The 241,404-nt window shown below is 40.5% G+C and overlaps 5 protein-coding genes across 7 annotated transcripts; 2 read left to right on the forward strand and 3 right to left on the reverse strand.

Moving 5' to 3' along the window:
* Positions 1 to 5,456: 5,456 nt before the first annotated feature.
* GJA10 (gap junction protein alpha 10) lies at positions 5,457 to 10,933 on the reverse strand. The gene is made up of 2 exons (XM_061461779.1): positions 10,534 to 10,933; positions 5,457 to 6,951 (listed from the first exon to the last, which is right to left on the reverse strand). The coding sequence occupies exon 2, from the start codon at positions 6,933 to 6,935 to the stop codon at positions 5,457 to 5,459; it is 1,479 nt and encodes a 492-aa protein (XP_061317763.1). The 5' UTR covers positions 6,936 to 6,951; positions 10,534 to 10,933.
* An 874-nt stretch (positions 10,934 to 11,807) lies between these two features.
* Positions 11,808 to 36,424, reverse strand: CASP8AP2 (caspase 8 associated protein 2). Of its 3 annotated transcripts, none has more exons than XM_061460294.1 (10): positions 35,934 to 36,424; positions 34,292 to 34,367; positions 33,139 to 33,219; positions 31,147 to 31,265; positions 29,825 to 29,899; positions 28,492 to 28,607; positions 23,344 to 25,859; positions 17,924 to 20,885; positions 15,855 to 15,954; positions 11,808 to 14,516 (listed from the first exon to the last, which is right to left on the reverse strand). In XM_061460294.1, exons 2-10 carry the CDS (start codon positions 34,338 to 34,340, stop codon positions 14,460 to 14,462), a joined length of 6,075 nt encoding a protein of 2,024 aa, XP_061316278.1. In that variant the 5' UTR covers positions 34,341 to 34,367; positions 35,934 to 36,424; the 3' UTR covers positions 11,808 to 14,459. The 3 variants fall into 3 exon arrangements, with proteins under 3 accessions (XP_061316278.1, XP_061316277.1, XP_061316279.1); XM_061460293.1 differs by lacking the exon at positions 35,934 to 36,424 and adding an exon at positions 35,485 to 35,650; XM_061460295.1 differs by lacking the exon at positions 35,934 to 36,424 and adding an exon at positions 35,485 to 35,649 and having other exon boundaries at positions 31,147 to 31,247.
* Positions 36,425 to 36,602: 178 nt separating this feature from the next.
* MDN1 (midasin AAA ATPase 1) lies at positions 36,603 to 139,442 on the forward strand. The gene is made up of 102 exons (XM_061460297.1): positions 36,603 to 36,863; positions 42,443 to 42,669; positions 43,280 to 43,504; positions 45,009 to 45,116; positions 45,196 to 45,388; positions 47,570 to 47,782; positions 49,037 to 49,168; positions 50,772 to 50,875; positions 52,985 to 53,099; positions 54,264 to 54,457; positions 55,492 to 55,573; positions 56,256 to 56,351; positions 57,364 to 57,476; positions 58,031 to 58,179; positions 58,271 to 58,331; positions 58,858 to 59,069; positions 60,447 to 60,550; positions 61,523 to 61,667; positions 63,026 to 63,122; positions 64,597 to 64,710; positions 65,370 to 65,517; positions 65,751 to 65,861; positions 66,608 to 66,756; positions 67,233 to 67,411; positions 67,771 to 67,979; positions 73,972 to 74,118; positions 74,897 to 75,038; positions 75,166 to 75,300; positions 75,377 to 75,515; positions 77,168 to 77,306; positions 77,397 to 77,527; positions 79,039 to 79,183; positions 80,279 to 80,408; positions 80,950 to 81,177; positions 81,923 to 82,120; positions 83,519 to 83,727; positions 84,273 to 84,395; positions 85,428 to 85,625; positions 85,717 to 85,824; positions 86,976 to 87,164; positions 88,277 to 88,366; positions 88,479 to 88,739; positions 88,887 to 89,157; positions 89,725 to 89,884; positions 90,159 to 90,275; positions 91,121 to 91,329; positions 91,891 to 92,036; positions 92,539 to 92,741; positions 93,744 to 93,964; positions 94,987 to 95,100; positions 95,905 to 96,037; positions 96,695 to 96,804; positions 97,444 to 97,577; positions 98,032 to 98,192; positions 98,547 to 98,667; positions 99,821 to 100,031; positions 100,175 to 100,406; positions 101,536 to 101,662; positions 102,457 to 102,627; positions 102,773 to 102,987; positions 103,076 to 103,457; positions 103,639 to 103,748; positions 104,855 to 105,551; positions 105,910 to 106,071; positions 106,643 to 106,916; positions 107,903 to 108,138; positions 108,787 to 108,882; positions 109,116 to 109,210; positions 109,895 to 110,019; positions 111,181 to 111,327; positions 111,584 to 111,693; positions 112,107 to 112,180; positions 112,372 to 112,567; positions 113,959 to 114,118; positions 114,288 to 114,434; positions 116,310 to 116,436; positions 117,391 to 117,496; positions 118,034 to 118,149; positions 119,328 to 119,807; positions 120,350 to 120,576; positions 120,972 to 121,120; positions 121,316 to 121,486; positions 121,881 to 122,042; positions 122,175 to 122,312; positions 122,524 to 122,665; positions 123,544 to 123,710; positions 123,962 to 124,105; positions 124,809 to 124,944; positions 125,534 to 125,856; positions 126,778 to 126,939; positions 127,335 to 127,436; positions 127,593 to 127,794; positions 128,305 to 128,478; positions 129,988 to 130,145; positions 131,928 to 132,017; positions 132,812 to 132,927; positions 133,478 to 133,652; positions 134,281 to 134,354; positions 134,443 to 134,557; positions 135,518 to 135,581; positions 137,296 to 137,438; positions 138,493 to 139,442. Exons 1-102 carry the CDS (start codon positions 36,762 to 36,764, stop codon positions 138,679 to 138,681), a joined length of 16,713 nt encoding a protein of 5,570 aa, XP_061316281.1. The 5' UTR covers positions 36,603 to 36,761; the 3' UTR covers positions 138,682 to 139,442.
* A 924-nt stretch (positions 139,443 to 140,366) lies between these two features.
* On the forward strand, positions 140,367 to 142,352 carry LYRM2 (LYR motif containing 2). The gene is made up of 3 exons (XM_061460296.1): positions 140,367 to 140,506; positions 140,902 to 141,042; positions 141,955 to 142,352. The coding sequence occupies exons 1-3, from the start codon at positions 140,384 to 140,386 to the stop codon at positions 142,033 to 142,035; spliced, it is 345 nt and encodes a 114-aa protein (XP_061316280.1). The 5' UTR covers positions 140,367 to 140,383; the 3' UTR covers positions 142,036 to 142,352.
* Positions 142,353 to 146,515: 4,163 nt separating this feature from the next.
* Positions 146,516 to 240,327, reverse strand: ANKRD6 (ankyrin repeat domain 6). The gene is made up of 18 exons (XM_061460298.1): positions 239,972 to 240,327; positions 193,374 to 193,504; positions 192,508 to 192,673; positions 180,478 to 180,743; positions 169,806 to 169,904; positions 161,776 to 161,874; positions 161,008 to 161,106; positions 157,769 to 157,867; positions 156,646 to 156,744; positions 154,813 to 154,911; positions 154,500 to 154,577; positions 153,596 to 153,700; positions 153,211 to 153,348; positions 152,802 to 152,978; positions 150,677 to 150,829; positions 149,986 to 150,099; positions 148,319 to 148,658; positions 146,516 to 147,217 (listed from the first exon to the last, which is right to left on the reverse strand). Exons 4-18 carry the CDS (start codon positions 180,595 to 180,597, stop codon positions 146,643 to 146,645), a joined length of 2,394 nt encoding a protein of 797 aa, XP_061316282.1. The 5' UTR covers positions 180,598 to 180,743; positions 192,508 to 192,673; positions 193,374 to 193,504; positions 239,972 to 240,327; the 3' UTR covers positions 146,516 to 146,642.
* Between the last annotated feature and the right edge of the window lie 1,077 nt (positions 240,328 to 241,404).

The raw sequence follows: 241,404 nt of genomic DNA on the forward strand, positions 1-241,404 counted from the left end.
TGTATTTTTGATTCCTTTAAAACCATACAAAGATGGATTTCTAAGATCCACCTTATGCATTTGTTGCTACACAAATCCTCAGAGGGCTCATTAGCTGTCAACTGCTGATGACTCCCAAAGTTTATCTGTTTGTGCAACTGGCAAATGGCTGCCTTTGGGGTCACCACCTAGCTTTTGAGGATAATTCATACACTCCCTGTCATCACCACGAGCTTCTCCTGAATGCTCCAGGGCAGATAAATACGACTAGTGTGGAATATACGCATATATATGTATATATATGTATGTATAAAGAAGCTTTTGCAGAATAAAACTCTACAAAACCAGCAGTAGTTACCAGCAGGTGTAAACATGAATACCCTCAAGGATTCTCAAACACCCTAGAGTCCCTTAACCCCACCTGTAGATTTTCCTATAGGTGAAGCTCAGCTGTTTAAAAAACTCCTCCACAGTTATCAGGCTTGTTATTTCAATGTACATTCACTCTTATCAAACTGTTCCCAGCCCCAGGAGTGAAAGCGGGTGAGGAGCTAGTTAAATGAGTGCGTATTTATTCCTCAAGTGTTGCTGAAAAGGCGAGTAAACATGCCTTGTTCTGCAGAAGACTGCAAGCATTCAGGCTGACATAGCAGCTCTCTTTTTCGTGTCCTGCTCACTGTGGAGTATTTTCCCACTGGGTAAAAGGCTCCAAGCTGAATGGAGAATTGAGAAGTAGAAAAAGAGCTGAACACCACAGAGGAATAAGAGAGCAATGCAGTGAGTGAAACCAAACCCAGTGGGTCGCAGAATTCCCCTGAATTTGACAGAGCCAGGATTTCAGCCTCAGAGACTTTTTTTTCTGCAGATGAATAAAATCAGCAGCCCTATCTCAGTCCAATTCTGTAAGCTGAGGGTATCAGCTTTACCAGCTGCTTCATTATCAGTTTTATCCCACTCATTCACCATGAAGAGGGGGCTTTGCTTTTAAAGACACATTGATTACTTTGTAGGCAAAAAATACAGCTTTAAAGAAATTACACTGAAAGCACAGGGCTAAATAATAAGGAATGCGTAGAGGAAATGCATTGAGGAATGGTGAGGAAAGCTCAGCACTCCTTGGAAAAAAAGAACACCCCAATTTAAAATAATCTGGAGTGCCTAAAATGCACTAATTCTGTCTGAAAATCTTGGCCTAGTCATTTTGGTTTCCCAGGAGAGGAGTTCAGCCAAAATATTGTTAAGAATATTATTAATCTCCTAATGACTTCCCATTTTGTTTTGTGACTCCAGGAAATTATCTTGGCTTAATGAAGATAATGTTAAGTCTCCCCATCTTCTTGCTATGTCCTTGGTGCTCTAGCAAGAGGACTGGCACAGTAGATGTTTCAATGCAGGTTTAGGCTTGGGATGCAAATGTGATAACCCGGTTCCAAGTCATCTGAAAGATGGTGCCTTACTAAGAGGAGTTACCAATCTACTGTAAATACTCCCAATGGCAGTTAACCAAATTAGATCTCACAGGGTTTAGAGGATTATTTAGAAAGCTAAACAAAAGGAACTGATGCTGGACATGCTCAGGTAGCATGCAACTGGAGTCCTCTGCTTTAGAAAGGCAGGGAGAGACACAGCTAACAAAAGACTTCGAACGCAGCTAGTGAGGAAATACTACACAGCCTCCTGCTTTTGCAGGAATGTTTGCATTCAGCTGCCAAATTGTGATGACACTGTAACACCGTGAAGATGCAATGCCAAGCTGTGGCCATGCTCAGCTGAGCGTTCTGGTGTTTTGCAGTCGTTCCTTTGATTTGCAGAAAATGGCAGACAAGGAAGACTGCTTCATTCTGGCAAAAGGTGACTTTGCTCTCTAATTGTTAAGTTGAAGTGCTCAGATCTCTTATTTCCATCTCGCCAGAGAGAAAAAGTTATTTGATGGTCCCAATGGCTTCACACTGTCTTGCACACATAAATCAATGAGACAGTCCTCTTAAGTGCAGTGCTCCGAGAGCTAGATGCCTATTGCAGGCTGTAATTCCTGGCTCTGCCTATTTTGAAGAGAGCACAGATTATATCTGCACTAGTTATATACTGACCTTTGACTGCCTATTCATATTATCAGACTTAGAAATGTATTACGTCCCAGTCAAGGGCCTGACTGGTGCAAATTGTGAAGCTTTTTTCTCTTTATGATGCCATTCATGTGCAGAAACCTATTGACAGCAGCATAATTCCTACAGATCTTTGTGAATCCAACTCCCAGTTGTCATTTGTGATTCTAGTTATACTAAATTCAGAGCAGCTCTTTTCACTGATGGATGTATGAAAAGCAGCCATTTAAGGCCTGCTCACCTAAGGGAGGCTGGCAGCCAAGGACCATGCAAAAGGTGCCCTTTTGCTCCATAGCTCTCTCCCCTTAAATAAAAGCTAAAATATGGAGAGATATGCAAAACTTAGGGCAGAACTATGTGTGTACCCACAATATCTCTTAGAAGATAAGATACCATATATTCTCTAAGGTGTACACTCTAAGTGAGCCTTGGAAATGGTTAGTCTACAGACAGTTATCAGTGAGCAGATTATCACTTCAAAGCATGCTGACTGCATTCCTCAGTAACAAGGTTTTGGAGGGTTACAGATAGCCTGTTTTCAGCTGTACCAGATGCTGAATTCCCCTGTCAGTGTAGAGTTTTGTAACATTATTTATCCCAGGTCTCCATCAAGTTGAGATAAGCTCACCATCGTCAGCAATATTCTTGTCACTCTGTTTAGGTGGCCTGAAATGAGTTGGAAATTATGCTCATGCCATGCAGCGATTTTCTCCTCCTGTGTTTTGCCATGTACTTTCCCTGATGCAGTGAAGGTCCAGTTTTGGTGGTCTGTCCTCAGAACCTAATAGATGTAAAGTTTGACCAGCAATGGCTCAAGGAAAAGATGTTTTTTTCCAATGGATCAGAGCCTTTTGAGAAGCCTTTAGCCTTCAAGGTTTCTGCCTCTTTCATTTTGCCTTCTCAATCTGAATAACAGATAACTTTGGACAATGCAGTGACCAAGAAACTGAACAGAGTATGAAGAGTGAGTGGTTTTGGGTGTAAAACTAAACTGTCAGAGCACAAATAATTTTTTCAAGGTTTTATGCCATGGCTGAACATGAAATGAAGAAATGACTCTTCACCTCCACCAATTCCAGATGAGGAGGTTTTAAATAGCTTTGTTAGTTTGCATTGTGTGCCAACATGATTGGTCTGTACAAATTCCAACAACGGAATGGGCATTTCTTCTGTTATATATACAGCTGCTCTGAAGTCTGAAAAGTTGAGATATCCTCATGCCAAACATGCATTTTGTATTCAATATCCTATTGAGCTGTTTCATGGGGGTTTACAGTAAGGAATGAATGCATTCTCTCTTAAGGGTCCAAAGTAACCTTTCTTCCAAAAAGGAAGTCCTAAGAAGTTCCTGTTCTCTCTGAGGGATGCAGTTTTGTACTTCCTTAGAAAAAATCCCTTGATCATGACCTGGTCAAGTACTATCAACAACCTAGTCTTCACGGTCTGATTAAGAGGTTGCAATTTGTTATGAGAGGTAATTTCAAGAACATCTAGTTGTCCCTAAAAATTATTCTTTGTCTGGTAGAGACTCGTGTTTGGTGTGGAAATGCAATTGGTAATATTGCTCAAAAAGATCTCATCAATGTCTGACAGTCAAGCACCCATAGCTGTACTATTAAATCTGTTCAGTGCTTTCAATGCCATGATTCACAGAATGTGGTTGACCTGTATTCATATTCTTGCAGTATCAGATGGATTGATTTTGTGTAGCTTTAAGATTTTCTTTCAGCTAGGAAGGCTATGACGGTTGTGGGCAGTTGCAGTTGTACTGCTATCTTAGCACAGTGTGTGGGTATGTGTTTGCTTGGAGGTTGCTAGAATGGTTGTTGAGGTATAGGAAGTGATATTTTTAATGTTGATTTGATACTCTCATTGAGCTAGTGCAAGGAATGCTACAGACAAGTTCTGGCAATATGATATGGAAGAAGGGGAAAAGAAAACATTCAAACCAGCAAGGAACTAAAGATGATAGTTTGGGAAAGTTATCAAAGAAAATTGAAGACCAGTATCAATTCCACTGCGATTTTGCTCCATTTGGCTATGCAGGCTAGACTAGTGAGATCCAGGTTAGAACAGACTGTATTTTGGCTGTTCAGAAAATGTTTGTGCATGTGGATTCATTGTTATGTTAAAAAGTATCTGTCCTTTCTCTGCATTACTGTTGCAAGTCACTATTGATCAGGCATAGCAGTAGATAACAAGTTTTGTATGCTTCAGTTGGAACCTTTTACATACAATTCCTTTTAAGTACATTTTTTTTATAAAATCACTAATTTTTGAATGCTCCTGTCATGCAGATAAATCTAATCATAGATATTTTCTTTTATCTGAATATTACTACATGATGATTGTCTCCTGGAAGTCAAATTAAAACAGATCAAACTAATGCTGAGTGCCTTTTACAACCAATATAGAATGTGGAATTTAGGAAGTAAAGACTGGAAGGATATAAATGTTTTAATGCCCAGAATCAATATTGCTATGATGCACCAGCATATTTGTGTATTGAAATTGTTACTCATAAAGTGTCATAGCAATGCTAGCAGTAAAGTGAATTTGCCAAAATCTTGACCCTGTTGTATATAGAAGCACCTTTACTTTAAAATATCATGTGCTGTAAGCAGGTAGCAATAGGGAGCATACCCACATGAGTCATTTTAAAATGCTAGCAGCAGTCCCATACATCATGATCTGCAAAGGCAGCATGCCAGAACAGTGTTAGTTTCAAGAGTAATGACACTGCTTTGCGAACAGCTTATATCTCTCTGCAAGATCTCCCCTGGAAGATACCATCATTGTCATTAAAGAGTAAAAGCTGCCAGGCAACTTCTGTGAATTCTCGGCAGGGTGCTACTGGAATTCTGTCTTACTTGAATAACTTTTTACACTTCACCTTTTTAAAGAGCCTTCTCAGCTGAGTATTGAAAACCAGCAGATCAGACAGATTGGACTCTAAGCCCTCTCCCTGTATTAGAGATAGTGGCATAAAAAGTGATTAAATTGCACCTAAAGTGACAATTTAACATGACTTATGCTGACTGCATACTGCACAAACTGTAACTCCATGAAAACTGGAACCAGTGAACAGTTTTTTGATAAGCAATGTGTAACAGTGCCTTCTGCTTCTAACCACTCTCTGTACTCAAGGATCCTCTTTCTCACAGTGTCAGTGGAGCTGGACAAGTTTCCCTTTAGACAGTCCTCAGAATTTGATTGGGATGATGTAGGGAGTATAAAGAAGCTCAGATTCGGTGACTTAATGATCCTCAGCACTCAATAATTTCTTAGCGATGCTTTTGTTCTCACCAGAGAAGGGGACAGAATGTGCGGGAGCTTGGGTTGATCGTGAGGATGCGTGGTGTTAGAGTGGTGTTAGGGTCGGAAGCGCAGCCCAAGCCTCCCTGCCCCCGGCTTGCCCCCTCCTCCCCGGGGCCCTGACAGGCAGCCGGGGGTGCCAGCCCCGGCCCAGGATCCGCCGCCACCCCCTCCCTTGGGCTTCCCCTTGGGCCGCAGGGCGCTACTTGCCATCGACACACGTCGGCCCATGGCGGCGGCCGGCGGCGGGCTGCTGGTCGGGCTGTCCTCCTCCCGGCACTTCCCCTCCGAGCCGGAGCCCGAGCCGCGGCCGGGGTCTCCACAGGAGGCGGCGCTGTCGCTGTCGCTGCTTTCCCGGCTCCCGGTGAGGACGTGGGAGAGGAAGCTGGAGTTGCGGGTGCCCGGGCAGTGCCCGCTGTCCGGGGATTCTCCGCGTTCCTCATCGCGGTCGCGGCAGCCGCTGCCCCGGCTGTGCCTGCGGGGCGCCCGGCGGGCTAAGGCCGCCGTGCTGGGTGCCCGCGACGCCTCGTCGCTGCTGGAGGAGGGCGGCGGCTGCTGTCCGTGGTGCTGCCCTGCGCTGTGCCGCCGGCGGGCCGGCGGGGCGCTGCGGAGCTCTCCGCGGTGCTGGCGGCCCGGCTGAACATCCGGCTGCCCCGCGGGAGCGGCAGTAGCGGGAGCAATGGGAGGCTGCGGAGCTGTGGAAGGCCGCAGAGGAGAGGCGTTGCTGGTCAGGGAGGCTGGCTGCACCACGGAGCTCTTCTTGGAGTTGCAGAGGCTGGCCTCCTCCTCCAGTCGTGGCGGACGCCAGTAGAGGCTTTTCTTGATCTTCTTGAGGCCCAGGTGGGCGATTTCTAGGAGGTTGAGGAACAGAGAGACAGCAGCAATGCTGTTCATGAAGACCATGAAGATGGTCTTCTCTGTTGGTCGGGACACAAAACAATCCACCGTGTTAGGGCAAGGGGACCGAGTGCATTTGTAAAGGGGGGGCATGTGAAACCCATATAAAAGATACTGACCTATCATAAAGCCCACTTCGACCACAGATCGGGTCAGGATATGTAGGACATAGGTGCGCAGCAGGGACCCTCTCAGGGGTGCCTTATTCACTTTCTTCTGTTCCTCCAGCTTACGCAGTTCTCTCTCCACTCTCCTGTGCTCCTCAGGCATGGGTTCCAGGTCTTCTAGCTGAGCTCGCAGGTGGGCTTTCTTCTTCTGTCGCTCTTTCTCGAGAGCCCTTAACCTGTAGAGTGCATGGCCCATGTAAACTAGTGATGGAGAAGAGACAAATATGATCTGCAGTACCCAGTATCTGATCAAAGAGATGGGGAAGGCCTGGTCATAACAGATATTGTTGCAGCCAGGTTGCTCTGTGTTGCAGATGAACTCAGACTGCTCATCATCCCAGACATCTTCAGCAGCCACTCCCAGCACCAGCATCCGAAATATGAACAGGATTGTGAGCCAGATTTTGCCAACTATGGTAGAGTGGATGTGCACTTCTTCAAGGATGCTGCCCAACAGGTTCCAATCGCCCATGGTCACAAGTTCATCTCTGAATGCAAAAAAAAATGTTGCCTTAATGCAATACTGGATTTCCCATGAAATGGCCCTTTTTAGTGGTTGGGTTTTTTTGGGGGGTTTTGAGGAGGGGAGGTTGGGGTTGGTTTTTGTTAGTTTTGTTTAAGTTTTTTTTTTTTGTTTTGTATAAATAATCACCTTTCATATACATTCTTCTCATAGCAGGAGAGCTCTTTGAAATTTATCATTATTTTCTACTTACCAGGTCTTTAACTGAATGCAGACTTCATGATTACCGATGAAAAATGCAAACATGAGATTATTCTAAGCATGAAAGAGATTGATTTCAGCTGTAAACCACAGTACTTTGTATCTGCCTACAGTTTTACACTATTTTCTTCCCACTAGGAAAGAAGACAATTTTTCTCACTTTGCAAATCCGTTACCAGCTGCAATTTAATTCTACACCCACTCCATTCCACTATGGCTCTGCCTTAGTTTTGCCATTATGTATAATGCTCATGGCTTCGATAAATTGTCTGAAAAAGTTTTGAGAAGTATCCTATAACTGCAAGAAAAAACTGTTTCATTCTGTACCCCAAGGCAGCAGCATTATTAGTGCCATCCATCCAATATTTTCCCCTCTACCAGGGTAACAAACCACAGGTTTCTTGCTTGGATTCCTAAAACTACAAATAGATACTTAATTTACACATAGCTGCACATGTATAGTCTCAGTTCTAGGATAATATTAATAAAGTAAGAGTGCTTCTAGGATTAATGGCTTTAATTTTATGCATTTAAAGTCTTACTGAATCACCAAGACTTTGTCTTGATTATAAATTTTAACATATGAGATAAATAAATCAGGGATTACACAATGGAGCGATTCGGACTTTTTTTGCTGTGACTGTTAAATGATCTTTTTAACTACCACTTTCCCAGAATCTCTTTGATTCATCAGCAAATTCATCTGTCTTCTGCTGCCAGATGCTGCTGCCAGATGCTTGATTTCCAGGCTGCTTCTCTGGAAACTATTTGGGAGTTTCAGGTAACGTAGGGAATTGAAATGTGAGGTATTTGTCTATTTATGAATACACTGCACATTCAGTATTGTGTCCCTAGAATATTTTCTGCTAACATGGTAATAAAATATTGAAGCAACTGGGATCATATCTACCTTAGGGTTTGCACTTGATTTTTTTCTGCTACTGTACTTTCAAAACTTCCCAAATTCCACTAAGCCATTAGTGAAAAGCACTTTCTAAGCTTTTGGTGAGAGTGGCTGGCTGCAGCACCCAAAATTTTGCACAATTTTAACTGACAGTACAGCTGGGTGATATCACCACATCATATATCAATATAGCTTGATTAAGGTTTATGATATCATCCCATGTCATACAATTTTGCCTGGGGGATGTGTTTAACCACACTGAGTGTAAAGATTTTGAGTTGTAACCAACAGTGCAGTCATTCTCTGCACAGGCATCCTACAGATCCTATTATATCTGGGATTTGAATTTTCACAATGAACTTCCCTTTTGACACAGGGAACTGGCTGAGGAAACCTAGCTAGCGAAGCAATTTCCTAGGTGCTCTAATGCACCTGGAGCATCTTTTTTGCTCACTCCTTTCCTCCCCTGTGTACCACTGAAATAAATTACATGAAAAAAAGAAGTCAACAGTAACTATGATAGTCAATTTTCCTCATTTTTAAAGATCAATGTGAGAACTTTCTTCTGACTTCCTATGAATTTTATTCAGAGCAGAAATCAAATTGTTGCAATGTCATAGGTTTGGATGAGTGCAAAGATGTTCACATGCTGAAATGTTTGCTGGAAAACATTACATCTCATGCTAACAACGCTGAACCTGATTTTCCAACCTTGGAAGTGCTGATACAGAAGAGTTCACTTTCAGTAAAGCAAGATGTAGAGGTTGACATACAGCAAACTCCCAAAGCCAGAGTACTCAAGACGCCAAGTACAAATGAGTGACGCCGATTGCTTTGTGCCGCTTCTGATGGCAACACAACAGTTAACCAAAGGAGCTTTGGGCATATTGGCTGCTTTGCAAATGGCTGGTCCCTTGCTGAAATTGATACTACTCCAACAAAAACAAAACAAACCAAAAAATAAATCCAAGTGAGCTGGCAAAACATAAATGCAGGAATAAATGGGAAAGCAGACATGTTTTAATCTCAGAGATGAAATGCTATCATTCCTCTAGTAGTAGGAATTATCACTTCCCATACTGTTACAGAAAATGCTTATGACCATCTGGGGTAATGAGAGGACAGGAAGAGGAGGATAAACATATCACTCTGGCTCTACAAGTACTTGTTTTTTTAAGTTGTTTCTACTACTGTTTAAGCAATTCTATCCTGAGCTTTCCTTTGTAACAGCTGACAGGGAAAAGCAAGAGTGGTTTGATTCACTCTATAAGACACTTTCCCTCAAATCAAAAATGGTAGAACCACAGTATAAATATTGACATGGTGAATGTTGTGTCTAAACTGAAGTAGTTAGCCTAGAGCCAAAAGAGATGGAGTTTCTAAGAAATCAGCCCAAACTTGTTTACAACCTTGTCATAGCAATGTGCACCCAATTTTTCCATCTTCCCCTTCCCTCGTCGTATTTGAATTCTGTGTAACAGAGTAATTGCTATTTATTGTAAGAGAGTAATCTCAAATATCAATTACATCATTATTTCCCGTCTATTAGTAGACTACAAATTCTAGTATACTAAAAATAATCCATTTTTAGTGTAGATAGTACATACCCAAGACATTTCTCATTATACTGACTAGCTTTTCTTATATAGTTATTTCAGCTATTTTTATATAGTTATTTCAAACAATAAAAATGCATGTGGGTAATCAGTTCGAACCAGGTGAAAATCTACTATTTCTCTTGGAAGAAGTTCCTTTATTCCTTGTTTTTGTTACTTCGTTATTTTAAAGTTCATTTGATTATCCGCAACTGTTCAAATTACATCTATCCTAAATTTATGCCAGGTTTGAAAAAGCAGAGTTAAAACTTTAAACTTCTGGTCACAGAAAGTTAAATGCTAAAATCCAGCTACTCCTGGATTTAATTTGCATTGCTTCACCTCTAACAGGCACCTGCCTGCTTCATACTGTCCTGGGAAGAATTATTTTTCTGCCACTTACCTTATGAGAAAGCCCTTGGGTTGTCTTAGAGCATTGCAGACGGAGCACTCAGTGCTGCGGATTACTGTAGCTCAGAGACCTTGCTTCAACAGTGCTAGGACATGCGATTTTTTCCCAAGAGCCAAAACATAGATGTGGTATGCTGAGCAGACTTCTCGGATCTTTGTAGCTGGATAACTCAGCCTAAACTACCCATGCACAGCTTGAAAATCATCAGATGATAGGATGGTGCCTCTAGCCAAAATTATCATGCAATTATTTTAGTCAGTGGAATCTAACAAAACCATTCCCTCAAGGCTCAAGCTGCACAGCAGTAGTTTGCAATATCCCTATGCCTTGTTTTAGCTGGTTCTTCAAATATTACACCTCCACTCAGCTCCCAAATGACATTTTATTTTACAAAATGGCCAAATAGGCAGCCTTTACGGCACGATAGATTCTTACATTTTCTTTACATTCCATTAGTTTTGCTTTGAATCAATGCCCAAGGATCGATCGGTCATGTCCGATTTCACACTCTGTTGCCTGGTGAGTTAATTTAGGATGTGTTAGACTGAGTCTTTGAAAAGGAGGCCACAGGAACTGAGACTCAAGTCTTCAGACAGAAACACAGACTTTTGACACAGCTACCCTTCTTCAGCTGGGTTAAAGAGCCACCTCAAGTACCTTCAGAATTGGTATCTTTGAGAGACAAGGTTTAAAAAAGCTGAGTTACCAAAATCGGATTTTGTGAGAAATCAGGGCCACGGGAGCTGAGGTTCTGATAACGAGAGCTTTTGCTGCCTAAGCCCTGCCAAGGCTTAAATTTTATGGAAATCCCAAGTATGGGTTTTTTTTTCCTCTTCTGGTCTTTTGGCCTTTTTCTTCCATCCTATAAGGTTGTGACTGACTTCCACTTCAGGCTCTTCTTCCTAAAGACTGAGATGGGGTTGTTTTTGGTGGCACAGCATTGTACTGTCAAACTCTGACGGGAGAGGATGTATGTACCAGACGTCACCAAAACTTTGCCCATCTTCCCCATCGAAGCTAATTTTGCTCCTGCAATGCCTCTTGATTGATTCTTCCAAGAAGTCCTGAAATCTGTTCTTGGCATGCTTTATTACTGCTGCCTCCCTGCATGAAGACAAATTGCTAGAGACTATTCTGCAGCTGGTTTTAGAGTGAAGACAATTAGAGGAAAGACTTAATGGAAATAGCTATGGGTTGCTGCATTGACACTGAAGAGAAATGCCTTTAGTCCAGTCAACTATTTTATGTAGACAGCTAGCAACAGAATCCCTCAAAAATCGATACCCAATGCTTTACAGTTTCACTGTTATGCACATCTCCATAAACCCTGCTCCTTGAATTCCCACTCTAGAAAGTTTTCCAATACTCATGTCCACTAAGAGTTTTTAGTCTGAATCCTGTAGAAATACGTGTGGTGGACAGAAGCAGACCTATTCTTCAGTAATAAGTAAGCCTCTCAAAGGGCTGCCAGCTACACTCTTCCAATGAAAAGCTTTGGATACAAAAGGTCTTCCTCCATTGTAATACTGCACTCAATACTAACCCAATGATTCTATAAAAAAAAAAAAAAGAGGAAAGTCATATGATCCAATTCCTAAGTAGTTTAAAGGTTGTATGTTATTTGTTAAATTGCCTGATTTCTGATCCAGTCATGTCCAGTAAGAAACAAGCAGTATGTGTTTGGAGCAGTAACAGCATCAGAGCAGCAGCTGATTTACTTCCATGTTTATTGGCTGGAATATCAACGGAGCTACTCATTTATACAAACTAAACGAAGTCCATTTTAATGCTGCTTCACAGCATTTGTAGTTGTCAAGGAATTAGCCAACTGTTCTAGAAGATGTTTTCATTTACCTGAGGTTTCACAAGTAAGTCTGTAGATTACATACAGTACATTTTGCATATATGTATCAAAATTCTTCTTGGAGAAACAAATTACAAACAACAGTACAAAACCAGACCAAGCCAACCATTGTTCAACAAGGGTATAGGTGTGTGAATTTTACAGTTTTATTCTTTGCATCACTCTTACAGTAAGCAAACTATGGAGTTTATACAAAATAAACCTGGAGCTTTATGTAGTTAAAAAAGTCATCTTTGGCTAAACAAAGCTCTATTTTTATACATATTTATATATATATATATATACACCCATCAGATATTTTACATTAGGAACCTGTACACATAATTACAACAGAACATTAAAAAAAGTTTCATAACTTACAAAAAAAGGAATCCAAGTCAGAACCAAACCAGTCAAACCCAGGCCTCCCCCGTCACCTGTACAGATAAGAAAGTAAATAAACAGACAATGAAGAAACAACTGCCTGCTTTTTTGAGACAGAGAGGAAGCGCTTGAATGGAGAGAAGCTACTTCCCCCAGTGCCTTCAGTACTGTGCACGCTTTGATCTCTAAGGATGTGGTTAAAACACTCAGTAGAGTCTGGTTTTCCACAAACATGAAAGCTACTCTGCCAACTGGTAGTTGTGAGAACAGCTTCAGTTAGATTTAATTCTCCAGTGAGTAAATAACTGTCATCGACGTTAAGAACAAGCATGGGTAGGGGATACCAATCACCCACTGATATCATTAGATGCTTCTGGTGTAGCATGGAAGATGATATTTGATCATCAAAAGCAAATGTTTTAGAAGCAAGTATATAAGATGGAAGACTGCCAGAACTGACATCATCACCTACTCAAGTCATTCCTTGTAACAGTTTCCAGAGCACTGCCTAAAATGAGGATGATGCACTGTTTGGCAGCATGACAATCCATTCCATAGGGTCACATTTACAATACTCCAAAGGTGTCAGTGGCAACATCACCAACCAATTATCTGATGTTTTATTAGAATAAGAACTCTGTCCCGTTAGCCGGGGAGGGAGCAAAAAGCCATTATGTTGAAACTGAAGCCGCAGTCATTGGATTCCATCAAAAAGCTAATTTAATTCAAGTTGAAAGGCAATGCACTTTGGTAGGGCTCTTAAATGAAATCTAAATAACCCAGCAGATGTTCTGACTGACTAAAGATGACAGCAATTTTGATCCTCAATAAAGAATAAAACCTCAAACATCAACAAATTCAGAACAGGAAAACCTGTGCAATGTCCAGGAATGTTTCTTAGAGGAAATTAAAAAATAAACAACCCCAAGCTTTTTTAGAAATACAGGATAAAGCAGCAAATGAGAAGTGTGTGTATACATATGTATACATACACACTTTTACTATGTGCTAGTAAAACTGGAAGCAGTTATAAGAGTTCTTTAAAATAGAACATAGTGAATTTCTAATGTAATAAACAATTTGCAAAGATAAGATACAATTGCTGTCAAAACATGCCAAGTTGACAACATTTTGAAACTGCTTGTTTTTACAAAAAAGTTTTTCTCCTGGTTAGAAAGTATAAAGTCACATTTTATAAAACTGCAAAGGTCTGTTTCTAAATTAAGTTTAAAAGGAAAATCACTTGTCAAATTTTATTTTTTTTTTAAACAAAAATAGAGCGCTTATTATGTTGAAGACCTAAATTAAGTACCATTCCCAGATGTAATTTGGAACACAAAAACGTATTTGCCTTTTGCAAAGAAAAATACCTTTTTCATGGGAAAAAAAACCCAAACCCAACCCCAAAATTATTTTAAAATACCATCAGAACTGAAAATTTTTTTTAACTACAGTTTGTTGTAGATGATAACGTGCTTAAAATCGAAGACAAACCCTACGCACAGTGCCAGATTCTCTCCTTATAACCCACTACAACCTGCTGAGAAAGCGGCAAGAACCACCTATTCCTTAACATCAGAATGCAATTACTATGTAAGCATCTTATGGAATCATTATCATCATTGCTCTGCTGTCTTTAAAAGAAAAAGGCCTAACTTCCTAAAATTTGTTTCAATGTGACCAAGATGACATACCAGTCATTTTCCAGGAATACCAACTGGATTCCAAAGCACACTTACTTTTTAAAATCATAGTTCAAAGTCACCACATGCAGTACTTCCAACAAGTGAAGCACGAGCCACCATTTCCACTTGACAGCATGCCCTTGTCATTATTTATAGAACATATTTAACCTACAGGAGATGTCACCCCCTTGAAATGATACTGCTTCATTTGTATGTACCCATTCTTTTCTAGCCAGTTTCTTTGTAAAGTTCCTTCTGTGTTATTCTGATAAAGCACTTCAGGGGAAACATGGACAGGGAAGTAAATAATTAAGTGCATCAGATTTACCAAGCTTGGTATTCTGACCTGGTTACCTCCCACTAATCCCATTACATGAATGTAGTGGTTGTAGTCCATTGTTGCTAGTAACAGCTAAACACTGTAACCATGAAGTAACTTCGTGTCAAGTTTACTTGCACTTGGATTTCTTGAACAGCTTCATTAATTGCTTGAATCTTTCTGAAACCTAATGGAGAACAAAGAAAGAGACATATCATTATGGTCCCAGATTTTTGTAACTGCCAAGACAAACTAATCTGACAGCATGAAGTTCTTAAGACAACCATTATTTTGATTTTTGCTTCCAATAAATTTCACCAGAAGAATTTTAGGAGAACCATCAACAGGTTAGTTAAATGTAGGAAGTCTTCCTGTACCTTTGACATCTGAAATAGCCTCCACACGCATCACAGACAGCTAGAGCCAAATACCGTTTTAACACAGGAGACTGGTTTACAACACAGGAGGGAAAAAAATGAGGGCTTCAAAGTCAATTAGACTCTAATTCTGCCAGGTATAACTGTGAGCCAGATTGAAATGTGAGGACAAAATGTTATTTTGTACTCCACAAAAAGCACAGTTTATTTTTTATTTCTACTCTCTGGTACAACTGCTGTTATTTATGGCTCATCATGAGGTGTCTGCATACCTGGAATTTTACAAAAGTGGTGTGTAGATGAGAGTCAAACATCTTTTTGCTGAACATAGCTACAGCTTACATAGAGAGCTCGATCAATCATAAGCTAGTATCTCTTACTGCTATATACATATCGCTATAGCATATCTACCATTTGCCAAATAGCCAACTGGGAAGAGTGATATAAATGTACAGATAATGCTGCTTTATCCAGTCAGGCACCCCAACAGCTTCTAAACCCCTTGAAGACTCTGTAACCATAGAACACAACATCCTAAAAGCCAAATCCTGAGCACACAGGATTTCCTAACTTAGCCAAATGGGTGTTTCTCCTTTCTTGGATTTGCAGGATAGACATTAAAACAGCAATTCAAGACAAGTACAAAGTTATATGCAAACCTCTAGAAATACTCTACACCAACTTGACATCTGTGCCTTCTGAAGTTTCTTAATTACAAAGTAAAATTAAAAATAGTAATGAAATATGTCCTTTCTGCAAAATCCCAGTATTTTTTTCCAGTGCTAGTTTTAAGCTTTTTCTAATTTACTAGGTATGTGCAAGGGCTTTGGGGCATCTCCAAAATGCCTTTAAGTGCTGATTCAACAACAGAAACAATCCTGTGGTCCCTGGCTTATGATTGGACACAGCACTTTCAAGGCATCAATCAAATAGGTACTAAAGAATCCCTGGACCATAATACCCCTATACTGTATATTTTTAATAAGTTACGAGTAGAAGAATCCAAGATTCTTTTTTTCAAGAACCCCTAAACAAAAGGCATAAGGAAAAAAACAACTCAAAGTTAGTAGATTTCTGAAGTTTTTTGTTCAACTGCAACCATAAACGTAGCAGCATAGTCTATAAATTATAAGAATGATAGCACCTACCTGATTTGGGCTTTTGTTCAGCCTAGTGGCTAAGGAAACAAAGGTTTTGCTTGATGGTCCTTTTCTCTGGCATTCCAGTAAAATTTCTCGGTCATCGTTTCTATAGCAAAAATGCATTTTTAAAATATTAATACATATATATGTGTACATGCACACAAACAAAAAATACATAAGGCATATATAAAATTTTAAATATTTCCAAACTGCAGAACCTGAGTTCAAACAGCAGCAACGATCTTATGGAGGATTTTCTCCTCTACCAGCACAAATTAAGAAAGTTAGTACAAAGAAATGTTAGTGGAGATTATGCTACTCCTTTTAGGAAGGGCAGTATTATTACAGTAGGGTTAGTCCAAAACCAAAGTAATCAAAAAAGAGTTTTAAGCTTTTAAAGAAGACATTTAAACTTGAAAAGAATACATAAACTCAACAGGGGCCAGCAGTTCTAGGTGGACTTGCCTCAGTTTGCATGGCTAAAGCCACTGGCTAAAGCCCACTGACATTCATGATTAAACAGAGAGGTGTTCGACTTCTGTAAGAGGCTTAATATAACAAATACACTCAGAGCACATGTTCACATGAACATAAAGGACCAGGATTCTGTTTTTAAATGTGTCACCAGTTTGCTGTCTGTCTCATTAATGAATTTAGGTATATGTAAGACGTATACAGACAGAGTTACTATACAGCAGCTACTATGTATCTTTGGTTGAAACCTGCCAGATGCTATTAAACACTCTTGAAATTCCTCCATTTCAAAGAAAAATATAATGACTACTTATTTAAATAAACATTTTTTTTTTTTTAGGCATAGTTCAAAGGTGGACAAAGACTAAGCCATAAAACTCAGCCATATTCTTCGGAAGAAGATTATTACAATTTTTCTACCTCATTGGTTTGCATATCAAAAATCGTATTAGCTTTCACAGTTTTTTCCATGAAGGAATTTATTTTCTTTTAGGATGCTACCTAGAAACATTTGTATCTGGCAGCCCAGTAAAATTCCTGTCATCATCTCTATAGCAAAAATGCATTATTAAATATTAATACATATATACATGAACACAAACAAACCAACCAAACCATACAGCATATATAAAGTTCTAAGTATTTCCAAATTACAGAACATGAGTTCGAACTATAGTTTAGGAAGGTCTGTGCTGAAAATTTTAGAAGCCCCTTTCTGAAGTGATGATTGTATCAAGTTGCATCAAGAGCAGCAAAACCTAACTATAGTTTCTGGAGGATAAGAATAAACCACAATAACTTTGCAGGTATCTCCAACATGTACTTCATTTGTCACCCACACCATACTAACTGGAAAACGGGGGCTGAATGGTTGCCTAGTACACTTCTTCAGATTGACCAGTATAGGCCTCAAAAGAGAAAACTGTTTGCTCTCATGCCTTCTCTCAGTGTGAGAAATCTTAAACTGTTCTCCGTTACCCAGTCACTGATGCTTCCAGGCCTTGTAGGAACATCAGGTCCTTGAAGGACCTATCATGCCTGGCTGGTCTTCTTGCACAGGAAAGAAAATGGGCAGGGGAATGAAACCAACAGTGCAATATAGTAGGTAATATAGTAGGTCTTGTTACCTTAGCATATAAGCTTTAAAAACAAAACCAAAAAGTAATCCTGTTTTGGGAGATTTGGGTAAGTGATGGAAGTAGTTATGACATATGGAAGCCACCTTCTTTAAGGCAAATCTGATTTAACCTACCTAAGAAGTGACTAAAAATTGTTCTTGTCCAAAGGCTGTTAACAGGATTACATCAAATCATCTTTCATCTCTTAAATTTATTTTCCCCTGGACAACTGTTACAGAAAAAAAGATAAAATAGACTCTGGCACCTTTTAGTGATACTCTAAGAGAAGACAATCTCATAAAGCCACCCTGCACAGACACGAGGCAGCTCACCACTATCCAACAGAAGGATGTAGAGCTACTGAATAACCTCAGCCATTAGCTGAATATCCTTTTCTTCTCACTTTTTGGTTTATCAGAGTTTAAAAAAAAAAAACCAAAACCCAAACCCTAGAACAATCAAACAGATCAAATCATAAATTACCTCGTCCAGGAAACTACTACTTCTCCCTTCTTTTTAATGATGTTTTTGGCATACAGACTAGGTGATGATGCAGATGAAGCCAAAGGAGAAGAGTCTTTGTGCTGCTGCAATTCATTCTTCTTACTAGAACATTGTTTAGGTGCTGAATTTACCTCTTCAGGCTTCACATCACTTGCATCACTCCCTTCACCTGCTGATTCAGTTTCTTTTCGTTGCCTTTTTGAGTTGGAATTCTCTCTGACAGCCTCCTTTTTCCTTTTTTTACCAGTTTTATCATCTCTGCTTATCTGGCATCCTACCTCAGTATTTGAAGTGGACTGTGTTTCAAGATTACATTTACCTGCTACAGTCTCACTGGAAAGGTCTTCTGTTAAGTCTATAAATGCATCACGGCACTCTTCCAGTTCTTCCTTTTTAACACTAATTTCCAAGTTTCCGGTAGAGGTTTCCTGAGTCCTGTTACCTCTAGTGGATTCCACCACACAACATGAAGTTTCACTAACCATATCATCTGTTAAGTCTATGTATGACTCTATACTGCAGGAATAAGGAAAAGAACCTTGAGATCTAACACCCATTTCATTTACATTTTCAGATACTTTCAATTCGAGTGCCTGAGATTGTTCAGATCCTTCATTTGTGCTTTCAGTGTCATGGCTCTCTGTGTTTGAAGATGTTCTACAGGGTCCCAGCCTCTCAGTGGTTTCCTCCTTTCCAATACTGCTATGAGACTCCTTTAGAAGCTGAGGTAAGGAAGGATTTTGTTCTTGTCCGGTGCTGATATGAGGCAACTGATCCATCTTAACCAGATCTGGTTTGACACTTTCTTGCACAACAGCTACTGTGGCACTCTGGCTGTCCCTTTCTTTTGCTCCACTTCTTATTTCTTGTTTTTCAATCTTGGTTGAAGATGCTCGCACCTCCTTCACTGAAACCACCCGATCAGATGCCGGTGAGATAGATGGCACTGCACGTCTGATCTTCACAATAAAATGATCATTGGATTTCTCCATGATTACTGCTTGCATTGGTAGGCTGGGGCGACACTGAAAACCAGGAGCAACAGGCCGACTCGTCCACGATGATGAACAACTTGATTTACTGCTCGAGTTATCAGATTCTAAGGCCAAGTGAATGTCTTGTTCAGTGGCATCCTCCTCTTCCAGAAGTGCATCTTCACTGTAATGTGCACTGAGAACACCCTCGGGAGTTGAGCTGGAATTGTTCTCAGGTTTTAGGAAGCTGAGGTGAGAATCTGATTTCAAAGGTGATGGAATAGTTAAGGAAACAGCCAAATCTTCAAGGAGGATTGAAGAAACAAATGACTTATTCTTTTGTAAATTACATTCTTCTTCTTTGCATGAAGCTGCATTTGTAGGAACCTCAAACATACAGCTTTCATCTAGTACATCAGGATCAACAGACATCTGAAGCCTAGATGTTAAAGAGGGAGCTCTTACAGGTGAAATAACAGGCCACTTAATATCCTCTACTGGTTGAGATTCTGCACAAGCCTCCTTTGGAGCAATCTCTTGCACCAGTTCAGCAACATTACTTCTACACTTATGACCATCTAAAAACTGTTTTTCTGGAGTCCTGAATTCCCACTCATTTCTGTCCATATTGCTACCATTTTTTTCCAAGAGATCAGAACCTTGCAATAAACTTTTGAAAATTTCACCCATTTGAGCATCACTTACAAGATTAAATGTAAGACTGGACGCTTGTTGTTCTGTGAGAAGCTCATAACTAAGATCAGTCTTGTTAGCATCTCTGGATAGCTGCAATCCTTCCTTTTCATGTTTCACACCCTTCAATGGAGTGAGAGGGCCTTGCAAATTATTCTCTTTTGAGAGGTGCATTTTGGTTTGGGAATTCCTCGTGTTATCAATGGAGTTGAGACATTTTGTAAAGGCAGGTTTTGGCACATCTGTTTTATTTTTCTCATGGTGACACTTAGCTCGTTGATAATCCACATTTTGCTTTGAAACGATATATTCTTCAGGCTTTTGAGATTGAACTTTCAGAGACTTTTTTCTAGACCTTTGCATATCATTCTTACGATTGATCTTGTGTTTTTGCTTTCCCACTCTTTCAAACTTCCTTTCTTCGCTCTCATTTCCCACATGTCTCACATCACATAGTTTTATTATAATCCTCCTTATCTTTTCAAATAAGTAATCAAGCTGGTCATCTACAAATTTCCACAACTGTTTTTTCATATCTGATACCTGCTGTTCAAAAAGACGGTCCACTATTGCATTCTTTTTAACTTGCTTCAGTTTGGACTCTACAATATCACAGATATTCAATTTTAATGTCTCACCTAATGTAGACATCTTAGAAAAGTTCAAGTATTTTATTAATGATGTAAAATTTATGATACCGGATTCTATAATTCTGTGAAAATGCTGAACTGGGAACTGTACCTTGAACTTCATATAACTTTTCCTCATCTGTTTTCGTACAGCTCTTAACATCTGCATGATTTCTTGTATACTTGAAGGTTCAACAATAACATGTACTATTTTTTCAAGACAAGCAATGCTCACAGTTTTATTCTTCTTCATATCTTTCAAAGATCTGAAAGTCTGATTTTTATGCCTCTCCCTGTTCTTCTTTGTACTTACTTTCACAGAAACAAATTTTCCATTATCTTCAGTGCAACACACAGCTTTGCTCTTTTGATTTTGTGGACTGCTGGTCAAATTCCGTGTCTCAGGAGAAGGTTTTGGTCTTGACTTTTTTGTATTTTCAGAGCCTCTTTCTGGTTTAGCTTTTTCTTCCTCTTCATCACTACTTATGATTTCTCCTTCTTCTATTTCATCTGAAGAGATACTCATCTGGGACTCCATCTCACAGTGTTCATCAGACATGCTAATTGGCTTTTGATTTTCTTTGTTTACCTCCTTTGACAAATTCTTTGAGGGACAGACAACAACCGCACTTTCAGGAATTAAATCTATAAAAAGAAAAGAATTTCCTAATCACCACAAAGAATGTAATTATAAACAGATATTTTCAGAAAATCCTTGTCTCTTCTGAAATGTGACCATTCAGAACTGTTTGAAACTGCCAACAACGACACAGGAAGTTTGAGCTATAACAAGTCAGTGTGGTTTGCTTCAGCAACTGCTGGTTTAAATATTTTTTCTGTGCTTCAAAGGGCAAATAAGACCTCAACATTTCACCAAAAACCACGTGATCTCTCTCACAAATACAGCCACTGAAGACAGAAAAATCCAGCAGTTTCCACCAGTTTTGAACTTTCTTCCATTTACTTTAACAAGCTTTCTGAACACTGCACAAGCTGAATTTTAACTTATGGACTACCATACAACAGGTGGCTTTTCTTTTAACAGTTTCACAACAAAACCGAGATCAGAAGAAGAAATAACCTGCTAACACTGCATTCAACTATCTCTTCCAGGTTGACAAAAAGATTCTTCAAATCTTTCAATAAACTGACAAACTAAACAAAAAAAGAGTCCCTGGCACTACACACATGACAAACTTCAGGGTTTGATGAATTTAAGATTACCAGCACTGCAACTGAGCACAATGGCATAAAAACCTTTTTTCTTAGAAATTTTAGGGAAAGCCAAAAGTTCAGGTGCCTGAATGACAGGAATAAAATTAAGTGAGAGGAAAGGCTAAAGTTCTGCCAAATGTAGCATGCCTTACCCTGCCTCATAAATAAGTTTATTAAATGTTTTATATTTCTGAGATATCATTAAATATGTATTTAATCATTATTTAAAGTTCAAAGCAAATGTTATTTTGTTAAGAATAACAAGCAGTTACAGTTGGCTATGAAGCAGCATGTTACAAAAGATGAAAAGCCAAGCTCATTTCCATTGTACAAAAATGCCACTGAAGCACATGTGTATTGATTAACGAGATTTGCAGTTAATTTTAGGCTTGCCCTGCACTCTGGTTAATAAAACACTCTTATGTTCAATCACGCAGAGATCAGACTGCTTAATGACCTCTAACAAACATTTAATCTCATAAAAGATCATATCTAAATTGATCTCCATAAACAATGAACTTGTGATTACACTTTAAAGCAACATTTGAAAATGTTTATACAGATTATACAAGAGCAAAAAACATACTCATCACCGCCTCCATTTCAGTTTTACAACGATCAATACTTTCTCAAACTAATTACTTAAATATTTTGACAAACTGAAGCATAAAATGAAAACGGTCAAAAATATAGCATTAATATATGTACCCCGTCCTGCAAAACAGTAAAATGGCAAGTACTGAATTTTAAGGCAAAGAGAAACCATAGCCTCCTGTCAATTTAACAGAACATTTGACATGCATATCTTTAGTGAAATTACAAAGAAAACTAGGCATCTAACTTCAGAGCTGAAATATCAGAGCTGAAAAAAATCACTGCTTCGGAATCCAGCAGCAAGTTCTGGACAGGAACTCTAACAAGCAACTCACAGATACAGTACAAAATTGAAAAAAATAACTTTGACTTGATGCTCTCCTACTCAGATCCCAAAGCTCTTATATTCCTTCAAATATTCCAAAGAATAGAAACTACTGCAGGAATAAAATATAAACTGCTTAAGGAATTCAGATTTGCGAGAGTAGCTGTCTCAAGCACAAGACAGAATACCAGAGTAAACCACACTAAGACTTGAAAAAAAGACATCAGGATTATACTCCAAAACATAAAAAGGATTTAAATGCCACTCTACCATTCCTCTTCTAGTAGAAAATCTAACTTCCGAGAAATCTCATTATTAGTTGCAGCAGGACAATACAGGAAGTTAAATTCACACAAGTAAAAGATTTAAACTTTGCGCCATTTCTTTTCTCTTCCTGTGAGTGCTGTTAACATATTTTATCTCCCTGACATCCCTGACTTCATTAATGATAAATCCTAATGTTCCATTTGTTCTTTTTTTGCCACTGACTCAGAATTATAAAATACCTACAAAAATTCACTCTGAAATGTAGATAGAGAGCAGAGCCTCCTCTTAGCTGACATTCCTAGAAATTCTCATATACTCTCACCAGCTTTCTCAGAAATAAATACTTGAAAGTAACTTTTGCCTCTACAATTTCAGAGAAAAATCTAATGAGATCTACTCAGAACTGTAATTAAGAAACCTATATGTATTTTTTTAGAAGTTAGTACATATACTCTTATTTCAACCTCTCATCTGTGAGTAGTGACAAACACTGACTTTTAAAGCACTAATGGTCAGTTGGTTATGATCTTGACTACACTGTGCAATGGCTCCACTACAAATAAAAAGGACCATTGAGACTTACACAGCTTAAAAAAAAAAATTGTGTTTTTGAGAAAGCAGTTTAAAGTCATTTCTGCTTCCCATGAACAGATCTTCTAAGACTTTATATAGAAAAGAAATTGGAATATACATATATACTACCTTTGTTATAACTCTTCACAAGACCTTTGCAGGGACTTTCCATCTTAAGTGCTTTAGCCAAAGGGCGCATTGGACTGTTCAGTGGGCTGATTGCCTTCGGAATGTGCCTCAAGTGGTTGAGATCGATGCTCAGTATTGAGCTGTCATCATCAAGAGGAACTGGGTTAGTTTCTCTCTCCTTAGTTCTAGGATACATCTCTCCACTAACAGAAGATGCTGCAGTACTGATTTCAGTGAGGTCTGGCTCCAGATCACAAGCATTCTGGTCAACTAATGGCTCATCCTTACTAGTTAACATAGTTCTGTCAAGTAACTGAGATGTATTCTTATCAATTTCACAAATACCCTTTTCATCAGCAGGACGCTCAGCATTTTCTGCAGCCAAATGGTCATTATCCTTCACTGCTTCCATTAAAGAGTCTGTTTTTGTTTCACCAATATCATCAGCGACATCACAGGACTCCAGGTCACCAGAACTTTTGGCTTCAGAGTTATCCAAGACAAGGTTTTGAGAGCCACACTGGTCTGCTGAGCTTTCTATGTCAGCTACTAGACTTATTTTATCTTCTTCTTTCTTCTCTGCCCCTGACTCTGGAAGGGCTCCTGTACTTTCACTGGCAGCTTCAGTTTGTGCCACTTCTGCTGCTGGTGGTGCATTATCATTCTGCATCACACTCACTGTCACAGACCAGTTTTCAGGCTCTGCCACGCTCCCAGACACCTCTTGGGGTAAAGATTCAGGGTGATTCAGATCTGTCACTGCCACTGCTGCTGCCAAGGCTTCCGATTCAACCAGATCACAAGCTTCTGCTGCTTCTGCCAATGTTTCAGCCTGCATCTCATCAGAAACCAGTACCTCTGCTGCTCTTGGTAAGGCTCGGGGCTGTACCAGAACCACTTCTGGTTCTGGTAAGGTTTCTGAATTCAGTTTACTACTTGCCACTGTTGGCAATTCTTCGGACTGTGCTGGATCTGTTGCTGCTACTTTTAAGGCTTCATTTTCAGAATTGACAGGAACAGGCATTGCTGTCACCAATCTGCTTTGGGCTGCACTGTCCAGAACTTGCAGTGTTGAATTACTTTGCTCTGTGGGACCACAGTTAACAAGGTGAGCAGAATCTAACAGTTCTGCCTGCAGCATGAGCTCCGTACTTCCCTCATGAGTGGCCTTCTGGGAAGGTGTTTTAATTCCATCAGTTGGAGAGACACATTGTTTCTTAGCAGGAGAAAGAGTTAAATTTAGTTTTTCCATAAAGCTAAGTTTTAAGTCTTTACTTTTTGACCCAGTGCGACCATCTTTAGTTTTAGGAACTTTATGGTCTTTTAAGCTATCTGCTACTCTGGATGTTTCCTCTGGCTTGTAGGACTTGTTTCTCTCACTTTTTGTAACATCTGTACCTTTCTTGGTTTCTTTTAATGACTGGTGAGTTATCTCTTTTGTAACTTTCCTTTCATTTCTAAAATGTCTGTTTTCATCCTCTCTTTCTCTTTTCCTTTTTTCTTCAGTTCTGTGTCTTTCTGATTTGGAATGTGCTGTTTCCCATTCATACCTACTACTGTTTTCCTTCAAGCGTGCATATTTATGCTCTCTGCTGCTGGAATTAGAAGGTGAAGTCCTTCCTTCTCGAGAAGTATGATCATTTGTTCCCCTGTCTCTCTTGCAGTCAAAGTCTTTTCCTTTCCTAGACTCCTCTATGCGACATTTACGTGATTCATGAAGATTCTTTGAATGTTCGTTCTTTGAGTGTGGACTGCTTCCTCTACCAGATCTCCTTGGCTGCTCTTGTAGCTTTTCATTTGGTTTATTTTTTTGGCCAGCATTTTTTTCATCTTTATCATGTGTTTTAAAATCCTTTCTTAATACATTTTGTGATCTCTCATCAACATACAACTCACCTCTTGTTTGAAACCTGTCTTTATCAGTAGTTTGTTTCTCCCAGGAAGAAACACCCCTTTCTACTCTTCTTTCTACACTTGGACTGCATTTGAGTTTTACACTCTGACTTTTTTGTAGCAACTCATTTTTACTAGCCTTCTCTGAAAGGGTTTTCGGCTTTTGCTGAGGATCCGAATTCCTGTCTTCACTGTCACCATTGTTTCTGGTGCTCTGATGTACTTCTCTTTTGTACTTGTTGATATTTCCCCTACTGTACTGTTCATTACTTTTAATTTCTTTTTTTTCCTTTCTGTTATCCTTGTTGGAACTATGGTCATAGCTCGGGAGACACACATGAGTCTCATCATTGCAGAGTTCTTCAGGAGGGTATCTCAGTAAATATGGAGTGCTTCTTTTTTCAGAGCTAGACTTCCCATTTTCAGTATTATGAGATGAGTAACTGTGGTGCATATCTTTTGAACAGTCATTTTTCATTCTGTGCTCCATCTTTACACTGTCACCTAAATCAGAAGATCTGAATTTGGAATCTTTAGTTTTACACATCTCTGAGCACCTCCCACTAGCTGACCCTGAAAGGTATGTCCTGGTGAAACCACGATGATTGGGAAATTCTGATAGCCTGTTTACCGAAAGAAAAAAAGTTACGTTACTTTTATATTCACTTAAATGTAACTAAAGCCAAATTGCAATGAACACATATATCTAAAATTATTTTATGCTTTCTTCCATCTTCAAAGTTGAAAAAAAAAGCTGAATAAAAATAGAAGTTTAATAATTTCCATTAGCACACAGAAAAAAAAAATTAATTTCTGTATATATTTTGCAAATGGAATTCATTTGAAGAAAAAGCAAGATCTGTGGAAAAATACTGTACTGGCTGTAATTAACAATTTCACTAATTCAATTTAGTATTTCATTGTCCAGCCATAAAAAGAGACTTGCCTTAAGAAAAAAGTTGGTCTTTAGAGCATTAGTGATTAGAAGGGGAAAAAGAGAAGAGCAAGCAATTCAATAGCTTACTAGCTGGTAAATTGGCAAACAAAAAATTAGTATAATGTCACTGTGCTTACTCCACCCAGTGAGCAAAAAAGCTACCATGCCTGAAACTGGCTGCATGATACAGAAAACTGGTAGCAAATTGCAATAATTCATCATAGCTCTGTGGACATGTATGAGTATCATCATTGCAGAGTTCTTCAGGAGGGTATCTCAGTATATACAGTGTTTCTTTTTCAGAGCTAGACTTCCAATTGTCTGTATTATGAGATGAACATCATACAGCCTCACCAAAAAAAAAGGGCATATGTAGCCTGTCTTACTCATTACTAACAGAACTCAAAGTTACCTCACTAGAAAAAAAAACAAACGAGCAGCAAAAAAATCCAGACATTTTCTGCCATATTTAACAAAACACTTCATTAAAATCACATGATTAAGGATAATGACAACCTTGTTAAATACTCTCCACTATCTAAAAAAAGAATGATTGTGTCTAATCTAGGGAAAAAGAAGTAAAAGTAACACCAGCAAACGATGGCAGCAAACCACCAGACGCATGCCTCCTTTTTGGAGGGTCAAGGAGGAAATGGCTGCTACACGCAGACATTTGATTTTGGACTGACATTTTATATTGATTTGGTCCAGTTGTAAGGAATCAGTTTAAGTGTATAATAATTCTGTGTTTATCTCAAATACAAAATGGGGTTGGTTTTGCTTTATAAAACTGAACACTTCCTATGGGCTGACAAAGTACATTGGAATATGGAACAATCAGCTTATACAACTGGCTCTACTCCAAAAATGTGACAGTGTGATGTGAAGTGAATGTTGAACTAAAACAATGCTGCAGCTGTTGCAATCCAACCCCCTTTCCTATACTTTGGTTTAATTTGAATTATACTGATAAGATTTTGCTGTGCTTGAGGCTGGTTATGAAATATGAATACATGTGCGATGAAAGTAATTGTATCCATGTGAGTTCTTTGGGATTTTTAGTTTGGCTTGGGGTTTGGTTTTTCGGTTTTGTTTGTTTTTTGTTGGCTTTTTTTTTTTTTTTTTTTTGAGATAAACACTAACAATTCCCCTCAAAAACAGTCTTTACAGATTGACAGTTTGCTTAAAATGAACTAATCTATTATAGACCGTGCAACAGACAAGGCGGGCTTCTAAGACCTCAAAGTGCCACTTTCCCCATGATTTTCATGATGGATGCCTCCAAAATACCTTGCTCATAAATTTTCATCACCATCAGAAGGTATTGAAATGGAGTTTGTAAACCCTTTAGTGAGTTTGAGTATACAAAACAAGGAATTATTTTTCAATGTAACTTAAAACCCAGAATACTACACTCAAAGGTGTGAAATGATGGCTATTGTGTCAAAGCCAGTCAACTGAAAGAATGACACCTTAAAACCTCTTGACCTTCATCAGATCATATCTGTCAGTTTCTTGTATTTTGGAAAACAAAACAAAACACCTCCCCTAGTTAATGTGCATTTAGACTTTAGCACAGTAATGTTAAATGAACCTTCTGTATGACACCTATTGGCGCATACCATACGGTCAAACTGAAACACAAACCAACCAAATGTGGCTGATATCACAAAACTGACAAGCAGGACACCTTGTGATAAGTTAGGGGTCCTGAATCTTTGACCCCTGCTCTGGTTTCAAATTGTTCAGAAACCTTACACTCAGCTACTCTCGCATCCATACTTAAATATGTTCAACTCTCTGCAGTAAGATTCGTAGCACACAGAAATTACCAAGAATTCTGTAGCTGCTATCCCCAACTATTGGAGACAGGACTTTCATCTCTTGCATTGAAAACATTATATAGTCTCTTTATTGATTTCATTTAGTGTCTGAAAAGTTCCATGGAATTCATGTCTGAGACCGTAAAACAGACTAGTTCTGAAGCTGAACTGTGCAAGATCAATTCTTTGAAATACGAAGATGGTTAGATAACCCCACCAGGAATGGAAAGGGTGATTAAACAAAACAAAAAGGAATTCAGGCAATGGTCACCCTTTGGATTCCTCTTTTTTTTTTTTTCATTAGAAACCAAAAGACCCCAACAAGCAAGGAGGATACCTACCTATTTCCTCTGACTATACCAGTACTAATAATTATTTACTAAGCAATCTTTTTCTTTACTGGTTTTACTTAAAATACACACAGAAGTTTCTTACAAGTATATAAACACAGAAAAAAAAAAAAAGTACTTTTTCAGTTCCACTGTCTATTTGTACCTTTGATGGAGATTACTGATTTCTTCATCCTTACGGTTAATTTCCACTCTTGCTGTTTTAATAAGTGCTGAAATATTTTTTTTGAGAGCTTGATTTTCATTCTGTAGAATGACGTTCTATTTTAAGTAGATACAAAGAAAAGAGCAAGAGAGAGAAGGGAGAGAGATTAAAAAAACAAAACAAAGCCCCCAAAATTAGACCGGGTATCCAAACACGTAGTGCAAATCAATGCAAGACAACCATTAGAAAAAGTCCCATCATATGCCAACTGACAGTAGAATTTACAGAAAATTTTCTGAAGAAGTTAGAATTAAGTCAGATTTTATGCTTTTGTTTGTGTTCCTAGTAATTGCTTAAGATATTTTAAGCATACAATTTACTGAAATGGAAATATACCATAAACCAAGTAACCATAGAGCTAAAAATTAATAATCTGCCCCTTTGTGTCATTCATTTACTTTATTGCTTTTATGATCAGTGTGTCAAATGAAAGACGTAGCTTTTAAGCACTTTCAAAGAAAGAGGATAACTGTATTTCTTTCAAGGTATCAAAAACAACTTTGGGTGCTCTATCATTCTAAAATTTCCAGATATGACGTTCTAGAACCCTACATGTCAATCCTAGAGAGATCGCCCCTTCTCTTAATAACTGTCCTCAGCAAAGCCTGTTCAGAAAGGCAGGCAAGTTTTGTAGAAAACAATACAGAAGTGGCACAGGGCAGAAGCTGCTTCCCCCTGCGAAGCACAGCACCTTTGGGACTTTGCCACAACACACAATAGAGCACGTTGCACAATTGCCCAGGACAATCTACCTACATAGAATGGCACACCATGGGGATACTAGCTCAAGCTGAAGAGCAGTCCAGCCTTATCAAAAGAGCACTATGCTTAAAGGAACACAGACATGCTCTTCAAGTTCTAATAGATCAAGTACCTTTTGCTTTCTAATTGCTCAGGTACCTTTGCAACCCTCTCCATAGTGTGGAGACCTACTTTAAAAAAAACAAACAAACAAGAGAACTGGATACCTTTCTGATAGCTGTTCATTTGACATACTTGTTTTCTAATTAAGGAGATAAAAAGATAGCTTTTAAGGAACTAAACTTTACTTCACGCAACATCACGAAACAACTGAATTTACCTACTGATTTCGTCAGTAGACTACTTTAGCAAGTATCTTAGGCAGAACAAGCTCTTGGCACCTACAGAGAGGTGCTTTACAAACAATGCATATGACAGATCAATTCTGGAAAGCATATGAAACTAACTCTCAAAGCAATATTCAGTTTGCTTTACATGAATCTTGACAATGCTGCCCTTTGAACTACAGTACCTGTGCCTGTATTTCCTTAAATTTTTTCATCAGCTCTTTTATTTGCTGCTGACATTTTCCATATTCTACCAGCAACTGTCAAAGAGAGAAGAGTTCAGAGTACAGAAGTGGATTTAATTACACAGAAAAGTTACTCATCTAGATTTAGTTAGCTAACACAGTAATGTATATTACAAAGGTTTTTGTTTCGTGGTTTGTTTGGGTTTTTTTCTTTTTTCCAAAAGTAACATATTAAGCCATATTAAAAGAAGAAGATTCAATATACTCTTAACAATTATCCAAGTCTCTAAAACATCACAAACATTCAGATAAGAGGAAATCTATGTGTGCTTGCCCAACAGTAATAGGCTAGAAAATAAAAGGAAGCCATATTATTGTGAAATTAAACACACAATTATCGAGGAGCAGGAGTTCTAACAGCCCTACAGATAGGGACTTGGTGGTCAGATTTTATGTAATACAAAACAGATAAGTTAAAAAAAAAAAACCCAAAAGTTACTACAAACAAGCCTGCACTGCAAAAACAGGCTGCAAAGGACATACTCCTGTTGTGATCACAAAATTAAATTAAATACATTTGGCATGAGACCTTCATTGCACATTGCAAGAAAACTTTCACAGAAGAACTGACAACTTCCTTATTGTCATACTTAATAGTAAACTACTTTCAAACTTTCAAGGTGACAATTTAACTACTTAAGAGATGCTGGGAAGTTTTGCTCCTGCTTCTTCTATAGAGCATTACACCTGTGGGTGTCTGTCCCTTTTACTCCAAAGCTCAAATTAGGTGAGATGTGCTTATGGACTAGGATAGGTGATGCTATGAGTAACTGATGAGGTGATGCGATGAGCAAGTGTTGTGCTGACTTACTAGAAGCAGTTATCTAGTGCATGGCTGTCTTCAGTCTCAAGCACAAGATTTAATGATAGATAAGGTTAATCCATGACCTATCTGTTTTAGTCTGGCAAAATTTGTTGGGAAAAATTTCAACACTAACTTTGTATCATATGCCTGAACAGGTATCTAACTAGAAGGAAATTATGGTACATTTTTCCCGTAAGGTAGCGAATACATGAACCATATGCCAAGGACAGTGAAATGAGAACAGAACATGTCACAGAGTGAGGGATTCACTTATTCTGATAAACTTGTGGATGCAACAGTTTATTAGCATACTCTTGGTTTTCCTTATTTAAGAACAGTTTCCCTATTTTTCCAATAAAGCCAGCACACTGACAACATTTTTGGCACCTCACACAAAAAAATTTAGAACAAAAACCCTCCAAAATACCAGAATTGATTTTGTCATATTAAGACGTACCTCGTTGTAGGATGCCTCCTTTGCAGTCCCTTCTTCAATTAATATCTCATCAAATAAATTTAAACTGTTTCCAGCTGGTGTAGAATTTGGAGCAGAATTGTCTGTAGAAAGAAAATCGACTATTATAAAGAAAAAAGGTTATGTGTTTTCCTCAGTGACAAAATACAAACTATCAGAAGACATTTCTATCTTGAATTTCAGCATTTATGTAGGTTTATTGGAAATACTTGATCCAATTTATATCAATATAAAAGGTAATGATGAAAATTAGAGGCCAACTGAAAACATTATATTTCTATTAAGAGATATGCAGGACACCTAACTACAAAGATAGGTGCATTTTATGACTAATAAGTTGGTTTAAGTCAAAGGAGAGCTAGCTCACAGTAAATCTACCTGATTTACAAAGAAAGAAGGGCTACAACTTAGCAGTGATTTGAGGTTTTGCAATGCAAAGCCAACAGATAGCAGAAAGCTAGCACATGTGCACCCCACGGTTTATTCAGCTTTTAGGAAGACTTTACCTTGTAAACACTGGCATTTGAAAAAAAATGATTGAGAAAAAGAATACTCAGATGCCAATGATCTCTACACAGATTGACAAACATGGATCAGTTAATCAGAATCAAATGGAGTTACTCTAGAGCTGGTACGCGGTTGAATACCACACTCTACGTTGAGTAAATGTTCTCTGCGGCTTTATATTCCCTTACAAATGTAAACTCCCTAGCTTTAGACCAAAGAAGTGAAAGAAGAAAAAAACAAACAAACCACAAACCAACAAAACAAACCACAAACCAATCAAATATCAGCCCAACACACAAACAACCCAACTACTTAGATAATAGTGCTTTTTCCTCAAATCAACCTGTGTGCTCTGTTCACCAAATACGCTTCACTAACAGGACCCAACTTATGACACCTCTGAAATACAGATTAATTTGCAACTAAATAAATGAACTTAGCTATCAAAGCTATGCTTCAGTCCTCTGGACAACACTATAATGCAAAAAGTATTATTAAAACAATACAAGATAACATACAAATAATGTCTTATCTGTATAGAGCAAAAAACTTACCAACCCTCTTTTAAAATTTCAAAAACAAGATCCCACAGAACTAGACTATATAAAATATTTAACTGTGCTGCAAAAAAATGCAAAAAGGAATAACATTTAATAAACAATGCATCTCAGCATGTGAAACAGGGACTTAGAGAATTCTCTTACATGCTGCAACAAATACAGAATAGAAAGTGAGTAAAAGATATTTCGATGCTTCATGCATAGGATATATTATATATAGATATATATTTTATATATATCAGGATATAGTACACTACCTCCATAAAAATTCAATGGCCTTACAGTAGTATGGTCAATAGAGAAACACTTGTTTAAATATTAGAAACAGCATTTCATTAAACAGTACACTGAGACTCCTAAGAAAGAACATGTGCTAGGTCCACTCCTTTCTTACCTTCAAAGAAGTTAAAAGAGGAAATTAATTTACATTAGCATGTGAAATTATTGAGAAAGTAAGACCAAGTTAAAAGGATCTACTGAATGGACTGTATCACATGGAAAGTATTTTCTGGAGGTCTCATTGGGGATTTAGTCATCAGTGACTGTTGGTGCTGATCCTGAAGCTATTTAAAAACCAGAAAATAAAAGGTGCTTTTTTCAAGGAAAAAATGTCCTATATCAAGGCACAGACAGAATAACTAAGGTCTCTCTGCACCCCTTTACTACGCCCAAGCTCTTAAAATAGCCATTATCACATGAAAACCATCTTATACTCATTCAACTAACAGATTTGTTGTAGATGTATTTATACAGATTGTAATATGTCTTGAATTTAAACAAGTAACTTACTGAAGCGTGTATTAAACTAGTTAAATGTAAACTTTAAGCTAACTGTTGTTTTACTTGAAACCAGCCTAAGAAGCACAGAGACTCTAATACTCCAAGCAGCAAGATACAATCAACCTACCAGGAACTGTCAAACTGTTGTCCAAGCCATCATAAATATCAACTGAGCTCTCATCACCTTCCTTGAAGGGGGAAGCTTCAGCTAAAGAAAAAAAAAAAAAAGTAAACATTTAGTAAACTCAAACCTCTGATTCTCCCATGACCTAAGTATAGCTGTGATCCTAGACCAGTAGAGAGTAGTAAAAGTAGTAGAACTGAATGGTAAAGCACAAGGGAATTTTAGCCAGGAAGCTACTGCTTTAAAGAAAAGATCTTTAGTCAACAGGGAGCAAAGACACTCTTGTAAAATCAACTCCTAAACACAAGAACTCTGCATAAAGCAAATTATGTCTTTTAAATACAAATAAATCTTAAATTTATAAACTAAGTCAACTTGATCTAAATTTCAAACTGTTTTCTAGAACACACTGAATACTAAAGTTTACAACTCAGAAAGAAAAATAAAAGAATTAGTATGATAAAGCCACTACCACTGAAAGAAACCTTTCTCACTACACAGAAAGTATTATAACAGTCTGTACTGTAATTCAAAGAATTTGCTTTAGTATTGCTGTCTATTCCCACACTAACTGGCTCTTTAAACATACTTTAACCTAAATCTCCTCAATCTCTCTTCATGTCTTTTTCCAATGCCTCTTATCACTCTTGTTTCCTCTGTGTGAATCTCGACCAAGAACAATACCAACATCCACAGCCCTTATGCAGCTGGGAAATCTCGCCAATAACGTGTCAGATCAACTGCAGAGTTGACACTCAAGCTAGAGTACCTTGATTGTTGGTTCTATACCAGATGCTCTTACACATAGCAAAGGAACAGTCCTCTGAACCATCCAAATACACACTTCACTAAAAGATAGCGAAGGTTAAACTATACACTGTAAAATATAGGGGAGAAACCAGTTCCAGACACCCCCTGAAACTACACCAGAAATCCAAAGTACACAGTTATGTTTTAAAATCCAAACTTACTAAAGGGATGTAATCTCTCTTACTTGTGCACCACAACCATTTAATTACAGTTAAAATTCATCAGTATTTGTCCCAGTTTCAGTTGTTTCCATTTTGTTTTCCAAGTTATTCTGGGGCCTATTTATTTTCACAAAACTGAACGTGTTATTTCACTGCAAAACAGAACACAAAGTAATGCATCTTACCACTGTAGTGGGTATCAAACAGTCCCAGTCCATCCTCATCTGTTGCCATGATACAAACTTCCTATGGCTTCCCCATCTACAAGTAAAATATCAGAGGAAAGACAACAGATTAACTGACACTTTCAGAACAACACTGTAAAACAGAAGCATCCTGAAATAAGTCAGTTATGCCTGAGCTACCTGTGGCCCTTGCTGTTCAACAAAATCCAACACTAGAATGAGAAAACCCTTATATCAAGATAACAGAAAGCTCCATCAAGAAAAGTAAGCAATTATCTATCCTGTATTAATTATAAAGAAGATCTTCAGTTGTATATGTTATTCATATGTACCAAAGAAAGATCTACAAAGAAATTTTGGTATGAATACAAGCACATACCATACTTGGTATGAATAGGTTATATGAAGGTATATCTTAACCAGCTAAACCACTCTGATTTGGTAATTCTGATTTCTTCTCTGCTGACCATTTAAGAGCAAATTTCCAAGTCTGACACCACCATCCAAACCAGTAATGAGCACTAGCAGGCAAGTAATGTTTTGCCTGCCACAGTATATAGCAATGCCTGGCCACAGGACGTACAGTATCTTCCACAACCATTACAAAAGGACTTTACCAGCACACACGCTTGCAGCACTGACACACAAGCTCCTCTGAAGGGAGTGCAGCTGCCTGCCACGCAGGGACCCTTTGCGTGGGGAAGAGAAGCACGGGAGAAACTCGGGTGCCGGGGCGCGGGGAGCACTGCCCGGGGCTGGCCAGCAACACCGCCAGCCCAGATGCAGCAGCGGCCCTTGCCCACTCCCCGGGCCTCACCCGCCCTGCACGGGCGGGAAGGGGCTCCCGCCAGCCCCAATTTCTGTCACGGCGGAAGCGCCCAGGACCTCCGGGGCTCAGGGCGGGAGAACCGCTGATAGCGGCCCAGCCGCGCCGCACGGACGGACCGGAGGGGGCAGGCTGCTCCCGGGGAAGGGAAAGGCCGGCAGGGTGCCGTGAGAGCCGAGGCGGCTAAGGCCGGGCCGGACCGAACCGAGCAGAGGCATCGGCGCAGGGGTAATGGAAGAAGGGAATGGCACCCGCGCAGGGCAAGGCGGCGTCGAGCCCCCCGCCAGGCCGGCGGAGACGGGTAAAGGACTGAAAGGGAGAGGGGGGAACGGTTCCATACGGCCACGCTTGCGCGACCCTCACCCACCAGTCAGCCACGCGCCACCACCTCTGACCCACGACTCCCCACAGGTCTCTGCCGCCGCCACTGGTCCCGCAGGCCGGGCGCCGAGGGGGCGGAGCTCCCCGCAACGGCAGCCAACCCCCGCAGACGCACAGCGCGTCCCCCGCCGCGGCGTCAGGCAAGCCCCGCCCCCCGGCCTGAAGCACTTGGCGCCAAAGGGAGCAGCGCGAGGCAGCCGCGTCCCTCTTCCCCGCCATCGCCCCGCCCCTTCCCTGCCGCGCTCCCTTCGGCCCTGTCCGGCCCAGGCCCAGCCCCTGCCCCAGCCCCGAGCGCGGGAAGTCACGCTGACCGCGGCCCAGAGGTCACCGTGCTGGTCACGCAGCCCCGCGCCGCGGCCGCCGAGCCCTCCTGTAAAGGCTGTGGAGGGGAGCGGAGCGGCGGCAGGAGGCCGTGGGACGGACGCGCTGGTTCACCTGGTGGGAGCTGAGCGCGGAGAGCCGCGCCCCGCTGCTATGGCGGGCCGGGCGTCAGGCAGCTCCGATGGCTCCTCCGGAGAACCTGAGGTTTAAGTCCGGCTTCTGCTCTCGGCGAGCCTGCTGTCTGACCCGGCTGGAAACATCGTTAGTGCCTCACGGCCGCGCAAGGGCTTCGTGAACTGGCTGCGGCCGGCGAGAGGACTCGGGGGCAGAGTGACGCGGAAATAAATGCTAGCGTAATGCCAGCCTTTCTCCTCCCGAGCCTGAACCGCCTGTCTGGGTTAGTCACCGTCCGGCCTCGCTCAGGGCTCTGACGGCTGCCGTGACCTAGATTTAAAGGGTCTCAGGGTGAGCACTGTGGTCCGCGGCCCTTGACTCGGTCTTCTATCGGGAAGCCCGGCAGTAGCGACGAAGGTCACTCTGGAAAGCAGGGAATAGGGCAGGACGAGGACGCCCAGCACCGTGAGAAAGCGGGAGAGACTCGCTCCGCTCCCTCCGGGCTGCCTCCCTCCTGCTGCCGGTGGAGTAGCTAGTGCTGGGAGACTACATCTCCCGGCATGCACCTGGCGCCCGCAGTCCCGGCGACTGTGGGCCGCTCTGGGCGGTGCATGCCGGGAGTTGTAGTTTGGCAGGTGAGAGGCCCGTCACGTGAGGGGCTGTGACGTCGCGGGTGGGTGACGGCGGCGCCGGCGGAGCGGAAGCTGGTGCAGAGGTGCGTGTCTGCCTTGCGCCCCACGTGCTGCCGGCGGCTGGCGCGTACCCCTGCCGCTGCTCCCCTCAGCTCTGCCCGCGCCCAAGCGGCGCAGCAGCGGCGGTAGCAGGAGGATGGCGGCGGACCTGCGGTTCTGTCTGGCGGGGCCGCTGCAGCTGGTGGCGCGCAGGAGCGAGAAGAGCAGTGCGGAGCTGAGCAGGTTCCTGGCGAAACAGGTGAGCGGGCGCCCGCCTCCCTCCCTTCGGGCGGGTCTCACAGGGGCCGCTGAGGAGGAAAGGGGACGCGCCCCCACTCCTCCTCGCCGCCATCTCCTCCCGGCAGCTCTGTGAATTCCACCCGGAGACCCCTCACGCTCTCGGGCGGCCGGCGGGGCGGCTCCGCGGGAGCAGCTAGCGGCTCGCTCCACTCTTTCTCTTTCTTACTTTCCGTGTGTGCTTGTTGCGGTTTCTTCCCTTGCTGGCCCCTTCCAGGGTTGTGGGAGCGGAGCTCTGTGAGGCAGGTTTTCTCCTGCCCCCGGAGCCGCGTCTGTCCCGCCTCCCGAGCAGGCGTTTTGCCCCGCAGTTAACATCTCTAGTGTGTTAAGGTGACTCTGAAAGCATGCTAATGAGAGATGGTATGTTGTTAACGAGCACCAGGGCAGCATGTAGTCCTATAACTGCAGCATGTTACCTTGCTGCTATTTGCATTAAAACAGCCTGTGGGTTAAAAAGACAGGGGCTGGATTTTCTAGGTTTTGCGTCCTTTTCTTCATCACAGTGATGCTGGAATTGTGTTCTGTTTTCACTGTTTTAATGCTTTGGCTACCCTAAATGTGAAAAGCATGCCTGCTTTATAGGAGACTTGAGCCCAGCTCATTTATGTCTCTGAAACACTGGAAGACACATAATAACAGAATATCAGCGCGTCAAATGTTACATTATTAATACTTTTCATGATAGAGCTTTTGAAGCCCCTAAGCCGTATACGCACTTTGGGGATCAAAATCCATATTTCTCTTTGTCTAGGAAATGGCTCAGTTGTTTGAAGATGAAAAGTCTATCTTTTACAGAATATTGTCTGAATTACTACCTCTTAGTTATGGTTAGGGAAGCCTTTTATATGGGTAGTCAAGGTTCTCTGTTGGTAGACAGATGGCTTTTTCCTTCTGTCACTACAAATCATAGGATCAAGGTAAAATCTACATGAATATATATCCCTGTGTTGGAGAGTTGATGCTAATTGGTGGGAAGCAGTGATGAAGAGCCGCTATTCAAGGTAATGAAACAGCTGAGAAATAGAGATGGGGATAATGCAAATATGTGTTGTAGCAGACAGACGGAGTGGTGAACCAGAAGTGAGTCACCTGGGACCTGAGACTGGAGAAGAGAGTGCACCCTTTCCCTTCTGGTGACTGTTTTGAGATATACTTAAGGTTTAAAAGTCTCACTAAGTGGAAGTTACTGAAAAGGGATTATATATATATATGGGGTCTGGAACAGCACATTAAAGAACAGTGACATGTTCTTTTGAAAATGGCACTGCTATTTCCAAGCTTGGAAGCTACAGGTATGCTGGGCTTATCTTGCTGCTAACCAGCAACTGGTTCCAGTCGTCATTTCCTGATTTCTTACCAGTTGCTTTGTATGTAAGTATGTATGTTCTAAATTCTGGAAATCTAGAAAACTCTGTGCTCTTTAGCTTCAGCTGCGCTTCAACTGGTGACTTCAGCATCCAGGAATGGAATGGAATTTGCCCACAAGTGCTAAGTATGGAACAGTCTTTTGAGATTCATATTAAGGCACCATTCATGTGGTGATGGAAGATCTTGTTCCCTGTGCTTCAGTATGGAATAAGAATAGAGCCATTTCCGTGTATTTGTATACTGTTAACTCCACAACGACTGAGCAAATTTCTGTGCTCTTAATGAGGGAAATGGGATGAAAAGCTCTCTAAACTAGTCTTTTTTTTTCCTGCCTTTTTTAATTAATATATATATAAAAATTAAGAAAACTGTATAAGCAATATCAATGTAGAATTCCAAACTGCTGGAATGTGCTTTTGGTTCTGTGTGTTACCAAAGATCTGATTGTATCAGAACGTTTTCTTGCATAGAATTCCAAATGCAGACTTTGTGCAAATGCATTCGTTTTGGCTCCCTGTGATGGCGCAGTTTCAGTAGAGGAGTTCACTAATGTGAAAGTTAAAATGCTAGTAGGAATGGAACTTTAGAGCAACCTTGTTGCTCTATTTCTGCCCTTCACATCTGCCACCATGCATATATGGAAAGATATAAACTAAAAAAGCCCCGACCCTTTTGGATTTTTCCTCTGTTTTTATCTGCGGAACCGTCTTAAGAAATTGGAGATCTTGTGCACGCCATTCTGGATCTCCAGTTCTGTTGGTGTTTTAGCTTGGCAGCCTTCATTTCCCCTTTCATTTTCCTGTGCAGCAGCAAAAATTCAAAAACTGTTTTAATAATAACTCCAATTTCTTATTCATAGCCCTTCAGTCTTAGCATTTGATGTTGAGAGGTGCCTTTACTTTAATAAATGCAGGAAAAAAGAGGTGACCTAGCTTTCCCAAATTCACCCACCTTCTGACTGGCTGCAAGAAAAATGTCCTAACATCCTGGCAACTAAGGCAGACCGTGATTTATTTTCCAAAAATGTGACATCTGCTTTTTATTTGAAAGATTAATTAGGCATTACATCATGTAGCATTATAAATAAGGGAAGGTATATCATACTTTTGTTTCATCTTGGAGTGTATTCTCATCTTTCAGTGTCTAATTTTTGAAGAGCTGTGATTCTTGGGAAAATGGTATGTTAATAAATACACTGATACAAAGTCAGAGAGAATGTTATCACTGTTCTTGAGGGAACAGTCTGTCCAACTTTATCAAATGCAATGTGTTGAGGAGGAGTAGGAAGCCCTACCTTGCTTTGGAGGTAGTTGAAGCTATCTTGTTCTTGTGAGTCTGCATACCCCCCTTCCTTTTTAATTGACTTTTTTTCTTCCTTGAAATATGTGGGTTACAGGGAGAGGTCAGGCTCATGTTTTGCTTTATGCTACTGAATCAGACAGCAGTCCTACTCTGTTTTCTTTTTGCCTGTTCCCAAGGCCAGGCCACGCCTTTCTATCACTTTTATCCTGAACCCAGTTAGTGTGCTGATGTGGAAAATCTGTTCAACTTTCTCATGCAGTGGAAGACTGGAAGAAGGATAAACTTGGATCATCTTGCCAAATCGATTGCTGCACAGGCATATAACCATAGACCTGTTGCGTGATGCAGTGGAGCCAAGAACATGTGTTCTTGTGTTGGATAAGAAGACAGATTTCCTACATGTAGCCCTTATGCCCTCCCACTGTTAAATCTCTGTATGGTGTAAGGTTCTGTGGAAGCACCTCTGAGCCACTGTCAGAAATGAGGTGTTCATGTGGGCCCAGATTGTTCCTTGCCATGACCCTTTCTCTTAGTAATCTTGGTGTTTAGATTAAGCTGGTTGTTGATAAAGATTTCTGCATCTTGTGAGCACTGTGTACCTTGCGATGTACTGTGCAGGCTGGGAAGGAGATGCAAAGTGCTGCTAGAGGAGCAGCTGGGATCATGTTTGACTCCAGGTCTCACTCCTAGCTGTGCTTGTCTTTAATGTCTCTTTCATTATTAATACACAGTGTGTATATATTCTGTATTTGGAGGGACATTCTTTTGTGATGCTTTCTTAAAGCAGCAGTTTGGAACTGTGGGTATGGATTTACTATCCTAGATTAGAACACTAGAATTAAATGCTTTCAGATCAGATGTCGTTTGCTATTGAATGAGGAAGTTGGGTATTTCACAGAGCCACCTTTAGTTAGCAAACCCTTTGACAGTATTCTTTTCCACGGATTTTTAATTTAGACTCTGAAAGGCTTAGAAACCAAACAGACGGTTCCTTTGTAGTATGAGAATGTTGCCACTGTGATTTTTGAACAGTTTTATATGTCCTAAGAGTACTATGCACACTGATTAAAAATCTGCTTGCTCTCTCAAAATTGATAATGGGGAGTACAATTGTTGTACAGTAGTCACGTAACTACAGAATTTTACAGAGCCACATTATTTATTTTCTATTTTATTTTTAACTGTTTATTTGATGTTAAAAGCTCTGGTTAATAAATTAAGCACCCCTGGTTGTGCCTTGTTTGGGTAGCCAGAGATGTAACTGATTTCAAATATATACTTCATGTATTTGTCAGTGGAGTTTGTCTCCAGTTCTTTTGAGCCATGCTGCCTTTCAGCAGCCTGTCATTCATGTTGCTACTCAAAATCTGATGCCCTGTTATGAACAGTATCTTGCTCTGTGATGAATGCAAACCTTCAGCTCCTTTTAAAAAAATATTTTTGATGTTGCTCTGGCATATGAGAGGAAGATAAGCTCGAGTTTGGTGAAAATAAACACAAAGTATGTAAGAAACTGCTTGCAGCTGATGGGATGGTTTTGATGTTTGTAGTGTATGGACTGCAGTTTCCCTTATTTCTTAGGTGCTGTTAGGGAATGGATGTCTAGGAACTTGAGCAAGCACACATGTATTCTAGAAGGATGTTGACAGTGGTATAACCTGAGAAGGTCACCATTTGAAAGGCAGTGTGTAGTACCTCTTCAGTCTATTTATCTTGTAACAATGAAACTGTTCCATCTGCAGGACCAGGAGCAAAAGTAACAAAAGTCCATGTGAAGCAGAAATGGGCTGCAAGTGTTGCTGAAATGAAAGCCTGCCTGAATCATAGAATGTTTCTGTAGCAGTTTAGCAAGTGCTTGGTTGGTTTGGAAAGCTGCCTTACCTAGCTGTATTTATTTGCGACCTTGCTGAGAAAGACAAAATCTTCTTGGTAGGAAAAGGGTTCACTTGGCAAGGGAGAGGAGAGTGGGCCGTCAAAGTGAAGCAAAACCAACATGGTGCAAATTCATAATCCCAGTACAAATCAAGATTATTTATATGACATTATATGCTAAATATCACAAAGTGATCCAACTGATGCTTGGGTAAAAATATGAGCTCAAAACCCAGAGAAATTTAAGCATAAGACACAAGAAATGAGTTGTTGTTCTTCAGTAACACATTTAGGAATGTTGGGGGGGATGTGAGGGAGTGGTTTTATGTGTGGGGGGTTGTGTTTGGTCTTTTTTAAAATTTGTTTTCCTAGGAGATGTGAATGTTTTCCATCTATTCTAAAGTACAATATTTTGGTTTGCACTAAAGGACCATTTTTATATAAGAGTAGGAAAAAAAAAATCTCAACTTCAAACTGCAGATACATGCTGCTTGTTGTCAAGAGCATTTCTCTCTCTGATTGCTATCAGAAACAAAGCTGTGATCATGATTGATTTTTCAGAAAGAGATGGTGAACGTGATACAACTCACTTTTTTAAAATCTCAAATTCTCAAAGGTTTTATGGCTCTTGTGAGACCGAGCTGCTGAGACCATGGGAATTCTGTTAACAAAGATACATTAGTTGTTATAACATTTTCCCCATTTTTTTCTTCAAGTAATTCACTTTATCTCTTAGCTGTAAAATACAGTTTAGGAATTTTGGACTTTATTGTAATTCTTATTTAGTGTGTCATTCTGCATGTTACTCATTCTGTTTCCCTATTTTTTCGTTATGGAGAGCTTTATCAAGTAAGTACTTCCACTGGGAATTTTGGGCTCCCTTCTGATTTCAGAAAGATTTGGTCTGTAAAATTCACTGTGAATTCGGCATGAATAATTCTGAAGTTAAAAGTCAAAATCATTGCCCGTTTAACCTGTTCTTGCCTTCCATTCCCCTAGATTTGGACTCAGCAGGATCGGCAATTCATCCTTGATGCTTTAGCGCAGTTATTATTGGATAAAGAATGTACTCTATTGCTGGGCCGTCAAGTTCGGCCAATCTTGTTGGATTTGTTGGAAAGAAATGCAGAAGCCATTAAAGCTGGTGGCCAAATCAACCATGATCAACATGAAAGGCTGTGTGTAGCAATGAGCAAGCTGGTTGCTGACCACCCTGATGTTTTGCCGTGAGTAATGTAGTGTCCCGTTGTTCAGTGTTTGAACATAAGGAGCATGTGCCTGTCAGTGTTCACTGGTGAAGAGAGGTGGTGATATAGTTTGGATTGTCTCACATGACAAATGTGTTTTGAATTGAAATAATTATTTAGAAAACACAAGTCTTAAAGACAGCTTATTTAGATTAAATTGCGTTGTAAGATCTAACATGATTTTCATCTTGATGATCAAAAGCAGAGCAAAATATGTGAAAATTGTTCACAACCAAAATTTCTGCATTTAAGATTAGACCTGTGGGCCAGTAGAATACAAATTTACATAAGAAGGAATCAGTATTACTTTTTCAGAAAACAAGAGCAAAGTGATTTCAACAAAGGCAGGACACTTCCCCTTGACAATGAAGCAATGATTTTTTGTAAGGTAAAGTGTGTTGTCAGCTGACTGCTGAAGTAGTTGTCTGTCCCAAGTGCAGACAAAGTCAAACATAGGCCTTAGTTCTCAGTATGCTGTCAATGGCAGTCTTGGGACCTCTGTTCTGACACTTTTATTAGTGGTTATTTTCCTTTCTTCTGGCTTAGATGTCTGTGTTCCATCTTTTTCTCTCTCTCTTTTTTTCTAAAGATTTGCTTTAAGATATTTTAAAACTACATCACCAGTTTTCCAAAGGCTTTTCCTGGAGAGCTCAGATGCAAACACAGTCCGATATGGGCGCAGACGAATGAAGTTACGGGACCTCATGGAGGCAGCCTATAGATTTTTACAGAAGGAGCAATCTGTTTTCCGAGAACTGTGGGACTGGAGTGTGTGTATTCCACTCCTAAGGAGTCATGACACTTTAGTCCGTTGGTAAGTTAATACCCCCAGATCTTTTCCATTGAAAAGATGTATCTCTATCTTAGATTGTCTTTAACAGTGTTCAAACGCAAGTAGAAAAATCTTCAAATAATACCAGAAAAATCTGTACTGATGGTATCTGTACATGTGCTTCTTACCTGATGTTTTGAAAGCTGTAGCAATCTGTCACAGGGTGAAACTTGGCCTGGCTCTTAGTCATGCTTAAAGCTGTGGTCTGGAGAATCTTTTCAGGTAACTTTAGCTTACCCAATGGGAGATGATGAGTTCATCACTTCACCTCTACTGTAAGCCTTTGGGTATGCTGCATGCATTCTAGCATGTTATCCAAGAAAAAAGTAGACATTAATCTACTGTCACTTCAATTTACATTACAATAGTATATAATGCTATTTTGCACTGATACACTACTAGTGAGTTGTTTTTTTTTTTTTCTACTGCTTGTATATTGATGTCTTGGGTACTGTAAAGCTTGGTTTAAGCTAAGCTTTCTCATTGGCATTGTTGCAGACTTTGCATGTGGGTTTGATCAGATGTTTTATATTAAGTGTCTGCCTGCAGGGCTTCAACCTAGTCACATGATCTACCTTATTTATGTTAGTAGTAGTATTGATAGTGCCTTATATTTATTTAAGAAAAGGTCTCTAATAGTCTTCATTAAAAAAACCCACATAAATTCAGAATTATGTTTGTAACACACAATTTTGAAATAAGGTGTATAATTTAGGAAAGGCAGGGCCTAGAGTGTTGTGAAATCTTATCAGCCATTTATGAGGCTCTTCAGGATGACATACACTTAGATAGTCTTAGAAAAAGAAATAGAATTTCTGATTCATTGACTGGAATGGGTTTATGTGGTGTTCACCTAATAAGTAAGTGAATCAGTGGACTTTTAGATTTTGTCCTGAACCAACCTTCTTCTGACAGCTCCCACCACCACACCAACCTCATTGAAAGCTTTATTTCTTGGAAGGTAAAACCAGTGCTATGATAATGAAATTTTTATGATTTGTATTAAATGTTCATTTGTTGCAACACAACTACAGTGGGAGTCGTTGGCTTCTTTTGGCACCGAGTCTTCAAGTCATTGTGTTAAGAGTTATTTTAGAAATAGCATGGAATAGAAAGCAATTTTGAAAGGAAGTGGTAGGAGGAGAATTAAAAAAATCAGGCAAAGAAAACTTCATTTTCATTGTCTGATATGTTAACCTCCATTTACTTGGGAAAATGCTCTCCTTTACTGTGTTTCTATTGATCATTCAGTCTTTCAGAGACAGCTTAGCTAGTTGGTGTATAAACGATAAAGTATGCCATGGTAGAATGGCTTTTCTCAGTTCTGTTTCTTTAATCGTAAAGAATGGTCACTAAAATAATTTCTACGAAGAAAGTTTTCTGCATTTTTTTCCAAACTTGATATTTTATTTTGCAATTGCGAGTTGTCAAACTCGATTTCTTAAGACTATGTTTTGACATGTTTTGTTCTAAATATAATTTTTAGGTATACTTCAAACTGTCTTGCTCTGGTTACATGCATGAATGATGAGCATAAATTATCTTTCCTGAAGAAGATATTCAGTCCCGAGGAGTTGATACATTTCAGACTAAAGTAAGAACTTTTAACATCTTGAACACTATTTGGTTTTGTTTGTGGCTTTCAATTGAGTTAATAAATATGGATTTCACAGGCTTCTAGAAGAATCTCAGCTGGAGAATGTGGAGCAAGCCCTTGTTTTGGCCAATCCAGACTCCTCATTTTGGCAAAAGGAGAAAGAACTGCAATACACACAAGGACATATAGTGTCGGGCGACCTCTCTGCAAATGTAGTAGCTGTATGTGGTATTGTGCTGCCAAGGCTGCAGCATATTTCTGAAGAGCAGGTGTGTAACCCAGGCTTAAGTGTGTACCTTTTTATTTATTTATTTATTTATTTTTAAGAATCCCTAAATTTGGTGAACTGACTTTTGCCTTGCTTAAATGGTATTAAGATATTACAGGTAATGTGTGTATCTGTAGTTTTCCTGATGTGTGCTAGCACTGCATAATGTAGACACTGCAAAGAAGCTTTGTAGTGGAATGAAGCGTTGAAGAGGTAGAAGCGGTGTTAACTTTATCTTCGTGTAATGGTTCTTGCAAACAAACTACAGAAGATTATTCAGCCTTACATAGTATCTCCAATTCAAGTTAGGGTGATATTTGATAGCTGAGTAAAGCTAGGATCTGATACAGTTGCTTTTACCTGCAGGAAGTAAGTTTTTGTACTATACAGACATATTATAAACAGCCTTTCTCCAAACATATTCTCAGTTTTTCTCTGAAGCAAGGCTGCTACTTACTCATTGAGAAGGCAGAAAAAGGGGAGAGGAAGTAAGAGGTTACTTATAGAATCATAGAATAGTTAGGGTTGGAAAGGACCTTAAGATTATCTAGTTCCAACCCCCCTGCCATGGGCAGGGACACCTCACACTAAACCGTATCACCCAAGGCCTGGTCTTGAACACTGCCAGGGATGGAGCATTCACAACCTCCCTGGGCTACCTATTCCAGTGCCTGACCACCCTAACAGGAAAGAATTTCCTCCTTATATTCAGTCTAAACGTCCCCTGTTACTTTCTCCACTTGAGTGAAGTGTAATGCAGAATGTAGTGCCTTTTACAGTTTTAGGAGCAAACAGTATTTTTGAGCAAACAAAATTTAACCTTTTTTCTCTTGAGATGCTGTTCATTTTGAGCTGTTTAGGTTCTTTGTAGCTGCAGCCAGTATTCTTTACTGGTTTTCTCATTTAGGTACAATTTTAGCTGAGCTGTTTAGTTTTGTGTCACTGATCTACAAAGAAATGAATGAAGACTTCTTATGTCCAGAATTTCGGTAACAGCAGAAACAAGGAAAGAGGAATTTCTTCCTCAATTCCTTCTTCTACCCTCCCCCAAACTTCTGCAGTTGATTTTACTGTATTCTAGCTTTTTTATAGGATTTAGGGTGTGGTTTGAACTTCATTGCAGCAAGGGAAACTGTAGAGCTCTTTAACGAGATTCTTACTCCTGTGCCAGCGTCATAGCTGCTGCAGCTGTGCTGAGCCTAGGCCATACTTTAAACTGCATTGCTGTGAAAGGATACTCTTTCCCTATAAGGGAGAAGAGAACTTCCAAAAAATGCATGCTTTTATTTTTTTTTAATAACCACGCAGGTATTTCACTGATCTGGTATACACTGTAGTTCAAGTTATGCTGGAGAGGTTCCTGTTATAGCTGAGGAGGTCTGATGAAGAAGTAGGGGCAAAATGTGAGGGAAAGCAGGTACTCTTAAGAACTAGCATTGTTACCAGAGAAGTACATGAAACTGTACCTGAAAAGACCAAACTTAAATTCAAAATGGCTTTTTTGGTGTAGTATATACTCTTGTTTTCCTTTCTCTGGGCATTTTGGCAGGAAAGCACTAATTTTTTTTCCATATGCTGGTATATAGGTGACTGTAGAAGAGTCACAATATTTGGAGAGTATCTGTAACACTGATTAATTACCATTCAATAAATTACATTCATTGCATTTTGAAAAAAATAAAGATGTTACTGAATTTACCTCTTTTCTTTTTTCATGCTCTGAGTTTGATCTGCCTGTGCAGAAAGAAGTAAATATAACAGTTAGTATTCATACTTACATCATCTCATTCTAACTGCTGTTTGATTTGTCCTGTCATTTGGATCCGTTCTGATGATTTTATTTCACTTATATTGCAAATTGTATTTGATTGACATGTGTTATGATTGAATAGTTACTATGTCTGTACTGACAACTTAGTATGAACTCCCTTTGGGAACAAATTGTACATATACTTTATTAAGTATTTCACCTATAAAAGGTTTTCGATTAAATCTATTTTAATATCTGTCATTAAATACCACTTTAGAATCCTTTATTTTATTTGATATGTGTTGACAGATCTGAAGGCCAAAATTTTCGAGTTGTCATACTCACTTTTCCTAATTGTTCTGTGTTGTACAGCCTGTAAAAACAAAAAAGTAACAATTTTAGTGTAATAACTCAAATTTTATGTTTGAACAGGAAAGTGTCACCAGCCATTTTGTTTTGGTTGAATCTGCCTTCACGAATCTTCAAAACCTTGCTATTGCTGTAGCATATCAGACTCCTGTTCTATTAGAAGGACCAATAGGATGTGGCAAAACTTCTTTAATAGAATACTTAGCAGCTGTCACAGGAAGAGCAAAGCCTCCTCATATTTTGAAAGTCCAGCTTGGGGATCAGACTGATAGTAAGGTAACTGATGAAGTGGATGGTCAGATATAATCTTTACTTAAAGCATGGACTTACTTTCCTAAGAAAATAATGTTTAACTTTTTGCTCAAAGACCCCACAACCCCAATGCTGGAGTTGTTGTTCTTACTGTTGAGAATAAATAAATATGAAGAGCAGTCACAGTTAAGCTTCAGTAGGTTTAAAAAATTCTGTGCATAATTTTGCTGTATCTGTTTTCATTCATGTTGTTTTATCAGAGTTTTTCTATGTGGAAGAGCCCTATTTTTTGTTTATATATATATTATTTAAAAAAAAATTGTCAGGGGAGAAGAGGATTCTAAAATTACTCAGTCTGGTGCCAAAGGCTTGTATGGACAATTCTATTTCAGTTCAACTGAGCTAATATTAGTTTACTCTGATTCCAATTTTTTTGTGGTAAAGCTGAGATGAAGTAAGGTCCTGTGATGTTGAAGACACTTGCACTTCCATAATGGTGATCTAGTTCTACCTGTAGAAATAAAACCAGAGGTGAAGATAATTTCACATTCTTCTGGTTTTGCATATGTAATTTTTGAGCTAGAATTGATTTCTGTTGTTGGCTCAATTTAGTTTTTCAAAGTGGTTAGTACCTTCCAGTAGTGTCATCTGAAGTTTTTTATGAACATGCATAAACACCTTCTTGTGTAGAAGATCTGATTTCACCATCTCACAAGTGTTCTCCACAAGAGTATTTTTTCATATTAAGATTTTATATTAAGAAAAAGTGATAAAGTTCAAGCTACAAAATACGTAGCAGTGAAAGCATTAACTTATTTATTTATGGAATATTTAAATGTGGAGGTTAGAACTTAACAGAGAAACGGCACTTGACAGATTTTGTATCTAAGTAACTTGCTTTACAATTCCTCTTGCTAGCTTAGTCACAGATTTCTCAAAAATGTAAAATAAAGTTCAGTGCAATACAGCTTTGTATGTTGCACTGTTGATAGTTAATTATGGTGGCACAGCTGTTGTAAATTCACTCTCAGTTACCTGGATCATTTTATTTACTGTGTTTCAGTTAGATTATTGTAGTTGTGGAGGGGTGAAACTTTTGTTTTTTTTCCACAATTAAAAATGTGTAATGCTGGGGACTGATTACCAGATGGATTTTTAGTAAAGTGGAGGCCGAGTAAGTGTTACATAACAAATTCAGTCATTTTTGTAAGTTTTCACTCTGAGTTTTTAAAAGATGCAATGAGCAGGTCTCTAATTTACTGATTGTTTCCATCATAGACACTCCTTGGCATGTATCGCTGTACAGATGTACCAGGGGAGTTTGTATGGCAGCCTGGAACCTTGACACAAGCTGTTACCAAGGGTCATTGGATACTTCTGGAGGACATTGATTATGCTCCTCTGGATGTGGTATGTAGGTTCATATTTGTTGTAAGGTACTGGTCTTAAGGCCCATACTAGCAGGTTTTGGAGTCTAATCACCCTGAGTTTTGCAGCTACATGCTGAAAATACTGCCCCTTTAAAAGGGATTAGAAAGAATTAACCTGTCTGTCTGCATTCACACATTAGCACACCGCATTAGTTTTTGTGATTGTTTTAGTGTAGTCATGGCACTGTCACTGATGCCAAATTTCACTATGAAAATTTGAGTTGACACTGATAATGAGCTATGTGCCTTTTGAATCATGTTTTAATATTTGAAAGCAAATGTGGCCCAAAACACCACAGGATATTGTCACTGTATTAGGGTGGTTCTGTTAATAAGTTGTGGGTTTTTTAGTGTTTTGTTATGTGGGAGGTTTTTTTTTGTTTTGCCTTATTTTTTTTGTTTTTTATTATGCATTTCTCACCACTGGCTTGGCTATTAAAAATGTATTGTTACATTAAGCAGTATAAGTTTTAACAGATTTCCTGTATACAGTTCCGGAATGACTAGCTGGACAGTCATCCTTCCCTTTTCAAGTAATGGCCGCTACAAAGCATGTCTTCAGCAAGAACAATGCCATAGAGATGTTTTGCTATATAGGCCTGCTGGACATTCTGCAGATAGTTGTTTTCTTTCATATCTGTTAAAACATCCTTTGTGTGGCTAAATAACCTGACAGCTTGTTTATTGGGTTTTAGTCTTCTGAAATACAGGGAATTTATAAGAAAGCCAAGAAATACTGCTTGTATATAGTAGACAGTTTTTCACTGCCGGAGGGTCATGCACTTCTTTGCTTTTGTGGACTCGGCTCATTGCACTCATCATAAGCATACCCTGAGTAGCATCCTGCATTCATCTCCCCCTTTCTTCAGGTCATCCCTGCATGCATCCAGTCTTCTTTCTCCATATCACAGCCTCCATGCTTGCCTCCCTCTGTGCTGAGGGATCATTGTGGTCTTACTTCCCATTTTGTCCTTCCAACATTGTTACTATGCTTCTGTATGGAAGGGTAGATTGTTTAGATACAAAATTCTCCTGGGGGTAGCAGGGTATGCACTGAAAAGTCTTGATGATTGAGAATGACATCTTTGAGATGCAGGTCATCTGTGTTTGGGCAGATAAAGAAAATAAGGATTCTGAAACAGAAGTGTTTAGTAATTCATTTGACAATTCAAAATAAATAGTTTTGATCTAGACTTGCAGTGTAGAGCCCATCATTTCCATTCTCCTCATTAAATTTGAATACGGAAGAAAGATACATGGGGCTTTGGGCCACTTGGTCTAGTGGAAGGTGTCCCTGTCCGTGGGGATTGGAACTAGTTGATTTTTAAGGTCCCTTCCACCCAAATGATTCTATGATTCAATGAAGATAGGTAAACATTACACTTGTGACTTCCACTGCTGGGGACTCTGCAGTTCTTGTTAGCATCACTTGGAAGTGCAATCTGTGAGAACTGTAGTTACTGACAATGTAGTAGTGCTCAGCAGAAATGTTCTAGCAGCTCAAGTGTGAAATGAGCATGGATGGGTGTGCTGTCTGTTCCAGTTTGACAAAAAAAAATTGTTTTATCTATTCTCTTCTCCAGATCTCTGTGCTGATTCCTCTTTTGGAAAAAAAAGAGTTGCTGATTCCTGGTCGTGGTGACTGTTTAAAAGTAGCATCGGGATTCCAGTTTTTTGCGACCAGGAGGTAGGCTTGTAAAACTAAATGAGGTTAAGAGTATGGATATCCTCTTTTTAAATCAAAACCAGGAACCGTGAGGTGCTTGGGCAGGAGTATTTTAGCAATTTCCTTTAACAAGGAGTAGAAGCCATAGAAATTGTGAAGGGGAATTTTTTCACTTGCACAACCAACCCATCACCAAAACAAAATGTCACTCTTGGGAATAACTGTGTGAAAAAGGTTCTATGATTGAAATTCACAAGTTGTCTTGGCTTGCTGGTTGTAACAGCACCTGTGTAAAATATTTCTTAGTTTTGCTGATCTTGAGTTAGTTGGTAGTCTGACTACTGAATGATTATTTTTGGGGGATTTGGTTGTGGTTTGAGTTTGGGGTTTTTTTTCCTTTTTCCTTTTATGTCCTTTACCTCCTTGAAAAGCTGTATACATGTATTCCTTGAAGATATTTTTTTAATTCTGTTTTCTAAACAGAAAAAGATTTAAGGTATTCTCCCTGATGGTTTCCCTGTGTAGTGGCCTATGCCTCAGATGTCAAAATGTCATATTGTATCAAGATTAAAGGCTAGGATATCTGGAAGGGGAATGGTTACATAGTTTTCACATAGTTTGTAGTTTACTTCAAAGCCTGTAACAGATTTTTCTGCTTTTGTTTTCTTTCTATAAATTTGTTCTTTTCTTTGGTTTATCTGATCAATTTTTTTTATTTTTTCTTTTTTTTCTCTGGGGTTGAGTCTTTTTGGATTCAGCTTTCTTTTGGTTTCCTCAACTCCTAATTTTTCTTCTTCTGTATATTTGGTTGTTATGGTCTAACCGCAGCTGGCAACTAAAGCCTCACACAGCTGCTCACTCACTCCTCCCCGGCGGGATGGGGGAGAGAATCAGAAGAGTGAGAAAACTCGTGGGTTGATATAAAGACAATTTAACAGGTAAAGAAAACCAAGGAATTTGCTTACTACTTCCCATGGGCAGGCAGGTGTTCTGCCATCTCCAGGAAGGCAGGGTTCTATCACACACATTCCTTGGGAAGACAAACGCCATCACTCCAAGTGCCCTTCCCTCCCTGTCCTTCTTTCCCCAGCTTTGTATGCTGAGCATAACACCATATGGTATGAGATATACCTTGGGTCAGCTGGGATCAGATGTCCTGGCTGTATCACCTCCCCGCCTCTTCTACAGTGCCAGGCTACTCACTGGTTGGGCTGGTGTGAGGAGCAAAAAAGGCCTTGACTTTGTAAGCAGGGCTAAGCAGTAGGGAAAACATCTCTGTATTATCAACACTGTCCAGCACAAATCCAAAACATAGCCCTGTACTAGCTGCTATGAAGAAAATAACTCTATCCCAACCAAAACCAGCACATTGGTGAACAGTTTTTATAGTAGCAAATTATAGTTTCTTTTAGGCACATTAAATTGTTGCAGTTTACAGCAGTGGAATGTTATTTAGAAAAAACCAAACCAAACACTAATGAATCACCCCCCCCCCCCCCCCCCAAACCACCCCAAACCCACAACAAAAAAAACAAACTACAATCCAGTATCTCATGATTTGCACGTGCAAGGCTACTTCCACAGTGGGTATAATACACGGCTGCATAGTTATTTACGCAGGAAAACAAAAACAGAATGGACAAAAAATGACGGAAAGGACTCTGAGCATAAAGGATTAAACAAATAATCGGGAAACACTGTGAAGGGGGCAGAGACTGGAGGTGCTTTTCCTGCATCTGCAGTAGAGTACAGATCCTTTAGGATCTGTGCAAGATAATTCCCAGGCCAATTCTGTCAAGCTCCTCTCCTAACAAAGCGTTACTCTTCTCCTAACAAAGGATTCTGTATGGTTCTTCTGATAGACTTAACTTATTGTCAGTCATCTTTCTCCAAGTATCCCTGGGGAGATTTTGCACTACAGGGGGAAAAACACTGTGATAAAAGAACAGATTATTTGAAAAGCAGAGATACACATGGTAGGGTGCATGACCTTACCGTGGCAAACATTGCATGATCTATGCACGTGTGTTATGCTGTAGCAGAGGTATATAACACATTCTTTGCACAGGAATGCTCTGAAAATGCAGAGTTCCACAGTATCGTGTGTTTCTTCATGTTGTTTTGATTTAGGATATTCAGTTGTGGTGGAGGTTGGTACAGGCAGCAAAGCAGCCATGCTGCTCTTTTGGACAAATATTGGACCAAAATACATTTGGATAACATGAGCAAAGGAGAACTCAAGGAGGTATGGTGTGTGTTGCTGTATTGTAACATGTGGATAACTGTTTCAGTTAAGAGTAGTAAATGTTCCCAGTAATAAATTTGATCATTATTTTTATCTCCAAGTACTACAATACACCCTTATAATTTCAGATTTATCCTTTGAAGTGAATTGGACAAAGATTCCTGAAGCTTGCCTTGGCAAACACAGTTCCACTTTGAATGGGTCTAAGAATCAAATTGCTTTGCCATTTTGTAGGCCACAGGGATTTAAAAACAGGGAGAAAAATAAAAAAATGAGCTTACTCTAATCCTGAAGCTTTAAGATGGAAAATAGTCAGTTGTCAATAGAAAATGTTATTTGTAGTTGATATCTTTTGTTAGCATCTAGCTGAACTCATGTTGAAAATGACATCCAGAAAGGATGAATAATGAAGTGGAACTTGGCTGTTAAAACCTTAAGAAAAAAAGGAAACTTTGGTGCTAAATGTGCTACTTACCACTAGATTCTTTCTGTTCTTTTTTTTTGTAACTTTGTAGCTCAAGTCACGGAAGTATATAAATGAAATATTGTAAGATTCTGTAGTAGTAGAAGAGACAGTGGTAGAAAACACTCACGTGCTTGTCTTGAAAATAGGTTCATGTCCTTCTGGTTAATCTTTAAAGTCAGTCTGGCAGGGTAGTGCCAGTGTTCCTGGTCTTTATCTGTGAAAAGCTGATTTTCTGAAGCAATAATTTTGGTTAGCAAGATTTAGTGGAGAGAACTGAGCTGAAAGGAATCACAGAAGAAAAATTAGCCTTTTAATGTGTCTTTATCAGCACAGTGAATAGATAATGTGAATGCTTAAAAAAAAATCAGTCATAGAAAGGACAGGAGGTAAGAACTTTGGTTATCAGTTGTAAAGTTGTATGATCATTATTTAAGATACAATTGAATGTACCTTTTGTTCTTGGTGTTGGCATTTGTGCAGATGTATTAAATGGAGTAGAGTTGGCAAGATTCACTTTTGGCACCCAAATCAATACTACGCCAGTCACAATAACTCTTTATTTTCTTCAGATGAGAGATTCCAAGGCAGTGGTTTTGTGCAGCTTGTTATTGAGTATCTGTTGAAATGTATCCTATTAAATTCTGCGGGTTTGATGTTTCCCATGCTAAAGATTTATTTTGTTTGATGTTCACCCTTAGGTTCTTCAAAGGAGATACCCCAACCTTGCTCTTGTAACTGATCACTTGCTAGACATTTACATTCACCTGACGGGAGACAAGTATCAGGCATCAGAAATCAGTGCTTCTGGTTCCAGGCACGTACCAGAAGATTCACCAGAATCAAGATCAGAAAATAAGAAACCAAATCTGGAAGGGCGAGAACTATCTCTAAGGTTGTCTTTTCTTACATATTTATTAGGAGGAAATTTAGGTAGATGCAGAAATGAAAGGCTCTATCTTTGTTATTTTCTGAATTTCTTTTTTAATAGTGATAGAAGTTTGAATAACTGAAATTTCATAAAAACTGGAAAACTTGAAGTATCTTTTAAAATTTCAGTCTGAAATACTTAGGACTTCTTATTTGCTATACTTTTTTTAAGGAAAAAGTGTGGGTTTTGTCATATGTAGTACTGAGTTGCTGTCAAGCCATATGGATTACTTCTCAGTTTGTTTTAACACATCATACCAGTTCTAGTTAAGAACTGAAATGTACTGTATAATGTTCTCACAATAGCTATTATATAACATTTTCAGCAACTGTATATATGTGCTTATCTAGATAATTTCATATTAGATACCGCATTCTAACTTAGAGATGGCTGAAAATAACCAGATCTGCAATGTACTGTTAATTTCAGAATTTTTATGATGAAATGCGGTTTGATGTTCAGTTATTTCTTCCTCTTATACAAAATGTCAATTCTACTCATGGAATTTCTGTCACCAGCAGTGCTTTGTGAATTAGCCGGTAAATACTAGATGTGGGTAGTACCTAATATTTTTGTGAAGCAAAAGAGTGCCACCAATTTTAAAACAGCAGTTGTTTTTCAAGAATCACTTGTTGCTTTTTCTTATCAACAGCAAAATCTTTCAAAAGGTAAGAAATCAGTATCTTGAAAAAATAGGGGGGCTAGTGCCTTTCAGGATGAAAAGCTTGCTGCTTTTCTTGGTTTTAGTTGTGTAATGAATTTAAGGTTTAATGGAGTATGTATTATCTGTTTCTAAGCAATGTATCTGAAAGCAACAGTATTGGTGTTTATGTGCTCAGGTGCTCTTTAGAATTGGCACCCTATTTACATATGTGTCTTCCTATGTACAGCTTACACAACAGCTAAATGTACAATTGCCAGAAGATGACATTGAACCTGAAAGAAGGAGCTGTGCATTTTGCTTTGATGGTACCAACTCTTTCCATGTTTCTTTTTAGAGACTTACTGAATTGGTGCAGCAGGATTGCTTACAACTTTGACAGTAATTCCTCAACCACAGCAGTGAATATTTTTCAGGAGGTGCGGTAAGACTTGATCCAGAAATTGCTTACCCAAACTCTAGCATTGCCTCACAAATCTTAAAATACTCTATTTGGGAATGTGAGATGGGACTTTAGTTTTATCTGGATCAATTGGACTGTAATTAGAATGTTTGTGATCCATCTATTGGAGGCATTCATGGCTACTAGGAAGGTTTTTTGCAGTAATGTGCTGAAAGCCAATCCAGACGTACTCCTGTCACACAAACAGCATGCTGCAGCATTATTTTAACTAACCTGAGCTAGAACTGCATATGACTGAGAGTTAAAATTTTGAAATCTCTCCTTTTTCTTGTAATATGAGGCTTCTTTCCTACTTCCTTATGCATCAACTTAAATTCCAGGTTTGGAATTTTTCAGGTGTAACAGTTTTTCAGGTCTTGTAACATTACTTACTTCTCTATTTTCGTCTGTTTATCTAAAAGTAACTTTTGTGACTGGGCATTGAAAGATTTTGCTTTCACTGAAAACCACTACAGAATTTAAAAGCTCTTGTAACATCTTGATCTCCATTGTTTGACTTGATCCTTGGGCAATGAAATAATTTTATTTACTATGGCTGGATTGGATTCAAACTCATGTAGATTAAGATGGTGCTTGTCAGACTATATCATACAGAATTTGTATTGAAAAACCTGGTTTGTTTGTTTTCTCCTTGACAGGCATTGGACTGTTTCACAGGTATGCTGTCCAGCCAAGGGAGCAGAATGAAAATGGCAAATGTTATTGGAAGTAAACTAAACATTTCAAAAAAAAAGGTATGTTAAGCTATGATTAAACATGATGCTTACTGGTAATATTCTGTAAGTTGCAATTTTTTTAGTGATGAGTTTAAATGTGTTCTGCTGTTTTTCTTGAAAAATACGCCCATTTTTCTGTCCCAAACACGTTTTTTGCTCTCTGTGCTATCCCAGGATCTATGTTTTCCTCCTTTTTTTTTTTAGTTATGGTTCCTACCCACCCCGCCCCCACCTCACCCCAAAAGTTCCAGTGGCTCTGTTTCAGAGCAGATTGCAGATGGTCTTATCATGCAAAAGAAGGATCACACAGCTGGAACAGCTCAGGTTCCTAAGCACATGATGCTGCTAGATGCACAGAGTAGTAAAGAGTATGTTTTTTGATGGTTACAGTGAACCCTAATCACTTAAACAAAGAGATTAGAGATATTTTCCTGACTACTTGTTCTGTAATCATTGGTTCCAAAATCAAGTACCTCTCTAGAGCCTTGTAACTCTCTGTATTAATAGTGTGTGATATAAATGGCTGAGTTAAACTAAATCATTACTTTGTCAGCTATTTCTGACTGTAGAAGTTTGATTGCAAAGAAAATTCCCTCCTTTCTTACTTTAAAGATGTAAAAACCTGCCAGCTGGCTGGACAGATGAATCCCTGAAACTTCTATGGATTTTTCTGTTTGTCCTTCATTCTTTATATTATTCCAGTACAGGAATGTAGTATCTTCTGACAGTAGCAAAATATCCTTGTTTACACAGAAGTATTCACTCAGGCTTTTTTGAGGTGGTGGTTAGACCTCCTGCTAAGAAATAGACCCATTACCAAATTATTAAATGGAAATATGTTTGTACAGACAGTAACATTTCTGAGGTGCTTCAGTGTTTCAGGTGATGAGTATGTAAAACCTGCAAAATAGAAAATCTTACCATGAAAAACTAGCTTGCTGCAAAGTAATGCCGGTAGTATAGCATGGGTGTTCTTAGTGTGACGTTGTAGGCAACATTAGTATTAGAAATGTTAATGCTTTCTTCACAGGTGGAGTTCTTCTGTGAACTCTATAAACCGGAAATTCTAGTACAGGAACAAGAAGTCGCTGTTGGAAGAGTGCATCTAACGAAGAAGCAAATCCAAGCTCTCACTGTACAAAGGTAGAATATCTTGTAGCGTCCATATGAATCAAAATATTTGGTGGTAGAATAGAATAGATTACAAGTCACAGCCTTTTTTTTTTTTAAAAAAGGCAACTTGAGCATTCTCCTCTAATGAAAAATGTGATGAATTCTTGTGATCTGAGTTTTACCTTGTGTATCTTTAAGGCTGTCTGTGTCATACTTTTGCAGCCAAAGCATGGAGATTTTCAGCTTTTTTGAACAGGATTTTCTTTAAAGCAGTGTGGATTCACAGCTGTCATAATAAGATTTTGATGGCTCTGTCTTTGTGAAGGGAGATTTTTGTAGTATGTGTTACTAACTCCACTGACAGGAAGTTCTTTGTAAATCCTGATTTTTTTTATTTTTTTTTCCTAGGTTGCATATTGAGAAAAATAAGTATATTAGAGTATCTTGGAACTAATTTTTTCCAAACCTTTAATTTTAATTAAAGATCATAAATTCAACCATTCCTCTAAAAAAATAATAAAGGAAAAATTCAAATGAGCTCCTTGGTAAATCTTGGGTTTGAGTTGTTTCCTTTGTTTTTTCAGAGCAAAACAAACCTTTGCTGCCACACGGCCATCTGCAGTATTGATTGAACAGCTTGCAGTTTGTGTTGTCAAAGGAGAGCCTGTGCTTTTGGTTGGTGAAACAGGAACTGGCAAAACCTCAGCTGTTCAGTACCTTGCTCATATTACAGGTAAATCAAGTGTGAAGACTGTAACTTACATGACAATGATTTAAACAAAGAAACCCCACAAGTTGATGGTGCTTTATATTTTTGTTTCAAGGACGCCGTTTGAGGGTTGTCAACATGAACCAACAAAGTGACACTGCAGATCTCTTAGGGGGGTGAGTCATTAACAGTTGTCCAAGTTTAACAAATTGGCAGTATGAGAACAAGCTTCTAACACAAGTGTAGTTGTGTTGTCAGAGTTGTGTTTAGGTACATGTTTGTTTCATGGAGCATAAATGTCTTAAGAAACATTTTTACATGCAGGCACCTTATTGTCCTTCATGAAGAGCAGAGGCAGTTTCACTGATCTGTGTGTACATCCATAAGTGATAAAGTCTCTTAAAAGCACAACCCAATGTCTTTTCAAAAATAACTAACCAATATAAATATGTTGTCATTCACTGGAAATACTGAATGGTAATAGTAAAAATACTGATCAGGGTGGTCCTGTCTGTACAAAAGTGACTCAAAATGTACATTTAAATATGTGCAATTTTACTTCTTTTATTATTTGAGAAAAAAACTTGGAAACCCAGGGTTCCTTCGTGCATAGTGTTGTAACTGGATTTTTTTTTTTAGTTCACAGATGCTAGTTCCTTTTCTGTGTCACAAATAAGTAATGACTCTTTTGCTTCTCTTCAGTTACAAGCCTGTAGATAACAAGCTGATCTGGCTGCCTCTGCGAGAGTCTTTTGAAGAACTCTTCTCTCAGACATTCTCTAGGAAGAAAAATCAGACATTCTTGGGACACATTCAGACCTGCTACAGGCAGAAACGTTGGCATGATCTGCTAAAACTAATGCAGCATATTCATAAATCTGCTATTAATAAGGAAGCAAAAGAAAATGCATCTGGTGAGAATTCAGACTGATCAAACATGTCATTAGTGTTAACCATTGCAGAGAGTAGATACTGCTGAATTTGTCTGAATTTGTGAGGCTTTGTTTGCTTTTTGTTTGTTTGTTTTTAATGCACCTTTATTACATCCTTTCTCCTGGTTTTGAAAAATGCAGTCTAATGGTTTGGACTGGAAGGGACCTTAAAAATCATCTAGTTCTAATCCTCCTGCCATGGGCAGGGACACCTTCCACCAGACCAGGTTACTCAAATCCCCATCCAGCCTGGCCTTGAGCACTGCCAGGGATGGGGCAGCCACAGCTTCCCTGGGCAAACTGTGCCACTGCCTCAGCACCTTCATAATGCATTCATACTTTCTTTCAGACCTGGAACTTTCTTAGATCTCACAAATATTTCCTCTTTTAAAAACAAAGCAAAACAATAACAATAAACTAGACCCAAAGTAACAACTCTTAGAGTAGTAATGAATTGGTTTCACTGTTCGTGATGCTGAATTGCCCAGAACTTTCCTTTGCTTCATTGTGATTTTGTCTCCAAACAACAGGTTTTCTTGCTTTAGACTTCACAACCCATTTGGAACAGAGGCAGTATTGATACTTTGTTTTGCATGGTGTGATTTCTGGTTCTAGACCTGCTGAACATGTGAAGTTGTAGGAACCTGTAGCTTTCATTCAGCATGGGCTAAGTGAACTTAGTTATGGACTTCGTCTCCTCTCTTTTTTTAACTGGTTCTTCTGAATATGCAGATAAATTCCCACAAATGTGGGAAATTGTTTCAATCATTGACAATCCTAAAATAAAGACAAACTGAAATCTGTAACTTGCAAAGCTATCAATTTAAGTCATTATGCTGCTGCTTTTTTATATGCCTCAGGCTGTGACTTTAAGCAAATAACTGAAATGAGCACAATAGTAAATGATGCCATAACTGATAAGCAGCATGTTTTTACTGATACTGAAGTATTCATTGTTAATCTGTCTGTCCTAAGGTTTGTGAATTTGGATTTATTTTTCTGAGCTATCACTGGAAATTAAGAGAGTGGTAACAGCCATGCTGGAACCAAGTACAGCATAAGTGTTTGTTCCTAAGCTAGGACATGCTGGAATGAATAGCAAATTACCTGTACCCATATGTCAGTAGTGTTCAGCTAAATGAAAAAACAGACAAACAATCAAAACAAACAAACAAAACCCCCAGCAAATTTTTGGTTTTTTTAATGCATGTCATCTGTAGAACTTGAATGTTTTTGTTGCTCAGCCAAGCTTGCTTGTGTATCTCTGTGCTTGAAACAGTTTGATTAAAATACTGGTGTTAAACATTTTTTTGGTGCTATTGTTCTGATGGTACAAACTTAAATTTGTTTTGCTTTCAGGCTCACTACTGAAGGAAAAGTGGGAAGCATTTGGTCTTAAACTGAATCATGCTCATCAACAGATGAAAATGACAGAAAATGCTCTTCTCTTCGCGTTTGTTGAGGTATTTGGACATTTGCATTTTGATGCTAGGAAGAATAAGGAGAAGCATTTAAAAGACTTTGCAATCAGTATTATATAAATAACTTCCTGGCAAGAATCTTGCTGTGAAATAAAACTTGCTCCATGATAACTTTGTGGAATGAAGTATGGTACTTTGAGGAGGCGGCTGTTAGATGGGGGGTGGGAAAATGTTTTGTTGTTACATATTAATTTAATGCTGTAAAATAGGAATTAGGACTGGTATGATAAAAAGAATATCAGCAGTATAACATTTTTTAAAGTGTATGAGATTAGATAAACATCTTGACCAGTCTCCAGTATGGCTTGTTCTTCCCTAGGGATGCCTATGAAGGATTTAATATTAAGAATCTGTGCTGTTTATCTAGAAGTTGTGTTTTGTAAGTGTGTCAAACCCATGGTATAATATTCTAATGACATTTGAGTGTGATTAGGAGAAACTATGATGGTTTATGCATGATTGTTCTTTGTCACCCAGTTAGTCTGAATATATGCTTTCAAATTTTATGTGAAGTGTGTAAAGTGTTGACTGTTCTCTTTCTAAAAAATTACTGTAATAGTTGCAGAACTACTAGTATAATAGCTGGAGAACCTTTGACTTAAGTATAATTTTAATCAATAAGACACAGTTCCCTGAGGAAAGTAATATTGTTTGTGTCTTAGTTTGGAGTTCTTTGGATTAACTGTCTTTATTTTCATAGTGGTGTCAGTGAAGCTTATGCACCTTAGTTCTATCTGAGCCACTCTAAATGGTAACTGTTAATGGTGATAACTGACTTGTGACTTGCAAAATAATTGCTTTTATTGAGGGAGAGCAGTAAAACTGCTATTGCTCTAAAAGTCTGAATTTCCATTTGTGTAATCAACCCACAGACTGTAAAACAAGTATTTCCAGCATATGGGTGCTTCACTTGATTGCTAGTGATGTGATTAACAAATTGATCTTACTTTTTAGGGTACTCTGGCACAAGCAGTAAAAAAGGGTGAGTGGATTTTATTGGATGAGATTAACTTGGCTGCCGCAGAGACTTTGGAGTGCCTGAGTGGTTTACTGGAAGGATCATCTGGGTCGCTGGTGTTACTAGACAGAGGAGACACAGGTACTATTTCTGTGCTTGCTATCCAATTAATTGAACTCCCTACTCTATATGACTCAAAATAATTTAGGAACATTTATCATTAAAGTGAATGTGTCCAGAAGAGAATCATGTGTTCTTTACACAAAAAGTGGTAGTTGTAGTTCACTGTGGCTCAGGAGATTTGTGCATGCAGGAACTGTAGCTTTTGCCTCTTCAAACTCTACAAGGAGCCGATCTCTCTTGTGTCCTTAGTAAGCTTAGCTGTCTCTAAAGATTGTTCAAGGAGCATAACCTTCTTTTTTTTTTTTTTTTCTTTTAAATAAAGGTGAGGTGGCTTGATGGATGGTGAGGTTCAGTTGCTACTGTAGTAATTGTTTTTCTCTGATCCTGTGAATATACTATCCAGCTAGAAATAAGCATACAAATATTTTGCTTTTTCTGAGTCCATGTGGGTTGACCCCAGCCAGGAGCTAAGCACCCATACAGCTGCTCTCTCACTTCTCCCACCACACCACCACCCAGCAGGATGAGGGGAGAGAACAGGAAAAACAAGAGCAAGAAAACTCATGTGAAATGAGTGGTACAAAGGCAGTCACCTAGCCAGCTCCTGCAAGCAGACCAAAGTCTGGCCAGTCTCTAAGAGACAGCCACCTTGTCAGGCAAAAAATTACAACCCCCTTCTTCCTCTACCTCAGTTCTTACTGCTGAGCATGATGTTGCATGGTAGGGAATATGGCTTTGGCCAGTTTGGGTGAACTGTTTCAACAGCATTCCCTCCTAGCTTTTTGCTCACTCCTAGCCTGTTGCTGGGGGAGGGAAGGCAAAATGCAGGGAAAAAAGAAACCCTTGATGCAGTGCCTGCACAGTTCAACAATAGTGAAACATTGGTGTGTTCTTAACAGCACCACAGGGGCTGTTGTGAAAAAAGTCAACTCTTTCCTAGCCAGATGCATAACAGAGGTAAAGCTAAAAAATGCTACTGCTGAATATTGTTTTTCTGGAGATACAGATAGAGACAAATGTTGTATGAGCTTCCTAGGCTGTGTTTTCTTCCTGGCAGAGGGAAGCACTGGGAGTTGCTCTGGAAGAGGTAAAAGGAGTTCCAAGTTTAGGGCTTATGTAATTTTTGAAATGTTTTTCATTGTTAAAACATCCTGCTATGCACAAATGAAGGTCAGGGTTTCACTTGATTGTGACTGTTGGGAAGATGCAGAGATACTTCTGATAAAATTATGTGGGGTCATTCTCTGAAAACTTTTCACCCTGGCATGTAGTAATGCAGTAATAGAAAACTGGCTTAAATAAAATATACTTTATTTAATGTAATAAATATCCTGTGTTGAGCATTAACATTGTCTCTCATTTCTGTTTTACTTCAGAGCCTCTTGTTCGTGACCCTGATTTTCGCTTGTTTGCATGCATGAATCCAGCTACAGATGTTGGAAAGAGAAATCTTCCTCCAGGAATAAGAAACAGGTAAGAAATAGTGATTTTGTGACAAAATACTTAGTCACTGCCTTTTTCAGAGTTTAACTAGCTTTATGAGTTGACCCAGTGAAGAATGTCATCTTTGAAGCCTGAGGATGTAAGTCTAAACTCAAATTAACTTCCTGTGAGGTGCTTTCCACTTCGTGGTGAAGGTTTTTCATAAAACAACATCAGGAAAATACTTCTGTAAAATTGCTGAGCATGAGCAAATGGTCTAGCCATGGTGTAGAGTGGTGTCACTAAGGGTTGGGGAATGACCATTCTTTGCAATTAAGCTGTTAGTGTCTGGGAATGTTACTTACAGCAGTTTATATTCCTGACGGGGATAATAAAGACCAGAGCTTTGTGTCTCCTTAGCAGCCTTTCTCTTGATGACTCAGGAGTGTTGATAATCCTTGCAAAAATATTTGTGTGATATTCAAAATATTTGATGTGTGACCTTCAGGCATTTAAACTGCAGCCAGGGAATTGGAGTTGTTGCAAATACGTTCTTCAGTATAACCTGTTCCTGAAGTCAAGGATCTTCTGCTTGTATTTGATGCAGCTCTCCTGAGGAGTACCAGAAGTCAAACACAGTCCCTTACCAGATTCATAAACACTGTGCAAGGCTGTAGAGATGCATGAAGTATATGCAGCTACTCATTTGTAGTTATTAGTGGTAAAGTAAGGTTTAATTGCTATTAGCTCTCTTGGCTTAGTAGTGAAAGTCAGTGTAATACAGAAGAATGGAGACTTCAGCATGACTTTTTAAGTTTAAATGAGTTTATATTTGCATTTTTTGCATATATTTGTCAAAAATGTCCACCCCTCTGAAGGTATTGCTCAGCTCTTTTGGGATTGCTATAGTGTGTCCTGAGCTATTGTTTGCAGTTGTAATGCATGGTATGGAAGGGCTGCAGACTCTTATTCAACACCCAATGTAAATATAGTGGACTAATTAATGTTTAGAAAATATGTTCACTAACTATGTGTTGATAGTGTAGCGTACTAAATATCAGACATGCTGTTGACATATTTAAAGATACCCAGAACTTCACTTGAGTACATGTTCTGCTGATGATTTTCCTTTGCTTATTGTCAAGTTTTCTCATTTCATTGCTGAGCTGGATATTTGTAAAAGTAGAAAACAACCTAAATATGCTAGTCCTGGATATGCTAGTCATAACAAAATTAGAATGGGTAATATCTCATAAGTGTTCATTTAAAATCTTAAAAAACTCAGTCCAATAGTTAATTTTCATTCTACTAAGTTAAAATAATTCAGTTACATTACTCAAAAGTATTTAATACCTTTTTCCCCTTTTTTAGTCACTCTAGTTCTTGAGTCTGACTTGTCAAATAACCTTTAGTTTTCTGATGCTTACAAAATTTTAAATGTTATATACTGTAAGAATCATATACAACGTGATTTTTTAAATATGGTCAGTTGTTGAATTGTTATAGATTGATTTGATTCTTACAGGTTTACTGAACTTTATGTGGAAGAATTGAGACATGAAGGAGACTTGCAGATTCTTATTATGGATTATTTGAGAGGCTTGAATGTGAATAAAAATACAGTACAAGGAATTGTGAAGTAAGTTGATTGTAATATCTTTAAATCCTTGCTGTAATAAGTCATAAAAAGGAAGTATGTAACTGTAGTCTGTGGTTAGACTGTTTTGGGAAACACTGTGATGTTCCCTGCACAGTGGTTTGCATAGTCTTAGGAAACAAGATGGTAGACATCCCTCCTCTTCATTCTGAAGGTTTCAGTGGAGGAGGTTTACTTGCTCAGACTGCTTTATTGGTAGCACCAGTTAAAAAGCGCTGTTGCAGTCCTCATTCCCATCTGAGAGACTGAAATGATTTGTTGCTGTAGAACATACCAATGAAAGTCTTGTGTGTTTATCAAGTTACCTTTCTTGCCCTTAGTTTAAGGTGTACTATCTCACTGCATTAACCAGAAGAACTATTATGTGTTTAGAATACTTTGAATTTACAGTGATGCCTTCTCAGAAATACGGTTCTAAAATATTCTGTTGCTTAGCTTCACTGGCTGTGAATGGCAGAGTTTGGCATGGCTTTCCTAACCTGGAGGTTTTATAGAAGGCGACAGCTGTAGATAAGCTTAACTGTTCATACTTTGGATTTCATTCCTTAGAGCAATGGTCTTAAAGTCCCTTCCAACCCTAACCATTCTATGATTCTATGGTCTGATCAGTAACAACACTATGTAACTTCTTATTTTTGTAGCTTTTATTTATCTGCGAGAAAGGAAGCAGAAGCAAAGCTGGTGGATGGAACTGGCCACAGACCTCACTATAGTCTCCGTACACTTTGCAGGGCATTGAAATTTGCAGCATCTAATCCATGTAGCAGCATACCACGCTCACTTTATGAGGTGATTACCTTTGTTGGGGTTTGTTCCAGTGTGTATTCACTACAAAGACTGGGTAAAGGATAATCCTGTCTTCTAAGCAAAGTAGTAAACAAATTATTTTTTTATGTCTCCCCCTCACCTTTTTTTTTTCCCCTGATGATTTTTTTTTTTTTTTTATGTTATCACTCAAAATAATTCTTCTTCTTAGAGCTTCTGTTTGAGTTTTCTGACCTCAAAATAATTCTTCTTCTTAGGGCTTCTGTTTGAGTTTCCTGACACAGCTTGACAGAAGTTCTCACCCAGTAGTTCAAAAGCTAATTTGCCAGCATATAGTCTCTGGCAACATCAAAAGCCTTCTCAAGCAGGTATGTAACTAAGCCTATATAGAGCTATTTAGTATTCAGGGTAGAATTTATTTTGAGTTGTTATCTGCCTTTTGCCTCTACATTTCCTTCTCACAGTCCTGTCTCCCATGTTATAAAGATAAGAACTAGAAAAAAAAATTATACTGTACCTTCATAAATGTTTACTTCTGCTTGAAATGCCCATATGTTGGCTAGGTCGTTTGTTAATATGAAAAAGTAAGGAAGCTTTCACAGGCTTTTTATTTTTAGACTCCAAATGCAGAGCATATGGATATGAAGCAAACATCTGTGCTTTGTCTCTAATGGGAAAGGAAGAATCTCACTAATGCTGGGAGCTCAGCATGGTTTTGCATGGGGGCTTGTGCAGGTGGGATGGGGTAGCCAGTTGTAAGACATAGGTATTTATTTTGGAATAAAACCCTTCATGTTAGAAAAATCCTATGGATATAGAAAGGTAAAAGCCAATTTCTTGCTTGGAAGCATACTTTAAAATTCAGTGCTAGGACTTGAGACTTTTTGTATCTTTCGTGGCACTGCCAAGGATTCCTGCTTCATGACCTTGAAATAATCTGGTCAGTCTTTTCCCATAATTTGCATTCTGTGTCAAGGAGACAGTGTTTACTGCAGTGCTCAGTAAAATAACTTCCTACAGAATACATTGCAGTGGTGTAGCAGTAATTGTAGCAGTAGCTTTAGCAAATTAAAGCTCATTTGTATAATCTGTTATTTCTGTCATGTCTCCTTAGCAAATACCAAAACCCCGAGGACAATTTGTACTTGTAGAAGGATACTGGATTTCAGCTGGCGATAAAGAACCTACTGTAGATGAGACTTACGTGCTAACCCCTTCAGTTAAGCTTAATCTGAAAGACATTGCCAGAGTTGTGTCTGCAGGGTAAGTCTGTTTCAACATTTCCATTAAAAAATTAAGTTAAAGATGTTTCTTTGGGCCTCTAGTGTCATTGTTTAGCCTTTATTGTTTGGCATGGGTAGTGTCCTTTTTTTTTTCTACTTTACAGTTAACTTCCATTATACAGTGGGTTTAATTTATACATGTATTTCTTGTCTGCTTAAACTGACTTACTGCAATACCTAGCTTTATTTAAATGATAATCTAGAAATTTATCGTTATAATAACCTGCTTTTTTCATACTGCCATGTAATTCATCATGGGTAGCAGTTAGCACTTGAGAGTAAAGTTACTTATGTTAGTTTATGACCCTGGATATCACAAACAAGTTAAGTGGTGATGTTTTGGTAATGTTAGTTTGGTGATGTAGATCTGTGAAAATTTCAAATAATGTCGATATCTTGTATATGAGAAAGATATGAGTGGTGCTTCTAAACCACTCTTTTGTTTATGCCTTTCAGGTCTCACCCAGTACTGATTCAAGGTGAGACCTCTGTTGGTAAAACCAGTTTAATTCGCTGGTTGGCTGCTGCTACTGGGAATCATTGTGTAAGGATTAACAATCATGAGCACACTGACATTCAGGAATATATTGGCTGTTATACATCAGACGCCTCTGGGAAGTTGGTATTCAAGGAAGGTGGGTGAGCATATTATATTTAGTCCAAATTCCTGTCTCATTTCACTGGGCTTTTTCTTGTTTTCTGCTTGTCTGTTTTATTACAATGAAGAGAAAACCTGTCATAAAGTTAGTAGTTGCATATTAATGATAATCACTTATGTGACTTTCAGTGAGTTTTAAGAGTTCATGTTTTCCTCATGCTTATCCTATTGGACATAAAAAAGATAATTCAACAATTTAACTAGCACTGTTGCTTCTGATTCTGGGTTAGCATTTATACTGAGTGAAAACTAGTTACTAAAAGTATCTGAATGCATGCTTCTGTTATATTTAGTTTGTTAGGTTTTTAACCTAGGATTTTTTCTTTTCCTTCCAAGGAATTCTCATAGATGCAATGAGAAAAGGTTACTGGATTGTTCTAGATGAATTGAATTTGGCTCCCACTGATGTTTTAGAGGCTCTCAACCGCTTGCTAGATGATAACAGGGAGCTGTTCATTACTGAGACCCAGGAATTCGTTAAAGCTCACCCTCGCTTCATGCTGTTTGCTACTCAGAATCCTCCAGGACTCTATGGTGGCAGAAAGGTCTGTATAACCTCTTCCTTTCAGTAGCTGTGATGCTAGAGGATTAATCTCTCTCATGTATAGAAGTGTGATGTGAAAACTTTCTGATGCATAGCACAGAATTAACATGAAACTTTTAAGAGGTAGAGAGTTGAGGTGGCTGTGGACTAACTTTCAGTACACCTTGGTTCTGTTTAGGTTAGTTGCTTGTTTTTGAAAAATACCAAATTTCTAATTTTAGAGTAATTGAGATACAAGTGTTTTACCGAACTGGAATTCATGTATATTATATTTAGAATCATAGAATAGTTAGGGTTGGAAAGGACCTTAAGATCATCTACTTCCTTCCCCCTGCCATGGGCAGGGACACCTCATACTTAACCATGCCACCCAAGGCTCCCTCCAACCTGGCCTTGAACACCACCAGGGATGGAGCATTCACAACTTCCCTGGGAAACCCATTCCAGTGCCTGACCACATTTACAGTAAAGAACTTCTTCCTTATATCAGATCTAAACTTCCCCTGTTTAAGTTTTAACCTGTTACCCCTTGTCCTATCACTACAGTCCCTAATGAAGAGTCCCTCCCCAGCATCCTTATAGGCCCCCTTCAGATACTGGAAGACTGCTATGAGGTCTCCACGCAGCCTTCTCTTTTCCAGGCTGAACAGCTGCAACTTCCTCAGCCTATCTTCATACAGGAGGTGCTCCAGTCCCCTGATCATCCTCATGGCCCTTCTCTGGACTTGTTCCAACAGCTCCATGTCCTTTTTATGTTGAGGACAACAGAACTGCACACAATACTCCAAGTTAGGTCTCACAAGAGCAGAGCAGAGGGGCAGGATGACCTCCTTCGACCTGCTGGTCGTGCTCCTTTTGATGCACCCAGGATAAGGTTGGCTTTCTGGGCTGCAAGCGCACACTGAAGCCGGCTCATGTTAAGTTTCTCATCAACCAACACCCCCAAGTCCTTCTCTACAGGGCTGCTCTGAATCTCTTCTCTGCCCAACCTGTAGCTGTGCCTGGGATTGCTCTGACCCAGGTGTAGGACCTTGCACTTGGCATGGTTAAACCTCATGAGGTTGGCATCAGCCCACCTCACAAGCATGTCAAGGTCCCTCTGGATGGCATTCCTTCCCTCCAGCGTATCAACCGAACCACACAGCTTGGTGTCATCGGCAAACTTGCTGAGGGTGCACTCAATCCCACTGTCCATGTCAGCGACGAAGATGTTGAACAAGACCGGTCCCAACACTGATCCCTGAGGGACACCACTCGTTACTGGTCTCCAGCCGGACATTGAGCCATTGACCACAACTCTTTGTGTGCGGCCATCCAGCCAGTTCTTTATCCACCGAGGGGTCCATCCATCAAATTGATGTCTCTCCAATTTAGAGACAAGGATGTTGTGTGGGACAGTGTTGAACGCTTTGCACAAGTCCAGGTAGATCACAGTATCACAGTATGCTAGAGATTGGAAGGGACCTCGAAAGATCATCTAGTCCAATCCCCCTGCCGGAGCAGGAACACCTAGATAATGTTACACAGGAATGCGTCCAGGCGGGTTTTGAATGTCTCCAGGGAAGGAGACTCCACAACCTCCCTGGGCAGCCTGTTCCAGTGTTCCGTCACCCTCACTGAGAAGAAGTTTCTTCTCAAGTTTAAGTGGAACCTCTTGTGTTCCAGTTTGTACCCATTACCCCTTGTCCTATCATTGTTTGCCACTGAGTAGAGCCTGGCTCCATCCTCGTGACACTCCCCCTTTATATATTTATATACACTAGTAAGGTCACCCCTCAGTCTCCTCTTCTCTAAACTATAGAGACCCAGCTCCCTCAGTCTTTCCTCATAAGGGAGATGCTCCACTCCCTTAATCATCTTAGTTGCCCTGCGCTGGACTCTCTCCAGCAGCTCCCTGTCCTTCTTGAACTGAGGGGCCCAGAACTGGACACAATATTCCAGGTGCGGTCTCACCAGGGCAGAGTAGAGGGGAAGGAGGACCTCTCTCGACCTACTAACCACCCCCCTTCTAATACACCCCAGGATGCCATTGGCCTTCTTGGCCACAAGGGCACAGTGTTGGCTCATGGTCATCCTGTCGTCCACTAGGACCCCCAGATCCCTCTCCCCTACACTGCTCTCTAACAGGTCGTTCCCCAGCCTGTACTGGAACCTGGGGTTGTTCCTGCCCAGATGCAGGACTCTACACTTTCCCTTGTTAGATTTCATCAAGTTATTCCCTGCCCAACTCTCCAGCCTGTCCAGGTCTCGCTGGATGGCAGCACAGCCTTCTGGCGTATCAGCCACTCCTCCCAGCTTAGTGTCATCAGCAAACTTGCTGATAGTACACTCAATTCCCTCATCTAAATCATTGATGAATATACTAAATAATACCGGTCCAAGTACTGACCCTTGAGGCACTCCACTAGTTACAGGCCTCCAACTAGACTCCGCCCCATAGACTACAACTCTCTGGCTTCTCTCCTTCAGCCAGTTCGCAGTCCACCTCACTACCCGATCATCCAGACCGCACTTCCTCAATTTAGCTGTGAGGATGCTGTGGGAGACTGTGTCAAATGTTTTGCTGAAGTCAAGGTAGACCACATCCACCGCTCTGCCATCATCCATCCACCATGTTATTTCCTCATAAAAGGCTAAGAGATTGGTCAAGCATGATTTCCCCTTGGTGAAGCCATGTTGACTGCCCCTCATAACCTTCTTATCCTTGATATGCCTTAAGATGGCACCAAGGATAAGGTGTTCCATCACTTTCCCAGGGATGGAGGTGAGGCTGACTGGTCTAGTTACCCAGGTCCTCCTTGCCCTTTTTGAAGACTGGAGTGTCATTTGCTTTCCTCCAGTCCTCAGGCACCTCTCCTGTTTCCCAAGACTTGGTAAAGATGATGGAGAGTGGTCTAGCAATGACTTCCTCCAGTTCCCTCAGCACCCGCCGGTGCATCCCATCTGGACCCATGGATTTATGGATGTCCAGATTGCTCAACTGGTCTCTAACCCATTAGCGGGGTTGACCTGACTTCATCTGAGGTCTCAGGGGTACAGGGCTCTTCAGGACTGCCTGCAGCAGAGTAGACAGAGACAAAGAAGGCATTCAGTAACTCTGCCATCTCTGTATCTTCTGTCACCAGGGCACCCATCCCGTTCATCAGTGGGCCTACATTGCCTCTGGTGTTAGTTTTATCTGCCATGTATTTGAAAAAGCTCTTTTTGCTGTCCTTGACCCTTCTCGCCAGGTTTAATTCTAAGGAGGCCTTAATCCTCCTAGCTGCCTTCCTACATCCTCTAGCAGCAGCCTTATATTCCTCCCAAGTGGCCAGCCCCTCCTTCCACGACCTGTAAACTCTCCTCTTCCACTTGAGCATACCCAGCAATTCCCTATTTAGCCATGCAGGTCTCCTGGCCCTCTTCCTTGACTTCCTACGTGTCGGGATGCTCCGATCTTGAGCTTGGAAAAAGCAATCCTTGAATGCCAACCAACTGTCTTGGGCCCCTTTACCTTCAAACAGCCTTGCCCATGGGATTTCCCCTAGCAATTGCTTGAAAAGGCCAAAGTTTGCCCTGCTAAAGTCCAGGGTTGCAATTCTACTTGATATTCTACTGGTCCTACCACACAAGATCCTGAACTCCACCATCTCGTGGTCGCTGCAACCAAGGCAGCCCTCAACCCTTACTGCTTCGACCAGACCCTCCTTGTTAGTGAGGATGAGATCCAGCAGCGCTCCTCTCCTGGTTGGTTCATCCACCATTTGCAGGAGGAAGTTATCATCCATACACTGGAGGAACCTCCTGGACTGTGGCTGGGTTGCCGAGTGGTCCTTCCAGCAAACATCAGGGAAGTTAAAATCCCCCATGACGACCACGGCCTGTGACTGTGAGGCCGCTCTCAGCTGCCCGTAGAAGGCCTTGTCAACTTCCTCACCCTGATCTGGTGGTCTGTAACAGACACTCACAACAGTATCCCCCCTGCCAGCCTGCCCCTTAATTCTTAATTGCTCTACCTCTGTCCATCAGTTCTGTAGGCCCATCACAGAAGGCCACCAGATTGGTCAGGCAGGATTTCCCCTTCGTGAAGCCATGCTGGCTGTCACCAAGCACCTTGTTGATTTTCATGTGCCTTAGCATGCCTTCCAGGAGAATTTGCTCCAGGATTTTGCCAGGCACAGTGGTGAGACTGACTGGTCTGTAATTCCCTGGGTCATCCATTTTCCTCTTCTTGAAAATGGGGGTTATATTTCCCTTTTTCCAGTCATCAGGAACTTCACCTGACTGCCATGATTTTTCAAATATGATGGACAGTGGCTTCGCAACTTCATTCACCAGCTCCTTCAGGACCTGCAGGTGGATTTCATCAGGTCCCATGGACTTTTGTATGTTCAGGATCTTAAGATGGTCTCGAACCAGATCCTCTCCTACAGTGGGTGCAAGGTCTTCATTCTCACAGTCCCTGCATCTGCCTTCCAAGACTTGGGTGGTGTGGTTGGAGCCTTTACCAGTGAAGGCCGAGGCAAAGAAATCATTCAGAACCTCAGCCTTCTCCAAATCCTGTGTAGCCAGTTCTCCTGATAGCTTCCAGAGAGGGCCCATGTTATCTCTAGTCTGTCTTTTATTTGCTACATACCTATAGAATCCCTTCCTGTTATCTTTAATATCACTAGCCAAGTTTAATTCTAACTGGGCTTTAGCTTTCCTAACCTGGTCCCTAGCTTCTCAGGCACCATCCCTGTATTCTTCGCAGGCCACCTGTCCTTGCTTCCGCCTTTTATAAGCCTCTTTTTTTTTCCTCTTAAGTTTCCTGAGGGGCTCCTTATCCATCCAAGGAGGTCTTCTGGCCCTCCTGCTGCACTCCTTCTAGTTGGGACGCAGCACTCCTGCGCTTATAGCAGGCGATCCTTGAATATCAACCAAGAGTCTTGGGCCCCCCTGCCCATGGGCTATATCCCATGGAACCTTACTAAGCAGGTTCCTGAAGAGGCCAAAGTCTGTTCTTTTGAAGTCCAGGGCAGTGAGCTTGCTGCACGCTCTTCTCACTGTCCTGAGGATCTCGAATTCAACCATCTCATGATTGCTACAACCAAGGCTACCCTGGAGCGTCAAATTTCCAGTCAGCCCTTCACTGTTGGTGAGCACGAGGTCAAGCATGGCACCTCTCGTCAGCTTCTCTATTACTTGCAGAAGAATTGACTCAGTGTTTCTTGCTCAAAAGTACTGGAGAAGATACTTGACTCGGGTTATGGGTGTCCAGTTTGTACTGATTTTGACTGGAATAGTTAATTTTCTTCATAGTGACTGTTACGTTGCTGTGTTTTGGGTTTGTGACCAATACAGTATTGATAACATAGGGATGTCTTAGATACTGCTGAGCAGTGCTTAGTGTTAAGATGTTTTTGGCTCCCACCAGCTAGTAGGCTGGGGGTGCACAAAAAGTTGCATGGGGACATAGCCAGGACAGCTTACCCCAAGTGACCAAAAGGATTCTCCATATCATATGATGCTGTGCTCAGCAATGGAAACTGGGGGAAGAAGGGGGAAGAGTGGGATGTTCAATGTTTGTTTCCCCAAATAACCATTGTGCCTGATGGAGCCCTGCTTTCCTGGAGATAGCTGAACACCCTCCTGCCCACGAGAAGTGGTGAATGAATTCCTACTTTTGCTTTACTTCTGTGTGCTCCTGTTGCTTTACCTATTAAACTGCATTTATCTCAACCCACAAATTTTCTCACATTTACCCTTCTGAGTCTCTCCCCCATCCCATTGTAGGGGAATGACCAAGTGGCTGTTTGGTACTTAGCTGCCTACCACAGTTAAAATGCAACACGTTTTAAAGCTCTTGTCCTCATCCAGACTGTCTCTTACATTTTCTTTCAGTGTTTCTGTGGATGTGCCAATTTGTGCACTATGACACTCTCCATATTTCCTTTGAATGTGTACGGGAAGATAGATAACGTGAGGAATATCAAAGGAAAAAGTTAAAACAATAGTATGTTCTCGTATTTTAGGTTTTGTCTAGAGCCTTCAGAAATCGTTTTGTTGAACTGCATTTTGATGAACTGCCAAGTGTCGAGCTGGAAACCATCCTGCACAAACGGTGCAGTTTGCCACCTTCTTACTGCAGCAAGCTTGTCAAAGTCATGTTAGACCTGCAAGTATGAGAGTCTTTCTTCTTTTTGTAGAAGACAAAATATGCAAGCATATTCCAGCACAAAGTAACAGAAATTTCTTTTGCGGGGGGAGGTGTTGCTAACTGATACTTAAAAACCTAAAACTTAATTAATGGAAGAGAACCCATTGGAGTACTTAGTTTGGTGGTTAAGTTAGAGAACAAGGGAGGTCATGTCAGATTTGGGGGAAAACTATCAACAAAAAAATTAATAACGGCCTTTGGAGTTGATGTATAAAATAATCCCTTACTCTGGATCCCAAGTACAGCATTGTTTTTTTATCTGTCTTTGGATTGTGCTAAATTTGGTATTATTTGCAAGTAATAATTTTGGGTGTGTTCTGACACTCTTGTGTTTAACAGGCATGTAACAGTTAGTATGCAGCTAAAACAGTCTCATATTTAAATTGCAGTCTTGTATTTTAATTGCAGTAGCACAAACCAGAGCACACTTCAAAGTGCTAAAGCATATCTTGTTGTAGAACCAATTTTTTGCTTGTGGTTTTTTTTTTTTTTTATTCCAGGTACTTATTTTCTTGTCAATACTTTTATTTATTATTTATCTATTATTATCTGCATTATTTTGTTTCTGGTACCTATCAAGTAACTGCTTAAAGGTAATTTGAATTTGGGAGTCATGACTGTGCTAGACTTTTTTTAGTACAGTTTGGCTGACATGTCACATCTGAGAGGTCTGACTAGTTTTGCTCTAAGTATTCAGTCAGGTTAATGAAAAAATGGCTCACATTTTGTTCTTATGACAGTCTTATCGCAGAGGTTCAACGGTGTTTGCTGGGAAGCATGGGTTCATTACCCTGCGGGATCTGTTTCGCTGGGCTGAAAGGTACAGATTGGCAGAACAGCTGGAGAAGGAGTATGATTGGCTTCAGCACTTAGCAAATGATGGTGAGCCCTGCTACCTCAGGTTTTTTAACTGTCTGTAGAATTGATTTCTAACTCTAGTTCTTAAGCATAAATTTTTGTTGCTGCTTAAGCAGATAGTAATTGCTTTACCTCTTCCTTTGTTTTATAGGTTTTATGCTTCTGGCAGGCAGAGTCAGGAAACAGGAGGAGGTGGATGTTATTCAGAGTGTCCTTGAAAAGCACTTCAAGAAAGAAATATATCCTGAGTCTCTTTTCTCAGGAGAAAGTGTCAAAAAGCTACTGGGTGAGTTTTCTAGAAGGACCATACTGGTAGTTCTCTAGATTTGACTGAAGCTGATGGATTGCTTTGTGTTGTGCAGCTAAATCCTCCATGCGGATGTCGGTGATGGACAGAGATTTTAACCATATTGTCTGGACTAGAGGGATGAGGAGACTTGCTGTTTTGGTGGGACGAGCCCTGGAGTTTGGTGAACCAGTGCTGCTGGTGGGAGACACTGGGTAACATTGCTTTTTATACCACACTGCATTGCAGTGCTATGCCAGACACCAAATTAGACACAAAGTGATTGTGCAGGCTTCAGTGCTTCTTTGATCTGGGACATTTAGCCTCTCTCATGGCAGACTTGCACTGCTGTTTTTCACAGTTTGCTTTTGAGGGGAAGCAATTGCATCTCTTTCAGCACAAGTCTTTAACGGAACTATCTGCATTATTTATAGAGATATAGAGACATAGAAATTATAGAGAAAGCAGTAAAATTGAAATTAACTGACTTCTGTCCCCACCTTTCACAAGGTGCCCTGTAGTATCTCACTATCTGTCACTGGAGAGGTTGCTTCTGGGGAATTGTGACATTTGTCTGTTTGAGAGCATATTCACTTTACATAGAATCATAGAATGGTTTATGTTGGAAGGGACCTTAAAGCTCATCCAGTTCCAACCCCCCTGCCCTGGGCCGGGACACCTTCTAGTAGACCAACTTGCTCAAAGCCTCATCCAGTCTGGCCTTGAGTGTTGACTTGCTACTACTGCCTTGTCGACACTGTCGTGTTCTAAAGGAGATTGTGGAAGTAGACCTATCTGCTGCTGTGCTGGTTATATATTTGCAGAGTGAATTGTTGTAGATGAGAAGGGAATAAAAGCACTAGAATCATAGAATCAGCTGGGTTGGAAAAGACCTTTAAGATCATCAATCCAACCTCTACCCCAGCTCTGCCAAGACCAACACTGAACCATGTCAGAGGGCCTCATCTACACTTTTTGAAGTGTAGTTTTTGAACACTTCCAGGGATGGAGATTCCACCGCTTCCCCGGGCAGCCTGTGCCAATGCCTGATCACTCTCCCTATGAAGACATTTTTCCTAATATCCAGTCTAACCTCCCCTGGCACAGCTTGAGGCCATTACCTCTTGTCCTATCACTTGTTAGTTGAGAGAGGAGAACCGACACCCACCTCGCTACAGCCTCCATTCAGGTAGTTGCAGAGAGTAGTAAAGGTCCCCCTTGAGCCTTCTCTTCTCCAGACTACTAAACAACTCCAGTTCCCTCAGCCGTTCTTCAGAGAACTTGTGCTCTAGACCCTTCACCAACTTCATTGCCCTTTTCTGGACCCACTCCAGCAACTCGGCATCCCTCTTGTAGTGAGGGGTGCAGAACTGAGCACAGTATTCAATGTGCAGCCTCACCAGTGTTGAGTACAGGGGTATTAATACTTCCCTGTTCCTTCTAGCTAGGGAAAGGGAGAAGTAAAATTATTGGTGTAATGAATGAGAACTCCAGGTACTCAGCAGTTTATTCCCTCAGATTTAGGCTTGGTCTAGACATTTAGCATCTCCAGTTTAGTGAAATGTTAGGCTAGCTGAGTATTTGTAGGGGCAGACTGAAATAAATTTGACTTTAAACCTGCAGAAATTCATCAGTGTAGATATTGATTTACTTAAAGCCGTCTTATGCAAGTCAGCAACAGTTGTGCCAAAAATGGCTTCACTTTGCATACATTTCTGTCAAGGAAAGGAGCAGAAGGAAATTTGCATGCTGGGCATTTGTCTCATAGCTCTTCAATGAAAGTATGAATCCTGTCCAAAGTGAGCTGATTGTATGTATTTGGGTGGTTTTTTTTTGTTATTCTTCCATTTCAATTACTTTGTTGCAGGTGTGGTAAAACTACCATTTGCCAGATTTTTGCAGCATTATCTAATCAGAAGCTATACTCAGTGAATTGCCACTTGCATATGGAGACTTCAGACTTCCTGGGAGGACTGCGACCAGTCAGACAGAGGTCAAAAGACCAGGTTTGTCTTACATCAATAGCGGTTTGGATAGTGTGACCATGGAAGCAAAAAGTAGCAGTTATTAATGACTTTTCCTTTTCCATTTCTTAGGAGGAATCTGATGGTTCTAGACTCTTTGAGTGGTGTGATGGACCTCTTGTTTTAGCAATGAAAGAAGAGGGTTTTTTCCTACTTGATGAGATTTCTTTAGCTGATGATTCAGTACTAGAACGACTTAACAGGTACATCTCAAATGTGTTAGACACATTGAAGATACTTAATACTATTCATTATGCAAACATGAGTAGGGTAAATCTAGCTTCTTTTAGGCACGTGTTACCTGGCCTGGGTCAGCTGTTCTCTTAAATCACATAGTTGCTGCTGAAAGGGAGAATGACCCAAATATTTCTGGCCTTGTTCATATTTCAACTTCTGTGGCAGTTTGCTTTGTTTTCCTGTTTGCCATCCAACTGAAAGAGGTACTAGTTTTAATTGCAGTTTGAAATTTTAATTATAGCCGGAGAAAAGATAGTAAGGTAAGACAAGATGAAACTGCCTTGTCCTGCTGAAGTCTTGGTGGTCTTAACTTGTCTGGGTAAATAAAAAGTACTTTGATTGAAAAGCAGATATGTGTTATGTTTATTTGACATATGTTGGTACACTGATTATGTTGGTTTTGAATGCTTTAGTTGGTGCTGTTACTTTCCGTTTGGCTTTTTAGTGCTGCTACAGACTGGTCTGCACTCAAATTGCTGTATTTGTTTCATGGCCAAAAATAAGATGATGAAAGAATTTGCCTTCTTCAGTAGTTTATGTCCCTGGATAAAGAACTTAAGAACATAAACCCTAGTTCAGTTGGAACAGTTTAAACAGTATCTGAAGACAGTTAACAGCATGAGTTAAGTTGGAAAAGAAAACTAAAAGTAAAATCTCCCAATTTACCATCTGCAATATTAGTATTTTCAGCCTGTCAGTGAACTCTTGAAAATTATACATCTTGTCAGATTCCAGAAACAATCCAGTTATTTCCCTCCTTTGTGTAAAATAAATAAATAATTTAATTTCTTTATCTGCTTGCAGCAGTATCCCTCATTTTAGCCATTTCTATTACCCGTTATATTGAGATGACTAGCAGCTATTTTTTGTACCATATCCAAACCCTCTCTGTTGCAAGTTGTTGGTTTTGGTTTGTTCTTTTTTTTTTTTTTTTTTTTTTTAATTGTATCATGGCAGCTATCATTCTTCATAAAGTTCAGTTAACCTCTTTGTATTATAGTGATACTAAGCAAGGTCTTTCTAAACAGGTAACAGGTCAAACTTTTACAGCTTATAGTGTACAGTGAAGAGTAGCTAATAAAATAAATAAAATACCACAAAACCAGAAAGACCTGGTAGAGAGCTTCTCAGATTTATTCTGTCAGCTTGAAGACTGGTTTATTGTGCAGATTTCTTTATCTAGCTCCTATGAATACAAGTTTTAACATTGCTTTTGTAAAGAGAGCTGTGAGATACCTACTTTATTATGTAAGGCTTTTGACAGATCATTTGAACTGAAATTTTTCAGCAGGATTTGGTAGGGTTTCCCACTGAACAAAATCAGAAGTGTTCTCAACTGGGGAAGATGAACAGATTTAAAATTTTTAATACAAATTCTGGGGCAATGGGAGTTTAATCAGGCCAATTAATTTTTAAATTAACTTTTGAAGTGTGAAACAAAATTTAAAATAAACAATTTTTTTAACCTTCTCTCTAGTGTTCTTGAAGCTGAGAAGACATTGGTGCTTGCTGAAAAAGGTGGTCAAGATGATGATGAGAATGAGGTAGAACTATTAGTTGCAGGGAAGAAATTTCGTATCCTTGCGACCATGAACCCAGGAGGTGACTTTGGGAAAAAAGAGGTAAGTGTCAAAGCAACTGGAAGTATAGGATGGATCTTCTGGTCATACTGACTGTCTAGTGATGGAGGTGCAATGCAAAAATTCATCATGCCATTTCTGGCATCCAGTGTTTCCTAGTAGTTACCTGCTTCATCTCTCTAAAGGAGGATTAGGATGTATCTGTTTTCCATCACTTCTGTGCTGTAATTTCAACAGTACAAGTCAACACCTGTCAGAATGTGACAGAAAATTCAGGCTTTAAATACTCTAGGTAGGCTTGATATATAGCATACTTCAAATACAGGAAATGTGGCTTATGAAGAAGTAAATCCAGTTCCAACATGAGTCTAGAGTAGTGTGAAGTTGCATGTTAGAATATTCTCCCTATTTCTGTTCAGAAAGTGACAGAAATCATCTTGTTCTTCTCAGGGAATATGAACATCACATCCCAAAAGACATTTCTCATTAAATGTAAAAAATCTGTTTCTCAAGTTTGGCTTCAAGTAACTTAAGACGGGTTTAAAACCCCCAAAACTTTTAAGCAATATTGGCAGCTGGGACTGAAAAAAAGAACTGAAAGCTTTTTTGCCCAAAAGACAATGGGTACTCCATTTAAAGTGGTTTCTACAGTACAGAACAGATCACTGTAAAGCCATGTGCTGAAAGGGGATTTATTTCTGCATTGCATTTGTGTCAGTGATTTTTCTTGACTAATTCAGTCAGATGAAGAAAGGAATTACAGAAATGAATTGTAACTGAAGTCAAATTTCCATGTGGTAGTTTGCTTCTGTAAGCAAAGGTGGATTACATAGCCATTGCTTGATACATGATGTCATACAACAAAATGAAGCTTTGGTGCTTCAGACTAGCTCGGTGTCTTTTGACCTTTACCAGCCATTTCCTGCATTGATGCAGTACTAAAGATCTTAAAATCCACATTCTCTCAAAAGGTTTTGTTACCAAGTGATCCTGTCAAAATTAGAAGGAACGGTCTAGCTTGGTCACTTGGTTTACTGCTTGCAAGTACTGTGGCTGCAAGGCTGTTGGTTAATTGCAACATTAAGTAATACGATGTAATGTAACTTGAATTGCTAATGTCATTCTGCTTGGTTGCAGCTTTCTCCTGCATTGCGCAACAGATTTACAGAAATATGGTGTCCACAAAGCAATGGCCGGCATGATTTGATACAGATTGTAAAACACAATCTTCATCCAGGATTGTCTCTGGGTGGGATAAACCATCAAGGTGGGTATTTCTCTGTGTGTTGGTATTCAAACATTGTTAAGAAAAAAAAAAATTAGTTTGGAGGCTTTGTTCTTCAAATTTATACCACTGCGTTGCTTTTTCCTGTAAGTACATCTCTCTCTGATGACAGTTATGAAATATTTTAGACTTTGTTCTTCCCTCACTGTGTATGGTTTATGGCTAGCCAGAATTAAGTTCAAGGTTTCACCATCCAGGTAGTTGAATTATCCCCTTTAGTGCTCCATCTTAGCTTCATTCTATGTAAAGTGTTGAAAGAACTGGCACTTTTCTGCTAGCAGCTTCACTGTTAGTATTAATCACTTGATTCTGTCTTATTACTTTAATTTAAAATGATCTGTAATGACAGCACAGGCATGGACTTCTCAGTTATCCTTCCTTTCTGGATATAGAGCACCCATCTATGTTGCTCATACATTACAGCTATACCTCCTTTAGTGGTGCTTTTTATACAACAGTGTATAGTAGACGTGACCAATAAAATTATTTGGTAACTTCATTGACTTTTTTACTCTCTTTTTAGGGACAGACATAGCAGAGCTCATGATGGACTTTGTGGGATGGCTGACTAATCAAGAGTTTGGTCGCCAGTGTATTCTGAGTGCGCGAGATGTCTTGTCATGGGTTAATTTTATGAATGTCATGGTAAAGGATGAAAATTCTGCTAAGAAATGCAGCCTTTTTTACATTTCTCCAATGATGTCTTTTATCCATGCTGCATGTTTGGTATACATTGATGGAATAGGATCAGGTGAGTCTACAGTGCTCCTTTGGTAGAAGAAAATATGAAGTTATATATTTGTATTAATAATTTTAGTAGAATGCAAACAAAATGCTTTGAGAAAGCATGGAACTCTTTTGTGAGAAGTTTTCACTTCTATTTAACAGTATCCTATACCACATATTCCTTTTTTGTGTTTCAGTAGCAAGAAAGTAAATTAGCAAGCTTAAGTAAATTAGAGGTAGTAATACTATTGCAAAGGCTAGCAGGCAAATTAAGAAAGCCTGTGGTTTTTATTGAGTCTTCTGAGCTGGTATGGTACTTAATCACATGACCACATTTTATTCTCTCTCTCCCACCCCTCATGTCAGCATTTATGCATGCTACCTTATATCATATGCATAGCTCAGAACGCATCCTTTCATGTTTAGCCACTGGCCCAGCTGATTAATAGGAGATATGGAAATGGAGAAAATGTGGAAAGCCACAGGACAGGCAGGGGAAGAAGGCTGGTGGAGGGGGCTATAGCAAAGGATCAAGATGATAGTAATTGTAGAAGAAAAGTATTTGAAAGTCAGGTGTCCTTAATTTTGTTGCTCACAGAACAATTTGTCTGCAGCAAATAATACTGGAAGCACTGAAAAGCAAAAGCACTAACAAGAAATATAAACTTTTGTGTATGAAGATGGCATCTGTGAAGGAATTGAGTTTCTTAATCATAAGATGAATGTGCCTAGTTATATTTGTGAAGCATGCTTAACTTTTCTAATTACAGGTACAACATCCAGCTCAGCTGATACGGCTTTATTAGCTCGTGAAAAATGCCTGACTTTCTTATGTGAGAAAATGAGTCAATTCCTGGAGCTGACTGACTATCAGAAGAATGAGCTAAAGATTTATGACAGAACAAAGGAGAAAGAGTTTGTGTGGATGGACAACTTTATGGGAATCCAGCCCTTTTTTATTCCAAGAGGCAAGAGACGTTGGGGAAATGGGTAGACATTTATTCTGTGGGGTTTATACCCCGTAGTTCTGTTATCCACTGAATCTAAGTAGGATACCTGAACTGTTACAGAACAACTTATAGTTTGTTCTCAAGCCTTAGAAAAATGCCTTTTCTGTCTCCAAGTGTGTTGATTGCAACTTGATCACATTTATTAAGACATATCTCTTAATTGTGTTCTTTGACTTTTTAAATTACTGGTTAAGGGCTAATTTTAGTAGACTTTTTGGTGTAACAGAGCTTCTTTCATTTTGAGTTGTAATTTTCTATCACTTTGCGTGGTTAGAATGTCTGCTAACTTCCATCATCGAAAGCTACAGCTTATCCTGGCCTTTGTGTAAAGCATGGGAAGCAGGGGTCCTGGGTACAGAATGGAGACTAATGCTACTTTGCTGCAGCCTCTCAGTTTTGGTATAATTTTGCAAAATTATTTAGTCCTGCATTTCAGTTCCTCGTGACAAATTAATGCAAGTCAAAAATCAAAATATTGTTTGCTACCTTTAAAATACAAGAATGGCATTAAGCAAGATGTCCATGAGCTTCTTAATTCAGCTGATAAGGTTTTAGTACATGGGTCTATATGTTCCTTATGCTATATTAATCTTTGAACATCTTGATATTCATGGATTGTGTTAGTTATGCATAAAATTGTACAAGGTGATGCTTTTTTGTAAATTGCTTAGTTTCCCTCTGCTGATTAGGTCACAGAAGGAAGGATCCCTTTAAAATTAAACAGATATCAAGATATGTAAGATAAAATGGTATGATTAATATCTTGTATACCTGAGCAATGCTGAATTACAGAATCTGGGGAGTGATGTCTCAGTGAGCTACACTGGCTGGAATTTGGCAGACAAGCATCCTCTCTCCTCACTGTATGTTATAATAACAGTAAAGAAAATATATGCCTAGAAGCACACTTTAGTTAAAGCAGTCTTCTTTCTCAAAACTGGTAGTTTGTGGAACAGATTAATATGAGGTTCTAAACCATGCCTGAATTGTATCATTCAGTGTCAGATTTTCAAAAGCTGGTTTTCAGTTTTAGATTTACATGTCTGAAGTGCAGGGACAGATTTGTGATTTTTTTCAGTGACAGATCTCTAGTTTGGGTCATGAACCAGGAGGTATCACATGGCAAAACGCATTCTATATTCATAGGGGGTTTTCAGAATTCAACACAAATATGTGGATATAGGCTGAGGCACAGCTGTGGGTCAAATGGAAAGTTTATGTGCCTGATTGAGAAGGGGATCCAGACGTTGCTTGCTCTAAGAAGATTAGCAATTAACAGATGGAATGATCTTTTTCCATCAGCAGCTCCAGCCTGGTGGTTTAATTGTTTCCTGGTTTACCTTTCCTTTGTTTTAGGCCCAGTTCTCCAGAGGAACAGCATTACAGATTATGCTCTAAATGCTGGGACTACAGCAGTGAATGCACAAAGGCTGTTAAGAGCCCTACAGCTTAACAAACCTATTTTGTTGGAGGGGTCACCAGGAGTGGGCAAGACCAGTCTAGTTGCCGCCCTGGCAAAAGCCTCAGGAAACTGTCTTGTTCGAATCAACCTGTCTGAGCAAACGGTATAATAAAATAATATCTTTGTAACTTCGTGTTTATGGCAGGGGGGAGATTCTGCTCAACTTAAAAAGCGTAGTTCTTTTTAACTTTAGCACTGAGTCTGAAATGTCAGTGTTTCCTTCTTGGTCTCAAGAGAAAATTGTATGGGAAGGGGGACCCACAAAGAGCAGTGAGTTTTTGGGAGCCAAATGCCAATTTGCAGATTTTTCTGTTCAAGTGAAGATGTGTATCTTTGTCTGTTGTGGGTTTTTTTGGCTTCTGTGGAGTTACTTAAAAACAGCTTTAAGGCTTTTTAGCTTTTTTGTTCCAGTTTATTTTTTTCTTTTTTTTTTGTTAAATGTAGTAGGTGGGTGCTGGAGTCCTATAATGGAAAAGCTTTTAGCACTTTGCAATTACTGAAATTTTACAATAGAGCTAAAATGTAGGTATTTAAAGGGGAGGGAAAAAATAGTTAACAAAGCCTTTTTATGAAAAAAGGCTGTTATGATGTTTCTTTTGAGTTTTGTAATTTCCCCCCAACCTCACCTTCCATTCTCTACTCCCAAAGGATGTGACTGACTTGTTTGGGACAGACTTGCCTGTTGAAGGTGGGAAGGGAGGAGATTTTGCCTGGCGTGATGGACCACTACTAGCAGCATTAAAGGCTGGACATTGGATTGTATTAGATGAGGTAAATTCTAGTTTGGGTTACACATAAAATGGAGTATTCTGGAAGAGCAAAGGTGGTGATTTGCCGTGTAGCATAAATACCTTCAAGGGTTGATAACTGAAATAAATTTTGCTTACTTTTAGTTATGTGCAGCTAGTGCCACACTGGAAGTGATTTTTCTGCTTAAGAGAAAATTAATCTCCCTCTGCTAAGTCTCTCTCCCCATTTGCCCTCCATAGAGGTAGTGTAAAAGCCCAGCTTTGGCTAGATCTCTTTTAGACAAGAGGCCAAGGATTGAATAACAACCTAAATTACTGCAGAAAATGAAGGGTAGATATGATTTAGATTTGAAAATTTTGGGGAAGAGTGTCCACAGAAGTTTTGTGCATATGATCTTATATGGAAATAATTTCACTGAAATAGAAGGCATTTTGTTGGGAATAATACACTGTTAGGGTACTGATTTAATTGAGGTGAAGAAGAGTTCCATTTTGCTGGTATAAGCTATCCTGCCACCACAAATTTGTTCATGTACCATGTAGCAAGTACTTTCTAGCATACACTCACCCTGAGCTCACTTCTTGACAACATGCGTTCTAATTATTGCAGAATGCAAAATCTTAACATTTTTTTAGCTGTTTCTATACCTTGTTTTTCCTGTTGTGAAAGGAAACACTTTAAACAGCTATTATATTTAAATAACCCAGGCTGCTTTCATTTAAAAACAAGCAAGCAAACAAACAAAACAATGTAAATATTTCAAAAGTATGAACATATGTTCAGGAGAAACATCTTGAACATGCAGATTTTACAATGGAGAATTGTTTTGTTATGATGGTAGAAACACAGTACAAATAGAAAGTGCACATAAGGAAAAGTGTTAGTTAGTTGCTCCAGAGTAGTAGCAGTCTAGCTGGAGGTAATGACATATGACAGTGCTTGAACAGCAAAGAAGTTGAATTTTACCTTCTGTGTATCCCAGACTGTTAAACTAGAGATTATGCAAAAGTGTTCTGTGTAACGTTAATATTGTATCTTCATTTCTTTCCTCAGTTGAATTTGGCTTCTCAGTCTGTATTAGAGGGGCTAAATGCATGCTTTGACCACAGAGCAGAGATTTATGTTCCAGAACTGGGAATGAATTTCCATGTACAGCACAAGACAACCAAGATTTTTGGATGCCAGAATCCATACAGACAAGGAGGTGGAAGAAAGGGACTACCCAAGTCCTTCCTTAATAGATTTACACAGGTAAGCTTATTTGTTTGATTTAAACTATGTCATGATCCTGTCTTGTAGTTTTATGATTATATCAGCAGTTGGCATTCTCTTTATTCTACAGGTGTATGTTGATCCACTGTCAGCAGAAGATATGGAGTTTATTGGGAATACACTGTTCCCTGCTATTGATAAAAGTATTATTGCTAAAATGGTTGCATTCAATAACAAGGTAAATGCATACTTTAACTTCTTTTGTGTGTAAGTAGGCAGAATGCAGGAAGATTAAAAATGTTAAGACTAATATTATATTTCCAAGCATTTTTAGAGAAGCATATGGGTAAAAAAAAAAAGGAATGGAAGTACATGCAGATTAAAGTAAAGCACACCACTAAAACCCACCCAAATTCTTGTACTACTGCAATCAGATACTTTGTTGATAATGAAGAGGCTATTTCACAGAAGATAAAACATGTATATATCTATCTAAATGGCTTATATATACACACACACACACACACAAAAAAGGCTTATATATATCTAAATGGCTTTTATGTATATGCACACACACACATACACAAAAAAAATAGGCTTTGTTCTACAAAAGGTGGAAACAATTATGGTTTGGTAGCTTGGTAAAGTGAGTTGAGAAAATGGTTTTTCGCACATGGATTCTTTGTGAAGCACAAAAAAAATCTGAAATGTATATTTCTGTTTCTGGTCTGAGTTTTTAATCTGCTCTTTTTTATGGGATGTTGTTAGTGCAAGCTGCATCTGGCCCTTACAGAAGCAAAGTGATACGTAGCATTCTTCTGGAACGCTAAGAAAAAATAAAGGAAAATCTTTCCTGATATGATCTGTCTTGCAAAGGATTAAGAGATGCTCTAGAATTCTACTAATATAGAAGGTTTTCAACTAGCATTAGTTGCAGGGGATCAACTTATTTAGATGCTGCCGTTTTGCGCAAAGTGTGGGATACAAGTCACGTTATTTTATTTATGCTCATGCTTCTGAAATTGTGTTTAATCTCAATGTCATGGAACAAAAAACGAAAGTGGAGTAGTATTAAGAGAAAATAGTATTCTGTGGTCTGACATAAAATCTTTTGTGGCAGCATCTTACTGACTACTCATTTATAGAGTTCAAGAGTAGAAATTAAAATTGAGCTGAGTGCTAGAGAATTAGGAGAGAAAGAAGCAAACAAAACCAAGCTTTAGTTCCCAACATGTTCAGAAAAGTGAGTCAGCTTGCTTTTTCTGTTGTCCTCTGTCTTGTAAGCAGTGCCAAAGGCAGACGTTCAGTTGAATTATATAAAAAAATGTTTGAAGACCAGCGCGTGTGTGGAATAAAAGATTTTTTTTCTTCAATTGCTACTTCTTCTAGATCGACAAAGAAGTGATGGTCGAAAAAAAGTGGGGACAGAAAGGAGGACCCTGGGAGTTCAATTTACGTGATCTTTTCCGCTGGTGCCAGCTTATGCTTGTTGACCAGTCACCAGGGTGTTACGATCCAGGCCAGCATGTATTTTTGGTATATGGTGAAAGAATGAGAACCAGGGAAGACAAAGAAAAGGTGAGACGTGTATTTTCCTTCCTTGCTCTTTGGATCGTCAGGAAGTATTTCTAGAAATCCAAGTGAAAATTTGAAGATGCCTTGTGATTCACTCACAGATATTACTTACCTCTTACAAAAGAAAAATAGGTTTGCTTGGAGTTTTGAAATTTAATGCATGTACTTGCTCCTCTTGAATTTAAAGTATCAGTTTAATATCAGTTAATTATCTACTAGTATAAAAGCAGAAAGCTGGTGTTAATGAAAGCAAGTATAACGAAGGACTTAGAGCAAAACACAACATATTCTTGTGTGATTCTGCAGTAAATAATAATGTCCTCATAGGAGTGGCATAGGTTGCATGCCTATTTGTGAGGAATGACAAGACATGGAGCAGAAAAGAGAGCACTGAGATACTGAGAGATTCTTAAAGTTATGGTTAGAAAGTGTTTGTGTCAGTACAGGACATAAAAATAACGTCCTGTAATTTTGCTCTTCCCTGCCAGCTTTTTTAAATTATTCTGGCTTGAGTTTCTTTTATTGGCTTTTCTTCATCTGTCACTTCTTTCATCTGCCTGTCAAACTGCTCCCGTCATTGTGTTAAATTCACTGCTTAAAGTTCCTCTAATAAAACACACTCGCTACAGTTGTTATTTTACCTTTGCCTCCACTTAACCCTCTCTTGCCTAGAAATACTTGGGTTTTGTTTAATTTCACAACATTTAAAATGGTATTAAACTAAAAGTCAGACTGTAAGACTGAATGTACTGATTGTGTGACTGGATGTTTTTCTCATGGGTTTACTTTCCCCTTCCTGTAATATTGTAGTTTTATGTGTTATCAAAGAGGTGATTTATGGAGTGATTTCTTTCCCAGTATTTTGTTAAAGAGAAACATTACTTAGAGTATTTCAAGTCAAGGGAAGGCATGGTTAATGAAGAAATTGCTGCGAACAGCTCACACTTAAATTGCTTACCTCAGTTTGAATGAAATGGCACTTGTAATTAAACTCTTAGTTACTATCACATGGCTGTGGCACTGAGAGGGAAGGCTCCTTTAGAAGTAAATCTTTTAGAACAGTGGAGAACTTAAGACTGATAAGTCTTTGCTTTTTGCACTTTCAACTGGTTTAGGTTATATCTACATTCAGAGACGTTTTTGGCCAGGAGGCTGATGTGTATACGGGAACCAGAGAGTTTCATATCACTCCATATAATGTTCAGGTAAGCTGTTGACAAGAGGTTTTGTGAGTGGAGAGAGAAGGTGGTGACTTGCACAGCTGAGCTCCCATTTGCCTCTTTGAGTACTCACCCATGTGTCTCTCCTCCCTTCCAGATCGGTTATTCAGTTCTTTCTCGTGGCAACTATATTCCTCGTCCTGGCAGAAATCTCTCGCTTCTGCATCATTCACTGCAGTCCCTTGAGTTCATAATGAAATGCGTGCACATGAGCTGGATGGTAATCCTGGTGGGCCCGGCAGCTGTCGGCAAAACCAGTCTTGTTGAGCTGCTGGCCCATCTGACTGGCCATCGACTAAAAATCATGGCAATGAACAGTGCGATGGACACAACTGAACTCCTGGGTGGATTTGAACAGGTGAATAGTGTTTTGGTTAATATGGCAGTATTTCTCCTTCCTATGTAACAGTGGCCAGTCCACTGTGGTCGTAGTGTTTAAACACTAAATGGCGCCTTAGGCACTAGTCTTCAGGATGAGCTAACTCCATAAATGGCATGTTTGCAGGTTGATATCAATAGGCCGTGGCAGCGCCTGTTGGAAAAAGTGGAGAATACTGTGAACACACTAGTAAGGGACAGTCTTCTCCTGACAGAAATTTGTGCAGATGATGCTGAACTTGTGTTGCGTGCTTGGAGCAGTTTCATCCTGAATTACAAACCCAGATCTCTGGGTGAAGGAGGTAGAAGTGTCACAGCCGACTTAGTGAGCAAACTGGAGGGAATACTTGTACTTACCCAGCGACTAAACAACAAAATAAATTCTTACTCAAAAGCAGGTATGTATGGTGGGAGATATGAAGTAAGTCTGTATGTTCCTCTGAAGAAAATAAGAGAAATATATAAATCTGGAGTGAAATCTTGAGAAGACTTGGGAGGGGAGGGGAAGGTTGAAGGTTTTTGTGTGTTATTTCCTACTTCATACTTTCACTACAGCTTAGCTTCTGAAAAAGTTACATTGGTGATAGTTCTTCAGATTTATTTTTTGTGTAGTTACTCTGATGCATGATGCAGTACAGCTTTTATCTTGTATTCCCAAGGGAATTTGGATACTCTGTTAATGCATTCGTTCTCTGACGCACTGATCAGCTGAGTAGAATAATGCGCGGGTTGCTTTTCTATATGGCATATCCATATCCATCAGACTTCACCTGAGGAGGGAGAAAAGATGGAGTTTATATTTTTTTCTGCTTGCAAACTTGCTCTGTCCTCGTGAATGTGTGGGGGCTACTTGAAGAGTTGGAGCCTCTTCTGTTTTGTTCCCCTAAAAAGCAGAAAACAGGTATGTCTTCACTGGAGCAGGAAGCCACCCCAATAATGTTGATGTAAAACATACTTTCTTTCAGAGTTTGCTCACCTGGTAGAAGAGTTCCGGCGTTTCAAGCTGCAGCAGGCCCAGGCTGCTGACTGTAACAGCCATGGCACGTTTGAGTGGGTGGATGGGATGCTGGTTCAGGCCCTGCAGTCTGGAGACTGGCTGCTGATGGACAATGTTAATTTCTGCAAGTAAGAGGCTTTGTGGCCTTGTTTCACCGAGTAAATTCCTTGACCCTCGCTAATTGACTACTGAATATTTGCCTGTGATAACAATGCATGGGAGCAGTAAGTTACGTTTTCTGGGCATGTCTTCCTTCTTGAGCAGCTTAGCGGTTGATAGTTTTCCTGTTACCTTATGACATAATCAGCTGTTTAGCTTAAGACTGGTACCGTTTTGATTTCAAATCGGAAAGAGGTCAAACTGTTACCTTTTTATAACCATATAAATTTCTTTTGAACATAGCCCTTCTGTGCTGGACCGCTTGAATGCTTTACTGGAACCAGCAGGTGTTCTTACCATGAGTGAAAGAGGTGTGATAGATGGCACAATTCCTACAATAGCTCCTCATCCAAATTTCAGGTACTTTGCATTTCTGCCTTTTTTCTCCCCCCCAGTACCAAATAGCAGGTTTAGAAAAACAACGTCTGCAGTGAGCCAATCTTTTGGTATTTTGAATGCTGTTCAGTTTGCCATGTACTGTAGTGACACTGTCTGTCTGGCAAGAAAGAAAACTGCACTGTAATGAGCATACGATAGAGAGCTTAAGAGGCTTGGCTTTATATCCCTGTTGCTACACAGACTATTGCACTGAAAAATTCGTGGCAGTATACCTCTGCTTTGACTCTCCATTTCTAAGTTAGGATTTCAGCACTTCCCTGTCTCACTGTAACAGAATTGGAAACAAGATCTTGGAGTTTTCAGAAACCTGTTTTCACTTCACTGTATCTCAGAAGTGTTTTTTAATTGCTTTTAATATTTTAATAGATGTCTACTGATAGTATTAACTTACGTGGGTGTTGGATTCTTTGTTTTTTAAGTAGCACAGATTTATGTGAAGCTCTTGCTAAGACTTTTAAAAGTCTATAGCTCGGAGGCATAGTGTAACTTTTTTTTTTTAAGTAGGAAATGATAAAAGAGACATAGCTCATATATGACTGAGTTAAAAATAATGTGATATATCAGTGGCTAATTTCAAAGTATAATTATTCATACAGTTTTCTTATCTAAATTCATTAGATGTCTCTGGGTTTCTAGATATTGGTGTTCCCATATTTATGAAGATGAATTTACTTTATGGAAGAGCAGATTTGGTGGTTTCCTGAGTGGCAGTTTAAAGCTCTAAGTTACACCTTACAAATGTAAGGCAGTTGGACTAGATGATTGTTATAGGTCACTTCCAACTGAACTGTTCTAATATCCAACAGGCTTTTTCTTTCAATGGATCCTGTTCATGGGGAAATATCCAGAGCCATGCGGAATCGTGGAATTGAAATATACATTCCTGGAGAGAATGATGGAAATGTATTGGACAATCTGGATTTGAAGTTACTCCTGCATAGTTTGGGTTTAGTGGGAGATAGCATCTGTGATGCACTTATTGCTGTGCATTCTGAAACCAAGGCAGCAATAGCAGGTAAAAGAAGTCTGTTCAGCATTTGTTAACAACTTGGGCTCATTACATATATTTGAATTATCTTTTTAATGTTAAAGCTTAGTTATTTTATTGTGTAATGTCCCGATATAAGTAAAGGCATATAAGTATAATCAGGTAGTTTTTGGTTGGGGTTTTTGTGTTCTCAGGAAGTAGGCCCAAATCATAAAAAGATAGTTACTGGAGTGCTTTGTGTAGAGACATTGGACACTGGCCGAGTTGCTATAGAGAAGGCAATACATTCTTGGTGAAAATCAGCAAAATAAAGGGTTTGCACAAGGCCTTTTCAAGTTGTTCTTTGGAGCAAGATGAGTTTCATTTGTCTCAGCTGCTCGATGTCTTATTTTGAGCTGGTCACCTGTTATTTACAGTCTTGTCAGACTTTCTTACTAATCTTGGGAAGAACCCATGAATTTCAGGACACAGGAAGATTCATTTGGCTTGGATTTTCCTCAGGGTCTAAAGTGGTGTTTGTCTTCAGAGGGTTAAAAGGCTGACAATTACTAAACATTCATATCACATTAAATGCTGTGTATCTTTCAGGTTCTGTGTTGTCTTTGTCACCTTTGCTTCAGGCTGCTTTGTTAATTGTGCAGCAGATACAAAAAGGCCTTGGATTAGCAAAGTCTTTTTACAGAGCATGTTGGGAGGTTTATGGCCGCTCACAACAACTGCAGATTAACCAACAGGTAAAAGTCCTGTATTTGAAAGCTTTTTCTACATCATCTAGATACGTGAAAAATACCATTTCATGAGGCTAGTGTTTGTGATACTCTTTCTGAAATGCCTGAACAAAGGGTTTGTCAGTCATTTTGCAGGTAGTGGCTAACTCTTTTGCAGCGTAAGAGAGCCAGAGAACATCCAGCTGGACTCTGAGGCTTACTTGGCTTTTTAACAGCTTCAGCTGAGTCCTTGGGATAGTAATACTAATGAATCTATGGCTTGAAACACTGCACACTGTCATCTGGAGATAACCATATTCACTACTCATTTTAAACTGTACAGTTTGATATTTCGCTTATGGTTGGAATGTTTTAGTACGTTTACCATGTAGGTTATATAGTGTTTGTGGACCATTGAATTTATAATGATTTAACAATAAATACATGTAATGAAAGCATTCCCTGTGCTATTGTGCTTGAATACTTGCTTGAATATGATTCTAAACTGCTTTTTGGTTGTTTATTGTAGGCTGTGTTAGAACTGGTTACAAAGCATGCTTCATCTCTGGCTTCCCATGAAACTTGGGGTGACTCCTTGCTAGCAATGGGACTGTGGCCAGACTGCCTACCTACAGGTCTGTTTGCAGCTGAAGACTCACTTCTTTCAACAGTCCAGAGTGATGCTCAGGTCCTAATGTATTGCTTGAATAGACTAAGACTTAAAAACTGCAGGTAGGCAATGAACATTTTTTGTCTAATTAATAAGAAATAAAATATATGTGAACCACTGGTGGCATGTCATTGCTCCCTGCAAAAGTTTATCTTGAGCAAATTGTGTGGGTAGAGACTGGGGTCATCACACTGTAAGTGAGTGAGAACTATTACCTTTCCATGTAACTGCTACAAATACAAATTGATTTACTGTTTTATCTTCAGACCAAAATGCTCTATTCAATATTCAATTCAAGTCAATATTTTGACCTGTTTTGAGTTAGGACTAGGCATTTAGCAAAAAAATGGGAAGGCAAACACTGGTAAAAAAAGGTAATAAGAGCCCCAAATAAATCTTCCTCTGATTTCTTTCTCAGCTTTTAAAAGAATTAGTACTTAATTGGTTTTAAATACGCAGTGATCCTCTGTACCTCTTGCTTTCATGTAAACAATTATTAATCGGTTATTTTAAATCCGGTAGCTTTAGGTGAAAAAACCCAAATTTCCTCCTTCAAACAGAGCTGCCTGAAAGAAGTCTCATGTGCAGGGGCCATATACAAAAACTCTTTTAATGATTTCTTTTGCAATGTAACTGTTAATTTCACAACATCGGTGCAAAATCTTCCTGCCTTCCTGCTTTGATTAATGACCTATTGTGGGCAGGTACTGTGGTTTGCTTCCAGTGAAAGATCAAGCTGTGTAAGTTAGTACTAAGATAAAATGTTAATCACAGCAATGTGCTGTGCTCTTTTGCTGGCTTCTTTTTATCAGCATCTCTCCCTCTCCTATCTCTTTTTTTAAATTTACCTTTGCTTCTCATTCCAGTGCACAAATCAAATATAATTTCTGCTGTGCGTATTCACCTCTGTCACTGCATGATCTTTTTGGTGATAGTGAGCTTCTAATAGTAGACACCCACAAGTGATTTGAGGTTGGAAACTAAAGCTAAATAAAGAGGAGATGCTGTTTTGGAGCTGGCATTTTGAGCTCTGGATTGCTGGACTTTACTTCTTTGTGTTTCAGGACATTACCACTGACTCTGCAAGATCTTCAAAAATTTATGCAGTCCACTAATCCTGAGAGTCTCAAATTCAGTGCAGTTGACATAGATGCAAACTGGATGGATAAAATGGAAGTTCTCCAGGCTTCAGTGAGACTGTTCATAGAAAAGGCAACCAATCAAGATTGGTCATTAAGAGTGAAATGGCTTAACTCCTTAGCCAAAAGTCTGCCTCAGGTGCTTGGTATGTAATCATATAACTTTTTCTTTTGCCTAAGGGATGATTCATTATATTTTCACAATCATAAGTCTTCTGTGAAAACATTCAGACCATTAAAGTGATCTGATATAAAAGTTTTCAACTATTCACACTAAATCAAGGGCATTGAGGTTCCAGGGAGAGGCAAAAACTAGTTATGCATATTAGGGACAACAGGAGACTTTGGGCTAAACATTGCCTTTTATTACTCAAGCATGTATTTAACTTATTCTGCTTCTGAATTACAGTACTTTTTGGATACCTCTTGGTCTATGTAAGCAAATATGCCTTTCTCTTCACTAAGTTGTTTTTTTGTTTGTTTTTTTTTTGATAGTGATAGTAAAAACAGTAGAATACCTTCTGTTTATATGGTGTTAAAATACAAGTGGTTAAAAAGCCAGGAAACTGCAGAACTGAGACTTCCTGAAGTTGTGTTGCCTGAACATTCAGAATAGCATCTCAGCTGCTATTCTGAATGTTCAAGCAACACAACTTCAGGAAGTAATTCACACTTCCTTGTATGGTGTGAAATCTGAGACTCTGTTGTCCCTAGTTGAATAGGATTGCTCCCCTTGATCTTGCAGTCTTTCCCAGGCAGGTGTCTTTCTAAACTGGAAGATACCTAGAAAGTTACTTTTGATGACAGGTATGCCTTTTTCTTTAACTGGGACTGAAAAAAAAATCAACGGTAGGTGCATTGAGAGAAAGATTTGAAGGTATAAACTCATGGGTTTTTCACAAACCGTATTTTTAATATCATTCAAGTATCAGTATTATCAGAAGTATTACCAGTTTAACTAGAACTCTTTAATGGATTTATCTCTTTGGCCATGATATTCTGACAGCTTTTAAGACGTCTTAGAGCTAATGCAAAATAAGGGCAGTCAACATGTCCAGAGTGCATGCACAGATAAGATTGAGGATGCTGGTGCTGGCTCTGTTGAAGTCATTCATTTGTACTAAATGCTCTGATGTTTACACCTGTGTTCTCTTCCCTTCACCTACAGATCCAGTGCGGATTCAGCTGGAATCATCTGCTGTAGCCCTTGGTAGTTTCTATGCCAGTCCTCTCTCATCTGGAGTCAGTAACATGATCAAGTTGCTACAGCCAACTATGACAGGTAGTTCTGAAAAAATTGGTTATAAAACATCAGTGCTTCCTTTATTTGTTCTTTGAACACTTTGTAACCCTTTGTAGGAAATGTGTGTACCCAAAGAAAGACTAAATTCTTACTATACATTGCTTTTGTTGCTAAAGAAATAACAATAAAGCCATTCTTGCTGTCTAGAACTGCAAATATGGCAATTAGATGTATTCATTCTGAGTTACTGGCGGGGCTAAAACCGTGACATCATCCTATGCAAATCAGGTATAAGTGCTATGACAATGAATCCTGACTGTGCATCTGTGACCCAGGTGTATTCCTACAGCTGAGTTATGGGGTGTTCTTAAGAGTGATGCAGGTACCTACTGCTTTTCTAACTGTGTATGTAGGCATCCTGGTTTCTTCTCAGCATTTATTGTGTTGGTCCATCTGAAATCTCTGAGGCCTATAATTTTCTCTCACTGCTTTATAGGGAGCTCAGGCCTATGGTTTCCTTTGCAAGCTTGTTGGGTACTGACAGCTGCATGCAGTGACACTGGATCCTTTACGGATGGTCCTGGGTGTCTCGCCTGGACTGTGAAGGAAAAGGGAGTTGGGCTTCAATTTCCAGGCTGTCTTTTGGGTACTCTGACCACTGGTTGGTTTACTTCCAGTGTTCTGTTTTACGGAACCTGCAGTCAACTTAATGCTTTTCTCTTTGGATATCTTAAGCCTTTGCCCTCCTTCCTCTTAGGCTTCCTTCTTTCTTTCCCGAATGTTCATAGCCAGGGGGATCAAGGAAAGTCCTTAACTGTTGTCCTGTCTTGTCCACCTTCCCAGATGAACATGTGATACCTCTGGATCCAAGGTGGAATATGCAGTTTTTGGATATCATTAGAAATTCAATGAATTTTGATACAGAAATGGAACACACAGATCAGCTCCTAATCCTTTTAAAGTCTGTAACAAATCGGTAGGTAACAAAAAAATCATATGGAGATTGCCCAATGACTGTAATCAGTGCTGTATAAACACTTGTGATATCTGCTAAGTATGTTTTTAGGTTTTGATAGATGTGATCTAAAATAACCAGGTAGAGGTTCTGCACAAGTATTCAAATTCTTTGCTACTGTTCTCTGTAGATTCAGACTAAACCCAGTCACTTAATATAGGGAGCAGAGCTCCAGCATTCTTGATAGGCTGGAATACTTCAGGGACAGAGCAGAACTCTAGGATAAAGCGTAAGAGAGGCAGAAGCAGTGGTGTGAAATCTCTGACATAAATAGTTGCCCTGCTTTTGGATTTGGACTGCTTTTGCTAATAACAGCAAAAAGTACAGATTTTGCTTTTACAGTGTAAGGGAGCAGCTGCTCACATATTCTACAGGTGGTGATGTTACATCTGTTTAGTAACTCACTACTTTTTCCTTCCTGGTGATTGCTGAAGGCAGGAATCTGCTCTGTGTGAAGCTTGCTTCTGCAGAAACCGTATTAAGCAATTAGTTATGCTGCACTTGATTCTTGTTTCATAATACAGTGAAATATGAAATGTCACTTTGTAGTTCACCATTCTCATAAGGCAGAGGCTTTAAAATGGTACTGAATTGCTAACAACTTTATTTTTAATTCAGGGCAGTATTATTTCTTGACCGAGAAAAAAGAAGCTACATTGAGAAGAATTTGATTACCAGCAAGAAGCCAAGAAACAGTGTTTTAAGAATGTCTCTAGATTTCCGCAAAAGTGGGTCCCATGCTCAATTTGAAGTATGGTTAATGTGTATTAAATGTGTAATGTAAACATGGTGTGTCCTGAATGTGTGAAGAAAGATAGTGTAAATGTACAGCGGCCAGATGAGGACTAATATGATATGTAACACATTATTCTCAAATTTGATATACCTTATGCTACAGCATTTATGCCCAGCCTTTTCTAGGTAATGAGTGAATGTAATTTCTCTCTTAATTATCTAAATTTTAAGATGATGGTGGAGAGAAATTCGAATAGCATTTTGTCTTTGTCTAATAAGAATAGCCAAGTTCTTCAGATGTGCTTTTGTTTTAATCCCCTTTATGTAAGTAGGATGTTTTGCTCCTGAAACAAGGGGAAAAAATTAGTGATGAAGTTAAAGCGTTGCATCAAAGCAATTGATCTGTGCTTCCCTCATGGATTTTTTTTTTTGATACATTAAATATATAGAGGTAATAGAGTTGTGCAAATAGTGAAGGTCTACTTTTATTGCTTCAGTTCTTAGATCTTTTCAGGCTTTTTTTCTCCAACCATAGGAAGAATTCAGTGATCAGAAATTGACCCTTATGTTATGTGATCTGGCTGAAATATTTAAGTGTTTCTCCCTTTCTTTCCCTCTTGCCCAAACCTCAGATCCAGGAAGCTACACCTGTCTTCCTCATGCAATCGTGGTCAACCTTGCTGCTTTCTTCGAAGTTTGGGATGCCTTTGTATTTCACTGGGTGAAGTCTACCCAAGTGGCCTTAAATGATGATGACATGCATGATGTGAGTAGACTTTTTGTATTACATTTATGGAAGTTAAGTGAAATGCGATTGCATGCAGAACACTTTTTAGTTTCAGGAGCCATGAAGTAAACCACAGCGCTTCTGCTGGGGTTCAGAATATGCCTGACACTGAGCAAATATTCATGTTTGTTTCAGCAGCTGTATTTGTGCTCCGTCTTCTTACTTCTTCTGTGCGGAATGCAGATTTTGAGCCATAAAGAGATCTGACAATGACACTGTAGACTTGATGCAGGGATTGCATGGCCAGTAGAGCCATGTGTTATTTTTAGAGAGCATATAGCTGAGTACTGGTTGTGTACCACTAAACACAAAGCCTTGTGTGAGTCTGAATTTAATGCAGGTGTTGGTGGTTTTGCTTTTCTCTTGCTTGAAGTACAAAGTATTCTGTAACATGCAGCATTGAGAAAACTGTCACCTTTTGGCTTCATTTTAGATATTGTACTGCTTGCTGTGGCGTGACAGGTTCTGGGCAGTCTCTGACACCCTGACAGTGGATTCACCAGGATTGTCACTTCTGTCTCTGCACTGGCACTGGGTTATGAAGCATCTAATTGACAGAATTCCTCACATGCTTATTGGATCAGATGAGCACAAGTGAGTAGCTTTGACTTGTGTTTCTGTTAAACAGTTGTACAAATTATTTATAGAGCTCTGTATGTTTTCTTTACTATTATAGCTAATTAGCATTGTTTAGCATTAGCATCCAAATTGCATGCCGTTAGCAATGCAAGTACAATGTATTAAATAGCTGTTAATTTTTGAAATTCAGATTTCTTAGCACATGGGCTTGCCCAAGTGATCATCTAAAATTCTTATCCTTCAGGGGATGGATAAGAGAAGGGACTTTTCTTGTGCATCCTTTTGCCTTGTTTCTTGAAATTCTGGGTTAACTGAGTGGACTTTTTTCTCTTCACACCCCCTAATTTTTGGGTTTTTTTTGTCTACAAGGGTTTCCAGGGAAATTCATTCTGTTTCTCAGTACATTCAGAGCTGCTTGGGCAATCCTACTGGAAATTCTGCCAATATGAAGATATTACAGAAGTCTCTAGGAAGACCTCTTCCTTTTAAGGTATTGGTACTCTGTTTACAAAAAAAACACTTGTATTTACAGTAATATCCAAATATGCTTTGACATGACCATGAAGATTTACAGCACTTGCTTTCCAGGCCAACAAAAATACATTCCTTTTGGACTTGTCAGATTGATTAAAAAAGACAATCTCAGTATATGTTAATTTGTTTTTTTGTGTGGGGTTGTTTTTTGGGGGGGGGGGGGGGGGGTGTGTTTTTTTTTTGTGTGTGTGAAATCTATCAGTTAACCAGATAGCACTTCTGCTATTTATTATGCTTTATATAGATAGCAGTCATTTAATAGAGGGTGGTGCCCAAGCATAAAAATACTACTTCTTGCTCTGTTCTGGAGACTTGTGAATACCAGTATGCCACTTGCTTACTTAGTGAATATATGTGTATGTAGACTAGACCATGTACTTCCTTTTATACAGGATAGGACGGGGCTGCTTTATGACTTACCAAGACAAGGCCTCTTAACTTTGACAGTAATTGAATTCTTCTTAAGTTATTTCAGCAAATGGTTTAAAAAAAATCTCACAATAAATTTTTCTGAACAATGCAAATCCCTTTTTAAAAGCAGGGCACAACTAGTCATGTAGGTGGCTCATGCTGGTGATTAGTAATGTAACCTTGGTTTTTATGACCTTATCTCTCAAAGATATCAGCTGTTCAAAAAATGCAGTTACCTTGTGGGTCTCTGAAGAACATTTGATGCTTTCTGAGAGGTTTGGGAGATTTTTCAAGGCATCCAAATGTATTGAAATTGCAGGTGTAAACTGCAGTTTCTTTTAAATGATAGTAGCTTCTGGCAGTTTCATTATTTTGTCTATTTAGGGCTCTTAGTTTAGGCAAGTTGCTATGTTGAAGTATTGTTTGCATAATCTATATAGTTTCTTCATGAAGGAAGAAAAAACAAAACCCAAAACTTCAAGGAGGAATTGTAGCCAACTACTTCAGTTTCATTCTTCCTGCTGTATTGAGTAGGACTACAAAAGAATTGTGAAGTTATTGTTGCAAGTTAGTTTATATATACTTGTACTTCAGTCAGGTGTATGTGAATTTTAAATACTAGTTGTGGCTGCAGTCACAGATCTTGTTTGTTATTTTGTTAGAGCTGCTGAAACAAATTGTTCTTTTCATGTTTGCAGGATAAACTGGGCATGGAATGTTTTTCTCAGTTAAAAGTTCTCAGCAAACCACTTAACATCTTGGAACTAAGACTGGCCTTTGGAGAAAGTAGATGGCAGGAAAAAATGTGCTGTCTCAAAATTGCTGCTACTGGATGGAAGATGAAGAAAGCATTGCTGCAAGCTGATGGCCTGATAATTAGAGCAAATCATTTAGAAGATGTTAGTCTGGGTAGGTAACGCTTTTGAACAAGATGATTTCTGCCATCTCCGTTCTTCTTTTTTTTTTTTATCTAAAAATGGAAGGTTGTGAAACGTTCACTGGCAAGAAATGCAGTACATGAGTTTATGTGCCTCTTGCACTCTGTCAAACAGGTCAACTAAAGATGTTTTTGAAAGCTGTACATTCACAGCTGAGAGCAGAAGGAGTTATGTATAGTTATTCAGAAGAAAGCTTTACTGAAGATACCATCTCCAACCAGACAGACCCTGCCTTGTTAAACCAGCTCTGCAGTCGGGTTCAGCTGTGGCCTGCGATGGAATACATCAGCGTCCTCTGGCAGTACAAACTGACAACAGATTATGTGGCCAAGGCTTGTACAAGAAGGTGAGAGAAAGGCTGGCGAAGGAAATCCTATATTCCTTTCATGAGATTCAGAAACCCTACCTAAAAGCTGTAACTTCAGTGCTTTACATTTGTATGTAAATTTGTGTATGTGTGTACATATATTTTACATATATAGCTGTGTGTATGTATGTGGATAGGTATATGTGGTGCATACATATGTTTATATATATTTATGTATATATATAGTCACTCCGTTGCATGCAGAATTGCACTTGTCAATCTATAAAAGGTATGAGCAAAAGAGTAGTTTAGTGTCATATTGAGAAAGTAGTTTTCCTCTTTTCTAACTTCACTGATGCACATATAGGAATGACAATGTCCAAGCCCCCTTGGATAAACAGATTCCAGAAATTGCTTTATTAATGGTAGAATGGATTACAGATGGATGAAAACTAAAACCTTGTGTTTAGTGAATAGTACATATTATTTTCCTTTTGGAAATACATAATATTTACTTTTCAATGAAATAGAACAGTCCTTCATATTAGGAATTAATATGAAGATGTTTATCACCGTATTTCTGGAGGCTATTGTAGAAAGACTGAATTAGACCTGGTGATGGAGAAGGTACACTAACAGCCGTGCTTCCTTTTGTGTAAACTACACACACATACTCATAGTTTTAGTTAACATTATTAATTTAAGAAGCGATAGTGTTGTTTTAAGGGGCCAAGTGTATTTATTTTTTGACTGTTTTGCCATTCCTTTAAAGAGAGCTCTTCATTTATGGATTTCAGTGAAAGTAATTTTTTGTACAATTAGACTCCTAAAATCATTGATTCACTCTTGAATTCAGCTAAGTTCTGATTTTCAGAAGAACTGTAAAGCTGGAAGACAGTTTGTCCCCAAATGTTTTGTCTGTTTGGATGAGCATGTAGCTTATAGGTAGAGAAGATTCCACTTCTTCCCCTTCTTGTTTGATTTTGCCAACCGTGAAGGATGCAAGTTTTTTGAGGGCTTCTTCTTCGGTGTTTAAAATGCTGTCATTTAACCTTTCAGGGAGTCTTAGCTACTGTGACTTCCCCTGCATTCTCAATTTGTTTTACTATTCAAATGATTTATTTCATGTGCCCTGCTTACTTAGTTGTATTTGTTTCCCCTACTACAGGGACACCTGCAGTCAAGAACTAAGCATATGTTCAGATCTAGTTCAGCTTATAACTTTTTCCCTGAAGTTGACCCCAGCTGCTTCTCACCAGCTGTCTGGACTGTGGCACTTGTTACACCTTAAAGAAGTAAGAACAAATTTTAGTTTAATTAGTCTTGCAGAAGTTTGCAACAGACTCTTCAAAATAGGTATATCCGTGTCAGACTTTCGCCATGCGGTTTTATTACCTGTGCCTGACAGTAATTATTCCTTATTTTAATGAGAAAGGCTATTAACTGTGAGCATGCAAAAAATGTAATTAAAACATATATAAAACACAGTGAAGTCTTAAATTACATAACTCTGTATGGTCTAGTTTCTTAATGTTGCTTCATTCATCCACCTGTGACCTAATGGAAACAGGAGATTGAACGGCAGATGTCAGCCTGCTTATATCTATGTATTCAAAGTAATTTTATGCTGAAAAATGATGCTTTTTCTGTAGAGCACTCAGTATGTCAGAGAAATTCTGATTGGTTAATATTAGTTCTGATACAGTGGTGGTTGTCTTCCCACAAAGCTCAGTAAACCATCAGATTTACTTTAAATGGCTTCAGAGCAGAACATTGGGTAGTTTTACCTGTTTCATGTTTATGGAACCTCATGTATTGTAACAAAAGGTTGCACAGTCATAGACTGGAGGCTTTTTTCTGAAAACTTGCTCTGTATACACACTGCATGTTGCACAGGAGGCAGTGCAGACCTGAGGAAGTCTACTGTTTGAGAAGAGGTGCAAGCAAACACTATGTGAATTTGAAAAGGATCTTGAGGAATATCTTGTGCTACTGAAAAACTATCGTACTGTTGGTGTGTCTATGTGCTTGATTCTCTTCTGCTCCCTGTAACTTATTCTCAGCTCTAGGTTTCTCTCTCTCTCCTTAGATATCCCATGTAGAAATGTCTATCCTGTCATCTCAACTAGTTAATGCTGCGTTAGTATCTTTTTGGAGCAGTACTTTCACCACAGACCCAGACTACTGGTTGACTTGGAGGCCACTACCTGCAACAGAGGAAAAGAACTTTTCTAAATCCCATATGAGCTGTTCTATGAAGGTTTGTCTCTTCAGCCTAATCAAATAATTAAGCTGAATACTCTTTTATTAAATAATTCGGCAGCTTTCTAAAGCAATACTTTAAGTTCTAGCATAGTCAGTGCAAGTTACATCTGAACAATCTAACTCTTAATTTCTTAATTTAGGGCCCAGGTATTTTGACCCGAGCCGTTTTCTCAAAGTGCTTGTTTGAAATTCTAACTAGCAGCAGCAAGACAAGCCAGTGGGATGTGAGTGGGCTTCCTGTTCTGTCATCATCCCATGTGACACTGGGAGAATGGATGGAGAGAGCACAGCAGCTTCATGAAGTCAGCACAGCAGTGTGGACCAATCTGGCTGTGTCTTCGATAGCAGATTTTAGGTATTAAAACCTCTCTTGCACTTAAATCAGGCATGTTATAACAAGCTTACTTACTATGTATAAACTTTTCTCATTCCTTTGCCTCTAGACACACAGATGCTAAACTACAGGGAATAGTGCTAAGCAGACAGCTCTCTGCCCTGGTAGATCTGGTTCCCGTAGATCTTCAAGGGGAATTTTTGGAGTGCTGTGAGAAGCTCTACGTCAAGGATCCTGTTGCATATGAGTACCTTCTCAAGATACTTAAAAGCGTCATTGATCAGGAGTTACTTCCTAAAGAATTCGTGTTTCTCCTGCTCACTTGCTTGCAGCAGTTTTTTGGGGAAGGGCTTAAGGAGTTACCAGAGACAGCTTGGCGAGGAAGCCTCTGGGTGAATATTGGTTTGCTGCAGATCCAGGTGTGGCTTCCACAGACCCGGTTTGATCCGGCTGTTAAAAGGGATTACAAGCTCAAGTATGCAAAAGAAGAGGTAAGTATGGAGCCGATTTGGCTCTTACCTCTGTAATGTATAAAATCAATGCAAAGGAGTTTGGTTTGGGTGTTCCTGGGCAAATATTTGCTCATGATTTTCAAACTATGCAGTTAAAACTACTTTTAATGTCCAAGGCAATATACCAGAACTTCAGTGTGGTTTATTCTTTCCTTTTCAGTTACACCAGCTGGAGTGTGAATGGAAAACAAATGATTTCTCATCCCAGCTGCATACAGGAAAAAGTATTGAAGATGAAGCAGTCAGCAACTATATTCATCCCCATCTCAGGTAACATCTCAGAAAGTTAACTCTTCTCTTTTAAATTAGAAATTTCATCTTCAGGTGCTTGGGCTTCAAAGCTTTTCTCTATGGCTTTACAGCATTTGTGTTTTCTACGGAAATAAGGGTTGCTGATTTTAAAGTATCAGTTTGGATATTTAGGTGGTAAAAACACAGAAGCTGTTCTCTTCACCTCTAGTGACTGAGGAAGTGCCTGTACACACTTTGTACTGCTACACATGCAACAATTAAAGCAGCAGCCTTTATATCTTGATAAAAAGCTATGTTGGGAAGTGAAAATAAAACCATACTTCTAAATTATGGTGGTTTCATTAGCATGTGACAATGTTATTAACAAATTGAAATAAGATGGAATGTGTCTATAACTGTAACCCTTCAAGGCCTTGGTAGAGGCCAGTGCTATTTTGCAGAATTCTTGGAATGATTGTACTCAGTAGAAATCTCCAGATGTGTATTTTAGCAACAGCCTTTGCCTGTGGTGCTGTGAGTGAATTAAATTTCTTACCGCTGTTGACATTCAGAATTTATAGCCATTGTTTTGTTGTGGTTTTTTTGTTTGTTTGTCTGCTTTTGGTTTTTTTATCTGAGGAACTTGAGGAAATTTTGAGTGGACAGACTTCTCCTTTGTGCAGGTTTGTGTTCCTTGTACATGGAGATAAAAACTGAGTACTATTATTTTCCACTATTATGGAAGTTTTTTATTTCAGTGTTATATGCATAGAGGATCTGATAATTCTGTGCTATTGCTTAAAGAGAATAATAGTCATTGAAAGCAAGTCCTGAATGGCTGAGTTTTATCAATTGCTTCCAGTAATGCTACTTTTTCCTTAATGCTCACAGAGCTGTCAGGTAGCAAGCAAAAAAAGTAATGAGAGTTTGTTGAAGTGGCAGAGGGAGTCCAAAGTGGGAAAGAGAAGTGCATATGCATGTTGTATGGGTGTCACTTTCTGGTTTTTCCTTATTTGCTGTGTCGTACAAACTAGCAGAATATTTCTGGTGCATCTTTTAATATACCTATTATGTAGGATATATCTAAACATATTTATATGAAATAAGTTTGTATGTTTAAACTGGTCAATTTTATTTCTTAACAGGCTGTTGCATGAAAGAATGCAAAGGTTGAAGGAGCAAATAAACAGTCTTTCCAGAAATAAGGCCTTCAGGCCTCCAGCTCCACCCTATGACTGCTTATACCAGGAGGCTCACCAGTACATCAACAGCATAGCACGGGTTTCTTCAGTCCAAGATCTTACAGCCCGCCTTCTGCAGTTCCTCCATGGGGAAAGACCAAAATCACTCCAGGCAATACAAAAACTGTTAAATGAGGAAGCATCTTGGCAACAATCACACCATCAGTTTAGAAAACACCTGGCAGAGGACTATGCTATGTTCCCTGATGTCATCGTTCCACTGCAAGCTGCCATCTTACAGTTGCAACATGGCATGCGATTAGTGGCTTCTGAAGTCTATGCAGTGCTCAAAAGATTTGTGTGTCCAGTTGATCTCACCAACCTCCTCACTTCTTTGTTGGCATTTCCTTCTGTTGGCCGTGCCTTCCCCAGTTACCTTGCTCGTGCAGAAATTTTATGCTCAGTGAATTCAGTTGAGGTCCTTCATGGACTTAAAAAGTTTTCTCTAAAGCATTCTGAAGGAGAATCTGAGGGAGTAGAGCAGCCCTGCCCAACTCTGGAACAGCTCCTTGTCAGTGCTTTGCTGCATCTTCAATGCCATGTACTATTCAGGGGAGAGATGGACCAGAAATCCCTGCAGCTTTTTAGACATCTCTGTCAGGTAACATCATAGCCTGTAATGGTTACCAAAGATTTTGTTTATATAAAAAAACCCCAAACAACAAAACCCGAAACCACACACACAAAAAAGCAAAACAAACCAAAACCAGACTTTGTAGAGTGTTGATTTACAAAATAATTAAGAAAGGAGACTAGAATTTGGCCAAGCACTCTGTTTCATTCTGTTTTCTGTGCTTTTTCCTCATTGGCTTAAGAAGATAAGCCACAAGTTTCACTTAAGGTTAGATGGCTTTGATTTACACTGTTGTATAGGAGGAAAGAGCCAAACGAGATATGTGCTGCCCCTTTGAAATCTGAGGTGATTTTGTATAAAAGTGTGATGCTTTATGTTTCCTTAGGCAATTGTAAATGAATGGGATGAACAGGAACGCCGTGCCCAAGAGCGGGAAGCAATGGAACACAGTTTGTACAGATACAGAAGTAAAAGTCATGGGAAAGGACTGACTGAGGAAGAGGAGGAAGAAAAAGAGTTTAGGAGGAGATTTCCTCTTCATGAAAAGGTAACAACTGTCACTCTGGAAAGAAACCCCAAAATTATGTCTGAAGTAGCTCTTGAAAATACATGCTTTAAGTAAAATGAGACAAGTTTTCCGTCAGCCAAAAAAAATTGTGGGGTAGATTTTGATAGGACAGTATCAAGTACTGTGGTTTTAGTTTACTACACCTTCTGGTTGTAGGACGGTTTTGAAATTAATTTCCAGACTTGAACTGTACTGTGGTTTGCCTGAATAATCCCAAATTCCATAACTGAATGACAATATAATTATTTGTTGTAAAATTCTGGAATTTGATTCATTTTAGCAAGTAGGGTCGTTTGGGGGTTTATTACATGTGAAGAGGGCTGATCTCCTTAAAGTATTTAATCAACTTTAAAGCTGATTAAATAAAACTGAGGGTTTTTTCAGTATTAACTGTCCTGTGTTACTGAACAACTTTTGAAGTGTGACTTCACCAAGCAATGTTGTGCAGTACAGAAAGCCATGAGAAAGTTGTGTGTCATTGTACTGATGGGGAGGGGAGACATTAAAGGAAGAAATTATGATTGATGTTTGATTCTCACATAATTTGCAGGACTTTGAAGATATCACAGCTCAACCAAGCCTTGAAGAAAAAATGGAAACTGAAGATCCATTGGAAGACCAGCTAGAAGTTGATAGAGCCCTGTTGTCCAAGAGCTCTATGCAAACAGTAGTGATGGTTCATCAAAAGTTGTGCTTAAACTTTGCTCGATCCCTGTGGTATCAACAGAGTCTGCCTTCTCATCAAGCCAAACATTATTTCAGTACATTTATTTCCTGCTATCAGACTGGTGCATGCCTGATGTCACAATTCTATCCTTTAATTGGTAAGATTGCTAGCAATATTTCAGATGTGCAGGTCTAGCTTTGTAATTAATTGTTTCAGATTAATCATAATGCAGGTCATGAGACAGGCCTTTTATGGGAAAAGTGCATAAAACCAGATTTCATTTTTCTAAAGAATTTGCCCCATGTTTAGAGTTGTCTCAGTGGAATGCTTTGGTTTTTATTCTTTTATGGATTTTTTTTATTCCATTTTTTAATATATTAGACAAACACAGTTTAAGAATAAATTGAATAACCTGCTACAGACATTTTAATCACTTGGATCTGCATAATCCTGTGGAAGATGATGTACTTGCAGAAATTTCCCAGAAGTAAAATTTGCAATTAAGTTCATAGAAGAATTGGTTTAAATGGAGCTTCTATATTTAAAAAAAAAAACCAAGGGTTGATATTTTTTTTAGTTTTTTTTTTTTCTCTGAACTTTGGCACGCTTGAAGTGTAAATCATTAACAATGTTTGAGACATCAGGATCATAGCTTCTCAAAGCAGAGCTATACTTCAGTTCTAATCTAATAAATGTATATGTGTGCAGTTAAGAAAAAGCAGAAAAAAGAAAAAGCTGTTTCTACAGTAACTTATGTTTATGTTCATACCTGAGGTGTAATATATATGATTTTAATTTTTTTTTTGTGCATATCTTGGATGACTTTTTCACAGAGCCTTGCTACTAATTTTGTTGTAACTCTCCTCCATGTGAATTTATGCAGAGAGGAACTGTGGTCTTCTGATAGGATCACAGCCCACCCTTAGGATGCTGATTTTACTTTTATACAAAAAATTTATAAAATAGGGAATGTAAACTTTAAGTATGTCTCTTTGTTCCATACTCCCATCTCATTGCTTATGTCTGGCGTACTGTTACGTCCTTGTAATACATAACATGCTGAGGCTTGGGATACAGGAAAAAAATCCCCCACATCCGTTCAACTGACAGTACATGTAATGTCTTCCTTTTTTTGCTTCCTAGGTGCTGAAATGAATGATACTCTTTTGGGAAGCCAACTTCTAGCTAGCACTCTTCTTCACAATACCTTTTTTGAGGAACTAACTTCAGATCTTGTGCTGCAGCAAGATGGTCCATATGACTTCTACCAGCATCCTAATATTCAGCAAGTCCGACAGTGCCAACCTGTACTTGATAGCTTTGCTAGAGAAGTAAATAGGCTACTTCAGGAATGGCCAGAGCATCCAGTACTTGTGCAGGTAGAAAGACCTCAACAAGTGTTTGGGGAAAAGTGGAACATTTTAGAATTTCATTTGCGTGCAAGTACGTGTATAGACATGTGTATGTATACACTTGCCTAAATGTTGTGTCTATTACTTATGCAGGTATTTTGAAGTCATTAGGTATTATTAACTGTTCTATTTGAGTTATGAAATGTTAAGTGATGTTCACTGCCTGCTCTGATCTTACAGCATTAAGCATTCTTCAGTCTACTATTCCTGAAAGATTCCTGAGGTATTTTGCTGTTCGGGCTCTTGGATGGTTTTTTCCAAAATTCTTTCATTGTGCTTTAAAATAGATATTTTGGGTCCCATTTAGAGGGCCTGTGTGGCCCTCAGGTTGTATTTCTTAGACTAATGCAGAAACTCAGAATCAATTGAAACTCTTTGCATTAGGCCATTTATGCTAATTTCCCTGAGTGCATTTGCCTTCACTGAACTAGTGAGCTTATCCTAAAACAAGGAAGCAGTTTAAAATTAAAGAAACATACATACATACATATATATATATATGTAGTCTCATCTCCTGCAGGAGAGGGTTATGCTAATAGAAATCAGCTGAACTTCATGACTGCTTCTGTTAAAGGTCAGTTACTATAGGCTGAATGCTTGTTTTTCATTCTGCAGCTGTTAGTTGTGATGGACAGAATTCGGAGTTTCCCACTCTCTAGTCCTCTCTCAAAGTTCCTGAATGGCTTGGAAATTCTTCTTGCAAAGGCACAGGTAAGCAGAGAGCAAAGGGAAACTTGTATTTTCTCTTTTATACTTCCTGCTCATATTGGTACCATAATAAAAACAACTGAAAACTGTCTGCTTGGCAGGATTTGGGGAAGTGAACTTGATCCATGCCATAAGTTTAAGGAGTAGAAATGTAATCCAGAGTACTGCATGAGTCTTGCCATGCAAAGACTGATTTCTGGCTTTGTATAAAGGTGAACTTTTTTTTTTCTCTCCAGGACTGGGAGGAAAATGCTAGTCGAGCTTTGTCCTTGCGGAAACACCTTGATTTGGTCACACAACTGATTATTCAGTGGCGTAGATTGGAGTTGAAGTAAGAACTGTCCTTCCCTGCTGCTTTTTCTTAGATACTGTAAGCTTCTGTCTCCATACAGAAACACATTCCAATGCATAATTGCCTTAATGATGGAGCATGCATCACTGTGTGTTCCAGTGTGTTTTCTGTGTGTGCGGCTGTCCTAGTAGCAGTGTCAGCAACTGCCCTGGCTCAGAATGAGCATGTCCAGCCCATGGTGACCCTATGTATATGCCTCAGGAGGACTAGAATCAGAACAGATAGCTACAGTACTCGGTCCTAGTATTTTCCTAGCGTTCTCCTGTTTTCATCCCAGGATTTACTGAGCCTGCAGTGTTTTGTCTTAACAACCCCCATTAATTTTCCCTTAAAAATTATTGTTTAGTCTTCTGTAGAAGTTTTATCCCACAGTACACCAGCATCAGGAATTCCACAAGTCTGCCTTTTGAACTTGGCTTTGATTAGTTTTGTTTTTATCACCCCTAGGTTCCCACACTTCTCTCATATTTAATAATAGTGGCAAAGCAGTGGTCCTCAAGAGTTAGCTGTGCATATTAAGCACACCTGCAGATTATCCACCTTGTGAAATTTTCCATTAGTTTAGCAGAAACAGAGAATAAAGTTTATGACATTTTGGAGCCCAAACTGCCACAATATTTTTGCTTTATTTTTTTCTTCTCTCCCTTCCTTTATTGTTTCCAGTTGCTGGTCGGTAAGTTTGGACAATATAATGAAGCAGCATGTTGAGAAATCCACAAAGCACTGGTTCTCAATCTATCAGATGATTGAGAAGTATGTTCAAGAACAGACAGAGGCAAACATAGAAGGTAAGTGCTGGTTTTATATGAATGTATGATGCAGTTCCAGCAATTATGAAGGATGCATAATTAAGGTCCTAAATGCCAGAGTTTGGCAGTGCACTTTCAGGTGTAATTCTTGCCCTACAATAAATTCTCCTTGCCTTACATTAAATTCCATGACAGTATAGTGTCTTCCATACAGAGTAAACTTCGTGGCTTGGTATTTATTTCTGGAGCCACCTGTGTCTCTGATAGAGCCACATGTAGGTAGTGTAAATTAAAAAAGATTTCTGTAAAAAGTATCTAAAAGAAAGTAGAACCGTCTATGTCATGCACATATAAACGTTTCAAACAGATTTGGAGGGTAGGAGACCTCCATCTGCAACTGGAAAAGGCATCATTTATATTCTAGCTGAACAGCTTTTAACATTCTGTATAAAGCCTAAAGAATTCTTACAGTAAGTATGGTTTGGTACATGTTCTGATTAAATCTCTCTGCATGTGTTTATGTTACATAATACAGAGGAAAGAATATAGCTCTCGGTCCCTTGCCTCTCCAAAACTCAGTGAAACTAAAGATGAAAGTGACATTCTCTGGCATGAGGCAGAGTTCTTCCAATCTCATGGCTAATTAATGCACTTGATGAGTTTCAGATCCTTGAGTTATTTTACATATCCAAGTGGACAGCTTGTCTTCTCCCATAGTTAGTGCTCTAAAGACACTGTGTTCTGCCCCAGATTCTTCTAAGATCCATTTTTGTTTTCATGATTTGAGGAATTAAGGAACTGGCAGTGACTACTTTGTAGTGTGGTTCATTATGACCAAAAAAAGCCATTCATTCACAGAGAATAAGAAGCAGCCTTTAAATACTTGATCCACTCTGAAACTGGCCGGCTTGGTCACTGTCTTACTGCTGCCTCTTGTCCTTTCTCTTTTTTCACAGTGATTGTTGATTTGACTTATTAAATTAGAATTGTTCCATACCCTACCCCTTTTCTATTTTGTTGTGAACCTTTCCTAATACAGACCTGATACTTGGAAGTTTACAAGGAGCACATAACAATTTTCATGTAGGGGTTTCTTGGTTTGCCATTGGCTTGGGTTTGTTTGGTTTTTGGTTTGTTGGTTTGGTTTTTGATTTTGTTTTTTTCCCACTTTTCTTTCTAAATTTCTGGTGCAATGTTCAGAAACAGAGCAAATGGATCTGAAAACACTGGTCAGCACACTACAAGCTTTCATTGAAGGATCTACACTGGGAGAGTTTCATGCACGACTCCAAGCACTGCTAGTTTTCCACTGCCATGTCTTGCTGATGCCTCAAGTAGCAGAAAAGGGTAAGTTCTTAGCGTTGCATGTGTTGAGTCTTCTTTACAACAACCTGATAATCAGCTATTCATGACTTTCCAAATAGATCAGTAAGCTCATAAATACAACACAAGCCTATGCTGCTGATTTTCAGTTGTTTGAATACTGTCAGTCAGTTTACCTCAACTATGGTGTTGCTAAGCTTCATAATTACAAAGAAAAATCTCCTCTGGATGCTGAAAAATATCCTATTTTTAAAAGAAGCTTGTTGTCTGTCCCTTTTAGACGTTCTTTGCAGCATTCTGTGGAACCTATACAATTATTATAAGCAGTTTTCAGAGTGTGTTCAGGCCAGAATCACTGAACTTCGTCAACCTATAGAAAAGGAACTTAAGGTAAAAGGAAACTTTATTCAAACTATACTGATCTAGTCAAAGGACCAGCAGAGCAGATATTATTTGAATTTGTATATAATCGCTCCGTTGGCCACTGAATCCATACTACACATTTTCTTTGGCAAGAATTTGCTTTTGAATTTGAATCTGGGGGGTTGGTTGAAGTCTTTAACGTTTGGTCAGTCCCATTTAGCCATGGAGGTTTCTGTCCAGTAATGAAGCCCCTTTGGATTTCATAGCGTTATGTGCAACATAAACACGTATTAATAGACTAAGATGCCTATGCAATAATTTGCTCACCTACTAAAATGTCTTGCATTTTAAGACTGACAGATCATCATAGCTGATCAGCTTTAAAGATGAACTTTGATACGGAAATACTTCATTGCATTGATTATTTATTTTCCTAATAGGACTTTGTGAAGATATCAAAGTGGAATGATGTCAGCTTTTGGGCTGTAAAACAGTCAGTTGAAAAAATACGCAGGTAACTCAGAGCTTGAAATTAAATTCCTTATTTGGAACCTTCCTTCTGGATGATTTCTCTGTGATGCATTAGATTTTAATGCAAGAATGTTTCTTCTGCTCGTAACACAGTGGAAACGTTTCTTTCCAGCAGCTGAGAGATTTCCAGGATTGTAAAACCCAGTAACATTTTTGCTTTCCTTTGGTATTTAGGACCCTCTTTAAATTCATGAAGAAGTTTGAAGTTGTTCTGAGTGAGTCATGTCAGCCTGCCTTGGTGGAAATTGGTAAGGAAGAGCAGCTGGACTGCTTGCAAAAGGAGGAAGAATCTGAGAACATAGAGACCAAAGTTCAGAGGCTAAACAACACATTAAGAAAAATTCTGTCTGCTAGAACAGATATTGCCAAGGTGACTGTATTCTTTATTCTAAGTGTTGGAAGGATATTTTCTGTGTTCTCATCTGTGTGTTGCTTTTTACTGATTTATGCAGAAAAATCTTATGTAAGTGTCAAATCTGAGTGTATCATCAACTTTTTGATTTGTCTTGTGTTCAGTGTTATGAAACACTGCAGATGGGTGGGAATGCAGCATGGAAAGACAAGCGTGTTCTGTATCGATTTGGCACAATATCTATGCTCTAATATAAAGATGATGGCAGTTACACATTTGCTTGCATACTGTCTTGCAGCAATTAGTTCCTTCCCTACTAGTACAGTGATATGGACTGGGTGTTGAAATTATTATTACCCTTTCTCTTCTAACCAAGGACCAAGACAAATGATTGTGAAGCTATAAGGTTTGTGCATATATAAAATTACTTTGAGCCTGAATTCTGAAAGGGGAATGCACTGCATTGTCCTATGTTTCCTGTTGGCTGACACAGCTTGTGTACAGTGTACATTTACTTTGGACTAGCTGGTACATGTTTAATCCTACTCCCCATGCCACACATTTTGGTGTTTCTCTTAAATTTTCCAGCTCAGAGAGGAAGTCAAGTATTTTCTTCCCAAAATAGATTCCTGCTAATTTCCATTAGTTTTTATTAATAAGATGCAAGGAGAAAATCATAACTCATCATAAGTTGGAGTGAGTGGGAAATTCTCAGTTACTCTCAGCTTCCAAGGCTTTGTTCAGTTTCTTCAGACCAGGAGGGTGGCTGATCTTGCTTTTGTCTTGTGACAGTCAGGAGGGTAGAGTGAAGAGGCAGAAATTGATGAAAATCTAATGTGTTCTGTTGTGGGCTTGGTTTGTTGGTGATTTGTAAGCCTGTTACTGATAGTTAACAGGGTTATCGGTTTCACTTGTTGGAGTTTCATGTTGTCTTCATTCCTTAAACAAGATGCACGCAATCCAAAATTGAACAGACACTGGGGATTAGTTCTGTTACTTAATAATTTCTATTTGCATACTGATCTTGTTGTTGTTTAGCAGTGCAATTAAATTACTGGAAAGCGATATTCTTAGCCAATGCCCTGAGGGCATTAGTGATTTAGCTCAACGTGATTTTGAGCTTGGAAGGCTGAAGAAACTGACCTGAAGCAGTTATAAAACAAACACCCAAGAGAGTAGGATCATAGCATTTTCCATTTGTTTGGCTGTTTTCAAAACTGATGTATGCCTGACATGCATATATTGTGATTTTCCTTAAATGCTGGTGGTGTCGAACTGTTAACATGGGCATGTTTTGTGGTTTCAGATGAATGTAGAACTTTCCCTTATTTTTGCAATAATTTCTCTTGATGGTTAAATAACAGTTTTTGGCATGTGTGTATAATCTTCTTTCTGTTTATTTTTCTCAGAAGGCCCTCCCAGAAGAATGTCAGCATGGCATTACATTCCGTGCAGAATCTCTGCAGTACCGTCTGCCTAAGCTTACTAATAAAATGAAGAAAATGTGTACAACAGTCACAGAAAATAATTTATTCTTAAGTCTGGTGGAAAATCTTGACCAGTTCACAGGTTAAGTACTCTTATGACTTCCATACCATAATTGCCCTCTGTAACATAAATGCAAGAGATCAGGAGAAAGTGTAGATGTATAGCTCCCTTCCTGGGCTGCCTTTCCCTGGCTGCTTTGTATATGTTGAATTTTCACATCTCTTACCTTTCCGTGCTGTCTTCTGTACAGGTGGTATCATTGTTTCTGTAGCTGAACTGCAAAATTTGACATTTGATCAGACAGCAACTAAGGAAAAGCAGAAATCAGAGGCAAAGCATATTCAGATGCAAAAGCAACGGGCTTTGTCAGATCTCTTCAAAAGCCTTGCTAAAACAGGTGAGCTTTGGCTAAAATGTGCTTGGTTTAACAGTACAAAGTTCTTAAGCATTTTACTGTTTTTTCCAATGCATCTAAACCCACCATAATACTATGTTCTTGAAGTCATTGAGCTACTAACATGTAGAAGCAGTTAAGTATCTCTTTCTCTTCATCTGTTGACTGAGGCCTAGTCTGTGGGCCTTTCAAATACCTTCTTTTTTTTCTTACACTCCATTAGATGTACAACAGTAGCTTTTCTGAAACAGAAATCTGCTTTATCTCCAGTCCAAAGTCACTGCCCAGCTTTTAGAAACAAGAAAGAAGCTCATCTTGTAAACATTCTCTGATCCAGAACTGAGTTTAAGTTAGCTGATTAGAATGAGAGCCCATTTCCCAGTGATTGACACACTGGCAGAGATGAGATTGGCAGAGACATGGTTGAGCCATGGAGACCTCATTGTCTATTGATGGGGAATCATTATCAACAGCCCAGTCTCCATTGCTTCTCCCTACTAGTCTTAAGATAAAGGACCTACCCAAACTATTAATGGTTGCGTTTTACTTTGGTGTTACATTAAATTACTCATCAACTGTTCTTGCTCAGTGAGCAGTTCAGAAAACAGCAGAAGTAAGCAGTCTTGTTAAATAAACAGTTGTCTGACAGCATTCTTGTAAGTCATAGGTAGAAATAGAAATTAATGTAACTTTGCTTTCTCCCCTCCCCCCCCTCCCCTTCAATTTGAATGGAGTGTAATGCTTGGAAGCCGTAGCTTCTGGCCTGCAGTGATCCTAAGAACTTCTTGGGTTTGGAGAGAGAGGGAAAAGGAGGGGGAAGAGGGAAGAGAGAGATTTCTGTTCCTCATGGTTCCCCTTTGGAAACATGAAGTTAAGGGTTTCAAGAAGGCATGATTTTGATAAAAGGTTAAATAGCGTCACACATCCTAAATGCTTTCTGGGTGGGTGAGTAGGCTACAGGTGTAGTTTTGAGTGCTTGCAGTTTATGATACTTAAATCAGTTGATGTGTACTGAGTAAATAGTTCCCAGAATATTAAGGTCCTTTTTTATTTAGATGACTGCAAAGACAGGTGAATCTAAGTAGAAAGTTTCCAGTACATACCCTTTTCCTATGTATTTCCACGCACTGGTACCAAAGGAATTAGCAGTTAATTGCTGCCCTGTGAAGGTTGTGCTGGAGGAGTGACATTCTGTGACTATTTGATTAACCACGGGATGTGAATTCTTTACTGGGCTCTCTTTGGTTTCAGGTGACACCTTTACCTTCCTCTTTCATCAGCCTTTTCATGTCTTAAAAATGAGGTGATAATTCCTAGCTCAGCTCTCATAAAGGATGATGAGAGGCAGTGAAAAGTGTTGCTGTTAAGACCTGCTCTCCATTTTGTTTGGAAAAGTGGCAACATAAATAGCTAATGAGCATTTCTTACAGGCTCTGCTTACCTTCAGGGTGCATTGAAAGGAGTATTCTAATTGCCCTGAAAGAAATGAGCTGTTTAATCCAGTTTTAAAAATAGCTAAAATAGGAGAGCTACTTTAGACAGAGTTTTAAAAGTACACAGCTGTAACTTTCTCAGGCTGTAGCCTGAGAAAGGTTCAAGGCTTTTTGTTTTATCTCTTGGCCACTGCCACCAACCTCATTTATACACACAGGTCTATGTTTGTCTTATTTCAGTTGTGTTCGGCTAAAGATAGTTAACTGCGACGTGTTCTTACATTACAAAACTTGCCGCATGTTCAAAGACTTGCCAAAATCAGACAGCATTAGGAAAAAAATTACATCAGACGTTTTTGTATCTTAATACCAACTGTATGAGTGACATTTTTCATATGAAGGAATTTTATGCATAAAAGGATGTTGTGCTCAAATGTCATTCCAGGTTTGTCATACCGGAAAGGTCTGTCTTGGTCTCGTTCAAAAGATTATCATGAAATGCTCTACCTCCATCCACTGGACTTGAATAGTGCATTAGGTGTAGTAAATCGTACACATGAACTGGATGCCACGTATGTACACAGTATTTTTAACCCTTCGATTGTATGAATTGCAGCTATAATATATAGAATTTATTGCATGTGGATTTAGAGTGGAATTTCTGGACTGTACTTCATTTAGGATTTTACATATACCCTTGCATTCCCCTCCCTTTCTCCCATTACTTCTCAGTTTGAAAATCCTTTACATACTACAGTAGCATGTCCAACTGAGCAAACATTTGGTTGTTTTGAGGTTTTTTGTTTATTTATTTTTTGATTTTAATTTGCACTTTTGACAACTTTACCCTCAGTTTCATTGTTTCTAGGAACTAGATTTCAGTTAGCCTTCTACTGTCCAGCTTTGCCTGGCATGCTTTGCTAGCATTGTATTAGAAGGTAGACTGCTGATATTTTACTAAAGATAAGTTGTAATTTACAGGATTGCTTCATTTCATTTTCATTGAATAATGGGATATTTCAGGAGAAAATACATAGATTTCAAAGTTGGCATTTCTGGAAAAACTTACCTATAGAAAAGATGTTCGTTCATATGCTTCCATGTTACTTTTCTGGTAGCAAGTGATTTTTGTTATTGAGACATGCTGCTTATTGCCTTACTCAGATGTAAGGGTTTAGTTTATACAATCTTTCAGCAAGGCAAAAATAAAGATTTCCCTATCAAGCTGGATTTAGCTGCATGGGGAGAAGAAAAAAAAAATCACTATTCAAGTGTTAAATGATATTCAAAGATAGAGATTTTGCTGCTATTGTTTAGTGTTTGCTTAGTTTATTTAAAATATCAAACATTTTCTTAAGACTAGAATACTTGTGGAGAAAATAAAAAACTACAACATCGGTGTGTTTGCAAAATAACAAATTGTAAGCAAATGTGTTGGGGTTGAAGAACTGACCTGGTAGTTCCAGTATGCTGAGGTACTGAAATGGTGCAGCTTGCTAATATCAAACTTTCTTGCGCTCTGTCAGGCTGCTAACAGAGATTTCTTCTGCCTGGGATGGATGCCAGAAGTACTTCTATCGGTCACTTGCACGCCACTCTAGACTTCAGACAGCATTGCTAACACCTGCTAAGGTAAAAACACCTCAGGAAAAATAGAAATCCTGTTTCTGCAAACTTTATTTTACCACCTTGGAATGGAATTTTTTCATAGCAAAAAGGTGATGTAAGATAATGCTGTGTTCTGTAATGGGATACAAAGTATGATATTTTGGTACGGCGTTGTCGTGGCAGTGGTTTTGGCAATAGTCATGTATGTAAAAGCTTTAGATTGTTATCTCTTTAGATTTTAATCATAATTTATGTAAGGTAGCTTTGCTATCGGAACTAAATTCCTGATAAGAATTGCTGCAGGAGGAAGGGCAGTGTAGTATCACTGTTGCAGAAGCTACCTGAAATCGAATTTGTGAGCAGCATGTATAAAAGATGCAGAAAAAAATAAGATGAGGAAACTGTAATAACAGTGATTTTTGTCTTCATTTTAAGACCTTTTCATTTAAACCATAATCCTTCAACCTGCTCAGTGTAATGAAATGGAGGTGCAGAGAATGTTGTTATCTGCTTATTCATCTAACTGTTCACTCCCACTTCTTCTGCATCTGTTTTCTTTAGGATGTTGGACTAGGTAGCATTGAGCGATGCAAAGGGTTCACTGCCCACCTCATGCAGGTGCTTGTCAGGCAGAGACGATCCCTGACTACGTTGACAGAACAGTGGATCTTACTGAGGTATTTTGGATTTTCCAACATTTAAACATTGGGAAGGAGTTTGACAGTAAGCAATTCAGTTCAAGAAAGATGTAAAGTAGAAGAAAATAAAATTCTTGTCCCTTACTTACCCATTTCTCTTCTCCCCTCATTCAACCCTAGATAGAAAAGGTTTGGGGCGGTGGAGGGGTTAGATATTGTTTATCTTGTCATTGCAGCCAATAGTTGGGAAAATAGATTAGACACACATGAAGACCATTACATAATTACAATTAAACCATTAAACCTATAGATTGTTAAATCTTTCTGTTTTGGTATTGGCCTAAGTTAATTTTGGCTGTGTTCAAGTTGTTGGTTTGATCTCGAGCAAATAAATTATCTGGATGGCACTTCTAGCCAAAATGAACAAAACCTCAACAGCTTACAATGAAAAACTCTAAAGAGGTGGGAGGTGCTTGGTCTTGTGTCAAAACTGTAAAAGAAAAAGAATATAGAAAATCTTTTTTAGCGTGATTTTTTTTTTTTTTTTTTTTTCACTCCATTGCTTGACTCATCAGTTTCACTGCAAACTCCACTGTTCTACATATTTGTGTTCATCACTAATGTAATCCATAGAACTTTTTGAAGTTGGGTCAGGAGCAGTTTCCTTTGTACAGGGAAGGACATCTAAACTGAAGATTACTGATGCAAAAACAAGCCTTTTTTTGCTTGGAAAAACAAGCAAAAAACCCACAAAAACCAACCAGAAGCCCAAAACATAAAGTCCTCAACTTCACAATTGCAGGAATAAAGAAAGACTTGTCTGCATTGCTGTGACTTTCATTGCAAATCAGATTGTTTGTTATGAGCTGGCTATTACACTGCACTTCAGAGAATGCAGGTGTATCAGAATCTAATTTGCTTTTATTAATGGAGGAAAACAAACAATATTTGACTATCAGGCCAGGAATTTAAGGATGGATTGAAAAGATGGTCAGAAATCCCTGTTTTCAGGACGTATGTTCTCAAATATAAGCAATACTGAGTTAAGTTCACTAATTAAAGCTTTTTCTAGGAAAAAAAAAAGTTTGACTTCCACTGATTCCATAATTCCATATTGGCTAGATCTTTTATGAATTTAGTCTGAAGATTTAGCTGTTAAAAGGGAAATGTGACATAAAACTCAGTGATTGTAACTTTTTTTCTTTCTTCTTGACTAGGAACCTCCTGAGTTGTATACAGGAAATAGATTCTAGGTTGACTGCTGACAGAGAGTATAACGTAGCATTTCCTCCTCAAGACAGTATTCAGCACTGGACTGACAAGCTGCAGCAACTTTCCATGCAGTGTGTGATGGTTCTTGAGGAGCTGTCTTGGTTTATACAGTGCTGCCCAAAAGAAGAATTAACAAAGTGCAGTGACAGTGAAAAGACAGATGCCAAAACAAACATTCTTCAGAGTTCAGGACCTGAAATGGGAAATGTTTTTACGGGAATAGCTGACCTAATTCCCTCAGAGCTAAAATACTTGTCTCCAGTAACAATGGAGCAACTGCCTCCTGGATGCAGGATGCGAAATAAGGATGAGTTATGGATGCAGGTAGCTACACAATTGACTGCAATGCTAACAAATGTGAAGGCAATGAAAGCAGAAGTGGACAAAATAAGACAACAGTCACGTGAGACCTTGTTTTATTCCTGGTGAGTTGTCTGTGTGTGTGAAATGGAGTCTGTATGTTGTATGTTCATACAAGATGGAGTCATCTTGAAAATCTTTGCCTGTGCATATCTTAAAAGTGTGTTCAGGTGCTCTTGAAGCTTGTATCTGTTTGTTGTATCTCCTGCAAAATGCAATGCCTGGCTGTTGAAGCAAATGCACGTGCCTTCTCCTACTCCCCTGGCAAGTCAGAAAAATTGGTTCATCTCGGCTTCAGTTTATCTTTCGTCTCCTGGGTTTTCATCCCCATTGCTCCTTAGTTAATGGGGTCAATTAATTCCTTTCAAATGTCAATTTAATGAAGAAATTTTAATTAAAAAAAATCTGTAGGCTATTTACTAATAATCCTCTCATTTTGTCCCCACTTCAGAGAGTGTATGTGGCATATCTGCTTCTTGTTGGACTTTGTATTTAGTAAATTCAAGATGGAGATCAGCTGCCTCCCCCGATCTGGCCCCAAGAAAAGGTTTAATCTTACATTGAATGATGTGTCCTTCTTTCAGTGTTACGGGATTTCTTGTTGCAGGAAGGATTTTGAAGTTTGCACATCAGCTGTGAGTTGTTTGCTGGAAGTCTCAGCTCAGTTACAGGGCATAGAATCCCTATTTCTTCCAACTGGGGAAGACAAGCAAGCTGCAAATCAGATGGCCCTAATCAAGAGCCTAAACTATATACAAGAAGAAGTTAATAATACATCTTTAGACTTCACAGCCTGGAGAACACAGCTTCATGCTTCCATGTCAGAGTGCAGTGGTAAGGACAATTCTTCTCTGCCCCTTTTGTAGTTCAGATAAAGATGCAAGAATTCATTAGCTAACTTTTTGTATAGGATGGCTCCATGTTTATTCATATATTCAGAAACATTTGATGAAATCATCCAGATATCCAGAAACACTTCATTAAATTCAAACTTGCAAAACTGAGTCCATACTTAATTTGTGCAGTAATTTATTTCTCCCCTTCCCCCTTAGTCACTGTTGATGACAGCTCTTAACACCATAGTTGCAGGTCAGGATTAGCAAGGAGCTTTTACAGATTAATGTAGTAAAAACTGCATAGTGCTTATCATGCTCTTTGCAAAGGAGAAACATAGTAACCTGTAATGTAATGTATTTCTGTCTAAAACTGCCTGTGTTACGGTTCAAAAGGAAATCAATGGGCAGATGAAGAGTTTGTGGAGCACTTCTCAGGAAAAGTGGAAAACGTTATCCGTGTTGTTCTGTATGCCATCCAGTGTTTGGTGGAGAGAAAACAGGAAGGTGGAAAAGAGGAAGAAAAATCTCCAGAGGGTAAGTTTGTTCATTTACTTGAGGTAGAGGAGGAGAGCTTTAACTATGAAATCCTAAAAATTCCTTAAATTGTGTGTCTAGCAGAGGTACCAATACAGAAGGGAACTGCTGTTTTAAAAGAGGTATTTCTAGATTTGCTTGCTATAACATTTTTAGGATGTCTAACTTGATTTCCATATTTTTTATGTATTTCAAACAAAGAGGATGCAGCCTCATTTGATGTGGTTAAAGAAGGACATATAACTAAGCTTTTGGATGAAGATCTCTCTGCTGATCTGGATTCTTTGCATGTGCAGAAAGCAATTTTGGCAGTTTCAGAACTCCTGGAGAACCTGAAATCTTATGGGGAAGACTACACTTCAGATAAACATACGGTAAAATTGCTCTTCTCAAGAGGTTTTTTTTTGCTCAGGGGCCTCAAGATTTGGAATTGCAAACTTCGGTATTTAAACATACCTCACTGCTTATTGTCCAGTAGCTTACAACTACAAGCATGTAAGAAATTATCGCCAAATATAAGTACTCTTCCATTGTGCAAAAGCTAGGTGCTCCTTTAGTAAGAAGGGAAAGTTTTAGCTTTTGGGTGTTTTTATTTTTGTGAAAATCTAAAAAAAAAAGCTTCAGAAACCCTAGAAATAGTATTTAAACTCACCTACTGATATTTTTGTTTTGAGCATCTGTTTTCAGTCTCTGTCATCACCCTCTCTGAGATGCATCTCAGTACGTACATAATCGTGTTTGACAGCTGTTCTTTGGTTTTAACTGCAGTTCTTCAACCAGTCCTGCTATCTGATGGTGCGTCTAAAGCCCATGCTCTGCAAGTATTCAGACCTTATCCTGTTCTACCTCACTGTTTCACTGGCATCTCACCGGAGTACTGGAAAATTGCTTTCTGTTCTAACTAGCATTTTTACAGAGCTTGCCCAAAAGGTAAGTTATTAGAGATAACAGTGGATATATGGTATGCAAATATTTAATATATACGAAAGTCTTAAGCAGAAACTAAGCCAAAAGATGTACGTACTACTACAGAAAGTTTTGAGTTTTTGTTTGCTTTTGTAGGGGTTTTGTCTGCCAAAAGAATTACTTGAAGATGAAGCTGGAGAGGGAGCAACACAGTTCCATGATTATGAGGATGGTGGTATTGGAGATGGGGAAGGCAAGAAGGATGTGAGCGACAAAATAGAAAATGAAGATCAGGTAAGTGGCATTGTTCTTGTTTAAGTAAAACTGAAAAAGCCTTTGAGGTCCACGTTGTAGATGTTTCAGGTAAAACAAACATGAATTTACTTTCAGTCTCCTATTTATATTGGCTTTTATCTTGCATATAAACTTAAAGTACCACAAAAATAAGTAAGCTTTAATATATAGGCAAGATCCATTGTAATTTTTGCCTTTAATAATAATGCAGATAGAAGACAGTTTTCAAAAGGGTGAAGAGAAGGAGAAAGAGGATCAAGATTCTAAACCAGACATTGAAGGAGAAGACAATGCTATTGAAATGTCAGAAGACTTCGAAGGAAAAATGCATGATGGGGAGCAGGAGAAAAAAGGTTTGGTTCTTCCACTATCACAAACTTACAAGAAATATTATAGAAGAATCCAGTGGTGGTTGTTACTTTTATATAATGAAGCATATACTGAAAAGTGTTCAGCAGATTAGTGCCAAATACTGTCTTCACTGTGATGGCTTTGTAATGAAGGGTGCTGATTCTTCCTTCCTCTTATGAGCTGACCTATAGTTGCATTTTAAAATTGATCACTGACTTTATGGAGCTGTTGAAGATCACAGAATACTTGAGAATATGGCTGTTATTAATTTCAAAACATGACTAATTAGCTATAGCTAACTTTTTAGCAATAAGAAAAAATTAACTTTACATTTAAATGGAAAAAAATAGCAACATTTGGTAGACTTATTCAAGTTGCTATTCACCCAAAAGGCACCAGTTCTTCACTTTAAGGGGTAACAGCCTGAACATCTTAAACAAATGTGGCTTATAAATTATGGTAATGTTAATTTACTTCCAAATCTCTGACAAAACGCCCTCACAAGAAGAGAAATTCCCAAACTAATACACAGATAAAGTGGTATGGATCTTCCCCCTCCCAGTAATGCCAAAACGTCTTGAAAATGAAGCACAGAGAGGGTAAGGAATAGAGGTTTAAATCATCCAAGTTTTGTACCTGGGACTTGTTAGTCTGAGGGAAAAAATTCTGTGTCCCCTTATGTCCAAGAGAACACTCTGAATCACATAATTAGGACCCTGCTCTTCTGGGTGTTACTGCATATGTATCTTTTTCCATGCCTCTCAAGTAACTGTGTAGAGTGATGAAATTAAGCTGCTAAGTATGCCTGCTTGTTTCTGAAGTTAACAAAAAAGTTAGCTTTATCTCTTCTCTACTGAAACAAGTTTTGAATTGTACACAGGTGATGAAAATTCAGATGAAGAGGAGGAGCTGGATAAGCAGATGGGAAATCTTGATAATGCTGAAGCTGATGATAAACTGGATGAGAGGCTCTGGGGGGATGAAGATGAAGATGATGATGAAGATGACAGTAGTAAAACAGAAGAAACTGGACCAGGAATGGATGAGGTAAACAGAAAAGGGGTGGGAAGAAGAACATCAAAGGAATTAAACTCTCTTAACTTGATTGACCCTAGACCATGAAATCCCTTATATAGCTCTTGGTCTAGGAAAGAGATAATTTCAGTATATCATAAATTTTATTTAGTGTTTGGTTTGATTTTTTTTTTTGTTTTTTCTGTAGGAGATGGTATCTTGTCACTGAGACTTTGAGAAGCAGGTAGCATAACTGACTTTCTTTTGGGTTTGTTGGTTAATAGGACGATTCAGAGCTCGTTGCAAAAGATGATAATCTGGGCGCAGGAAACAAGGATAATAAAAAACAGCATCCCAAAGATGAGGAAAAAGAACAACAAGAGGAGGATGGTGGAAACAAAGAGAAAATCCATGAACAGATTGATGAGGTAAAAGTTATTTGGATTCCACAGAGTATTTTGCTGTTAAACCATATTCTGTTGCTCATATCATATGTTTCTAAGAATTTGAAATGGTCTTTAACAGTGAAGTGTGTTTGGAAAAAATAAAGTTGGTTAATTTCAGAGTTGAAAGTAAAGTATATTGCATCCCTTTTATCAAATCTGTATTTTCTGATCCATAATACAAAAAGAATTTTTGTTTGCATTAACCTGAACTTGTAATGGCTGCCAAAACAGGCTTTACACTGAACTGATGTTTTGATGGGCAAAGCTTAAATTCTTGTTCTGTCGTGTTTAGAAACAGAAACACCAAGTCAGTGGGACTCATCCCAAACATGCGAATGCAGTATGCTTGAATATTCTGCATAGTATGCAAGAGTGCATTTGCCATCTGCAAGAGTGCAGATTCTCTTCAGAATCTTTCAGCTAGGAAAACTGGATTCTGAACATAAAACATGCTGGTTTTAAGAAATACCTATTTATGTAAATGCATTTGCAAAAATTAATTTTTTCTGCTTTGTATACATGAGGATATCTACCACTGGAAATTCATTTTTAACTGATGAGAACGGAAGATTTGCACCCAGTATTTCTGTCCTAGAGAATTCAGTAGCATCTTAGTTCTTATTTTTGCCTTTCTTCCCACTTACTATGTACCTGTTATTTTTTCCCCCCATTCTTTTGCTGATAGCGTGAATATGACGAGAACGAAATAGATCCTTATCACGGCCACCAAGAGAAGGAGCCTGAAGTTGAACCTTTGGATCTTCCTGATAATCTGAACCTAGAGAATGATGAGAAGAGTGATGAGGAAGAAGAGGGTGAAGGTACAGCTGAAAGTCTCTATACAGATTCCTAGATGAAAGCCAAATGGAAACATGGGGGAACAGACAGATAATGAGCTCTTTTTTCTCAATAGAAAAGGAAAGAGGTGGTGATAGGATTGTGTATAACAAGAACCTGCACATTCACTTCTGTGTGTCAAAATGTACCAAATATAGGCTAGATAATAATTAACAACATTACAGCATTTTCCTTTACCCATCTTTCATGCACACTTTGGAGCAGGCTTTCTCAATGTTATCCAAGTGACACTTTGACTAGAAGCTCTTTATTTAATTGTCCAGTTGCTTTTATGGTTTCATTTTTAGTATGATACTTGTAAGCATTTGTACTCAAAGTCAACTCACCCTCAAGACTGTTAGGTTAAAGGGAATTAATTGGAATTCATCCTACTGTATCATTTGTTACAAACCAATTGTGACATAAAGGACTTACGTGCAACAGAAAATAATAGATTCTATGTATAGATATCTCTGTTTTTTTATGAGCTGGGCAGTTTTATTCACTGTAATATTCACTATCTCTGTACTTCACTAGAAGTTTTGTATACCTTTCTGATTGTTTTTAATCCAGAAGAAAATGATTTTGAAGTAGATGAGAAACCTGCTGATTTAAATGAGGCAGAGAAAACAGAAGAACAGAATGAACAGGATACTGGTGAGACAAAGCAAGATGACCAGGATGCAGAACCAGCTGAAGAAGGCACTTCTGAAGATAAAGAGGAGAAGGAAGATGAAGGCGACAAAGATGCTCATGATCAAGATGACAATGCAGGAAAAACTGAGGATGCAGCAGAAGAAGAGGATGAGGAACAGTCACAACCACCTGATGAGGAAAAAAATGAATCTGCTGAAGATAAGGGAATCCCTGCTGCTGACCAAGGCCTTCAACCTCAGGTAAAGAGTGATAAATAAAAGCCTGCTTTTCTTTTTCTAATTACCTTATAGAAGACTTAAGAAATGGATGTATCTATGATACTGAAATAGATTTGACATTGAGTAGGTGTGATGTGGATGGGAATCTTCATCAAGATAACAGAAATGCGATTACTATTAAACTGGTGTATTTTTGTCATCTGTATTCCTGTTATCTCCTTCGCCTTCTGCTACAACAGAATAGAATATTTCAGTTGGAAGGGATTTAGAGAGATCATCTAGTCCAACTGCCTGACCAATTTAGGGCTGACAAAAAGCTAAAGCATGTTGTTAAGGGCATTGTCTAAATGCTTCTTAAGCACTGAAAGGCTTGGGCATCGACCCCTTTAGAAAGCCTGTTCCAGTGTTTGACCACCCTCTCAGTAAAGGAATGCTTCCTAAAGTCCAGTCTAAGCCTCCCCTGACGCAGCTTTGAAGCATTCCCAAGTGTCCTGTCACTGGATACCAGGGAATAGAGCTCAGCACCTCTCTCTCCACTTCCTCTCAGGAAGCTATAGAGAGTATGAGGTCAGACCAAGGAACACTACTGGTGACCAGTTGCCAGCCAGATGTAGCCCCATTCACCACAGCCCTTTGAGCCCTGCCTCCCAGCACACCATGCACCCACTCATCGCATAGTGGGACAACTTATCCAGAAGGATGCTGTGAGGGATAGTATCAGAAGCCATATTAAAATCCAGAAAAACTATATCCATCAACTTCCCTTCACCTACTAGCGGATGACCTTTTCATAGAAGGATATCAGATTAGTTAAACAGGACTTTCCCCTGGTGAACCGGTGTTGGTTGTGCCTGATGATGGCATTATTCTTTATGTGCATTTCAATAGTACTCATTTTCCAATGTTTTTCAGACTGTTACAATAAACGAATACTATTTTCAGGAAGAAGAGGGCAAAGATAATTCAGAGATGGATGAAGAGATCCCTGAGGCTGAGGAAAGAATGGAGCATCAAACACAAGGGCAGACTGGGCAAGAAAACCTGCAGAGTGACAGTGCTGTTGAGCTGGCTGGAGAGGCGTCAGAAAGAGACCAGTCTAAAGAGGTAAAATACATGGACGTGTCTAAGTTAAAAATGCTGAACTTGTGAGTATGTTTTTAAGGAACAGTCAAGGAACTGCTGCTGTATTTTTAGGAATAGTGCGTAAGATTCAATTTTTGGAACACCAATTATAAATTCCCTGGAAAAGATTTAAGATCATGTAGATACATAGTGACATTTCATAGCAGTGAAAACTGTAATTTTAGGCTAATGCTTGAGCTGCAGAACTGTCTTGTCTGCTCCCCACAAGAATACTGCTTGCACTTGTGAGCCATCTGTCATTCACAATAGAAAGCAGCACAGCTTCCCAGTGTAACTTCTGAAATTTGACTACAGAAGTTGCCATTTTCAGTTACAGTTGTGATTTTGGAGTTATTGGTTCTTTTTTTGTCTCTCAGGAAAGTGGGAGTGGAGCTTCAAGTGCAAATCAGTCAGAAGGCCATGAATCCACACGCATGGCCCGGATGGCTTCTCAGAAGCAAAGCAGAAAAAATACTCAGGTTCATCTCTTCTTTTTATTTTTTTTATTATTATTTTTAATTTGAATATTTTAATATTAACCAGCAAATAGTTTCAAATTCTCCTCATCAGAACCGTTGTTGTAATCAGTGTTTGTTTGCACCTCACTTGAAGTTCATGGTGTTAATTTGTTTTAGAGTTTCAAGAGGAAACCTGGTCAGGCAGATAATGAACGCTCAATGGGAGATCACAATGAACATATCCACAAGAGACTGAGAACCATGGAATCCAGCAGTGAAGCAAAGCAGAATACAACTCAGCCTAAACAAAATGTGGAGGAGGCTGATGCATTTGAACATATTAAACAAGGCTCTGAAAGCTATGATGCGCAGACATATGGTATGTTGATATTTCTGGGTGTAAAGAGTTGTTACTTCAGAGTCAAATCCTGAAACACACTTATTTACTGTAGTTTTTGCCAGTATGTTTTTTCAAATTATGTTTAACAGTCTTTGCTTTGGTTTAAGATGTAGAACCATTTCACTATAATATATGATACTCTTTGGCAATCAGATTCCTACTAATGATAACATTTTATAACATACTGAATTCACTCATAAAAATGGATTTTAGTTTAATAAACATTTAAAAACTATTCTAATTTTTTTCTTTTAAAGTAATTTCTAGTCTGTTTCATTCATCAGGTTTTCAGGGCAATAGCTCACTAACACAAAATGGCACAGCACAGTGAAAGATAAAACTGAAGTTCGAGGCAATAGCTCAGATCTCTTCTGAAGTTCACTGAAACTGATATGCAGTGTGCTCAGAATGCAATTTTTTTTCTTTTTTTGCAACTTCACTACTTTCCCTTCCTCTTTCCTCGTAATAACTATTGTTGCCTTTGTGCAGATGTAGCTAGCAAAGAGCAAGAGAAACCCATTATGCCCCCTGAAGAAAAGGAAGAGGGAGACTCTGAAGATGCAGCTATGGAAACCCAAATGCAGAATGATGAGGATCTCACAGCAGTAGACACAGAGGAGCTGAAGCCAGAAAAAAAGAATTCTTCTTCCACTAAAACTCCTGGTATGTTAACTTAAAAAACATTCTAAACATACGCTGATGTGCATCTTTAAATGTATATGTAGGTATTTATTTTTGCATATGGTAGATGTGCATATGCTGCATAAGACTAAAGCATCTGCTCTTAGTTGATATTTCTGCAGCAGTATTCGTACTCCTGCCAAGTAACCAGCATTAGCCTTTGCTAAATCGGTTGAGTGACGGAGGGTTTTGCAGCTTCCTTTCAAGTTAATGGTCTCTAACCTTCATCCACTTCTTTAAAGATGTAAAAGGCGAACACTTTCCCTCTGCTAGACACAGTGACAGTCTGCATAATTAATTGGCACATAATTGCATTCCAGTGTCACCAGCATCAGCACCACACAACTCTTCTTTTTATGTGTAATTTCTGACAAAGCATCAAGAAGTTGAGGACCTGGTCTGAACAACAGCCAGTGTGAGGTAGCACTGAAGTGTCACTGTTGCCCTGATTTCTTCCCGACGTGAGAATGAAACAAACCAAAACTGAGCTTCTTAACAGAAAATGGCTATCAGATGCAAATGGTTGGTAGATGAAAAGACAGTCTGACTTGTCAGCCACACAGCCCACACAAACGAAATAAGCAAGATATAAATAAATATCTCTTGCCAATTGCAACAGAAGCATTTAATTTTGATGTATCTAAGTAAATGACACTGTAGCTTGGAATTTGGGATAGTTTTCTTGTAAGATAAAACAAAAGGTGGCTAGAGAGGGAGACAAGAATTTTACCAGCCTGATTAACTTTCTTGCCTCCCAATCCCTTCAGGTTTAATCTCTTTACTTAAATCTCTTGCTAGATTCATTATTAGCTTTATGGCACAGGCATGCATGTAATCACTCCTGTTTGTTCTTCCACATGATTCTCTTAACAGTATGTTTGAAAAACTATAATCTTCAAAACATCTCCTACAGTGTCAGACTGTTTTGTTTTTTTTCTTGGAATAGTTCTTAAAAAAACATGTTAAACAGTGTCCTGTAGTAGAAACAATAATAAAAGAAAATCTTCAGTCCATTCCTTTGTAAATTGATTTGAGTTGCAGGAAGCTGTTCATTACAAAACTCGAGAGTAAAAAGATTGCCCTATTTTTTTTAATGATTATTTGCTGATTGATCTCGCATTGCTTTATACCTCCTGTTACTGTCAGGTAGGCTATGAAGCTCAAAAATGTACTTCACCGATGGAATTTTCAGGTGCTAAAGACACCTGTTCACTAAGGTTCATTTGGCAAGGTTGTAAGATAGAAAAACAGTTTGCATAAGGAACCGCATATTTATCAGTTCTAGTGAGTAGCAAGGTTGATTCATCCTATTCCTAGAACTGCCTTAGAACTTGTGCACTTCTCCTGAAATGAAATTAAAAAAAAAAAAAAAAGAATGTCTGGGTTGCACTGCAAAGCATGTGAAACACTTTGTAAGGGAGTTGAGTTACAATTATTGGTTCTTGTAGTATGTGTGATGCACAAAGTTAGTAATTAGTTTTGTGGTTGCAGGACCAGGTGAAGTGGAGCCAGAGATCCAGACTTTTGATTCTGAGGATGTTCATGACTCTACAGCAGAAAAGCTACCAAAGGTGACAGAAGAGAAGCCAGAGAGAAGCAAGGACTCGACCATACATACAGCCCATCAGTTTTTGATGGACACTCCCCAGGTATGATATCCAAAGTGTCATCTTAAAACTACAGTGGTAGAAACAGTTTGTTTTATTTGACCCATGTTAATGGAACTCTGAAGACAAAAGTTTAGAATTCTTTTTATTCAGACAATGTGGTAGCTTGCTGTTCTTTAATAGCAGAATGAGAAGTAACGTACAACTGTTTGTTGTACATGGCAGCTGCATGATGACTTTAAAATGACAACTCTTTCCCATCCTTATGAGAGAAGATCTCATCTTCACTCTTTTTAAAAGAAATCTTGTTTTTCTGACTGTCAAGAACTGTTTTAACTCGGATGAATCTGCTGATCAGATGGTTGGGTAGTTGAAAGTGATGGGCAAGGTGTGTGCCCTGAAGATAAAAGGCTCAGAGTGAAGAGAGAGCTAGGCATCAGTGAATTTTAAACACTATTGTGGGCAAAGAATTAAACTCAGTTAATTCATCACAACATATTACTTCCTTAAAAAAGCTGATCTTGTGCCTTTTATGAATGTGTCAATTCAAAAAATACTATCATAGCCTAGAAAATACTAGAGCTTCATGTAGCACTCATAGTTTCCAGTGCAGACTGCTAGCTGTGAAAAAGCACATTTTGCAATGAAGAGTTATGGCATAGAAGTAGTTGACAGTTGGATAATCAGCTGATAAAGTAAGAGTATTTTCGGTGTCTGTTTTTCAGCAGTATTGACCATTCATGCTTCTTATACTGTGTCCTGAGTACATACTTGGAAAGCAGTATTTTACTGTTTCTGTGCACAGCAGGGAAACGGTTGTGTGCCAGCTATATGTGATATTTACATCTTAATTCCAAATGGTGCAGCTCTTTGGAAAAAGGCTGTGGAATGCAAGAGTGTTCTCTCATATTCAGGGATGTGGTGGTGGGTTCTTTTCCGTTGACATGCAAACCTGAAACAGAGGGGGGAGCTCTTGCAGCACCAGTTAAATAGGAAGGGAGAAACATTGCTGGGGGAAAAGAGTAAGTTTCCATGCTTCAGGAAAAGGAAAAGGGAAGAAGCTCCATCCATGTACACTCTTTCACTCTTCTTTAAACCTACAGTAGGTGACCATAAGGACTGCTGCTGCTTTTTGAGGAATGAGACATTACTTGGTAGTTTGCATTCATAGGCTTATTTTTTTTAATCCATAATTCTGTAGGTTATGCAGACCATATACTACTCTTTGGCTAGATTGTGGTGTTACAAGGCAGGAACAGAAGTTGTCACTGGAAGTACAATAAAAGTAAAAGAAGTGTAGTAAAGCTTGAATGTCCTTGAACAGAATTGCTTATCAAATACCATTTGTTGGCAGGTACACAGGAAGATGTCATTCAATTCTTTAAGTGGTTTGAATGAAACTTTAAAAAAACTAATTAAGTGAAGCATATTATATTTTGGAGGATACTAGATAGGTGTTATTTAATGGTTTGATCTCCGTTATACTGTCATTAAATTTGGTGTTTGTCAAAATCATTGCACTGATTTATGTTGGAAGTTCTGTATTATTTATAGTGTCCGTATCATAGATGTTCCTAGCATTGTTCCTATGTTGATTGTGTCACAGATGCAGGTATTTGTGGGGAGGTATTTATCCTTCCTGTACATGGAAGCTATTAAAAAAAGCAGAATTAGAATCTTCATTTAAGTTTTTTCCAGTATTTTTGTGCCTAAAAGGAGAAGAGCAATGCATTTTTACTTCCTGGTAGTTTGCTGTAGTTTGGGGAAGCACCAGATGTGTGAACTGATTTTTCTGTCTCATAAATCTCATGACTACACTTCTAGCACATCGTTAGAGATCCTGAAGAGCTAAGAAAGGAACTTGAGAGGCAATTGGAAGCTTGGCAGACACAGCAGTCTGGAACTCCAGATGAGGTTCGTGACCTTGTTTTAATATAAAACTGTCAATAGGAATCCTTCAGTTGCATTATTTCATCTTGGTTTTACTGCTGAAGCATTGAGGAAGTCAAGCAGGCTGGAATCTAAATATTCAAAATTGTGTGATTTAGGTGTTAATTTTGTTGTTATGTTTAACTTACTCTGAAAAAAAAACCAAACACCCCCCCTCAAAAAAAAAAACACAAAAAAACCAAAAACAAACAACAACAAAAAAAAAAAACCACAAAAAAAAAAAACAACAAAACCCAAACCAACAAAACCATTATTCTTAAAGCATGATGACGTTTCAGGTCTCATTTTGAACATGCTGTGTGCTATTGGCAGAAAGTTACTCTGTTGGTAATGACTTTTAAAGCTTGCATAGTTACAAACATTTTTCTCAGTTTTACCAAGCTCCTTCCATTTTGAGTTGTCACCTACAGTTAAGTGCTGGACACCACTTTCACAAAGCTATGGTCAGCAGACCATGAGGTGGAGTTTGAGGTAACCAACAGCAGAAGCACACTATGACACTTGTTCCTAGTCATTAATTGTAAACCATATTTGGAAGCAATTCCTGAATGAAATTGCCAGTGTGGAGACTTAACAATCTTGCTGAATTTCAATACACCTTAATTTTTGATCTTGAGGCATTCTGACAGTTTCGGCTGATAGTTACCTTCTAATTCCCCCTTAGTAAACTGAGGTTTGTTTTCTTTTTTTCAGCTTCCCAACTTGTTGTTTCTTCATAATTCACTTCTATTTTTTTTATGTGCTGTATGATGTTTTAGGAGAAGGAAGCAGCACAGTTGTGGCAGAGGTATTTAGTACTGACAGCTCCTCTATCACAGCAGCTTTGCGAACAGCTACGACTCATACTGGAACCCACTCAGGCAGCCAAATTGAAGTAAGTTACACCTTTCTGAGGCTTTATTTTACTCAGACTCCTGGTTTGGGGGGGGGAGGACTTTAACCTTTGTACAACTGCAGCTCTATTGTATGGGAACACTAGGTTATTTATGAAACGCGAATGTGTGTAGTAGTAGGTACCCATCCTGAGGATACTGTTTTCTGTTCTCTTCTGTGCAACAGGTGGTTGAATCAACTTAAACATGTGAAGTGCTGTTGAGTCAAAGATTGTGTCAGATGTCAAAAAGTTTTATGTTGGTTTAAATATGTAGTGATTTATTTTTTGTCCAAGAGACCTGGGCGTGTTTCAAAATGGAAGAGTCTAAATTCAAGGTCTGCTTTCTATTTTAGGCACTTAAGAGCTTCCTTTAAAAACACTGAATACCCATCTTGCTTCAAAAATGTGAGGTGGTTTTTGCTCTATACCTGAATATGAATATTAGAACTACTTTTTTGTTATTTTGGTGCATATGCTGCATAGGCCAGGATTTCCAGAATGAGATATTTGCTGATAATGCCTGACACCGTCTTGTTTTCTTAACTTTCAGAGGAGACTACAGAACAGGGAAGAGACTGAACATGCGTAAAGTGATACCATATATTGCCAGTCAGTTCCGAAAAGATAAGATCTGGTTGAGAAGGACTAAGCCCAGCAAACGACAGTACCAGATTTGCTTGGCTATTGATGATTCCTCTAGTATGATAGACAATCACTCCAAACAGGTAAAACAAAACTTGGGAGAAGTATGAAGAGACTACCTGTCGTTGATGAGCATGCTGGCTTCTGACTTGTTTCATACAGGTGGCTGTTGGAAAGCCTGACTGGTGATTCTAGAGCAGCTACACTGCTGGTCTGCACTTCACTCTTGTCACTTCACACCTAAGAGATTTGTTATTAAAGATTAATAAAAGTTAGCTGAAAAGGAGGAGATGTTTAATTTGTTAGACAGAACTGTACATATCCACTGGATAATTATCTTTTGTTGCCTACAAAAGGCCAAAACTTGTTTAGCTATGCAGGTCATTGAAGGATTGAATATTAGTTCATCATAGCTCAGTTGCAGTGATTTTATTTATTTAGAATGCTTTTCCCTCTAAATAGCTATTTCAGTGTTTTATTTCATTAGCCTGCTTAAAGTGGTATCTCTAACTTAGTCAGCTGAAGCCCTCAAGTAAGATTAGGATGTCTTTATTGCAATGACTGTCTTGTATAACAGGAAAAAAGATAGGAAGTCTCTTCACTTACTTTACTAGACAAAACTAATTTTGGTAACATTCTCCATATTTGAATACTGAGCTGTGAGCAAAACTTGGAATGCCCCATTTTTGATGTACCTTTTTTCTTTAATAGCTTGCCTATGAATCCCTGGCAGTTATTGGAAATGCGCTGACTCTTCTAGAAGTAGGGCAAATTGCTGTGTGTAGGTGAGTTGATTTGAAATCTTTTCCTCAGAACTTCAGAGCAGAATGTAAGTACTGGTTTCACGCTGTCATTTTTAATTCTTTTCTGAAGCTTTGGAGAGACTGTTCAGCTGCTGCACCCATTCCATGAACAGTTCAGTGACCAGTCGGGGACCCGGATATTGCGTCTTTGCAAGTTTCAGCAGAAGAAAACAAAAATAGCCCAGGTACACAAGAATGCCTCAGGCAGCAGGTCTGCAGATCTTTTCCAGATGAGAGAGACATCAGTAGCTTCATGGATTCATGATGGCTTTGTAACCTTTACTGGTTGTTTATATTTGAGTGTGTGATAGCTGGTTAGAGAACAAAGCAATAGAATGGTTGCAATTTTGTAATGGGAGTGTTTTCTCACTTTCAGGCCTGATGTATGCTACTTTCAGGCATTCATCTTTCTCTGTTTATACTGGGTCTTAAACAGTATTTTGGTACAACCTATTGGGTATCCCAAAGCCAAATCCCATCAAAATTTGTGGGAGTTCAGGAGGTTTTCATGCCATGGATTTCACTTGTAGGAAGAGGAGGAAGAGCTCTCTATGTTTGTCAGACTTGACTGATTCCTGAAGAAAACTTTCTGTGACAATACTTCCTGGACAGCTACAAAGTTTTCTTCCTTTTAGGAAGATTTTTGCAGTCTTACCTTTTCAAACTTGAATAAGATCTTCCGTTAAAATTAAATGGAAGAGGAGGAGACCCAAACAGCTCAATGGTAATCTTACAAAGTCCTTTTAAAACTGGTACAATTTGACGGTTGATGCTCTTAATTTTAATGGGCAATACGTAACTAGATACTTGGCAAGTTGAAGCCAAACATCCTAGAGATAGGATGTATATTTTTAATGATGCCATTAATCACCTGAACAATTCACTGAGATTTTGATGGCTTTGTTAACACTGGAAAAATTATTAATCCAGATTGAAGGCTTTTCTGAAGATTCTCTAGTTCAAAAATGCTTACTAAACTTGAAGAGTCAATGTAAGAAAATGCCAAGGACTGTATCTGTGTAGTGGTCGCAGTGACCTATCTTGACATTTAAAATACAGAAATGTGTTCTTTAAAAATGTTACCATTATTAAGTTTATTATTTTATGATGAGATAACTTAATCTTCTTGTTTGTTTCCTCTGCAGTTTCTAGAATCATCAGCAAATATGTTTGCTGCAGCACAGCAGTTGTCTCAAAATATTAATCCGGGTGAGCTGCTTCTCTTTTTTTATGACTCTGCTTGTTGCCATGGCAGCAGAATGCTCACTACATCCTGAAGCAATATCCTGCCAGAAAGACTCCTAGCAATGAGACATCTCTTGCCTTAGAGCTTAGGTTTTGCTTTGTCAAAATGAATGTTTGGTTGAAATTCAGTTCAAAACCCCAAAAATACCTACTTTGTCAGTAATTCATGGAAATGTTGTTTAAGGCTTTTTAAAAAGGCATACCCTACCTGCCTCCTTTTATGTCATGTTTCCAGATAATTTTTAAGTCCTAGACTATGCCTGCTTTAGAGCATTGTCCAGCTCCCTAGTGACCCTGACTCCCTCGGCGCTTCTGTTTGAGAGCCTGGCTTCTGTAGGTGTCCAGAAGCACACTGTTCTGAGGAGAGTGTTTGCCTCCTACCTGCCTTTCACTGTAGGGCAAGTTTAGGTCATGAGCTGCTCAAATTTCCCAGAAAAGCTGGAAGGCTTGTCACCTCGTGGCTGACCCATAGTTAGCATAAAAGGCTGCTTTGTTGTAGTTAAAAGCTTATCATGGTGGCACCCAGATTTGAAAAAAGTTCTTGAGGTACTCCAAGAAATGGACAATCTGGGATTTATAATCCACAGCTCGTTCGCCAGGCTGTCAGAATATTCTGAGCAAGAGCAGCTTCCAGTCTTGAACTAGGCTGGGATGGAGCAGCAATCAGCTCCCTAGAATCAGGCAGCTAGCACAAGACAAGGCAGTAGGATACATCACCCCTTTTGTAAAAAAGACCAAGCACTGTCATATCTGGGGCCTGTCTGCGGAAAAGGAGGAAGCGTTCTACATCCCTCCCCTAGCCATTAAACTGCAGGGGAAACAGGAGAGAGGGGCTTGCATTCCTGACAGTAATTACTGTGATTTACCTTGTAATTAAAAGATGATAGATGCAAAACTTAGTTAGAATGTACCTTTAAAGGGATGTATCTCTGGGGGCAACTTGGGTCAAGTAACATGCCACCAGAAAATGGCCAGTGCTGAGGAACATCTGTGCTGTGTAAGTTTTAGGAGGTTTACTTCAAACTAGCTGGTCTGGTCCCAGAGGCAGAATGCACTGTAGTGCTTGTACTGCCTTGACTGTGCCTATGAAACTCATCTTTTGGATTAATTTCCTCCAAAAATAACTTACTTGGGGAATTTCAAGACTGCTCTTATGGAAGCCAAGCCCATTAAAGCAGGGACAAGAGGGAAACACGTTTCAGAAGCACAGTCCAAGGTGAAATGCTAACACAGATGCACCCATAAGTACCTGCTTCTGGAGGAATAGGAGGAATAGATTTGGACTCTTGTTTCATTGCTGCTTTACTGAGGTAATGATCTAGTGGCTGGATTCTTGTAATTCAGCCAGTAGGCAATTACGAGGCATGAAAGACAAGGCCACGACTAAGTTCATTAGGTATTTTCCACGCCTTTCATCCTTGATTATGGTACTGATGGACTGGGGCTTTTTTTTTTTTTCCATTATTCCCAATGGTTTCACACCGTGGGAAAAAAACTTTTCTTTCTTGACCTACTGGTAACTGCAGCTTAATGTTAAGTCAGAATTCTCTTTGATAAAGACTTAATTTCATTAGGAATAATCATCTTTCCATTATACCCGCAAGGCAAAATACTCTTTTTTGCCCTTTAAACGGATTACTCTTAACTTACTGTAATTTTAAATGTTCTTTGTGCTCAGAAACAGCACAGCTGCTTTTGATTGTATCTGATGGAAGAGGCCTTTTCTTGGAAGGCAAGGAACGAGTGACAGCAGCAGTTCACGCAGCTCAGAATGCCCATATCTTTGTCATTTTTGTAGTGTTGGACAATCCTAATTCCCGGGTAAGTCAATGAACAACGGAGAAGTATTCAACTGCAGTGAATGAGAAACTGATACAAATCTTTTTCTTGTCTTTTTGTAGTGCTATACAGCTATCTTATCTTTTTCAGAGGTCAAAGATATTGAGCTCAATTTCAGTTTTTCATGTCTGTCAGATCTTTTGTGATTTCTCCCTCCTGTGATTCTTAATCCCTTTTGTATTAAAAAGAAGAAAGATTGGCTTCCATGCCACAGGAAGGCTAGCTAAGAGGTCCTGTCTTCAAATGTAAAGGTTGTAGATTTTGGCCACCAGAGAAGGAGCTGGCAGGTTGACAGATTCAGAGTTATAGAGATGCTTTGTTCCATCTCAGTTTTGATTCAAATTGATCATGTCTGACAGCAGTCTCCATTTGAAATGGCAGTTGGAGCCCATGTAAGTAAACATTAGACTGAAAGGAGTACAGGAGAGTTATTTAGCACCTGAACTGGGAAAGCTGGGTACCACCAGTTCTGTTGCTGACAGTTGCAAGGTTCAAATGAAATTTGGCTGTAATGTCAAGTGAAAATTCTGGACAGTGAAATGTATTAATTTTCTGAGCTGCTATGCTGGGCAACTGAGAAGTTACTTTACAAGCAGCACAGCTGGGGTTTAATCTGATTTTTGTCTTTGTAGTACTCAAATATTATAATTTGCAAAAGAATCTTGTATCACTGCACAGATACAAGTTGAGCTCAGCCCTAAAGAGCTTCCAGATGACAGGAGCTTACAGCGTCGGGAAGGCATCACATGTATAAAACTGAAGTGCTTAAGTAAACTCAAATCATAAAATACTAAGGAAAGATGGGATTTATTTATGGAACTTAGTTTTGCAGAAACTTAAGATTAGTCTCTTCTGGCCTGTAATTTGATGATTAGAGCATGTTTATCTAAAAGGGCAAAAGCACTTAGATGCTTCGGTTTGATTTGCCATCAGACACTTACGGCTTTTAATCTTAGAACTCTCTTATTAACTTCTGATTTAACAGAGGAGGAATTAAAACTATTTGAAGTAGTAACATAATTTTTTCTTTTCACAGGATTCCATTTTGGACATTAAAGTACCTATATTCAAAGGTCCTGGGGAATTGCCTGAAATCAGATCTTACATGGAAGAATTCCCCTTCCCATTCTACATGATCCTTAGGGATGTGAATGCGCTTCCAGAAACTCTCAGTGACGCACTCAGACAGTGGTTTGAGCTGGTGACTGCCTCAGACACTTTGTAGACTTTGTAGACAATGTCAATACCTGATTGCTGCTAAGCCGCTGACATAGATGAAGCGGCACTTCATCACGGAGTTCATAAAGCCTCTTTATAACTAGGATTAATGTGCAGGAGCTGCCCTCTGGCAGGTCAGACTGCGTAAGAACAAAGTGCTTGAGGCATTCTTCCACATTTGTTAAGAGGACGGTTGTGCAATGGTGAGACCATCATCTTTCATTGCCTGTTCTCAAAAATAATGCAAAACTTTTCAACTTCTCTTGTGATAACTTATTACTTCTAAAAAATACTATTATGTAATGTTCACAGCAGTGACATTATTGCTGCCACTGTCTGTTGCAATAAGAAAAAATGGTATTGCTTCTAAGGCAGTTCTGCCTTAGAAGAACTTCAGGTGTCTTTGCAAAAAAGCATTCTTTAGCTTCACCCATGTGGTGGGTGCCTCTTTGGCAAGGAGCTGGGGGAAGCAGATGGTTTTAAACAACCAAAAAACAAGTACTTGAAAACCTGAAACTATTTTGCAGTCTAACACATCCTACTTAATTATTGCTGATTTTTGTCTGATAATACCAACAGGAGAATAATGCCATACAATCATCCTTATCTTATCAAGTTTACACTGTGATGTTTGCCCCTCTGTCCAAGGCAGACATTGAGGACCTTTCGTTAATCTGATGTTTTAAGAGCATGGACATGATTGTTCATTTCAAAAGCTATGCATCTTATATTGTCTGTACTAATAAAGAGAGGTACCACTGTTTGTAATTATGACGTCTGTTCTTTCAGTTGATCACAGCTTGAATAAATTTGCCTGATGGAAAATGCTGTGCATTCTCTAGCAGTGCACAAAGTTCCATATGAAAATGTATTGTGGTTTATGTAATGTCAACACCCATCTTCCTTTCATGAGGATAATGCCATTTGATTCAGGGTCCAGTCTTTGTGACTTCTCTCAAAGGAAACCTGAAGGAAACTTTAAATGCTCCTGGTCTTTGTGTACAAAAATCAGAGGTGTCTCATTCTAAGTGTGGTGCAGGAGTTGCTCAGGAAGCAGCTGGAAACATGGGTGCATGCCCAAAGATGTGATTGTTCTCACTGGCTTCTAGGTAGAAAAACCTCACTTGGAAGTACTGCTGGGGCTGTTCTGAGGCGCAGCAGCGATAAGACCCGGAGGCTGTTTCTTTTATTTGTGTCACTTTGCCACAGCTCATTCACAATAAGCACATTTCAGAACCGCAGACTGAACAGGGGAGCTCTACCCCATAAGCAGTTAAATGTCAGGTACCGTGTTCTGTGTTTCCAATGTGCTTTAGATCTCTCATAAGCGAGCAGAAATACTTGCATGCTTTGGGAAATTTAGCTGTGGAAGCAGGTGGTTTTAGTTCATCGGATGATTCACGAGCGTGCACTTCAGACTTTTACTGCGTAGTTGTTGTCATTGGAGAAAACAGTTTAGAAACCGAAAGTTTCGCTAAGATGGCAAGGATCTGTTTCCAATGCACGTTATAGTTTGTTGTTCCAGTTTGTTGCATCTGGGTCCTGCTGTCCGCGGCTGTCCGCGGCTGCCCGCAGCCCTCCAGGCACCGGCCGCGGGCGGGTGCAGGGGGGGCCCTAGCCTCCGCCTCGGCGTTGAGCTCCGCCGGTGCTCTGGGGGACAAGCTCCGCCTTTGCCCACAGCGAGGAGCCCGCCCCCAGAGGCAGCGGAAATGGCGGCCGGTGCTCCCCGCCCGCCGGGGGCGGGCTCGGCGGCCACGGCGGCGGCGGGAGAGGCGGAGCTGCGCGTCATGGCCGCCAGCCGCCTGCCGCCGGGTGCGCTCAACCTGAAGCAGGTACGGGCGGGCGGGCGGGCGGGCGGCTCAGGTTCCCTCCGGCAGCCGCAGTGCTGACAGGGCCCCCGGCCTGGGTGGCGAATGGCAGCAGCGAGGCTGAGGGAGGTGGCCGGTGGGCGGGAGCCGTGGGCTGGGCCGCGGCGGCGGGTGGCCGAGGGGTGAGGTGGGTCTCGCCCACGTATGTAATGCTGCATGTGCATGTGTGCAGCTGGCCTGAGGCACCGCAGCGTGCTTGGAATGCCCCTTCCGATGACATTGAAGCTTCATGGACCGGGATCTCGGGCAGTACTGCGCGGTGGGGAACTGTGGTGGTTCAATGTCCCACAAAGTCTCGGAGGGTTTACCTCGCACCAGTGTCTTGGGACAGCGGATGGACTTGCCTCTTTCCTTCCCAGTTCCTGAGGCGACAGCAGGTTCTTCAGTTATACAGGAAGATCCTAAGGGCTATTCGTGAGGTCCCTGCTGAAGCAGATCGCCGCTATTTAAAGGACTGGGCCAGGGAGGAGTTCAGGAGAAATAAAGATGCTACAGATGAGGTGAGGATCGGGAACCCCGAACCCTGACTGCCTGCCCTCGGGAATGATCAGTGTGTTGTCCTGCAGTTCATACAAGGGTTGTTACAGGTGTCACTTCGAGGCTGGTAAGAGGTTTCCTAGTACTGTTTTCTCTTAAGGAACATTTATATGAAGACGTAATTCAGCATCTCTAAATACGATCCCCCTGCTGGCAGTAGTGATGTTTCTCTTAATTTCCAGATAATAATCTGGAATTAAAACCTAAAACCCAAACAAATGCTGCCTACTCAAACCACAAATGAGAAAAATTGTATGGAGTAATACAATAATGTACTCATTAATGGTCAAACTTTTTATACCTTTTTTTCATCTTAAATTTCAAGCTGAACACAATCAAATTGGATGGTTGTGTCTAGGAAGCATGTATGAAATGCAGAAACCTTCACGTTTCTTGTATGTCTACTGTCCTCCGCTTTATACCTTGATCCTTTTTTCTAGCCAGTGCTCAAGGTATTGCTGGCTGCATTACACAAAGTATTACAGGACTTGTATCAGAATAACATTGAAACATCCCCTTGCTGTGCAAACACCTGTCTGCATAATGCCTCTGTGCAGTTGTCACTGCTTGCCTGCAAAGGCAGTAGACAAACAGGCATAAAGAAAACACTATTAGAAGTTTGAATCCAGTTCCAAACTGAGTTTTAAAGCAAAGCTGTCACCAGCCCCCAAACGTGTTGTTAAATTAATTCATTTGTTCGCTTGGTTTTTAACCATCTCAGTGATTATAGCATTAATTTCACACACAAAAAAAAACAGATCACAATAGTGCTGGTAAGAATTGTACGTGTTTTAATGTGTTAAAATCCATGTGCTTGTGTAAAACCTGGGCTGTGAACAGATGTTTGGTTCAGTAGATTGCATTTTGGTTTACAGGATGCCATCAGGATGATGATCACTCAAGGCAACATGCAACTTCAGGAACTTCAAAGAACACTTAAGCTAGCAAAATCCTGATCTTAAAGTTTGTTGACAGCTGGACTTTCAGCTGCTGTGAACAAGCATAGTATTTCTTCCAGAATGTGGTTAGAGTAGCAGCCTTTGCTGGCAACCTGGTAATGTTTGAAGGTGGAATCTACCATGGTGGGGGTTTTGTTTATTCCCCTTTCTCATCTCAGTTTGGCTACCCTCCCATGTGGAAATCACTGAGACACAAAAGGATTTTAAAGGCCTGAATGGATGATGTAGCATGTGCTGTGGGAAAAGCAGAAAGCACCAAAACTACAGCAGCAGTGTTACACCAGGGAAATGGCAAATAAATGTAAGACAGATTATTTTGTCTGTTTTCTATTGTGGCAGTTCTTAAGTGGTAACATTTATAGTGGCAACAGCTCCTTCTGTACTGTGCCAAGGACTTTTACCAAAATTTGGGATTAAAAAGCCCTGAACATTTGGGATAAATAAATAGGCCCAAAGCAAATAAACATGATAAAACATAAAGCAAGTGTTTTCTGTGTAGATAGTTTTTCAGTCCTAAATGAATAAAACTTAAAAGGGGAGGTCTTTATATATGAAGATGTGTGATTTTATCCCCTGAAACAGTTATGACCAAGTTAACAGGAATTACCTTCAACTTTTAGTATTTAAAAGTCAATATAAAGAAGAATTGCAGACAGAAAAGACTAACTGCAGATATTGTGGGCTGGTTTTCCAAACGTTATGTTACTCAACTTTTAATTGTTAGCTTGCAATCATTCTTACCTCTCTGTGAATTGCAGTTTATCTTCTTTTTCTAAAATGAAAAATGCCAAGGTGAGTCTGGGATTCTCTCAGCATAAAAAAGCCAGACAAAAGTAGCTGCATACCTGACTATCCAGTAGTCAGGTACTTGCTTGCAATTCAGGTCGTGGTTTCAAGAGATAAAGGAACTCTTCCCTCTCTCACTCTACTACAATTCATTTGAGAAGCCACCTGCCCTTACTAGCTGGACAGCCTCACAGCAAGTCTGGTAAGTGCCACCATGTTGGTAAGTGCCACTGCTGGCACAGGGGAAGGGACAGGCCAGTATGGCCCCTCCAGGCTATGGGAGAGAAGGAAGAATGCTTCTTCCTAGAGCCAAACAAAGGGTCTTCAAAGTTACATATTTAGCTTTGCAGGAAAGGATGTGTTGCACACCACCAGTGAGGCTGCTAAAAAGTTGAGGTTTGTATAGACAGAACCCTTTGAACTTAAGTATGTCTAAACATTTTGTTGAGAATCTAAATTTTGTTAATGTTTTCTGATAGAATACACTGAACATTAGTGTGTCGGGGCTTGATTCTTCATGTTACCAGAAAATGCTGTTTAGAAAGGAATTTTGGCTAATCAAGCATATCAGTGTTAGCTGTTTCTCACATGTAACTTCCCCCTTCCCCTGAGCCAGCGGTTTGATTTCTGCTCTTTAATTACAAGACTTTCCCTGCTGCCTCACCACAGTGCTTTTCATTCACGGCCCTGAGCCTGCATTACTCCTTCGACTCCAGTTTGTATGTTTCTAGGTTGTGACCTCATAACCAGGAATAGTTCTTGACAGGGAGTGCCCCATGAGTGCTGCAGCCCATGATCTCCACTGCGTTGTTGGCTTGTCAAGACAAAATTGCCTGCCAGAAGGCTTTAGGTGTCTAAGTATAGTCTGCTAGAGTAAGTATATATACTCCCAAGTGTGTGCTGTGAAGAAAAGTAGATAATACAGGTATTTTGTGAAATCCTTCAACTACTGTAGTTCTCATAGAATAACAGAATGTTTTGGGTTGGAAGGGACCTTACAGATCATGCTCCATCCCTGGCAGTGTTCAAGGCCAGGCTGGACAGAGCCTTAGGAGACATGGTTTAGTGGGCGGTGTCCCTGCCCATGGCAGGAGGGTTGGAACTGGATGTTCTTAATGTCCTTTCCAACCCTAACTGTTCTGTGATTCTATGATCATTTGGTTCCAAACTCCTGCCATGGGTAAGGACACCTTCCACTAGACCAGGTTGCTTGAAGCCCCATCCAATTTGGCCTTGAGCACTGCCAGGGATGGGGCAATCTAAATCTTCCCTCTGTCAATTTAAAGCCATTCCCTTTTGTCCTGCCACTACTGCCTTTGTAAGGAGTCCCTCTCCAGATTTATTGTAAGCCCCCTTTAGGTACTGGGGGCTGCTTTAAGGTCTCACTGAAGCCTTCTCCAGGCTGAACAAGCCCAAATCTCAGCCTGTCTCCATAACAGAAGTGCTACAGCCCTCTGATCATCTTTGTGGCTTCCTCTGGACTTGCTCCAACAGGTGCACATACCTATTGTGTTGGGAGCCTGAGCTGGATGCAGGACTGCAGGTGGGGTCTCATAAGAGCAGAGGGGGAGAATCACTTCCCTCAACCTGCTGGTCACATTCCTTTTGATGCAACCCAGCATACAGTTGGCTCCTCCTTTTGAAGGAGGGGTGACTACAAAGGGTAGTAGAACGGAAGGAATTAGCAGAAGGTGCCTCCCTTTATTTTACAGTATGCTTGTTAGCATCAGAAAACCTCTAAAATTTACTCTGCAGTCAAGTTACTGTCTTAAATTACTGCTCCAATGGGTACCTTGGTATTGCAGTTCATGTGTGAAGTAGATTAGGTTAAATCCATAGCCTTTCCGTCTCCCTTGTACTTGTGCAAGCTCAGGAACTGTGTGCTATCATCTGCACGTTCAGCCTGGTGCCCCTAACTTCTGAAATCGTGGGTGTGTGCAGCAGCTAACAAATGGCAGTCAGCCCCTGCAGCCTCCCTCAGCATGGACAATAGAACTGGTTCCTGTGTTTCATAGCCACAAACACAAAAGCTGAGAAGTTGAAGTCCAATTTTCTGCTCCCCATTCTGAGTCAACTGAGGGGATTCTGTCTATTTTCTCTTGCTAGAGAACACTGCACCACAGACTTTTGAGCAACACTTATTTTAATTGCTTGGCAAAACATTCACTTTATCAAGATGATACAAAACTTAAATAGCATGCTTCTGCGTTCCTACAGTAGCTTAAACAAAACTGTAAACATATGGAAGTGTCTAGGTTAGACTACAGAAGTCAGAGCAATAAAACTAGTGCTTCCGTAACTGCAGATACACTTTTCTTGTCTTGATAGTGCATTAATAGGAACTTTAAAAATATTGCTATATGATACAATTTTTTTTTCTTTATACATCTGCTAAAAAGACAAAAGCTTAATCACTAATTAGTCAGTGGTGTCTTCAATACTGTGAAGTATTTTGTATTGATTTTAGGGCTCCTCAGTACAGAAAGAAGAATACCCTTCTCCTTGGCATAACAGTACTGTCCGGTGTTTGAACTGGTTCTGAACAACTGTTCTGTCATGATCTATTAACTTACATTTCTAACAGAAGCCTTCTCAGAGGGACAAGGAGGAAGCCCTAAAGGGGTGCAGATGCAACAGTGCTGATCTGGAGTATGTCAGCGTGGGCAACACTGGCCATTGTAAGTTTTGATTTTATAACAAAACACATCCGTAAAAACTTTAAGAGGATGTTGAGCTCTATTTTGTGTGACTATTTGTGAATCCAGTCCTTAAGACCTGCAGATTCACCAAGGCCGGGCCTCTCTTTTTAGAGATACAAGGGAGGGGGAAACGGGAGAGAGGAACAAAGGGCAAGGTGTGTGAGAAAATCCTGACTCTGTAGGAAAAAAAGAAACATTTGAGTACAAGAAGCTTTCACTTCTCTAGATAAAAGGACTTTCTCAAGCTTCTTTAGGAGTGGAGAATTCAGCCATTTGCTGACTGAAGAAGAGATTTATATAAAAATCATACCTAGCAAATAGAACATGGTTATGGTAAAATATTTGCCATCCCTAAACAACTTCTCTGTCAGATTACTGAAATATAGCCCCACCAACTGTGTAACCACAAGGAGCTTTGCAAGCAGGACTCCATAAAAAAAGGACAAATCTAACTTAGCTTTTAATAATGTAAAACCAAGAGAAAAGCAAAGTGGCAACAGAAGCCTCTGTACCTAATATGATGTATCTTACTCAGTGGGAGCCTGGCCTGTCCCAGCTGGAAGCCTGCATCTGTCACCTGTGTGAGCTTGTAATTGGAGTTGGTTCTGTAGCTGCTCTCCACTGACTAGAGAGAGACTAAAATAGTATCAATAGCCCTTCATCACTAAAGAATTCTGTCAAAAGCTCTCTCAAACACCCTGGATTCACTTCAGTATTGGTATCACCACATATTTACATGTAGCCTCCAGTGGAACCCTCTAGCCACACATGACCTATTTGGAAATAAGGACATTCCCTTTTCAGAAAGCAGTTTTGGTTTCTAACGCAGTTTGTGTTCAAGCAGCACCTGGAAATTGAGAGTGCAATATTTAGCGTATTCTTGGAACTAACAAAGAAAGGAACGAATGTGCAGCATCTCATTGTCATCAGTACAGTCTGCATATGAATTCTTCTTGGTTCTGGAGAACTAACTCCAAAGTCAATTCCTACTCCTGAAAAAGAGGATTTTGTTTGGATGTAACAGGCACCACAAATACATATATACACCAGTACTCCAGATTCCCATATGGCAGGTTCCAAAATGGGTCCTGTTGCTTGTCTTTACCTGCTTGGTAGACGCTAGCTCTCTTTCTGTACCTTAGTCCTTAATTTGCTGAGCTCCTCTTCTAAGCTTTTAATGTGCTCCTTGAGTGCAGCTTTGTCTTGCTGCGCTTTCTGGTTAGCTTGGCACCGGGCTTCTTCTATCTTCCGTTCATACCACTTCTCCATCTGCGTGGAAACGGCCTCAAAGAAGTACTGCGTTATCTCCAGGGCCTGAGAGGTGTCTCTGAGCGCAGGGGCAGGCGGCTGTCCTGCAGGCAGGACAGAGGGCTGCTGCTCTTGGCTCAGATGTGCCCCGGTGTGGTGCACAGCTTTGTGCCTTGACTGCCCGCTTTTGCTGGACTTCTTTGTCTGCGTTCCTTTGTCAATGAAGTAGCCACTCCGTGGTTCAGTCTTTGCAGGTTCAGTCAAGGGCTGCAAAGCAGCTTGAACCTTAACATGTCTTAATTTAGAGCCCAAAAGCTCGGATGAAGGCAGCTCCTGCTGGAGCTTGTGGAACGTGCTGGCACTCCCAGCTTTGTCCTTTGGCCTGACATCTTGAGCAGGGGCAGAAGAAGAAACTGGTCCACCAGTGATTAACTGTTGCTCTGTACCTACAGAATAAAATAAATACATAGATATTTAGGAAAGCTCTGGGCATTTATTTTGGCATACAGAAATCCTTGCTGTTTGATGCATGATGCAGTTTCCCATGGACCGTGCTGTGTGTACACTGTAGAGGCTTACCTACCTTATCACATCTTCACAGTCAGGTGATACAATAGAGTCATTAAAAGAGAAAAGCTGGCTCAGGCAGAGAGCACTGCATTGCAGCTGGGGGACTACATACTGACAGCAATCAAAGGACTCCATGAGAAGAACATGTAACAAAGACCAGGTTACATTCCTAAAGTAGTTTATATCTTCTGATACTCATGAACTCCCTGCTTCTACAAAACTTAAAGCCCCACTAATTTTGCAAAGGTAACACATTTTGATGCTTCTGTTCTGCATTTCTAGTCTGATGGGGTATTCATGCCCATGTCTGTTCACTTTGCATAGTGTTGGGGGGGGGGGGGGGGAGGAGACATACAATGTATTTTACAGAAGCCAAGGGCTTTGATAGCATTCTCCTTGGCTGTGGAGGCCCAGCCAGTCTCCCATTCTACTTTTTACATCAAAAGCTTCCCTGGTCAAGCACAGAGAGGTGGCTTGAAATGCTGATCGTTGACTGGGCTGAAATGTTCTCAGCTATTTTTGTCCCTGTCAAAGGAACTAATAATTAAATAAGACTTCGGTTCAAGGGAAAGGAATATTTTAGGTTCACATCACTGCACCCTGCTGATACAGGTTCCATGCATCTGAAAAGCATTAAATACCCTTCCTTCAGTAGACTTTGGATAATCTGCACAACTTCCCACCAGAAAACAGGGTAGGAGCAATTCTGACTGGGAAGCTGGAGGAATTTCAGAAAACAGAATTATTCAGAGCACCAGAGAACTTGGCTTCAAAGACACAGTGACATGGAAGCATCAGGAAGAGTCAGTGAAGGGAACTGTGTCTTAAAATATTCCCAGCAGCTGCCTTGGAGTGTATTCTAACCCCAAGACATACGGGATGGGGAAAACACACAGCCAGAATTAATGTCTGTGGTATTAATACAAGTATCCTTCAGCTGATGAGCTCGCCTTTGTATCAGTATGACATCAAAGTACCTGATAATGTACCTGATGCACCATCCTGTTGAATGGAAAAATGTTGGCCAAAGTTCTGTTCTGGCATCTGGCCTCTGCTCCTTCCCCCATCTTCCGGAGGGCTATTTGGAAGCATGATGTAGGAATGCTGGTGGGAGCCTTCTGACTGCAGCACAGGCTGGTTGGCTTTACAGTCCTTGCCACTGTGGGGGTTGTTCTCAGTATCCAGAGTCTCAGTGAGAGACTCACAAGTGGACAAAGTTGATTTTGGTCTTGATGACCTGGAATCTCCAGACAGCTTGAGCTCCAGATTCTGAATCTTCAACATGCACCAAGTCTTCAGCTCATCGACCAAGGAAATCTATGAGAAGGAGACTGTAATTAGATGATCCTGTGATTAGTTCCAACAGTTACTGGGCTGCTGAGGACATGTGGCAAGGACAAAGAGAAGTAAGCTGAGTGTCTGTGGGCTCAAGATTCCCTACACAGATGCATGTGCTGCCTCTGGGAATATTTAAAGGACTGCAGATCAGAAAAGATGAAGAACTAGGCATTAGTGAATTAAAGGCACCCTCCTTAGTTCCAGCTACCACCTCTTAGTGTTGTGTTTGAAGCAGTACATTCAAATCTAAGTCCTCTGATCAGGGATGATTGTTTAATTATGCAGTCAATGGTACTTTCTAAGGAACATCACATGTGGTCAAAGCTGCCATAAAGAGTGGAATTCAAATTAGACACTTCCGGGACACCCCTTTATACCACTGCCAACCTCTGCTGGTGGTAAAGATGAGTCCCTCACTAAATGATAAATCACTAACAGCTTTCAAATTACAAAGGTGCTTAGTAAGTGTCAGATGCAGAGGCATTTGCCAGTCAACATTTAAATGCTGAGTAGCTCTTTTACTGTCTCGTTCATATGACATCATGAATTTAGGTCTGGCCCTTCTCTGCACATGGACATCTAGTGAAGCCCAACTCAAGTTTTTCCAGTAATTTCAATTAGAGCAAACAGGACGTGAACACACATTTCTTAGCATGTTTTAATGGTGAGTTCTTTGCAGAAGCTAGAAGGGCAAGAGCTGGTTCTCTACAGGAACAGCTAATTCTTGTCATGCTGATTAAACAAGCACACAAACAGAACTTGCCTACTGGCAGTAGCATACAGCTTGGAGATGGTGCAGTGTTGCCAGTGTTGCCAAAAACTTCAGCCTTTTAATGCACAGGGGAAAAAAGATCAGATAGAGAAGAAGGGAGAGATTCAGGCACAACCATGTGGTTGTTAAAAGGAACACTGCAGGTCTTGGTCTTGTTACCATTTGCAGATGTTCCTACGGACATCCTTTAATGAAGCTAAAGCTGAAAGCACAACTTAAAAATTTAGTAGTAGGAATTTTTGCAAAGTACTTTGTTTGTTAGGAAAAAAGAACATTTTGTTACAGATCCCATATTTCAGAACCACCAAATTAAATTATGACAGACAGACTGGATTTCACGCTCTCCATTTCTAATGCAAAAGCTTTATAAAGTTGGTTTAGAGAGTAAGGTGGTGATACCAGCGAACAATTTGGTCTTCGAAGCTCTTTTGTCTGTTTTTGCAGAGAAGTTGCCAATATTCCCTCTGCCTGCTGGCGCGAAACTCTTGAGCTGATCCATCTGAGCTAACAGGGAGTAGCTGGTTCAAGCCCTACCTGCTGTTTCTCCCCCTCTTTCTTTTCCAGCTCGGTGTGCTGCTGCAGGCGGTGAAGGCACTCTGTTCTCTCTGCCGAGAGCCGCTCAGCCATAAGCTTGTCTAAAACACGGAGCTGGGGTGGGGGGAAACACACTGTAACTTAGCTGAGGTGATCATGTTAAAAACCAAACCACCCTCCCCCCCACCTGTGAACCTTGTAAGTCAAAGTACTGTCTGTCTTTCAGTGTTCATTTCTAGGACTGCTGCCAACGACAATGAGATGTAGCTTGCAAAAAGGTTCAATCACAGAATTAGTGATGGATAACAATTACATTAAAAACAACAAATAATTTAGAGGATCTTGAATCTCAGTGCAAGCAGAATTCAGCAAGAGGGATTTTTACAATTATAAACTGATGAGCTGTAGGACTGCCTTCTGTCTTTAAATTTCCCCTCTTACAGCCTCAAGCAGTTTAGATTTATTGTCTAAAAAAGCACCAGAAGCCACTTTACACATTAAATGTGGGTTTTGCAAGACTAGTTTTCAACATTAGATCCCTGTGGAATATCACAGTTCCCTGGCTAGAGTATTACATTTCAGGTTCATTTTACCACACAGAAGCAGTAAGTGAATCATGACAACAAAAATGTTCATTAAGCTTACGATATGTTTTCATATGGGCAAGCAGACCTCCAGGTCATAGTCTTACTTGATGTTGAGTTTTGGTTTCCATCTGGCCCAGCTTAATATTCATCTTATCTTGTACTGTCCCAAACTCAGCTTTTATTTCTTCCACTGTTGCCTCCAGCCGATTCTCCAGTTTATTTATCAGGGGCTCACAACGACATCCATTTATCGGTGCCTGAAAAGAGTCATACATTAACTTGCTACATCCCACTGTCCTCTTGGTGAACTTGGAAAGCCTCCCCAGTCCAGTTATGGGCTCTTCTGTACCATGTGCTGTATCTCAAACTCCTGATAACATCTTAAAGTAGCTCAGCAAACAGGCTATTAGTGGGAAAAGTACAGACTAGAAAAGGCTTGATATGATTTATATGGGCACAGCCTAACACACAGCAGTGTTGATTTCGCTGGGGCTACAAGCAGCGATGAGCTCAGCTCATGTACGCCACAGTACTGTGTGCTGTGTAAAGGGATCCCACATCACATGCTGCAGTTCTGAACTGTACCAAAAAAAAGGTTTTGTGGACATGTGTGGTTTTGTGTGCATTTGTTTTCTAACCTAATGACAATAATGCGCTCTTTCTGTTTGTTTTGGTGCTGTGTCGCTGCTCCTGCCTGCCTTCACCCTGCTGACATTCAGCTGACCCTTGCCTGCTGTGCACATCGCTGCCTTTGACTCACTTGTCCCAAGTCCCAACGCGCTTCTGCAAGGGGAGCTGCATGACCACATTTAAATCTCTCAGGGAGATGGTCTCAAAAGGCTCCCTTACACAAGGACAGCTGATTCTCTTTGGCTTTCTCTGCAGTCTGAAGGCTGGAATCTGCTCCTTCAAGAGGCAAGTCAGGAGCCCAAAGCGGCTGCTCTGAATCTGTCCACAGAGGAGACTCCCCCCCTCTCACCTCTGGCCCTGCAGTACTGTTTCACAAATTGAGGGTTATTCCCTTGGCAGGGGAAGGTGATTGGTTTGCTGAGCACTAAAGAAAGTTTCAGAAATACAGGTACTCGAGAAAATCTGCTCTTCAGGGCCTGAGGACATCAAAGATGACAGACGAGACAGAGCTGTGTCATTTATTTCAAGAAATACTATGTAAGGGTGTCTAGCTCTATTACGCTAATCTTTGTGAATTGATTATATTTGTGCACAAATCCTATCTGCTCTCTGCACCTTTCTTCCTGCTCCCCAAGTCTCTCCTACCAGCCCATCTCCTACCATCAGATCCCAGGGGCAAGGAAATACTCCATTCAACATATGAAAGCTCCTGGTGTAGGAGCTTTCATAATCTCTCTTAGGACATATAATTCATATTCTCTCTTAGGATGATCCTGCAGTGCCTGTCTGGAAATTTTCCAAGCATTACATAGGGAGATGGTAAAACCTCCTGAAGTCTGCCTTGAGAGAACTTCAGTCTCTCTGAATTTTTTAACTACAGCAAGGGACGGAGGAGAGCTGGATGATGGCTCTAAGAAGCTAAGGAAATGGAAAGATTGAAATCCCAGAGGTACAGGAGGGCAACATTAAGAACACAGTATGGACACTTACAGTGTCTACAGGGGAATTTGCTGGTTTCATGCCTTTTTTTAAATAAATGTGTACTGTTAAATATTTGCATAATAAAATGACTGTCAGGCTCTAAGCTGGAATAGATGCCCAGGAGCTGGTAACTCCAGATTTATTTGTGAATCAATTTCTGTATAGCTCCTGCCTCCAGTAATCCTAGAATTCCTAAAGATGCATTGCAATAAACAGAAAGAAAAGTGCTTAAGGTCTTGGTTTAGTGAGCTTCAGTGCTCACCCACTGTTCTCAGTTACTCTCCTTAGAAAAGGCCTTTGCCATCTCAGTATTTCAAAGTGCATCATCAAAGTTCCAATGTTGTTTCCACTCACTGGTCACACTATCTCCAAAAAGGAAATACTCTGCAAATCAAAACTATTGAAGTATGTCTTCTTTGACACACACAAACCCAGACTATTGTTTATCAGACTTCAGGCCAACATGCTGCTGAAGCCCAAACAAGGAAAACAAACCCACAGTCATGATTCCGTACCCCCCAGAATGCAGTTAGTTGAGCACATTCTCTATCTGTTAGCTACCCGTGTCCCGAGCGCTGCTTCCGACATCCCGCTTCAGGAGGGCAGCGTCCAGCTCACCTGCATCACCTTCCCATCCTTCCCTCGGTAAAGCGTGTAGAGCTGGTAGGCTCGGACCTCGTGGGGAGGCGGTGGAGAGAAGCAGTGATGCTTACTTCTGCGCTTAGGCACGTTTTGCTGGGCCCGAGGGAGTGTCTGCTGATCGGCTGGGGAGATGGGGTCTGAGAGTGCCAAGATCTGCAGGAAATACATACAACGCTTGCCCCATTTATGAGCCCCCTGGTGAACTGTTCCTGGTGGGAACAGGACAAACCCATCGTGACAATTACACAATCTGTTTCTGTCTGAAGACTACTACCTCTGCCCATGAGCATGGCAGGCCTGCTGCCCTGACTCACCAACACATGGGACAACAGAACTATTGCTCAACAATTATCCCTTCCCTCTGCTGTTTTAAACCTACTCATACCTTTTCCTTTGGCTTTTTCTTTTTACTCTTTTTCCCTTTGAGATCAGGTGAGGTTGACTGGGGTTCATCCTTCAGATCACTCTTCTTCTGTGGTGGCTGGTCACTGCTCGGTGTGTCATCAGCAGCTGAGATGCTACCCTGCTTGAAGCAAAGACAGGGAATTCAGAGTGTTTGCATAGATGGAGAAAAGGTGCCTTTTCTTCAGTTGCCCAGTTTTAAGCTGCTCTGCACACGTGAGTGAGCAACCCTTTAGCTGCACAGCACCACAGACTGCCTCAGACAGCTGCTGTGTTCATGCACAAGTGATGGCTCCAACGAGCTTTGGTCCTGATGGGATTTACAATCCCCCCTCACAGAAGACGCAGCTGGTAACGTAGGGCTATACCTTGCTCTGTACCACTTCATCTCGTGGTACTGACTGAGCTCGCCTTTCCTCCTTCAGTCGCTCTCTCTTCTTCCTCAGGCTTCTTCCACGGTTAAAGCGTGAGACCTGAAGACAGACCACACTGTTACTCAGTGATGTCATGCTCTTTCTTACCACAGAAGCCAAGTAATAGAGTAATACCCTTTTCACCTCTGTCTGAAAGGCAATGGATAAAGGAGAATGTGTTGCCAGATGAACACTGATGGACCAAGCACCATGGGTGCCAATAGCTGTGAAAACACACCACCACTAAGGCAAGTCTGTAAGGACACTGCAGTTCCCTGGAGAGGTAAGCACCTCCTGTGTCCTCCAGCTGGTTGCCAAGCCAAGCCCAGCCCTTTTCACTCAGAGGTAACAAAGAGGAGCAGGGCAGCAACCGCACTTTGTCTCATATCAGAATAGAGAGTCCTACCATGTGCCTTCTGACCCGAAGAGCATTGCAGCATTTCACATGCAGCAGCACAGTACAAACAGGACATTTTGTCCCCATTTCTAAGCATCTTCCAGTGCAACAAGGATGAGAGATGCCTGAAGCAGGCAGCAGAGCAACACAACCCAGGAACTTTAGGGTACAGGGCAGCTTTCTAACCCCTGGGCCGCAATGGCAAACAAGTGCCTCTGGCTGCTCCATCCTCTGCCAGTCAGGCCAGTGGGATCTCTGACAGCGCTTAATGCTGTGGAGGCTTAATCTGCACACCTTGCTGGCCTTGGGGGCTGAAAAGCTCCACATCAACATACCCGAGGCCAGCACACAGTGCCAGCAGAAACACAGGCACCTTTCACAGCAGAAGAGGATGTGACTTCTCAAGGTTAACTGGACTCAGCTCCAAGTGTATGTGTGTACTGGGGAAGATCTGTAACGTACCTGTGATGATTTAGTGAGGAGGAGTGCAACCTCAGGGTTATTGTGCTGTCTGGCAACCTCTAGAGGGGTCTGACCTGCCTGAGAGGAAAAAGAAAATGGCATTTCCTTCCAAACAGAAGCCCCTGGAAATGTGGGATTTCTCCACCCAAAGTTAGTACATGCTCTGTGCACAAGAGTGAAGTTAACTAACTGCTTTCATTTACCCCAATTTAATTCAGCTCTAACACCCAAATTACTTTCTACCAGCGCTACAAAGAGCGTTGAAGGGAGTCTGCATTAATATAAGTTACCAACAAAACTCTGTGCTGCTTACATTGTTGACAACGGATGTGTCAGCCCCTGCCTCCAGCAACAGCTTAACCACCTTCCTGTGATTGAGAGCAGCAGCTACATGGAGCGCAGTATCCCCTGCCTGCAAGTCAGAAAGCAAAGAACAACGGTGTAACACGCGTCCTTGGGTCTCACCCTGCAGAAATCACACCTCCCTAAAAGAGGCTCAGAGCTCAAGAGACCTGCACTCATTGAGCTGAAATAAGGCCTGTTCAGTAAGAAAAATAGAATTAGGAGGAAGGGGACAGGAAGGGGCAGAAACTACTTCAGGGCAAGGACCTGCTTCAGCCTGGTTTTGAGAAACGCAGCTGGGGTGCTGGTGATCTGGTTTAACTGAAACAAGTGATACACAATGCAGCTGGGAGGCAGCCCAGCTCTACCACCAGCAAATGGATAAGACATCAGAGGGCAGAACCGGTTTTCCTACCACATCCTTCTCTTTTTTCCGGGTTTGATTATTTGGTGCACAGATGGTCAACTCTCACGTTACTCAAAACCAGCCAGGTAGGTACAAGCAGTGTGGTGGCTGGTGTTCCCTTCAGGAGATTCCTCAAGAAAAACAGGGTTTGGATGAAAGCCAGGAGCGATCCAGGTCCTGCATAACACACTGCCCTGCCCTTGTCCCAGTACAGACAGGTGAAGACAGCTGTGATCAGATTCGGGCACCACTAACACAGCAGCTGTTCAAAGGAGACGGGACACGTGGATGTAATGCCTTCCTGTCTCCTCTGCCTTGCATTCTGCCTTCAGAAAACTACATCTTCTTGAGACTAGTGGATGTCTGCTGCTTGTCACTAACCTGGGTGAGGTGTATTCATAAATAAAATAATTATATGTGCAAATATGGAACAACTTTGGGTAGTGCTGGGGAATGGAGGGAAGGGGTGTCTCTCTGGGCCAGGTTCACACCGGTTAATCTTAATATTCAGTAGCTCATTTTGCAAGTTTAAAGGCTCATTTCCAAATAAAATTACACAGTAAATTCAACATACTGAAACCCTTTTTGTTTGGTGTAATAGCTCATATCTGAGAAACAAGATTAAATGTACACATCAGAAAACATCTTTATGATGCTCAACCACACATGGAAAGTTTCCCAGGAGCGTGAGACGATGCGGTTAAGCACCACATAAACTATTTATTTAGCAGATTTAATACATCTTAATGTACTAAATCCATTCCCTTCTACCACACAATTAGGCTATGCTATAGGTATAAAATCAATCACTTCTCTATAAACAGCTATGGATGATTAATCCTAGGTTAGACTGACCATTACTTTGAATTTAAAGCATATTTTTTCTTCACTTTTATGTTATTTCAATTCCCCATGCTGCAAATGCAGCAAAGAAAATTATTCAGAGGAATTTGCACTTTTGTAGTATCTGAATATTAGTGAGTTCTGCTTTACAATGTCTCTGTAATGGCCACAGGATCATTAAATCCTAGTTACAGAGGAGAAAATGGGCCCCCATAAAACAACCAAGTCTCTTGCCCAATCCCATTCTGCTAAGAACTGATAAGGCCCCAAGTGCGCCAACTCCTAACCTCATGCCGCTACCGTCCCAGACCCCCTTCCTATTACCAACATATGATTGCAGAACCTCATAAATAGGCAATGCTTTAAAGAAATGATGCAAATGTGATGGCAAAATAATAAACCACTTTTATGCTATTACTTTAAGGCTGTTCTTAAAAGCATTTGGTGGTACAGTGAAACACAGAGTGAAGTGGGATCACTTGGGTAGGAATCCCTCTTCCCAACAACTAGGCATATGCAAAGGGCACAAAGTCACAATGAGGTTCATGCACTGACCTGGTTCTTTTCATGGACAGAACAGAAAGCACTGAGTAGCACCCTAATGATGGGCAAGTGATTATAACGAGCAGCCACATGCAGACAGGTATCTCCTGCCTGCAAACAGAAACAAAGCTCTGAGCATGTAATCGCAGTAGTAAAGCTTGCACTTGTCAAGGCATTCAAGGATGAAACAATCCTATTAAACCAAAGAGAGCAGCAAGTGCCACACACCTCCACTGAACAGCAGTGCTGTCTCCTCTGCAGAACAAAGCCTGCTATCGCAGTGGGTGTGTGTGTGTGTGTGTGTGTGATTTAGCAAGAGCTGGGGCCAGGCAAGCTGGTGTAGAAATTCTTTAACCACTGGTGGGAAATACTGGGATCACAAAATGCTGCTTTCCTGCACTACAAAACCTGATCTACATTTTTACATTAAATCTGTTCTTCTGAACCACAAACCAATGTGGTCTGGACACTCAATGGTGCTGCACATAATGAATAAATATGGGAGCGGGGGACAGAGCAGCATCCCCAGGAGGGGTGGCACATGTGCAGCTGGCACTGGGAGCAGAGCCCCATGGGTTTCACTTTGTGTGCCTCTGCCCACCTTGCTATCAAGCAAGGGACAAAAACATCTGGCTTCCTTCTCATTATAAAATAGGAGGAAAGCTGTCTGAAACTGAAGTCACCTTCTACCTACGTCATGACAGATCGACACACAGTACACATGATCTGTCTCAATGGGGGCAGGTCTGAAGACTTTCACCAGTCTGGCATAAAAACCCTTTTAAGTCTTTCATCTTTCTGAAAGAAGAACCCTTCTGCAGAACTGCACAACAGTGTATGAGTCAGACCATCAGGACCTCGAAAAGCAGGGAAGGACCAGCTGTCTCAGTCTGTGCAACAGCAAAACCCCCTATAACTCCTTCCATCCCCACTCAAGAGACGGATACAAGTAGTACATTGTTCAGTCCTATGAGAACCATTCCTGCACAGGATGTATACAATGGTTTGTTAGTGGCATTTTTCAATAGCATTTATAGCAAAAACCACAGCTGAAAGTATTTGAGTATTCCCGAAAGTTAAAGTAACAGCTAAAACAAAGGCACACAAAAATGAGCACGTTCGTTTCAAAACTCACGTTGTTTTTGAGGTCTGCTCGAGATCCTCCAAGTAATAAAACACGAGTGCTCTGGGAATGGCTGTTCTGGCAAGCCAGGTGAAGAGGGGTGTTACCTGCCTTAGAGAAACACAGGAAAATATAAAAGTCGTGGTTAGAAATTGGACACGAGCATTAAAAAAAACCCTCACAGCTCTTCCCACAAGAAGATCCCACCAGGAAGAGGATAATGGTGCTGTTATTTTCCCAAAGATATGAACTGAATGAACTTGGAGACAGAAATACCCTCTTCATCCTGTGAATTATTTATCTGGGATATAATAAAGGCAGTTTCCAGGGGGTCTCACATGTCAGGATGCAGATTTTAGGCTATCATCGGGAAGCTCCAATGTTCAGAAAACACACCAGTCTCCATCCAGCATGAGAAGGTTAAAAAAAAAAAGCCACCCAAACCCCAGACAATCACATGCTAAGATTCCTGAAAGGAGCAAACATGCAGCTTTTACGGACAGAAATGAAAGAAGAGGTTGCTTGTCTATTGTCTTTCTAGCACTGTGAAGCATTTTATCAGTCTGACAAGTTTTTCTGGCAGCATTTGGCTTTTGTTGGCTTGAAATTGCTTGGGATTTTTGGCTCCTGGGAACTAGAAAAAAAATCAGCTCAGGTGACTAGTTTTCCCATGCTTACTATGCTGCCTGTTCACTTTGATTATGTCCTTTAACTTGTTCCCCATGCTTTCAAGACACAGATCAAAGCTGCAGGGTTTGAATTACAAACAGCCAATCCTTAGGTCTTCAGTTCCGCATTACAGACCGTTTCTCTAAGCTGTGGCAGACATGGACATTTTCTTTCTCAGCTAAATTGCATTTAAGTGTCAATTATTTCCCTCCTGGGTTTACTGCCTCTGCAATGCCTTTATCATGTGGTGTTTAGAAGGTCAGCCATGGTGGGAAAGCAGAAAGGTCCTGTACAGTTGCTGAGGGCAAGGAGTTCTAAGCTGGGAGAAGTCATGGTTCTGGTGCCTGGGGACAGGGCTCACAGAAGAGGCTCTCCTCAGCTTCCTTGAGAGGGAGAGTGGATCCAAGTCGTACCAGTCTGAAGGTCTTCACTGGTCTACTGAATCTTCACTAGAACATGCAGACTGATGGAGGATCTACAAAGAAGGCTACAACTGATCTAACAGGATGATCTACCACAGCAGAAGAGTTTCATTAAGCCAACTTGACTGAAAGTAAACCGCATCTCCAGGGTGACTGCTGTACAGGAGGAATACGGCTACCCAGGTGCATTCCCTATGCGTTGTCCCTTCTTCAAATGCCTGCTTGAAATGCTTTTAAAACTTGCCTTTAAAGTCCTAGGTGTTCTGTCAGGCCTCTGCATTTCACTTCAAGGCAGAGGCCAGCCAGGCAACTGAAGATGGGAGTCATCTTCAATTGCATCGTCCTTACATACACTGTGGTCAAGGTGCTGTGCTGCAAGAAGTGCATCTGTACAAGTGTTCCCAGGACGTATCAACCAGGAGTTACAGAATATACAGTCTCAAATCCCTCCCACCTCCTGCTGCTTAGCAGCGTTTGACAAGTCTAACAGCCTGTATCTGTCCCAGCCAGCCAAAAATGGCATGATGCTCAGGTTTAAGTCAACAGCCTGTGTATAGCGTGATCCTGCCTATGGCACTCAGCCCTGGTGTCTGAAAGTTTCTGTGTAGTCATCAATAACATAAGAATTTGAGAGACCAGAGAAAACATTCTGGGATTAGACAGAGTAAAACTCTTCATCTGCCTTGAAATCAAAAGAGGTAGAAGCACGAGCATGTGTGCAAGCATGCACGATTCCTGCATTTTTCAGCAGCTCCTGAGAATAGATCCTGTATATTAAAAAACACCCAAACAGTGAAATGCAAAGGGAGAGGATGTCTTACCCTATGGGTGAGACATGAAAGACCAGCACAGGAGCTGGTCATGCAGTGTTAGTCTGCCAGTCATACTTCAGACATCAACCCTGCTGAGCTATTCTGTGCACGTGCTTTCCAAGACACGTTGTCCCCAGTTGACATAGGCTGTACTACAAGCTAAGTCTTCTGCTACCCGGAGGCACCCAAGCATGCCCAATAACCAGACTTGCATCTTAAACCCGCACTTTGCAGAGACATGTACATATATACATAGACAAAGGTATTGAGAGATGGGAGCATAATAAAGTCAAGCATGGGAAGTTCCTAAAGTACCTTTGATACAAATCTAGGTGAACATTACCACAAAAACAATTCCACAAAGAAAAATTGAAATTGGAACAATATAAAAGAAGGAATACATATAAAACAGTATCACAGATCATGTAATTATGGACCACAGAGTGACCATGATTGTACGTATACATGTGCACATACAGAAACACCGTGCCCAGGCAACGTGCCTTTTTACTCATAGACTTTGACCAGCTCTGTCCTTTCTTCACTAGCCACTCTCAGTTGTTGTTTCATTTACCAAGACATGCTTAGAGTTCCCATACAGTCAGGCCAAAGCCCTCTCACCTGCAACGAAGGACATGGCGCCAACCATGCAATCTGACTGGCCTACTGGCACAGTCGTCCAAACGCCAGCTCAGCTGACACCACAGGCTGCTACTGCCATTTCCATGAATTTCTGAATTACTGAAGTCTCCACAGGTTTTACAATTAGAGTGGAACTAAAGCCCCTTGGCTCTGTCCTTCTTTCCTCTAAACTGCTCTCAAGGTATCATGAATACTAAAAGGAACATAATCCGGGTTCATTACAGGATTTTGGTAAGAGTCTACACTATTATATTAGGAAGAACTTTCTAACAAAAGATATACTATTTTTTCCCCTATGTGGCTTACATTCCTTTGGCTGTTTGATTTCCAAAAAACATACTGGCTTTTGAAAGCCATTTTCCTATTAGGACAATTCATTTTCATTTTAAATCACACCAAGCACAATGACTACGCTTGGTATAAATTAAAACACCATGGAGACTTCCACAGGAATTGCAGCATTCCTCAGCTGTAATTAATGTATCATTCAATGTGCTATTGAGTTCCCTCTGCCTCAGCTGTCAAAATACGAACTCCCCAATGCCTGTGGAGGAACCATCCAGGCATAATAAATGCAAAAAAAGAAGAAAAAGAATCCCACTCAGTAGGTCCCCACCTACTGAGAAATGCCATGGCCACACATTGCCAGGGCTGAGCATCAGCCACCATACACTAGAACTGAAAGCTCCTCCCGCATGGGTCTCACCTTGTTCTTGGCAAGAACGTTGGCTCCTGCTTTAACGAGCACTTTGGCAGACTGACTGAATCCATGCCAACAAGCTTCGTGAAGAGCAGTGTTCCCATCCTGCAGAGCACACACACAAGGAGAAGGTTAGCGTCCTGTGTCCACCACACGCAGAGTAACGTTACATTTAGAGCTCAGCAGCTGCACACCCCGCTGCTCTCTTTACAAATAAAACCATTTTCCTTTCGTACCAGTTTATTTTCTGTTTCATTTTTACAAGAGGGTAAAAATATTGTTTCTTTCATTTGAATCTTGGAATTAGTTATATTTACTCCACAACTAAATTTACAGCCTGGGATTGTTGGTTTCTAGGATAGTCAAAGGAAACTGTGCAGTGTTTAAGTAGGGCACAGTATGGTTGTACATTAATTTCTCCCTTAAGGAGCTAAGAACAGACTCTTAAACTAAAAACTACCATAGAATCATAGAACAGTTTGGGTTGGAAGGGACCTTAAAGCTCATCCAGTTCCAACTCCCCTGCCATGGGCAGGGACACCTTCCACTAGACCAGGTTGCTCAAAGCCCCATCAGCCTGTTATAAAAAAAAATAACTGAATCAGTAATTCATATTGAAAAGATGGAACAGTGTTTTTCCAGTGTAACTGTTCCAATTACTTTCAAAGCATCAGATACTTACTCAGGAGTATAAACCTTAACTTTGTTTCTGAGACCTTAGTCTTACTGGCTGGCAAAGCTGCCATCCTACAGGGCTTTGCTTTCACCCGTTACCTTGTCTTGTCTGTCCAAAGCACACCCCTCTTGAATCAGAGTTGCTATAACATCGGTGTTCCCTACAACAGCAGCCCGGTGCAATGCTGTCTGATCACCCTGCAAAAGAAACAAGTTTGTGATCAGTACCATTCCCACCTCATTCTGACTCAATGCAAACCCATACAACACACACAGGGGCTGCATCTTCAACACAGGTTGTGTTTCAACTCAAGCTGCCTTTGAAAATAGTCCTTGTAAACAACTGTCATTAAAGTTTCTAAGATTAATGAATTTATTGAAAGTATTAGAGAACTACAAACCAACTGCTTAGAGAAGTTTGCAAGTCATCACAATCCCATATACAGGTTTGAAAGGCACTAAAACCATGGTAGTATTAGAAGGCACTGAATCTAACACATTTGGCACAACGTGTCTAATAATCAACAGTATCTGTACGGAACTAAAGGGAATTGCAGGCTGCCGTAACTCATCATAATGATTCTCCAGTACTTTCACTAACTGGATGAGGCTCTCCTGTTTTGGCTCTGACTGCTCCATTAGCCCTGCTTAGGATAAGGAGCATGAGATGAGAGTGGTTGCTTTAGCACCTCTGATGAGTTTACTAATTAGGGCTAAGAGTTGAGGCAATTTTATGATGAAGACCACAACTGCAAGACCCATCAGCTTCAAGCAACTGAGCATCTTGAGGTCCAAATGACTTTCATTTCTCATTGACTGGCCACATAACAGCAACAAGAAAGCTTCTTACATTGGTTTATTTCCTTTATGGCCAAGCTCCCAAAAGAAGTGATGCTGATGCAGTCATCTTGTTTGACTGCCCACCTATTGTGCCCCTAACAACTGCTGAACTCATTCGCTGAGCTATAGAGCCCAAGATTAATCTTCTACAAGAATTCCAGAACCTGAAGACTGAAGAGACATGAACTACTGGCCCTACCTATATGGGGTTATCCATATATTTTTATGCGCATGTTGGTGAGACCATGATAAAAGAGAGGGAATAGAAGATTTATGCAGCAGCATGTAAGACACCGACCAGTGGGAAAATGAGCTGCGGTAGCTCCACTGCTGCCACAACAACCAGCCTTGGCTTTCCCTTGAAGATACTTTGAACCTCCAATGCTGAAGCACAGCCTGAGTCCAGGCACAAAGACTTAGCTTCAAAGCTGCACACATCCCCCTTTTTTGGGGATGAATAAACAGAGTATGAATTCAATCCTCTTCTGCTGATCTAGATAATGCTCACCAAAACCCACAGAGGGCAGAGATATGCAGTGTATCCTGAGGAAGAAAAGCTTGCAGGAAGCTAGCCCTAAATAGGTTCAAAAGTTCTCTGCTACAAATCTTTATCAGATGACGCCACATTATACTGAATACTAAAACTAGAGAAATTTCTGTATTTTCTGTCCTACAGTCTGCACATCTTAACTGGATAATTTGAATAATTTGTTCTCAAAGGCAATTAACAGCTGACTTTAAAATCGCTCTTGGTGGGTTTCTTTTGTGCTAATGACAGCAAATAGTTATTAATCCATAAAGGAAAATTAGCATTGCCAACCACAACCTTTCAGTAACCCCTCAAATGCCAACCCCCTCCCCCCAGTAAACCATTAAATTGGCTTATAATCATGAAGTTGCTTTTAAAAAATTGTGTTGAAGGATTTTTGTTTAAATTTGCTATGTCCGTGTTGTCTCTAGAGGTCACAGACTCTTATTTTTGTTCTTGCCCCTATTAAGACAGGAAATGTGTTTTAAGAGATTTCAAACAAAGACAGTAAATGTCACAGGAACTGGGACTTTCAGACAAATACAAAGTATTGGAAAATTGACAACACTGCAAGTTCTCTGAACCTGTGTATCTGTTCCACATTTAAAGCTAACCAACACGTTATGGAAAATGTCCAAAATATACCATCTCATAAGTGCAAGTGCCAGTTTCCAGTAACTATTCCTACACAGAAATCTGCTTGCTAACAAGCTGGGAAAGTACTTATAACCTTTTTTTGCTAATACATGGTACCGATGACAGTAGCTACTGCAGCAATGGGTAATGTGGACAGTGCAAAGGTCATTTTAGCTGACTACCACGAAGTGGAAAGTAATCCATCAACCTATCCCTGCCAACTGGTATTGCTGCACCAGCAAACCTCCAGAAAATATTATAATAAAGACTAAAACAAGATGACATCTGCCAATGTGATGGATAGAGCCTGAACAGTGAACGGTTGGTTCCTACTTCTTTAGAGTCAGGAAAATTGACTGTGGAGAAAACCAAACTAGAGGCAGGAACAGACTGTACTGGATTTAGTTTATAATTAAGGGACTTCTTGCTGGGCTAGTTTAAAGGCTAACAAGAACCTCATCACAGTAACTGCATTGCAGTCAAAGGCCATTCAGCTTTTTGGGGTTTGTCAATACAACAGCTACGTCTAACGGCACCTCAGTTAAACTAAAAAAAAGCACATATTTGGAAAGCAGGAAGCACACCTCACTGCTCCTTATCGGAGCCTTGCTCATGTGCTGGAGGACCACTCACTGGGACTGCAGAGCAACACAGGGACAGCTTCAGCCATGCCCAGGCTTTGTCTCATACTATATTCTGGTCCCCAGAATGGAAGCTCAGGCAGGTGAAGGGAAACAAGTCCCACAGATCGAAGGTGAAGGGAAACAACTCCCACGAATGGCAGGCTCAGGGGCTTCCTGACCAAGGTGTGAGCATTGGTGCTGACATCCTCTTTATGCAAGTACAGTGAAAGCCAAGCATTTAAGAATAAGATCCAACCAGCACCCTGACCAGCTAAATAAATACCTCATCGAAGTAACAAGGAGTGTCAAAGGGCATCTCAAACTCTGCCTCACCTGCTGCAAGGCTCCTCCCCATGAAGACATGGCAGTTATCAATGTCCTGGAGAAGGTCCCTACCACCCTCAGGCCCTTCAGCCAGCAGGGCAGGAACTGGTGAACCATTCCCTTGGACCTCATCACACACAAGAACCTTAAACTGCTTAAGGTGCCATGGAAGCTGAGCCACCAGACCGTGATGGCCTGTGTGTGTGAGTCACTGAGCACTCAGCCACAGACAGCATAGCCCACCTATAAATAACCCCACCGGCTCCATTGTGTTTCTAACCTGCCTTGCCTCCCCTGCAGCAGAGGAGCAAACCCCAGTCTTGTTGCTTATGGAGTCAGAGAAAACCAATGACATTTTTCACAGTGTGAATTTTCAGACAGTGCAATCACTGACTCTTTTTATTAACTGCTAAAATAACTGTCTCTGAAAGCACTCATCGGAGTTCTACCTTTAGCAAGGCATTAGGGGCTGCTGCAGAGGCTCAGAGTGTAATTACACCAGTAACCGTGTATTAACTGCCCAGACTATTATGTTGGGCACAATTTATGATGCTATTTGTAGGTTATTTATTCCTTAGGAACAGAGAGCAGCTCAGTAGCAATGGAGAGAGATAACACCTCTGCTGTGGCACACAAATGTGACCTTGATAGATACAACAGCCTGACTAAATGCAGGTGTGGCCTGAAGCCAAAAAAGACACTTAGGTGCTTAAGCGAAGTTTGGTAGAAGTAAGGCACTTAAGTCTTCACTGGTGCATCCTGAATCCCCTTCCTAGCCCTGAAAGCAACTCAAACTCCAGCATTTTCCCTTCAACACCACAGATGTCTTGGCTCGCACAGGTCACTGCACCCAGAGGTTATGGTACTCACCCAGCTTGACTTGCCATGAAAGCACTGCTGTGTCAGAAGAGCTCCACTTTTAAGAAATATGTTGGTATTCACTGGGCTAGAGAGAGGGAGATGCTGGAAGATTGGGATAGGAGTCTGCATTCTCTGCTGCATAGGATGTGTGACTGCACATCCTGACAGCTCTACCTATAACGGGTCTATTGCACAGCAAGGCCCAGCATCAGCAAGTACGTTTCCAAAGTGTGAAACCGTGCTTTGTACAGAGAGCTTAAACACCTGCTTTCAAGGGAGGGTTACAAGCTGGGGCTCCTGAAGAAAGGCAGATACATGGATCCTGACCTCCACTGACTATGGAGCTACCCTTTACTGTAGCAGCTCTGTGTTGGTTAGGCTGGGGGTGCTTGCTCAGTGTCCTGGTGTTTGCAATTACCTCCTCGAGTTTCCTCATTTACTGACTAAATTAAAGCAGTGGATACAACCACTGCGACCAGGCTCCGGGGAACTGGGTAGGCATCTATTTTACATCTGAAGTTCACCCCAAGGGAAGGGAAATAACACAACTTACAAAGGGGTTTCAGGGAGCTGTTCCACTTTCTGCCATCAATCCTGGGTATTGGAGTCTCTATTATAGACTCTACTGTCCAAATCTGATGAGATTTGGTTTACACCAGTTTGTAATACATATTACCTCTTCCTCTGATTTAAAACAAAAAACAAACCCAAAACTATAACCACTATATTTCGTTTTCCTACACACTCCTATTCTGCAGAACATCCATCAATTGTACCATCTCCTTTAAAGCCCCTCTCCAGGGTCACACTTTGCCTCCTCATTGTCTTTGCATGTTTGCAGAAATCTAAGAAAAACCTGTCTTGCTACAGGAGAATTGCACCAAAATAACCAGCCAAAACTCATGCCTTCAATCCCCAGTACAAAGTGCTCGATGGCACTTGCAAAGTCTTATACTATGAAATCAAACCACTAAATTCATGTTGGAAAGTTCAAAATACAGCCAAGCATTAAATCCTCTCAGGAGCATCCAAGCATACATGGGCGTTTTGAAGCAGCTGACACAAAGACAATTGAATCATGTGCTCTAGTGTTCCCCAGCGTCACTGCGCTGCTCTCCTCCTCCTCTGCTGAAGAAAAGCAGTCATCATGACACACAGTAAGAACTACTTCACTCTGAATGATCAATGATGATGCATGACCAGCAGAAGTGATCAAGGCATGAAAAAAAAATTACAAATGAAACAGATTACAGCTTGAATGGACTGGAACGGGAGTACAGGAATAAGCCACTCTGCATACTTATATTCAGCTAGAAACCATTATGAACCACGGGTTCCTGTTCCATGTGAAATTCATTTTCTGCTTCTTAAACTGGAGCTTCCAGAAAGGAAGTTTCGGGGCCTCAGGCCTGTATTTTAAATCAACTTGTTTTCCCAGAGAGCACATAGAGGGCAGGAGACCTGCTGTAGAGCACCCAGCACAAAGCCTGCCATGCAGTCATGCACCACAGAAGAGCTCAGCCATGCCAGACCATCGGGCCAAGGTTTTGCAGCATGCAGACAAGCGAGACATCAAGCTCAAGGCAGGGTTGATGTACAAGGTTTCTAACCTCCTTCTCTCTTTCTGATCTTCTAGGTTCTTTCCTAGCCTTTCTCTTCTGGTTTTTCTTATCTTTTTCATCCTTGATTTCCTTCACCGGCACAACCTTCTCCTTGACTATTTCTGAGGTGTGTGCTGTGTGGATGCTCATTGACCATTCAGAGATAGCATTGGGATCCCAGTAAGACTTTTCAGTATTGGCAGGGAGAAGGAAGGAGTTAGCTCCCGGGGTGGCGTACTCTACAGAGCTGGACTCCACCGGCTGAAATTCATAATAATCCCACTCCAGGCCACTGGAGGTCATTCTTCAACTAATTCTTACGGCTCTTACCGTGGGTTAAAGAATTTATCTGTAGAACATGAAGTGAGTGTTTTAATCTCTCCACAACAGGTAGCAACTTCCAACACGTTTCTGCTTATCATGTGGCAGATTAAAAGTTAGTCTTGCATTCATTCATTAGCCAGAGAGTCAACTCCAACACAAAATGTGCTTACGTTTCTCTTGTTATTTAGAAAAATAAAATCTAAATCAGCATTTTAGAAACTGGAGATGTTATCACAACAATGCCACAGACAAAAATCAACTAAGTAATGTACTTTTCAATTAAATATGATACCCCCCACTCTTACGAGTTAATCTTTGAACCTAAATCTGTATTCCTGAAAAACAGCAATTAAACATATAGATGTTAATCAACATTGAAACTAAGATGCCCTCACTGCCAAATAAGCACACAGTAAAAGGGACCAAAGGCATCATCAACAGATGTCAACTAAAATAGAATACAGATATATTCTGTGGGGCATAAATAAAGAGTAAAAATTATTTTTACGAGTTTAAACAAAAAATATAGAACCTTTTTGAAGACCTATGTAAAAGGAAAGCAGAAATATTTTAGTTAATACCTTTCACAAGCAAAAATCTTCACTTGAAGTTTTAGCATTCCCCTTCCTCTAAGACAAATCCACACGCACTGAGACTCTGCAACTCCTGAGGCTCTCCTCAACCCCAACCAAATTACTAGCACAAAATACAGAGCTAAAATCTAAATACATTTTAAAGAAACAGCATCTGTGAATCAAGCATGCATCTATTCTGTTCAGATTAGTCACCACATTTAGAAGCGGTATGCAGTTGCTATGAACAAAGCCTCTGCAAAGCTTGCAAGGCAAGTGAAATAGGGCTTCTACAAGCTATGTACTTCTCCAGTGCAAGACTCTGCTAAACCAAAATGATGCTATACACTGATTTACTGTTTCTCCATTATGGCCATCACATTTACATATAAACAGCCTAGATCTTATTACTAGAGGATTACAAAAAACCCAGACTTACTCAAAAAATAGTTTTCACAGAAATCCAATTTGACCAAATTGGTGGAAGCTCTTCCATTCTTAGAGCAGCAGCTTGCTTTTCTCTGACAGTACTTGTAAACTACCTGCAATTTCTCCTAAATACCTGATGAATCATTTTTGCAGGGAGAAGTCAAAAAACATACTCAGGATACATCTGTATAAACTGATACTCACATTACACTTGCAAATCTGCTCCATTTCACAGATGGGCATAGGGAAAGAATAAAGAGCACAGGAAGCAAAGTTTCTTCCTAGAAAAACAAGATTCCCAGTAGCAAGCTGGCTGCACCCGTACCCCAGTCCTAAGCTTGTCAGAAAGACTGCTCCCATCTCACAGGGAAGCTACTCAGGCAGAGAAGGAAACCAGTCTTACAATTTCTACAGACATTTAAGACTCTCTAGATGCAAATAAATGCCTAAGGGGATTTTCAAAAGGCACCTAGACATTTCTACTGTATTTTTAGTAGCCATACAAGTGCTTCTACAAACCACCTTTGGACCTCTAGGTCCTTTGAAGACTCTGCATCTTACTTATTACAGGGGGAACAAAAGCAACCCTTCCTCAAAGTTGTTCCAGCATACTATGAGAAGTTAGCAATGAGTCTGAAGAAGTCATGGTTTCGTGGTTATTCAACTGATGTTGTGCATTTCAGCCTACACCTTTGTTCATCACAGTGAGGTAACTAAAACTGTGTTACTAGTCACTCCAATGTGCCTTTAAGCCTCGTCCAAGATCAAAACTATACTTACAGAAAACTGAGAAATTCCAATAACTTACATATTTTACCAAATGAAGACAAACTACCATTTGCTAAATTCAAAGCTGTTTTCATTGTGCTGCTGCTTCACCACACAACAGCCTCACAGATTTGACCATCCCCACGTCGAGCACAGCTGCCAACAGGATGATTTCCCTGTGACACTGCACAGTGCTCCAGGCAACTGCTCAATACTCTATTTGCTGCAGTATGTGTCTATACAAAAGCATCTTCTACTTCAAGCAAACATCACAACAGATCACGTCTCCTGCCTGATGTCCTCCAGTGGGTTCCCACAGAGTACAGTGAGCTCTTATTTCACTCCTGCACCAAGTGACAGATAATGACTTTCACTGCTACTTACACCTGCCTGACACAACCAGAGCTCTCATAAAGCTCAGCAGCTTGAGCAAGAGGACCAAGCTATTCACTGAAAACCAGTCTATTTTACATTGTCTCCCATGCAGTTTTATATCTCCATATCAGAAAATGGAGAAACATTTTGTTTTCATTTCATCCTACTTCAAAGAAGTGACAGTCTACTGCTACTTGCAAATTACCTTTTCCCCCTCCACCCAAGCAAGAAGGTTGTATCTACTTACATCATCCTGAATATCCAGGTCACAACCTGCCTTCAACAAAACCCGGACAACGTGGAGATGACCCTTGTGGGCAGCAAGATGCAGTGGGGTCCGGCCATGCTATGAACGTGAAGAAGACAGTAATAACTTAAGATCAATTTTTATGCATGGTAGTTGAACAGAATTTTTATCTGCTTTTCCTCGTTCATACCTCGCTCTCTGAAACCTGCAATAGCAGCAACTGACATATATTAGTGTACCAAAGGCTTCCCCTTAGTTTTGTGTATGCCGAAAACTCCTCTCCCTTTTCCAACATTTCAGTTTAGCCCAGTGATAACCAACAAAAGGGATATTACATTGACACAAGGATGCCCCCTTACAGTTTTGGATTTGGCTTTGCTATCCATGCCTGAAGAGAATTCATGGCCCATTTTTTAATTTTCCTCTGGAGTGCAGAACTGTCAACCACTTTCAGCTTCACTCAGTAGGACCAAGTTGCAGTAGCAGCGGGCTAATTAATATATTGCAATGGGTACCATCTTTGCAATAGAAATAAGAATCGATGAACTGTTGTGTATGACGGATGCTCTCCTTAGAAGGAATGGAAGACCTGTGGTCACTTCCTGTCACTTCAAGTGTACAACAACCAACATCCTTTTGCCAAAGATCTATCAGGTTGGTTTAGACAAATTCTATTTTTCAACATTGCTAAGGTCTAATCTACATGAAAGTAAGAGTACAAAACAGTCATGCAAAATTCAATCGATAGTGTAATTAAGGACCTTTCCCTAATAAACAGAAGGACAGAAAAGCTTTAATTAGTGAGATGGATACACGCTGTATGGCTTTAGGAGGAAAAATAAAGATGAAATTTTACAGTAAAATCAGTTTAAAAAAAAAGAATAAAACAACAACAAACCTACATCCTCCCAACAAATGAGTTAAAAAAAATCTAAGTGAAATGAGAAGAGGAAAACAATAGTTACTCGTAACTGAGCACCACTCCATCATCCTTTGACAGATTTTAAAATGAAATATTTCAGGAAGAGGGGAATATGCTGCTTCTCCTAAAAGAGGCATAAGAATGGAGACTTAGAGAGGGAAGAGATTGTAAGAGGCAGTATGGACAACCTAGAAGAGCTACAACAAGCCATTCCCTAAATATGTAATCCATACAATCTGAAAAACTCACAAGGGAGGATTGAGAATTAAGTACTGCTCTAGGAAGTGTGTGTGTGTATGTATCTATATACATAAAACCTCAAACCTCAACATGAAAAGCAACTGAAACACTCAAGAACTGTTAAACAGCAACACTCTAAAACTGTTTCATTACAATTGAGAAAACAGGATTTCAGCCCCTGCTGAAAGCAGAACATCTTCAGAAAGAATCCCATTTTTTCCACTAGGAATTTTATGAGATAAGGAGGAGTTATGTATAATAGATAGAGGTGAAGAAAAACGTATCGATTTCTTCATTACTGTTAGTGTTTTCTGTTTTTCTACCCCATGATTTATCCTGCAAAGGAAGATAATCAGCCCTAATATATCACCTACAGAGGGAGAAAACACCATGAGAGCTCACTGACTACTAGTGGCCTCAAGTAAGTAGAAGGCAACCATCAGCTCTCTGAGGTTTTAAGCAGCTTCTCCAGCAGGAAAGCCTCTTCAGGTAAATAAAAAGCCAAACTCAAGGCAGGGTTGTTTTCACACAGCAAATCCCAAACCTGCATAACTGGAAAAAGCCCCAGGAATTCAGCCTCTTCAGAGCAAAAGGGAAAACCAGTGCCGAAATCCACAGAACAGCTGGGGACAGAATATCCATGTCATTACTGAGTAGCTGTGCAATGATTTGAAAACATTAAACATTGATTAATTCTCCTACACTAACACTGATTAATTGTCCTGCATTATTGATCTGAGGGGCCAGATCTAAGGGAGAAGCACTCTTGACACACTGGTCTCAAAACCCCAGTGCTGGCTCCAGTTAGCAGCAGAAGCTCATTCCCACATGGGAAACTTCCACTCCTGCCCTACTGAAGGCATGGAAAGGGCTTGCTTTCGGCTATCACCACGGCTCCTGGGTGCCATCCAGCCTACCACCTGGGAGTTTCTTGCCTGACCTGGTCACAGGTCCCTAAATGTTCTGCCCCTCTGGTGAAGGGCACTGAGCTGCACTGAGCACGCCTCCTTCTCCATAAGCCTGGAGGAGAGCCAGGGCTATGTCACAGTTCTGGGTAACTCAACAGCAAGAGGTATAAAAGTCTCCAGGTAACATGGGGGGAAAAGGGAAAAAAGAGAAAAGAGGGAAAAAAAAAGGCAAGTCCGATTAACAAATCATTCTGAGCTATGAACAATATGTTTGGATTATGAGTATGTGCTCCAGCACGTTCATGGTTATGGGTTCTGACTTTCTACATTACTTAATAGCAATAAGTAAATCACCTAATCCAGGCCTCTCACTTTCTGGCAGGTTACTAATATATCATGAAAACAAATAATTGCCATCTGTGCACAGAGGAGAAAAAAATCCCAAAGAAACCCAACATGAAGCCAGCTCCTCTTCTTTAAAAGGAAAAGAGTGTCAACTACACTAATATATCCCAGCAGGGAAACCTTCTGATAAGTTAATCATCTCTAAACACTGAAAAAATGCTGACATGCAGCCAAAGGTACTGTGCTAAAAGTAAACTATGAAAGCAGAGTATATCTCAATATGAGGGACAGGTTTTCCTCACCCAATACACCCTCCTAGGCAATCACCACACAGAGTAATCACCTAGGAAGTACAAGAAAAGAAGACCTGGATCACACAACCTTCACACGCCTGTTCAGTGCATTAAGGCACATTAAAATAAAGGCACCCCAGGAAACAGGATTACCTGAAGGATGCCCCAGGGAGCACCAGGGTCTCCTGTCACTAGGACCAACCCGTCCCTCATCCTCAACAGGCAGCCTCCCCATGCTCATGGCCAGCCACAGGAGATGGCCAGAGGAGGAGAAAGCACCTGCTGGAGAGCTGCAAGCAAGGGCTAGCTACTTGGCTGTTCCTGTCACTCAGCAAACAGAGATTCACCTTAACTGTGCATGTCCCCTATCATCATCCCCATGTGTTCAGTAAGTTCAGCCAAGTTCCCAAAACCCAGGGTTTTGTTAAAAAAAGAATAATTGAAAAAAAAAAACAAAACCCAGTGTTACTGAAACAGAAAAATAAAGGATTTTTTTTTTTTTTTAATTCCAGAGAGTTTGTTTGGAGATTCTCTATCCAAAAAGAGAGACATCCAACCTATTGAAGACCCATAGAGAGAGACCTTCGGAGACCAGAGCTATTGCATACCTGAAGTCCTTGAGCACTTCCCACTACAAAGGGACTATAAATGAAAATTATGACTGTAATGAGAATGGGAGTGGGAAGGAGGATCAATTCCAGCACATTACACTGATTAGAGGCTCGGGCTTTTGGAAAAGCTCCTATCATCTCAAGATTAATCATAACCCTGCAAGAACAGACACTGCCAGACTTTCTTTTTCTTCCCAGTAACATCAAAATGAGAGCAGAGATGGGCAGTACAGCTGGACAGTGTTCCAGCACAGGCAATGCAAACACTGGAAAACACTCCACCCACCTCCCCACACAAACATACACATATGCACACAGGTATTTAAGTACATATGCATGTATGCACTAATCCAAAACAAACTGTGAGGGAGAGACAATGTGATCTGTATGCCCCTCATGTTATGATGAGAAACCTGGAGCACAGCAAGCTTTGGAGATAAATGTTCAATGGATCCAGGCTACAGCAGGAAGCCCTAGCAGCAACAGCCAGAGCTGCTTGTGCCTTCATGTCTGTAAGTCAAACCAACAGACCACAAAGTTTTACTCTCACAATAATGCATACTCAAAATATTTAGAGGCAAGAGAGATGATGGCAGACACACAAATTTCGCTGTCCATGTCGCTTCCTTAAAGACATTTCGCACTCACCAGTGGAGCATCAAAGAGTGGATTTGTATGAACACGCAAGTGGGTCCCAGCAAGAAAAAATTACAGAATCAGAGAATGGTTTGGGTTGGAAGGGACCTTAAAGCTCATCCAGTTCCAATCCTCTGCCACAGGCAGGGACACCTTTCCCTACACCAGGTTACTCAAAGCTCCATCCAACCTGGCCTTGAACACTGCCAGGGATGGGGCAGCCACAGCTTCTCTGGGCAACCTGTGCCAGGGCCTCACCACCCTCATAGTGAAGACTTTTTTTCCTAGTATATAACCTGAATCTCCCCTCTCTCATTTTAAAACCATTCCAACTTGTTCTGTCCCTACCTGCCTTTGTAAAAACTCCTTCTACAGCTTTCTTGTAGGCCCCCTTTAGGTACTGGATGCTGCTCTAAGGTCTCCCTGAACAAGAATATACAAATGTCTCCTGGATGCTTATTGCAAGGAGACCCTAAACCTAGGGACTGCTTAATATGCAGATTACTGACTTAAAAGCTTGCGAGCATTTCCAAATGTCAACTGCAACAGCTTGGGTGTTAATACAGAAATACATATGAGAGACTGCTGCAACCTGGGATTAATGAACCAATAAAGCAGTCATTCATATAAAAAATATGCAATTTGGACTTCTATTCAAATGTATAGAAATGCTTCAGTGGGCAACAAATCATACAAATGCTCCTGTGTCACAGGCTTATTGACAAAATAAATGGGACTACATTGCACTAAAGCTGCAACTTCAACACCCCTGACATGCTGCTATAGCTATGGGGAGTATCAGGTTGCAGCCAAGCACAGTAAACAGCCACATTGAACTTCATCAGTAAAATGGAAGGGTAGGGTTTATGTTTGTATTTAATCTGTAGTCTAACTTCCAGGCATTGACAGGCAGCTGTTGATACACAGCATTTAAAGCAGAATTTTCTGAGAGCAGCTGCCAATGTATGCACTCTGAAACCAAATCAATGCAGGGGGAGGCTCAGCACCACGAGCCACATGATCTTTTGTCGTGTTTATTTGTAGATACCTTTACGCAAGTACATTCAGTTTTCTATCTCACCCTGCTCTTGTGCTGCACAAGGACTATTACTTATTCATCCATTCTGCACATACACAAAAACATGCCTATCCACCTTTTATTAGAAAGCTTGAAAACAAAAACCAAGTCTTGTCACACTGATGACTTAAGACTGCTCTCCATGAATAACCCGCTCACTCAGGTCAGTGGAAAGTTTCTCATTGACCTCAGGAGGCACTCAGTAAGTCCTTAAATGTTCACTGCCTCCCTTTTCAGTTATTTTTATTGTTTAAAACAGACACAAGTAGTTTTTCAAACTGAAGGAGCACAAAAATGTGAAAGCATTAAAATATATATTGTGTTTGTTTCCGTCTTAAAGAGGGGAAAAAAAGCAATTGTTTTAAAGAACTCAACAGGCTCTGAAGTTGAAATTCTGATGGCAAGAGTCCAAGTAGCTCAGCATTACAAAAGCGATGCCATATAGTAGGCTTGTAACTACTAATTCAAACGTCAAACAAACAAACAGAATTACTGAATCAAAACAGAAGCACTACCTTTTGCATTTCTATGGGTTTTTTCCAAATAATCATCCCTTCTCCACAGACTTCAATTTTATGGCTATGATCTTAATGCTGTGCTCTGCAGAAAAGCTATATTCTGCTTCCCTTTGACAAAATATTCATAAACCCCATGGTGCTGTACAAGTTACATTTAAACTGCCTGTACTACCTTTATGTCTTTCTCTAGCAATATTTTTCACGTGTAATAGAGAAGCGGGACACTCCTCTGTGTGTGCTTACTAATACACACCTTTTTCTGGCCTTATTAATTCTTGCTATTGAACATTCCACACTGTGCTGCAACACCCCAATGAAACCCAACACCCAGGAACACTTCTGCCTTGGAGAGCTGTAGTGCAGAGATGGAGACCTGGAAATTTCATCTGTGAGCACTGAGCAAACTGACATTAATGGATGCCATTACTGCAAAGTGCCTTACTTCATCAAGTTGATGCCTGGAAGGTCAAATCCCACTTCTCTCCATGCTCCAAGCACCATTCTGGGGGCAAGCTCATGAGAAGAGCTGATCTGATCTGAGATGTCACTACCACCGCTCCTCTGCCACTCGTGGGGGTCCACAGCCCTCTCCCTAACCTATCCCAACTCACAAAATCAAACAAAGAATAACCCCGGAAAACAACATACTGGGAAGACAAGGCAGAGCAGCTCAGCAAAAGGCCCAGTGCTTTCATGTCAAAGATGCAGCTGTCAATAACATTGCTGAAAGAAAGCTCTACTACATAAGGACTAAAAGAAGAGACCAGCTTTCTTGCTTGGAAGAAAAAGACTTAATTACACCAAGCTCAGTTCTTAATTTTCCATCTTTTGCAGCATATTCACCAAAATACTTTATAAAGGCACCTGCTTGCGGGGTCAGGCAATTTGTATCATCGTCTGGGGTATTTTTTTCACTTACCATAAAGAAATGCTGTAAGTTTCACACTTGTGAAGAACATCAGATAAAAAGGCACAAAAATGGAAATTACCCATGAGCACTTTGTGCCATGAAGCCTCTGCTGAGTGCTAGGGCCATCTCTTCCTTGGCCACAATCCCGCCTGGCTGGTGACAGAGATCCCAGCAGCAGGACAAATGCTTGATGCACGTACAACACAGTGCCACCAGCCCTCTCCCCCTCTGGCCTCTCTAACGTCAGACTGTCAGCAGCAATGTGACCTAGTGGCCATCAGCTCTTCTCTACATATTTTTAAAGGCCCCAAATCTGGAATGAACCCAGTATCCCTTACTGGAATCAGGGAGAAGCACACTTCCATATCGACTTCACCTGCAGAGTTGCTAGTGCTGCTGCCAAAACAAAACAAGTGCATCCCCAAGGAAACACTGAAGTGAGCACCTGGATACACGAATTCTCCACTGAACTTTGTTTCTTTCATATTCTTTCTTCTTCTTAAAGGAATCATCTACTTAGAGGTAACAAGAATTAAATACCATTTTGCAGCTGAACTGCTGTTTACTGAAGCAGCAGTTAACCATATCATATGACCTTCCATACATAAAATAAATATAGAACTGGATGAACTTGTCAGCTATCCAGTATTTAACAGTACTTTGTTACAGAAAATATCCTTCACTTTCCTTCAGCTATGCTCAACCCTGTTTGAATAAAGGACTCTCTAGCATTTAACTCTAGACGCTGGTCACTTCAAGCTGTGGCTCTGCATGGTGTTTTTCACAAGAACTGGTTTGAGCTTCCAGATGTGTATCAGAAAAACAAAGCATAAAGTGATGTGGGAACTTCTTTCTCCTTTCAAAGAGCTTTGTCTCTGCATGTCTTCTTCCAGTAAAACTGACAGAATTCAGCAGGAACACCGGCTGACAAGTACAAAAGCCTTTTGAAGCAAATCCCTAGAATTTAAAACCAACCTGACAGAACAAACTGAAAACTCTGAATAAAAGCATAAGACGTACAGGTAAAAGACAACTAAGGCATGTACGTGAACAAATTTATTTTTATGCATCATTTGCAAGAAGTTTTATCATGGGGAGAGGACTGCAGGTTTCAATTTATCTGAAAGCTTGGTCAACAGTTCTCCACTACAACAAGCCTGCCATCTAACTTCCATTCTAAAATTAACAATCCCTATTGTCCTGGGTTCAGCAGTAGCAGTCATGTTTCTCCTCCTTGGTAGCTGGTGCAGTGCAGTGTTTTGACTTTCAGCTCGGGAACAGAGCTGATAACGATGTTTTGGTTTGGCCAAGGACTTTGTGAGCCTCATGCTCTGCCAGGGAGGAGGGGAAGCTGGGAGGAAGCAGAGACAGGACACCTGACCCAAACTGACCAAAGAGGTATTCCATACCACAGCACGTCATGCCCAGGAGGTAACTGGGAGTTAGCCGGAAGGGCTGGGAGACTGCAGGGTTGGAGGAGGTATCGGTCAGAGCTTGGTCGGGCTTGGGGGGCGAGTTATCAGTCAGCGGGTGGTGAGGTGTTGTATTCTCTTCCCTTGTTATTTCCTTTATCATTATTATCACTGGTGGTAGCAGTAGTGATTTGTGTTATACCTTAGTTACTAAACTGTTCTTATCTCAACCCGTGGGAGTTGCATTCTTTTGATTCTCCTCTCCGTCCCTCCGAGAGCAGGGGGAGGGCAAGAAAGGGGGGGAAGTAAGCGAACGAATTACCTGACTGGGTTTAAACCATGACACCTATCCAGAAAGCAGTTCTTATTTTTCACCTGTTCTGCTTATCAAAAGACTGCACAAGAACCTGGCTCTCTGATGGCTAAAAAATCCCTTTACATTTCCAGTTAAAAAGTGAGGCTAATTTATACAGGCTTGCTCCTGTGACAACCTTGTTGTGACTTTAAATGTTTCTTTATCCTACCAGCTTTTATGTGTCACCAGATTAGCAAATCAAGCTCTTACACGGTATGTTTATACAGCCTTTCATAGGCAAATATGCACATGGTCTCCTATGCAGCTAGCTGGCTACGTGAGAGCCAGATACAAACTGGATGCTGTGTAGACCTGCATAGGACATTACTAAGCCTGAGCTGATGGGCTTTGACGAGGGCAGCAGCTTGGTCTTACACCTCTTGGGTCACATTAACCTCACCTCTATCTGGCTCAAAGCATGGAAAGAATGAGTGCGTACTTCCAAAATACCCCAAGCACACAAGCCTCAGTTGCTCCTTTGAGAGCCTCTCTACTCCTCTGTGCACTCCTCCACAGTCTTGCTGATCTCCTGCCTTCTCTTTCGAGCAGGGCCTATCACCAAGCTACCCAAGTACCTCATCTGTGCTGTCTGCCGATGTGCTAGGATGCATCCAGAACGACAAGAGGGACAGATTTTGTCATCCCCCTCCCTGGGTTCCATGGGGATGACCTACAATCTCTAGGAAATAGCTACAATCTTGTAGTAAGTACCAGGTCAGCTACTGTGATGGCCTCAGAGCTCACCAGCAAGCTCAGCTTCCCAACAGAAACACCAACACTCTGCAACTGGGTGCAGTTTTGCAGCCAAATGAGCTTTGCTTTGATTTTGCATGCAATGGTTGAACAATAAAGGGAGCGCAAGAAGCCACCTATACTATACAGGAAAAAGAAACCTGGCCAACTCCAGTGAATCTGTATTTCATTAAATTAACCTGATTTTGTGTTTGAAAGTCAAAGCTACACAATTTGCTTCTTACTGTAATTAACAGAAGGCATTGATTATTGCATAATAAACCACCTTAACAATGAGGAAGTGTTAATTTTGCATTGGAATTGTGGATCATGGCAACTAATTTCATGAAATAGTTAAATCAGTGGCATGATTATTCTGTCAACAATGACAAAGGATGGACATTTTATATTCAAAAAATGTGGAAGCGGGATCTGAAATTACATTAGTGCACAAATTTATGCAAAGCATAGCATCCTTTCAATCATTCTCGGTAGGTCCCTTAGCAGTTTAAAAACTCATGATCTTAAAAATTTCCCAACCAAACAAAAAACAGCCACAAACCCCCAAGCTACCATTCAGACATCTGTAAGTCAGTATTTCCTGATCTATTATTGACTACCTTTAATACCGGTTCATCAGCTACAGAACTTCTTGAACAGAGCCAAGCAGGCATCTTTATGGGACCACTTATGTTTATTACATCTGTGCTTTGTACCTATCAACAACAGGCCACTTAGTTTTGTCAAACAAAACCTACAAACACCAGTTGTCCTTGGATCACTCCAACTTTCAAAACAAATACTACCTAGAACTCAAACACTGCAAAGGGATTGAAAAACAACTGTCACTGACAGATAAAAAAAGGAAAAGACAAATTACTTATCAAATGTACTCACGTTTGCTTTCTATCTGTAAATATTAGCTCCCATATATATATAGTGTTCAAAACCAATGGAAATACAAATAAAGCTAGATATGATGGAAAACAATAGTTCATCAAAACAGGATGTCCCAAACGTTATGTTAGAGCTCTAAAGATCCAACTTGCCCAATTCTTTTGAAGGGTTTTTGTTGATCAAACCTTCTATGCAACAGCTAATTCTATCTCCTCTTCTATATGCTAGTATTATTTATAACATGTTGAGAGTCAGAAACAGATGAACATCTCTGAACTATCTTAATGTCTAAGCAGAAATACTTCAATGCTGACCTCATCTCAAAGGTACAGGGAACACAGTTATACAGGTATAAGAGAGGCTGCTGTACCAAGAGATTTCAGTGGCAGGAAATGCTTTCTGCATGCCGTTCCCCTGTGTGACAGGTGGCTCCCCCCACCCCTCACTCAGAAAGATGGCTGCTCTGAACCACCTTCCCTAGACAGTGATAAATAGGTCCACTCATCAGCTCACACAGTGCTCAAAAGTCAATGCACGCTTTGAAAAACATTGCATTAGAAACGTGGCTCTATTGACACACCACGTTTCTAAGGACACAGCATTCACTACAGCTGCATCTGCTGGGAAGTGTGTAAATATGAGACATGTACTACACTGTAAATTCACATGAGCTATTTGGTATAAACCTTAAGGAAATCTAAGCACTAACCCCAGTCACATTCAGACTGGTAAAGCTACAAAGGCATTTTCACAGACAATGGTCTAGGAGTTATGTTAGTTCCCAGGGATTTCGCAAAGCGTTTTTCTCTTGTTACCTTGGTAACAGCTACCTTGGCACCCCTGTTGATAAGCTGCACCACATTCTCCACTTGGCCTTTGTGGGCAGCTACAAGCAGGCGTTCTGAAAGCACGGCAACCACATCCTGCTGGCTCATGAATTAGGAGAGACAGGTTTTCACAATTCCTCGGTCAAAAAACAAAGGCTTGGGATTGGTTCAAGCAGCATGCAGACAGGCAAGGAAGGACCCCAGCTCCTTGGACACTGACGTTACTGATGTTACTGCTATGCCATCCTCTGGACCTGTGGAGCAGAAAACAACACTGCTGTAAGCAAGGTTTCAGAGACAGAAGCACTGCAGCAGCTCCTCCCTTGTCATTTGCCTTGGCATTGCTTTGGAAGGGGGTCACAAAAAAGCCTCAAAGCCTCCTGAAGACACTGTATTTCTGTTGCAAAGCAGAAGGATACAGACAGTATCACATAATGTGCCCTCAATCCCCTAGTTTGGGACAAAAATCCTTAAACTTCCTGAGAGCTTTTGGCCTAACCTGTACCTGTGTGGCCCCCTTTCATTCCATCCTTCCCACTGGGTTTCCCAGACTTGAATTAGCCAAGGACAGGTGAACTACATCCACTGCTAACAGTAGCTCAGCCTGCGTTGGCCAAAGGAACAAGAATATGTTATAGTTACTGGCTGCTGATACAAATACCCAAACCTCTGCAGTGGAAGGACTGAGTGCAGTCAGCAATTAAAGGCAGCTGACTGCTCCCTCATGAGTATAAAATGCTTCACAGCCTTGCCCAAGGACACCTCTGGGAGGGATCATGACCTGCAACTGGGAAACACTCATTTTTGTTGTCAATGAGAAATGATGTTCCCCCTGCAGTGCTGGCATCACACCCCACTGACCCCAGCAACAATTCAGATGTAGCACTCATCACACAAAGTTGTGTGTTTTTCTTCCTGGGCTCCCCTGACCTGTTCCGTGAGCCATCAGAGCTGAAAAAGGATTTCTGACATAATTCCAGAAAATGCATCCACAGATCACTTTTAAGCTGTAGGACCCAGAACCTGCCCATTCTGAGAGGGTTCAGCTTTACCTCTGCTTTTCACACATGGATATTTAACTGTTTCAGTGCAGAAAAAACACCTTCAAGATAGCCAGTGTGTATCTAGATGATTTATCTTTCTCTCTCTTGAAATATCACTGCACTTCTCCTTATCAGCTACCAGTATTACAGGCGTTGCACAGTCTAAGTAATCACTACAGGGACTAGATGATCATGGAGATTGATAGCAGAATACAATGCCTCTCACCTTTACATTATTCTTTTGAATCCATCTCAAAACAGCAGTAACTAAAAGTTATTACTAAAAGCTGTTACTGCTTAATGTCTTTGCTGCCCCCCTAAATTGATTTGTCTCAGTTTAGCTGATATAACAAAACCCTCCCCATCATAATCCCACCACTCAGAGTACTGACATTTTTGCTAACAGCTTCAGCAGGGAGATCAGCAGCAGAATAGCAGAAAGATTTTATTTCCACCCTCATATCAAGATGCCACTCCCAGCAACAATGAGAAAATGCATGGATGGCTTTGGCACATGAACTCCCTGTCTTTAAAATACTGGGGGCGAGAGCTTTTAATGAACATCATTCCAGTGCTACTGGACTGTGTCCACCAGTACCCTTTCTGTGACAAAAAGATGCTGTAGCCCCGTTTAATTAGTTAATAGGGTATTGTGATCTCCTGTGTCACCAAAGTGGTATCCAAAGTCCCTGGACGCTATAGGATCACTGATGTACACTAAGCATTTTTGGTCATGTATATTAAAACCATTCTGGCTAATTTGTAGGAGCAGATGATATTAGGAGAATTTAATCTGCACTCCAGTGGTAATTTGTATTAACAAATCTTGAAACACTTTATGAGCAGTAATTCTTATAACACTCTTTGAGGTAAATAATATGCTCAAGAATATTACATGCATTTCTGAAAAAGACCCTTGAAAGCACAGGAAAGTTACTGGTTTCTCCAAGGTTAATAGAAAAGTTATGTCAGAGCCAGAAAGTAACTCCAGATAATTGATTCTTAATTTCTATGTATATTGAGTAATACTATTTCCAGGTAAAATATTCAGGTTAGCTTTTCCTCACCTTCCCCTTGCTTTCTAAGTGTAACCATGCTTGGCGTAACATGGAAATAACCACACATTTATTCAGGGAAACATGACAAACTTTCTGGGCCTCAGAGGCACTGCAACAAGAGACAACAGAGAAGTGGTGCCACTGGACTGGTCTCACACCCTCACCGTGACAGACACAGTCTGGACACCCTGGTAACATGGAAAAGATGGCAGACAGAAGAAAAACCCCTTGTATCTTTCACTAGCACTGTACACATCATACCCTGCTGCTCTGGCACCCTGATGTGCACGGTATAGTACAAACGAAGTACAGGTGGCCTACACTTAGTAATTTGATCTGTGAAAAGCAACCCAAATTTCAACATCGCCTCCCTACGTACTTGCTTTCTGGCAACTTGTGCGAGCTGAACCCCCCTGAGCCCAGTACCCCTGCTCTCAACACATCCCAGAGAAGCACCTCTCTAATCCAGGAGCACTTCCCACTCCTTCCCTCCTAACCAGCACACAATGCAGGGCAAGCCTTACAACAGGGATCTTTCTCTGTGAGCTTTTCAGGCAGCGGAGTGATTTGTTTCTGTGCCAGCCTTGGCTGTGCAGCAGTAGTTGCCAGATGAACCATACCATCGCTTCTTTGTCCCCACCTAAGCTGGCTGCCTATGCTTTGGATAAAGTCATGCACAATACAGTGACAACTCTGCATCTTAGAACATTTGTGGTCAAACCCTGCTGGGTTTTCCTACCCCTGAAATTAAAAATAAAGAAACAAAATGAAACAGTAACATCACTGTGACTGAGACGTTTCTATACCCACTGCAAAGATCTCCATGGAGATATTTTCCTGACATGCTGACATTTCTGAGCAATTTCACATAAGCTGTAGATGTTCATTACATCTTAGCCACACCACTAGAAATGTACCTTAATACATCAACTGACTCACAACAGTGCAAAGCTCAGTGCTGCTGGGAAAAAAAAATCTGGTTAACAGGTACATACCTGCACAAGGTAATGCTGGAAATTGTACTCCCTAGTTTGAATTTTTCTTCCTCTTTCTCACTGTGTTCCCATCACTGCAGTACATTCACCCCCAGAGATCAAGAGCTTCCTCAGCCTGCCATGTCCTGCCACACTGGTGTGACAGGCTGTGATGGCACTGCTGTTATCATGTAGTTTGCCTTCTTGCCTCTTCCATTGCTTGGATCACTTATAAAGGCATAGCAAGGAGTTGATTCAGCTACTGGTCTTTTATGGATGTCTCCCACATTGACCTAGTCTCCAGCAGTCGTCAGTCCCCTTTACTGTAGGGCAATCACATCACAAGCTGTGCTCCTGCTCTGGGCTGTTTCACAGATGGACACTGGCACAACAGGTCACATTCCCCACACCAGCTGCTTTACATCACCTTAGTTGAGATTATTTGCAACTCAGAAAAGTGCATCCAATTAGGATAGGAAGCCCAGACAACTCTAAGACCAACTTTCCTTTTCTTCTGAGCTGGTAGGTAGGTGACCAGTGGGAGAGGGAGGGGATGGAACCCTCTCATTCCCCTCCCATGGAACCTTCCCCAGCCTGGTGGCTGAACAAGCAGTGGCATCACTCCCTGCCAGCTTTAACTCCCCACATGTCACACACACAAAGCATCTTTACTTGATCATGTCCCTACTTGCAGCAGAAGGAGGAGGGTACCAGATGCCCAAGGACTATAATTAAAAGCTCAACCACCCTTTTCACACCCAGATGGTGCAAAATGAGCCAAACAACACAATTACAGGTGCTGCATCACATCCCTGCTGTTAGAACCTGCTGTCCAGGATTAAATCCCTTATTATCATCCCCCAAATCCGGGAACTCAGGGGAAACACAGAGCTCAGGAATATTCAAACCTTCTGCCTTCAAAACAAAACAAGGATTTTGCTTTAATGCATTTTTAAATAAGCCACCTCTGTGTTTCTCTAAGATCAGATTACTTACCTGGGCTGGCTGGGAAAGCAACACCTACTTCCCAATCCTCTCCAGGGAAACCAGCCAGGTGTGAAGCCCTTGCTCCACCAAATGGCAATCCCTTCTGAGAATAACCTGCTCACCCCATCAGCAGAGCTTGGAAACAGACAGGTGATCATGGATTAACATTCCTGACCAGCAGCAGTGAGGCACCATCGCCAGGCACTGAAGTCCAGCCGCATCCCCATGGATGCTGCCCGCAGCTCAATGAGTCACTCTGCTCTACGGATGCTCTAGGAGATGTTTGGCCAGGATGGCACAGCAAGGCATAGGCGGGCAGCCGGCTGCTTGGTGGCAGTGTCTCAAAGCTCACAGCTCTGGCCTCTCTCCCGTGCAATTGGCAGAGTGGACAAAAAACACCTCATGCACCTTCCTCCTCCCCAGCTCCTTCCCCTCCAAACCGCTTGCAGGCTGCTTCAGCATTTGTACTGCCAAAAAAGTACAGGAAAGATGATTTCTAAAAAACAGAGGGAAGCTCAGGACAATCAAAGGTGTCATTATGAAAAACCACAGCTATATCTGGAAAACAGCAAAGCCCCACCAAGTCAAGAATAATGTGCTTTTGGATCATACTTTTCTTTACAACACCACCAATACTATTTTTAGAGTTAGATTTTATACCAATCAATGTTTTGAACTGGACACCTACATAAAAGTCTGGTAGTTTATATGTTGCTCTCTGCATTTTTTCCTATTGTTTTCATTGCGTATTTTATCACACCAAGTAAAATTATCCAGTTTGGATATGGACAGTTGTGTGATTCATCACCGAGTATCAGCATGGCCTGGTGGCACATCAGTGAAAGCGCTTCCTAGGCTTTTAGTTTTTTTCCCACTTGTTGCTATTAATTACTCCAACAATGACTATTTAGCAGCCTCCCAGGGAGCATCTGCATGACAGCTGCTCATCACGCTTCCCACCACAACCAGACTGGACTGGTTGACGGCACTGCTCCACTGCAGCTGGTGGCCTTTTTACCACCAAGATCAACCTTCAGTGCTGCACCTGCCAAGCAGAACACTTTTGGAGGGAGGCACAGACACATGGAGACCAACGATGAACATCGGAGGCAGGGTCAAGTCACAGTTAAACATCACTAATATCTTTGTACGAAGACAACTGTTTTTCTTCCCCTCCTACTTCTTCCCCTTTTTTCTCCTACTTTTACTACCTCTCTTCGATACACAGCCCTTACCCCACTCATCCAGTATGCAGGTTATGAACTTGCAACTTCCCATGTAACAGAATGTGGGGTTTTTTTTTTGGCTTATCTCATTGATGTTTCACAACTTTATTCCTCTCCCTGCCCTCTCTTCCAATATCTGCCTGTACACATGTCAAAACCATTCAGGACAAGGGAGATCAATTTTCAGCAAGCCCTCCATCAGCTGAGCACTATTTACATGACAAAACAGTATCTATTGTTTGGCAAGGGCACTGTCTGTGTGCAAATACACATGCATGAGATATCTGGCTCCCATCTGCATAAAACCAGTTAGGAGGTCCTTCCAGCTCACTGCAGTTTAACAGCAGTTGCGCTGAAGCCAAACCTTGGGAATGAAGCAGGCAGGCGGCTGTACTCGTGGGAGAGCAGGGGTTTATGTTATGCTCCCACACAATGGGAGAACTGTCCCTCACCAGCATCTTCTGTGCAGGAGCCACTCATGAATCAATTAAAACTCCACACAGATCCCACTGAAGCTGACTGCAGCACTTCACCAGGAGCAGAAGGTGCCTAAATCCTTCCCATGACAAACTCCCTTTGCTCCTCTGATGCTCTTTCCTCTTTTCTTACTCCCAAGGTACATCCTTTGCTGCCAGGAAAGGCCTTCCAACCTTCCTACTCCACCAGCATGGTGGTTTTAGAGACACGACTTTTCAAATTACCTATAGCACAGGCAGTATCTGCCATTCAGTTTGGGGACCTCGCTGCCCCCATGGTGGTGTGGTGGTATGGAAGTGGTGTGGTGGTATGGAGGTCTCCTCCTCCTCGCTTTTGATTTGAACACTCCTCTCTGCCAGCATAAGCAATCCCACAGTTTCCCACAAAATAAGCTATTTTACCAAAATGATCCCCAATCTTTTTCTAATATACTAACAAATATAATGAAGCATGGAAGACCACCGCCCATGGATGGGAATCCCCGTTCCCCTCCCTTCTTTCATTTCCTTTGTTGCTTTCTATTCTAGATAAAACACACTGCAGGGTTTTTTTTCCCTTCCCTCTGGATCACTTTTTCCAGCTATCTTGCTATCTTGCTTGCTCATCCTCTGCTGTATTTCTTTTGAGGTCTGGTCCTCAAAACTCCACAGACTATTTGCAGAGGACTCCTGATGTGAGCAGGACTTGATGCAAGCAGCCCTAAAGGTGACCTGCCTGCAAGGGGAAAAATACTGAGCAGAAGAAGATATCTGCTGAAATAGTGACAGAGAAAATGCCTGCTGGCCTGTGAGCCTGGGAACTGCAAGCCTTGGTGCCAGCAGCATCCTTTAGAAGCACAGCCACCACCTTTGAAGTGCAGCTGGGTACCTAGAAGCCAGAGGCACCCTGAGACAGCATTGATAAGCACAAAACCAAGGGACTGTAACAGCAACTTATTGCCTGAAAAGGTGAAAAATAGTCTGAAAAAGCGGAAAAACATCCTAAGAAACGACCAGTAATTGCCATTGGCCGTTCTAAGTGCAACATCAGGAAAACAGTCTGGAAAATAAAAATTGGTCTGAAAGAACAGAAATCATCATCATCTATTTGCTCTTGCAGGTGAACATCAGAAACTAACAGCATCTATTGGCTGTTTCAAGGGGTGGTGTCCGATGCCTTTTTATGTCTCTGTGCTATATAGAAAGGACTAAAGGACTTACTTTTTTTTTTTACCCAAAACAGAGCTTTTCCCTCTGAGAATTCCATGTGCTACATACAGTTTTCCTAAAGAGGTTGAGCTCCCTCCATGAACCTTCTACAAGATCTTCTAGACAAGCTCTTGGACCCTCACCAGGGATGTCTGGCTGACTCCCAACTCCATGACAAGGATCATCTTTGACATGAGACTCTGCCTGTTGCTTTCCTGGGCCCACTTATGGGGTCAGTTCAGTTTGTGAATATATATATTCACTGTGTTGATCACCAGTATTTGTTAGTGGTGAATTCTGTGTTATTTCTGGTAACTTTAATAGAGCAGAGAAGTAGCCTCCATGTCCTTGTGTATTACAGAATCCCTGCAAACCCCTGGTCATGATCTCCTACTCCTGAAGACCAGATAACCTTTTGGGTTGTGACAACTCCCTCTAATCTCCTCCACAGCTCAATTTCTGCATCCCAGAGCCCCAGAGCCGGGCTTGCCTTTCCTTGCAACTGCATCACACAAATCAAAGTCACTTCCCAGCCCATTCCAAACTCTGTTCCTGCAGCTTAACCAGTCATTCCCTGCCTTCTAGGAAGCAGAGATCCACTCCCACAGCCGAGTAAGTGTAGTGCTTGGCACTCACCTCTGCAGAGTTTAATCATCGTGATTTTGGAGCCAAATCCCCAAGGATTTCCTCTCCTCCTGAAGTTCCTGCATCTCCTTCCCACCCTACACAGATCTTATGGTCCTTTCTGTCCCACAACCCATGCGGCCATCTTCCTCTGCTGGGGAAGGAGACTGAGGTACTTTGCATATTTTCAGACACCAATAAATGTATTTGTGTTACAGGAGAAGAGACAACATGCTCTTCATATGTCATCCTGCCTATCACCATATACCGTGCCCCTGATTTTAAAGTTCCTGTTATCAGGCATTAAAATGAACACTGATTATCTTCAGAGTTTGCCCCCTTCATGTACAAGACCCATCAAGGGAAATATATACTGAATAAATGGCAAAGGATATGCAAGTACTACTTGCTTCACACATCTATTTGTCAGTTGTGAAAAATCATCAATCACTATGGCCTCAATATATTTTCCACAAAGAGGATCATAAATCAACTCAGAAGTTTTCTGCAGACGTCTGGATTTCTTATCTAGTTGCTACACCTGAAGGAGCTGGAGAGGCTGATGTTACTGCTCCAAATGTTTGGGCACTCTCTTGAATAGGTCTAGAAAACTGGAAAATTATCAGTATCTTTTAAAAATATCACAACTACCACACTGCAAACCACCTTTTGAATCTCTAGGTCTATTTAGTGGCAGAATTTCAGTATTACACAGATGAGTATCTTCACTACCAAGAGGAAACACATCTTAAAACAACAGCTTAACTGCACAATTAATTCTACATGTAAAAAGGTGACGCCAGCGAGTGCTGTGCCATTCCTGTTGCAGTGAATACAATAGATCTAAAGTACCTGCTCTGCTTCACTTGATAATTAGTGTAAGTAGGGCTATTACAAATTTATGAATCAGGTGCCCTGACTCCATATATGACCTATCAAAGGCAGTTTAAACTGACTTCACCATCTGACCCAACATCATAACACAGAAGTGTCACCATGGTAATATTTCCTAAGCATCCAGCCACATTGTTGTTTTTCTGGGAGCCTGCTATTAAGCAGATGTTTAGTACCCTTGGCCAGGAGCCCTATACAACCTTATGAGAATTCCCAAGAAGGTTGTGAAGGACATTTCTGAGGGATAAAGAGCCAGTGTATCTAATGCACAGAATCACAGACTGGCTGAGGTTGGCAGGGATCTCTGGAGGTCATCTGGTCCAATACCCCTGCTCCAGCAGAGATGTTTGCCCAGGACCATGCCCAGATGGCTTTTGAATGTCTCCAAGGATGGAGACTCCACAACCTCCCTGGGCAACCTCTGCTCAGTCACCCTTATAGAGAAAAGGTGCTTCCTGACGTTCAGAGGAAACCTCCTGTGTTTCAGTCTGTGCCCACGGCTTCTGGTCCTGTTACTGGCACCACTGAAAAGAGCCTGGATACAACAACCTCTTTGCATCCTCTCCTTCAGGTATTCCTGTACATTGATGAGAACCCCTTCTCTTGTCTCTGTTTAGCCTTCTCTTATGCAGGCTGAACAGCCCCAGCTCTCTGTCTTTGCTCATAACAGAGATGCTCCAGTCCCTTCACAGCCCTTTGGTGGAAAATTTATGAAGCAGCAGTCACCTGAAGCCATTAGAATGAACACGTTTAAAATTGCACACATGCTCATTGTGTGAAGGTTTACCCCATAAGAAGAGGAAATTACTTGTTCATCCAGAGAACAGGAAAGCCTGTAAAACAGCCGGGTATGCACTACTTACAGAATAGTTTGCACAGCAGATTAACTCATTACATTTGCAATCTAAATAGTTTCTCTTGGAATGAGATTAGGAAAGGTAGAGATTTTCACCAGCGGGACTTAAGACAGCAGGACACCATCCCTCGTGCAAGCACGCCCCTGCAGTACACCACCCTGGAGCACACTCATGCTTTTTTCTCAGCAATACCAACATTCTTGTCTACTGTCTCCTTGCTAGTTTCATTGGTGCCTTCTGCTTCCTTTCACATGCCCACCACCCATGTGGCCAGTGTGTGCTGCACATTCAGGTCACTCTCATACATTCTTTCCCCCACCTCTTCTACGCAGGAAGGTTTTTCCAAATAAGTGTAAGAAACAATAAGGTTCACACCAGCTTTAGTGATATCTGGATTGTGGATTGGATCCACAAAAGGATTAAAAGACAGAAACATCAGGATTCTTTTATCATCCACAAAAAAAAAAAAATCTGTATTTTCATGAATTCTTATTTTAGAGATTGCATGGCATGGACACAGAACCATAGAATAGTTAGGGTTGGAAAGGACCTTAAGATCATCTAGTTCCAACCCTCCTGCCATGGGCAGGGACACCTCACCCCCATATCGCCCAAGGCTCTGTCCAACCTGGGATTGAATACTTCTTAGGGTTACCTGTTCCAGTGCATCATCACCCTCACGGTACTTCCTTGTATCTAATCTGAACTTCACCTGTTTAAGTTTAAAGACATTCATGTGCAAGTCTGACCACAGAGCTATGATTTGCAGTAACAGTTCCAAAAATTATCACTTCCATTTTATTACATGATGTTCCTCCCAAGACAGTCATTGATGACTGAAGCCAAATCTCAGATTTGTGAGAGCAAAAGAAAAAACAAGCTGACTGCCAAGTGTTTGGCACAACCTCTGCTCTGTCTGCTCTGACCACAGACAACTGAATGTAAATTTTCATATCTCTCCAAAACTCAGGGACACTCTGGACAGCACTGTGACATCAGATGTAAACAGTAAGGTTCACGAAGCAGTGCAGACACGTACCACTGACTTACTCAGCTAGGCTCCCTTTATAGTCAACAAAGGACATGATCCACATCATCCTGAAGTACATCTCAACTGTCAGATAAATGACACTCTAAAATTACTTACCTCATTAAGCATCATCTCAGATACTCTACTATAAACATCCAAAGTTAGATTAAATGAATCCTACCCACAGTATCTGTGAGAAACACTCAGTTTTCTGCAATTTGCTAAAGGACTTCTATCTGCCTGATTTTACCATGACACCTCCTGTCAGTGGTAAATCACTGTGATTTATTTAACATTACAACACTTGGATTGGAAAAGCAATGCAAAAAACAAATGGTGCGGAAAGTATCAGCAAATCTCACTAATTACTTGTCTTCTGCATGGATTTTATAAATCACACCACACTCTTCGGTTTTATTTTCTAAGCCCTAAACTGCTTCTGGCAATGATCCCACAAGCCTGGCTCACTCTCCAGTGCACTATTTCCCAGAAACAATGGAACAAATTAGCACAGGGAAAGCCCCTCCTTGTGCCAAGGATGGGGCTTTCTAATGGGACAGTCTCTGGCTTTCTCTTCAAAAAAACCAATCATCATCATAAACCTTATTCCAGCAGGTGCACAGTGCACTACTGCAACATGCTGTACACAACCAGGTCAGGAACAAATACATTTCATGACATTAAACACGAACCCTTTTCAGAATCATCACAGAGACCTCTAGATCCAACTCCCCCTCATGTGAAATTGGCTAACTGGAGAAAGCTAAGTTGTTTCTTCTCTCTGTGTACATCTCATTTACATATATGAACAAGCAGTATACATCTGTGACAGAACTGCAGCTCATTTCTATATCCATCAGCAATTTAACAGTTAAATATTATTACAGAATTACATCCTTCGGTCATTCTGTCTCCAGTAAAAATTCTCTGCTTCCCTGTCCACCCACATACGTTCTCTACATGTAGCTTAGAGGATGAAAATACTATTTTACACATACATACCTATATACGTGCACACATACATAAAAGCATGTAAAAAATAAGAGATCTAATTTCTAAGGAACGATGTGCATTCTTACAAAGAGTTTGGGCTTTTAACACTGACAACTCAAAAGGCCAAAGACTTTAAAGAACTATGTCTCCAGATTTTGGTCTTTCATTTTCCTCTCCATCCAGCACTACTACTACTACTAATGTCCTGGTTTGCATACCAGGGAAGTGGTAGGCACTATATACACATCCATGCAAGTTGTCAAAAACACAGAAAAGCGTTATAGGCTCCACTTATCTGAAAATTCAGCCTCTCACAATGCTTTCCTGTACCTGAGCATTTATCCTGCTGAACCATTCATGCAGCTGTGATTCCTTTTGCAGCAGAAAATGGCATAAATAAAACAACTGCAATCTATGTTTATAACAATGTATTGCTCAGTCTGACACTGCTTTAATTATAGGATATTTAGCGAAGATTGATTTGGGTTTTCTTCTTTCATGCATATCAGAATTGTGAGTGCCTTAATATGTCAAGCAGGACTATTTCATTTTAACGTATTTGCTGTTAAGATAGCATCAGAAGACATGCAGCTTGCTTTCACTCAAGGCTCATGAAACAACACTGCTATATCATGCATGAAAAGTTAACAACCAATACCATAATACACATTAGATAAATATCCCAGATAGTCAAGCACTCCACAAAAAGAAACTCTCCAGACTACTCTGAAGGAAACCAGTCACTGAACGTCAAGCATTTTCTCCCAGCTGGGTTTGGGCAGAGCACAGGTGATGTGTCTCAGGGGATGGGCTCCATAGGCAGACCTCTTTCAGCTGTGGAAAGGCAGGAGTGGTACCTGGGTTCAAATGCCTAGGAAAGAGCTGGACACTGGAATCACCTACCTCCAGCCACCCCAGCTAATGCTTCATACTCTGTAGCTTCCCACTGAATATGTGATTCTTCAGGTCTACAAGTTCATCTCTTAAAGTCTAGAGCTACAACATACAAAACATCTAAGAATGTTGCTTTGCAGTGAGTTTCTGAACATACACATTCACTATTCAAAAGGCAATTAAAAATCACTGAGAAAACTGCAAGCATCCTCAAGATGTTCTCTGTCTCTGCCACTGGAAAAAACGTTGTCTACCTGTGTCCTGGAGAACTCAGATTAGGAAACCATCCTCTTCATTCCTGCAAGGCTCCCCTCTCTGAGCAGGGGAACATGGTAAACATAACAGGACATCTTTCCCAATACAGCTGCTCAGATATTTCCCCATGCAACTTTTATATCAGCCCCAGGAGCTTGTCCCTCCCAGGTGGTTTTTCCCTGACAAAGCAGCTCTTCCTATGAGCCAGCCTCTTGCTTAGGGAAACCAATAGGACACTTGACACTTTTCTTCACTAGCACTGAGCCACCGGCCCTTAGAAATCCCTATTTACCCAGGAACTTCAGTGCATTTCCAAATGCACTTCTGCACAGCATTATTTTTATACATTTCAGACAAAAATAAAAAAGATTTGGTTTTTACTCACTCTTAGTTTTTTTTGATGAACATTTTACAGCTGTGTCTTGCAGGGCAACCTCTGGCTGAGGACAATGGGGATTCCAGCTTCAGTCTTCTCCAGCGCTGACAGCAACACTTAGTCTCTGTACCACGGTGGTACTCTGCTCCTGCGCAAGGAGAAACACACCATAAATGGAGCATCAGAGCAGACTGAGGAGTACAGAAACTTAACACCGGTGCTTTCTGCAGCATTCAGCTGCCTGTATCCCAGGCAAACCCAGCCATTTCCTCCTGAGGTTTTCACACCCGCTTCCCACTATAAACAAAACAAGTTCAAACCATGGCTCTCCAGTCTGGTTCCCAGCTAACTAATCTCTGAAAAATCAATGCAGTGAGAGCAAAGAGACCTTCGTAGCTTCCCAGAAATCAGGCAACAAATCAGGAAAATCAGGAAAATTACTTGTCCTGCTTCTCTCTCTAGTACCTTCCCCATCACATCTCACTGTCACCCTAGCCCAGGTATCCCATTTCAGCCATGGCACCTAGGTGGGCATAAGCAAGTAAATTTTTCTCTGGCTATGGGAACTTACTAGGTGCATTCATTAAGGTTTCAAATTTCACCCTGTAATGTCTCTCATATTCTCTTTACACAAATACTCCTACTAGCTCCCCATTCTTGCTGGTTTTCCAGGTTTATTTGTTGCCGTAACTGTTGTTACATCCTTTCTGAAGCCACCATATCTCCTCTAAACTCCAGATAGACTACCCTGTTAGCAGTACTTGTGAGCAGATGAAAGACTTACAGGCCTGCACTGCCAAAAAAACAGGTCTCTACTACTCCCGGGTCATAAATTCAACCCTTGAGACACACAGAGGTGGAGGGGCTGGGGACTCATGGTGGTTTCCTTTCCAAAGGTAAAACGTCAGCTCTGTACATCTGTAGAGAAACAAGTTACAGAAGCTTCCCCAGGGCACAGAGGCAGAGCAGCTGCCACTTTAACAAGGAGGAGATGGACCTTTACCCTCCTCCCAAAATCCCTGACATAGAAGCAAAGGATCTGCCAGAGCCTGGCCTGCTGGTAAAACACAGCAAGCCATAAAAGTAAACAATGCACTGAATGATCACCTATCGCCAATGTCACTGCTTGTTCAGCAGTGTTGCAAGTCCTTTGTCCTGCTTGAACTTTTGAGAGCTGCAGACAGAAAACTGCTAAGAATAAATAATCTCTCTTGATCTCTGAAGCAGAAAGCATTGCTGAAATGCCAGTTCAGTGACTTCAATTAGAAAATGCTGTTGGAAGACCTTACCGTCCCTCTTTCATACCAATTAACATCTCAGCATAATTCAGCTGCTTTTCTTATCCTTTTTCCTAACGCATTCAGATCCGCAGATGTGTTTATGTAGAACAAAACTGGTAACACAGAAAGACACCGGAAAACTAACCACTGGTTGTCTGTGACTTGACCTTTTGGTACTGTTTTGCTATGTTCTCAATGACAGTGTCATTGCTTGAAAATACACCTTTCAGTTTCATTTTTATTAGAAATTCAACTGAAATATAGAAAAGAGAGTAAAACAAAACAAAAACTACTACCCAACTTGTATCTAAGCTGCAGGTAGACTATTAATATGCCATGTTCAAGATGAGGTGCAAAAACACAAAGCCTAAAGTTAGAATCACTGAAATGGAAATCAGAGAGAGATCTCCAGAGCTCATCTAATCAATTCTTACAGCCTGGATGAATTTACACACTACTTCTACTTAGGAACACATGGAGTACCCTGAAAACAGGTTCCCAGGTCCCAGAGAGTGTACAAGGAACACAGGTTATGTGCAATTACAATTGCATTTGGGAACTGGAAAAATAACAGGTTCCTTTTTAGAAAAAAAACACAAACAAACCAGAAACATTGCTGTAAGCCTGATTAAACCTAATTCAATTTAATTTTGATTAGCTGTGTCATTGTGTTCACCCCATCAGGTTCAGCAGGCACACAGCTAGTGTTATTTCACACCTGGGTATCTTACCTCTTACCTATACTCCTTGAAAACTACCTACCAACAGAAGTAACTTTACACAAACAGTTCATCTGGCAATTAATGTCTAGAATGGAGACTGCAATTTATGGAATTACCATAACAAGCTGCTAATTTACACATTCTTTATCAAAAACAATTATGGCCTGAAACTTGGTTCAAAGAAAAGGGTCCAGACAGTAAAACAGATGATCCCTGCCCTAAATTTGAGAGAAAAACCAAGAGTCGGCAACTGGGCAGACAGAGATGCTGCAGGAGGGATTCATCAACAATACAGTGAACCGTGTAAGCGCCCAGACATGCTAGCAGCATCTTGGTTACCATTTTAATTTTGCAGGCAACACAGTATAAAGCAAGAGGAGGCACCGAGTGAGGATTCTCAGGCAGCACCATGGATGTTTCCAGGTAGTTCTCCCTGGGCACAAGAGTTTGTGCCAAAATGAGCCGAGGAGGGAACAGAAGGAGACATCCGGAATCAGCCAGGGATGCACTTGAGATCTTAACACGGAATGAAAGATCAAAAGTCACCACAGGCTCCCTCCTACAAAATGGGAACCACCTTATGTTCACCATTGTAAAGAAAAGTGGGATGGTCATGGGGAGGAAGGTGCTTCGGTCAAATCCCTAAGATTAAGGGAACAACCTCTGCAGGGGTATGCAGAGCAGCAGCAACAGGGTGAAATCTTCACATTACCAATTATCACTGAACCGTGTTATAGTAACAGAAGTACAAATTATGAGACAACATTCTGGACAGTTTTAACGATATAGACGTATACAAAAGAGACAAGATGCAGAAATATTTGTCAAGTTATAGGTACAGTGTGGTCACAATCACCGACAGAAATCCTGAATTATCAGGAATCTGAGTGGCAAGAAGAATGACTGTTTTCCAAATGATCCAAAATACAGAATTGCTGCTGATGGTTTGCAAAAGAGGAAAAAAAGCAGAAGTGATGAGACAGAAAAATGCCAGCTTGACCATCTCCATGTCCACAAGACTCTGCTGGAAAGACAGACAGGTATTTCTGGCCTATAGAGAAGATATGTTGGGGGTGCACAGCAACAAAGAGAAGTCTTCAGCACACAGACAGAAGTTGAGCTGATGTTGTCTCAAGGTAATCTCACCCACAAGGCTCAGAATACAAACACAAACGACCAAGGGCACAACCACAGACAACAATGCAAAATGCTGGATGGGAAGAATCCTCCAAGCAAATCACTGTGGAGGCACACGAACCCAAAGAGGACATAATCAGAGAACAAAAGCATGGGTAGGATTTCAAGAACAACACTGGGAACAAGAGACAGCTGTCAGCTAAAGTGAGGCTGAAGAGGCAGAGCAACTTGTAAACCTTGATGAGGAAGATGTCAGGAAAGATGCTGCCCAGAATGAAATGTGCAAATCTGGACCGGAAAAGGCACAGGTGCATTAGAAAGAGGCACTCCACCAACAGCTACTGAAAGCATGTTGAGCAACGACAGAGAGTTGCAGAGGGTACCTAGAAGTGCAAATGTAATTGGTGATGGCCTGTCCTTTTTTCAAGTTGGAAGAGATTCAAGTCAGCTTATGTTGGTATCAAAACCACAGGAACAAGAAGTGAGGGTGGACACTAGCAAAGAGATGAAAAAGCAGTGGAATGATTAAGACTGAGCAGGGCAAGCAGAGGGATTAGCAAAAGAAGGCAGGCAAAGAATGTCTGCCTTTGCCGGAGAACAGACAGCTTGTAAGAAGGGAGAGCACAAGCAGTGAAAAACCATCTTTTGTCAGTCTTCTCTTCAAAGGCATTGTTGAGTTTCTGCACAGAGAGAGAACTGGAGGGAAGAAAAAAAGGGAACCCCCCAACAACAAACCCAAGCTGGCAAAAACCTCACTGGGGCTGCAGAGAGAGAGACTGCAGTTAAGCTGAAAGGACCCATGGCTACCAGAACCAGTTCAGCCTTGAACTGAACCCTGTGTCAGCACAAAGCCAGCACAGGAGCACCTCACAGGAATGACAGAGTGATTCTTGTATTACTCACCAACGAGATGGAGGACATAGCAGAAGAAAATACATACTCTTGAGTATTCTTAAATGAATGCTGGAATGATGCTTGGTATACAGTAAAGAACCAGACATACCCCCAAAGTGTCAACTGTATAAATTATGTTCCTTTGATGCATGCACAGCCTTGTTCACAAGTTGTTACGAAATGCTACGTTTTAAGTTCCTGCCCTCATACGGCTTCTGGGAAACCTGAAAGTTTCACTCAACAAAGATTTATCCAACATAATGAGAGCTAAAGTTCACAGAAATCATTTGGCAGACTGCGCTACTAGATGTACTGTTCAGGCACTCCCCGCTTTTCCCCAGGTTCACTGCTTTAAGGACAAGAGTACCTCTAAAAATCAGTAAGAGATACACTAGAAAAGTTTTAAAATTAGTGATTATTGAGAAATTTCCAGATACTAAAACTGAATAGAGTAAGTTTACTTGAGAGAAAAATATCTAGGAAGTCTACTGTGTTCTCTCCTTGGAAAGGAAGAAAAAAATCCTCCTTTATAGAGTGCCCAAATCACTTTTCTGCTTCATCAAAATTCTGCTTATATTTACATTGCTTTTTCTTCCTTGGAAAGTTACACAAGGCAATAGTCCATCAGACAAGACAAAAGATACAATGGCATGGTTCCAGGAAGCATAACACAGAATTGTTTCAGTCTCATTGCATTTGCTTTCTGAAAACAATCCAGGCCCTACTTAAGTAAATATTTATATTAAATTACTACATCCTTATAAACTGTCAGATTTGCTTAGTGTCCATGATTCAAGAAACATTGTAGGTATTTCCCAGAATGCGCGGCAGTCCAGTCAGGAGGAGGTATTTCTAATTTTCGTTAGGAGGGAAAAGAAGATTTACATCCTCCTGTCTTTTGCATCAGCCATGCAAGTCTTTGTTAAGGAAGTTTAATAACATCTTTTTTCCTCCTTTTTTCCTCCTCCACATTTTTGATGCGTACATTAATCAATTACAAAACAACACTGTAACATATAAGGGAGCAAATTCTAATTGCTGGAGATCAACAACGAAACTTTAATTGACCACAGTAAGACAAGAATTTGAATTTAAGAAAGCGTGACTAAACACTAATAAAGCTACCCTCATCTTTGAACTGTTGCTACAAGTGTCAAGCATTCCACTTGAGATTAAATATCACATGCATCTGATGTACAGAGTTCATTTGTATGCTGTATGCACATAGAAAACCATACAAACTAAGCTGTATGAATACATTTTTAGCACAAAACATTACTTGTTATGACTCAAATATATTTTAGGAGCTTAGATATCATTCATTATATTACATAACAGCAAGACTGTTCCTCTACAGAACCACCGATTAAATACATTCATCTACCTACATTCAGTTAATGAAACGCAAAGCATCTATTTCACTGCCTTTGAAGTACAAATATGTTAAGCTCCACCATTCACCTGGCAATACCTGACCAAGTGTATGTGATGCTGGAAAATACAATGAATTATAAAGCAAGACTGGTAAGACTAGACAATGTTGATACTGATGCCATAACTCTTATTTAGCTTTCAATCTTCTAAATCCAGGGGACACAGATACGGTTTATGCTTAACAACTGATCTGTAAACACAACAGCATCTTAGAAGATCAGCTGTTCACAGAAAGGTGATCCACTTTTCCTTAGTACTGAGGCTGAATAAGGTAGAGAGTCTACTCTTCACAAACAATCATCATCATAGAACAAATCTTGGATTGGAAAGCCCACCTAAACCTCTCTTGAAACATGTTTGTTTTACTTGCTAATGGCCAGAAATTTTTGGCCTGCCATTCTATAGAAACAGAAAATGAGCAGTGCTCTGAATAAAAGGCCAATCAATCTTACTTAGAAGTGAGTTGCAATTAAAGCCTTCCACACAGTAGCCACAAAAACCAGACAGAAAATATATGCAGCAGTGATTTAAACAGATGTTCTATTTTCTTTGAGACACTTTTGTAAGTCCAACCCAATGCACTGGGGACACATCCATCTCCGAGTGCTCACCCTGCAGAGCTGCACTGTTACACCTCACTGAGAGTTCTGGCCAAGAAATTATGATTTGCGTGTGCAAAACTGGGTAGGAAAAACAGTAGCCCTAGCTGGTCTAGGTTTAACACAGTGTATCAGATGGTTAGTGTCTGAAGAGTATTCAACAATATGCATTATTGGGGCACAATATACTGAATTTCTTTCAAGACGACTGGACTTGACTATTTTGTGGAAAAACAGCTGGGCTGGGTAATGTTGCAGCAGCCCTCAGTAATGGTACTAAACTGACAGCACAGGCAAAATCCCCTCTCACACCGGGAGAGCGTGCCCAAAGACCCACTGTCATGGCTCATACCTGTTTTCATGCAACACTCACAGGGGGGAGATGGCAATTTGGTCTCTTTGTTCATTTAGTTCTTAATCTCTCTGTTGAGGCTGACAACGGGGGAGACCATTAGTGTCAGCTCTGCTGGGACTTTCTGTTATTAAGGCTACTTAAGCTTTTCCAAGTAAATTGCATGTGTCAAACTAACATCACACAGTGATGGGCAAAAATGCCATTACACAATTGCCTTCCCTTTCTACTGATCCACCCAGGAGCAAGGGGGAAGGGAAAAGAAACAACCCTGGAGAATTCAGCCACAGTTCCCCGTTCCTCCCACAATTTTACACAATTTACACACAATACATTAGTAATTCCCTCAAATTCTTTCACCAAACTGAAGGTTAATGACAGGCCACGCATGTTCCTCTCAAAGCCTTGCAATAGTCACCATGCTGGATGCATGTTGCCTAAGTTAAACCTCAGGGAAGATTTGGTTTAGATTAGTTCAATTCTACATTCTAATCCTTCTACAGTCAATGGAGAAAGTGAAACTGCCATAATGCAGTCAACAGGATGAGTGCCCCAGGTTCTTTCTAACCCCATTGACCACAAAGGGAGCTCACCTCTAATTTTCACACACCTCTACTTAGATGGTGTGCACTCTATACATAACACTGAACTGGCCATTCATTAAAGAAAGAACTTTGCGAAGTCAAGGCTTTCATTTTCTTACAGAAACTGCTAGAAATTCTCTGTAGTCTTCTGAACTGTAATTATAGCCCTGTGCTCCCATCTGAGGGCCATGGGATTCCCAGCACCTTTTAACCACTCTTCAATTATCTGTCATTTAGCATCTTTAAGCAGCAAAGGCATTCCTTGTGCCACTTTGAGTATATCTAATCTTACACATGCAAACCATTAAGTATGATTTTTGACCCTATTAAGTCATAGGGAATTCACTGTTAATTTTGACAGCATTTGGATCTCACTGCAGCTCCTGATACCCAGAGAGCTGTAAGGCTTGTTATTGTTCATGTTTACAAATGGATTTAAATCTTTAAGATACTTTTTATTTTTTGAACTCTGAATATAAGATCTTTTGGGGATCTTGGAAAATTTAATCTGTAGATCTTCTCCATCTACAAAACAGCAGCCTGAAGAGTTCTTTCTGCTGGTTGCAACATCTGCTATTTAAAATCCATGCATGTTCTTTGAAGTAAATAGGATTGCTAGCCTGCGATACAATTCCACACCACAAACTTAAAAAAGAACAGGTCTTCTCTATTCAAATGCGTGTTCCACTCAGTTATGGCTTTTCTCCATTGTGTCTTCCTTCCCTCTTTTCTGCTAGTTTCTTTACTGCTTTCCAGATGAGAAAAGGGAGAAATACTAGAGGGGAAGCTCAAACACATGAAAGTTAGTTAATTCGAAGTTACGGCTGTCAAAGGAATATTCAGGTAACTGCACACTGTAAGAAGTCACACACATTAAAACCAGATACTGTAACTGTCTACAATACACAGATGCCACAGAACTGTTATGGTTCCTGCAGGAAAACATACCTTTATATTTATGAACTTGCTGGCTTAGCTTATTCTTTGTTTAATTCTCCATGATGAACATAACTAGCTGCATCACCATTTCATTAAGTACTGTGACATTTTAGCTAGATGTTTCAAAGAGATTTATGCCCCTCCACCCAAAAGGGGCAAAAAGAGAGGGAAAGATAAACAAAGGGCTGTGGGGCAGTATGACCATGGGAATGAGGTGCACTCCACATGAAAACAGAAGAACTCCTTAGATCACAACAGAATCACCACCCTACAAAATGTCACTTATTCAGTTTTCTCTAAAATATGGGGAGTTTTAGGGAATTAATTGAAATAAAAGAACAAACTGTCGAATTTTCCCCCTAAACTATGTCTCACAAGTGCAGAACCTGATGTTTGCACCTCTCTCCCTCACCACTATTCTGGAACCCAAACCACCATCCTCTGGGGCAAACAAGGGATGGGGAAGCATATCCACAGGTATCTCAGCCCCATTCTCTTCGCTGACTACAGAGCATGCTTATGGAAACAGAGAGGCAATCCAGACTAAGCACTTAATTTAGAGATTTTGAACATCCCTCTGGAGGAAATACCTCTCTTACATAGTGAGACACTGGAAGAGGTTGCCCAGGGAAGTTGTGAAGGCTCCATCCCTGGCAGTGTTCAAGGCCAGGTTGGCCAGGGTTTGAAGGCTTCCCTGCCCATGTAAGGGGGGTTAGAACTAGATGATCTTAAGGTTCTTTCCAACCCAAACTATTGTATGATTCTATTCTATGATATCCATTCACTAGAAGAGAGTCCAAAGCAGATAGTTTGGCTCAAGAGCCAAGTGTCCAAATTTGAATGGCTTGATGTTTCGCTAACACCTGACAGACTTCAAAAAATGACCTGCTTATCTTTCTTGCATTCATTCTAAATCATTATTTTCCAAATGTATTAGCAAATACAGGAACAATTTTTCCTCACCTAATACAAACTAAAATGCATATTTTTCATATCTGTATGTGAGGACATGGGATTAGTCCCATTTCTGGTTTGGATATTGAGATCCAAATACAGGATTCCACCTCAGAGGTAGTCCCCACTGCACTGCCACTACTGACTCATTTAGTCTCCCCATAAGAGATCCGGCTCAGAGCAGATGCACACATAGCATCTCAACAGGCAGACACATCTGCCTGAAAGTACACTTGCAAGCCCATACCTGTTCAGTGCACTGCCTGCTTCCCCGTCTGTGGCAAAAATAAAAGGGAAATGGATTCAAAATCAGGCAACATAACTAAGTAGCTACAACTGGGATACCTGCAGAACAACCCAAAAAATATCCTAAAGATTTTATGCTTCATTTGTTATCCTGAGAGTAACCAATAAGCAGACTATTTCATGGTTAATCCATCAGATCTCTATAGAAAGAATACATGTGATGGTGAAAACAGTGAGTAAAAAGATTTGCTTCTTAAAACAATATTGTCATCAGCTCCAATAAAAACACCAGAAGAAGGAAAGAAAAAAAACAGGAGTTGAAAACAAAACACTCAAAATAAAAAAAAAATATGTAATTTCAAGTCTTGTAAAATATATGTAATTTCAAGTCTTGTGGGTTTTTATAAACCACCAATTACTTTACAAGGTCTTACTAATGATGTATGCTCTCAACATATATTCGTGTAGTACAGTCAAAAGTCATTCTTTTTGTTAAGTCATCTGTTGCACATGAAAGAAAATCAAGTAACCCAAGAAAGCCATTTGACATGAAGGTCTTTAACCACATAATTTATCAAAGGTTTTACTCTTTAAAAATGTTTAAGGAAGCTTAAAGGAGATACTGAATGATTCCTGTACTCTGTTCATCTGTACAGCAGCGTAATTCCCCTTTCACATGCAGATGAGGATCAAGCCTCTATTGACTTAGGTGGTGTAATAGATAGTGAGATAGATGGCTTTCCAGAATGAAAGAGAAAGAAGGAAATTATGCAGCTCTGCAGTTCTTAGTAAGACTTTTCAATTTACTAATAATAATCATAAGTGTGATGATTTTAGATGCATACAAAAACAGTGTACAGAAAAAAACTATGTGGAATAAAGCAGCCAGGTACTGAGAAATACTATGGTTCTCTCTCATCTATGCAGGTCTTAAGGTTTTCTGATTGCTGCATGGCAGGTAGTAGTTAACAAAGAAATCTGATTCTTTATTCAGCTGTAACACAAAATCTTATTAAATGGAGCACACACATACTTCTAACACCTGATACAGAACACTTAAAAGAACAGCATTCATTAAATTGGCATTTCCAAATGAATTAAAAAACCTTCAAAGGAATAAAGAGTAAAACAGGAGCAGAAGTACTTCTCAAATGAAGCTGCACATTGCATAGCAAACACCTGCACCATTGCCACAGTTAGACACCTGCAAGCTCCAAAACCAAATCCAACCAAGACAGAAGAAAGCAGAAATCACAGCACAGGTATCATGCCCTCTACTGATCACTTACTATGGAGCAAAACTACCTTCTCACCAAAAAAATAAGTGTGTACATATATATATATATATATATATATATATATATGCCTGTATAGTTATATATGCGTGATATTTCTCCTATAAGACACTTGCATCAAAATACATGAGGTACTGTAATCACTACCTGCAAAGGTTTACAAGTGAATTACAGAAAGGACCATTCATTATAATGAGTAGGAGGGAAATTATTTCTGAAAGACAAAAAGACACTACTCCCTTGCCTTGCCTCAGAGCTGACCCTTCATCTGGGACGTCTTGGTGGAGAGCAGGTACCCCTGATACTGCAGGGTCCTGAAAGCAGTTGCTCCTGTCCCTACAAGGTCTCCTCTTAACATCTGGGACGTTTCATGTCTTACTGCCTTCCAGTTGGTTTCCAAACAGGCCCACAATGCGTTATTCCCCACCCTACAGCCCAGGAGAGAAGAGGGGGAGAAGGAAGATTTTATTTAGCCCAGTTCAATCCCATTCTCAGCAATTTGGGCAACAAAGAGCGCTAGCTCAGCTGGGGTTGGGGAAGAAGGGCACACCTCCTGGTGTGCCTGATCCTGCCGTAAATAACCCAACTAATCCCTTTCTGAACTACTTAAGTCCTCCAAAGCAGTTATTTTAGAATATGGACAATAACATCAGCCAGTCTGTATCATCCATACCCAGACATATCCATACGGCTCTTGGATAAACTCTCAGATATTTCTTTCACGCCCTCACTGATAACCACCTAACCTCTTATGGGTGAGGGGTTGTGCACAGGTTCAGATCCCCAGTAGCAAGAGCCAGCAGTCCCTGGCTACATCAGGCAGTTGGCACATGGAACCAAGACTCGGCACAAACACCAACAGAGAAGAGAAGAATTATAGCAAAACATCACAAAAAAAAGGGAGCATGCGGGGTTACTGATAAACCTGTGGCATCTTCAGAGCTGCAGAGGCAAGAGATGTACGCTGCTGCTCTTGTCAAAACCTTCAGTAAGGCCAGGCTTTTAAGAAGGCAAACAAGAAATTTGGTTAGAGCTGCTATTCCCCAAGCCCCAGCATCACCAATGCAGAGTGTAGGAGGGAAAAGACAAAGTTCAGACCCCAACTTAAATTCTGGTTTTGAACTTCAGTCCTTCAGTGTAACATAAAATCATAAGAAAAGGGGGCAAACAACTCAGCTGCCAAAAGCTTACCTAATTGACAGGAATTTGTTTGCTTCACATTTCCTGAATTCCTTTCTCTTTGCAAGACAATTGACTAAGAAATACTCCTTTCCTCAAAAAAGCACCCAAGCAGAATAAATAGAACTACTAATATAAACTGGCAGCTGTAAATTAATCTATGTAGTAGGCAGTCTGGAAGGCTTTGTTCATCCCGACGGCTTTGTCGGCTACAAACCAGAGGAAACAAAAACAACCCCAAATATTCATTCACATCCGCAAACTGTTCATTAACAGCAGTGCTAATACTTAATCTCACCAGATGCTGGGATGAAACAAGCATTGCAGACTCAGTGCACTCAAGTGCTGTCATGCCAGACAAGAGCTGCTATTGCGCTGGCACAATCGTCTGAAAAACAAGCAGATGTGCACACAGGCATGCACAAGCTAGCGAGGGAGCAACTCAAGTTTTTCTATTGCTGCCTAAGTTCCTTCCAAGACTTTCATACTTTTTAAACTGGTGTCATTTGAGCCTGTTGCACACAGATTACAGACTAAGTTTATGTTCTGTTTCTCTAAATGGACATCTGTGCCCCCATTCCACACTTACAAACTTTTAGTGTGAACTTTTTAATGATTATACCTATTTTTGTCATATTTATTTTCATGGGTTTGTCAATTTAAATGAGGACAAACATAAGAAAGGACTGAGTTTGCACAGTAAAACACCCTAATTTATAACCTCCTTAGTAAGGAGAAAGAAAGTACAGCTGCTCTGTAATAGCTACTACAGCACTTTGTTATTAAGTGCTTTTATCTCAAGCCTGTCTCGAACAAGTTATTTCATTCTGTCAGCTATAGAAAAATGTTTATCAAAACCTCTGAAGAACAGTTTTAGAACTACTTAACACTGACCTGGGAAAGAGAATGAAAACAAAGGTAATGATTCCAAATGTTTATAACTTACCTCACAGATACATTACTGTGTACACAAACCCAACCCTTGTGTATTGTTATAATCAACACAATTGGAACAGTATGTTCATTTGAACCATTCAGATCTAAGCTCCTCCTAGGTTCTTCAAAAAAGAATGCAATGTCACTAAAAGCAATTTTTTTTCCCTCTCTCTTGATTTATGCTATGATTTGGAGGAAAAAACCCATTATATCTAGCTGCTCATATTACATACTGCAGTATGCAAATTACATGGGGAATCCAATCAAAACAAATCACAGTCCTCTCCTTCACCGCCATTTAAATGTATTTCATCCAGAAAAGTAACCTCTTGCTGATTACTTGCAGCAGCATCAGTAAGAGCATGTCACAGCTCATTTGCCAGAGCCACAAGAATGAAGTGCATCCTGTTCTGACGATGTACGCTTGTGGAAATACGCTCTTTATGAGGTCTGACTTTGTTTTCTTGACCTGTAGCACCATTGCCAAAGAAAACTGCCAGTTTCAGGTACCCACACCACATTAAAAAGAAAAAAAAAAAACAACCAACCAAAAAAAATGCAAAGGGTTATTAACTGAGGTAAACTCAGTTTTAAGAGTTAAAAACTGAGTTATCAATCATGTCATTTCATACAGCAGTAGAATAAGTTTCTCAGGCAGGTGTTGGGATGGTAAAAGCTTTACTACACTAAAACATTAAAAGCAGAAGTAAAATCAACTGAAAGATAAAGAAAGGCACCTTACTCCCATTGTCACCTTATTATTTGGGGTGAATCCAGCACATTTTGGAGGCAGTACACTGCCAAAGCATCTTTCTTTTAGAAAGCACTCACTTAGCACCAGTTCTTCATTTGCCCCCATCCACATTCTTCATTTCACCTGAACTGATCTTGAACCGGAGTTGTTGGGCTTTTTTGATTCTTACTTCTGTAGATAGTGCAAGACCATAAAGGTTGAGCATGAAGGAAATGCACAACAGCAGCAGTCTCCCAACCACATTACAGAGGACTCTCAACAGTTAAGTCCCTGACATCTAAACATATGCATGAGGTACATGTAACCCTAAAATATTTCTGATTCCTAAGAATGCTTTGGTTTACATTTCTCAGGAACAGACTCAGAGAAGAACAACTTGTGTATTACCACAGTGCAGCTATATAGCCACAAAGTCCCTTGATATGATCCCTTGGCACCACATGAAGCCAGGATTTATTTTCCCCATTGAACATCCTAAGAACATTGAGACAGGTTTACACAACTGGGACAATATTACCAAGACCCAAACTTGAGTTGCTTTATCTCAAATACATTAAAGTACTAGCCCCCACAAGCCTCCTCTCAACTAGTTTTCTGACCCATGGACATTTAAGTTTATTTAGTACTTACAGAGAGAAAATGTCCCTTTCCTGTCAGCCTTACCACTCCTTTGCTGACAGCTCCCTCCCTCCTGCTGCCTCCTGTGCTGCCTAGAGCTAGGAAGCTTTTCACAATTCACTGCCAACTCAGTGTAACATTCAAACCTAAAGCTGAATTTACTCAGGAAAAAAAGCATATATATATATATATGTTTTTATATATGTGGTTTTGTTTACATTCCTTTTTACAATCTACATTATGGTTTATAATATCTAAGGTGAGCTTCTGTTCTGTAACACCTCCCACCATCCTGGATCTGCTAACCCTGCTTCTGGAACCTTTGGCATGTATCCCTGTAGTCAGGCTCTAAACCCTGCAGCTCCAAACGCTTCAGCCCCAAGCTCTGGCAGCTCTGCCCCCTCTGCCCTGAGGTAAAGGCAAGCCTAAGCCACACTGGTCTTACAACCAACACAGCAAGTAACAGAAGAAAGCTCTTGTTCCCCATAAAATCCCCTTCAGTAATGGCTGGACCTAAGACACCTCTCCTCTGAACTACTTCCACCTCTCTTTGCATCAGCAGTCCATTCATGCTGCTCCTGCACAGGATCAGCACATGTCCAGGAGAGCTTGTTGGCTTGTGCTTTGCACCGCACCTCTCTAGCTTGTGCTCCCACCCAGGCTGAAGGGAACTCCACCAAGCCCCAAATGCCAGCCATGGCACAGCCATGGGCAGCTCAGCTGGGAGGCAGCCGGGAAAAGGACAGCAGAAACACACTCATCAAACCCTAATCCCCAGTGAACTGCACACCGTCTGCGCCTGGAAGGACTACATCACTAAAAATTGGAGAAAACTCTGGATGTAAGTGCTAAAAGGGTTACAACAAACTATCAAAGTACCCATTCTTAACTTAGTAAATCGTGCAATTCATTACGGGAAGGATTATGTCCTCAGGAAACCATGCTCTGGCCAAAACACACCTACAGAACCCTCCTTGCGGTTCCTCCCTGGACAAACACCAGCAAGTAAATATTGTGCTGCTGACACAGTGCTGTCAAGTGGTAACGGAAACACTCAGCAGCTCACAGGAGCAAAAACACTTCCAATCTTCAGAGGGAAAAAAAAAAACAACTCCAGGCTACCACATCATTTCGCCAAAACACAAAATTATATATGAACAACAACTGAGCTAAGTTCTTCCATATGTAGGTGTACATGCATGCACACATTGCATTGCCATCTTCTGTCAGAGGCTTCTAGTAGCAGCTGCAGCAGGCAAATGCACCCCCTGCTTAATCCCCTCTCCACGTGGGAAAATAGCTCATTTTACCAGCTGAATGCAAGCTATACATTTTCTTTATCTATGTGTATCATTAGGCATTCTTTTCTCCCAGTCATGAATGAATTGGGGAAGAGTCACTGATTTCTAATGAGGAAGAGCAGAAAGGCAGGGTGATAATAAAGGGACCCTGTATTAATCAAATGTCCAGCCCAGACAGCAATACTGAGGCCTTAATCTCTGTGTGAGAGAAGTGTTGCTTAAAGCTTTCACCCAAAGAGAAAAGGAAAGATTTCACATGGCAGGTGCTGCACTTGATGTAGAAGTGAAAAACTCCATTATGCCAGCTATCTGGTGAGTATTAGAAAAGAAAGAGGGAAAAGAAGAAAGGAAACAATTAGGCAGCAGCCTCAGTGCAGAGGAAAGTGGGAAAGAATGGAATTTCGTGTTAAATTCTCATATTATTATGCATTAAGAAATTTAAACAGACTAAACAACATGATGGGCCGATGCACTCGTTCCTCATCTGTAAGCAACTTGGAGGAAGCCACCTTTTGTTCTGGCACTGCTCCCTTCATGACCAGAGGTATCCATGCAGGGCAGAGATAGGGCACATAAAACACAAGCTTGACGGCTCAATTGTGCAGCTGAACCTCCACATCCCTCATGCTGGGATCCTGCTCCCATCTCTTTCCTTAGAGGATTTTCCTGCCTCTTGGCTCAAGTGCTACAGGCCTCTTCTTTGCCCATCCAAGACCACATTAGCACTGCTGGTGCAAAACTCTCCTGCTTGTGTCATTTGGAAGAGCCTTCGTGCACCTCCCTGCCTCTTCCAACTCCTTTCAAACCCCAGGAGAAAATGTCTCTTTTCTTTCTAGCCTGAGCTTCTTAATTTCTCTCTGTGTTATTAATTATCTCTGTAACAGTATTATTTAAGTCAGTGAAGTGTTTTGGCATAAAAATGGTGTGAATGACTCTTAAAAATGACCTGCCACAGAAAACCTACCTGTGCCTCTGTAATATTAAAATACGTATTTAGGTGTGGAGAGGAAAAGCTCCTGTTTATTGCTTGTGTTAGAAATTCATGTCTTGCCTGTCCTGGGATGTCTCATGAATGACAGGAAAGACCATGTCAGAGTAATAAGCATCACTGAAAAAGCGCCAAAGGAAAGGAAAAAAACTTCCTCGTTACTTTGTTTGGTTTTGGATTACATTCAGAAAGATACATCACTTTGGCATAATTGCCTAAGTATTTCCTGCATCATCTCCCTTTGCAGCCTACAGCTGGGTAAATTCCCATCCTAACCGTGCTGGTCCTCCATGGAGACCTCCAACACAGTCAGAGAAGACCTCAGTGTTTGAAACACTGCTATGGAGAAACAGCAGACCCTTTTAGGCTTGCTGCATGTATCATTGAAATAAATATGCATATACATATATATGTATATATAGTTTAGTTTTTTCCTCTACAGATGAGCCACAAAAGCAAAATGTTGTGATTCCTAGACTTGGTGAGCACTTCACAGAGCATCAGCTCCCAATCATCTTCCCAATCATCAGCTTCATAACAACACAAAAGCAACACTGACATTTACATCTCACCAGCTAATCTCTGAGACCTATACAAATTTACAAAGTACCTCAGCTTAAAGCACTGGGACTTCAGTACTTTCACCCACCTAGACTGAACTTGTATCCTACATTTTGTATTCCTCTGCTTCCACTGTTCCACCTGAATCTGTCATCCTTCTTTCATCACCCTTCCCTAAAGCAGCACACTGTTTTCATTTAAAATATAAACAATGCCTCTTAACCATTTAGATAAAACTTCTCTGTCATGTTCATCTCCCCAAAATAATGTTGCAGTCATTCAGTTCTCATACAATATATAAATATTTGCCTCAACTCTCTATGCCAGACACCCTTCCAAAGTCATGCGACAGCTTATGATGAAAAAACACTATCTGAAGCTACAGCCACTGCTACAGCAGTGGTAGGGTAGCATCAGGAAAAATAACAGGAGTTTTCTGCTGAAGACATAAACATTATCTGAATATAACCTGATTAAATATTCAGCAGCAACTACACTGCAGTAAAAGAACTCTTTTACCTTCAGAAATTAACACAAACATTCACTTAGGAAATTCAGGAAATGAAGCTTAGGTTGTTGCTATCCAACCCCATGTTAACCAGAGAAATCCTGTAACTAACATCCTACAGACAACAATTTGATGAGTAAAATAACTTTAGTTCCAAATTTTCAAGGGTTTTTTTTTCCCCAAAACAAAACAGGAAAATGTTTTACACACACCTCACCCTCCTCCCCCCACATACACGTGCTGCAGCCACAGCTGCTGGATAGAGGAAAACCAGCAGTATTACCTTGCACAGGCAAAACGCAGCACCACCAACACTACTCGCAGACACACTCTGAAGCCTTCTCACCAAGACGTGTTGGTGAGGCATCTGCTGCTGGAAATCCTCTTTGCTTGTTCCCTCTTTCAAAGGCTGCAACTACCTAAAACCTAAATACACTGAGATCGCAATATACAGAGAGAGGGATTTAGAAATCAAAGAGTGGCATTTTCTTCTTCAGTACGATCTTGGGAGAAAAAGGAAATAAAGGCATAATGTAGAGGAGTAGCAGCAGGGTAGGAAGGTCCCATGTCCCAGGAGGACTGATGTGATGTGCAGCTGTGCTCAAAGAGAAGCTGCGGATGGGGATGGAGGAGAGGGAGGGAGAATGTCCCCTGGCTTTGTTTAGAGGACAGAAGAGTTATATCTAATAACGAAAAGCCTCATTGGCCAGTGGTGGTCATTGAGGTGCAAATGTGTTCAGCCAGCCAGCCATCAATTTCAACTGCCAAGTGTGTTTTCTCTATCTTCAGACTCCAAAGAGCTTACGAAAACTGTACAAAAGGATTGTCAAGATGATCCAGAACTCCTCGGAAAGGGACAGAGGACACTCTGCAGGGAGGTGACTTGGGGCAATACAACATAGGTGTTTGCCCTTCAGAAGAAAAAAAAGAAAACCATGACAGGAAACTGGGAGGAGCCAGTTTGGGAACAAGCAAGAAGAGCCCAAGACCTCTGCAACTTCTTGTCTGTAGATGTTGAAAGATCACACGGGGTCAAGGAGAGAAGTACATGGAAGACAAATCTACTGAGGGACAGAATATACACAAAACCACAGTCGGCTTTTAAAGTCCTAGAGCTGACAGTACCCTAGAGAGCCATAGGAGGAAATAACACACCAATTTTAATTATTTCCCTTTCTCTTCCCTTGCCATCCACTTCTAATCACTGTCTGAGGCAAGGTGGAAGAGAAGCTTTTGGTCCAGCTGAGCCAGTACAGCCATTTGTCTTCCTGTCCTGTCTTCTTGTACCAAAGAAAATTGTTGTACCATGAAAAATTTTGGGGTAAGTCAGGACATTTTGGAAAATAATCTCAATGAAAACACTCAACCAATGGCCATAAACCTGTCTCGGCTCACATTTAGGAACTCACTGGGAAGAGGAAAGACACAAAGTCTACAAAGGAAGGTTAAGACTCTCACTGAAAAAGTGAAAAAAACTAAACATGGTGGTTTAGAGAAATCAAGAACTCAGTAGTTATTAAAGCTTCCTTATCAAACTGTCCAGCAATTTCTAAGAGGATCCATGTATGTCTATTCTAGGTCGTTTTGTTCAACAGTCCCATTTGTGACCAAGAGAACAGAGATGACACTTGCGAAATCTGTGCCTGACATTAGAATGGGTAAAGTTTCAAGTCCTTTAAAGAGAGGCAAGATCCACATTTCAAAGTCATTTCAAATTGCAGAAATGGTCTGGAATAAAAAAGATGCAATCAATAAAGTGCAAAGTTCCACATTTAGATTTGAATAATCAACTCTACAAATGTAAAAATAGGAACAAACTGACTAAGCAGTAGTACTGGAGGAAACCACCTGTTAGACACAGTGAATAAAAAACTAAATACACATAAAGAATATCATGCTGAAGGATAAAAGATACCTCTCAGGCTGAGACATGTTAGTAGTGGCTGGAGAACTGTGGATTGTTGTAGGCAAAGGAAGAAAAATGCTCATTTGTGTGAATACAATACATCAGTGTGACTTAGGCAGTGATTTAAAACCAACTTAATTAAACTGATGCAAAAAATAAAGTAACACTGTTGTAAAGTAACCCATGTTTAATTCATTTAGCATAGCTTGATAAAGAAAGTTTAGGTTACTTATCCAAATTACTCATGTCCTCCAGATCTCTCCACCTCAATAATGGACAAAGGGAAGTATGAACACATATGTTTTTTCACTTCAGTCATTTTGCATGTATACTAGACAGTATTACAGTAAACCTCACCTCAGTGAATTTCTTCTCTGAGATAAGGAACTTCTACATCATCCCATTTCTGCTAACCAAATTACTTTAAAAATGGGCATGAAAAGCTGAGCATTTGCAGCTCCTCACTGCAAATAAAGAAAAACAAGCTGAGGCAAGTGCTGAACCTCTCCTGGTCTACTCTAAACCAGCACAGGTCTCACCACCTTCTACAGAACTAAATAATACCTTCATTTTGGAAAAAAGTTTTACCATCTGTACATAAGAAAACTGGTTTTGGTGTGCCTTTTATTCCACAATTAAAAGCATTCACCACACAGAATTATTGTATTTATTACTATTAACATCTTTAAGTATGAGAAACTCCCGTTAGCTAACCGTCAACTGCCATCCTTTATTACAGTGCATTGCTCACACTTGCACTTTTGAGTATTAAAGTAAAATGTGTTTTTTCCCATCAAGCTCAACCCCTGCTCCCTACTCTACATTACTTGCACAATACAGTCAGTGACACAAGGGAATTTTCAACAAGCTGCCAAAAAATGTTTTCCCTACCTCAGGAAACATTCATTCTCTAAATCTAATGATGCACACAATTACATAAATCAGAAATAATCCTGAAGTCCCTGTTCTCCCTGGACAGGATAACAACAGATACATGTTCTGTAGTCTCATTAAGTATTATATCTGTATCCCACCATATTATTACTCAACATATTTATTCTATCAATCAGAAGAAACAGTATCCTGCCTATGTTGCCACCACGATGAAAAGCATTATGTAGAGCCAGGTGAACATGTATATCAAAGCACTTCAAGAGTGGGCAAGCCTGAAGCAACCTAGACCAGAGCAGAAGAGCTCAAATTAGGAAAACAATGAGAACAAAAAGCTCAAAAGGTCAGACAGACAAAGCAGCAATTAGACAGCTACAGAGGTAGCTGAGTCAACAGAACACCTGTATTGCAGTCCAAGGTTTGATAGCAGCTTTCTCTGTGCTATTGAGAGAGTCATTTCTATACGCTTCTGGTTTACCAGCTATAAAGATGTTTGATTCCAGATTTAATGTTCTATACAGTGGTACTCCAAAAAGTAATATACTACTGTTTGCACCGAGCTATGCTTCTGAGAAGGAGCATAAAAGATGAAAATAGAGAGTACGAGAAAGTAAGTACAAGGGAGAAATTGAAAACTTAAGAAAAAGAAACAGTTTAAGACAGAACTTTGAAAATGACTCTTTAACTCAAGATTAAAAGTGAAAAATCATTAATGCTTCTGAAATACAGGTTTCGGTTTAGCCATGTTACAGCCTAAAACTCTGCAATCCAGCACAAAGCAATCTACCTCTTCTTGCAGGCTATACAAATAAATAACTAAAACTAAAGGGGGTGTCTATATATATTATATTCCCCAGGATCCTCACATTAACTGATCGCAATGAATCTGGGCACATGCTCTAGGACAACAGCATACTGAAAAAATAAATAATTAAATAAATAAAGGGTGGTACAGAAATTGCTGATTTGCTTTTTGAAGATTTATTTAGGATACATCATCAAATTGTCCTTGTGGCAAAGATTTCTGCTAACAAAAAGGCACCTCCAATTTCCCCAAGCTTCAGCTGCTTATTTTCAGGAAGAAAGGAACACTGTGTGAATGTCCTGAAAACTAGCTTTGTTGGCTCAGGCTTCCGCTCTGAATGGAGCAGAGGTTCATAGGCAACATAATATCAGAAATGACTAATGCTACTCAAACTACCATGTGCCTCTATTTTTACACTGTCCTTCGCTCTTCTGCCAGATGCCTCTCTTCGTTCACTTCATCTCCTTAATGAAGCTCTGCTATTTAGGCCCCAGTGCTTTGATTCTAGAAAATGACATAAGATACTTTACAAAAATACATTATCATTATTATTAAGATTACGGCTGACTGCCTCAAATTAAAAAAAAAAAAAAAAAAAAAAAAAAAACCACAAAAAAACCAAACATTTAGTTTATATGTTCAAAGAGATATTCAATGGTGCCAATATCACAGACTCCAGAGGCTGAAACCAGCCACAAATCCCCAGTCAGCAAACCGACTACCTGGATGAAAACAAGCACAGGATACTTACTGCAGATATGGTCATACACATGGAAATCTACATGACATTTTGTCCCTGTTTGGGTGGTGGGGGTTTTGCACTGGCAAAGGGAAGGCAATGTAATATGGATGTTTTAAACACCTACTGGTCTGGATGTCTATCTGGGATCCCAGTTTACACTGGCATCTTGCTGAGCCTAGGAAATCTTGAGTCTCTTATTTTGCTCACCACTAATGAATTAGGATTTTAAGACCCCCTGCAATCTCACATTTTGTTTTTATGCTCCCATCAAACACAATGAATTTATATTGCTAACTTGCATGACCTTATCACATACCCTGTTATATGATTAATTTTTAATTTGCCTTAATTGAAACACTGAGGAAGACATATAAAATTTAAAAAGCTGTATAAAGCCAGCATTTCAGACTCATATTTATTACTGCTTTCAAGGGTGCAATTTATCTATCTTGAGGACTCCAGAAAAGGGTGAAAGAGCTCATTTGGATGTTTTTTGGCACAGCAAGAACTGCTGTGGTAAAAGAGAGCATAGCAGTCCAAAAAAGTTGTGCCACTCTGGGTAGAGAAGGAGTAGCAGAGCAGTGCAGATGTGACCTCCACAAGGAATGCTCCCAACCCCACAGTCTCTCTCATAGAGAAGACGCTACACCATTCCAAACAGGAGGGAAGAGGAAAGGCTGGAAGTAACTCACAGCTGTAGGTGCTCAGGATCCAGTGCCAGAAACTGCTGTTACCCCCACAGCGTGGGTAAAAGGAGTCCTAAAACTGGAGCACAGCTCACACTGCATCCACAAAAGCAGCTGCTCTGCGTGGGACCAAACAGCATCTCAGGTCGGATGCCGTCCTTTAATGCACCAAGCAGTTCCCAAACTGTCCAGGGGACATGGTCAGGAGATTAGAAAAGCCATTAAGAGCCAGTAAGCAACATCTATTAGAGTTTCAGAGTTTCTGTTGAGCAGACAGGTTGTGCTTTTATATTGTCCTGTCATGTTCTGCACAACAGGTATACAAAGAGTATTTTTCTTTACCAGGTGAGATGTGCTTTCATATTTCATATCACAGCTGTTTTTCCTGACAAGTGAGATTATAAACTTCTTGTATATACACCCACTAGAAAGAGGAAAGAGACCAGGTCCCTGTGCATGGCAGGAAGCAGAACACGAGCACAGCTTCAGACAATCCATTCAGTCTTAGCTTGTCTGTTTTACTTTTAATAGACCACGAACTAGCTACCAACTTTGACTAACACTTAATACTTTGACCCTGCACACACATAAAACCAGACATAGTCCCAGGGAACAGGTTTACTCCCAAGGTCAGTCTAACCAGAGAAAAATCTTACATACATGTTTAGGTCGGTCTTAACTCAGCTGCAGCACGACAGGTGCCAAATGCACTAACATGCCACGATGGGCAATTATCAGTTACTACACAGGCCAGAAATAAAGGAGCCTGTTGATGCACAGCTGGAAGAGAGGTTTCATAGCACACAGTGACCCTCCTTCCTCCTGTACCTTCCGCTGACCAGCAGAATGACTGGTAATAAATCACTATGGATAATACTGGATATTATTATATGCAGGATAAAGCACTATGAAGAATACCGGAGCAAAAGCTGTAGAAGACAGCAATGCCTTACTGATCTACTGACTAAATATGGGTATTCAGCAACTCTTTTTTTCAAGAGGGATCTTTATTAAATAGCTCACGACATTTATGCTGCAGATAGGGGTTATTGCAAGAAATTCCCTTAGCATGAGGGAATTTACATGGGCTCTTTTTCCCTCTTACACAAGGCTAATGCAATGGTTCCCAAATTCTAACACACACATTGCTTCTGACTTGTATCTAACAGCAAATAATCACAAGCACTCACCTTGAGGGGCCGTAAAAGAAAACAGACTATTACAATTATTATTTCAGTTCTCATATGCTCATAGTGATGATTACCACGTGACTGAACAACCCTTGTGACTTGTCAAAGTATTTCTCTATTTCTCCTCTGCTCGTGGTAGCTTTTTAGGCAGGTGAACACAGATGAAAAAATAGCCTTATATTTCAGCAACATCTGGATCCAAATGCACACAAGCAAAATGATACACAGGACAGGCTGTAAAATCAGTCATAAAGTAACAACAACCCCCATAAGTAAGTACCACCCTCTACTTGTTCATTTTGGAAAGCCACAAATACATCAACTGTTTCCTGTAAGGGGCAAGTAAGGAGAATGGAAATCCTAAACTTGATCCCCTTCCAGCTTAAGGGAGTTGAAACATATGGTTTATACTTATGTTCTAGCCTTCAGGATGCTAACATTCAAAACTCCTGAAATAAAACATATGAGCACAGTCAAAAGCACTTGTGTTAAAAGTCTGGGTGTTTAGAGCTGGCTGGCACCCCTTGGCCACCTTACTCCTGTCCCCAGATTTCCATGACCGACTAAATGGCTCACTTCACTATCTCACTTATTTTTTTCCTTTAAAATGCTGGATATGGAATTTCACCTTCCTTCCAGTGCAAAAATGATGAGAAAATGGTGTACACTTACATAAAATAATTCTCCATGAACAGTAAAGACAAAGGTCATCCATTAACAGCCACCAGATGCCTGGGAGCAGAACCTACCTCTGACACCAGGGAAAGACCTGCCTCCAACATCACCACCCGTACCTTCTGAAATCAGAATACTCAGTTTCCAACTGACAAGCCACAACAACAGAGGTGTAAGCATGAGGCTAGTAATGCCTTATGTGGTATTCCCACCCATGTGCACACCAAGGATAGAACCAGCACAGAGCAGTAGCTGAAGTAGGACACAGTCATTAGTTAACAAGCCCAGGTAATGCTTCTGCAACTCAAGAGTAAAAGAAGAAACATACAGGGAAATAGGCATTTCCTGAGCCCCTCAGCTGGTCCAAGTTGCTCCTCATCTGGAGAAGAGCCATGCCTGCCTTCCTGCTAGCCTGCCTGTTCACCACAGGCATGTAACTCTTTGTTCACATGCCCAGTATTGGTGAATTACTGGATTTGCTGTCATTTCAACCTGGATAATTGTTTGTTTGTTACTACGTTTGTTACTATGCCATTACTTAGAAATAAACTATTGGTCTGGTGTCTGACACTGTACCTTGAACTACACCTCACTTAAGTCCTTAAATCCACCATGGACTCATTCCTTAAATGTCTGACCATTAGTAATTTGACAGATAGCAAAGCAACAGAGGAAATGCTTGCAGAGATCTGAGCCCTATACACAGTTTTCAAGCACATATAGGCTGTGGGTTTGCCATGGAGAAAAGAGAGACAAGATGAAGATCATCAGGGTAGTCAACTGCCAATTCATCATCTAGTAATGAGAGAAAAGGTGGAGGAAATGCTTGCTTTTCAGAGTCTAGCTTCTTGGCGTCCAGCTTTCAAATGCTGGGCTGACCCCTTTTTAAAACAAAAAATCAAGAGACGACTACTTGCTAGCTTGAAATTTTGACCAGCATGACCTCTGTTCAAAATGTGGAACCAAACCTTGCAATGCCCTGGTGTCTCTTTCCAATCGCTCTCAGAACAAGTGACCTCCTGAAAATATCTCACTGCTTCACTTGTGAAGCTGAATGCCCAATGTAAACCCTTTGGTATAAACATCCTTTCTGACTTTTTCTGAACGGTTACCTTTTCATCACGCTCATCACCTTCTCCAGCTGCTCACGGCTCAAAAGCTCAGCCAAGGGTGAAGGACAAAAACATGGCAATGATGTAAGGGCAACCCTGAAATGATTACTAGAGACAAAATCAATAGCAGTGTGCTACTGTTGGAAGATCAGCAATACATTTGAAAGCTTCTCAGATGAAAGTGGTTTCATCTTCAATGAGAACAGCATAGTGTATGAGGATTTAGTTCCCTTCAAGTATTTAAGCCACTGTTGCAATATCCAAAGTGTGCAGCTTCCACAGGTCTTCAGAGGTCCCTTCCAAACACAACTATTATGTGATATGAACAAGGTTAAAGAATATTAATAAGCATTTATACTGATAGAATAGGAAAAGACATTTGTACAATTACTGTATTAAGAATTCAGTCCCATGGCTTACATTGTATGTATTCTACTTGCCAGAAGAAATACAATACATCAATAGGCAAAAGGATGGTTTCATATGGGAATATAACATCCAATAATGGCTGAATTCTCCCTCAGCAAGGAAATATTTGCAATAAGCCTTTTTAAAGTATCTATATACAAGTTGATAGAATAAAATTCTGAGAGTATGGTAGGCTGCTATTGCTATTAACTCATACTGAGAAAGCCTTTCAAATCCTGACTCCCTTGATGGCTAAAGCGTCCAAGGCAACCACTGGCTGTGTATTACTTTAATCATATTGCTGGAAGAGAAGTTCCAAAATAAAAATAATCTTTAAAGACGGGAGAATTAAGCTACTTTTCCCTGTAGGCTATGCACGTACTCTTTGTAAGAGACTTTTATTGCACATTAAAATGCACTTCACTTCCAAAGAACAACACATGTTTCATGAGCCACATTTTCAAAAATGAAGAAAACATGTTCTGGTTATTGAACTTGTCCACAGAATGATGGATGTGTCTTCCAAGAAGTAGTTATGAAACAACAATTGGATCAGTACTGCTTTACTGTCTGCCCGCCAGAAAAGACAACACTGTAATCAGTGCAGGCTCACTTGGAGTAAAACAGAAGGTGAAACAGAAACAGATGATCTGACCAGCAAACTAAAAGCACGTTCTACAGTAAAACCTTGGCTTCCTTCTTCCCGAGGGGCTAGAGACAAAACAATCCTGAAGCCTTTATATGACAACAGATCTCCCCATATTTCTTTCATGAAAAAATGTAATCTATGTTTGCATCTTTTGAAGATACTATATGGAATTTCACATCTATTTGGTTCACCAGCTCAGAAGTTTCTACATGTTATGAGACCCACTTCACCTCTTCAAGCAGTAGGTGCTGTTCCTCCCCAAGAGGCTAAGAAGGACCTAATTCACGCCACCATGCACACCTACTTGCATCCCCTGGAAAAGCCTGTGGCTGCATAGATGGTGCCACACAACAAGGCATTCCCAACCCATTTGCATAGGGGCTGAGTAAGACTGAAGCCATTCTTACAGCAATAGATCTCCCTGAAACAGAAAATGCCAAACACCTGGTAATGTCCACTCCGCTAACTCTCCTGCAACACTATCATATTGCATGTTGAGTATCATACAATAAAGAACCCTCTGTCTTCATTAAATGGATGAGGAAATGGCAAGCTGGGGTGAGGCACAGGAGGGCAGTGATGAGATAACAGAGAAGCCTGAAAAACATGTTCAGTCCTGACAATAGGTCTTGGAGATCCGTAGCAGTAACACCAGGCAACATCCCAATGCTTAAAAAAACACGAAACCCAAAACAACTCCCCAAACCTTTAGATAGGGCAGAAAAATCTGCCCCTCCATACCATTCTGCAGGAAGTGCAAGAAAACCACCAGGCTAAAAATCAGGAGCAGGTTCACCATATTCTGCTTACTCATTTGTGGTACATGAACCTGGCAGACCTGCATTATCCACACATATGTGGGGAGCTCTTCAGAAAGGCTATGCTCCTAGGATGCCCTGTCACAAGAAAACCATCAAGGAGGGGGGAGAGTGCATATGACATCTTCAGTCTGCAGGGAGAAGGGAAGAGGCCTCAGTGCACATCTGCCATCAGGTACAGCTGCTGGCACAGGCTGTTTGGGTGCTACCCCCACAGGTATGGGGAGAAGAGGCTGTCTTGCTTCCAAAAGGATTCGCTTTTGCACCCACTTTCTTTCTCTTTCCTGCTTGGGGAAGGACGGAAAAGGAGGGAAAGAGGTCCCATCTAGCCGTGTCTTGCTATACTCCCCAACGAGTACCCTGCCAAGGAAGGTTCCCCAAGAACTGAAAGTATTTAGATGTTTACCACTGTGTTACAAGGTCTCCCCCTGAGATCTGGAGGGATGCCAGCAGCTGCAACTGTTCAGAAGGACAAGCAGCACAGAGGCAGCACAGCCTTTCCAGCCTTGTACATTATAAAGAAGTCGAACACAGAACTTGGATGCAGTGCGGAAAGCAGCAGCCTAATTCCCAAGTTAGACATTTTGTCCAGAAGATTTTTATATGAACTAAGGATTAGTCTTCTGAAAATCTATCCCAGATGAGAGTGACTGCCAAGCCAACACACCAGGAGCCAATACAAAAAGCTGGAAGCAACCGGTGGAAACAGGGCAGCTCCCTTGAAGCTAAAGACTGACAGCTCTGATGGCAATGCTGAAAGGATGCTGTAGTGTTTGCTGCAACAGAGCTGCACGCTTCAATTTGGAAAGAAGGAAACATCACAAATTAACACAATAGGAACTCCTGCAATAACTGAAGGGGCAAAAGTGCCAGTCTATTAAAAGGCACTTCTCTCTCTGAAGGTGTTTAAGTTAACAACCACTACAGAAGTTTCAAATAATGGATTCATTCCAAAGAGCTTTGTGTGATACCCTGTGGCACCTAATGAAGAATTAAGGTTTAAATGCAAGTTTATGAGACTCAATTCTGCTAAGTGCAAGCTTTCACAAGCAAGAACTCCTAAACCCGGCAAACTACAGACAACCTCTTCATGCAGTGTCTCCACTGTATCCAGTGTCCCTTCTTGAAGTGACAGCTCACACACCTATGTTTACATATTAATTATTACCTATTAGTAATCAGATACTATCTCCTGATGTGTGATGGGTAATTTTACCAAGGTGTACTCCACGGACACAGCTGCTGCAGCTCTGACCATGCACTACATGTCCCCTAGTTAAATTAGAAAGTGCCACCGTAGTTCTCCAGCTGTAATTACCAGAAAAACTATATGAAATATGGTATGTTCAGAAGGGAAAAAGTGTATGTTTGGAATTCTGATATAGCCTGAATATACATGCAACCCAAATTTACCTTTTATTTAGGCTCCAAGTTGATGTATGAACAAAACAAATCTTAGAATTACAACACTGTTGTGAAATAGTTTAGGACTAAAACAAAAACACCCAACTTCAAGTCAGCAGAACTTGAATGTGTGTTTTAAAAATAGGATTTTAAACCTGAATATTTTCATTATTATATCTCAGCCTGGATCAATATAATTAAAAATCAAACTTTCCATGTAAATTTAAATTTCTCAAAACTGGGTAGTTTTAGAGGTGAAGTAACACCACTGCTGCACCTTCAGATTTAACAGGGTGAAGCAACTTCCTCTGCATTTTCCCCCATTCCACCCACAGTCAAATCAATTCATCCCTCTGGTAATTCAGGCAGACTAGAGGGAAGTGTCACAGGAAAACACTTTGCATCTCCTCCTCTCCCCTCCAATTCAATAGAAGGCAACAAAAGACTCAGTAATGGAGAACCATTCTCTGAATGAAAAGGTCCAATTTTACAAGATTCATCACAAAGTCTCTTATTCATCAGGAGCCTTGGCACTCTTACTCCTCTCCCTCACACAGACATTTCTGGAATGTGTTTCAGGCTACTGGAAAAAAAAAACAAAAGGGGGAAAAAAGGTTGTTCAGCAGGAAGCAGCAAAGGGTAAAGAAATGAAGAATCTGAATTTGATTCTGCTCCTGTCCTACAAAACATGATTTCTGCCAGAACCATCAAGCACAGCAGGACTGTCCCCTTGGTGAACACAGTTTCTACTTTGGTACCTCCAGGTATACTGACAAGCTATTTACACAAGAGAACAACACCTGGAATTTTACATTAACAGATCTGTTGCTGTTCTCTTAAAAGGCATTTGAATTTTACATATTAACCAGATTTGGAGATGAGACCTATGGATTTGTATTTTCATCTGCTTAGCAGAAGTTCTACTTGAAGTTTCCTCCTTGTTAGACTGCATTTTGATTTCTTAACAGACCTGCTATGATGAGGATACACAGAAATTCACTTCAGAAGTTACTGGAGGGTTTTACTATCATTATTATGAGCTTGCTTTGATTAAAAGCTTACAAAAAACAACAAAGAGATTGAAACAATGTCTGTAGAACCAAGAGGAGCAAGAAATTTCTTAATCAAGTACTGGACCTGGCATCTGGGCAACCTTTGCAACAGAGTGCCAGTCTCCTCTCAAAGAATACCTTCTCTCCACTTCCAGAGAAAGTCCTCCTTAGGATGAGGGGCAAAATCTAATTATTATATTTAAACTAATATGAATTGACCATCATTAGGATAGTGCAAAGAAATTTCCCCAGAGGTCTAACTCCTTGGTATAGTACTACAGTGATAGGTATTAAAATGAGGAAACAAAAATCCTGAAACCCATTTTTTCCAGATTTATGTCGCATGTAAATTCATGCAACAGAACACAGTAAAACAAATTGACATACATAAAATTATCCTGCATTATTTTGGTGAATGTGTCAGTTTGGGAGTGCAACAAGAAACGTAAGGAACACGCCTGCTCCGAGTCAGTGTAACACTGAGGAGGAGTTAATACAATACTAAAGCTGAAAAGCGAATCATAGAGAGGGCAGGAACTGCCAGAATTAGTCAACCGTTGCTCCCTATGGTGAGAGCCTGCTCTTGGGTTCCAGGTCACAGCTTCCACACAAAAGCACACTCTTTACCTCTCTTCAGCCCTGCCCAGTCACTGCATGTCCTGTGCACCACACACGGCATGTCTCCCACAGAGTAACACAGACAATGGGACATCTTTAAGGTTCACACCACAACATTCTTTTCTTACGGTTTTCCATGTTTAATTTCCATTTTAAATAAAAGCCATGGAAAAACAAATATCCAGCAGCACCCCAAGCCTCTACGTTCTCTCATCCTACTTGCCTATGGTAATGATCCACTTGTACTCAGGGTGTTTAAAACCACAGTAAACACCTCACCTCCTCTGGTACTTGAACTACTGGAATAAGCGCTGGAAGACACAGGCAAACAAAGCAGCAGAAGCAGACTGGCTAGTGGTGAGGAACAGAGTCAGTTTCCTGTCAAGGACTTGCACAAATATTCGTAGACATGACAGGAATGTTGGGAGTCAAGCTTTTTTGGGGGGGCCAGGGGAGAAGGGAGGAGAGGGAGGTGTTACTGAACAGTGAAAAATGATGTCTACCAGCTGAGAGCAGCATAAATGAGAATGGGTTTGGCATTTTCTGAAAGGCAATGTAGATGCAGATAAGACTTAGGGCACCTGCTGTAATTGCTGTCCTCAGCACAGGCTGGAATAGGTTTCTATACCCATAGACATGATTATGAATATGAATTATGATTTTGAATGCATGTATATAAATAATGCACAATGATTGCACTTTTCTTACTTCTGTGGCTGTAACCTAAAGCCTTGTTCAAAATCAAACAAAAAAAAAATAAAAGGCATACATTAAAACAGCTGGGTTGATGAATGGAATTAAAAGCAAAGACCTGTTGCCTCATTCGTCTCCCTTTGTACAAGGTACAAAAACCTCCTTAGAACAGTACAGCAAACTGCTAAACATATTTTCAGCTATATTTCTCACAGACAAGTTACAGGAAAATTCTGCAGGAAACATAAGAGCCTTAAGTCCTGAATGTTTATTTCTTTCATAATTTAGAACACAGACCTCCAGTGCTCTACCTTTCCACTTCCCTCTGTGGAATTGTATTTAAGCAGAGTCTATACTTCTAAGTGGAAAACAGCTTGGTTATTCAATCTGCATCTGCAAAAGCTAAGCTGATATAACCATTAAGTAGAAGGCAAATATTTTAATAGGTAAGAGGATGCTGTTTATGTGGTTCTTTTTTTCTTTTCTTCATAAATCAAGCCAGGAATTCTAAAGCTATTCTCATTAAAAATGTCCCTCGGGTTCTCTGAAGACATGTTCTGACATGCCAGCAGGATCTTTACAATTGCAGATTTTGGGAGGAGAAGAGGAGGTTAGTTATGCTTGAGAAAAGGCATGTACTGGGACAGACTGCACAACAATGACAGCAGCAGGGTTTTGATACAAAATCTCTACTCCATCAAAACATACTGGGCTGAGTATATTAGTACTAGGATGAATGTATTAGTAGGACATATTTGCTGACTCATATGTTACAATCTGAGAGTCTGGGAATAAGTTTAGTTTATACAATACACACTTATTTCTGAAGACAGTCCCACCATTGAGTAAATAACCTTGCCAACAGAGAGGTTTGACAAATTATCTGCAAAAGGCCTTCAGCTGCACTGACCCATCTCATGTCATGCTCACTCTTGTTTCACCTTCTGCATGAGATCAGCAAAGTTTAAATTGTTCACCAGGGTCTCAGTCCTTTCCCACTCCTTCACGTTGGAATACTTCAGATACCGAGTATCAAGCAACATTCTAAACCACAAAAACCTCACACTGCCTGTAGAATTACTTCTGAAGACAAACATCTCCCTCAATTCCCTCCAGCTTCATCCTTCTCAGCTGTGCTTATGAACCAATCTATTAAATCAAGCCATCTGTGTACTCATTATCTGCAGGTTTTATGGACTGTACAGTAACAAAATTGACATATAATCTTGCCTAATGGCGCATTGTTCATTGCAAAACTTACAATGATTTTTCAACCCAAAACAAGTTAAAATATCCTTAAGCATTACAGAGCCTTAAGATATGGGTACATGAATCTCGATACAGAACATTCAAACATTTAGATATATAACACCAACACAAAACACTTCAAGGAAACTAAGTAACCCAGGCAACCAGTTCTAGGTGCCCCTGCCCAAGCAGGAGGCTGGACCAGATGATCTCCAGAGGCCCTTTCCAAGCCCAACCACACTGTGATTCTGTGATCCATCTAAAATACATTCAATGACTTACACAGATTTATGATTTTAAGTATATCAAGATGCATAAACTGGTAGTCCTCCTCCGCACGCATCTGAGGATATCTGATCCATGCCAAAGTACAGCTATTTCTCTGCAGCAAACACAACTAAATCAGTAATTCTAGTACACGCGCCAAAGTTTATTTGCCTCATCAAGTGTTCATATCCAAGGATGCAATGCTGTGATGTAAAATAAACACAGGTAGTCGAGAACAAGGGCACTAGTCTAAAACTCTGAAATTCTGCTCCTCCCATGTATTAATTTTGTCAGTGAGGTTTTTAATGCATCAGTCTGAAGAAACTAACAGTGAGTGTCCTGATGATGATAAGTACAACAGGATTACATTTGGATTGGTAATTCCTAACAGTTTTGTTACTGGAACAAAACGATAATACAAATAATAATGCAAAGAAGAAACAGGGTTTATCGCTAAAGCTGCATAGGCAGAATACGACCATGTGAATTACCCTATACAGAGAGATAAACTTGGAAATTACTACCTGAAAAAGACCAATTCACCCTTATTTTTTAAAGTCAGTGAATAACCTGCTTTGGTGTAGCAAATCACCCATCAGTGTGGTTGTCACGAACCAGGAGAAACATATCCTTTCAAAAAGTCTGAAAAGCATATGCATGAGACCTGCAAATTACAGAGAGTGAACATACACCTGCTTTATGTCCTGTGTCAGCCTGAACGTTTTCTGAAGCCCTTCCTGCTGGATACTTTGAACAAAAGAAAGGAACAGCTCAACTTTACCCCTAGTAATTACAGACTATTGGTGGAAGGCAGGTGTCGGAAATAAGTAAAAAATGGGAAAAGATTGACAAGGTGGACAAGTTCTGGACTAGCTGGACTGGACTGGGGACCTGATTCCCCAGAGAAACCAGACTTTGGTGCTTGATGCACTCACCATTATCAACAAACAGCCAGGCACAGGAAAAGAAAGATGCAACACAGATACAGGCATGTTCCAAGTTCTTCCAGAAGGAAGACTATCATTAAGAAACAGTATCTGTAAAAGATAATCTATACCCCCTATGAATCTGTAATGCTATAAAACAGCTGTAGAGCAATTTCTTTTCTGGTCTTTTCTGGCTGATGGATGGTCAAGCTGCCCTTCACAGCAGTATCTGTGTAGATGATGTCTGTGAGTATCTCCAAACAGGTCATGACATACAATACTTTGGAAATTCTGCTTGCCCTGACCTGTCCCATAGCAGATATGGAGCTGAAGGAGCACCCACTGAGCTGTGGGCATGCTCTATGCTTTCTTTAATACTCGCTAACTTCTCTGGAAACTCTGCAGAAGAATCTTCTTCACATCATGCAAGAGTCCAGTGGTGGGAATGTCAGTCAGGTAACAGAAATCCAACTTACGGTTCCCTACCCCAGGGCTCTTTTGTTCCAGTCCATCAAACAGCTCAGTTCCCAAAATGTTCTTTCTCATTTGTTCTAGCAGAGTAAGGCCATGCAGAGCAACAGTCCACTACATTCAGCTCAGCATTTGGAATGCCTCCACACCAACCTCAAAATAAACAAAATTGTATGTTCCTGTCCTATTCTACTTGTATTGCAATTCATTAATTTTAGAAAGCTAAGTGCTGACACAAAGTACTTTTAGGCCAACTAACTGAAGTTGATCTTATGTAACCTCTCTTAGTGCAGGCTACAGCTTGATTAACACAACTCACCTTGAGTATCACATTGCTCTTCCATATATCTTTTGAGAATCTTGCCAGCTGTACAAGCATAGGAACAGAAGAAAGTAGGTATCACAAAACCTTGGCTCTTGCATCAGGTGACTATAATGAGCACTGCACAAGGGTGCTTTGATATTACAAAAGACCTAAGAAAATACCGATGGGTTAGGGTGCATTCTTGCTACTTTAACTCTCTTACTAAAGGGCACTTGTCAAACACATGCCATCTGTTTCATCGAAATGTAATACCCATCCTGGTAAAATAAAAATCTCCCATACCAGGAGGCTCTTCAAACAGATGAAAAAGAACACCACTAACATCATTTTAGGTGATTAAAAAGTCTACACTACAGAGTCTGCATCTCTTGATCTCTTGAAAGCTGCTCCTCCTACAGGGCAGAATCTCAGCTCCCAGAAGACTCTGTCCTAATGGCTGCGCAGAAGTCATCACACATTCATCATCCAGAAATACCTGTACCCAACTCATGTGAAGTACAGGGAGCTGTGAGTGCAAAGAGAAGACCAATGCTCCCACTCCTGCTCACTACTCCCTATTCTCCCACCTTTTCCCGCATGCTCATGGCCCCTGCAGGATCCCAACCAACCATAGAGCATAACACTATTTGTTGCGCTCACTTCAGTCTCCTGATGTTTTCAATTTCCCTACAGCCAAAAATCGATGCTTCAGCCTTGTTTTGACTATTGAAGAGGTAGTCAAAACTGAAGAGGTACAATGCAGTTCAGTACCTGCTTTGTAGTTAATAAGTATTTTGAAATTTCAGCATATCTGAGTCTTCTTTTATACTTTACAAGAGGCCAGCTTGTGCAAGACAGTGTTAATACATGGAGAATATTCACATTATCTGCCCACAAAGGCTGCCAAGCTCCTGAAGGGAAATAAGAAAAACAAAAACAAAAGTGGTGATCTGGTGACAAAATAATCGAGAAGAGTAGGATTATGCTACAGCAACACTATGTTCCTGGACCTTGTTCCCAGAATGAGGCAGGATTTCCCTCTTGGTCTTCTGCTTCCCTACCCTCATGAAGCTCAGCAGCCCTGTACCTCCTACATGCCAGGACATCTTCCAGAGAGTTCCCATTTTTGCTTTTACAACATACAGGAAAAAAGCCCAACAAAAACAACAAAGAGGCATGAGTTCTCTCCGGTAAGACAGAAATAGATCTTCCTTCACCATCACTACTACCAAGGAACACGGTACACTAGCATTATCAAAAAAAAAAAACCTGCACTACTAAGGACTGGAAGCCTAACAAAGCTGGAAGAGGAACCAGAAAAGCCCATGAGCTGCTGATGTTGAAGTAGACAGGGTTAAAAGAAGTCAGATATGGAAAAATATGCCCCAAACCACAAATACTACTGAAGGTGAAGTGAAAGCAGAAAAAATGAGATTGCCAAGTGAAACAGATATAGCCTATAATGCCATCCAGAGGGACCCTGACATGCTTGTGAGGTGGGCTGATGCCAACCTTACGAAGTTTAACCATGCCAAGTGCAAGGTCCTACACCTGGGTCGAAGCAATCCCAGGCACAGCTACAGGTTGGGCAAAGATGAGATTCAGAGCAGCCCTGTGGAGAAGGACTTGGGGGTACTGGTCGATGTGAAAATGAACATGAGCCGGCTTCAGTATGCGATCACAGCCCAGAAAGCCAACCGTATCCTGGGCTGCATCAAAAGGAGCATGACCAGCAGGTCGAAGGAGGTGATCCTGCCCCTCTACTCTGCTCTTGTGAGACCTCACCTGGAGTATTGTGTGCAGTTCTGGTGTCCTCAACATAAAAAGGACATGGAACTGTTGGAACAAGCCCAGAGGAGGACCACGAGGATGATCAGGGGACCGGAGCACCTCCCATATGAAGACAGGCTGAGAAAGTTGGAGCTGTTCAGCCTGAAGAAGAGAAGGCTGCATGGAGACCTCCTAGCAGCCTTCCAGTATCTGAAGGGGTCTGTAAGGATGCTGGGGAAGGGCTCTTCATTAGGGACTGTAGTGACAGGACAAGGGGTAATGGGTTAAAATTAAACAGGGGAAGTTTGATTGGATATAAGAAATTCTTTCCTGTTAGGGTGGTGAGGCACTGGAATGGGTTGTCCAGGGAGGTTGTGAACACTCCATCCCTGGCAGTGTTCAAGGCCAGGTTGGACAAAGCCTTGGGTGGCATGGTTTAGGGTGAGATGTCCCTGCCCATGGCAGGGGGATTGGAACTAGAGGATCTTAATGCCCTTTCCAACCCTAACTATTCTATGATTCTAGAAGAGAGGACGAGGAAGAAAACTCTGAATGTCGAGTTTTTAGAAAAACGCAGAAGACATGTCACACAACAACCAATCTGGTAAAGAGCGCACAGATGAGCATGAGAGGGACATGGACCCTTTTTCACTCTCACAAATTCTTTTTTAAAAGTTTGTTAAGCCACCTTTTGCTCTATTGATAGCTCATCTGGGTTCAAAGCACTCATCAACCACTGTCAGGAAAACAACTAGCAAAACAACAGATTTGCAAGGGATGAGGAACAGATCAAAGAAAAGCAGATGATTCTCACATCAAGGACGCCAGAGTACTCTTGGACAAAAGAAGGGAGAAGACAAAGGTGAGGAACAATAGAGAGAAGCTTTTGGGAGCAGCACAAGATGGAGAGGAATTCTGCATGGGAAAATGAAATGAAGGTCAAGGACATCTTTATTACCTTAAAACCACAAAAGTGGCCTTAATATGACTAAAACACATTGTCATTTCAGTGTTGACAAGATCACTCCCCAAGTATGCCCATCCATCCTTGAGCTTGCAGCTACAGCAGTATGATTAAGGAAGAGTTACAGCACAGTTTTGCTGTTGGCACCCTTGATAGTGAAAACAAAGAAAACTATGGAGGAGGAGGACTTACTCTAATGTCATTTTCTTACAGTTCATCTTCCCATCTATTTCTGGCTTAATACAGGAAGGCAGGTAGGAGGGGAAGAAAGAGAAGGCAAGCATATTATATATTGTATTCTTGTTTTCCAGTACTTCCAGAAAGGCCAGTTTTATAAACGGAAAGCAAGCTGAGATTTTCTGTATCTTGTTAACTACTCCTGTGATTTTCATATACCACACAGAGCTGATAAGTATCCTTCTACTGAACATTCTCTATTGAAAATGCACTGCAACTTTTTCTGCAACACGTGTTATTTTAGTCAGGCTATCTGCACCTTAAAACACTCAGCCTATTGTTCCAATAGCACAGACCTGAATGCTGAATTATAAAAACTGTACAATATCATACAATCTTGGGTACAGATTTAATTTCATGGAATACGAAACTTCACTGAAAATCACTATACCATGAGACAAGAATACACAAACATAGGTTTTCTTTTGTTGTTGTTTTTGGGGGTTGTTTGTTTTTTTTTTTTACACTAACTGTAAGCCTACTACAACTCCCTTTGGGAGGATGTTTTTCATACAAAGCCACATTCTTTGAGTCTTATTCATGTAAACAGTCATTGACTTAAATGAGATCAGTCACACAAGCAGGGAAATCAGGTTTGATCCAGCACTACTGTTACAAAACACAGCATAAAAATGAATTTTTAAAAAGCCCAGGATAATAGGCTTTAAACTATCTAATAATGCAAAGACTAGTCAAAGGTTTTGTTTTTCAGGTCTACTCTTCTGAGACTTACTAGAGTAAACTAATTATAATTTTACTACACACTAGTTGTTGATAATTACTTCTCTTATTCAAGTATAAGCAAAGAGAATTTTGTTACAAGATGAGTAATTATTTTAGTATCATTTTATTTTGATCTTCAATTAAGCAAGGCCTGAAAATCCCATTTACAGAGCATGAGATACTATTTTTTAATGGTACCTGGTAAAATCTGCTAACTTTTGCATTACGTTTTTGCCCTATCCAGTTTTTCCTGAAAGACCATGTATATCTGGAGAACTAGTAAGTTTAATACACAAACCATGAGAAACTTCTCTGTTAGCAGAAGAGTGAATACTCAAAATCTGAATCATGAGAACTAAGTGAGTGAGGGTTTGTTTGTTTTTTACAAGTAAAAAGCACAGACATGCAACAGATGCTTGCTTGCTATATTAAAATATGAATTTATAAATAACAATCAGACTGAGACACTGCCTGTACGGTTAATGGATTTCAAAATCTTAGTATATGGAGGAGGATGATGGTATACTGCTCCCTAGAAAAATCAGGAAACCCATCTTCTTAATGTAGCACACATTCAATAGTGTGGTGAGAAATTTCATCGTAGTATCACTCTACTCTGCTAACCCTTCCTGACCTAGCTTATCTGAAAAGCGCATTTAGTGTTTTCTCCACCAAGGCAGAGTTTTATGAGAGCTACAGAGGACTGCAAGACAGAGCAAGATCTCCATTCCACTGACTCTGTCTCTGGGAAACACTGAGGTAAAGCTGGCTTTTCACCACAGCCTAATGAGTCGCTCAACACTTGTTTCAGCTTTGTCAAGGACAGCTTCTTAATTTCAAATTATGAGAAGGAGAACAAATGAACTTTTCAATGTTGTTTGTTTTCTTCAAGTGCTGTTCTCGGTTCTACTGAATGCACCACTACCTGTTTTCTTGGTTTGCCTGTGTGTTACCAGAACTGGCTCATCCCACGTAATTATATATTCAGACACTTGCTGGATGTACAAACCCACATACAATACCTAAGCAAATTCATAGTAATACAATATTGCAAATCATAATTATTCTTAAAAGCTGGAAATACATGCATCCAAATTCTGGATGCCAGATTTTGAATAAAATATGCTTCCTGCTTCCATGCCAACTATTCCACTTTGAGGATTAAAAACAAAAAGAAGAAAAACCCGACATGATTCTAATAACTGAAGCGACAACATCCCCATTTGTATGTCTGCATAGAGATGTGAAAGGTCAGATTCTCTGAAAGACTAATGTACTATTGAAGCCAGAATTTTGATTTTAAAACTTCTCAAACACAAGTGTTGGTGGACAGGGATAAGGGGGAACTGGGAAGAGTCAGAAAAAATTTAGGGCTTGTTTTTCTCATCTAAAGTTACTCCTGTAGGCACACAATGGAAATGGGCATAATTTTTAAAAATAGTTGGGCCTGGGGGTTTTGGGTTGTGGGTTTTGGGGGGATTTTTGTGTGTGGGAGGGGGGGGTTCTTAAGAAACTCTACCAAGGACCAGAGCTTATACCTACAAATTCTGCTTCAAATCATTGGTGTGGCATGCTACTTGGTGCAAGAATTCATACCGCTCTTTAAATCTGCCATTCATTTTTTACTTTGGATCCCATCTTGCTGCCAGAAAAACAAAATGAGAAATTCTCATTGAGAAATGGCTGGATACTGTTAAAATGTAGAAACAGTCAACCTAGTCTGACAAGTAAAAAGAAACAGAAATTACAAGGTTTTATTTGAGACCTGAGAAACAAATTCACCCAGTGTGCTATCTGACCAAAACTAAATCTCAAACAGAATACCGAACCTTAAAATTTTATGAAGCAAGCTGGGATCTGATCGCAATGTAGACTAGTTAGAGTTGAATGCTGACTGGACGCAAGAAAGAAGTTTAAATTAAGCTATTTCACATTTGTGGTGAGTTTGCACATAGCCTGTTACCACAGCTTTGCTGATGTGGTTATTTTTTAAACCATGGTAACTCATATCCAGTCCTGAAAGATTCCCTCAAAATAATGAATGATGCTTAAAAAAATAAAATAAAAAAATCAATATTACAAAACCAGGAAAAGTCCTCATCTGTATGGGGAACAAGGTAGACAGGAAATAAACGGTACAACAAAACAGCATTCAGTCTTCATAGTGGAGGGACACTAACCCTGCAGTTCCATGATGATCTGTGTAAAGAATATACTGCATTCAACATACCCACTAATGAATCACAGGGGGTGCAGGGAAAGAATACAACAGTTAAATGACAGAACTTACTAATAATACTAAATTATTAAGGAGAAAGACAAGTGCTGACTGCAAAGAGATATGGAAGGACTTAACAACATCAAATAACCAGCCTCTAAAATGGCGGAATTAGATACCATTTAAACACAGACTGGTATTCATGGTGGGAAAAAACACTTCAACTTCATATGCATAATGACAGGCTCTGGATGATTCAGGAATGAGATCTTAGATTTATAGTGCGTTGTCCTTATGAAAGCATCAGCACAGTTAAAGAACAGAGTGCTAAAAATTATTACTGCAGAGAATACAACCAAGAGCACCTTTATTCAACAGTCTAAAAAGTTCAATTGCATCCTGAAAGTTATAACTCTGTCCCTCTCTCTTCAGAAAACGTCTAGCAAAACTAGAAAAGTCACAAGGAAGGAGATCATAAGACAACCAGAGGCAGGACATATTAAACAGAGGGAAATCAGGTTGGAGAAATATCAGAAGGCATCAGATTAAACCAGCAGATCTCAGGCTCAAAACAAGTGAGAAGAAATGCCTCTTCTCAGGAAGCAATTTTCAAGCTATCATTTTCCTAGCCTTTCTCCTCTGGCTTCCTCAGCCTTTTTCCTACTTGCTCACATACCCTCCTCAGCTTGAGAGTCACTGACATGGATACAGTAAAAGAGCAAAAGGCATTAAAGAGAATATATGCCATCTTTCCCTGCAAACAAAATGCAGCCATTTTAACAGAGGTGACAATTAGCCAGACTGACAATGGAAGTGTTCACCTACACCTCCAGACCAGGCCCATCATACCTGAATGCAGATGACTTACTTGGCTGTTGACCACCATGCAAGAAGAACTGAAAGATATTTCTCCAGATGGACAGACCTGTCCTAGTCAGCAAGAAATGTCTATCTCTCCCTGCCTTTAAGCTGACTGAAATAATGTGATTCGTGAAGACATCTGCATAGAGAAGCAGCTATGTTAGGTACTCTGTTTTTCCAAGCTACATGAAAAGCATCTGTATCACTTGGTAAATTTTTGAAATCTCTTTTACCTTATTGGAATATAAAGAAATCAGATTTGCTTCTGCTTATTTTGAGGCTAGTAGCGACTAAAACAGCTAACACCAACTCCCTCTGTTGACTGAGATGTCCTCGTTTACCAGCTGTCCTCCTGCTACTCCTTTATCAGGCATACTGGTAGCTAAGCTATCCATCTGCAGAGACATCTCCATTTGCCCATCAATACATTAGAGAAAGTGAAACGGACGATGGCCTCACGCAGTGCATGCCAGGTCAGAAGTCCCAGCTCCTCCAAACTAATGTTGTGTAACCTTAGGGTGAAACTAACGAATCCAACTTTGTAGTTGATTATTCATTAATAAAATACAGTACTTTAATTTCACACTTCATCTTCTTTCACACCAGTCTTGCACTCATACGTATAAACTTAAACTATAGCTGCACTAATGCAGGGTATTCAACCATGCTGAACAGCTGCTCCTGGAGGAAACTAGCACACCTCTGGAAGAAATGATCACACATTAAAACTGGGGTGTCATCTCCTGTGCTGGAGCAAATTTATATTTGTTCAAGGGCTAGAACATGTGATCCTCCACAATCTCTTTTCAAGGAAGGAGGAGAGGGGGGGCATCTGACAAACCTAACAAGTCCAGAGACTGGATTTCAGCATGTCTAAGAGAACCTAAACCTGTGAAAGAAGTGGATATTGCAGGCAGCGTGACACAGGGGCAGGAGGAAAATCAATTTCCAACTGCATCTTGCCTCTGAGCTTTTCTCATGCTACCAGGTTTTGGGGGTAGAGACTCCATTTACCTGTAGGGCACCATATGACAGCATACAAAAATGATAACATGATACAAGTTAAAGCGTAACATTTAATCTTATTCTTACTCTGAAATTTAAAAACAAGCTAGTCAGAATCTGCTGTGACATCTGCTTGCAACTCCACCATCCATCACTCTTCAATGAGAAGACAGTGAACACAGATTGCACACAGATGCAACAGTTTTGTTGCCCACAGAAATCTGTCTGAACTTCTTGTGCTTCCACACATGCAAACTTTAGATCCTGGTGGCTAGTCAAAGGCTCAACTTATAACACAGTATTACAAAAGAGAAAAAATTTAAGATTTAAGACCAATACCACTTCTACTTAGAGGGAAAAAAGGCGCACATGGAAAAAGGATGGCCTGATTTTACAGAAGCTGTGAAAAGCTATGAAAAAAAAAACACCACACTTGCAAGAAATCAGAAGCTGCTGTAAAGTCTGGAAAAGACAAAATTATAAGAAAGTGCTGCACTTTCAAAATCTGGATTTAAACCAGAACAGTAATGTCAGTGACAGACTGCAGATGGCAAGCAGATAATTCCACAGCCAGAATAAAGACAACCCCTGTCCCCACATCCTTAAATCCTCTCAAAAGACTTCAGCCAGACACAGTTTAATCACAAAAGTGGACAGAAAGAAAATTAAGGAAAACTACTACTATGTAAGCTTTACAATACACCAATGATCTGACTTAAGTAACTGGTATACCCTGCAAATATTAGTGCAATTATTTGAGACAGTAGCGATATGGTGAAAAGACGACATCCTGCCCAAGACTCTGAACTAGCTGCAATTTCTGCAGCCATAGCACATGCACAGACATCAAACTCTTATTAAAGTAAAACATACCTAAAATGATTCACTGTGATCACTATTAAAACGTTACTCAAATATTGTGCTAATACATGATTACCATACATTCATGGTGCTTTTTTATTTTAAAAAGCTGGCGTTCTCCTCAGTGACCAACCCAACTGAGACAATTTGGGGAATTTTGACTCTGAAGTATATCAGCACAATATAAATAGACAAGCAACAGGTCTTGCTAAGATGTCACATTGCAGATGCTGTTAAAACTAACAGAAAATAACCTCACTGGCTTAAAGCAATCAGCATCTCAAACTGGAAAAGGAAATGATCCCACTGCAATGCAGACACAATGAAGATGCACACCCTTACAGAATCAATTCCCAACAAATCCAAATACATTTTCCATAATGCAAATGAAAATGCCTTCATCCAACACCATGCCAGGTCATGCACCCAAAAACTTCTATCTTCAGTGGCTCACTTAACAAAAACAGATGGGGAAGAAAGCAAGTCACAACAGAGAAAGGGAAAGTAAAGGATAGACTGCTAGAAGCAGCTTGTTTTAAACCAGGATTTGAAGGGGGTAAGATTTCATGATATGAAGAATACTCCAAATATGCTTTGGATCAGAACGTAAGATTAAAAAAAGAAGAAGAAAAAAGCTTGGACTCTTTTGGCATAGACCAAATAAATTTTTCTTCAGGATTAGGGCAAACCCACTACAGTGCCCACGGATCACTAACAAAGGATCAAAAGTAAAATGGTGAAAGAACAAGCCAACAATCTACAGTACTGCATCATATTTTGAGCTACCTATGCTCAGTATTGCATCAGAAGTACATCACAGAGGTTACCTAGACAACCCCTCCACAACTAGGTAACGCAAGAATTCAACTTGTTGTACAATATTGGTCAGGCCACACAACATCGATTCATTTGTCACAACATGACTGCTTTCACAGGACATCTCCCTCTTTCAATACACCAGATTAACTATTAGTAGTAATGTGCTACATTTCTGTTCACCTCAAAATCCTGTGCAGCCTTAATGTGTCACTTATCACACACTTCTCTAAAACAAGACTTAAACTGACTCTTACTCATTTCATCACTGTTTCATCACGTACTCACTTCATCATTCTTTGCCCTGGTATTGAACTACTGCACACCAACAGTATCTTTCCCTGCTTCACTGTCAAGACCTGTACATCTGCAATTGGACCTCAAGGAGTTTACAAAAAACAGTAAAAATACTTCTACGGCCAAACTAGCACCACCTTCAATACAGAGCATCACTGTGGCATGTACAACCATGTCCTTCAAAGAAGCAATGTACAGAGAACCTCCTGACACACATGCATCTGAAAGCTATGCAACAAATAAGCCAGGAATTCACGTATGTTTACTCTGGCTCATCCTACCATTTGAACACCTGCCTTCACAAGCCCAATAGTCTTTTAAATGGCAGCATGAGATAAACCAAACACAGACAAGAGGAGGAGAAAAAAATTGGAAAGAAGTCATTACACATAATTCAGCAAAAGGTCACTGAATTATGTCTCCTGCAAGATGCAGGAGATTTCAGGATTTCACTTTTCTCTCTCACAACTGCTGTGAATATACTGCAACAAAGCGCTCTTCAGCAGTATCTGCTAACAGGGAGTGAAGTAGTCAAGACAGAAGTAACTGAGATTTTCCTAGAAGGTCCACAAGCTAGCAACGGTATGCAAGAATTTCTGCTATTATTGTACTCAGAAATTATTCTGGAGATTTTGGGGGTCAAAACAGCTGGACAGGAAGCAAAGAATTAGTCCCTTGCTATACTGCTGTGGACTGAAGTCTTGCCAAAGTGCAGCTCTACACTTTTTACTTTTGGTTGGATCATGTTTGAAGGTGGCATGTATTTCATGCCTTAATAAACAAAATGCGCTAAAATTACTTATTTTATTTGCCCAAAGCAATTGCAACTCATGTATGTCTTTGACAAACATCTCTGTAGGCCAATCTTGCCAGTGAAATATGGTACCTCATTTGTGGTTTTAAATAAAATACTTCCACTAATGACATGTTGCACTGATGTATCTCTAAGAAAATATAGGACTATGAGTTCTCTGGAAGTGCATCCAAAGTCCTAACTGTTGAGAGAAAAAGAAGAATTACAAATCTGAAACTAATGAGAATAAATAAATAAAATGTAGCTGACAGATACTATAATTAATTTAAGAACCTAGAAGTGCTTTACAAACATTCACAGTTACCCCAGCCTCCAGCAGATAGATATTGATAGTCCTATTAATCAGATTCAGAGAGTAAGGGGCAGCAAGGTTTCTTTCTTACATCATTAAACGACTCACTGGCAAAATCAGAGGTAGAGAAATGCAGCTTAAGGCTCAATCACTCATTACTGTACTGTACAAGCACCTTACTTATTAAGATATTATTCATCTTGTTGAGCCCAAGAACGTAAGTTTGACGGTCCAAACTCCAGAACATGCCATGTGTGACAGGGCAAGATGCTAATCCTGGTGCTGCAACTACATTATATCAGCAAACACCAAAGCCCCATTTGTGGATCCAGCTTCCCCCAGTTTCTGCTCCTCAGAAAAGACAACTCTGAGAAAAGCATGAAGAAAAGCACCTGGATGATCAGGAGGTTGATCACTTTATTTTTACCAATCATTTACTGATCATTTCGTTTCTAATGTTCAAAGCCAGTCTCCTACATGAGGTTGACATCACTCTCTGGGTAAGTATCAAGGAATAGGGGAAACTGAAAACTTTCCCAGCTGAGTACTATTACAAAACGACTTTTGAATTTTATTACAATTTCTTTTCAAACGAACAACAGGGAAAGAAGCAATGAGATGCTACAGAATTCCCCTCCACTCTGGCAGGCTAATAGGTCCTCATTGACACAAACAGGCATACATCATCTTAACACCAGGCATCTAAATAAGCATTTGTATCTTTAACTTCTCACTGAAATCTAAAGGCAGGTAGGTACCTAATACTTTATCTAGCCAGCCAACTGGAGTTTTGGTACATTCAGTAGATGTAACTCATATTTTCTGCTCAGAAATTTTTATGGAGTTCTAAATTGAAGCATGCCACATCTCGTGGTCTGCAACACAACTGCAGATCTTACACATAATCATACATCTCCAGAAACACTTTTGTTTTCCAAGTATCTAGAGAATGAAGATTACACAACACTTGAAACTTGAGCCTGCCAAAATAAGTTACTATAAAACTAGCTGCACACCTGGACATACTACATTGAAAGCAAGCAAGTTAATTAAATAACATTCTTCTGAGAATAAGCCATACACTCAAACTGTCCTTTTCAGAGGGTCCAGACCATTCCTAATTAATGCTGCATAAGAATTTAGTCTTACATTTTCCCACTTTTGAACAAGACAGATTTGTTGATCTTTCCAATAGATTTCTTCTTTAATATTGGTAGGACATTCTAAGTTCATTTAAACAACTAATCTGGGGGGAAGATTCACTGATCCACCTGCCAGTATGACACTTTCTACCCCTCTCAGTGTTTTCCCTGTGAATGAAAGGTATTCAGTATAAAACAACATGTCCTTTTGGTCATATTTATTGCAGAAATATCAAACAGAAACACAAATAACCATTTCACACATAATTATAAAATATATCGGTTATGCCTTTCAAGAAAAACAAAGCACTGTCTACAGCCTATGCTGTAATGCACACAACACCCTAGGGCATGATAAGCCCTTTATTAGTGCTTGCAATAAAATGAACACTGCAGAACAATTACACACTGTAGCCATGGATTTCTAAACCCAGAGATCTCTCCCGGCAGCCAGACTATACTCACAAGGTTTCGAGCCTTCAGAGGGAGCTGATGTTTGCAGTAAACTAGTGGAAATATTTTCAGTGGAGTTTTCAGGTGATGTCAACAACAGGAAGGATGACCTGGAGCCAGATGTCCATTTCTCATCAGACGCAGCCTTCAAAGTTGGAAAAAGAACAGTAAAGCTCCCCGTTTATACCCCCAAACCTGCAATTAGCCCCCTACGTCGGCACAGAATCCTGTATCATTGCGGCAGCCAGGAGAGTTCGTGTGTGCATGAAAGGGGGGAGGTCTCTCCCCGGAGGGTCCCTCCCCGGACCCTACTCCGGGGCCGTAACAAAGAAACACTTTTAATTACTTGGGCACCGAGCGCTGGTTTCGCAAGGCCCGCACCCACCTGCAGCCCCGCCACCTCCGCGGCCCCCGGCGCCAGCCCGCAGCCCGCCACGACGCGCTCGCCGCCCCACCACAGCCACACGCAGCCCCGGCGAGAGGACGCGGATCCGCGCCTGGAGTCCCACGCGTGCTCGGCGGCTCCGCCCCGCTCACCGGCGCTCCCCCCGTGGCACACGATCCCCGTCAGGCGCGGGGCCGGGCATAGCCCGACCGTCTCCAACGGCGCCTCCGCCGCCGGGCTGGGCTGGGCTGGGCTGGGCTGGGCTGGGCCGGGCCGGGCCGGGTTGGGCCGGGCCAGGATCGGCTGCCCCTGAGGTGGCGCCCCCACCACCGCCTTGCTCGCTGCGAGGACGACACCTGGCGGCCGCGGCGAGAGGGCGGGCGGACAGCGCCCCGACAGCCCGCCCCGCTTGCGCCCCGGCGAGGGGCCGTGACAGGACAGGCCCGACTCGGACCCTTTGCAGCCGTTCCCTACCGAGGAAGCGGGGAAGGCGTGGGGACACGGCCACTCTGCCCAGCACCTGCGTGGAGGTTGGTCTTGACCACCGGCCTGGCCTCGAGCGGGACGAGTTGCCCTGCTGGTCGGAAAGGCCGGGCTGTGGCTGTGCAGGGGCTCCTAGAGAGCTGGGTGCTCTCCTGAATTACTTGTTCCTCGTAATAGTCTGTGGAGGAGCGGAAGGGGTACAAACAAGCCCAGTGCCGGGGACGCCAGACGTGCTCCAGCAGGGAGGCAGTCAGCGGGCTCTGGAGCCTGGGCTGAAGGTCAAAGAGAGCTGACATGGCAGCTGGCTGTGCCTGCTGACCACCACACTCACCCACCCCTTAGGTTCACCAAAGCCGGGGGGGGGGCAGTTTATGTGTGTGCGTCAGTAATTCACACACCAGCACCAATTCGTTTGGTAGGGAGGCAAATTAGATGGACCACCTGTAGACAGTGGTACAGGAGAGAGACAAGCTTGTGCGAGCAGTGTGAAATGATAAAAATGCCTTTATTAAAGTACTGGTTGAAGTTAATGTTAGAACAGTCTTTGATCCAGTGCGAGTTGCTTCCAAAGGT

Source organism: Pezoporus flaviventris, unplaced genomic scaffold (genome assembly GCF_033815535.1).
Source record: "Pezoporus flaviventris isolate CSIRO_AGI_PZ_B2104156 unplaced genomic scaffold, CSIRO_AGI_Pfla_v1 ptg000031l, whole genome shotgun sequence".
NCBI lineage: Eukaryota > Metazoa > Chordata > Aves > Psittaciformes > Psittacidae > Pezoporus > Pezoporus flaviventris.

Coding starts and splice junctions, on each gene's coding strand:
- GJA10 (XM_061461779.1), bottom strand. CDS start 6,935: ATGGGCGATTGGAACCTGTTGGGCAGCATCCTTGAAGAAGTGCACATC.
- ANKRD6 (XM_061460298.1), bottom strand. CDS start 180,597: ATGAGCCAGCAGGATGTGGTTGCCGTGCTTTCAGAACGCCTGCTTGTA. Junction 161,875..169,805: donor ACCTGGATATTCAGGATGAT/GTAAGTAGATAC, acceptor TTTCTTTTGCAG/GGTGATCAGACAGCATTGCA. Junction 152,979..153,210: donor AGAAAAAGCCAAAGGAAAAG/GTATGAGTAGGT, acceptor TATTTCCTGCAG/ATCTTGGCACTCTCAGACCC.
- MDN1 (XM_061460297.1), top strand. CDS start 36,762: ATGGCGGCGGACCTGCGGTTCTGTCTGGCGGGGCCGCTGCAGCTGGTG. Junction 98,193..98,546: donor ATTGGATCAGATGAGCACAA/GTGAGTAGCTTT, acceptor TTTGTCTACAAG/GGTTTCCAGGGAAATTCATT. Junction 119,808..120,349: donor GAGACCTTGTTTTATTCCTG/GTGAGTTGTCTG, acceptor TTCTTGTTGCAG/GAAGGATTTTGAAGTTTGCA.
- CASP8AP2 (XM_061460294.1), bottom strand. CDS start 34,340: ATGGCAACAGATGAGGATGGACTGGGACTGTTTGATACCCACTACAGT. Junction 31,266..33,138: donor CAACAGTTTGACAGTTCCTG/GTAGGTTGATTG, acceptor TCTTTATAATAG/TCGATTTTCTTTCTACAGAC. Junction 20,886..23,343: donor TGTGAAGAGTTATAACAAAG/GTAGTATATATG, acceptor TTCTTTTTATAG/ATTTAATTCCTGAAAGTGCG.
- LYRM2 (XM_061460296.1), top strand. CDS start 140,384: ATGGCGGCCGGTGCTCCCCGCCCGCCGGGGGCGGGCTCGGCGGCCACG. Junction 140,507..140,901: donor GTGCGCTCAACCTGAAGCAG/GTACGGGCGGGC, acceptor TTTCCTTCCCAG/TTCCTGAGGCGACAGCAGGT. Junction 141,043..141,954: donor ATAAAGATGCTACAGATGAG/GTGAGGATCGGG, acceptor TTTGGTTTACAG/GATGCCATCAGGATGATGAT.